The following is a 281610-nucleotide window of genomic DNA, read 5'->3' on the forward strand; positions in this document are numbered from 1 at the left end:
AGGAGAAAGCAGAACATTAAGAAATCAACAGTTCTGAAACCATCACTGTGATTGAACGTCACTGCCTACTCAGCAACAGCTGAATAATATCATGTTCATGAATAATATCACGAGAATGCATTCTTTCAAGACAGTGAAAGACATGAAAGAAATTGCAAGAGAGTGCAAGAACCATTCATACCATTAACTAAGAGTCCAAGTGACTCCTCACAATCAGCATAAAATAAATCATAAATTCACAACAAAACATGACAATGTAAAATGTAAAGATTGTTAAGATGATTAGTCTCTTCAGCTTGCTCTGAGTTGGCAGAAAGGTTCATAGCTCTCACCTCTGTTTGAAGTCAGCATAGAGGACTCTGCTGGGGAACCCTTTCCTGCAGATCCTGATCCCTTCCAGCACGCCGTTACAGCGCAGCTGGTGCAGCACCAGCTCGTGCTCCATGGCACCTGACAAATACCACCATTAGTGACCACCCTGCTCTTTGGCACTCAGGAGAAGAGCTTTTGCTGCTCCAGCTTTCCTCCCCTTATCTTGCCTTACCAGGTGTTTTAGTTTCATTGGGGATGATACAGCGCACAAAATGGGGGTGAGTGCTTCTCAAGTTAGCCATCAGCTTGTTCAGATTTTCCTGTGAGATTACAAGGAAGAGTTCAGGCTCAACCTAGTAAAAACCCCATGCCTATTTATGATGTGCATAAAAAAAAAAATTATTCTTTCTGGGTCTTGAACTATAGGAAATAAATAATTATGTTGGTGTAAAAATTCTATAAACATGAATCTGACTCTTAGTGAATTACAGGTTGTCTTCTGACTGCAATTTCACTGAACTCGTATGTTATTTAAATAGATGTTTTGATGAGGAAATGAATTCTGCTCTTACTCTGAAGAGAGCTGAGACAGTCTGGAAGGAAGAACCCTTCTTCTTGCCTCCCTTCTTGCCACCACCACCAGCATCTGCAAGTCACAGAAAAGAAAAAGAAACATTTTTTTATTATGGGCAATAAACACTGGATACTACAAAACACAAACCCACTTAATATTCCTTGTGGTTTTAGCTTTAATTCGAAGAAAACCATGCAATAATAAAAATAACATTTGCACAAAACGCACCTGCATCTGCTCCACCATAGTTGGCAAAGAGTAAAGCCAGGGTCTTCACAGATGATTTCTGGTACAGCCCAATGACAGTTTCATTCAGAGGGTCCTTGTTCTTCTCCAGCCACCCTGTGATGTTGTAGTCCACTGTGCCAGCATAGTGCACCAGGGAGAAGTGGGCCTCAGCCTTGCCTTTGGCAGGCTTGGGCTTCTGGAAATTGTTGGACTTGCCCAGGTGCTGGTCATAGAGCTTGTTCTTGAAAGAGGTGTCAGTTGCCTTGGGGAACATGCACTCCTCTTCCAGGATGGAGAAAATGCCCATGGGCTGGGAGAAATCACAAGAAGTGAAAAGGGAAGATTAATGGAAATGTTCAATGTCGCATTAGATGGGATGTTCTTCTGCCTGGTCTAGTGGAAGGAGTCCCCCACCATGGTAGGGGATTGGAACAAAATGTTCTTTATGGTCCCTTCCAACCCAAAACATTCTGTGACTCTATGACAATGACAAGAAACCTGGGCTATGAACATCAAAGAAACTCTGGTTGTACTATTGGCAGCATCTCATCCTGGATGAAAGCCTGGGTTTACCAGGAGATATTCTCAGTCAAAGAGTTTATTTCTGTCATCCCTTGGCTCCCTGCAGCCTATCTTCATGGAACTGGTAGAAATGTCTATCCAGCTCACATGAGAATCGATTGTAGAATTGGGGAAGCAATGATAAAGAGAAAAATATGGGGAAAAGCAACTACAAGGGGCTTTGTACTTTGGTGAGGTCAGGTGATATGATATTTATTTCTCAGATTTGTCTGTGGACTTTGGATCTGACTGTGCCTTGGAAACACCATTGAATTCCAACAGCCATCATATCATGCAAGGGAAAGGTACCTTCTCAATGAGCTCAATGCAGGCAGCCAGGTCCATGCCAAAGTCAATGAACTCCCATTCAATGCCCTCCTTCTTGTACTCCTCCTGCTCCAGCACGAACATGTGGTGGTTGAAGAACTGTTGCAGTTTCTCATTGGTGAAGTTGATGCACAGCTGCTCAAAGCTGTTGAACTGCCCAAAGCAAGGAAAGGTGCACAGGTTCTCAAGGTGTGCCAAAACACACAGAACTTTGCTGCCATTCTCCTAAGGCTGTTTGAAGTTGAAATACCAGTCCCAGCCCTACTATACCACCATGTCTTTCTACTCTAACACTCACTGTCCTTGAAGGACACTTTCATTATTACTTTGCAAATCAAGCCAAAAGTGTCAATTCTTTTTCACTGTGCTACTCAGCTGCACGTCTTTGGTAAGCTCAGTAGCTCCATGGTGTCAGTTCTCTGAGCTGCTGGATGGTAGCAACCTCCTGAGTCTCCCACCTAAGAATTTTCCAGGTCTCAGAACAAAAATCTGGGGGTTTTGTGTTCTGACACAGAAGTCCTTGCACCATCACTGCATTCACAGAACAGGAAACACACTGTGAACTTGCCAGATCACTGCCTCTACAAGAGCATCCACCCCTTTGGCTCATAGCTGTGTGAGCCTTAGTCCTCTGTGTGCTCCTGTGTCCTCCTGACCCCTCCTTGCCCATTGCTTGACTGTGGTGTCAAACCCTTGCTCCTTACATCAAAGATCTCAAAGCCAGCAATGTCCAGCACACCAATGAAGTACTGCCTGGGCTGCTTTGTGTCCAGCTGTTGGTTGATACGAACAACCATCCACAGGAACATCTTCTCAAACATTGCCTTGGCCAGGGCACCCACTGAATTGTTCACCTACAGCAGAGGAGACAGGATTGGAATTACCTCTGAGGGGCAAAGAAAAATGTGACATTTTCCTTCCAGCTGTGCATTTTTGACTGTCAGATGTTACCTGTGTCACGTTTTGACCTTTGGTCACATATTCATTCCCAACCTTGACTCGGGGGTAACACAAGGCCTTGAGAAATTCAGCTGAGTTGAGGCCCGTTAGGTAGGCAGCCTTGTCAGCCACTGGAGGTGGGGAGAGAGAGAAAAGCCTTTGTTCATGGACCATCTCTGTACTTCAGGTGTTGTGAACAACTTTGCTGTTCATGTTCTAGGAATGGAAGAGGATTTATCTCATTCCATATTGAAGGCCTGTGAAGCAATGCAAATTCTGGACACTACTGATGGTGGTCTTGGAAGGCAAGAACAAGTATGACTTGGATAGGAAGAGCTTGAATCTGGAATTTCCCAGAAGAACAACCAAAAGCCACTAGCAGGACATAAGGCAAGGCATATTCTCTTTCTGTGGGACGGGGATTTGTGGGTAGCACAGCTTGCAGGAGGTATTTCTTTAAAAACACAATTGCCCATCAGGGTGTCTTAGTTCTTGGGGCTTTGAGGGAGAGAGAGAGAGATATCCTGTGTTGAAATTGAAGTTTCTGCATTCAGGCAGCATGATTTTGGGGAGCCACCATTGGATAAAATAATGGGACTTCCCATGACTAGGAAAGCACCTCTGAAGTTAGAGGGCGCGGGGGAATAAAGGAATTCTCTGTGTGGTATGTGGGGACTCAGGCCACAGCAGTGTGCCTCTGGAGGCTAACATATCGCCTCTGGAGGCAGAGGAGGGCACAAATCAGCCTCTGGATTTGCTGGTACCTTCTGTGCCATCAGGCTCTGCCTGTTCCTCTCGTTGCTTCTGCTTGAACTTCAGGTTCCCATAGTGCATGACAGCCCCTGTCAGCTTGTAGATGGCTGTTTTCTCATCTGCAGTGAAGCCCAGGATGTCAATGGCACTCTGCAGTCAAAATAATGAATTCAAAGATGTGTCCTTAGTGGGTCAGAGATGTAACTCTCAAGACATGCTCTCTAAGTACCTTGTTGCTGTATTACTTACATCTGTAGCCATGAGCTCCTCCTGGTCATCAATGCTGGGCACAGTGACCTCCCCTTGACTCACAAAGTGGAAATCGTAGGGGTTGGTGGTAATGAGGAGCATGTCTGCAAATAGGAAGAGGCAAAGCATGGGTTTACTTTTGCCAACAGGGGAGAGAGGAAGCTTTTCCTAAGTGATCAACCCCAAAAAGCCATAATGCCTTTTCCTACCAATTAGCTCTGGCTTCTTGTTGGACATGATCTGATAAAAGATGTGGTAGCTCCTTTCCGCCTTGAGCTGGAAAGTGACTCTGGACTTCTCCAGCAAATCTGGCAAGGATGGTAAAAAGAGTTAGGCACTTGTGGGAATGTACATGGAGATGGGAATTTGGGAAGGGATGGGAGTAGTCCAGGAGAATCTCTTACAAGTTTCAATGTCAGCAGAAGCCAGTTTGCCTGTGGCACCAAAGTGGATTCTGATGAATTTGCCCTGTGAAGCAGAAGCAGCAGCAGGTCAGCCTGGAAGTGTTCTGCTGATGTCTCCTTTGCATGAAGAACTGTTCAGGCATCAAGTGTGTTGCCATGAGCGGGGGGAGAGATTTTATGCAAAGCAAGAACTCACAAAGCGCGAGGAGTTGTCGTTTCTCACGGTCTTGGCATTTCCAAAGGCCTCCAGCAGTGGGTTGGCGCTGATGATTTGATCCTCAAGCGTTCCCTGCAGGGACATCATTATTTAGTGACTGTGTTTGGTTGACAGGATAGTGGCAGGCCAAGCATTCAGTCTGTCCCTCCTGACTCACCTGCATTTTGCCTGATGTTTGTTCTTCCTTTTTCTTCTCTCCACTGGCTGCAATTGTTGCAAAGTACTGGATGACACGCTTGGTGTTCACAGTCTTCCCGGCCCCGGATTCTCCGCTGCCAAAGCCAAGAGAGAAGCAGAGGGTGCGTGGTCAGGCAGGAGGGGCCCTGGCACCGGGCAGCCCTGCAGGGACCCGCGCAGGGGGGGTACCTACGTGATCAGGATGGACTGGTTCTCACGATCTGTGAACAAGGCAGAAAAGAAGATATTATTTTTAATGCACTGGCAATTGGCAGGTGATTTCTTTCATAAACCTATATGCCTTCACCCATTTTGAATATTTTCATGTTCCCAGCCTCAGCTGGGATGTTTACATCTCTAACCTCCAATGGTGTCTGGTGTAGCATACATGCAATTCTTTTTCTGGCTATTTCCTTCATGTCATACTCTTCATTTTGTTTATGTCAAATGATTTCAACTAAGGATCAGTTTTGTAGAGTTACTGATTAAATGGTCTGTTAGTAAGCTGAATTGAACTGGAGCATGTGCTTCTCATAATCTTTACTACATAGGAACAACCATTCCTGTTCTGTCCACAAGACCCTCTAAATAGTTTTTATGTTGGATCCCAATTGATTGGTGATGAAATAAAATTACAGGAACATCATAAACATGTAGGAACCTTTATCAGCATAGTCTTCTCTGTAATATTGAAATTTTGGTACTTCCAGAGCTAGAGTTAATGTATCTCTTTTCAACAGCTTGAGCTGAGTTTTTTTCCCACAATTTTGTCTGCTTTCTTAACCCATGCTCATTTATTTTTGTGTCCCATTTTTATGCTCCATTCTTGAACCACTCAATGATGAAGGAAAAAATATGTTTCTGGTGTCAAGTTTGTTTCATCATGGAGTCTGTCTTTTTTGTTCATCTTATCTTTGCCATGCATAATTTTATACAGTAATAAAAATCTTCCTTCTAGACTTACCAGCACAGCCTGTCCTACCTTTTGGAAACCTTTTCATCTTCCTCTTTACCTGTTCCACTTTACTACATTCTTTTGTGGAGAAGGAAGTCTGAAAATGCATATGGCACACCAGGTACCAAGACACCCCTTGTATATAGCAATGCTTTCTGTTGTGGTCCCTATTTCTTTCTCAGTGACCTCCAGGCTTCAGCTTTTTATTTTGTAGATTTATGATGCTTCAGACAAAATTTTGAAGAAGTATCAGAAGATACTTACAAAAGTTCTTGGCAGTGAGGTTTTTTCCCTGTGGCATTTGTTTTACACTCCTGTTCACAAAAATTTCTTGCAATTTCACAGAATAGGAACTTAGTGCAATAAAGTCCCCCTGAAATTGTTATTAGACTTCATTTTTGCTGACCTTAAGAACTTAGTCAAATCAGCAATATTTTCATCACTTCCAGATTATTTTAAAAAATGCTGAACAGTTGAAGGCCCAGAACAAACCCTTTGAGAGTTGCCATTCCGACAAGTCTTCAATCCAGCTCATCATTCACTTGTTTTGCCCTCCCTCCCTGAGCTTGCCTATGAGAATATCTTGAGAAACAGCATCAAAAATCTTGCTGAAATCCAGGTAGACAATTTCCAGTGCTCTCCATTCATATCTCAAAGCAGTTACCCCATTGTAGAAAGAAATCAGGTTGATTAAGCATAATTTCCCTTTGGTGAAGCCATGCTGACTGCTCATGATCAAATTCTTGTATTGTGCATTTTTAGAGATAGTCTTCAGGATTAGCCATTCTGAAACTCAAGTGAGGCCAACAGGCCTGTAGTTCCACAGATCTTTCTTTTTACCCTTTTTGAAGACTTGTGACATTTGCTTTCTTCCAGTCCTCACACATGTCTCCTGACTGCCATGACCATTCCAAGGTGAATGAGAGGCCAAGATATGATGTCCTCTAGCACTTGCAGGTGCATCCCAGTTGGATGAACTTGTGGAAATCAGTTTTGACTAAATGATCTCTAACCTGATCCTCTTCACCCAAAGGAAAGTCTTCATAATTTCCAATGACAAGAGAGAATGCACCTGCACAACACTATTAACTACTTTGACATCAAGAGACTTTTTCTCCTTTGTGAGTGTTTACAGCCAAGTGATTCTAAAGAAAATCATAAAACTCACCAGTCAGCATGAACTGATAGGCGTTGTCAGAGATGGAGAAGATGTGTGGAGGGGCCTCCTGGCGCTTCTTGCCTCGGTAGGCCAACACCACCTCGGGGTTGTACACCGGCAGCCACTTGTAGGGGTTGACAGTGACGCAGAAGAGACCCGAGTAGGTCTGCAAGGAAGGGACACAGCACGTTGCCTTGCCCTGAGCCTGGCCCAGCAGCTCCTGAGGCTGCCCAGAGGAAGCTGCTGCTGCCACTTACGTAGATCATCCAGGCTGCGTAACGCTCTTTGAGGTTGTACAGCACAGCGGGTTCGTGCAGGTGGGTCATCATGGCCATGTCCTCGATTTTGTCATACTTGGGAGGGTTCATGGAGAAGATTTGATCTTCTTTCACAGTCAGGGTCTGCCAAAAAACCAGAAAGATCCACGTGTCACTTAAAGTGGGGATCAAATGTTGCCTTTGAGCCTTGTTTTTACTCACCTCTCCCCCTTCAGTCTTGACAGTGACTTTGCCTGATTCCCTGCTCTCAATTTTGCCTTTCACAAAGGATTCTTTGGGATGAACCACAAAGACTGATGACTTGGCATCAAAAGGTTTGTTCTGAGCCTCAATTCTCTCCTTCTCCGATTTTCGGAGGTAAGGGGCTGCCTCCCCAAAACAAGCTAACTCAGCATCTGCAGAGGTCATGGCTGCAGTTTACTGAAGGCACATCAGCAGAGAACCCTGTGGAAGAAAAGAAATGTAACATGAATAGATCATACTTGTACCGTGCTTGCAAGGACAACTTTTCTAATGATTTAAAATTGAGCACTTTCTAGAATTGCTAAAACTACCAAAAGTTGCCTTCCTTGTGTTTAATGGTTCAAACCCAGAAGAGAAAAATATTGTTTCATCCCTAAATAATATATAATAACCTTGTAAAAATTTATTTTATTTGTGTCTTTCTGGTACTGTACAGATTTTACTTTGCTTTTATGAATTGTAGTGCCATATTTGAGAATATGAAATATGTTAAAAGAACCTTTTTATTCTAGTATAAAATAATTTTTCAAAGTATAGATAGAATAAATTTTATAGCCTTAAATGCAGATGGAAAAACTTAGTTGGAAACCAGTTTCAAAGGAAAAAATATATGCACATAATATGCAATAATGGGAATATCTAGTAGCTAGATCCAGTGCACTTACCTTGAAACTTTTCTAGTAGACAGGGCAGAGCACTGCAAAGACTCTTTTATAGAGTCTGGTTGGCAGGTGCTCTGCATTCTTCCCCTTTCTTCGGTCAAAACATTTTTTGGCAAACATTCTTTGGCAAGGCATTGTCTGGCAAACTGAACTAATGGCATAGTCATTTGATTTAATATGATATATTTAGAAATGTTTTGTATCTTACCAATGCTGTGAATGTATTGACTAAAAATAATTTGTCTAGAGACATAAGGACAGAAGTTCAGTTAGTTGAGGCATTTGGAAAATTTGGATGTAGGACCAGTGAGCTATACTGCTGCATTTCCAATGGTTGCTTCATGTACTCAAGGCAGATTTTTATTGCATGACTGTGGTGTTACTCTGACAAATCCTCAGTCCAGCATTTCCATCGCATCACAAATATCACTGTCACTGAAGCTCCTTGAAACGCGCTCTTCTCCTGGTCATGGGCATTTTGATTGTTAAAAGAGCTCGGTGGGTAAAGCTCAACGAAGAGCAGAGGGCAAGGTCAGTAAATATGATCCAAGGAGATATCCAACATCAAGCACTGGTGTGGGCATGAAAATCTTGCTCCAAGGATGATCATGCAACTTTCTGTTCCAAACCAGGGCTCAGCTCTGGGCTCCCTATGCAGGGCAGGGAGAAGCTGGTGGAAACACCCTCTGCCCTGAACAGGAGGAGTTCAGAAACTGTGTAAAACTGTGAGTGCAGGAGGGCATCAGAATCCTGTGTCTGCACAATCTCTGACTTCCATGGACATACAGAACTTAGAGGACAAGTCAGAGAATGGTTTGTGTTCAAAGAAACCTTTAAACAATCCTCTAGTGCAATACCATTACTGTGGGTAGGAATTTTGACTAGATCAGGTTGCTCAAAGCCTCATTCAACCTGAGCCTGCACACTTCCAATGATTCCAGGGGCATTCCTGTATTCTGGGGCCTGTGTCTCACTGGCATCCTCTTAAAAAACGTCACTCTTTTATCCAACCACAATCTATCTTCCCTCCAGTGTGTTTACTGCAGCACATGGCTTGGTGTTATCAGCAAACTTGCTGACAGTGCCCTCAACCCCACTGTCCATGCTCTTGATAAATTTGTTAAAATATAACACTGGTTTCAAAACAACCTGCCAGGGGACACAACTTGTTACTGGTCTCCACCTGAAATTCAAGCCATTGACCACTGTGGCTTCGTGTGTGATCATCCAGCCAATGTACCATAGCATATTTTCCAGAAGGATCTGCTCCATGATCTTGCCATGTGGAGAGGTGAAGCTGACCAGCCTGTAGTTCCCTGGGTCTTTCTTTTGCCCCTTTTTAAAAACAGGGATTTTTCAGTCAGTGAAACTTGTCGGACGGCCACAGCTTGTCAAGTGTGATGGGTAGTGGCTTAACCACTTCATCTGCCAGTTCCCTCAGGATGTGGGGATGCATCTCATCAGGGCAACTCCCTCATCTCTCCCTTCCAAATATTTCATAGCTGTCACTCACAGCACATGTCAATCATGCAGTCCACCCCAACGAGTTTTTGTGCTAGCAATCAGGCCATAGTGCCCGTCTGGGCAGTGGCTACCAGCTCCTTCTGTCTGTTGCCCACAGTGCTGCACTGACAGAGAAGCACTTCATCTGGGCTATCGGCCACATCTCCTTGTTGGAGGAGTTTGTCCTTATTCCCTAAGACAATCCACTGGTTTGGTCACTAATTCATTCCCAACTTTGACTCAAGGACAGCACAGGGTCAAAGCAGCTCTGCTGAGTACAGAACCATCAGGTAGACTGCCTTGTCAGCAACTGAAACACAAAAGAGACAGAGAAAAAAACTGATCATTGGACAAAGATTGGAATTGCAGGGGGGGGTGCAGGGAAATGCCATTATTGACTAAAATTCTTGATTGCAAACCTTTTAATCTACTGTCACAACAAACATTGAATACAGAAAAGCTACAAAAGCCAATATTGGTATTTTTCTGAATATTGTTATCAGCAAGAAAACTTTCCTTGAATATTTTAACTAAATTTATAAACCAAATTACTTATTTTAATAATTTTCACTTTAAAACTTCACTAAGATTTCTTCTCTAGAGTTGGCTCTGTCATATTTAGACTTCTCCTAATGGCAGTACTGACCACGGCCTTTGGAATATAAGAGCTTTCTTAGATCATGACTATGTATGAAACTAGAGAGGCTTTTTCTTCTAAAAACTTTGACAAAACCCTGCATATCAAATAGAAAAATGCTTGAAAGTATCCCATCAAAAAGCAAATTGAAGGAGTACCAATTTGTAAGAGAGGCTGGGGTCAGACAATCAGTTTCATATATACTAAAGGAAATATTATTTGATTTTCACATTGCAAACTAAAAGCTTTTTTCCTGTCTGAAAAAAGTATTTCTCAAAACTGATCTCTTTCTTAAAAGATTAATTGCTAAGGATTTTCCGTGCCATCTGGCAAAAACCTGCAACCGGTTGTAAGCAAGTCCAAGGTGATGTTACTGAAAATAGAAAAGCAGAAACCTGTTGCAACTCACATTCCCTAATGGACAATATATCAGCTCTTGAAATACAGCTCATGTATAAAGCACTTAAGGTGACCTCCAGAACCTTGAGATACATACCAATGATAGAAAGATATTACAATGATAAATATTAATATGATAAACATTTAAAGGATATTAAATCAGGTTTCCCTGAAAGATAAGATATAAAAGACATTCTAAAATGAAAAATTAGTTGCAAATTATAATGGTTTTACATGTACCATGTAAGATTTAAACAGCTAAAAATCACAGCATCCCCATGTCTGTAAAAATAAGGAAGTGCTTTGCTTTGAGCAAAAGGATGAAATTTATTATTTATAGAATTCAGACAGAGGAAGTATGTAACAACTCTTACTTGAGACAGTGAAAGAAGAGTGAGGGATGTCTGATGCTTCTCCTAGGGTGACAGCTGGGGATTCTCTCCCCTCACATTTGGAACTGAAAATCTTTGCTTTTCCAGTAGCAAATGACAAAGCCAGTCTACTCAGCAGAGCACTTTTGGGGCTTTTTTCTGTTGTGCTGTGCAGGATGTGGACCCAGCCTTGCAACAGGCAAGAGTGAGGCACATGGCCAGGCAGCTATTGGGCTGCTAGTCCTTAGGAAAGGGTGTACTGAAAGCAGCAGTGATGCCTTAACATTGAAAGAAAAATTAAATAGATCCTGCCCACCACTGTCCCCCGGTTCTGCTACTGTCACTGCAGGGCTGGACTCTGCTCCAGCTGAGAGCAAAGAACGGCATACTCAAAAAGAGGAGAGGGAGAGTGAGCACAGACCCTGGACACAGAATATCCTGCTCAGCAATGTGAGGTGGGCAAGGTCTTGCAGTGCTGACATTTCCCCTGAAGAGACTGAAGCATGCTGAAAATAGAACCATCTTGAGAAAGACATCAAGCAGCTGACTCACTGTCTGCCAGCCCTTAGGATATGACTTCTATCTCAGACTCTGTGTTAGCAGAGAGAGAGATAACACTTAGCAACAAGTAAAAGTATATACATACACAGATTTCCAGCCTATGGCTGGGCAAAATCTCACCAATTTTAGATTTACATTGGAAACTGGAGGCTAGAGTTTATAACATTCTAATGTGGAAAACTTTTCACAGCCTGGAAGAGTGTTATTTTCTTAATTACTTTTATCCATGTTTCAATATCTTTATTAATGAATTTCTTCAGTGGAAGAAGCCCCATGCTCCTTGTTCTGGTGTCAGAACCTATTACAAAAAATAAACCTTAGAAAAGAATGATCAGATCTTCATATAATTCTCATCCATTCTGTTATGCAGCTTGAAAAAACTGATTGAAAATGAGCACTGCCGACTTCTCACATTTGGCAAGGAAGGCCTTTTCATCCTGTCTATGTTGAATCTTATTATAAACAGATTGTCCTGTGGCAGCCAGCAGAGACCACTGCAGTAGAAAATAAACTGTGAGGACCCATTTCCCCTTTTACTATGGTGCAGCTGTGAAATTATGTTCAATTTATAATTTTTATATGCTCATCAACTATCTCTTGCAGTCTCCTTAGTTTCTACTTTTCACTAGTTTCCCAGTACAATCTGAAATTTCAAACATGCTTTCAGGATGTTTACTTATCAAGTAGGACATCCATTCAGTGAGCAGTAGATGAAAAAGTACTAATTTATAGATTCACAAAGAAACTTTCACACCTTAGGTAGCATCATGCCTCACTGAGATTGTGACTGGGGAGTTTTGAGTCCAGAAACTTTTCCTGAAGATTGGCTGCTATGACATTTATTTCCAACTGACTGTATCTTTGGAGATAATTCATTCAAGTCAATAAGCATCAGTAGATTCCAATGTAACACTGATTATATTTATATGATAGACGTGTCCTCTGATCCAGGCCTTGTGAGGTTTTACTGCTTACAGAACGGCATTTCATGGGAAAGAAATGTAGAGATTTTGGGGGATAACAAGATGCATTGCAGAGTGAAATTGGGTCTTGATAAGTATTTACTACCACCACTAGATGAAGATTAAAAGCATGACTCCAATGTCTTACTTATTTCCCTAACAACATGAAGCTCACAGGGTAAAGCAAACAACTCTTGGTAGTGAGCCCTGGAAGGCTGGACAGAGCTCAGAGATGCTCAGCTTCTGCTCCAGTAGGAAACTTCCTGCTGTGTCTCAGTTGTGTCAACAAACAGCTGTGTCTCCTTGTGCCTGGGGACAGGTCATTGCAGCTCCTCCTCAGGTAATTGGGGTCCCTGATGCCCTCATTGGGAACTGGGAGGTGCTCAGGGCCATGGGAGGGACCAGGAATGAGCAGGATCTGCATGGATGTGGTGGTTCTCTGGCAGACTATGGCCCATGTAAGCTAAGCTCAGACACAGCTGGGAGAGTAGAGGAGCAGTGAGCCTGTCCCACCCTGTGCCTGGGCAGGGGCTCCCTGCAAGGGACACGCCTCCAGGGACATGTTGAGGTTAGGTGGGTGAGGGTGAGTAGAATGAGAGCACTCATCAGTGAGGAAGCTGAGAAGGGGTAATGCAGGATAGGGGATGTAAAGAGAGGAGGGACAGGCAGTGGACAGAGAAGATGCAGTAATGTGGGTGCATTGTAAATGAGAGGTTGATGCAGCCAAAATCTTGCTAGAATGGAAAGGGCTTGAGCTCTGCTGTCATTCCTATAGGAATCCAGGAGACAAACTCATTACATCATCATTCACTTTAGAATGTGCTAACACTTTTCAACATTTCTTTTTCTGTCTCAAAGAGCAAAAATCTCAAGAGGAGCTTCATACTTTGGAGATGAAAATCAAGAATTGTGATGAAATCCTTTTAATTAATTCTCTCCCTTCTCATTTTAGAAATAGCTTCATTTCAGTAGACTGAACCAAGAAAACAAAATTAATCCAAATGCTACACCTGGAACACATATACATACTTATTGTGCCAAAAAAAGGTTAATATCACACAGATTTGGAAAATAGACAGGGTTACTAGAATAGTTTGTCTTCTAATGAGAAGCCTTTAGCTGTAGGAATGAAATTATCAACATGCAAGAAAAGACATTTTCTCATATACTGACTTGATCCAAAATGCAAAGCTAAGCACCCAGCTTTCTTATTAAAAAATTGAATATGTGCAATACTTTTTACTGCTTCGTGTTAGTTTTGCATTAATCTAGAAGGAAAATGTCCAATGGGAATTGCAGCTTGCAAATGCAATGGGATTTGCAGCTTGCAAATGATATTCTCAGCTATGCTGTTAATATTTTTAAAACATGCCAGGAGGGCCCTTTTTGACTGCGGATCCTTAATGACTGAAAAGGAATGTGTAGCCTCTTACTGAAGATCCCTGGGTAAAGTAAGACCTCTCAGGAATGCTGGCATGGGACAAGGAGAAATGCCAGAACATTAATTCTCTGGTGCAAGCTTCTCACTGGGACACTTTTGCTAAGATGTGGCCGAACACTGGACCCTGGAGATGGTAAGAATGAATTTTACATTGAATTTCTATTGAAAGATAGGCATTGGGTTGAATAAAATTAAATATGTTGAGTACTTTTTCTGGGTTTGGCATATTTAATCTGAGTAATTTTTTACCTGGGTAAAATGAGTCCTTCAGAGACTTGAGCTATCATTCCAGATGAGCAGTACTAAAATGATGGATAGAAAGAGTTGGGGATTATGTCTAGCAAAAAAAAAACAGTGATGAACCTAACAAAGGAGATATTAACTAACCTGGTGAGGTACTTTGGGCCAGCTACTGGCTTGGCCATTGCAAGAACAGAACAGGAGAGAGCTGACCTTTGTGTCTGTGCTGCTTAGAACATCCCTGGATCTCAGGGTAGCTGTGAATGGACTGAGATGGCTTTCAGCTCTTCTGATCCTGCCTCTTCCTTTGGAGATTCATTTCTGCAATGCTTAATGCAGTTATGAGCTGACCTCACAGCAGGGAAAACATGTGGGACTTCTGAAGTTTCAACAGTATATTTCAAACCTGGGAATGTCTTTATTTTGCTTGGTGACACTTAAGTGTCTGCCCGCTGAGGAAAAGTAAGTCTTGCAAAGAAAAGTGAAGAGGAAGGGCAAAACCAGCTAGAGATTAGTGACAGTTGACTCACAGAATTTTTAGACTTAATGATAAACTACTTTCTGTGTGCGTGAGATTTCTATGGTTACTCAAATTCCTCCCATCTTCACAGCATATGTCAGAGAAACATGAGCAGCAGGTTCTGGATGAGGAGGTGACATTCAGGATGCCCTTTCCATCACATGCAAGAGTAGCTGAAAATCTTCAGTTACCAAACAGGTGAGTGAGGTGAACAGACTCTGATGGCAATGGAAGGAGAAGGAAAAGGCAAAAGAAGCTGGACAATGGCATGGAAAAAGAAGAAATGAGAACAGCAGTATGAAAAAAAAAAATCAGCTTGATTAATTGGCTTGTTTCTCTGTTGACTGCACTTGCAGGAGAAGCAAAGAGAGGCTATACTATGGAAATAAATTTGCTTAGATTTGCACTAGCCTTTTTTTTTCCTCTAAGTGAATGTTGCAATTATATAAAAAATGTTTACCACTTTTCTTCATAAAACAAGAACATCAGAACATTAAACCCAAATTGTACAAGGCATTTTCAAGTGCAGAAAAAGTCTGCAGTATTGATAGCAGATGTTTTGGATTGGTTATTACCAGATTCATTATATACATTGGAAGAAGAGGGTTGTCCAAATTTGCTTTCAGTTTTGAGAGGATACACATTAAGAATAGTAAAACTTTGGTTTATCATGGGTATTCTACATGTGTCCTAATAATGTAATGTGGATCTTCAATAAAGCTAGGCTGTAATTCTCAGGAGAACATGTAAGACTAGAATAATCTATCTAAAGACGGCTTTAGGAAGAGCAAACCTTGTTTGAAATGATTAGTTTAGACTAAAAATTATAGCAAGTTGTAAAAATCCTGAAAAATCCCTGCAAAATAAAACATTCAATAAGTGCGATATGAGTTTAGAATCCTGAGGAATATGATAATTTTCCAAGTACAGCAGATTATATTTTCAAGGTATTTATAATTTATGCTTGCTATTTTAATAATTTTATATTGTTCAAAATGTATTATCCAAAATAAAAATGCTGTTTTTCTTATTCACTTATTTACCAACCCAACCCAGTGAATTCTTTCCTACCACAGAAATGTTCTAGGTCTTCTACAATAACATGCAAACACAAACCAAAAAGTTCCCGAGAAATCTTCAAAAATATCAAAATATACTTTTTTCCCCTCAAAGTTAACTTTTGAAGGGTTATAACCTCCACTTCCTTTTCTTCCTAATTCAAAACCCATAAATCTTTTTGACTAATCATCACAAAAGTACTTTATTTCTCTTTATTGCATTTCCTTCTGAAGATCTGAGACAACTTCTCCAGTTTCTCAGACTTACTTTTAATTCTGATGCCATTTCACCCTGCCAAAGTGTTTGGACGTCCCTGTCCCAAAAATCTCTCAGGACCTTCACAAAGTCTGCAATGTCACAACCATGTGAGGTACTCAGGACAGGGAGTCGTGATAGCCACAGTGTGGTCAAAAGGGCAGTTCCTGTGGCAGTCACATGATGTGGTTTCCAAGTGTGGCACCAAATACCCCTGCTTTAAAAGGCAACAGAAATCACAGCACAGGATGCTCATGTATTCTTTACCTTCCATGGTAGCTCTGGATATTTTAGGCCAGAGTTTCTTTTCCCTGAAGACCCAGGTCTCTGGCAGACTCATGCTGGGACAGCCTGTGTCCATCTCAGTAGCTCTATCATGATGGAAAAGTCACATTCTAGCCACAGATTCCTCCTAGGACAAGGGATCCTCCAGGCCAAGAACATGAAGCGCAACCCACCTAAATAGGGCAATTATCTGTTCTTGGCTTTCCAAAGCCCCTCCCTCCTGTAGCTGTGGGCAACTCCCTGCCACATGCTAGGGCAGAAGGAAAGACCTCATCCCTGTCAGCAAGAGGAAGGAGATGACTGGAGGGCACTGGAACAAAAGGGCACCTCTGTGCTTGCAGCCTCAACTGCACAGAGACTCCCAGATGGAACTGTCCCCTTTGGGACAGAAACAGCATCTTTGGGGGTGGGTGTCTTCCATGCCCTTCCTCACCTGGTTTCTGCACATTCTGCCATGGTGGAATCAGCAGTGATTGCATGGGAAGTCTTTGAGAATGTCCTCATTAATAATTAGTGTCAAAGAGGAAAATCCCTGTTGCCCCAAGTTTGATTTGCATTACAGGTATGATCATGGGGCCCACTGAATGTGCTCTCACCTCAGACTGGCATTGACTTCTTGGGACGTCCATCCTTTGCCCTGAAAACCCCTTTCAGTCTAGATGCCAGGCCCTCAGCACTTGCTGTTCTGCCCCACTGATCATTTCCTATCATGCTGCTCTACCAGCTGAGGGAGAAATAGCCTGGGTTTGCAGTGTGTGTTAGAAACTGACCCTACCTCTCACAGTAGCCCTCTCCCCTGGGAAGCTGGTCCTGCTGACGTGTCCCAGGGGAATATGCCTGGGAAACCTCAGGGCAGGAAAGAAAGACAAAGAAGATGATGAGGAGGAGTTCTGCTTTGCAATGTAGCTCTGATGTTCTTTTTTATTGAACAGTGAAGGTCAGATGGCCTTTGCTTGGCTTCACAGTGCCATGTTCAAATCTGCTTTACAGGGAAGAATATCTTGATTATTTCTCTGTTTTGTGGTTCCATAGAGGTAGGCCATGGGAATGGCTCATCTGCACTTTAGGCTGCCAAGAGGTTTTTCTGTCACTTCTAGCCTAAGAGTCCAGGAAGTCCTTATGTGTGGCAGCTGGACCTCATCCTAGGAGGAGTGAGGGTGTTCAGAGCCCCAGGCCTCTCCTGGTGCCTGCACTATGAAGGTCCAGCCAGATCGCAATTGCCAAGAGAATATTGCAGTCGTCGTCCTTAGGCTGCTCCACAGGGTGTGCAGTGGAGATGGCAGGGCCACTGGCACTGTGTCATGTCCTTTTGTTAGCCACACACTCACAAGCACCTCCCTGGTTCCCTTTCTGGGCAGAGTACCCAGTGCAGATGAGGCCCTGTGCCCTGAGCAGCACCTGCTTCTCTCAGCTCAAGATCTTTTCTTCCAGCATTGATGACCCAAACATTTCCAGCTGTTATTTGGCCCATCCCACCTGTTCTTTGGAGAACACATGAAACTGGCCCACCCAGCTGGATTTTAACCCTTCTGCTGTGATTTGCTCCTAACAGGTAGGCCAGACAGTTTCAGCGTCTAGGTTTCAACGAGATGAGCCCAACAGCTACAGGAGGTTTAAAGCACCCAGGTTTCAACGAGATGGGCCAGGCAGTTTCAGGAGGTTTGAGGGATATCTCCCTGCTGGTCTGCAGTGGAGCAGGGCCCTGAGCAGGGTCCCCTCCATGGCTCCAGGCTGCCATCCCCTGGCACTGAGTGCTGGAGCAGAGGCCTGGTCAGCTGCTGCCCGGGAGCTCCCTGTGACTGACAGGAGCCTGATGGGGCCCTGGGATGGGCACCCCCTGCTCCTCTCACCAGGAATAATGCTTTTGGCTTCCTGCCAAGTATCCTAAAGGAACTTTATGTCAGGTGACAAGTACCAAGCTGAGGAGAAAGCCGATGCCACCTGTGCTGTCATAGCAACAGCCAAGGCCTGAGGGGAATGGCATAGCCACCATCCCAGCTGGTGTCCTGGGCTCAGTGTCCTTTGATTGCCCATGGTGACTGTCCCTGGCTGGGACACGGCTTTTCTGAGCTCTCCAGAGAGCCAGGGGAGTCAAGGTGCAGGCAGGGCTGAGTCTCCATACCCATCATGTCAGAGGCACCAGCTCAGCCAGGGCTTCTCCTGCAGCCCTGATACTCCTGGGACACTTCAGGCCGTACTCTGGAGTACAACCCTACATCCTTCCCTACGTGAGGGCTGGGAAAGCACAGCTTGAGCAAAGGGAGATGGATGGCAGCCGAACCTCAGAGCAGGCCCTGCCTCAGCCTTCATCCTCACCCAGGAACTCCAGGATGGCAGCTGTGAAATGCTGCACTTTCAGACCTACAGCCCAGCCTGTCTTACCCATTTGCTTGTTAAAATGAGAGAGGCAAAGCCCCATCCACCCCAAGGAGCCCTGGCTGGCTGTTGGAAGTACCAGGGCAGCTACTGTGCTGCCCATGGGACAGCACATCCCAGCAGGGAATGGCCTTGGCACTGGGCTGGCACAGGGCCTTTGCATGGGCTCCAAAGGGGAACACTCTGGATTCAGGTTCTGAGCAGGGAGAGCACGCTCGAGCCCCATTCTGGTGTTTAACCTTTCAGATGGCAATGGAGCTGTGCTGCACTGAGTCTCTCTGGGACAAGAATAGCAGCTGCTGCCTTGGGACACAGCACACGTGTCCAGCTCCTCCAGGGCAGCACGTTGCAGTGCCACACACAAGGCAGCCTACCCGCCCAGGAATGTCTTCAGGCGCTATTAGTGGAAGCAGATCATCCCCACAAACAGGCACGACCCTGCACAGGAGCCTTAGGAGAGTAGGGCTATTTTGGGCTTTGGCATTGAATGTGAAAGGAGGATGGGCTCATCTTCCTGCCATGGGCCTCCTTCAAAGCTCCTTTGGGCCTTGTCCCCTCCTCCAGCAATGGCTCTTGTGGAGGCTGAGGGGCAGTTTGGTGTGGCCTGGGAGTGCAGGAGCTGAGGACTGAGGGAGCTGTGAGTTTGCTGGTGGGGCAAGGCCAGCCCTCAGTGCCATCAGCAGTGCCCAGCTGTGCTCAGGTGAGGTCCTGCCTGAGCGTGTACCCCTGTCCCTGAGGGCATGGGGCCTCCTCCTTTATTCTCAACCACACCCACAAGAGTGAGAGAGATACAAGAGGGTGCATGCAAGAGAAACAGGCAGAAAACTGGAGGAAAAAGCAGGTGATTTTACAAAATAATCTAAAGAAAGATATAATAGGTCAGAACAGACAGAGTCACACCCACAATAAGAGAATAGCTTCTTCAGTGACTTGCCAGGCATTCCCCATTGGTGTCCTTTGGGACAGTGCTTTTGGACAAGTCATCAAAAGCTCTCCAGGTGTCTCATGTGACAGTAGGGCTCATTGATCCTCACTAGTGTGCATGACTTCTGCAAAATGGGGATGGCATGACTGGTTGTGCCAGCTTCAGTGGGGGAAACTTCATGAGCTGATATTGCTGAAAGGATTTCTAAATTAACTTCATAGTCCTCAGCTCTCATTAACCTGTTTGACTCAGTGTATACACAGAGCCCCATGGCATTTGAGGTTTCTGGGAAAATCATCTGAAGCTAAGTGTTCTCTCTGTCAATGTCCTGAAGAGGTGTGTTGGAGCCACCTGGTGTATGAGAGCTGGGCACTGAGGGACAATCCTGACAGTCCTTCCCTTACACAGCCCCAGGCAGGCTCAGCTGTTTGCCAACTCAAGAGATACTGGCAGCAGCTGGTGGCAGCAGCTGAGGAAATCTAGGATGAGGGAGATGGCACAATGTAGGGACACTATTGGTGTCTTGTAACTGTGCTCTTTGTGACTGAAATAATCTCTGTCAAGAAACTATCAGTCCTTCACAGTGCAGTGTGCTGGAGCTCCTGATAACTCTCTCAGAGATTAATGTTTAGGGTTTATGAGGGCCAGCATCACAAACAAGAGTGGGAAAAGAAAAAGCAAAAGGATCACCCTCTCCTGACTCCCACATGGGAAAGAAGCTGTGCTGAAAGGACAATGGGAGAAGCATTAGGCAGGAGCTAAACAAGGAGCTGCTGGAGACAGGAGAGAGCACAGGCTGGATTTTTCAGGAGTCTCCACAGCAATGGCCAGACTCTAAGTTTGCAGATCCTCAATCCAGCACTGATCCCTGCTTCTCCCTTGTCCCAGAGAGAAGTAAGGAAACGTCTTCTGCAGTGCAATTGTCCAAGGAAAACAAAACCCAAAGAAGAACATACCCAAAGAACAAAACCACTGGATATAGTGTGTATGCAGAGGATTCTACTACAGTCTTTATTCACTAGACACTGATGTGGGTACTGAGGCTCATGGCAGAAGAAAAGTGACCAAGAGGTTCACATTTTGTGCAGCCCTCAGGTCACTTTGCTGCCTGGTGACATGCTCACTCTTCCTCTTCTATCCTCCTATGGAACTCGCGGCTCTTGGCTCGGAGCTTGTTGACCTGTGACTCTGCAATGTCAGCCCGCTCCTCGGCCTCCTCCAGCTCGTGCTGGATCTTGCGGAACTTGGACAGGTTCACATTGGACAGCTCCTCCTGTGTGGGGAAAGGGAGTCAGTGGTGAGGAGCCCAGGGCAAGGGCTTCATTCCTCTTGCACCTTGGCTTTGTTGAGCTGCAGCTTTTCCCTTGGGGGAAGGCACAAATCTCCATCCCATTTCTTCCACTTCTTACATGTCATCATCCTCACACATTCCTCATACTTGCCTTTGAGGAATATCCCTTGTAGAAGGAGCATAATGGGATTTAAACATAATTCTGCTCTGGAATGTGGGAAGGAAGCAAGATGGGCAGCTGGAAATGTGATTCTTTTAGTGCAGAACCAAATATTCAATTACATCTGCAGATCCTTAAGTGGGGTTAGGAATTTATGAGAGAAAATGATTACAAGAGGGCTCCTCTCATAAATTGCCTTAACTGAAATCAGAAGCCCTATACTGTGCTGGACTGTTTCTGCAATGAAGAAACCATGCAGAGGCAATCTGAAATTCAAGGGCTGTAGGACTTGTCTCAGGGCATCCCTGACTGCTGCATGCCTGGAAACAGACAAAGGTTCCTTGTACAATTATAAAAGTATCACACAAAGGTATTTGGGAGGGGAATTCCAATACCTTCCCTGTCTGCTATAAAAACACTAAAAATAATTATTTTGCAAAATTTCTTAATACACTGTGTTACTGATATTAGACTCCTTATAGGTTGCTCTGTGGTTCTAATGCAAAAAATGCTAGGTGCATTTGCCCTCCTCAGAAGTCTTCTTAGTGATTCATTGGCAAGGCTGATTTATGATCCTTTCAGAGAATTAGGAGAACTCCATTACTGATGAGTGGCATCTTCCAAATTTCTTGTATCTATCTCTGGGAAAGTGATTCTTGCCAAGCACTCAGACAGATACTTACGGCCTCCTCAGATTGTCTCTTGTAAGATTTCACTTTCATTTGCAGCTTGTCCACCAGATCCTGCAGCCTCAGCACATTCTTCCTGTCTTCCTCAGACTAAAGCAGTTGGTAAACAGATTAGAGTCATATCTTGGTTCTGCATCACGTGAGGTTAACCATTCCCCTTGGGGATGGATTGTGCAAAATGTGACTCACTGTGAGAAAGCCCAGTGAGAGCAGGAGAGCTCCTGCCTTACCTGGTAGGTGAGTTCCTTCACCCTGCGCTCGTACTTGCGCACGCCCTTCACGGCTTCAGCGCTGCGCTTCTGCTCAGCATCAACCTCCCCTTCCAGCTCCCGCACCTGCAAGGACAAGCCCAGCCCTGCAGCTGCCCTGCCAATGTCTCTCCAAGGAGGGACACACTCACTCAGGCACAGCCCCAGCCCTACACACCCTGGCCTCCAGCTTCTGGATCTGCTTCTTCCCTCCCTTCAGTGCCAGCTGCTCGGCCTCATCAAGACGGTGCTGCAGGTCCTTCACTGTCTGGTCCAGGTTCTTCTTCATCCTCTCCAGGTGGGCACTGGTGTCCTGCTCCTTCTTCAGCTCTTCTGCCATCATGGCCGCCTGATCAGAACAAAAGGTCAGAGCCATTTTGGGACGGGAGATATTTTGGGGAGAGTGCATTCATATCAGCAATGCCAGGAGTGCCCAACTCACATCTGTGATGGCCTTCTTGGCCTTCTCCTCAGCATTGCGGGCTTCCTGGATGGTATCTTCCATTTCGCCCTGGATCTGGGAAATGTCTGTTTCCAGCTTCTTCTTGGTGTTGATCAGGCTGGTGTTCTGTGCAATGGGAAGAACATGGCAGGAGTTAAATTCTAAAACCTGCCATGAACAAAGACTTTCCCCTTCCAGATTCCAATTCTTACTCTGGAATTATTGTTAAAATGGTTGTTTACAAAATGTCAGGTATGGGCTTCGGGAAAATATGCAAAACATACCTCTGTTTGGGGACATCAGTAGTACAGCCTTTCAGGTACTGCTGGCTCTGTGTTAAATTTCAGCCCTCTGTGTTTGGTCAGTGCCAATGCCAACAGAGCTGTTTGCTCCCTCACCTGGGTGTGGAGGAGCTGCACACGTTCAGCAGCATCCAGAAGCTCCTGCTCAGCCACTTTCCTCGACCGCTCCGTCTGCTCCAGGGCTGCCCGGAGCTCCTCAATTTCAGCCTGCAGCAGGTTTGCTCTGCGCTCCACCATGGCCACCTGCTCCTTCAGGTCATCCTTTGTCCTAAGTGCATCATCCAGATGGATCTGGGTATCCTGGAAAGAAAGAGAAAAGAAATTAGTAGGTGTCAGTTGCTTGAGTGGCATAAATATCAGGGATCTCAGTTTCTATTTCTGTAGATCTGCTGAACAGACCTTGAGCACAGCCTGGGTGTTTCTCAGGTTCTTCTGTGCCTCTGCAGCCTGGCGGTTGGTATGGCTCAGTTGGATCTCCATTTCATTCAGGTCTCCCTCCATCTTCTTCTTCAGTCTCAGGGCTTCATTCCTGCTCCTGATCTCAGCATCCAAACTGCTCTGCAAGGACTCCACAACTCGCAGGTGGTTTCTCTTCAGCTGGTCAATCTCCTCATCTTTCTCTGCTATCTTCCTGTCAATCTCTGCCTTCACCTGGTTGAGTTCAAGCTGCAGGCGCAGGATCTTCCCCTCCTCATGTTCCAGGGAGGCCTAGAAAAGTAGACACAAACATTGATAGCATTGATAAACCTATTGTTTGTTTTTTAGAGAATGATAGGATATTTCCAGAGATCTTAGCTGTCTGCACTCTCCAGCCAGAAGAGAAGACAACCAAGGCCTGGTCAGCCATGTTTTCTCATTTCTTTAGTGCAGACACCAGTGATTATGGTTATATACCTCAGCTTCCTCCAGAGCAGCCTGGATTTCAGATTTCTCCTGCTCAATCTGCTTCTTCACTTTCTCCAGCTCATGAATCGCCTTTCCTCCCTCCGCAATCTGCTCCGTGAGGTCGGAAATCTCCTCTGTGGGAACAAAGATCGATGGCATGGTCAGGCACAGAGCAGAATGGGAAGGGCCCTGTCCCACCAAGGGGACAGACATCTCTGCAGACCTGCAGGCACAGAGCCATGAACAATGGTGGGAATGGCTGATAGTGAGAAAGGCCAGGGAGGAGCAGAGGGCCAGGGACTTACGCTGCAGGTTCTTGTTCTCCCGCTTCATTGTTTCCAGGTGGTCCAAGGACTCCTCATAGGCATTCTTCATCTTGAACAGCTCCGTGCTCAGAGAGCGCGACTCCTTCTGCGAGGCCTCCAGCTCAGCCTGCGTTTCCTCATACTTCTGCTTCCATTCTGCCAGGATCTGAAGAGAAACAGGGGGTGAGTAGGGCTGTGGCCATCACGGGGCCCTGCTCTGGCCAGGAGTGCTGGTGCTGGAGGCCAAAGGACCTTGTCAAAGTTCTTCTGCTTCTTATCCAGAGCAGCACAGGCAGCATTGGATTTCTCCACATCAATCATCAGGTCCTCCACTTCATTCTGCAGCCTCTGCTTTGTCTTTTCCAGGGAGGCACATTTGGCATTGACAGCCTCAACCTGTTCTTCTGCATCCTGCAGGCGCTGGGCCAGCTTCTTCCTGGGAGATATAAGGTTAGCTTACATTAACACTGAGTATCAGTGCGTTGTTGCTTTTTATTATAGTGTGCCTAATCCATTTGCAGTTTGCAGTCACACAGTGCTAAGGGCTACATATACACTCTGCTTAGGCTTTGCTTTTACTATAGTACTAAATATATATTATAGAATTAAGTTTCTAATTTTCTATTGCTCTTCCACAAATCAGATCCGTGACTTATTTCTCATAATATAGTGATGCTTCCCTTGCAATGTCACCTTTGAATTTTCAATCTATTTTTCTGCTTTTTCTATTACCACGTACTTGGCCTCCTCAAGCTCCTCCGTGCGCTGAATCGCGTCTGTCTCGTATTTGGTTCTCCACTGGGCCACTTCACTGTTGGCCTTGGACAGGGCTCTCTGCAGCTCCCCCTTGGCCTCCTGCTCCTCCTCATATTGTTCCCGGAGCAAGTCACAGTCGTGGCGAGCGGACTGCAGGGCGTGGGCCAGGGCGTTCTTTGCCTGTGGGGATAATTGGGTTGGGACAATTAATTTCCCATGAGATAGTAGAATATTAACTGTATGAATGTTATTGAAAATTCCTGGATTATAACATTTAATGTGAGACCAAGAAAAATGGCATATTACTTCCATGTTTTGAGAATCTAGAATGCTTTTTAAGGAGAGACGATGGGTAAATTCTAAATTTCAGCTATACAGCCACAAATCATTGAATCCTTTTAAATATGTTCTAAAGTTTCAGCTGCCACTGTGAAAAGGTAGATTAAGATGTGCAGTTTCTTTTTAGATATGTCTCGATCATTTTTTATATGTCATCATAAATTGATTAAACACCTAAAATTGTTTATCCCTGTCTCAGTATCCACACTGGATGGGGGGGGTGGTGTCTTCCTCAGCTTTTCATACCACAGAGGGAGGAGGTAAAATTTCTCACTTTGCTTGATCACTCAAAAGTTAAAATGATACAGCTAACATTCTGATATTATGTGAGAGTAGGAAATATAGAGTAAACAGATTCCCAATCCAAATCAACCCCCTACAGGAAGTAACTTTACCTTTATTTCTTCCTCTAAATGTCTCTTTAGTTCCTCAATCTGTTGGGTGAATGCCTGTTTGCTTCTGGATAACTGAGATATCAAACCATCTTTTTCTTCCACCTGACGTGAATATTCACCTAAAAAAGTTTTCAGACAGATTGCCATTTGGAATCAATATTAAATCAATATTTCTTTTAAGCACAGTATACCAGCTTACAGAGAATAGATCAATTTGAGTAAAGCAGCAATCTTTTTTCTTATTATCACTGGTTACAGTTGTTCCATTTTGAGGGGATATAGGGGTGTATTACCTGACTCTGTCTGCAGACGAGCTCTTTGAGCATTGAGGTCATTGATCATGCGCTGATGCTCTTCTTCCTTGGTCTTAATCTCGCTCAGCTGATCTTCCAGAGTGCGGCACATCTTCTCCAGGTTTGCCTATACACCAAAGTTATGTAAAACAAGAGGATTACCACTAAGTTCTAGTGTACTGTTTTCAAGGTGAAAAACAATGCAACTGGATGTGATGGCAGAATATAATCAGAATCAAAATCATGTATTAGGAAGTGTATAATAGGGCAGTAACATGACAGAAACTCCATACCTTGGCTTTGGAGACAGACTCCATGTTGCTGGCCAAGTCATCAATCTCCATCTTCAGCTCACTCTTCTCCTTCTCCAGCTTCTGCTTCACGCGTTGCAGGTTGTCGATCTGCTCGCCCAGCTCAGCTGTGCTGTCCGCGTGCTTCTTGCGCAGGGCGGCAGCCGTGGCTTCGTGCTGCAGCGTGGCCTCTTCCAGGTCACGGCGCATCTTCTGGAACTCTGCCTCACGCTTCTTGTTCATCTCCACCTGAGCTGCTGTGGCCCCTCCTGCTTCTTCCAGGCGCTCGCTGATCTCCTCCAGCTCCCTGGACAGGTCAGCGCGATGCTTCTCCGCTTTAGCGCGAGAGGTTCGCTCTGCCTCAATTTCCTCCTCCAGCTCCTCAATGCGGGCCTGCAGAACAGCAGGGACCCTTCACAGCCATGCCCTCCTCCTGCCTGAGCTGAGCCTGAGCAAGGCAGGGCAAGGCACAGAGACTTGCCTGCAGCTCCTTGATCTTCTTCTGAAGTTGCACGCCCAGGGCTTGTTCATCTTCAATGCTGCTCTGGATCTGGCTGATTTCAAAGTCTTTCCTTTGGGACAAGTGAACCGTGTTAGAGCACAAACAAACAAGACAAGTGCTGCAGCCCAGCATTCAGGTGTCCCAGAGCCACACTTACTTCTTCAGTTTCTCATCCAGCTGCTGCTTGTCATTCTCCAAATCCATGATGCTGTCCTGGGCCAGCTTCAGGTCTCCTTCCAGTTTCCTCTTAACTCTCTCCAGGTCTACGCGCAGCTTCTTCTCTTGCTCCAGGGACCCTTCCAGCTAAACACAACAAGACCATCAGGGCTCTGCCAGACAGCTTGGACTCCATACCTGTCCTGTTCCTGCTCTATGTCTGTGTGCTTACATCATCCACTTGCTGTTCCAGCTTGGTCTTGGCTTTGGTCAGAGTATTGACTTTGTCTTCCTCTGCCTGCAGGTCATCCAGGGTCTGCTGATGCGCCTCTTGGAGGGCTTTCTTCTCTTTTGTCAGCTTCACAATTGTCTCATCCAGGGCTGCCATCTCCTCAGTCAGGTTTTTCACCTTTGAGAAGAAGGGAGCAAGCACAGACAGAAAATAGCGCTTAAAACTTTCTAACAAGACAATTTTTTCCAGAGTGCGAGTGACACGCTCTACCTCATACCTTGTTTTCGGTGGCATGTTTTTCCTTCTCCACCTTGGCCAGTGTTAGCTCAAGGTCATCAATATCTTTTTTCAGCTCTGAACATTCATCCTCCAGCTTCCTCTTCTTGGCTGTCAGATCAGCATTGATTTCCTCTTCATCCTCTGCCCTTTCAGTCACCTCCTTAATTTTGGCTTCCAGCTGGATTTTGTTTTTGATGAGCTGGTCGCACCTTTCCTCAGCATCAGCCAAGCTATCTGCTTCCTGGTGGAGAGACAAAATTTTGTGGATTCTAATGTTTTGAATTTGTTCTGCTCTGACTCTTTTATCACTCAGTAGCACCTGAACCTGACCTTCAACTCCAGCAACAGAAGGACTTTAACTGCTATTTTCCAAGCAAAGAGAGGATGGCTTTTCCTACACCTGGATCCACAAGTACAACTTTCAAGTGTGTTTTGCATTTTGCCACAAAATTAATTAATTGTTCTACCTCATGTCAACGATCTACATTTGCCTCCTTCCTCTGAAGACAAGAGCACTGACTCCCAGTTGAAACTCTGTATCTTTGCACTGGCTGTCAGAGTGCTTACCACATCACTGCCAGAATTTGTTTCCTCAACTTCATATACATATAATATAATTTCCCAAATTTATTACTTTTGTTCTTCTATAGTCTGATCTTCTGTTCGTAAAGAACAATCTGAATGTATAGCCTTATTTTCTGAGTGATAAAATAAAGGTAATAAACTCACAGCCTGTACTTGGAGCTGCAGGTCATTTTTCTCCTGCACAAGTTTCACCATTTTCTCTTCCAGCTCCTTCCTCTTTGCCTCAGACTTTGCAAGCTCTTCCTTGGTTTTCTCAAATTCTTGTTTCATGTTGGCCATCTCCTTCTCAGACTCTGCACTCTTCAGCAAGGGTTTGATCTTGAAGAACAGCTTCATCCATGGCCAGTGTTTGACATTCATGAATGCACGAATGTTGTACTGGATGCAGAAGATGGATTCCCTGAGGTATAATTAAAATGTACAATGAATATTCTCAGTCTGATGAGTGTCAACACTTCCTCTCAAGCAGAATGACTCTTTAACTGAAGAAGAGGAAGGTGTACCTGCGCTCCACCATCCTCTGGTACTCCACCCTCATCAGGAAGCCCCTGCACCTGGCCTGGGTGCGGGTGATGAGCTGTGCCAGCTTCTCATCCCTCATCTCCTCCAGGAGCCCGAGCAGCCCAGCTTTGAAGAACACCTTGAGAGAGGGAATATTGCAGCACATCACTGTCAGGTAGAGAGAGCAAAGCCCAGGCAGGCAGTGAATGGGGGAGTTTGTACCTTGGTGTGTCCAAATTTGTACTGGGTGTGATCCACATCGATTGACCCAAGGAGCTTCTCAGAAGCCTTCTTGCTATCGATGAACTGTCCCTCAGGGATGGCACTGGCATTAAGCACCTTGTATCTGTGGAATCAAAAGAAGATCAGGCTATTTTTTTTCCAAGCAACACACAGTAGCCTCTAAACCCCATCAACTGGTTTTGAAAACAGAGCACAGCCTAAATGGACCCATGAATGAACCAACACCGCCTTTAATGATGCTGACAAGAGCAGAGCTCTGACCTCTGTTTGAAGTCAGCATAGAGGACTCTGCTGGGGAACCCTTTCCTGCAGATCCTGATCCCTTCCAGCACGCCGTTACAGCGCAGCTGGTGCAGCACCAGCTCGTGCTCCATGGCACCTGGCAATACAGAGCACAAATGAGGGGCACAGATTGCATTGCAGAGGGAAATGGATGTATCAGAGCAAGGATATTTCATGCTGGGCTTCTTACCGGGTGTTTTAGTCTCATTGGGGATGATGCAGCGCACAAAGTGGGGGTGAGTGCTTCGCAGATTGGTCATCAGCTTGTTGAGATTCTCCTAGAGGAACCAGTTGCCAGTGTGAGTTTCCGTGTATCGAGTGTTTGATGCACCAAGGTAATGATTTTACAAACTTCTCAAGCTGGGTTTTCAGCATTTCAATAAAGCCACAGAAACCAAAAACTTTCTTCTATTTGAAGATACTATTTGAAGATACACTGAAGATATTTCACCAGAGTGAAATACAACAGTGCTGTTATTGGTTCGGTGAAAACTTATATATAAGTTCACACGTTCACAAAAAATAAACTACTTAGATTTTTCACATTCTGCCTTTAGAACTCAATCTACTTTAGTTTAAGAAATAGGAATTTTTTACAATGAGATATCTATCTCCTTGATAATTATTTTCAACTCCTCAACAGAAATGCAGGAATACTAGTATTACCATTCTAGTTTGACCCAAAGACATAAAAATATGAGTATCTGAATGATATCTGCAAATAAAAAAAAATTAAGAAAGAAAACCACCACAAATTTGTTTGCCACAATTTTGAAGAATCAATGCTTATTTTTGAACATATTTGCAAAGTTAAAATTGACTGTGGAAAACCTGATGTAGAATTCCCAAAGAAATTTACCCCCTTTATAGTAGTTCCTTCAAATTTAATATTAGCTCACCCCCTTTCTGCATGTTTCATAGATAACAGATACAGTACTATACCCGGAAAAGAGCTGAGACAGTCTGGAAAGAAGAACCCTTCTTCTTGCCTCCCTTCTTGGCACCACCAGCCTCTGCAAATTGAATAAAGAAAAACAACATTTTAAAATTATCATGAAACAACTTTAAATATTTAGTGTTTATGGCTTTAATTCTTTGACAGGTCTCCCACATTAAAAATACAATTTTCATAAAACTGACCTGCATCTGCTCCACCATAGTTGGCAAAGAGTAAAGCCAGGGTCTTCACAGATGATTTCTGGTACAGCCCAATGACAGTTTCATTCAGAGGGTCCTTGTTCTTCTCCAGCCACCCAGAGATGTTGTAGTCCACTGTGCCAGCATAGTGCACCAGGGAGAAATGGGCCTCAGCCTTGCCTTTGGCAGGCTTGGGCTTCTGGAAGTTGTTGGACTTGCCCAGGTGCTGGTCATAGAGCTTGTTCTTGAAAGAGGTGTCAGTTGCCTTGGGGAACATGCACTCCTCTTCCAGGATGGAGAAGATGCCCATGGGCTGGGAGAGATTATGACAGACAAGAGGGAGAAACAGATTAGAAAGGAGATATCTCTTGGTTGGAAAGTTGCTGAAGTCAGAAAAGGAAGCTGTTCCCATAGTGACTTTAAGTCAGAGAAAATCCACTAAAGTTCAACTTTTTTCAGTGTTGCTGTTTCATTCAAAATTATGGAAATGCCTTTGCTGATAAATTACTATAGATATGAGAATCTGAAATACTTTTCTCTCCATAAAACCTGTTTACTGGTAAGTACTTAGAGAACACGACCTTTTTCACATCATTTTGTAATTTGGCAATGAATTCTCTAACCAAAAGCCTTCATATCTGAGTAATGATCTCCAAAACCACTTCTACCTGCTTGCCACTTTCACAGAGTATATATTTGAAGAAGTCAAAATATTCTCACATGCTTCTTATTTGTTTCTCTTGGCAAACATCGAACACTCAATTTCTATTAAACTTGAACAGGAAGGATACCTTCTCAATGAGCTCAATGCAGGCAGCCAGGTCCATCCCAAAATCAATGAATGTCCATTCAATTCCCTCCTTCTTGTACTCCTCCTGCTCCAGCACGAACATGTGGTGGTTGAAGAACTGTTGCAGCTTCTCATTGGTGAAGTTGATGCACAGCTGCTCAAAGCTGTTGTACTGCCAGACATAAAAAGACATACAAGGATTTCAAGGATCAGCAATAATACCAAGGTGTGTTCTTGTACAATCCTAATTCACTGTATCTTATATTTTACGTACAAGTCTCCTTCCTGTGTAGTTTTTCTTTGCTGTCTCTCCAGGATATTTAGAAAAGAGAGGTTTTTAATTTAGAGCAATGAGAAGATTAGTTTTCTATTCTGTTGTTTTTTCAGGATTAAAAACATGATTCCAGAAGCCGTACAAGAAAGTGTAGAGAGATGAAATATGTTTCAAAATTCTCAATTATAGTTCTACAAAAATTCTAGGAAAGCTGTGCTCCTTACATCAAAGATCTCAAAGCCAGCAATGTCCAGGACACCAATGAAGTACTGCCTGGGCTGCTTTGTGTCCAGCTGTTGGTTGATACGAACAACCATCCACAGGAACATCTTCTCATAGACAGCCTTTGCCAGGGCACCCACTGAATTGTTCACCTAAAGCATAAAGAAAGCTTTGGAGGTTACTATACGCAGCAGAGGACAATCAATGGAAACCATCACAGCATGCTCCACATTACCATATTTTTTTTTACCTGCTGCACAGTTTGGCCCTTGGTCACGTATTCATTTCCCACCTTGACTCGGGGGTAGCAGAGGGCCTTGAGCAGGTCTGCTGAGTTCAGACCCATTAGGTAGGCAGCCTTGTCAGCAACTATCACCAGAAAAGACAGAAGAATAGATATTAAAAAATACCTAAAAGTTAGTGCTGGACTGTCCTAATAGTATTCTCCACAAGGTTGCACAACAGTATCTGTCATAGCTAAAAAGCTAATTTCTCTTTTTGTGTTCAGGGACTCAGAGTCTATAACTCTTCCTGAGCTTCAAATTCTGCAAACATTCTTCAGGAGACATCATTGCCTTTATCCTCTTGCAGATGTCAGTATGAAACTTTAAACTTTCTATATAGCAAGAGGATTTATCACTCAGAAAGATGGTGACATGGACTGTCGCTCCTACTGTGACAGAGATTAATGAAGTACACATGTCAGAGTTCTCTCCAGCAGGTAAGGGTGAAGAAAAGCAGAACCTTCTGTCTTGTTAGGCTCCATACTACAGCAGAGGTTGCAAGGTGTATTTCACCTTAAGTATGATTAACAAAGTTACAGCAATTGACATGCAAGTCTCCTGGCTTACTGTCAATGTACACTGGATCTCTTCTATAGTAGTCACAGAGTAAAAAGTACGGGTATCATTAAATGAGATAAATGCCTTAAATGGAGCATTTAGTCATGGAGCAATTAGTCATGGAGCAACAAGTTTGCACATTTAAAGCCTGAAATCTGTTTAAGTCCTTCTGTAATAAAGACTATCTCGTTTGGAAAGGTTGCTAACTCTGCTGATACCTTCTGTGCCGTCAGGCTCTGCCTGCTCCTCACGCTGTTTCTGCTTGAACTTCAGGTTCCCATAGTGCATGACAGCCCCTGTCAGCTTGTAGATGGCTGTTTTCTCATCAGCACTGAAGCCCAGGATGTCAATGGCACTCTGGCAGCAGAAACACAGTGTATATACAGCAGGGCTAAAGTGCACCAGATGATCATTTGGTAAAGTTACTCACATCTGTGGCCATCAGCTCCTCCTGATCATCAATGCTGGGGACTGTGATCTCACCTTGACTCACAAAGTGGAAATCATAAGGATTGGTGGTAATGAGAAGCATGTCTGAAAGCAACAGAAGGAGAAAAACAAGTTTAATTTAGTTTCCAGATAACACAATTAACTATTGCTCAGTGATCTTCCTTCAAAAAAAGTTAGTGATCTTTCCTACCAATTAGCTCTGGCTTCTTGTTGGACATGATCTGATAAAAGATGTGGTAGCTCCTTTCCGCCTTGAGCTGGAAAGTGACTCTGGACTTCTCCAGCAGATCTGGCAAGGAAGGTAGGACACAGTCAAGCACAAGAAGTGGGGAAGGCTGGAGGGAAGGGGGATGAGGCCAGAAGGGTGTCTTACATGTTTCAATATCAGCAGAAGCCAGTTTGCCTGTGGCACCAAAATGGATTCTGATGAATTTACCCTGAAAAGAGCAGGAAAGTCAATTGAGATTTATTTTACCAGTCTGGATAGCAAGAATATCCAAATTGGTGTTGACAGTTGTACCAATTAATAACTCACAAAGCGTGAGGAGTTGTCGTTCCTCACGGTCTTGGCATTTCCAAAGGCCTCCAGCAGGGGGTTGGCGCTGATGATTTGATCCTCAAGCGTTCCCTGCAGGGTGATAATCAGTGCTAGTTATCCTTTCCAAAAATCATGTCAGGAACAAAGAAAAGCATTGATCCCACCATGTATCAACTAATTTACCTGCATTTTGCCTGACGCATGTTCTTCCTTCTTCTTCTCTCCACTGGCTGCAATTGTTGCAAAGTACTGGATGACACGCTTGGTGTTCACAGTCTTCCCGGCCCCGGATTCTCCGCTGCCAAAGCCAAGAGAGAAGCAGAGGGTGCGTGGTCAGGCAGGAGGGGCCCTGGCACTGGGCAGCCCCGCAGGGACCCGCGCAGGGGGGGTACCTACGTGATCAGGATGGACTGGTTCTCCCGATCTGTGAAGAGACAGAGGTATGAAACAGACATAAGAAAAGACAAATTAGAAATTCAAGAACTAGGAGAAAAATAAGAACTGAAGCTTCCAGAGGATCTAGGAAAAGAAAATAACAAAAAGTGTCCAGGGAATTCTAGTGGGTACTTTTGATGTGGTCAGCAGTAGTGCAGCTCTTAGCAACTGGTTCTATATAAAGGAATCACTGCAGAGAAACTTCAGTAGTCTTATGCCTTTCCTGAAATTGTCTTTCCATCAAGTTACTTATTTCTTTTTTAACAGGCAAGTACAGGTTATGAAAATATTGAAGTTGCAATTGTTTTGTATGTAAATTCTTCTGAAGCTAAGTCTCTAGAATAATTTTATCAAAATCTTAAGGCATCATTAATTACAGAACATTTGACCAACATCTTTCATCCTTTTTCACCTCTATTTTTTTAATCCCTATATATACAGAAATTATGCATTCTTGAGATTATACATCTACAACATTCTTTTTTTATTTTTTCTATTCTGTATGCATTTCCCAGAGTCTAAGAAAAGAACAGGAGAAGAAGTTCTAAAATCCTGCACACCTTTTATTTCATTGCATATATAAGGAAGAGAAAATAAGAGGTGAAAGGAAGAGGGAAAAGTGGCAAGAAATTTTTTGAAGTTGCTCAATTTAAATGCTTAAAGCTTTATTTTTTCCTTGATATTGTTTTACGAAGCTTACTTTTCATTCTACAGTGCAATTGATTTAAAGATGCAGCTACAGACTAGTTCACGAGTTCCAGAGATCATTAAAGGCTGTATGTAATTTACATCACATGGCCATCATCTACGTAATGAAACCCATTTGCATATTAGGTGCCTCAGGTGAGGCTTACATACCTTTTTAAGGCAGAGCTCTCTGTTTTATTTGTCAGCACTGATGCTTGAAGATTTAAATTTATATTATGTACATCATTTATAGGATATGTGTCATTTAACCGCACCCTGTACTCTCCATCTGAGACTAATTTAATGATTAACATACACAAGTCCATCCATATATGTAAGATTCCATTATAGGCATAAGGTATACACAAAGAAATACGTGATTTCTTTCCAGTGAATTTACACCCTCTAGGTTATGTCCAGGTCCTTATGATTCTAATGAGAGCACTGACACTCAGCTCTCACAGACCATTAGAGTTAAGTACACTAATCTTCCATTAATTTCACACACACAATTTTTTTTTAAAGTGTGGCACCATATTTCGAGATAATACCCTACATTTCCCTGTACAGATACACAACTTCAAGAGCAGCTCAAAGGAAATCAAGCACTCACCAGTCAGCATGGACTGATAGGCGTTGTCAGAGATGGAGAAGATGTGTGGAGGGGCCTCCTGGCGCTTCTTGCCTCGGTAGGCCAACACCACCTCGGGGTTGTACACCGGCAGCCACTTGTAGGGGTTGACAGTGACGCAGAAGAGACCCGAGTAGGTCTGCAAGGAAGGGACACAGCACGTTGCCTTGCCCTGAGCCTGGCCCAGCAGCTCCTTAGGCTGCCCAGAGGAAGCTGCTGCTGCCACTTACATAGATCATCCAGGCTGCATAACGCTCTTTGAGGTTGTACAGCACAGCGGGTTCGTGCAGGTGGGTCATCATGGCCATGTCCTCGATTTTGTCATACTTGGGAGGGTTCATGGAGAAGACTTGGTCTTCCTTCACAGTCAGGGTCTGCCAAGAAAACAAAAGATCCACATGTATTGCCTAAAATCTGAAAGTGGGGATCAAATTTTGTCCTTCACTCTTATTTTTGACTGACCTCTCCCCCTTCAGTCTTGACAGTGACTTTTCCCGATTCCCTGCTCTGGATTGTCCCTTTCACAAAGGATTCTTTGGGATGAGCCACGAAGACTGATGACTTGGCATCAAAAGGTTTGTTCTGGGCTGCAATTCTCTCCTTCTCCGATTTTCGGAGGTAAGGAGCTGCCTCCCCAAAAACAGCCATCTCAGCATCTCCAGAGGCCATGGCTCTCCTCTAATGAAAGCTTGTCAGCAGAGGTGCCTTGTGAAGAGCAAAATGTTATTGGTCATCAAGAAGAATAATACAATTAATACCAATGAGAAAGCTCCTTGCTCCTTGCTCTTTAGCAAATAAATTCCTAGTTAGTGTCCAAAATAGACTCTTAGGAAGACACCAATTAAATCCACTTTGATTTGAAGTTAAAAGTACCATAGTCTGAACTCAAGAATAAGACTTAGACTTCTACAACATGTAGATCTTGTAATAGCAAACAGACCATCTGAGTATTGAGTGCAGTTTGGTAAGTCACCCTGAATTCAGACAAGGTTTGAGTTTTTCTCATAAAAGAATCTAGTAATAGAAAAATCACTCTCTGTTCGGGTCCTTAATTATCAACCATGAGTCTTCAAGAGAGTACTTTCTTGCTGAAAGGATTACCTTTTCTATTAAAGATAAAAAATTGCTTCCATTTTTAGATCTACCCTATTTCCAACTATTTAGCCTAAGCAAATTCAGCTGGAATATAAGAGGATTTATGAAGAGAATTTGTGCAGCTCTTTAAAAGTTCTGTCATAGAATATAGATTAGGAATGAATTATTCAGTGTATTACCTTTGGGTAACAGCTTGTATCCTGGAATATGGCCAACCCTGTAAAATAGAAATGGCAGTTGTTTCTTATTTCTGAACAGAATTCCATAACATACTGTAGATTGAAAATACAGGCATGCATCAAAATTACACTGAAAATTTTTGTTCACATGGGCACTCCCTCATGGAAAGGGTTGTTAGAGACAGAAGAAATGAAACAGGATATTGCAAGGATGTAATCCTCTTTCTTCAAGCTCATGAAATGCATGCACTTACCTGGAAGCCTTCTGCAGAGACAGGCTAGGCTTGTCTCTGGCAGATTTTATAGTGTCTCGCCTGCAGATGATGCAGATGGTCCCCCTTTCTTCGGTCAAAACATTTCTGGCAAACCTTTTTTGGCCAAGCATTGTCTGTCAAACTAAGGGCATAATTGTCACTTGATTTGAATGATATAATTAGAACATTTTTATATCTTACTGACTACGTGAATACATCTATAAATAATTTGTCAAGAGTGTTAAGGAGAGAATCTGGACTACTCAAGGCACTTAGAGAACTTGCATGGTTCTATTGCTGCCTTTCTCAGTGATTTGCTCCTTGACCCATGGTAGTTTCCTTGGTATGTTTATACCACAACTTTTCAGTCATGTAATGGTGATGACAATGCCTATGATGCTTTAGGAACATATGCATTGAGAGGGGAAAATATGTCAAAAACTAGCAAATAATGTTGGGAACCACTTTTCAGTGGTATTTTCTAAAAAGCAGGAAGTAAAATTCTATTGCAGCTGAGTTTTCTGTATATGACACTCTCAATAGCTTAAATTATTTGAAAAAAAGTGAGTTGGGAGCCTGATCCCAAGTAATGGGAGACTCTACTTTGATATGGAGCTCTTGAATAGATTCCTGAGCTGACTGTTGAGGAATCAAATGTTGCAAATGAGTTAAGGTTGCTTAAAGTATCACCATCAAAGGCATTAGTGCAAGAGTGTTCAATATAAATTTGCAAAAGTACAACAAAGTTTGATGGCAAGGTTTGCTCTATTGCTTGCTGCAAAGATCAAGAAAAATCTACTAAGATGAAAACTGGGAAGCTGAATTCCTTCCAGCTCTTGCCATGTCCAGCACTGAAGTCCTGTGTTTAAATTTCTCCATGCTCATGCTGTTCAGGGAATTCAGGTTCCTCAAGTTTCCTGCTTCAGGCTCTTCCCCAAGTATCTCCTCATTTCTCAGCAGCTGTCCTTTCAGGACAGAAATACCTACTTTAAATAAAGAAGGGGCTACCACACTGCTCAAGCAACTCATATAACACCCATAGGAGACTACAACTGCTCCATACATTATGGGCAGATGTTATTTTGGGTTCTAGTACTCATTGCCAGTGAGTGTTTGTAGAAATCACTAAGAAGGGTGTGAAAGAAAAGCAGTGTTGACTTAGCTGGTTTGAATACAGCTGTGGACATAGCTGAAAATAAAGCTTTTTTAGAAATTATCTAGGACAATACATGTAATGTAGCATCCTATGAAGGGTTAAAACAGCCTCCAGAAGTCAATATGATTGTGTTTCTAAAGCACATCTCTCTTGAGCAGTCTCTTCTCTTCCACAGGTGCTGCAAAGTATGTGCTACCTAGCAGTTCCTGGAATGCAATAAATTCCAATCTTACAAAGTCTAGAGTGCTAATTCTCTAGTTGCTTATCTCCCCAGCTTTCTGCTGGATCCTTCATCCAGTCATGTATTTGCTGCAGTCTGAGGTGCCATCTGGGATCATATTTATTACAAGTTCATCCCTGCTTCCAATATTCAGTTTTGCCTGTCCAGAATTCATGTTGGGCTATTGACATCAGCCCAAGAATTTCTGTCAGAGCTTGCCTGATGCTGTTGCCCTCACAGCAGATGCCCACAAGGCTGAAAACCTCCCTAAGGCAGAGGAGACTTGAGTTTCTACTAGTTGTGGAAATCCCTTCACTACTTTGTCTCTTTAAGGTGGCCCATAACAGACTCTATCACAACATCCCTCATTTTCCTTCTGTTTCTAACAGGATGTCTGCAGCCCCACAGTGGAGCACTGCACAAGAGAGGAGCACTTTGACATAAAGCACAAAACCTTCTCATTTCCCCTATGTATTCTTCCTACACAGTCCATACTGTCCCATGATTATGCTGCTGTGATGCACACTGTCCTGTATTACCTCCATAATTCTGATCACATTCCCCTTCTTCCTTGTAAAATCCCTACACTTGCAGCTATTCCCTTGTTATTTCTCAGCTTAAGTGTTCTTCCCATAATGAAGCTGATTTTAGACCCTTCTCATTAGGTTAGTAGTCTCATGGCAGATTTCTTTCCTTCTCAGTCCTCAAATACAGATGTCCAAAAATCATGGGGAACTCATAGATGAACTTGTGAAGCTTCCAAACAGAGTGAAAGCTCCTACTTAAGAATCCATTAATATATCACAGGACTGCCAGGTGACCAATGAAATACCATGGCATTAATAGGGCTTATGGGAAACCAAGAGAACTACAGTGCAGCAAGGCTGATGGCTTTAATTGACAAATGAATTCAGCACGCCTCCCTCAACTCACTTTTTGAGGGCAGCACCAATATTTTGCTTTCTTGGTCTCAGTCCTTAAACTTTACAGTAAGCAACAATAAAATGGGAGAAACCCAATAGGGCACCTGTTCTGGTTTCATGAATTGGTTGGAAGCCCACTGCATCCCACTCTTCCTGGAAATTTTAGCATGTTTTGGAATGGGGATAGAGACACATTCTCCCCCTCCAACGGCTCCAAATTTATCACACAACAAGCTGCTCTCTGGGTAAGACACCAAGGCTCTTCACCATGTGCTTCCTCCTTGTAAAACTTTATTTCATTCCTCCCATTAGCAAAATTATTAAAACATTCTCCATTTCATTTTCTTTGGGGTGATTGTTTATTTTCTCCTGTAACTTAAAAAAACACCAATTCTGTTGCAGAGTGAAATATAATTACTGTGGTGTTTCCTTCCTGATAAAAGAATTCTTTTTATAACTGGGCAGAGCTCAGGGTGCCCTGGAGAGGGCAGGTAGTTGGCTTTGCTGAGTCCTCCTCCAGGGAGTGAAGTGACATCATGTTTAAGGAAGTCCACCTCCTTCTTCTCTGGAAGGGTTGTCAAGCCCTGGAACAGACTGCCCAGGGCAGTGCTGGACTCCCCATCCCTGGAGAGATTTAAAAGATGTGTGGGGACATAGTTTAATGGTAGACTTGGTAGTGCTGGGGTAATGGTTAAACATAATGATTTTAGAGGTCTTTTCCAACCCAAATGGAGACCTCAGGACTCCATCACATTTTGGGGAGTACAGGGCAAGCGGAGGAGCAATCATTGTTCTGATTCCTTTTCCTGCTTTTATTTCTGCAGTCTCTTTAGGGTACTGACACACCACCTTCATCTCTTTTATTTTCCCTGTGTCTGCTAAACTATTTGGCATTATGCCCAGAATACTGAGTGACAGTCATTGCCAAGTCCTCCCCTTAGTTATTAGCTAGGATTTGCAGGAATCTTTCAAGAAAAGGATATCGTTTCAGTATAGATTGCCTAAATTCACTTCTATTGGGAAATGAGTATTTAGTATCAGTGTCCTTATATTCTAGGAAAAAAAAAAAAAGGTATGTTGTTCAGTGCCTTGATTCTGCCTTAAAAAACATTTATGGCAATGTGAGACCTAGCTGTTAGAATATCACTTTCTGGTCTAATGTTTTTTCTTGTTACACTCTGTAAGGAATATTATACCTCCAAAATAAGTGGCAATATTTGAATTCTAGAAGCAGGGCATCAGCACTTTTGAGGTAAAAAACATCGCCATTGCCTCAAAACAGCAGAGGCTGAGATAGTGACAGTGGCAGATACAAAAATCATGTAGATTAGAATCACTTACAACTCTTCAAGAAAGAGCAATGGTGTAGCAAGGAGTCTGACTGACTTGCTCATTATTTCCCCCCACTGCCAGAAAAAAGGGATCTCAAATCCTTGCAGGATTTTTTTTGTTTGCTGCTGGCCCTGCTGTCATTAAGGTAGGGCCTGCCTAGAGAGGTCAGTTTTCTCTGCAGCCTGTCATGGACAGTCTGAGAGGGAATGCTCAGCCCCTGCTGCAGCAGCTTTTCTGCTGCCCTCTGTGTAAAATGAGAGCTTCCAGGAATGTTAGCAGAAGGCAAGCAGAAATGCCAGAGCACTGCTCTGTAGCAGCACTGCTCATCCCCGTACTTCTGCTGGGATATGACTGGACACCCTGGAGAGGGTAAGAGCACATTTTCCATATAAAAGATTGACTTTCAATTCAGTGTCGCTCCATTAAGGTTCATGCTTTCAATGTTATGTTGAAAGATGCTCAGTGTTATGAGGAGAACATGCTCAGTCCGTAATTTTGATGCGACATCTGTTTAGTATATTTGCCATTGAACTAACATTTCTAATAAATGTGGCTTAAGAAATAGGCTGAGGCAATTTCTGGAAGCAATAAATGATTTCTGAGGAAGAACCACTGAGGACCATAACTGGTAAGACTTAAAAGCTGCAGGTAAAGAATAGGCCACCCATTCTCTACCATGGCAAATGTGAAGAAATATTCAAAATTTCTGTGTCTAAGTGTGAGAACCTGTGGAGATAAGCTGAATGTCACCGGCTGGCCATGGAGGGGCTGTGATGGCCTTGCTGTCCCTTCTGCTCTAGTCAGAAATTAACTTTTGTAGATCTTAATGTGATTTACATCCACTACATGTCAAATAAACAGAATGCACCTGTCCTAGGGGGGAGTTTTAATTATAAATTTGTTTCCAAGTAGGTTCCCACAGAGTGGTATTCTTGGAAGTCTTGGAGTGAGTTTAAGCTGAACATGAGAGGCAAATAAATTGAATAACTGAACATGAGAGGCAAATAAATCCATAATCTGGGATTAGAGGATGGGTAGGTTCAAGAGCATGCCACTCGTGTGCTGCGATTCCCACTCCTCTTGTCTCCACAGGCACATCAGCGGAAGAAGTCTGGGCAGGAGATCCCAGCCAGGGAGGTGACGCTCGGGATGCCCTTTCTATCCCCTGCCAAGCAGCTGAGGAGCTCTAATTACACAGCAGGTGAGTGGGGTGGGCAACCTGGCAGGCAGGAAGAGGTAACTGAAGCAGCGAGTAATTATGAGAGCAGGAAGGAAGGGGAAGGAAAAGGAAACAATGAAGGAGCATGGTATTAACCTCTGGAGGAAACTCTGTCATAACCTAAAATAAGATGTCCTTGTGAGATCAAAGGTTTGTGTAGCCCAACTTCCTGTCTTTGAAAGTGATGCTCAGGAAGGATCATCAGCATAGAATGGCACTTGTACAGAACTCTCCTACCTACAGTAATTTGAATTTATGAAATCCCTGAGCAGAATGCAGTGTCTAAGTACTTAACAGCTCATGGAGGAATTTTAACTGATTAATTTCTCAAATGTTCATTTGCTGAACTCATAAGTGTTCCCTGAACATAGGTGATGTTACTGTGATCCTCTACTGACCAAGGCCAACCCATAGAAAGTGAGATCTCCCTGCTGGCCTGCAGTGGAGCAGGGCCCTGAGCAGGGTCCCCTCCATGGCTCCAGGCTGCCATCCCCTGGCACTGAGTGCTGGAGCAGAGGCCTGGTCAGCTGCTGCCCGGGAGCTCCCTGTGACTGACAGGAGCCTGATGGGGCCCTGGGATGGACACCCCCTGCTCCTCTCACCAGGAATAATGCTTTTGACTTCCTGCCAAGTATCCTAAAGGAACTTTATGTCAGGTGACAAGTACCAAGCTGAGGAGAAAGCCGATGCCACCTGTGCTGTCATAGCAACAGCCAAGGCCTGAGGGGAATGGCATAGCCACCATCCCAGCTGGTGTCCTGGGCTCAGTGTCCTTTGATTGCCCATGGTGACTGTCCCTGGCTGGGACACAGCTTTCCTGAGCTCTCCAGAGAGCCAGGGGAGTGAAGGTGCAGGCAGGGCTTAGTCTCCATACCCATCATGTCAGAGGCACCAGCTCAGCCAGGGCTTCTCCTGCTGCCCTGATACTCCCGGGACACTGTAGGCCATACTCTGGAGTACAGCCCTACATGAGGGCTGGGAAAGCACAGCTTGAGCAAAGGGAGATGGATAGCAGCTGAAACTCAGAGCAGGCCTTGCCTCAGCCTTCATCCTCACCCAGGAACTCCAGGATGGCAGCTGTGAAATGCTGCACTTTCAGATCTACAGCCCAGCCTGTCTTTTCCATTTGATGGTAAAAATGAGAGAGGCAAAGCCCCATCCATCCCAAGGAGCTCTGGCTGGCTGTTGGAAGTACCAGGGCAGCTACTGTGCTGCCCATGGGACAGCACATCCCAGCAGGGAATGGCCTTGGCACTGGGCTGGCACAGGGCCTTTGCATGGGCTCCAAAGGGGAACACTCTGGATTCAGGCTCTGAGCAGGGAGAGCACGCTCGAGCCCCATTCTGGTGTTTAACCTTTCAGATGGCAATGGAGCTGTGCTGCACTGAGTCTCTCTGGGACAAGAATAGCAGCTGCTGCCTTGGGACACAGCACACGTGTCCAGCTCCTCCAGGGCAGCACGTTGCAGTGCCACACACAAGGCAGCCTACCCGCCCAGGAATGTCTTCAGGCGCTATTAGTGGAAGCAGATCATCCCCACAAACAGGCACGACCCCACACAGGAGCCTTGGGAGAGTGGGGCTATTTTGGGCTCTGGCATTGAGTGTGAAAGGAGACACGTGATGGGCCGATCCTCCTGCCATGGGCCTCCTCCAAAGCTCCTTTGGGCCTTGTCCCCTCCTCCAGCAATGGCTCTTGTGGAGGCTGAGGGGCAGTTTGGTGTGGCCTGGGAGTGCAGGAGGTGAGGGCAGAGGGAGCTGTGAGTTTGCTGGGGGGCAGGGCCAGCCCTCAGTGCCATCATCAGTGCCCAGCTGTGCTCAGAGGAGGCCCCGCCTCAGGGCGTGCTCCTGTCCCTGAGTTTCTGAGGTTAATGCTTGTACCAGCAATTACTGTCAAGACATACTCACAGATTTTATGTGCCCTCCAGACTCTATGCAGACCTACCTGAAGCTTTGGAAATGCCCTCAGGTGGGACTGCTCCCAAGAGGAGCAGGCAGCCTCTAGGTGAGGTTGGGCACGCAAAAGTTCATGCCAGGACGGAGGAAAAAGTTTAGGATTCTGCCAAGGAGCCCTGGGGAAAAGTTGTACAGTGTCATGAGAAGGAAGTACTAGTCTGGCATCTCTGCAGGGCCTTGAGTGGCTTTCTGAAGGTCTGGGGTTGAAACCTGAGTTCTGCTCCTAAAGAACGATCTCCCATTTCTCTCCATAGACAACACTGACAGGTTCTGGTCGTCAGTGCATTTTAGTGACACTGGAATCAGGCTGGACTTTCCAGCAAGAGCTGCTGAGGCTGCACTTGGGAGCCAGGTAAGGTGAGAGCCCTTGAGATATTGCTGTCATGGGTTTAACAAAAAAATATCAGAGTGGTCAGTTTCAACTTCCCTTCAGTGTTGAGATTGTTGAAAAACAAAACCTAAATCGGTGCTTAGGGCTTGTGAGGGCCACCATCACAAACAAGAGTAGGAAAAGAAAAAGCAAAAGGATCACCCTCTCTTGATTATCACATGGGAAAGGAGCTGTGCTGAAAGGACAATGGGAGATGCATTAGGAGGATGTGAAGGCAGGAGCTGGACAAGGAGCTGCTGGAGACAGGACAGAGCACAGGCTGGATTTTTCAGCAGTGGCCAGTCTCTAAGTTTGCAGATCCCTAATCCAGCACTGACCCCTGCTTCTCCCTTGTCCCAGAGAGGAGAAGTAAGGAAACGTCTTCTGCAGTGCAATTGCCCGAGGAAGACAAAACCCAAAGAAGAGCAAAACCTAAAGAAGAACATAACCTAAAGAAGAAAAAAACCACTGATGATAGTGTGTATGCAGAAGAATCTACTATAATTTTTATTCACTAGACACTGATGTGGGTACTAAGGCTCATGGCAGAAGAAAAGTGACCAAGAGGTTCACATTTTGTGCAGCCCTCAGGTCACTTTGCTGCCTGATGACATGCTCACTCTTCCTCTTCTATCCTCCTATGGAACTCGCGGCTCTTGGCTCGGAGCTTGTTGACCTGTGACTCTGCAATGTCAGCCCGCTCCTCGGCCTCCTCCAGCTCGTGCTGGATCTTGCGGAACTTGGACAGGTTCACATTGGACAGCTGCTCCTGAGAGGGAGAAGGAGTTGTTAGTGAGAAGTTTGGGGTTTTCATTCCTTCTGGGCCTTGGCCTGGCAAAGTCACAAACCTCCCAAATCCACCCTACACTGCTTCTACAAAGTCTCACAATGAGATTGATGAGATCTCAGGGTCATTCTCACATATCCCCTTAACTAACTCAGAAGCCCTATTCTGTGCAGGACTGTTTCCACTAAGAAGAAGCTGTGCTCAGACAATCATAAATTCAGGGGCTGTAGGATCCTCAGTCCATCCCTGAATGTTGCATGCCCAGAAACAAGCAAAGGTTCCTTGCAATATTCTAAAAGCGGAATGCAAAGTGGTTTGGGGTGGGACTGCCAATACCTTCCCTTTCTGCTATCAAAAATACTAAAAATAAAATATTTCCAAAATTTCTTTATATATTGTACTGCTGATATCATTCAAAAAAATCCTTACAGGTTGTTTTGTGCTTCTAATGCAAAAAATGCTATGTGCATTTGCCCTCCTCAGAAGTCTTCTTAAAGGCTCATTGATTTCATTCTCAAAGGCGAGTTTACTTTGTGAGCTTTTCAGAGAATTTGAAAGCATGTGAAATTGATGAGCATCTCCATTGGCATCTTCTAAATTTCTTATATCTGTCTACTCAATGGCCAAACCACCTTCTGGGAAAGTGATTCTTGCCAAGCACTCAGACAGATACTTACGGCCTCCTCAGATTGTCTCTTGTAGGATTTCACTTTCATTTGCAGCTTGTCCACCAGATCCTGCAGCCTCAGAATATTCTTCCTGTCTTCCTCAGACTAAAGCAGTTGGTAAACAGATTAGAGAGTCAATTCTTGGTTCTGGATCATGTGAGGTTAAGAATTCCCCTTGGGGATGGTTTGGGCAAAATGTAACTCACTGTGAGAAAGCCCAGTGAGAGCAGGAGAGCTCCTGCCTTACCTGGTAGGTGAGTTCCTTCACCCTGCGCTCGTACTTGCGCACGCCCTTCACGGCTTCAGCGCTGCGCTTCTGCTCAGCATCAACCTCCCCTTCCAGCTCCCGCACCTGCAAGGACAAGCCCAGCCCTGCAGCTGCCCTGCCAATGTCTCTCCAAGGAGGGACACGCTCACTCAGGCACAGCCCCAGCCCTACACACCCTGGCCTCCAGCTTCTGGATCTGCTTCTTCCCTCCCTTCAGTGCCAGCTGCTCGGCCTCATCCAGACGAAGCTGCAGTCCTTCACTGTCTGGTCCAGGTTCTTCTTCATCCTCTCCAGGTGGGCACTGGTGTCCTGCTCCTTCTTCAGCTCTTCTGCCATCATGGCCGCCTGATCAGAGCAAAAGGTCAAAGCCATTTTGGGACGGGAGATATTTTTGGGAGAGTACATTCATCATCAGCAATGCCAGGAGTGCCCAACTCACGTCTGTGATGGCCTTCTTGGCCTTCTCCTCAGCATTGCGGGCCTCCTGGATGGTATCCTCCATTTCGCCCTGGATCTGGGCAATGTCTGTTTCCAGCTTCTTCTTGGTGTTGATCAGGCTGGTGTTCTGTGCAATGGGAAGGACATGGCAGGAGTTGAATTCTAAAACCTGCCATAATGAACCTTCTGCCTGAACAAACACTTTTCCCTTCCAGATTCCAACTCTTACTCTGGAATTATTGTTACAATGGTTGTTTACAAAATATGAGGCATGGGCTTGGCAAAGAGATGTAAAACATGCCTCTCCTTGGGGAGAGGAGTTTTAAGGACTTTCTAGTACTGCTGGTTCTCTGGTAAATTCTAGCCCTCTGTGTTTGGTCAATGCCAACACAGCTCTTTGTTCCCTGACCTGGGTGTGCAGGAGCTGCACACGTTCTGTGGCATCCAGAAGCTCCTGCTCAGCCAATTTCCTCGACCGCTCCGTCTGCTCCAGGGCTGCCCGGAGCTCCTCAATTTCAGCCTGCAGCAGGTTTGCTCTGCGCTCCACCATGGCCACCTGCTCCTTCAGGTCATCCTGTGTCCTGAGAGCATCATCCAGATGGATCTGGGTGTCCTGGAAAGAAAGAGAAAAGAAATTACAATGTGTAAGTGTGCACTTGAGTGGCAAAAATGTTAGGCATCTCATTTTTATCTTTCTGTAGCTTTGCTGAATGAACCTTGAGCACTCCCTGTGTATTTCTCAGATTCTTCTGTGCCTCTGCAGCCACACGATTGGCATGACTCAGTTGGATCTCCATTTCATTCAGGTCTCCCTCCATCTTCTTCTTCAGCCTCAGGGCTTCATTCCTGCTCCTGATCTCAGCGTCCAAACTGCTCTGCAAGGACTCCACAACTCGCAGGTGGTTTCTCTTCAGCTGGTCAATCTCTTCGTCCTTCTCTGCTATCTTCCTGTCAATCTCAGCCTTCACTTGGTTGAGCTCAAGCTGCAGGCGTAGGATCTTCCCCTCCTCATGTTCCAGGGAGGCCTAGAAAAGTGGACACAAACATTGATAACATCAATAAACCTACTGCTTCCTTTTAGGGAATGACAAAAAATTTCCAGAGATCTCAGCTGTCTGCACTCCCCAGCCAGAAGAGAGGACAACCCAGGCCCTTTCCACCCTATTTCCTCATTTGTTTAATGAAGACACCAATGATTATGGTCATGTACCTCAGCTTCCTCCAGAGCAGCCTGGATTTCAGATTTCTCCTGCTCAATCTGCTTCTTCACTTTCTCCAGCTCATGAATCGCCTTTCCTTGCTCCGCAATCTGCTCCGTGAGGTCGGAAATCTCCTCTGTGGGAACAAAGATCAATGGCATGGTCAGGCACAGAGCAGAATGGGAAGGGCCCTGTCCCACCAAGGTGACAGGCATCTCTGCAGACCTGCAGGCACAGAGCCATAACAATGGTGGGAATGGCTGATAGTGAGAAAGGCCAGGGAGGAGCAGAGGGCCAGGGACTTACGCTGCAAGTTCTTGTTCTCCCGCTTCATTGTTTCCAGGTGATCCAAGGACTCCTCATAGGCATTCTTCATCTTGAACAGCTCCGTGCTCAGAGAACGCGACTCCTTCTGTGAGGCTTCCAGCTCAGCCTGTGTTTCCTCATACTTCTGCTTCCATTCTGCCAGGATCTGAAGAGAAATGGGGTGTCAGTAGGGCTGTGGCCATCACAGGGCCCTTCTCTGGCCAGGAGTGCTGGTGCTGGAGGAGAACTTTGACACAAGACCTTGTCAAAGTTCTTCTGCTTCTTATCCAGAGCAGCACAGGCAGCATTGGATCTCTCCACATCAATCATCAGGTCCTCCACTTCATTCTGCAGCCTCTGCTTTGTCTTTTCCAGGGAGGCACATTTGGCATTGACAGCCTCAACATGCTCCTCGGCATCCTGCAGGCGCTGGGCAAGCTTCTTCCTGGGAAGTAGTAATCACAGTTCTTAACTGGAAATGTTGGTAGATATTGATTATCATACTCACCTGGGCACTAAGACTCTTCTTAGTATTTGGCCCTAATGCACGTGGTGCAGAGCCTATCCCTACCAGTCATTTTTTCCTATTTCATTTCCCCAAAGTCTTCATAGAGTCATAGAGCCACAGAATTGATTGTGTTATATTGGACGGGACATCAAAAATCCATTAATTCCATGCCATGGGCAGGGACACCTTCCAATAGACCAGTTTGCTCCAAGTCCTGTCCAGCCTGGCCTTGAACACTTCAATGGATAGGGCAACCACAGCTTTTCTGCACTCTTGCTATCCCTCTGCACTTTGCACAATCCCATACATGTCCTTTCTCCTGCATTCTTTGTCATATAGCCTGTTTTCCTTGTATGTTTCCCTTTCATATAACTCCTCAACCTTCTACCAAACTTTTGCCTTTGGAAATCTCAGTGATGTCTTAAAGCTTCCCTTATTGGCTTATGCCGACCTTCCACAATAAGCTCACATACTTGGCCTCCTCGAGCTCCTCCGTGCGCTGAATCGCGTCCGTCTCGTATTTGGTTCTCCACTGGGCCACTTCACTGTTGGCCTTGGACAGGGCTCGCTGCAGCTCCCCCTTGGCCTCCTGCTCCTCCTCATATTGTTCCCGGAGCAAGTCACAGTCATGGCGAGCGGACTGCAGGGCGTGGGCCAGGGCGTTCTTGGCCTGGTGGTAAAAATATGGCGATGAGGAGTAGGTGTTTCCTGGGAAATTTCTCTCACTGGTACTTATACACTGATAAAGGTCCCAAAGAGATAGAGATTAACTGACTGCCTCATAAAAACATGGGAGGCCTGCACTGCAAGGGCCTGGATTGCATCTTCTAAAGGAACGGTTTGAACTTTTAATTAAATCACATTTGGAAGCTTTGAACATTTCCCAAAAACCAATATTAGGTCAAATATTTATTTCATATGTAATGTGAGTATCTTCACCTTGACCTCTTCCTCTAGCTGCCGCTTAAGTTCTTCAATCTGCTGGGTGAAAGCCTGTTTTCCTCTAGACAGCTGAGAAATTAAAGCATCTTTTTCTTCCACCTGGCGTCCATATTCACCTGAAAAAGTTTGCAATTGAGACAAAATTTTAAGAGCCAAGAGAGCAATTTATGGGGTTCTCCATTTCCAAATTACAGACAGAAGGGCTGTACCAGATTCTGTCTGCAGACGAGCTCTTTGAGCACTAAGATCACTAATCATGCGCTGATTCTGCTCCTCCTTTGTTTTATACTCGCTCAGCTGGTCTTCCAGAGTGCGGCACATCTTCTCCAGATTTGCCTAGATATCAATTGTACATTAAAAAAAAAGAGTAAATACCTTGATCCTGCCTTCTTTTAGCAGGAAAATATGTCCAGAAGATGCAGTTGATATCTTGGGACTATACATGCACCCACACTTCTACATGAGATTTGGAGAAACCATTTACATAACAACCTGATAAAAATTAAGTCATATATGATTAAAGAAAAAATACCACATCAAATTCCTAATAAACATAATTGTGTACCTTGGCTTTAGACACAGACTCTATGTTGCTGGCCAAGTCATCAATCTCCATCTTCATCTCACTCTTCTCCTTCTCCAGCTTCTGCTTCACGCGTTGCAGGTTGTCGATCTGCTCGCCCAGCTCAGCTGTGCTGTCCGCGTGCTTCTTGCGCAGGGCGGCAGCCGTGGCTTCGTGCTGCAGCGTGGCCTCTTCCAGGTCACGGCGCATCTTCTGGAACTCTGCCTCACGCTTCTTGTTCATCTCCACCTGAGCTGCTGTGGCCCCTCCTGCTTCTTCCAGGCGCTCGCTGATCTCCTCCAGCTCCCTGGACAGGTCAGCGCGATGCTTCTCCGCTTTAGCGCGAGAGGTTCGCTCTGCCTCAATTTCCTCCTCCAGCTCCTCAATGCGGGCCTGCAGAACAGCAGGGACCCTTCACAGCCGTGCTCTCCTCCTGCCTGAGCTGAGCCTGAGCAAGGCAGGGCAAGGCACAGAGACTTGCCTGCAGCTCCTTGATCTTCTTCTGAAATTGTATGCCTAGAAGTTGCTCATCCTCGATCTTGCTCTGGATCTGGCTGATTTCAAAGTCTTTCCTTTGGGACAAGTGAACCATGTTAGAGCTCCAAGAAACAAGACAAGTGCTGCAGCCCAGCACTCACGGGCCCCAGAGCCACACTTACTTCTTCAGTTTCTCATCCAGCTGCTGCTTATCATTCTCCAAATCCATGATGCTGTCCTGGGCCAGCTTCAGGTCTCCTTCCAGTTTCCTCTTCGCTCTCTCCAGGTCCATGCGCAGTTTCTTCTCTTGCTCCAGGGACCCTTCCAGCTAAACACAACAAGACCATCAGGGCTCTGCCAGACAGCTTGGACTCCATACCTGTCCTGTTCCTGCTCTGTCTGTGTGCTTACATCATCCACTTGCTGTTCCAGCTTGATCTTGGCTTTGGTCAGAGTATTGACTTTGTCTTCCTCTGCCTGCAGGTCATCCAGGGTCTGCTGATGTGCCTCTTGGAGGGCTTTCTTCTCTTTTGTCAGCTTCACAATGGTCTCATCCAAAGCTGCCATCTCCTCAGTCAGGTTTTTTACCTTTGAGAAGAAAAGGAGCAAGCACAGACAGAAAATGGTGCTTAAAACTTTCTAACAGGACAAATTTTTCCAGAGTGCGAGTGACAGGTTCTACCTCATACCTTGTTTTCAGTGGCATGTTTTTCCTTCTCCACCTTGGCCAGTGTTAGCTCAAGGTCATCAATATCTTTCTTCAGCTCTGAACATTCATCCTCCAGCTTCCTCTTCTTGGCTGTCAGCTCAGCATTGATTTCCTCTTCATCCTCTGCCCTTTCAGTCACCTCCTTGACTTTGGCTTCCAGCTGGATTTTGGTTTTGATGAGCTGGTCGCACCTTTCCTCAGCATCAGCCAAAGCGTCTGCTTCCTGTTAGGGAGATGCCATTTTTAGGCATATGGTTTTTTGGGGAATATTGAGATACTTAATCTTCATAGTTCATGGTCTTGGATAGTAGTTTTGTAGTTTAAAATTTGATTCACGTTCCAACAGAATGACATTTAATATAAAATTGATTTTTATATTGTGGGTTTTGAAACAACCAGGTTTAAAAGCTAAAACCAAGTAAATTCCTTTTTAATCTACCTGAAGCTATGAGTATTTATGTATTTGTGCAAGGTATAGAGTCCAATATTATCTCATAATATCAAACATAGGATCAAAGTGCATGATAAGTAAAAGATATAAGAATATCTCAGCATACACTGTAGAAAAGTGTCACCTAAGTAATATTTTGACTGCAGATACCTCACAGTCCTTATAGAATCTAGTTATACCTTTTAGAGCACCGCTAAAAGAACAATTGAACTGAACTAAATCAAAGTTTCTATTTGGTTTGATAATGTGTTTATAAATAGCAACCTGATAGTCACAGTAGAATTAGGAGAATGCGTGCTGGTGGTACTCACAGACTGAACCTGGAGCTGCAGGTCATTTTTCTCCTGCACAAGTTTCACCATTTTCTCTTCCAGCTCCTTCCGCTTTGCCTCAGACTTTGCAAGCTCCTCCTTGGTTTTCTCAAATTCTTGTTTCATGTTGGCCATCTCCTTCTCAGACTCTGCACTCTTCAGCAATGGCTTGATCTTGAAGAACAGCTTCATCCATGGCCAGTGTTTGACATTCATGAATGCACGAATGTTGTACTGGATGCAGAAGATGGATTCCCTGAAAGATAAGTCAAATTAATATTCAATATTTACACCATGATGACACAATAAGCCAAGTACAGTGACCCTGATCTAAAGTCTACCTTCTCTCCACCATTTTCTGGTACTCCGTCCTCGCCAGGAAGCCCCTGCACCTGGCCTGGGTGCGGGTGATGAGCTGTGCCAGCTTCTCATCCCTCATCTCTTCCAAAAGGCCTACCAGCCCAGCTTTGAAGAACACCTTAGGTGAGAACAAGAAAACAGATGCAGTGTCAGTAGCCTGATACCCTGCCCTCATGACATACTCTATGGAAGTTAAAAGCAAAACCACAAAGAATATATGTGGTGGCAGACACTGTTTTATAACAGGCTTCTGGGTACTTGCAGTTGAGGATCTATAATACCCAGACATTTTTCTTTGATTTTTATTCACCCATGATTCTTTTATTCAACAACTTTGTCTTAAATAGGAACTTGATTAACCCTTAATTAAAGTCATCCTAATACCATGAATTTCAGTTCATTCAGTGTTGAGTATACAAGAATATGGTTGATTTATTTTACAGTATTTCTTATACCCTATTGGATCATTTCATGTGCTCTCTGGAGTATCTGAGTGTCAGTATTAAACCATGCTAACCAAAACCACGTAGCACTTGAAGCAAACAATCTTTTACCTTAGTGTGACCAAATTTGTATTGAGTATGGTCTATGTCAATCGATCCAAGAAGTTTCTCACATGCCTTCTTGCTGTCAATGAACTGTCCCTCTGGGATAGCACTGGCATTTAATACTTTGTATCTGAGAAAGAAAATGGAAGGACTTGCTTTGAATTCCAGAATATTAAGGGTCTTTTCCAACCTAAGTGATTCTGTGAACATGAAGAGGTCTGTTGTTGAGACCATCTGGCAGGTACATGGCAAGAAAGAGTCTCAAGAACTGCTGAGAATAAACAGCACTTGTTAAACTGAAACTTTAGAGAAGACTTTAGGCACAGGAGGGGAAGGTTAGATTTCAAAAACTAAGATGGGTAAGGTGATCCAGTAAGAGAATGAAGTCTGACCTCTGTTTAAAATCTGCATACAGGACTCTGTTGGGAAACCCTTTCCTGCAGATCCTGATCCCTTCCAGCACGCCGTTACAGCGCAGCTGGTGCAGCACCAGCTCATGCTCCATGGCACCTGGCAATGCAGAGCACAAATACATGCCATGTTCTGTAATACAGTGAGGAAGAGCTCCACTACACTGAAAACCTTCAATGTACATGTAAGTCTCTTACCAGGTGTTTTAGTTTCATTTGGAATGATGCACCGTACAAAATGGGGGTGGGTGCTTCTCAGGTTGGTCATCAGCTTGTTTAAATTCTCCTGGGAGAGTCATTAAGAAAAGCTGATATTAGCAAATGTCATTTCTGCTGTAAGCATCAAGTCCTCCTAAATGAGATACTATACGAAAATCAGCAGAACCCTGAACTCAAGCTCTCTGCACCAGTTTTTCTGACTTTCCACAGATATTTGCTATAATTAACTTAGTAATCTGAGTAATGTTTAGGAAAAACTGTACTCTTAAATATACAATTTTAATACATTTCACTGACTCTAGTGGAATGCCTTCATTTGAAAAGATATCCATTTTCTATTGGATATACCCAGAGAGATAAAGCAGTACCCCTAAAAGACAGTGTGAAGCATTCTTCAGTAGGTATTTAGGCAGGGTCATATGGAGCACACTACATAGAACCTTTGTGTTTTCCCTACTGAAAGCAAAAGGGACAAAACCAACAAGCTGAGTTTTAAATGTCTAGATTATACATTTGTCTTGTAGGGTGTGCTGAGATGAATCCCAGCCTTAAACAAATGGAAAAACTGTGCATTCAGTGAAATGAAGTATGAGTAGATTGACTGGATTTATTCCTAGCAGAATGGAGCCCAAGAACTTCAGAATCTTTTAACAGAAACAAATCAAAACAAGACTTAGTTGTAGTAATTGGTGGGTTTACTCCTTGACTTAGGAGGAAATAATGAATTCTTTACTGTACCCGAAAAAGAGCTGAGACAGTCTGGAAGGAAGAACCCTTCTTCTTGCCTCCCTTCTTGCCACCACCACCACCACTAGCCTCAGCTAAAGTGAAAATAAAACAGATTTTAGAATTTGTTTTGGACTTTTTTTTATTCCTTTTTGCAAGCTGTAAATCAGCGAAAACATGGAATTCAAAGAACCAACCTGCATCTGCTCCACCGTAGTTGGCAAAGAGTAAAGCCAGGGTCTTCACAGATGATTTCTGGTACAGCCCAATGACAGTTTCATTCAGAGGGTCCTTGTTCTTCTCCAGCCACCCTGTGATGTTGTAATCCACTGTGCCAGCATAGTGCACCAGGGAGAAATGGGCCTCAACCTTGCCTTTGGTAGGTTTTGGCTTCTGGAAGTTGCTGGACTTGCCCAGGTGCTGGTCATAGAGCTTGTTCTTGAAAGAGGTGTCAGTTGCCTTGGGGAACATGCACTCCTCTTCCAGGATGGAGAAGATGCCCATGGGCTGGGAGAAATCACAAGAAGAAACCAATTGTAATTTATCTTTCAAGGCAATAATGATCTTCACCTAGGCACAGTAATGGAACATAGACTGAGATACACATAAGAAAATATTATTATTTAATTTCATTTTCTTCTAGAAAGTGGTATTGATCACACTGATACTTACATTTTTGAACACAAAATTACTCATAAAAGAAATAGAAATTAATTTTGTTTCTGTTGACAATGTGCCCTGTAAAATCCGAGCATACACAGATGTGTCGGACAAGTTGAACGTGAGCCATTGCAGCAAAGGCACCAACTCATCCTCAGCCACACCGTGCTGCTCACAGCTGAAGGGAGTTAATCCTTCCCCTCTACTCAGCTCTGAGAAGAAACATCTGGAGTGCTGTTCCAGCTCTTGGCTACCCAGCACAAGGGAAACATGAACATAGAAGATCCCTTTGGAAAATGAGACCAAGAAATTCCATGCATGGAACTGATTTGAAAGGAAGGATACCTTCTCAATGAGCTCAATGCAGGCAGCCAGGTCCATCCCAAAATCAATGAATGTCCATTCAATGCCCTCCTTCTTGTACTCCTCCTGCTCCAGCACAAACATGTGGTGGTTGAAGAACTGTTGCAGTTTCTCATTGGTGAAGTTGATGCACAGCTGTTCAAAGCTATTGAACTGGAAATAAAATAAAAAAGATGCATATTTGAAGATGCAGGAATAATTGCAAGACCTCCTCTTTTAAAAATAAGGAATGCAGTTAACTTGACTTCCCATGCATTTCTTCAGTCTGTTTTATGACATTATGAAAAAGAGAAAAGGCTCAAAATAATTGTCCACAAGGAAATTGTTTTCATTCACAAAATTTAAAAATAAATTATACATCCTGTTTAAAGATAAATTATACATCCTGTTTAAAATGAGACCATGTTACTGGGAGAAAGAACCCAAGCTTAGGACTATTGTGATTACATGTCTTTATACTGTCTTGGGTCTGATCATATAAACAATGAACTTTTTTGATTGGACCATTTTGAACCTTTGATTTTGCACATCTTTAAATAGCACAAGTCCTTTGAAAGGCCCTTTTTTTACTTAAAAAAGACAAATAGCTATAATCATGTGATGATATTATGTTCTCTTTAAAAATGTCTCTCAAATTGATCGTAACATTCAGTTGTCAGTTCCAAATAGCTCTTACCAAATCTTACTTACATCAAAGATCTCAAAGCCAGCAATGTCCAGCACACCAATGAAGTACTGCCTGGGCTGCTTCGTGTCCAGCTGTTCATTGATGCGAACAACCATCCACAGGAACATTCTCTCATAAAGCGCCTTTGCCAAGGCACCCACAGCATTGTGCACCTACAGGGAAAAAATACGTGGAGTTACAATACAAGGCACAGGAGAATCAAAAGGATATTCATTCTACACATGGTTACAGTTTGCAGCATGTCTCTTACCTGCTGTGCTGTTTGGCCCTTGGTCACGTATTCATTGCCCACCTTGACTCGGGGGTAGCAGAGGGCCTTCAGCATGTCAGCTGAGTTCAGACCCATCAGGTAGGCAGCCTTGTCAGCAACTGAAAAGCCAGAGGAAAAAGGAAGAATTTTATGTCCAGCAGGCTTTGAATCCTAGAGCATTCCCTAAAGGCTGAATGGTTCAGATTTCTAGTGTTTGAAAACTTTTGATAGACTCTTGTAGAGGGAATCTTTGTAACATCACACTTGCCATTATGCACATTGAGCTTTTCTAAAAATAATCAGTTTGAAATTTTTCACAGCAACACGCAGAAAGTAATGAAGTTTTCAAAAATCTCCTGGCACAAAACTGAAAACTGAAGCTTGCTAGTCTGAGTGCAGTACACACGCAGCTCAGGAGCTGCAGTGATAACAGTCAGGTACTGATCTACATTCAGGTGATCAAAACCAGAAAATAATTAGAGTGGAATGCAGAGATAATATCTCTATTCTCCTTCAAATCCACATCCTACAGCCTTTTCTGAGCTTTTGTTTCTGATATTCAATAAAACTTATTGGGTGCTCCCCACCTGCCTTGTCCTTTAACAAGAGGAGGCATTGCTCACAGAACTGAAGACAGGTTGTAGGCCCTGCGCCAACAAAGGAAAGGAATTAAATAACTCCTCTCACAGCTGACTTCCCTGAGCACCTCATAGGTGAAGGTGCATGGGAATATGGTTCCCTGTCGTGTTAGAACTGAATCACTGGGCTGTTTCACAATTCCAAGCCATATTCCAGCAAAAGTATGACTAAAGGAACATCCTAATGCCTTACTTCTTGAAAGAGTATGAAGACCAATTTAAAGTATTAATTGTTCATAGCATGTTATGTAAGTCCTTAAATCAGGGAATTTCATTTACTAAGGACAAGGAACAGCTGTTTTTTCCTGGATGATTGTTTTCTTTGGAATCTGAAGTCTAAGAGTGAAAAACTTTTGCTGTCTTCAACATATGTAGTGGCTTACAGAGGGTTAATTATTGAGTTTGATAATACCTTCAGTGCCTTCAGGCTCTGCTTGTTCCTCTCTTGGTTTCTGCTTGAATTTCAGGTTCCCATAGTGCATGACAGCCCCTGTCAGCTTGTAGATGGCTGTCTTTTCATCAGCAGTGAAGCCCAAGATGTCAATGGCACTCTGGTAATACAATGAACAAAGTGAAATATTTGCACGTTATCTGATGCATGACCTGTGCCTCTTGACCTTGGCCTCTTGTACATTACTTACATCTGTTGCCATCAACTCCTCCTTGTCATCAATGCTGGGGACAGTGATCTCACCTTGACTCACAAAAGGGAAGTCAAATGGGTTGGTGGTGATGAGGAGCATTTCTGAAAACAAATGTGTTTGTGGGTTAAATTTAATTAATCTTGTAAAAGAGTTGAATGTTGTTCAGAGATTTTCCTCTCAAAAGCTCAGGGATGTCTCCTACCAATTAGCTCTGGCTTCTTGTTGGACATGATCTGATAAAAGATGTGGTAGCTCCTTTCCGCCTTGAGCTGGAAAGTGACTCTGGACTTCTCCAGCAGATCTGGCAAGGATGGTAGAATGAGTTAGGCACTTGTGGGAATGTACATGGAGATGGGAATTTGGGAAGGGATGGGGGCAGTCCAGGAGAATCTCTTACAAGTTTCAATGTCAGCAGAAGCCAGTTTGCCTGTGGCACCAAAGTGGATTCTGATGAATTTGCCCTGTGAAGCAGAAGCAGCAGCAGGTCAGCCTGGATGTGTTCTGCTGATGTCTCCTTTGCATGAAGAACTGTTCAGGCATCAAGTGTGTTGCCATGAGCAGGGGGAGATCTTATGCAAAGCAAGAACTCACAAAGCGTGAGGAGTTGTCGTTCCTCACGGTCTTGGCGTTTCCAAAGGCCTCCAGCAGTGGGTTGGCGCTGATGATTTGATCCTCAAGCGTTCCCTGCAGGGACATCATTATTCAGTGACTGTGTTGGGTTGACAGGGCAATGACAGGCCAAGCATTCAGTCTGTCCTTCCTGACTCACCTGCATTTTGCCTGATGACTTCTCCTCTTTCTTCTTCTCTCCACTGGCTGCAATTGTTGCAAAGTACTGGATGACACGCTTGGTGTTCACAGTCTTCCCGGCCCCGGATTCTCCGCTGCCAAAGCCAAGAGAGAAGCAGAGGGTGCGTGGTCAGGCAGGAGGGGCCCTGGCACCGGGCAGCCCCGCAGGGACCCGTGCAGGGGGGTACCTACGTGATCAGGATGGACTGGTTCTCCCGATCTGTGAAAGCAGAACAATGACAGATGTGTTAGCAGCTGATCTGGGTAAAGCTAAGCTGAATGAGAAGTAAAACTGCAAACCAAAGTTGGGGATTCTTCAAAAAGTCCAAGACTACCCAATTCCCTTCTATGTCCTAGTAGTATTAAGCATAAGCCCAAATGGATACATTGAACAGTCAGAGACATCTGGACCTGAGACAAGCTGTGTATCATTTTCCCTTCACATAATTTTCCTCAAGAAATGAAACCAAAGTACCTACCCAAGTTCAAATACAAGAAAAAATAACTTTTTCTTTCTTATCAGTGAAAAAATGTAGAAAACTGAGCCAAGTACTATTTCTGCAGTAGGACAGTGTAGAATTTTGTACAATTAAATATGAATAATTCATAATGATAAGTTCATGAATGCTCCTAGGTCAGTTTCACTTGAAATTGTTTACTACATAAATGGACCAAGTTCACAGTCATGCTTCTTGATGGCTCCAGCTGGCTTCTCACATGCTCCAGTGAGATCAGCAGCCCTTTTTTGATTAGATTGCTGTGAGGAAGTCCAAACACTCACCAGTCAGCATGAACTGATAGGCGTTGTCAGAGATGGAGAAGATGTGTGGAGGGGCCTCCTGGCGCTTCTTGCCTCGGTAGGCCAACACCACCTCGGGGTTGTACACCGGCAGCCACTTGTAGGGGTTGACAGTGACGCAGAAGAGACCCGAGTAGGTCTGCAAGGAAGGGACACAGCACGTTGCCTTGCCCTGAGCCTGGCCCAGCAGCTCCTGAGGCTGCCCAGAGGAAGCTGCTGCTGCCACTTACGTAGATCATCCAGGCTGCGTAACGCTCTTTGAGGTTGTACAGCACAGCGGGTTCGTGCAGGTGGGTCATCATGGCCATGTCCTCGATTTTGTCATACTTGGGAGGGTTCATGGAGAAGATCTGGTCATCCTTCACAGTCAGGGTCTGCAAAGATCCTTACATGTCAGCTAAGAACCCAGTGAGGGAAGCAAATGTTGTTTTTGAACCTTGTTTTTTGACTCACCTCTCCCCCTTCAGTCTTGACAGTGACTTTTCCCGATTCCCTGCTCGTGATTGTCCCTTTCACAAAGGATTCTTTGGGATGAACCACAAAGACTGATGACTTGGCATCAAAAGGTTTGTTCTGGGCTGCAATTCTCTCCTTCTCCGATTTTCGGAGGTAAGGAGCTGCCTCCCCAAAAACAGCCATCTCAGCATCGCCAGAGGCCATGGCTGCCCTTTACTGAGGATATCTCAGCGGATGACTCTGAGGAGAAAAAATATGGTACTGATTACTTCTTCTGTAAGATTTGGGGAAATTTTCATCCTGTGCCTTGGTGTCTCTTCATTCTCAGGGTACTTTAACATGAGATAACTAGAAACTTAATTTTATGTCAAAACAAGAGGCTTTCATGGATGCAGTCTAGGTCTTCAAACATTCATTGATGACCTTTTCAGAACTGTGGATTTGGTGCTTTAAGAATACTGTGCCTGTAAGACAAGAGTGAATTTGTTGAACAAGTTTCACTAAGACATCCCTATTAGGAATGGAAATAGAAGAAATTGTAAAAAGGATGAACAGTGAAATAAAACTACTGAAAAACTGTAGTATAGGTGACCTACAGTTTTGGAAAACAATGAATCTGTAAGACATTTACCTATTTAATGGTAGGGTAATTAATAATTTGCAAATGAAGTTCTCCACTGGAAAAAAAAATACAAAACAAAGAGAGCAGACTTTGTGACCTTTTAATATTCTGCCACAATTAAATTGCTCTATGCATTTGTCACACTTCACTACAATACTTAAATAATTTGAGCCCCAAAATTCTGACTTAGGTGAAATAAAATTCAGTCATTGAAATTGGAATTTCTAAGGCTTTATTAATATCTCAAATAAATACTTACTGAAAAATTCTAGGAACATGAGAATTCTCAAAACTTTTGATTTATTAAACATCTAGGGTACCTAAATTTAGCCAACTGCACTTGAAAATCCTCTAGCTACAATAAAAATTTATTCCCTCTTTATTCTTTAGGTAATAAATATATTTTTTGTCTGGAGTAAGAAAGTGGATATCTAATAAAGCTGAGAATTCTGGCACTCTACAAAGGTGGTTAGAAGGTCTGTATGTTAGATAATTTAATAATTAATATATTCTTAAGCAGAATACAAGATTTTGCATTTTTTCCCTGCTGTGCTTATCTGGTCCCATCCTCTTCCTGCCATAGCAAAGATGGGAAGGCAGCACTCCTTGATTTATGTAAGGTCAGTTAAGCAGAAGCGATGAATGTCCCCATGGGGATTTTCTGCTCTTTCATCAGTACTCAGAGGCTTCAAACACAGCCTTGGGCACCCTCATCACTTTTTACTCCAATCCCACCAGGTTTGCATATAGGGCAAACCAGTAAAACCTCCTGACACCCCACCCAAAAGGATCTGTCTCTGTTCCTATAAATTGGTAAATCAGCTTCTTACCTCTCGTGACACCAGATGTGTGGCTTGTGAGCTGGCAGCTGATCAGTGCTGTAAAACAGAAATGACAATTCCCAAATTGCTGCTGCACAAAAATCAAGACTGAAAACATGCAGGTAGGTGCCTTGAAAACAGATTTGTAATGGAGTCCCCTCCTGCACAGGAGCACCAGAGGCAGCAGGAATGTGGGGGCACATTAGCCTGCAGACCCCATCCCTTACCTTGGAGCTTTCTGTGGAGCCAGGGCAGACGTGTTGCAGGGACATTTTATACGATCTCGCCTGCAGATGCTCCAGATGCCTCCTCTTTCTTCGGTCAAAAATATTTTGGCAAACCCTCTTTGGTGAAGCATTGTCTGGCAAACTGAACTAAGGGCATAATTGTCATTTGACATGACTAGATATAATTAGAAAATTTTGATGTCTTAGTGGCTATATGAATACATCTTCTATAAACAATCTTCCAAGGGTGTTAAGGAGGGAATCTGGACTAGTTGAAGCACTTAAAGAACTTGGATTCAGGACTTATGGATTTTATTGCTGCCTTTCCCACCGACTCACTGCACAACCTGGGATGGATTGCTTGGTATGTCTCTGCTGCAGCTACCCCAGCAGTACAATAGATAAAACAGGATGTTAAAAGATAAATTAGTGTTATTAAAACTTTTTGACAGTTTTGTTTGTTTAACCCTGAAAGAAAAAAAGAGTGCAGGGAAAAAGATGTAGAAGATGTGGAAGAGGTGGAGGGTGACAGGCACAGCAGGGTGGAGAGCCAAACACTGCAGCAGGGAGAGGCTGGGCTCTACCTGGGCTTTTGATATTGATGGCTCTGACAGATGTGAGGCAGCTTTAGGGGTATCAGGAAGAGTGGGCACACACACACACACACACACACACGCACACTGTGCCTGTGTGCCTCTCTGCACACACTCCAGATTGGAAATAAGTGGGAGATCCTCTAAAAATTGTTTTTGTGCACCCTGTGATGGGTTATACCTGCTGAAACTCCTGGTCTGTGGGTTAGTGCCAATGAGCAAGACGCTCCCTGCTTTTGCTGGCAAATTAACTTATCCTTAACCCTAGGAAGAATAACTGATTTGAAATGCCTTCCAAGTGAAACCAGCACACCTACTTACAAATGGCAGGAAAATCCTCTTTTCAGTAATACCTACACAAATAATTGGATGTATGCACAAACACATCATGTCAGCATGCAGTCCCAGATGCTCTCTACATGGTTCATCCTCAGTCGGGCACTTCCAGTTCATTACAAATATCTTGCACACTTAATCCAAAACACCACGGGTACACCAGAGCTCTGGGGGTGGCAGACATGCCTGGACAATGCTGATGGAGGGGGAGGGGGAGGAGGGAAGGAAGGGGATTTACTGGTGGTACTGGAGAGAGACTGGTCTTGTTTTAGAGACAGAGTACAGTCATGTGAGTTGATTTATATCCTGGCAGATTTAGGCTGAGGTACTTAACACCTTCTTTGCCTCAGTCATCAACAGGAGGAGTGGTTATCCTCAGGGCAACCAGCCCCTTTAGCTGTTAGTCAGGTAGAGGAGCAGAATGGATTCCCTGCAACCCAGGAGGAATTAGTCAGCAACCTCCTGATTTTAGACACCCACAAATCTGTGAGGCCAGACAGAATTCACCTGAGGCCACTGATGGAACTGTGGGAAGAATTTGCCCAGCCACTCTCAATCATTTATCATCAGTCCTGGCTAACCAGGACTTTTCCTATAACCAGGTGTGAGAGACTGGAAAGATTGATGTCCTGAGACATTTTGGGATGCATGAGGATATGTCACAAGATGACTCTGAGAAGAAAAAATATGGGAAAAATAAAAATGGGAAAACTATGGGAAGGGCAGGCCAGGCCCTGTAAGTGAGGCAGTACACTTCCCCATGCTCCATCACACCTAGAGCCATGATTCTGTGATATTTTAGCTGAGAGTGCTGGGCTAGATCACCTGACTTTGGGGACATTGCTTTCCAGTGGCCAACAACAAAGTCATTCTTCCCAGAGAGCTCTTTGGGTTTTTGCTGTTGTGCTGTGCAGGATGTGGCCCCAGCTGTGCAAGAGGCAGGAGTGAGGCACACAGCCAGCCAGCTCTGGGCAGGCAGCCGAGGGAAGGTCTGGTTTGAATGGGAAGCAGTCAGTGAGTTGAGATGTCTCCAAGTATTGACACTCACCAGTGATTTGGGGATTGAATTTAGTGTCAGTAGGTCCCCATGGACCAGTGGTAGAACATAAAACCTTATTTGAAAACGGTCCAAATCTCAGAAGAGGGTTGTGAAGTAGAACACAGCAATGAAAGAGATTCTTTCATCCGGATGGCTTTTGAATATCTCCAAAGACTGAGATTTCACAATAGCTCTGGGAAACTTGTGCCAGTGCTCAGTCACCCTTCCAGGAAAAAAGTATTCCCAGATTTTCACAGAGGAAAATCTGTGTGCCAGATTGTGCTCATTGCTTCTTGTCTTGTCAGTGAGCAACAATAAAAAGGACCTGGTTCCATCCTCTGTGCACCTCCAGGTATTTATATCCATGGATACATTCACCCGATCATTCTCTTCTCCAGGCTGAACAGTCTCCGCTCTTTCAGTCTTCCCTTATGAGATGCTCCAGTCTCTCATTCATGTGACTGGTCCTTTTCTGGACCCTCTCCAGTAGCTCTGTATCTCTCTTATACTGGTGAGCTCAGCACTGGACATCACTCCACGTGTGGCCTCAGTGCTGAGTTAAAGGCAGGGATCACCTCCCTCTGCAGCACTCCTAATGCAGACACCATTCACCTTCTTCATATAAATGACACATTGTGGGCTCGTGTTCAACTTGCTGTCCCCCAGAACCCCCAGGTTCTTTATGTGCAAAGCTGTTTTTCACCTGGTCAGCACCCAGCATTTACTGGTGCCTGGGCTTGCTCCTCTCCACGTTCAGGGGTTTGCACTTGCTGTGTGTCATTGGGTCCCAGGTTCACCTCAGGGTTTTGCCTCACCAGTACTCAGCTGCACACTATCCTTAACACAGAAAACACAATGTTAAATGGCAATTGTAGAATCACAGAGATTCAAACCTTACTACCATGTTTATATTGCTGATTAAGTTATAAAAAAAATAATAAAATGTCAACTACTTTCATTTGAAAGCTGTAAATTCATACCCATTTCCTTTTTTCCTCTTTTGCATTAACGAAATAAGAACACAGAAAACAAGAACTTCTCTTTCAGTGTTTTGAGTTGTTGTTTTTTAATATCTTTTTGAAGGAAAATAGGGCTAAAGCAATGGTAGCTGTAAGAGCATGCATTGTGTATGCAGGTAGTGTATGAACTCTCAATGTCTACAGGGGAAGGACACTACATTTGTGGAGGCTGGAAGAGGACACAGGAGCAAGTGCAAAAAAAAGGTTGGGCAAATAACCCAGCATTCCCTGTTGTGGTGTATGACATAAAGCTCATGGAAAGTGAAGTGTTTGGTCAGCTGTCATAAGGATCCCTGAAAAGCAGTCTAAGCTACTGAGCATCTGCTTTGGATTTAGTTTAATTTATAAAGCTCTTCTCTTTCACCAAGTACCATTTATATGACACTGGTATAGTGGTTTCTTACGAAGAAGTAGTCTCTAACCTGAAATGGATGATTCAGATTTCACTGTAGTTTCACTCTCTAGGTCCCAAAAAATTACTTCAGGGGAAACTTTGCCATGTGTCCTCTATCCAGGTACAGCAAGGATAAATCTGTCCAGGAAGGAATTAAAAAAAAAAAAAAAGACTGCAATGTTTCCTGGGAACCATTAATATTCTGTCCGTTCTATTTCCATCTCTTCAGGGTGAACTTCACAGAAGCAAAGCACAGCAGAGATAAATGGCAGGAGGCAGGCTGGAAGCCATCTCTGGATAGACTGTGCTGCACAGCAATGCAGTGTCGTCAAGGTGCACATTCCCATGGAGGAGAAAGGATTCAGTCATGCTGAAAATAGATCCTTCTTGAGACAGAGATCAGACAGCTGCTCCCTCCCTGCCAGGGCCTAAGATGTGCATTTTGTTCCCCCCATCCCAGCAGTTAACTGAGAGATAAGGAGTGAGAAGGCACTTTTTAGTCAGGCTGGGGAGGGCAAGGCTAAATTCCTGCAGGTGCTGTGTGTTGGCCACTGGGAACCTCCCCATCCTCCCTGCTCAGACTCATCAAGCTCATGAACTGAAAACACAAGAATGGCCTGTATGGGCAACAGCAGGAAAATGAATGGGTTTTTGTAGTCTTTACCCCGGAAGCTACTCTCAGGCTATATGGTCTGTGATTCCCTAAGACAGACAGCCCTCCAAGGTGTCCCTTCTGGCTGGGGAAGTCTCCAAGTGTCCCTTCTGGCTGATGATGTGTCCAGGTGGCCACTCTCATGCAGCTGAAGCCATGGCTATCAGTGAAATCTTTTATTTCACTTCATTCAATCAACAGACAGTTAATTCCACGGCAGTTGCCAAAGCATATCCCTCCAGAATACCAAATCCATAACAATGCTTCTCATGACCATCAGCTGAAATGGAAATGTCCTCAGCAGAAGCAGAAGGCTTTGGTTGCTTTCAGTCCTTGAAGAGCAGAGTGATATGCAGGCAGAGTCAGAGATCTTTGGGGCTCATTGGGGCAGCAAAATGCATCACGTCACAGCAGGAAGGAACTCCACCAGGTGAGGAGCAGCAGGGCAGACAGAGTACAGGAGATTCTTATACCACAGGCTGGACATATTCTCAGTGGTAACTGCATGCTGGTAAGCATTTCTCCATGTCCATAACAGGAATTTAGGGGTGTGGTTCAAACATTTTTTTTTTCATTATGAGTTGCCAGGCATGATTTTTCAGAAATATGTTTATGATACAGCACTATCACCTCTGTGGGTTATTTCTGACATTGAAGGAAATAAGACTGCATGATGTCCCTGCCCATGTCAGAGAGAATGGATTAGGTGAGATTTAAAGGTCTGTTCAACCCAAACCCTTCTTTGATCTGTGTGGCTCTCTGAATGGCTGTACTGGGTGAGTCCAAAAGAACAGCAGACCCTCACACCCAAGACATTTGTCATCATCCCACTCTCCTCAGACACACAGCCTCTGCATGATTTTCTACTCAGGTGGTGAAGCCTTCTAGGGAACAAATCACCTCAAGGTGGTGAAAAATGTCATGTCAGTGAAGAAAAAACAACTTACAATTGGGAAACTATACTGAAAATGACAATGTCCCTATGTGTCCCTGCCAGTAATAGGAGACAGAAGCACAAGCACATTTCTACTATCCCTATATGAAGCCTAAGAAGCCTTTGGCCTTCTCAGGTATCAGTGACCTATTTGTACCCCACGTGGAGCCTGTAATGGTCATGGGATAGAGCAGATATCCTCTTCAACAGGGATCCCCTTGCACTCCCTGCTACTGAGCCCTGGGAGGCTGGAGAGAGCTCAGGGCTGCTCAGCCTTTGCTCAGTAGGACACCTCCAACCTCGAGAGCAGGCTCAGGGGTCTTACACAGACAGAGGTGTCTCACTGTGTGTGGGGACAGGTCACTGCAGCTCCTCCTCAGGTGGGCAGGGTCTCTGATGCCCAACAAGGAATTGAGATGTGCTCAGGGCATGGGGGGCACCAGGAATGAGCAGGATCTGTATGGATGTGTCGTACTTGAGACAGTCACAATACAAAGCAACACTCCATTTTCAGAAGGCTTCAAACTATTTTTATTCTAGCATGCATGCTTTTTATACACTCTCACAAAACTCATATGTTTACACTTAACTCATTGGTCAGGAAAAGACAAACAAAGTGCTAATTGGAATAGGCAGTTCAGGTTTCTCTTGTTTATCTATGTCAATGACCTTGGTAGGAAATTCTTTCAGGGGTAAACATTGATCCTCTTCTCAAACTTCTCTCTGGCTCACAGAGGCCACTGTAAAACCTCTTCCACATGGATGTGCTGCTCCTCTGAGCACACATTGCAGCTAAGGTGGAAGGAAGGCAGTCCTGCATGTGGTGGGTCACTGCTGGTGATTATTTTGCCCTACTTCAATCAAATCAGCTTGCTGGGTGACTGGTGCCCAGACCCTGATAAACCATGGTAGATATTCCATAAGATACAACCTACTTACATCTGTTCATTGTTTATATACATGTTTGAGGTGTTATCAGCTCTCTTAAAGCCATGTCACACAGGGAACAGACTTGGTGACACACAGCTGTGCTTGGGCATGCTTCTCAAATTTTGTTCTTTTTGGTAGTGTTCAGGAACACATAATCACAGAATGATTATATGCAGGTGCTTTTATTAGGAGCTCTGGGTATCAGGGGACACAAACCCAAATCTCACTCCGCCATAGTTTTGGACCGGACGTATTTTATATTCTCTCGTTACATAACTTACATATTAATTATTAAACTTACATTGTTCTATTGTATACATTGATTTCATCCAAGCATGGATTTCTCATGATCCCAAACCTCTAACATACTTTCTCATGACTCTTTAAACAATAATTATATCTAATCACATCTAACAATTATATCATTTATCATATACTGACTACATGGATGCAGTTTCACATGATCCAGCAAATGCAAGGCCTAACATTTCCCAGAGCCTACCTTTAACATTTTCCCAGGGCCTACTAAGCCTAACTTTCTTTCTAGCTCCCCGAATTTTCTGTGATTTTAAAATCTTTTACTATCACTCTCAATGGCAGTGGGTGAGACTCAGGAGTGGCATAGTCCAGCTCACAGAGCAGTGGGGAGACAGGTAAAGCAGCAAACTTTCATTTGTGGATGAGAACTTCTCTGTTGAGTATCAGAGTTGTGCTGTTAATCAGACTCCTCATGTTCCCAGCAAAGAGCAGCGGAAGAGCTGGCCCAGGAGGTGACATTCAGGATGTCCTTTCTGTCACCCACCACAGCAGCTGAGGAGCTCCTGTTACAGAGCAGGGGAGAGGGGTGGGCAGGCTAAGACGCCTCCGGGTAAGACAAAGTCAAAAGAAGGCAAGTGGCAAAAGGGGGAGGGAAGGAGAACTAGGATTAAGTGCATAATATTAGCACAAGCAGCAACTGTAGCCTAAAAAAGTCAGCAATGAGGTGGTGTCTTCCTTGGCTGGCACTCATTTGGGACAGATGCACAAATCCTACTTCTGGGCAGATTTCAGTGCTGTAAATGGAAATAAACTGGTATGGAATTTCTATAAATCTGCTCACTTTAAAAAATAGGCTTTTCAAGACTAAGTCAACCAGTGGATTGACACAGAATTTTCTGAGTGACCCTCACTGTAGTGAAGTTGCCAACAGGATACACAGCAGAATTTTCTAGTGACATTTCATAACTTGTTCTTGCAGAAAAATCCTTAGGAAATTTATAAAGGATTTCATTATTTTATATTGGAAGACAGATTCCCTTGTGGGTCAGGCTAAACATTTCTCTAATTGATTTCTGCATTCATCTCATGTGCCAAGGTAAGAATACAATTTGCTGCTCCTTAAGCACAAATCAGTTGTACAAAGCAGAACACCTCCAGGTTCTTTTTCTTGCATGATCCTACATAAAAACATATGCCACAGGGTGGGCTCAAAAAGAGTGACAAGCTGTCACTGTGGGGTGGGCCACAGCAGCAGCTCAAAACCTGGACCACTCTGCCAAAGAGAAAAGCAGCTTCTGAGGCTGCTGGACCCCAACCTGAGCTACCTGCCCAGCCTGGGGAGCTCAGGTGAGGTCTGGATATTGGGGGCTTCCAGGATCCACCTGTGAGTAGCCCCTGAATTCTTCAGGCCTCTGGAAGGTCTGGATTTTCACTCTGACCCCCGCCCCAGGACAGTTTGTGTTTCCAGGTTGGGGAAATGCTTCCTGAGGATTGGTTCTGTGCAGTGCAGACAGCTCTAATCAACACTTACACCTCCTCAGCAGTAATGAAACAACAGAATAAATACAGAAAATGATTTCTTCAAAACTAAAATTAGGCTTTAAAAAGAATTTCAGAGGTGGGCTATGACTTAGTAGTTTGCAGATTACCATTGTAGTGTTGCCCAGCAGTTCCCCTCAGATTTCTCCTGACCTTTCATCCCCGAACCTGTTCTGAGTTGTCATTTCTTCCACCCCCACATCCTCTACTGTCTCATTTCTTTTCCTTGCACACATCCATGTTGCTTTCATCCTCCCAGACCTTTTCTGAGCTCTCCAGCACTGTTTCAACCCCACCTCAGTTCTGTGGTTACTCTTCCACATTCTCAGCAATTTTTTTCTGCAACAAGAGTGACAATATATCAAGTTCAGCTGCTCAACCTCATGCATTGGGGCCTGCATTCTATTTGATCTGAACATGTTCCCCAGGCTGCTCCTGTTCCACTTGGCTGCGAGAGGGGACAAGACTTTCTGCAATTCTGCTGATCCTGGAGCCTCTGCTTTCCTCACCAGGGAAGGGATTCATGAACTGGGGCCTCTTGCTGATCTGCAAAGCAGAAGATGGTGTTCTAGGTCCACAGGCATTGCATTTTTGTTGGTTAAAGAGAGGGGATGCCCCATCCACCCCAAGGAGCCCTGACTGACTGCTGGAAGTACCTGGGCCGTGGGACAGCACATCCCAGCAGGGAATGGCCATGGCCACAGTGCTGGGCCCCATTCTGGTGTTTAACCTTTCAGATGGCAATGGAGCTGTGCTGCACTGAGTCTCTCTGGGACAAGAATAGCAGCTGCTGCCTTGGGACACAGCACACGTGTCCAGCTCCTCCAGGGCAGCACGTTGCAGTGCCACACACAAGGCAGCCTACCCGCCCAGGAATGTCTTCAGGCGCTATTAGTGGAAGCAGATCATCCCCACAAACAGGCACGACCCCGCACAGGAGCCTTGGGAGAGTGGGGCTATTTTGGGCTCTGACATTGAGTGTGAAAGGAGACACGTAATGGGCTCATCCTCCTGCCATGGGCCTCCTCCAAAGCTCCTTTGGGCCTTGTCCCCTCCTCCAGCAATGGCTCTTGTGGAGGCTGAGGGGCAGTTTGGTGTGGCCTGGGAGTGCAGGAGGTGAGGGCAGAGGGAGCTGTGAGTTTGCTGGTGGGGCAAGGCCAGCCCTCAGTGCCATCATCAGTGCCCAGCTGTGCTCAGAGGAGGTCCTGCCTCAGGGTGTGGGGCCTCTGCTTTATTCTCAACCACACCCCATGAGAGTGAGAGAGGTACCAGAGAGTATTGTAAGGCTCCAACTTTTTGAAATCAAGTATTGAAACACCAATTCTTTGCATCCAGCAGGGTATTTGCTTCTTTCCACCTGAAGCTCTCCATTTCTGAGTGGTTTTTCAGCACTCTTCTTCCATTTTCCTATTCCCCACCATCACAAAGTCCCTCCCTAACTTATTCCCATCCTTTTAAGATCCTCTTTCTGGTCTGGGTTTCTTTCATTGCACATTTTTAATGTCTCATTTATTTATGTTTCATTTGCCTTGCTTTGTGAAAGTTTCAGTGATTTGCCAGCACTTAATCCACCACACTCATTGGTGCATTGGCCAGGAAATCTCAAATTAGCAAAGCAAAACCACTACACTGGGGCAAGAGCAAACAGTAAACTTTGTCCCAAAACCAGGCAAGAGGGATGGGAGGATTGCCAGACAATGCCATGTTATGCCTGGATACTCTGGAATGAATAATGACAGGCTGGGAAGGGTTACTAGACTTGCCTAGCAATTAGTAATTTTCTGGTGATTTTGCACAGCTACTCCTAAACAAGATCCAACTGTTTTTCTGCAGGTTCATGAAGCAGAAATTCATGTTGCACTGAGTAACCAATCATTTGACATGGTGGGCTGGGGTCAGTGATATGGCCTAGGAGCACAGCAGGGCTTTGGACTGAAGCACAGCACTGTGTCACGAGAATGGGCTGCTTCTAGGCTACAGGAGCTGGAACAGAATTCCTCTGGAAAAGCAAGAAGCCTGTCAGACCTCTAGATTTTCAATTCAGGATGAAATTAGTCAAAGTGAAGTAGTAAGACTCAGAAGAGAAACAGCGTTAAGAATCAAACCCACGCTTTTGACTATAATTAACTTAGTAACAAAATGAGACTCTCATTTAAACATTCACATTTGGAGCATTTGAAGTTGCAGATATCTATTTTATTGACACTGGTATAGCAGCAGTGACAGAAAATGTTTGTGTTCTTAAACAAAGAGAAAATTCCACAGCTGGAGAGGTACCTTATGAAAGTTCTGGTTATCCCAGAGGAAGCTCATTTTTCAGTTCCTAACACCACCTAGAAAGGAGAGGCTCTGTTTAGTCTACACATGCCAAGATGAGTCTTTTGATTCCTAAAATCATCCAGCTCAGAGCACCATCCAGCTAGGATGGGCAAGGGAGTCTGAGCCAATGCAGACATGTGGGGAACCCTTAAAACCACTGTGTGAATTAAATATATGCAGGTAACACTAAGATGGCCACCATCCAAGCTGAAGCATGAAGAAAATATTATTTCCATTGTTTCACATGCACTGCAAAGCTTATTCCATCTTAACAACGCCAACCCACTCAGCTTGTATTTAAAAGGCCCTTCCTTTCCAAATGATGCCTGCACAAATCTGCTGCTAGACTCACTTGAGCAAACAGCACACCTGCAGGAAAGCCTTACCTTTGTAGCAGAGCCTTCTCTGGCCTTAGCTCTGAGTTTATTTGCTTGGCTCTCAGCAATGTCTGCCCTTTCCAGGGCCTCACCTATCTTATGCAGTGCATGTCTCAGTTTGCAGAGATCAGTATTGGCTTGTTCACCCTGAAATTGCAAAACAAAAATTTAAAACCATTTGGCAACATGCTGGGGCACAGAGCCAACTTTTGAAGTGGCAGTCCTATGAACTGGGAAATAACTGTTTGCTTCACTTTCGTGACTCACAGCTTCCTCAGCTTGTTTTCTGTAGGATTTGATTTTCATCTGTAGTTGATCTACCAAATCTTGTAACCTAACCATGTTCTTCTTTTGTTCTTCACACTGTGGAAAGAGAACGTGCAATTTTATGTCCTTGGGAGACAAAACATCAGAATTACTTTTTATTTTTGCCCACCTGAAAAGTGAGCTCTTTGAAACGCCGTTCGTATTTGCAGATGTTTTTCATAGCCTCTGAGGATTTTTTATGTTCTTCCTCCAGTTCAGCTTCTAATTCTCGGATCTGGTGAATTAATCAACAATTGGCTTAAGCCCTCACACAGGACTTGGAGAAGAAAGATGTTTCTAGGCTGGTACCCACCCTGGCCTCCAGCTTCTGGATCTGCTTCTTCCCTCCCTTCAGTGCCAGCTGCTCGGCCTCTTCCAGACGAAGCTGCAGGTCCTTCACTGTCTGGTCCAGGTTCTTCTTCATCCTCTCCAGATGGGCACTGGTGTCCTGCTCCTTCTTCAGCTCTTCTGCCATCCTGGCTGCCTTGGAAGGGAGATGACACAAGAAACTGGAAGAATGTGAAAGAACAGCACATACTGTGCACCAGCACAGGATTGAATCCTGTGTCCTGCTGACCACTCCTGCCACCTCACTCCCTATTTTGGTTTTTGTTTTTTTTTTTCATGACATGATAATGAAAAAAACCTGACAGGAAATAGTAGGGAAAAGGATGAGAAAAGTCTGCCTTACTGCACACAGAGCTGGAGTGAAAGAAAGGGAAAATGTGCTGTCCCGCTGTGACCTCACTAAGAGCTGGGGAAAACTGCCAGAACAACAGCAGAGTCTGGGACCAGGACATGGCACAGCTGAAAACTTCAGTGCTCAACACATCTGGGGTGTGCTGGGTGCTGTGCTTTAGTGCTTGCCCCAACCTCCTGGAGGGTAGTGCCACAAAGGCACAAAATAGTTTAAAATTATCTATGTTATTTAAGACAAACTTAAGATTTATTTTGCTGTCAAAGGTTGGATTCCTACACAATATAATTAAGCACTTCAGTGAAATATTGAGTAACATCATAATTAATGTTATAATTATAATGAATGAAGAATTCAACAAATTGCTTTGGCAGTAAAATATATGAAAAATTGAATTGAAAAAATATGACCACTAGAAGTTTTATATAAATGTATACGTGGGCATAATTAATTGCAATGTCTTTTATTCAAACAGAATAAAAGTCATTAAAACACAGGAACACCTCAACATGAGGAAGAACTTCTTTCCATGGAGGGTGGTAGAGCATGGAACAGCTGCCCAGGGAGGGCATGGAGTCTCCCTCTCTGGAGACATTTGAAACCCACCTGGACACATTCCTGTGTCACCTGCTGCAGGTGACCCTTCCTGGGCAGAGGGGTTGGAGTAGATAATCTCTAGAGGTCCCTTCCAATCCTAATGATTCTGAGATTCTATTTATTTTTTTTTTCCTTTTAATGAGCAATTTTTAAAGTTTTATATTTTAATTCCACATAATGCATCTAAGTGTTAAGATTTTGGTTTAATCCTCTGCATCAAAAATCATTAGCAGATTGAGTCCCATGACACACCAGTCCTATTGCCTGACTGAGGTTCACAGATCTTGCATGAGAGGATTTAGCAGTAATTTTGAATGGAAATTTACAATTCTCATTTAAAAATTTGATAAAGAGGATTTTGCAAAGATAACTATTCAGATACCTTAGCCACTTTACTGGTTTCAATACTGCAGGATTTCTTTGTGGACTACATTTCCATGCAGCGCTGAAGAAAGTTATTTTGTTTTCAACTGACTAAATGTAGGTTTAGTTCTTTATGATGGCAACAGCCCCATCTGTCAGCAGGACATGTTCCCTGTTGCTCTAATCCTCCTCTGACACAAAGCCTTTTCAACCAGCTCACAGATGGTTCCTTGTCCAACATGTGACAAGAGTATTTACATTAACCCCCAGCAGCTATGCCACTTAAAAATTCAAAGTGAAAACCACAGCAACATCCTCACATCTGTCATTGCCTTCTTAGCTCTTTCTTCAGCACTTTTTGCTTCATTAGTAACATCCTCTATCTCTGTTTGGAGTTGTGCCATATCAGTCTCAAGCTTCTTCTTTGTATTAAAAAGGCTGGTGTTCTATGAAGGAGAAAGAGAGAGGCTTTGAGTGTCTATACATCGAGATCAATTCATCAATCCTTCTTCCTCCATCAGTCTCTGGACCCCAAAATACATCGGTCTTAGCAAAGCAAACTACCTGGCTGTGGAGGAGCTGCACACGTTCTGTGGCATCCAGAAGCTCCTGCTCAGCCAATTTCCTCGACCGCTCCATCTGCTCCAGGGCTGCCCGGAGCTCCTCAACTTCAGCCTGCAGCAGGTTTGCTCTGCGCTCCACCATGGCCACCTGCTCCTTCAGGTCATCCTGTGCTCTCACAGCATCATCCAGGTGCAGCTGGGTGTCCTGTATTTGAAAAGTCATTTTTGACCTAATGAATTTCTCAAATACTGTGCTTAAAAAATAAATCAACTATAAGATAAAGCAAGACCTTGAGAGCTCCCTGGATGCTGTGCAGGTGTTTCTGTGCCTCTGCAGCCTGGCGGTTGGCATGGCTCAGCTGGATCTCCATTTCATTCAGGTCTCCCTCCATCTTCTTCTTCAGCCTCAGGGCTTCATTCCTGCTCCTGATCTCAGCATCCAAAACACCCTGCATGGTCTCCACAGTCCTTTCTTGGTTCTTTTTTAGCTGATTGATCTCCTCATCCTTGTCAGCAATCTTTCTGCTGATTTCTGACTTTATCTGAGTCAGTTCTTGGGTGACACCAAGGATTTTGACTTCTTCGTGCTCAAGAGCTGCCTTTAAAAGAAAAAAGAGAAAAACAAAGATGAAGGTAACATTTTAGAGAACATGATTATTGAGATGGTACTCGGTGATTTCACACGACTTCCTAAAGTTTGTGGCAATCAATCTTGCACACAGCTAGTGCCAGAAAAGGGAATGGAAAGCTGCTCAGCATGCTCTTTACTATCTACAGTAATATTAAAACTAACTCACCTCTGCCTCCTCCAGAGCTGTTTGCAGACCATTTTTTTCTATTTCAGCTTGCTTTTTGGCTTTCTCAAGGTCTCTGATCATTTTGCCATTTGCAGTAATTTGCTCGGTGAGATCAGCTGCTTCCTCTGTGGGAGAAGAATGGCATCAACCAGAGGAGCTGAACTCTGTGCTTTGTTGCTGCAGTCAGCACCCCTTTTGCACACATAAATATCTATACACAAATGTACATGTGTACACAATGGTACATGTGTCTGTAAATATGTACAGATAAAAGCAGACACAACCAACTCATGCAGGCCAAGTGGGGAATTGGTGTGGTTTAACAGCCCTCCTTACAGAGAGCCTGGAAGGGCCCTGCACGTGTTATATCTATGGATAGGTCATCAGGGTCTAATACAGGTCCTGTCTTTGTGTTCAGTATATCTGTAAAACTCACTCTCATGAGCTGCTCAGTCTCCCACAGTCACTACCTTTGCCTGGGAATGGCACCTCAATGTCTGCAGCAGATGAGAGAGCCAGGACATTTGCTTTATTTTCTTAATCACTTTACAAACATGCTGGACAGCTTTTGGTAAGGCATTGATATTCTGCATTAAGATGGAGAGCACAGGAGGGACAGAGTGCTGTCCCTTGGTGCCCTCCTGCAGGCATGAGTGTGTAGATGGAGCACACCTTGCTGTGGTTGGTGTGTGAAAGCTGATGGGACACAGAGCCCAACACTTACGCTGGAGAGTGGAGTTCTCCCGCTTGATTGTCTCGAGCTGATCCAAGGTTTCCTCATAGGCATTTTTCACTTTGAAAAGCTCTGTGTGCAGTGAGCCTGCTTCTTTAGAGACAGCTTCCCGCTCCAGCTGGCTCTCCTCATACTTCCCCTTCCATTCTGCCAAGACCTGGAAGACACCATAGAATCATAGAACGCTTTGGGTTGGAAGGAACATCAAAGATCACCTAGTTCCAAATCCCCTGCCATGGCAGGGACACCTTCCACTATCCCAGGCTGCTCCAAGCCCTCTCCAACCTGGCCTTGGGACACTTCCAGGGATGGAGCAGCCGCAGCTTCTCTAGGCAGCCTGTGTCAGGGTCTACCCATCCTCACAGATAAGAATTTAATCCTAATATCCAATCTAAACCTACTCTCTGTCAGTGTGAAGCCATTCCCCCTTGTGCTGTCACTCCAGGCCTTTGCAAACAATTTCTCTCCATCTTTCTCGTAGCTCCCCTCAGGCACTGGAAGGCCACAATTAGGTCACCCTGGAGCTTCGCTTCTCTAGGCTGAACAATCCCAATTTTCTCAGCCTTTCCTCATAGGAGAGGCTATTATGCTTCATTTCCTGCTGGTACTGAAAATGTTATTTTATCTCTAACTACATTTTGTACTAGATAAATAATTCAGTCTCTTAAACCAGGACAAATTCCTACTGCCATGCCCTAGTGGCTCTAGTTAGATTCACCTTGGCTTCAGCACTGACTGATGTACAAAGCATTAGTTTGGCTTTCTGGGAGGCTACACTTGAAAGGTACTGTGCTCACCTTATCAAAATTCTGCTGTTTCCTGTCAAGGGCAGCTGCTGATGTGTTTGCTCTCTCTATGTCCAGTGTCAGATCCTCCACTTCCCCCTGCAGCTTAAACTTCATCTTCTCCAAGGAGGCACACTTGGAGTTCAGCGTGTCTGCCTGCTGCCCTACTTCCTGGAGACGCTGAGAGAGCTTTTTCCTTTAGGTACATAAATAAAACAAGCATATGATAAAAAAAATCATTTCACTATGAGTCTCATTTTAATTAAGACTATATGAAAACTCAAAAAAAAGAAATTTAGGTCAGGTTACTAAAAGTGGGTCTATATTCTGCCCAATATACATCTGAGCAGCTCGTTTCATCTATACTTGGCCTCCTCGAGCTCCTCCGTGCGCTGAATCGCGTCCGTCTCATATTTGGTTCTCCACTGGGCCACTTCACTGTTGGCCTTGGACAGGGCTCGCTGCAGCTCCCCCTTGGCCTCCTGCTCCTCCTCATATTGTTCCCGGAGCAAGTCACAGTCATGGCGAGCAGACTGCAGGGCGTGGGCCAGGGCGTTCTTTGCCTGGTGGTAAAAATATGGCGATAAGGAGTTGATGTTTCCTGGGAAATTTCTCTCACTGGTACTTATACACTGATAAAGGTCCCAAAGAGATAGAGATTAACTGACTGCCTCATAAAAACATGGGAGGCCTGCACTGCAAGGGCCTGGATTGCATCATTTAATTGGACTTTTAATTGAATCACCTTCTAAAGACTTGAACACTTCCCAAAAACCAATATTATGTCAAATATTTATTTCATATGTAATGTGAGTATCTTCACCTTGACCTCCTCCTCTAGCTGCCGCTTCAGTTCTTCAATCTGCTGGGTGAAAGCCTGCTTTCCTCTAGACAGCTGAGAAATTAAAGCATCTTTTTCTTCCACCTGGCGTCCATATTCACCTGAAAAAGTTTGCAATTGAGACAAAATTTTAAGAGCCAAGAGAGCAATTTATGGGGTTCTCCATTTCCAAATTACAGACAGAAGGGCTGTACCAGATTCTGTCTGCAGACGAGCTCTTTGAGCACTAAGATCACTAATCATGCGCTGATTCTGCTCCTCCTTTGTTTTATACTCGCTCAGCTGGTCTTCCAGAGTGCGGCACATCTTCTCCAGATTTGCCTAGATATCAATTGTACATTAAAAAAAAAAAAAAGAAAAGAGTAAATACCTTGATCCTGCCTTCTTTTAGCAGGAAAATATGTCCAGAAGATGCAGTTGACATCTTGGGACTGTACATGCACCCAAACTTCTACACATGAGATTTGGAGAAAGCATTTATAATACAACCTGATAAAAATTACATCATATATGATTAAAGAAAAAATACCACATTGCTATCAAATTCCTAATAAAAATAATTGTGTACCTTGGCTTTGGAGACAGACTCTATGTTACTGGCCAAGTCATCAATCTCCATCTTCAGCTCACTCTTCTCCTTCTCCAGCTTCTGCTTCACGCGTTGCAGGTTGTCGATCTGCTCGCCCAGCTCAGCTGTGCTGTCCGCGTGCTTCTTGCGCAGGGCGGCAGCCGTGGCTTCGTGCTGCAGCGTGGCCTCTTCCAGGTCACGGCGCATCTTCTGGAACTCTGCCTCACGCTTCTTGCTGAGCTCTGTTTGAGCCGTGGTTGCTCCTCCAGCCTCTTCAAGGCTCCCTCGAGTTTCCTCAAGCTCCCGAGCGAGCTCAGCACAATGCTTCTCTGCTTTTGTCCGCGTTGTTTTCTCACTCATGGTCTCCTCTTCCAGCTCTGCAGCACGGGCCTGGACAATGAGGGAATAGCACATCAGGAATTAAATAGGGAATAGGTCATTCAGTGCTTAGGTCTCTGCATATTTTTCATAGTAGAACACTAAGAACCTTGTTTTGGAGACTGTAAGCAAAACAAACATCCTTTGAATTTCACTGTTTGGCATTGTAGGTAAAGACTTACTGACAGAAAGGGACCTATGGATCATCTCATTCTAGCTTTAGATCACAGCTTTCTGCTGTTGTATTGGATTGGGGGGATTCCTGTATCCCCCCACTACCAGGTTTTGAATGGGGGGATACAGGGGTGGCTTCTATGAGAAGCTGCTGGAAGCTTCCCCTGTGTCTGAGGGAGCCGATGCCAAACTGTGGACAAGCATTATTCATGGTACTACAGTTTAAAGCAAGCAAACAGTAATGATGAAGTAAAGTCTCTTGCCTGCAATTCTCTGATCTTCTTCTGCAAATGAGTACCTGAATTTTGCTGTTCCGCAATTTTATTTTGCATCTGGTTAAAATCAAAGTCTTTCCTGTGAAGGAGATGCTTTATTAAAAGAAAATAAGTCCAGTTAAAGCCAAATAATAAATTATCTACTAATTTGTTTCTCATACTTTCTTAATTTTTCATCTAAATGTTGTTTATCACTCTCCAGATCTGCTATGGTTTCCTGTGCAAGTTTCAAGTCTCCCTCAAGCTTTCTCTTTGCTCGTTCAAGGTCCATACAAGCTTTTCTTTCGAGTTCCAAAGATCCTTCAACCTGCAACATAAACATATATAAACATGACTGATGGAACAACTAAAGAATCTGCTCCTTCTCCTTGTGTTGAGCATGCTTACGTGGTTCACTTGCTGCTCCAGCTTGGTCCTGGCTTTGGAGAGGGTATTAACTTTCTCCTCCTCTATTTGCAGGTCATCCAGTGCCTGTTGCTGGGCTTCTTGCAGGGCCTTCTTCTCCTTCACTAACTTTGCAACGGTCTCGTCCAAACCTCTCACTACTTCAGTCAGATTTTTGACCTATTGTAAGGCAAAATAGCTCAAGGTCACTAATAATTTTGGCCCCCACATAGGCCACCAACACCAGCAATGAATGTACTGTTAGACTCCCAAAGAGGCTTTAACCATTTTATGGCCACACTTTACAATCTCTCTGCTTATATATCAACCCTTCAGAAGTCACAAAGCAATGCTGAACTTTAATGCATTTTTGCGTGCTTATGGGTTGATTTTCCTGCACAACAGTGGTGCCCAGGTTCAATACCAGGCCCATAGATCTCCTTACACAGCAGCATGTAAGCATTCAAGTTTACTGAATCTTTAAACCCTATACATCCACAGAGCAACTGTTATTAAACATTGCAGAAATAAAAAGCACCTTGTTTTCAGTGGCATGCTTTTCCTTTTCAGCCTTGACCAATGTTAACTCAAGCTCATCCATATCTTTCTTCAGCTCAGAGCATTCATCCTCCAGTTTCCTCTTTCTGGCTGCCAGATCAGCATTCATCTCCTCATCATCTCCCAGCTTTTCCATTACCTCCTTTATTCTTCCTTCCAGCTGGAATTTTAGTTTGATCAGCTGGTCGCATCTTTCTTCTGCATCAGCCAAATTTTCATTTTCCTTTTTACAGAGAAAAGAAATGTGTTTCATTATCACACATTGGCACTGACACTTGCGTAAATCACCTGTTTATTAAGTGGCTGGTACACGAAATAACAGAATTTCCTTTGAGCCCTTCACTGAACACTCAAACAAAACTGATGTAATCTGAAGAGCCAAAAATTATTTTAATTACTTACAGTTTGTACTTGCAGCTGTAGGTCCTTTTTCTCTTGCACCAGAGACACCATTTTTTCTTCCAGTTTGCTCCTGGTGGCTTCTGATTTAGCCAGTTCTTCTTTTGTTCTCTCAAACTCTTCCTTCATCATGGCCAGCTCTTTCTCAGTTCCCACACTTTTTAAGAGGGGTTTAAACTTGAAGTACAGTTTCATCCAGGGCCACTGCTTGACTTTCATGAATGCACGGATGTTGTACTGGATGCAGAGGATGGACTCCCTGAAACCAGAGCGATCCATCAGTAAATAAAGCCCATCTTTGAGCAACCAGACCTGGCAGAGGACACACACCTGTGGTCGAACATTTTTTTCAGCTCAAGTCTCCGGAGGTATCCCCTGCACAAAGCCTGGGTCCGTGTGATCATCTGTCCTAAACGTTCATCTCTCATCTCTTCCAGGACACCCAGCAAACCTGCCTTGAAGAACACCTGCAGCCAAAGAACAGACATCACTCCTTGCTGGGTTTGCATTTCAATGCAATGAATGTTTTCTTATCCTATGGCAAAATTAAACATTTACCTTAGTGTGTCCAAATCTGTACTGAGTATGATCTATCTCAATGGAAGACAGCAGCTTTTCACACGCCTTCCTGCTATCAACAAACTTTCCTTCTGGAATGGCACTGGCATTCAGAAGGAGGTATCTGATAAAATAAAGGAAAAAGCTTACCCATCAGTACCATTCTAGTGCACAGGATGCCACAAGAACAGCTGTCAGTTTGAAGATACAGAGGAAGGCTGAGTCTGACTCACACCTCCAGCCTCAATAGCAAAGCAGTAAGAAAAGCAGCAAATAGCAGCAGGTCAGTTCAGTAGGTACCAAGGATGTGTTACAGCCCTCACTGAGACTGCAGGCATGGACAGTCTGTTCTTGGACCTGAGAGACTTTGCTCATTTGTGTCACAGTCATTATCACTACTCTAGGGCTCCAGCTCACTGGGTTAGCTGTAAATTTAAAAAATGGATGGATTTTAAGAGTAGGGAAACTGCTTTTCTGGACCATATCCAGCTTCTCACATTCCTCCTGACCCGTGTAACCCAGAATTAGACTTTGGATCCAGCAATGGACTTCCTAATCCTACACTGAGAGATTATTCCATACCTATTTTCAGCATCGATACACAAATGTGCCCTCCCACATTAATGGCTGAGCCAGTGCCTACAGGTAGCATCCAAAACACCATTTCAGCCCTGCTCAGTGCCCTGCTCTCCAGCACACCCTGCACAGAGTTGTAGAGGGGGGGGTGATTGCTTTGTTCTTAGAGATCTGACCCTACATTTGCCTTTGTTCTAACACAACGAGCGGATGACCCTAGCTGGGTTGCCCTGGATTTATCAATATCAACCCTTTATAAATGTCTTATTTGCAGCAGTTCCCATGATAAGATTTTTTGGTTATGGGGTTTTATCTACAAATGAATCTGCTAATGCTGTAGAAATGTTAGCATGTCAAAATATTAACCCACTACAAAATGAAAGGGTCATGTGAAACTAACTTGGATTTCCTGTTGGAGTCCTTTCTGTTACTGCAGCTCTATTTGCCAGTCAAACTTAGCATTTCATCAAGAAGTAGTATTGGATTTAACACAGTTTCCTCTTTGTAAAACCATTCTAGTTAGAATTATTTAAACCACACTCTTCAAGCCTCTACTAGATGGCAGTGAAATACAGAATGTGCATAGACCACCCTCTGTGTTTTTGCTGAAACATGCTTGTGCCTAATTTGAGAATTAAAGCAAAGATTATACAAACATTCAAATTAACAGGAATGAATTAAAAATAGGTTTTGGCATACAGTATTGAGGAAGGCATCTGGGTGGGCACCACCCACACAGACCATGCTATTAGATATGTCTTTTGCTTTCCATGCGTGTTAAATATTAAAATAGTCTTTTCCTAACAACTGAATCATGGGCTGGTTTAGCACGAGTCTTCTTTCAAATGAGTTTGGCTCAATGCAAACACAAGAATGTTATTACTGACCTTTGTTTGAAATCCCCATATGGTATCTTATTAGGAAATCCTTTCCTGCAGATCCTAATGCCCTCCAGAACACCATTGCATCGCAGCTGGTGCAGAACAAGCTTGTGATCCATCAGGCCTGTGACAGAGCAGCATGGGGACACACTGATTGCTCTAGCACTGCTCCTTCTGCCCCTTTCTATTCTATGTTTTAGGAATTACCTGGGGTCTTTGTTTCATTGGGAATGATGCAACGCACAAAGTGAGGATGAGTTGTTCGTAAGTTAGACATCAGCTTGTTCAGGTTTTCCTGTAAAACAGAGATAATTTCTAATCTCTACATTATCTCAGTTCTCAAAGTGATTTGACTCTGCTGAACAGCAAAAATTCAGAACTTTCTCCTTACTCTCCTGGTGAATATTCTACACTTCTGTGTAGGCATCAGCAAAGTAAATGGCTACTACTGAAGAACTTCCCTCCTGATATAAAATGAAAACAGGGCTGTGGAGCCAGGTGTGACAGTCCCTGCCAGAGAACACACTTACCCTAAAGAGTACAGAGACAGTTTGGAAGGAAGAGCCCTTCTTCTTGGCTCCTTTCTTCTTCCCACCACCTTCAGCTGGAAAATGAGATGACAGTGCAGCTGAGGAACTGCTGCAGATCCCTTTGACAGTGTTTTAATTGTGCATTTAACACACAGCACACAAGAACTGACTCAGCACTGATCCACATCAGGTGAGAGGTACAGTAGGAAATCCCAAATCGGAAACATAATCCTCCAAGCTTACCTTCATCTATGGAAGCAAAACTGGCATAAAGATGGCATAAAATTTTCATAGTTGATTTCTGGTACAGCCCCACAACGGTTTCATTCAGAGGGTCCTTGTTCTTCTCCAGCCACCCTGTGATGTTGTAATCCACTGTGCCAGCATAGTGCACCAGGGAGAAGTGGGCCTCAGCCTTGCCTTTGCCTGGCTTGGGCTTCTGGAAGCTGCTGCACTTGCCCAGGTGCTGGTCATAGAGCTTGTTCTTGAAAGAGGTGTCAGTTGCCTTGGGGAACATGCACTCCTCTTCCAGGATGGAGAAAATGCCCATGGGCTGAATAGAAAAATGGTGTTTTCAAATAAGATCAATTCAAGCTATAATAAAACAGAGTGAAAGACATGCTAAAATGAAGTACTGGAGGTATTTTATAGAGAATTAGCCTGAGAAGAGCGGGTAAGCAAGATTTTTTGTGAACAGCTGGCAAGATACTTAAAAGAACTCATAAGATTTTGAACTATCCAGACAGTGTGTGGAAAACAAGAGAAGTCAGGCAAAAACTGTGCAGTAACTTCTCAGAATACAATAGTGACTTCTAACTCAGAAGGAACAAAAAGAAAGCAGACATGAGGTTTTCTGGGATTTGAATTTAAGTGAGAGAAAAGCTGAGGAGAGCCAATACACAAGGACAGGATGACGGACAGACGGACGGACGGACGGACGGACGGAAGGAAGGAAGGAAGGAAGGTTGGTTAAAATCAGTGTCTTTTTAGAAGACAGGATACATTCTCAGTCAGTGGATAATTAATTGCACACATGGGTAAAATTTAAAGAAACAGAGGAGGTGAAGAGACCTGAAAGCTTCCCAGAGAGATTGTATTGAAAGCAATCAGAGCAAACGCTCTCAAGAATCCTCTATAGATTCAATTTGTGTGATTGCACAAGATGCTTAAGAAACTCACCTTTTCTATGAGCTCAATGCAGGCAGCCAGGTCCATGCCAAAGTCAATGAACTCCCATTCAATGCCCTCCTTCTTGTACTCCTCCTGCTCCAGCACGAACATGTGGTGGTTGAAGAACTGTTGCAGTTTCTCATTGGTGAAGTTGATGCACAGCTGCTCAAAGCTGTTGAGCTAATATTTGAATAAGTGTGTTAATATTGTTAAACTGCCTCTGATCAATTTTTTTTCACAGGGATGTCACAATAAGGTTAGCCAGACTGACCCAACAGGGTTTTGATAACAGTGTAAAGAATATACCATGTGTGACAGGCTTACAGAAAAGTTGTGCAGTGCAGCACATGATTGCTGCAGCCTGCATTGGCCATGTTTGGGTCGCCCTAATGTCCATAAATACAAACTCTGTGGGGAGAGAGAGAGAGCAGCTTCATGGCCATGCTTCTGCCCTCTCTCTTGTCTTACAAAGGGGTGATGGATCTACACAGGCAGAAGCAGCTTCAGACAGATGTGCTTGATGGCTGCACTGGGGTGAGGAGGAGGAGGAAAGGTCAGAGAAGACAAAACGGAAAAGAGACAGGCAGAAGTCTGAGAGTACTGCAAACCTCAAAGATCTCAAAGCCAGCAATGTCCAGGACCCCAATGAAATGCTGTCTTGGCAGCTTCGTGTCCAGCTGCTGGTTGATGCGAACAACCATCCACAGGAAGAGTTTCTCATAGACAGACTTGGCAAGGGCATTCACTGCCTGGTGCACCTGCAGGGAGATGTCACACACCTGTGTCAGGCACTGCCAGAACAAAACACCCCTCACCATGCCCACACACACTGCACTAACAGCCCTTCATAGCCCCAACCATTCTCATCTGTGATCTGTGGTATTTTTGGGATCCCCAGAGGGAAGGAAATAATGAATCTGACTCCATGTTCTTAGAAGGCATATTATATTATATTATATTATATTATATTATATTATATTATATTATATTATATTATATTATATTATATATATTATATTATATTATATTATATATTATATTATATTATATTATATTATATTATATTATATTATATTATATTATATTATATTATATTATATTATATTATATTATATTATATTATATTATATTATATTATATTATTATTACATTACATTACGCTACACTAAAGAATAGAGAAAGGATACAGACAGAAGGCTAAAAGATAGTAATGAAAAACTCATGACTCTCTCCAGAGCCTCAACACAGCTGGCCATGATTGGCCATTAAGTTAATTCACATGAAACCAATCAAACAATGGCCAGTTGGTAAACAATGTCTAAACCACATTCCAAAGCAGCAAAACACAGGAGAAGCAAATCAGATAATTATTGTTTTCATTTTCCTCTGAGGCTTCTCAGCTTTCCAGGAGAAGAAATCCTGGCAAAGGGATTTTTCAGAAAATATGATGGTGACAGTGACCTTAGGGAGAGAGGATGGTCCCTGCTGTTCCTTGATGCTCACCTGATCCATTGTCTGGCCCTTCAGCACATATTCATTTCCCACTTTCACCCGGGGGTAGCACAGAGCTTTCAGCAAGTCTGCTGAGTTCAGGCCCATCAGATATGCTGCTTTGTCAGCCTCTGGAAAACAAAATAATAACTTGAAATACTTTCTTCTTAAATCAGACACACACAGGGCATTGGAACCAGCCAGAGCTCACTCTGATACTTGCAACTGATTGGCTTTACCCCATCCACAAATCTTGGCTAACATTCTCCTTTACTTTTCTGAACAGCCTCGTGACAGAGTGGCTACAGCAGCCCCAACAGATGTGGTGAAACCCAGGAGGGCACTGTTGATGGGACAACACAGACTTTTTCCCCATCAAGCCACTTCTCCACAATGTCACCCAGGCAGAACAAGTGTGTATGTGTAACCAGAAACTGAACAACACTACAGTGATGTGCCCCGGGCTCTGGCTCCTACAGCAGAGTCATCAGGAATAAACTGGATGCACAAAGTGCCTCTATTTGATGCAATAAGTTGAAAATCAAACCTCCTTTTTATGTTTATCAAGGAACAATGACATGTCTCCTGGAAGACTCCCTCCATTGTTAGTGAGAAATGGCATGGAAACAGCTGGAAATATTCCTCTCCCAGCCAGGGAGGAATTACCTTCTGTGCCATCAGGCTCTGCCTGCTCCTCACGTGGTTTCTGCTTGAATTTCATGTTCCCATAGTGCAGGATGGCTCCTGTCAGCTTGTAAATCCCCATCCTCTCATCAGGGCTGAAGCCCAAAGTGTCAATGGCTGCCTGCACACCAGACAGATCAGCTGGGTTTAACAGTGGTGAGAGTAAACTGAGACTGTAAAAGCCTCTCCTTGCTAACTGTACTCACATCTGTGGCAAGAAGCTCCTCCTGGTCATCGATGCTGGCCACAGAGATCTGCCCTTGGCTGATGAAGGGGTAGTCATAGGGGCTGGCTGTGACAAGGAGCATCTCTGAAAGGCAAACACAGGAGTGAGAGCCAGAACCTGGCAGGGGAGATGGAAGAGTGGCTCTGCAAGGCTTCACAAGCTCTCCTTCCTCTTTCATCCCAAACTCCTGGTTTGGGGTAAGAGACCAGAAAGATAGAGTAAAGCCTTTCATCTGCCTTCCCTGGCTGAGCAATCCTTCCAGTTTAATATTGTGAACTGAGAGCTGAGCATTCAACGGGCACAGAACACAGGCCATGCACAGAAACAGCTTTCAAGAAAGAGGCTTTCAGATAAAGCTCATTTGTGCTTATCCTCATACATGACACAGAGTGGGAGGATTGGAGCAGGAGCTCCACCTTGGGAAATGCTCTGTGGAGAGCTGGGAAGGAGGAGCAGAGTGGACCAAGGATGAGTGTGTGGGCAAAGGGACAGATGTGGGATGTAGGTAATATGGGTAGGGAGTGCTGTGGCAGTGGGAAGGGGGAAAAGGTCAGAAAGGTTGCACTGGAACAGGAAATAACCTTTGCCCTCGTGGTGAAAAGCTCAGGTGAATGGTTTGTAGATCAGGGTACCTGCCCATCCTGCACCCAGAATTGCTTACCTTTCCATTGAAGATTATTCACAGGATCTGGCCCACCTCAGTTGGAATTTCCGCACCATGGAGAATAGCAAGGTGCAAGGCAGAGTACATTGGCCACCCCTGCACCTCACCTGCACACAGTTTCTGTTAGACCTTACTCAGGGAGGATAAATGGAGGTGGAGTAAAGCCCTAGTGTTATGCAGAGACACAAGTACAGCGTGGGGAACCTGGGCAGGGCCGGGGCTGCAATGCTGAGGACATAAATCAGCACATGATTATTGGAATTACATGATCCTGATCCCTGCTCTGCAGGGACACAGGGCATTGTGCCACTGGACTCTCTGTCACCGAGCTGGCGCAGAGGGAAATGTTTGCCAGGCTGACTTTACTCAGTGTCACCAGGTGGTGGCTGTCCTTACCAAGCAGTTCAGGCTTCTTATTGGAGAGGATCTGGTAGAAGATGTGGTAGCTTCTCTCAGCTTTCAGCTGGAAAGTGACTCTTGACTTTTCCAGCAAGTCTGTAATGTATATGCACGTTTTAGAGACTTTTCAGGTTCTTTATGTTCCAGCAAGGCTGTCAGACCCCCTCAGTTACTCACAGGTCTCAATGTCACCGGAGGCCAGCTTTCCAGAGGTTCCAAAATGAATACGAATGAATTTACCCTGGCAAGCAGAAAAAAGTGGTGTCAGTGCAGCAGTCTCAGAGTGTTTTAATCTCTTCAGTCTTAGACAGCATCACCAAATCAGTCTGATTAGCTTTGATATATAAAGATAGAGAAAAGGGAACACTTTGCTGCAGCAATGTGAGCATTAAACAGCTGCTAATACATCAGCATTTCATAAAAACCTAGAAATTGGTTGGCAAGAACATTTTTCCCAGCCTGTAGTGGGGGAAAATGGGGTTTCAGTCACAGCTAACAAGCAGGCAAAGAGCATTAGAAACACAGAGGGGCAGAGGGACAGACACAGGGTGACTCACAAAGCGTGAGGAGTTGTCATTTCTCACAGTCTTGGCATTCCCAAAGGCCTCCAGCAGTGGGTTAGCGCTGAGGATTTGATCCTTGAGCGAACCCTGCAGGAATAATTGAATAATTACTGAAAAACACCGTGAGCTATGTGGTAAGAAAAAGTGGCTCTAAGGAATGATTATATGTGCAGCCATGTGCACTTCATTTCAGCTCTGCAGTACTACTGCTGAGACTCCAGCACCAAGAACCAGCACTGGGGGTAAACAACAAAAAACTCATTTTCCTCTTAATCAGAATTTCTCCCACAGTCAGAGCTTTCAGGTTCCCTGTCACAAGGACAGATTGATCCATGCTAAGAAACTGGAGCCTCTGATTCTTCCTGTTTGAGTCCAGGTAAAGCGACACCTTGGCAGTGGCAGCTCTGGTATTTGTTGTGGTCCTAACCGCACATCAGCCCCTGCTCCTACTGCCTTTCAAAGAGTGGCTGAAGCTAATAAAAGATATTTCGAGGTAAGTGTGTGTCACCAGTGCTGTCCACAGGGGGATAACATCCTGAACTGCCCTTCAGCAAGCCCTTCCTCCTCACACCTTCATCGGGGGCTCCTTCTTGGTGGCCGTGTCCCCGCTGGCGGCGATGGTGGCGTAGTACTGGATCACGCGCTTGGTGTTCACCGTCTTGCCAGCGCCCGACTCCCCGCTGCAGGGAGAAGGCTCAGAGTGAAGGATAACCTGCCCCCCTCTATAGCATTGACAGGGATCCCCAGGCAGGGAGAACTCCATCTTATAAGGCTAATTAATTACTTTATTATACTATATTATCTATACCATACCATATTATATTATATTATATTATATTATATTATATTATATTATATTATATTATATTATATTATATTATATTATATTATATTATATTATATTATATTATATCATATCATATCATATCATATCATATCATATCATATCACATCTAAACTGAATCTGCCAAGCACTCAACCCTGCACACAACTGCACTGCACTGAAGGCTAATTAATTACTTTATCAGAAGGCTAATTAAATATTGTATTGTATTGTATTATATTATATTGTAGTGTATTATATTATATTATATTGTAGTATATTGTGTTATGTTATGTTATGCTATGTTATGTTATGTTATATCCAAACTGAATCTGCCAAGCACTCAACCCTGCACACACCTGCACTCGTGTGTCAGCCCACAGTCCTGACACACACACAAACCTGGCCCTGACAGGCCAAGGAAACAAAACACCATCACTGTGGGTAAACAATCTCCATTTTGCATTCTACTTTGGCACAAACACAGGCACAGCAAATGATAAGAATTGATTTTCCTTTCTCTGAGGTTCAGAGAATATGAATCTCAGAAATTTTCTTGGGAAGAATTGTGCCTTGCTTTTCTCTGTGAGGAGAAATGTGGCTACACAGCTCTTGTTGGAGACAAGTGGCAGATGCACTTACGTGATCAGGATAGATTGGTTTTCACGATCTGTCGGAGAGAAAAATATCTGCAGTCAGAGAAGCTGTAGAGAAAGTGCTGGTTCGCAGTTAGCTGTGACCTCATGTCCATTGGGGAATGAAACAAAATCTCTGCAGGTGAAACTGAAAATGTGCATGGTCTACTCTCCATCTTTCTTTCCCTCCCTATACTCCACTTCTTGTCTTCTCTCCTCCTTTGCTCATCCTGTGCTTTCTCTTCTGTTTTTTTCCATTCTTTACCTTTAATACTATTAAATATGGGACAGGTTTTTATTCAAATGAAAACCATTTTGGTGATAATATTTCTATCAGCTCTGTTCTGGATCTACCTGCTGTTCCTTGAAGCCCCATGCAGGTGTGCTGCCCAGGGACTTCCCAGGTAGTGTGTCCTGTCCAAGTGCAACTGCCCTTTGCAGGGGTCTCTTTTAGGCTTCTTAGCTTAGTACTTAGATCAGAAACACAGATAATGTGCAGCGCTACAGCACAGTGATTCAAGAATAAACAAATATTCCAGGAGATGGGGAAAACTGTCTGGAGCTGGTTTTGCATCATTTAGGGCTGATGATAAAAACCAAGCAGATAATCTGCAAAGTTACACACCAAGTACTTTGCAGGAGTTGGCAAAGGTGACTGAGCCATGGCAGTATGGAATGGCATTTGGCAGAAACAGCAGGTCTGACACGCTTTTTTACTCCAAGTCTGGTCAAAGCAGAGCCACTCACCAGTCAGCATGAACTGATAGGCGTTGTCAGAGATGGAGAAGATGTGTGGAGGGGCCTCCTGGCGCTTCTTGCCTCGGTAGGCCAACACCACCTCAGGGTTGTACACCGGCAGCCACTTGTAGGGGTTGACAGTGACGCAGAAGAGACCCGAGTAGGTCTGCAGGGAAAAACCAGGGGTGGCACTGAAGTCCAGCTCCTGCAGCTGTGTTTCCTCCTTTGCCAGAAGAAGGAGCTTACATAGATCATCCAGGAGCTGTAGCGGTCCTTGAGGTTGTACAGCACAGCGGGTTCGTGCAGGTGGGTCAGCATGGCCACGTCCTCAACTCTGTCAAACTTGGGTGGGTTCATGGCATACACATCATCAGGTTTGACAGCAACTGTCTATAACCCAGAAAGAAAGAGCCAGCCTTGGTTCAGCAGCACTTGACAGTCCTTCCACAACCACAGAGAAGTAATAACATCTCTAAGGCTGCTCTAATTCATACTTTTCTTTCAGTTTAACTGTGCTAAGCAAAATATGGCTATTTCAGGCAAACACTGCAGCCAGCCAGGAAATCTACAACACGGGTACATTGACAGGGTGTCAATTTCCTGGCATTGCTGGGACCACACAGACACGATTTGTGCTGGAACAGATCTTTCAACACATTATCACTGCTTATAAACTTTAGGTCTTTGCTGCTCATGGCTATAAGAACGTGGGGCACATCTGCTGGCCAGCCAGCCTCCCATGAAATTGCCAGAGAGCTGGGACACAAACAGCACAAAAATCATCAACAGCAAATCCATCCTTGGGACAGACTTGTTGCTCTCCTGCCTGTGGCCATTCCCAATGAATGAACAGCTTTGTCTCTACCAAACAGCACTGTCTGCTGTGCTCACACTGTGGAGGACCATCCTGTCCCACTGCCAGAGCCTGTGGATTTGTTGTGGGGGTGGCAGATGTTCACAGCTGGCAGCAGCTTAACTCAGCCACTGCTTTCTAAAAGCCTTGTAGCACCTTCTGCCAAGATGTTGGTCATGGTTGTTCTTTGAGCTGTTGCAGTTATTCTTACAAAAGGTGTCAGGGCACAAGCTGCTGACATTTCAGCCTTTTGGAAGATTAACACCTTGGATGGTCCTCTGGGAAACTGCAGCCAGTGACACTGACAATTTCACACGCAAAGGCGACTTGCAAAGTTATCTGTCTGCTCAGCTACCAGTAAAGGAAGGAATTTATGAGTGGATACGACAGCGTTAGCTGAGAAAGTGTTAAAAACTAAGTTAAGACTGGCTAGGCTATGATCCAATCTGGTTTAGAGCATTGTCTGATTTTCAGAGCCCAAACCAAGAATAATTATCCAACGAACACTTTTATCCCAGCATCTGCAGAGGCTGTGCTGGTCCCAGTCAGAGGGCAGGGCAGGGCAGGGCAGATTTCTTGCCTGAGCTAGCCTGGTGCTTTCCCAGTTTGTCCCCAGTAGATGCCCTGGCTCCCTAAGCAGGGCTGGGAGAAGGGCCAGAAGGAATGTACTTACCCTGCCATCCTCTGTCTCAACAGTTATCTTCCCATCCTGTGAAGCCTTGATCCTCCCCCTGGTGTACTCCACCTCGGGGTCAGCCACAAAGCAGTGAGTTTTGGCATCAAAAGGCTGGTTCTGGGCTTCTATTCTCTCCTTCTCGGATTTGCGCAGGTACGGCGCGGCCTCACCAAAAATCTCCATGCCAGCGTCTCTGCTCATGGCTCTGGAAGACAAAGACCCCCAGCCCCGTGTGTGCTGCCCAGGGCAGAGAGCAGCTGAACATTCACCCCAGCTGGCTGCTCCAAGGTCCCCCCTCCCAGCTCTCAGGTGTGTGCACTGAGATCTTGAGGGAGTTGTTTGCTTTTCTAAGCTGGAAGGTACAAAAGCAGTGAAGAAGAGCCACCACTCTCCATGGCCCCAAGGAAAGGAGATCCATGTTCAAAGGAGGAGGAGGGCTCCCCAGGAAAGTGGTCAGATCTGAGGGATTAATGTAGTCCTAGAAAATGTGAAGCCCTGAAGATTATTTTTCTTCTGGTTTTTAGTTTATTACTTCCCTCGTTCTCTGTCAACATGAAACTTGTCCTAGTCCTCTGGTGAGCAGCCACAGTGGGCAGGAATGGATATGTGCTTAAAGGAGATCATGGAGGGGGAAAAACAGGGACTTCCCATGGTGGGCACAGGAGAAAAGCCAGCTCATGCCAGCCTGAGCAAGCTGTTAGTGTTCATGCCTCAAATCCTCACCTGAACAATCAGCCAAGAGAAAGCAGGAAGGGACCGGCTGACATCTCGTATCTCTGAAAGAGAAAGAGTCAAAGGTCAGACTTCAACTGAGCTGCAGCCTCTCCAAAGGCCCAACACCTCTCACTGCAGTTAACTGTGCCTTTTGAGGGCCAGTAAAGTTCACCAGAGACCACTCCTTCCCTGCCCAAGCAATGGCCCAGTGGGGAATCTACAGTAGAATTCCCATCACAGTGCTGCAGCCCTGTGAGGCTCCAAGCATGGGGAACAGGACCTGTGGTAGGAGCCTCCTGTCCCTCTGCAAGTCAGTCACAGCTTGGCCAGGACATGAGCAGCCACCAAGGGCTTTCTCCCTGGGCTTTTATAGGCTCAGCTTAGTCCCCCTGGTTCAGCCCCGTCCCTATATTTGGAAGGAAGGGATCGACACTCCCGCCTGCTCACCAATTCATGTTCATTTTTTGCCATATACAGTGTGTAAAGAAAGGACCTGCTCTTCTCTCCCAATTTTAGTAACTCTGGGATTTTGTAGGCTTTTCTTTGGTGGAAGTTTCCTTTACTGGGAATGTGCTCTCCTGCCAGCTAGAACCACAGCCCGCACTTCACTCTCACCAGCATGTCAAACAAATGATAGCCCAGAAGGGACCTGCCCCACTGCTGCTGCTCACAGAGGGCCTGGGCAGAGCTGCACAGAGGTGAAGGAACACAAACCAGCTCTCTGTGGGGTGGAGAGCAAGGCCATGGGAAGGAAAAAGAGGATGAGGATTCATGTAGGATCAGTTACGGCAATTCTTGTGGCTTACACCACTGCATGGGTCAGAGAGAACAAGATGAAGGCCATGACTGAAATACAATGTGACAAACATGGCAAATTAGAGACTAATCAGAAAGAACAACACCCAAATCTGGCCAGAGATGGATGGTTCCTGAATGTCAAATCATGAATACACTGCACAAGTTTAGCTTTGAATACAGCTTTGGCTGCCCACAGCATTCGCTGCCCTTGCTGCCAAGAAGAGCTGCAGAAGCCCCATCACACCATGCTAAGGAGGTTCTCAGACATGTGTGACTGCAATTCCCACAGAAGGATGATGGGAATGTGGGCTTCACATGGAGGTCCCCAATCCCAAACATGCTGTTTGGTTGGTACAGAGCAGCCAGGCAATGGCTGGCAGGGCAGAACAGAGGGAGCCTTCACACACAGCTGCAGTGAGCTCCTGGTGCAGGAGAGGAAGAGTCTCCTCCATCCTGAGCCATTCTGGCTGTTCAGGTCATCTGTCACTGTTTAGCAAGCCCTGTTTGCTCTCTGCCCTGCATGGACATCACCCAAGGCTGCAGGACCAGCCTTCCCTCAGCAGAACAAAGCCCACAAGCCTTGTGTGAAGCCAGAAGCCCCCTCCACCCTCCCCAAACAGCTCCTGCCACCTCCCACAGCCCCACTCTGAGCTGGAGCACCCTGGGGCACCTGCAGCTGCTGCCGCAGCACAGGGGATGTCACCCCTTTGGGACAGGGGCTGACCCTGTTTGTGTTGGCCCGAGGGGAGCCGAGCCTGTGGGCTTGCAGCACAGTCACTGTCCCTGGAGTTCTGAAAAACATGTTTCATGTTGCCCTTAATTTCATTTAAGGTCACTAAAAATGGACACCACAGCCACATATCTCATGAACCATGAATTCCTAGAATCCCCCTAAGCCCGGGGGATGAGGAAAAGCTTATTTTAGCACACATCCCTTGTGATCGGCCCTTTGAACTCAGCACAGGGGATGTGCTGCGAGCACAAAGCTGAGGCACACCAGGCCAGTGTGCAGGCTGGGCTTTGTCCTGACACCAGATTGCCACTGTAATGCAGAAAGGACATTTCCTGCTCCCAGGCATGCTCAGGGCAAGAGGACTGGACAGACTGGACCTCACTCACACAATCATTGGGGTTGGAAAAGACCTCCAAGATCAAGTCCACTTCTGACCAGTGCCCACCTTGTCACCCAGCCCAGAGCACTGAGTGCCACATCCAGCCCTTCCTTGGACACCTCCCTGGGCAGCTTCTTCTAGTGTTTGACCACCCTTTCAGAGAAGAATTTCCTCCTGGTGCCCAGCCTGAGGCCATTCCCTCTCCTCCTGTCCCCGTTCCCTGGGAGCAGAGCCCAAGCCCCCCGGCTGTCCCCTCCTGTCAGGAGCTGTGCAGAGCCACAAGGGCCTCCCTGAGCCTCCTGTTCTCCAGGCTGAGCCCTTTCCCAGCTCCTTCAGCCCCTCCTGGAGCTCCAGACCTTTCCCAGCTCCATCCCCTTCTCTGGACACACTCCAGCCCCTCCATGTCTTCATTGTTATGAGGGACCCAGAGCTGGACAGAGCACTCGGGTGTCTCAGCAGTGCCAGCACAGGGGGTGGTCACTCTCCTGGTCCTGCTGGCCACACCATGGCTGCTGCAGACACAGTTCTTGTTGCCCTTCTTGGCCACACTGCTGGCTAAGTCCCCACAGCCAGCTGTGCAAGCAGAGCAAAGAGAACTCTCAGGCAGTGAGAGCCTCTCCTGGTTTTCTCTAGCTGGTTCAGGTGTCCAGGAGGGAACAGAGTGCAGGGAAACAAGTGGCACTGAGCAATGACCCACGGCAGCTGCAGGTACCTCTGCTGCTCTGTGCTGCCCGCATCACTGCACACACAGAGCTGGCCTGAGGTGAAGGTCACAAGGGTGCTGTCACCAGGAGCCACATTGCCTTGCAAGGCTCTCTCATCCCATCCTGGGGCTGCCAGGGAGCTTTTACTGCTGCCCTTCATTCAGAAAAGGGCACACTCATAGCTTAATATACCCCTGCAAATTAAAGGTGGATTTACTGGTTGGTGTCTATCTATTTTTGCACAAAGAACTTTGGGAGAACAAGAAGGTTTTGTAAGCTGCAGCTGAGTAAGTTCCCTGGCACGCTGAAGGAACCTGCTTTATTAAACTAGTAATGCACAGCTTAAAACATGGAATGATTTGGCTCTAGCACAGAGACAGGTGCAATCATTCCTGCCCAGGTCTCCCAAGCACAGATCTTCACAGCAACGTGCACAACTGATGTAGAGCTGCTAGAAGTCAGGGGCTAGACACTCCACTGCCAGTATATCTTCCTTTAAAAACATCAGTTTCCAATTGAACCAAAACAAACTTTAAAATTCTCCTCTAGGAGGCAATTAGTCAGCTTTTTGCCTTTGCTTTTAGGCCACCAAGCCTAACAGCAGTCCAGTAAAAGAGGGACTCGTCAGTCATGTCTAAAGTAAGGACCACAAATAGACACCACATGTAGCACAGACCAGCACATCTGCTTCACTGAGCACAGACTCCCTGCCCCGAGGCTGGGGAGCTCCTGAGCAGCCCCAGCACACACTGCTGGAGCCACAGCTCCTGGAGGCTCCAGGTGGGAGCACTGCTTCAGCAGCAGGGCAGGAAAGCCTTGGTTGCAATCAGCAACATCAGTGCATCAGGACAGGCTGTTCCCAGCTCTGACTCCTCAGCACTCTGTGCTTGTTCCACCTGACTGAAAACACACACTGATTTACAGAGGTGGTGAAGAGCCCAACTCAATTCTCAGCCTCCAGCTCCATCCTGCAGTTCACTGAAAACCATGTGAGAGCCTTCATTTGTCCCAGATCCTGGCTGGGGCTGATGGAAGCACATTTTAGGAATGCCAGGTCAATGCTGGCACCATGCAAGTCTGACCAAGTGAGAAAAGGCTCAGAAAATGTAGACATCTTCAAAAGCACTGCAGAAGGGGAGAAAGAGCAACAGCAACTCCACCCACACATGACCTTGACCCAAGCTGGAGATGAGGAAGACTTGCTTTCTTCCTCAGGCTGTGAACAAGGATGAAGAGGCTCTGGGTGGCTGCAGCAGGAGGTTGGACTGCAGAACTCCTGAGAGTCCTTCTTATCTGAGTCTTTCCATCATCTGGACTGAAAATGCAACGCATTTTCAGTGAGAGCCCTTCTTATCTGTGTCTTTCCATGATCTGGACTGAAAATGCAACGCACAGCTTTTGCAGTTGTTCAAGGTCACAGTCTCTGCACCTCTTCAGGCCCTGATTCTGCCTGTGCTGGTGCTGAGAACACTCCTAAAGCAGCCAAGCTTCACCCGTGTGGCTTAAGTGTCACTCATCAGCTGAGCTCCTCCATGGGCTATGCTGGCAGCACATGAGGAATGTGCTGCCTGCCTTGGGAAGACAAATGGAGCCAATCCTCATTCCTCAGACATCTTGTCACTGGTCCCAGGCTGGGATGGCAGCAGCCCCTCAGAGGAGATGCTGTTTTCCACTGGTATTGCCAGGCCAGGGCTGTGTGAGCCCACAGAGCAGAGGTCTGGTTTGGCCCCTGCCAGGACTGTGCCCTGCCCTGTCCCTGGGGTACCCAGGGGTCCCTGCTGGCCTTGGGGAACACAGGTTCACCGTGCACAGCCCCAGGCTCTGACAAATCTGCTTCCCAAATGAAACCTGCACCTGGTGCAGCTTCCAGAGACCCACCTGGCCCTGCTCAGCCCCAGGCCAGCACCCAGCACAGCCCCAGGAGAGGAGCCCTGTCACAAACCTTCCTTCCCTGCCAGAGCTGAGCTCCCTCCCTGTGGGCTGGGCACTGCACCTGGGGATACAGGGAATTTGGGTATGAGTACAGTTTGCTTCATTTCTAATACTGGACTGGAAAAATACTGAATATCCACTGACAGAGCATCTCCCAGCACCCCCAGCACATTCCCTTCCCCTCCCTGACCAACTCTGCCTCCTCCCAGTGAGCACTTAGCACAACCCTTGGGCCTCCTGAACACACAGGAACACATCTGTGCTCCCTGCTGCCACTGAACAGGGCAGGGAAATCCTAACAGTTCCCTAAACAACATGTTTTGGTTTTAAATAAACAAACAAAACTCCAAATAAAGAAAAAATAAATGTCAAAGAAAAACAAAACCCCACAACCAATCACAATAAAACTCCTCACTTCCAAAGAAAGTTTCCCCATGGAAAAGCCAAGGGAAAAGTCATGGGCAAGGTCAAATTGGGAGGCTGAAAAAAGCAGGACATCAATTGCTCCCACTGCCATGAGGCAAGGGACATGTCACTCCATCTGAAATCTTCCTGGGCCTTGGCCACACTCCCCCCAGTCTGCCATAATCTTCCTGGGTCAGCTGGTTCTGCCTTTCAGGGCACAGAAAAACAAGGTAAAGGACACAACAGAGCTGCCAAAACATTTGGGAGAAGCCAGGAATCCTGTATTTGTCTCCGTGGTCAGCTGCAAATGAGCTTTAGAGAAATCAGTGTAACAGGTGACTCTTCCCAGGTCATGTGCTGATTTTGCAAAGCCTCAGGACTGAGGTTTGCCTTGTCCAAATCCTGCTTTAACTTGGCTCTGCTGTAACACCAATTCTTTCTTCTGAGCAGGTGCTTCTAACTGATTTGTTTTATTTTTACTTACCATTGCTTCATACAATCATGGTTGTCCAGACTGTCCTCTGTGCAGAAAAGGTATTTGGCCCTAAAATACTGCTGCAATATTTAAAATACAAGCCTGATGTGACAGCAGAGACCTTGAGAAGGGCACACAAAGGCTGTTGTGCAGGGCACAGCCACAGGTTGGTAAGAGATGGGGCAGAGATGGGCCCTGAGGACTCCACAAGCACAAACAAATCACAAGGGATCAAATAAATACAGACCTGAATGTGAAACCCATTGAGGAGAGCAAGAATGCAATAGATGCAAAAATGCATGAGAGATGTCACTGCTCTGAAACAGGTGAAATTTACTGGTTTTCACAATTTTGCAAAGACAGAAATTTTCCACAGGCTTTGGACCTTCCCTTGAATGGGAATGTTCTCTTCCAACCCCACACTCAGGAGAACACCAGTGCTACCTGCAGGAACATCTGTGCTCAGTCCAAGACCCTCTGGAACTCACACCAAGAACTGCTCTGGTTTGTCTCCCATGGGCCCTTCTCTGAGGTTCAGCTTTAAAAAGCACATTCAGCTCCTGATGTGCATGACTAGAAATAAATACTGCTTTCTAAAAAAAAGGAAAGCAGAGCAAGAATATGATGTTTGACCAGTATACAAAGTTCTGATGACATTTTGGTCAAACCTAAGGAAACAAAAAGATATATTTTTTATACAAATCAATCTTTATTTTCAAATGCTGCACTGCATAAAATGTATCTGATTGCAAGCCCTGTGCATGGACACAGGCCCCCTTCACCCTCCCCACTTCCCCTAGCACAAGCAGAGCAACTACACACACCATCATTTGCACCAGAAGAAAAAGCTATTTGCATCCCAATTCTCTTCTCCTTATAAGTGAACAGTGTTCACCTGGAAAAACCACCAAAAAAATACATCTCATTTCTGCATTCAGATGAAAAGAACAGGCTTGCTACAGGGCTGGTCCCATGCATGGAAGCAGCTGGTGCTTTCAATGCTCTTCACCTTCTTAACCTGGATAAAGAAGCACTCTTAAGGCTCCCCTGCTTCTAATAGTGCAGCTGCCTCTCCTAGAAGGCAAAACAGTGCAGAGAAACCAGAGGGCAGAGCTCCTCTGAGAATGCCATGGCCCCATCCAGTAATGGCTTTGCATCAAGCAATGCTCCTGCAGTGGCTGCTGTCCTTGCCAGACCAGCAATTTTTTTTTACCAGCAGTATTTTCCCAGCAACACACACGTTCTTTTCAAGTAAAAAGTGCTTTCCATCCTTTGCTCCCAGCACTGTTTCAGACAAGTCCCAAATTTTATTCTGTACCCAAGATCTTGTTGAAAATTGTATCCATGGGGAAGGCTCTGTAGAGATTTTTGGTAATGGGAATTTGCAGAAACATGGATAACCTTTCTTATTTGGAAGGAGACCGGCTTGATGGGATGTTACACTTGTGTGCTTCTGTTTTAACTCCAGTGTCCAATCACAGCCAAACCCACAGGTGACATTCACAGCAATCTTTGAGGACCTTCTGTTTTAGGATCTGTATTTTCTCATGTGTGCAGCAATAGAAGATGAAATCTCAGTACTCTTCTTACTCTGGCCATAGTAGTCCACAAAGTCACCATCGGGGCCGAGGAGGTACATGATTATTGTGTGATCCACCTGCAGGAGAGCACAGCGTGGTCAGAGAGCACAACAGCACAGAACACCAGCTCAGAGGGGAAATCAGGGATTGGGATCGGGGCAGGCATGGGATACAGGGAAATGCGGGATTGGGATCGGGGCAGGCAGAGGGATACAGGGACATGCGGGACAGGCGCGCCCCCTGCCGGCGCACTGAAGCAGCCTCACCCAGGCACATCCCGGATTTATATCAAAATTTGATTTATATCAAAATTAATTCCACCGCAAATTTATTTAATGACGCTACGAGTGCTGTCGGCACCTAACCGTGACAACATCTTTCTCAGCAAAGACACAGAGTTCTGGCTCTGGAAGCCATGACTGCTCAGGACTGAAATACAACCGTGCTCTGAGTTCAGCTGCATTAAAAATGAGAAATCACAGCAACTTTGGCACACGTAGGGAAAGAGGCAGTCAAATGTTACAGATCAGAAAGAAATCCAACCATTGCCAGGCTTGCTAGTTCCTGTGCTGCTGTCTGCATTTCTGGGCTTGTTTAGAACACACTTTGGTAAGGTGTTGAGCTTGTAGGAGGGCACTGTGGTTCTGAGGGGTGAACATATCACTGCACATGGGACTTCAGTAAAGACCCAATAGCTGGTTTTAAAATGCACATGCTGCTCTTATCCAGTGTTTCAGCAAGCAAAGGCTGCTTTTACTCACTATGTAATCGTTGTCCTCATCCTTGGGCCCTTCGCTGTAGTACACACGGTACGCTTTAGCCACTTGGTCAATCTGTGCCTTGCTACCAGTCAATCCCACCAGCTTGGGAGAAAATTCTAGATGGAAAGAAGACATTTACACATTTTGGTGAAAATAATCCCTTGAAGAGGCACCTTTTCAGTGCTCTGCACTACATGCTATGAGACACAAGGAAGAAGGCAGGAATACCTTTAACATATCTGGCAATGGCTTCTTGGTTGTCCCTCTCAGGATCGATGGTGATGAAGAGTGGGGTCAGATTAGGCAAAGATGGAATTCGATCTGTGATGTTAACAGTTATTATTTATTTTAGAAAACCAGATGTCATCTCTCATCTGCCTTCAAACAAGCTCACAGCCATGTAACATCAATCCAAGCCCATCCCAAGTGACCAGACCTTTTTGGGCAGTTTTATTTATGTGATTTGTGAAGGAAGCAAGTGCCATGAGATGCAATGCTCTGTGTCTGTGCTTCCAGACCCTGAACTCCCTTACCAATTTCATCTACCACTGCAATCATTTTCTCCAGCTCATCAGGGCAGATGTCAGGGCAGTGAGTGAAGCCAAAGTAGATCAGCACCCACTGGCCAATGTAGTCCTTGCTGGTCCTGGGCTGTCCCTCGTGGCTGACGAGGGAGAAGGGCCCTCCCAGGAGCGGCTTCCCAATGCCTCGGTTTCGTTCCTTTTCCAGCTCTACAAAACACAAGTGGGAATCAAACACAGCCATGCCACAAGGCACAATGCTTCCCAGGCAAGCTGAGTCAGACACTGCTCAGGGTCATGTCAAGATCCACCAACGCCTGTCATGCAGACACCCAACATGCACATGCCTTCCAGAAAGTGTTCCTTTTGGACAAAATGAAATATATCACTAAATTCCTTTGAAACAATATATTATCTTTCATTGTTACCCAAATGCATTTTTGTTTAAAAAGGGAAAAAATAAAGACAAGATACCTGGCCTGCTGTGAAACTGCAAAACCAGCATCCGTTGAAACCTGAACAATACCCTAAAAGCTGCAATATCTCTGTTTTCAACTGTAAATGCATAAAAAGGAAATGTGTGGGCAGTTGCTGCAGGAGAGGGCAAAGCTCATGGGCGAGCCCACAACACCCAGCTCCGTGTCTGCGCTGCACAGGCTGGCACAGCGTGCGGCCAAACACAACTATTCCAACCTAGGAGCTTTAAAATGCCGAACCTTGAATCGCTTTTAATTTTTGAAATTTTTCTGCAGCACTTCCATAAACACAGGCAGGCCAAACACAACTATTCCATCCTAGGAATTTTAAAACGCTGAACCTTAATCGCTTTTAATTTTTGAAATTTTTCTGCGGTACTTCCGTAAACCCAGGCACGGAGCGGCCGTTTGGAAAGCGGTACAGTGACGATGCCCAGGCAGGTAAAATACATCTGAATGCAAAACCAACAAACCCTTCATGTGAACACGAAACGCGCCACCCCCGGTGTAAGAATCCGTGCCTGGACGGGCTGATCGTGTCCAATCCTAGCTAGCTATGGACCCCAGCCCACAGGATCATACATGGACAAAAGGGAAATAGAGCAATCCAACATCCCGGCGCTCCTCCCGCACCCCGCACTCACTCTCCTCCTTCTGCCGCTTCATCAGCTTCATGCCGGCCAGCAGCCCCCCGCCCAGCACCACGGTGGCCGCCAGCGACCGCCACGACACGAGCTGCGGGGGACAAGGGTTTGGTGACTGATCGGGGCACGGAGCGGCTCGACCCGACCCGACCCGGCCCGGCCCGCGCTCCCTCCGTCCGTCCTTCCCTCACTCACCCGCTTCTGCGCGCCCGCCCGCGGCCCGCGGCCCGGCGGCAGCTCTGACAGCGGGCGGCTGCGGGATGCGGGCAGCACCACCCAGCCCCGCACGGCCGGGCCCGGCAGCGGCCACAGCCCCGCGCCCGCCCGCAGCCGCCACAGCCGCGCCGCCCCCGCCATGTTCCCGCCGGCCGCGCCGCCCCTTCCGGCCCGCCCGAGGCCGCCATGCAGGCTGCGCCGCGCCTCGCCTTCGGGGTCATCGCTGACATCCAGTTCGCCGACGCGGAGGACGGGTACGACTTCGGGGGCTGCCGGCGACGCTACTACCGGCACAGCCTGCGCTTGCTGCGGGAGGCGGTGTGGGAGTGGGCCGCCGAGAGCCCGCCGATAAACTTCGTGCTGCAGCTGGGCGACAGCATCGACGGGCAGAACGCCCGGCGCGGCGAGGCCGAGAGCGCCTTGCAGCAGGTGCTGGAGGTGCTGGGGCAGCTCTCGGTGCCCGTGCACCACGCGTGGGGCAACCACGAGCTCTACAACTTCAGCCGGGCGCGGCTGGTGCACACCGGGCTGTACAGCCGGCCCGCGGGGGGCTCGGACGGGCCCGCGGACAGGGAGTGCCACGCGTATCACTGCAGCCTTGCCCCGCGGCTCCGCCTCGTCGTGCTCGACAGCTACGACGCCAGCACCCTGGGCGTGGACCCCGGCAGCCCCCGCTACCAGGAGTCCCTGCGGGTGCTGCGGGAGAAGAACACCAACGATGATCTCAACAACCCCGAAGGTACCTCCGGCTTGGCAGGGGCGCGGGCGGCCGAAGCTTCGCTGTCCGGAGCTGCCGGTGCTGACAGCGGGATGTCAGGGGCTCACAAGGATGTGCCTCTTTGCTGCCCACTCCCTGTCGTCAGTGCGGGCCCAGGAGATGCTCCTCCGTAGCCTGGTGCTGTGCTCTGTGCCCTGCAGTACCGGGGAGGCGGCTGGTGCAGGGCACCGAGTTGTGCTCACCCTGCCCCATGCCAGGGGGAAACCCAACAGTGGAAACCCTGTTTGGGTACTGTGACCCAAACTCCTGAAAACACTAATGAGTAATCTTCTCCTTTGTGCAAGGGGGATGGAGTTCTGATCCAGGAAGTGCAAAAACAACCCCAAAGGTTCTGAGAGTAAACCATCAGCAGATTTGCATAAGGCAAATAGAGGAACCAGGGGAGGTGTATGCATTTGTGCCTAACCTTCTTCTTCTTCACTGCAGGGCTCAAAGAACCTCATTTTGTAGCATTTAATGGAGGATTTAGCCAAGCCCAGCTGGACTGGTTCGATGAAGTCCTCAAGTTCTCTGATGAAAACCAAGAAAAAGTTATAGTTATGGGTAGGTAGATATGGAGGGGGATAAACAGACAATCAGAATGGTTTGTGTTGGAAGGGTGCTTAAATCTAGTCTAGTTCCAATCCCTATATTTGATGGAGGGTGTACAGAGGAAGCTCTCAGCAGCTCCTCTCACTCATTTCTGTGAGTGGCTTCTTCCCTCCTTGCCAAATATCAATTAAAGCCAAACCAGCACAACTCCCATGGAAATACAAGGAAAAAAAAAGTTAGCTAGCCTGTGTATGTTAGCTGCAGAAAACATGCAGTTGGTCTGGTGAGGTACAGATGGAACACATGAAACAGCAGAACAGCAACCACACCTCACTCTGGGGGTGAGTTTTCTGTACTCAGTTATTGTATTTGCGAAATGTCCCATGGCAGGAGGAATGAAGGAATCTGAGTCCATGTTCTCAGAAGGCTAATTTATTATTTTATGATGTTGTATTATATAAAAGAATACTAAACTAAACTATAGTAAAGAATGCAGAAAGGATACTTACAGAAGGCTAAAAAGATAATAATGAAAACTCGTGACTCCTTCCAGAGTTTTGACACAGCTTGGCCCTGATTTGCCAATAAGTCAAAACAATGAAACTAATGAAACACATGAAACTAATGAAACAGCCACATTGGTAAACAATCTCCAAACACATTCCAAAGGAGCAAAACAGAGGAGAAGCAAATGAGATAATTGTTGTTGTAATTTTTCTCTGAGGCTTCTAAGCTTCCCAGGAGAAAATCCTGGGTGAAGGGATTTTTCATAAAATATGAATGCCACACTCAATGAGATGGCTGAACTTCCCATCAATGAGGCAGATTTATTACAGTTTACCTCTCTTTATTTCTTTCCCTCTGGACTGCAGCTCACGTGCCCATCCATCCCTGTGCTTCCAATGGGGTTTGTCTGGCGTGGAATTACGAGGCTGCCCTGTCAGTGATACACAGACACAGGTGTGTGGTCTGTGTGCTCGCAGGGCACCTGCACGACGGCGCCTACTGCCAGGACCTGCACGGAGTTCATCACCTCACCCTGGAGGGGCTCATCGAGACCCCCCCCGACAGCAACGCCTTTGCCACTGTTCATGTCTATGAAGATAAAATGGTGCTGAAGGGAAGGGGCAGAATTCCTGACAGAGTTATGCACTTCTGAAATACCAGGCAAAGACACTGTTCTTCTGCAGGAAGGACTCGGATGAAAAATGGACACAAATGTAGGAGATTCAGCTGTTTGCTTTTAGAAAGCTGTGCATGGCTGATCCTTATTGCTTTAGGTCAGGCTTTCTTCTCTTGGATACAGAATTTTAGAAACTGTGTTTCTGTAAGAGAGCACCTGACTTCTTTTTGGAGAATAGAGAAGGACAGTAATTTAAATTAATATACTGGAATGCAGAATGTTGAATTCCAACACCCAATCCAGACTGGATTGCTACTGTGAAAAGATGCAAACCATATAACAAATATTGCTCAAAAAAAGCCCTAATGCTGTTCTCTCAGACTGGATTGCTACTGTGAAAAGATGCAAACCATATAACAAATATTGCTCAAAAAAAGCCCTAGTGCTGTTCTCTCAGACTGATGCACTGTGAAAGTGCAAACCATATAACAAATATTGCTCAAAGCCTTCTGTCCTCATGAGCTTAAAGCATGCGAGTTGTACTCCTCCATCTCTATTTATTTATTTTCTGTGAACATTACAGTAAGATCTCATGTCTAGCAGAATATATCCAGCCTGTAGCCTAATTCAGTCTTCCAAGTTTGCTTTAAAAGACTAAAGTAATGCTCAGAGAAAGCTGAGACCATCTGTGCTGCACCATGGAACGCTGCAGATGCTCAGGCTGTGCTGTGTGTGCACAGCTGGGATCACCTGCAGCAGTGCTGAGAGTGAGCTCTGACACCCATCTAAATAAAAGGGTTTGTGTGTTACACCTGGAGCTGTCCTGGCTCTGTCCCAGCCAGATCCTGAGTCCATTTTATCCACCTGTGCTTCTTTCTTCAGGATGAACAGTGGGACATGCTTGCTGCTGCAGGGCTACTGTGTGGGTCCTGCTTTCCAAAAAAAATTAGCTGAGCAGCAGAATTAATTGGAACAGTGCCCACATCTGCTGTGACAGACTTGAATATGCATCTCCCAGAAAATAAAAGATATGGAGGCTTTCATTGAGTTTTCTTATAAAAAATAGTTTTTATTACTCAGTAAAAACAGTGACTTTCAGTTAATAGTAAAAATATTTTTTCAGATATATTCTACATATGATTTTAGCACAGAACAGAGATACAGACTGCTCAATTTTCCAAAAAGTCTGAAATGGGTTATCCAGGCACATTATTGAAAGTTCTATGGCTGTAAATAGTCATTTATTAAAACAGTATTTGCTCTATTTGTTCCTTACATTACAGAATAGATTTCCCAAACTATGAGGTGATTGGAGAGTGATATAGGGCTACAGTGATATCCTGAATATACCATCAGAACAGACATTAGATCAATGGTGTTTGGAAAATGTAAGAAGCAGCAAGGTGAATTCGTTTCCATAGAAAAATTCCCCACTCAGCTTTTACAGCATTCCTCAACATTTTACCAAATCTCAGCTGGCACTGCTGGAAGCAGCCAGGCATTCTTGGGTGCTATCAGACTGACACACCTTTTGTTAAGCACCAAAAACAAAGGCAAATAAGGTCAGCACAGTCACTGCAGACTTTCTCCCATCCCATTAAATCACAGTTTTGCAGTGTGTTGGCCAAGACTCTCGCATGTCTTTGTTCACATAAATGTACAGCCACGAAACAAAGGGGAACAGGGCAACAACAACTGCAGCAACCAAACGAGCTCCTCCCAGGGGACTCCTGTAACAGAACAAATCCAACAGAGCTGCTTCAAATCACTGAATCTTTAAGGCTGGAAAAGACCTCCATGATCATCAGGTCCAACTTTGCATACCACCACACCCACTAAACCCTACAGTGCAGTGCCACATCCAGTGATTTTTTGTGAACACTTCCAAGGAATGGTGACTCCACCACCTCCCTGGGCAGCCTATGCCAATGCCTGACCTCTCTTTCAGTGAAGGAATTTTCCCTAGGATCTAATCTCAGCCTCCCCTGGCACAGCGTGAGGCTGTTTCAACTGGTCCTGTCACTGTTCCCTGGAAGCAGAGCCTCACCCCTACCAGGCTGCACCCTCCTGTCAGGGAGCTTTAGAGTGAAAAGGTCCCCCATGAGCCTCCTTTTCTGCAGACTGAGCCACCCCAGCTCCCTTGGTGACTCCTGGTGTTCCAGACACTCTGTTCCCTTCACTTCCAGTCCCTCAAAGTCCTTTTTGAAGTGAGGTGCTCAAACCTGACCCCAGGACTGGAGGTGCCTCAGCAGTGCCAGCACAGGGGACAAGCACTGACCACAGGGGTCATGCTGACCACACCATGATGGGACAGCCCAGGATGTCCCTGCCCACTGCTACAGCCACCACATAACATTCACATCTGCCTGCAGCTGGGAAGAGCAGAGAGCCCTTGCCAATTTAATGGGGCTCCTATGGATGTATCACCAGTCTTTTCTGGAGAGGCACAAAGAATTTTCAGACAACTCAGGCTACAGAAACTAGTTGGAATTAAGTAAAGCACCTTAAGTAAAGGGAAAATTCCCCTATTATGGCAGGGGGACAGAAAAAGTGCTTCATGTAGCCTTACATTCCCCCCTGCCCCAAATTTATCTGTGCAAGATCCTCCAGGCTGCTACTGCTTGGGCAGCTGGAAGGTTCAGAGAGTGACATGAAACAGGAAAACAAGCTGCCAAAATCAGCTGTGTGTTTTCAAGGAGCTAGTCACTAAATGTGAACATTGGAATGGATAATAAAAAAAGAGAAAATAAAACTTACTTTGCTGAACTGCGACAAAGACTCATCCATATTGTAATAATCACCAGACCAAACAATTCTCTAAAAAGCCAAACAAAAAACAGATCAGAAAATAATACAAACAGATGTTTATGTTCCTACAATACAAATTTTGCCTCCAAAACAGTAGTGGCTGCTCCTTTGGAGTAGTTCAATATATTTTCTAGGATTATAAAGGTATTTACAAAGAGTAAAAAAGAGCTTCACACCACAAATCTACAAATCAACATGACAGCTAAACAGCTGCAGAAATTCCTGCCTCCACGTTTTGTTCTACTGCTGGATTTATATTCCACAGCACATTTCTCTAATTAACACAGGCAAAGCAGGCACATTTCTCTCATTGAAACAGAGCAAAGCAACATGCCAGTTTTCCAGACTGTGATTAGGTGCAGAAGTAGCTGCCAGGGCTTTGCTTCAGTACTTTACAAGCACCTACTTTTTACATACCTGAATGTCCAGGTGAGAAATTCTCCCTTGTCCTCAATCCCTTGGAGGACTCAGCAGCCCATGCCAGATAAACATGAATTTGGTATCACCGCAAGAGTTTTTAAAACATTGATTACCACTCCCACAGCTCCAGGAAAAGAGCACAAAGCTGTTTCACTGTGCTTGTGCCCTGGTGTCTGAAAGCCAGACAAGTAAATCCAACTGCCACAATCATGGAGGCAATGTTCCCTTCCCTGTGCCCAAGCAGTCACTGGTTTGGAGCATTATGGTCCCTCCTCTTTGGTCTGATTCCTCTGGACCAACAGCTCGCACTATAACAGCCCAGGAAATAAAGTTTTGGAAGGTGACACCAGGAGGAGTCGGCCTGGTGAGCTGGATTTGGACAGGGACACATAAAACCCACTGCTTACCTGCCTTCCTCTTCATGAAAAATGTTTCCTTGAGCATAAGCAAACAAAGAGCAAGCCAAGGCAATGGTCCCAACAACACAGCCAGCAGAATGAAGGTCACAGAGGTTCCTCCAAACACCGTTGTCTGGGGAAAAAAAAAATAAGAGTGTCAGCCACTGTCATGAAGAATGAAGTAAACCCATCTGGATCTTCCACAGACCTGAATGGCAAATACCTCTTGGTGAATTTACATAAACCTGCAGTTTTACAGAAGTTGTGCTATTATAATCTTCATTTTCAACAGATCTGGGCACAAGGAAACCCTTGTGAGTTTAATATACAGATTCTATTGACCAGCCAAAACCTCCCCAGCAATATTCAAGCCTCATGAGTTCTGAACTTAGGAATGCTGCCACTATATATGCTTAAGGTGGCCAGAATGCCAAGAGACTGCAATAGTGTAATTTGTGAAATACCATGCACTCCTGAAGGTTTTCTTTTTTAAGTGTGATTTTAGTTTATTCAGCATAAATGTTCATATAGAACAGATGCAGTCACTTTGTGTATATAAAATGGCTTTATTTAAATTATTTCCACTGAATTAAAATACAAAAATCTTAAATACAAAAATCTTAACTATGTTCTGAAGCCTTGAAACAAATCTGATCCGAACGATCCTCTGAACTGCTGTTCACACCCTTTGAATGTTCCTGCCCATGGCTCTGTGGGGCAGCTGCAATACCTGGCACTGAACAAGACCTTTAGCACTTTCATGGGACTGTGCAAAGCTCAGCTACTTTTGCACGAGGTAGATAAACACAAACAGATTTACAACAATGAAACAAAGTCAATTGCTAAGGTCAGCACAGAGCCAGGTTCAGAGCATGCTCCCTGGTGTTCCAGAAGGCTTTAAGCTGGAACTGGGGTGCAAAGGCAGGCCCACCCCAGCAGCTGGGCTTTCTGCTGGGCTCCTCTCCTCACCTGCAGCCACCAGCACTAAAGCAATGACCAGCTTCTCTGGAAATAGGTCCTGCAGCTTTTTGCCCTCAGAAGATAGTAAGATGTGCTTCTACACAGCCTGATTTTAATCTGTGGCTCAATTTAAAAAGAAAAAAAAGCAAAACTACAACCTTTTGAGGGCAAAATATGAGAAGAGACTCTTTTGAACACCAGTATCATACCTGTTATTGAAGGGTTGATGCTGACAAGCAGTGTCAGGGCAGCTGGCACTAAGTAGACAACCTGTTAATGACATAAATCTACTCGGTATTAAAACTCAGCAAGCTCAGGAAGCAGAAGTGCCCAGCCAGAGCAGCACTTTTCCCCTTTGCAGTTTGTCACAGGCACAGAGCACATCTCAGTCCCTTGCCCTCCAGCATGCCCTGGCACTGCTGGTGCTCATCTTCACCATTACCACCCAAAATCCCGGGCCATCAGCCTATAGCCAGCCCTTGTTCCTCTGCTCCTGGCTTACAGAATACCGACCAAGCACTGCAGAGCCCCTTCCCTGAATCCTGACCCTCCCCACACCCTCCACCTGCGCTGGGGCGTTTTGTCCCCTTTGGTGCCGCTGTCAGAGGGGCTCACACACCGCAGGTCACGCAGCAGCTCCTGTCGCACACACAGAACTGTCCCTGTCACCCGCAGTGCCCAGCCCAGGGAATGCTCCGTGCCCGAGGCAGGGCGGGCACCGGAGCGGGGCTCGCTCCCTTTCCTCGGACGCTCCCGCTGGAGACCCAAGGCGAGCCCAGGGCCACGGGCACAGCGGGGCAGGAGCAGCGGGAGCAGCTCGGGGTGCTCTGCACAGGCAAGCGATGCTCTGCAGGCGCACATCTGGAGTGAAATAAGGCAGATCCTGGAAGCACGGTGGGATTCCAGCCGTCGCTGCAGTGCAGACATCGCTTTCCCGGCTCTGCCCGCTCTTCAGCTGGGAGCAGGGACGTTTCCTCCGGCAGCCCTGGATCGGACGGGCGGTAGCGGAGCGGGGCTGGGATCTCTGGGCAGGAGGTGCCGAAGGGGACGGGAAGAGAAGGGCGGCCCGTACTCACCGTCCACAGCCCCGCGTCGGGGTCGTTCACCTGCAGCAGGAGGCGCGCACTGAGACCCCGCAGCCCCCGGCCTGGCCGGGGCCGCGCTCCGCCGGAGGGGAGCGGAGGAGACGGGAGGGGAGCCCCGGCCTCACCTGCACGGCGGCCGCCAGCCCGAAGAAGGCGGCCATGAGGAGGTTGCAGAGCCGCCACAGCCGAGCCGCCATGGCCGGGGCGGGACAGAGGGGACGGACAGAGGGACGGACAGAGGGACGGACAGAGGGGCGGGACGCGGGCGGGCCTCGGCCCTGATCCTGATCCCGATCCCGGGGCCGATCCCGATCCCGGGGCCGATCCCCCATCCCGATCCTCGCCCCGATCCCCATCCCCGATTCCCGATCCTGCTACTGATCTCGATCCCGATCCCGGCCCCAATTCCCATCCCCATCCCGGCCCCAGTCCCGATTCCGATCTCGGCCCCGACCCCCATCCCCGACCCCCATCCCCGATCCCCATTCCCATCCCTATTGCGGCCCTGACCCACCATCCCCATCCCTATCGCGGCCCTGATCCCCATCAATATCCCCATCCCTATCCCAATCCTTATCCCTATCCCCATCCCCATCTCCATCCCGATCCCAATCCCGGCCCCGATCCCGATCCCGGGCAGCACTGCGATATTTCAAGGATGGGCAGACCCTGGCACAGGTGCCCAGAGCAGCTGAGGCTGCCCCTGGATCCCTGGCAGTGCCCAAGGCCAGGTTGGACAGGGCTTGGAGCACCTGGGACAGTGGGAGGTGTCCCTGCCATGGCAGGAGGCTAAATGAGATGGGTTTTAAAACAGCTTCCAACTCAAACCACTTTGTGATTTTTGTAATGGTTCAGAAATAGTTTTGTGTGCAAGAGATTCAGTCATTTTGGGCAGTCTAGAGAACCAAAAAGGATATTGTTCAGAAGAATAGCATTGTGCCATTGTTCACTGATTATTTATGATGAAAAGTGATAATCAGTGATGAATTAAAAGTGGGTCGTTTAGAAATGTGATATTTACCAAAACCAAGCCTCTGTGAGATCATGTCTCCCACCAATTTCATACAGTTCCCTCAGCACCCAACAGAATCAGGTCTTGCTGAATTGTTGTGTGGAGGACATGTAAACGTGCTCACATTTGTGGAGAGGATTCATTCTCATCTTATTTTTAACTGAGTCTTTCCTTAAGCAGGTTACAAGAGATGAAATTACTGCATTTAAAGCCACAGAGAAGCAAGAGTTGTCTTTGTGAGAGTCCCTACTCCTCACCTCAAAAAAAACAGAACTCTAGTCATAAATCACCTTCATGCCTTGTTTCCAGGTCAAAGATAGGCTCTTGAATGTATTTTCTAACAGAGGGGAAGTAATTTCGGGCTAGAAAATGAAAATGTCACGGATTAAAAAGCAACAGTGTTGATAAAAGTGTAAGAATAATGTAAGAGCATGTCTTTCATTAGCATAATAATTATTAGCATAATATGATAGGAAAATAAAAGCAGCCAAGCTTTTCAGGCACACCAGTTCTTTGTGTGGGAAACAAAATTATGAGTCACTGCCCATTTTTTCCAACCGTACTAGCTGATCTTCAATATGAAAATTAATCTGTGATGAATCTTTGGATCTTTAATTTGTCTGATCACAAGCTATTGTGCAAATTTGCACAGCCCACCTAGTTTCTGTCATGGCTGGGCTGCTCCTTGACATCTCATGGGCTGCACAGTCAGGAGGGGAGAGAGAGCAGATGGGAGAAACTGATGGAGACTGGGAAGGAAGCAGAGGAACAGCTGGGCAGACACATCCAGGGCCCTGTGTGGTATGGGAAAGGACTCTGCTGAGGGGAAGGGAGGGCTGGGCTGGCAGAAAGCAGCTTCTAATGGGCACTTGGGAGGCATGGCATGGAAGGCTTGGCAATCCTTGAATCCAAAGTTCAGTGACACAAGAGCAAGGGAAGGCAAAAGGCCCCTCTGTCTCTCCTGAGGATATGGTTGGAAGGAGGGATTGGTTTAGCAACTGTGGTGTTCTTTATTGCTCTAATTCACAGAATCACAGGACATTCTGAGCTGGAAGGAGCCCATAAGGATCACCGAGTCCAGCTCTTGAGTGGATGGCCCATACAGGGATCATACCACAACCTTCATGTCAGCATCATGCTCTGGCCAGTTGAGCTAAATGGGATTCAAAAGCAATCAGGCTGTAACATGCCTGAGAAATAAAAACGTGTTTCAGTGCTGGCTGTGCTTATTGCAAAGAAAAGGTCGGGGCTGTTCCCTTTAAAGCTTTACCAGCTATCCGAAGTGAGCACTTCCTCCAGGCACCCGCTGCAGGACACAGCAGGCTGTGTCGGCAGGAGGCAATACTGACTTCTCCCATGAGAGGGAGGCCAAGAACCTTCAGTATCCTTGAGTGCAACTTGAGCTACTTGTTCCTCGATATTAGACAAAACATCTTCCCTCTTTATGAGTCTCTGGATCTGATACTCACCCCAGAGCAGCCCGAGTTTATCTTCACTGAGGCAACTCCACCTGTAAAGAACAGAGGCAGCAGGGATGGGCCCTGCAGCCAAGCTGTGATATTGAGAGTCAGGATTTTCCCAGGAGCCTGTATCAGAGATTTTACTGCACCACAGCCACAGTCACCCATCACAGTGACCCATTTCATAATGGCCCTCATCCTTGTCTCCTAAACGGTCACAGATTGGTTTAGATTGGATTAAAAGTGATTAAAAGACTCTGGGCGGGCAGGTGAAAGGTTCGGGGCCTTTGGTGTGTTCCTGGCTGCAGAACCCTGACTGTAATTCCAATGGGGACATCTGGAGATAAATGCATGGTTGCACAGCTGATATTGCCAAAAGGGCTCTGGGTTTATTTCCTTAACTGGTGGGTCAGGAGCCAGCAGCAGGGAAGGATGGGGCTCACCTTCCTGAGAATGGGAGCAGCCCTGTGTTCCCTGATTAACCACCTTCAGAGGACACATTTCTGAAGCAAAGCAAACCCATCCCTGGGACTGTTTTTGCTCAAGGACATGGGTGCACTAGGTGAGTATTGCAGAAGGACAGGGAAACATGATATGTACCTCAAGGAGATTTGATTTTTGGGTGGGAACAGCCTGTAATGTTGAGTTTCATATGTAATATTTGTTGTTGAATGACAATGCCACTGTATGTCATAGCTACCCTGAGCAGTGAGTATGGACTATTCCAGATACACCAGCCATGTCCTAACAACTAAACAGACATCTTGGTGGGGATGGCCAATGACTACTGAAATAACAGCTGTGCTCATGTAGAGTTATATGAATATATATACATATAACATAGTTGGGAAGTATAAGATATGGGCATGATGTAAATGGTACAGAATAAACCTGGATGATGTCCTGGTTGCAGAGAGAAGGGCACACCAGGAAAAAATGCAGACAAACCACTCTCATGTCCTGGTGTGGCACAATGTTTTAGGAGTAAAGTGATAAGTAACAGATGTCACACCTATTGACTTCAGGAAGGTTTTTAACATTGGCTGTCCTGACCCCTTCTTAAGAAGATATAAGGGCAGGGTGAATGTAAAACTGGTGAGATCATTGTACCTCAAGTGCTAATTATCAGTGTTTGTCAAAATGGAAGGACATATTCATAGGATTTTTGCAGGGGTCCGTTCTCATGCCAGATCTTTTTAATTACTTCAGTTAACAGCCAGGATGATTAACACCCATGACTGCCTTATTAAATCTGCTAATTACTCCAGACTGTTGAGGACAGCAAAGACAACAGGATTCAGCACTAGATGGAGAAATGGTCTGTATAATCTACAGGGCAATATTCAACAGGTACAACTCCCAGCATTACTTTTATGAGCAGTGAGCAACATATGTTCAGGTGAGGGAACTGGGTGGATGCAGTTTTCAAAAAAAAAAACCCAGCAACCCAAAAAACACTCCTGCTCCCAAAAAAAAGAAGAGTCTACAGTGTACTGGAGAGCAAACTGAACACCAGCAGTGGAAAAGGCAAACACCATCCTGGAGCACGTGAGCTGTAGCCTCCAAGGCAAGCTGGCATAGCATGCCTAGCTGGGGATGCTGTACTTCAAAAAATGCAGATGGACAGAGGAAAAAAAATCCAAGGAGGTCAGTGAAGAAGCTGAGAGGCACAGGAAACATGGAGAAAGGCTGAAGGAAATGAATTGATGTAATGTGTAGAAGAGAAGGCTGAGGCCAGGACAAGAAGGGAAACAGTTGCAGTTCATCATTGCACATCATCAAGTGCCTAAGGGGTCATTTTGAAGAAGGCTATGGCCATAGTGATCAGGGCAGGATATAAAGGATTTGAAATTTTTAAAAAACCCTGAAGTTAGGCTTTTGGATCATGTTAGGATGTGTGCCAGAACAGATTGCTAGGGAATGGCACAATCCCCATCACTGGAGGTCTTTAAGGAAAGGTTTCACAAACATGTCAGAACAGGTATTGTTGATCCTCCCAGATTTGCAGTGACGGAAAAGTATGGCATTAGCTAATCGTAAGCAAACACATGTAGGTGGCACACAGCAGAAGTGGAAGTTGGTGTTTGCCAGGAGGCACTGGGTTTCTGCATCAAAGCCTGCAAGATGCCAGTCCTGGACCTGCCCTCAGGGGTTAATGCAGAACAGAAGGCTTAAGCAAAACAGGAAAGAGAAAGCAAAGATAGGGAACCAGGGAAGGGAATGTTTTTTGTGTCAGGACTCAACACAAAGGGTGATGGCTTGCAGTTCCTGGAGGCGCTTCCAATGTGTGTTCAGGGCTGTATTATTACCTCCATGGTGACCTGGGCAATGGAGAGCAGGGAAAGAGTCCTCATTCTTCTAATCCAGCTCTTTCCTGAGCCCATCTCCATTCATAAAAGGGGTCCGTGTTGTTTCTACTACAAAGATGAGGACATAAGGCCTCCTGTAGGTGAAGGAACTCCCCTATGACATGCAGCCGGCTGGAGAGGGACCAGAGTGAAATTGGGGCAACAATTTCACTGCTCTAATTCCCAGCACATGCTGCCCCTATGACTAGGAGTGTGGAGGAATGGTCAGAAACCATGTGCTGGCATGAACAGCAGTGACCAAGAGAAGGAAATAAGGGGGAAACTGATGGTGGCAGGAAGAGGCTGATGCCCTGGGTGTCCGGGGAAGCACAGCACGGAGTTGTGCCCTGTGGTCCCGAAGAGTCGGGAGAAGTTTGCAAGGGGCTGCCTGTGTGGGAGAAGCCCTAACCCCAGGGTGAAGATGAGAAATGTTGTAAAGCTGCTGGGGTCGGCTGCGGGGAAGCGAGACAGGCCAGCAGATGTCCGGGCACCGCCGGCCGAGGGGCTGGCGGGGCCGAGCGCGGTGCGGGGTCCCCCGCGGGCGGTGCCCCCCGGCCCGGGAGAGCGGGAGCGGACTCGCAGCACCGCCCGAGGATGCCCCGTCCCCCCGCGGGAGGCAGCGCCGCCTCCGCCCCGCCGCAGCGGTGCCGCAGGCGCGGGGCCCCGGCGGGGAGGGGTTTCGCGGCCCCAGCCGGGGGCGGACGGGCGGCGGGGCCGTGTGTCCTGCCCTGCCGGGGAGGGCCCTGCGCAGCGCCGCCGCCGCTGCTCCCGCTCCGCGCACAATGGCGACTCCCAGCCCCAGCGGCGGCTCCGGGGGGAGCGGGAGCGGGCCCGGCCCGGGCGCCGCCGGCAGCAGCAGCAGCAGCAGCATGCAGGGTAAGCACCGCCGGCCCGGGCAGCGCGGGGCCGTGCCGGGCCGGAGCCGCCGTAGGTCTCGCCCTGCCCGGGCCGCGGGGACCCCCGGGCGCTGCCGTTCGCGCCCCCCGCGCTGGGCCGCGGCTGAGCAGCGGCGCTGCCCGCGGGAATCCCCGGCCCCGGCTCGGCGCGGCCCCGGCGGCCGCGCTCCGGGCCTGCCCCGCTGGCGGCCTGGCCGCGCCCGGCGCGCTCGGCGGGAGGAAGCGCGGCCCTGGCCCTGCTCGTCGGGGCTGCCGGGGCGCAGGGCCTGCCCGGAGCTCGGCCCCGGCCGCCGGGACAAAGGCCGGGCTGGACGCGGCTCCGGCCTCTCCCGGCGGGGAACGTTGTGCGGCCGCTCGGGTGAGCGGTGCAGGCCGCGGCTGCAGCAGCAGCAGCAGCATCCCCGGGGGCGCCGGCCGGAGCCAAGTGCGCTGGGGGCGGCCCGTGCCCGCAGGAGCCCCGCGGGGCGGCCGGGCCGGGGCTGCGGCACCGCGGCACTGCCCCGGCCAGCCCGGCCCTCCGCCTCCGCTCTGGGCTTCTCTCGAGACGAACGTCTGAGTGAAATCAGCTCAGCGCGAACTTGCCGTTCAGTTTCATTCAGTTTCGTTCCGTTCCGATGGAAATTTACAGTGCTTCGGCGGGTCGTGTTGGTTTCCACCGGCACTTGTTGATGGTTGAGCAGCCTTGCAAAAACGGTGGATATTTGTTTTTCAGAAAGGCCTCAGCAAGCCCTTTGAGTTTCTCCTTTAAAGTTAAAGCACTGAAATGTACTCTGTGCTTGAAAAAGATGTTAGGCCTTATTAGGCTTGAGGTGGCACAGTGCTAGTTTGTTTGTTTGTTTAAATTAAATACAGTGATGGTTATATTAAAGAAGCAGTTTACCCTATTTTGGGACCAGGAAACAGAAAGGTTGCTCTCTCTGTGACAGAAGTGTGGGTACTGTTGTGAAATAATGTTTGTCACTGTTATTTGCCATATTCTGTGTTGGCCCTGGTATGGACTGTGCTGAGACTGGTAGGGACTTGTTTGGGCAGAGAACTGATGGTTCAACTGAAGAGCTTGGTATATTTGGAGTAAAAAGGTGAATTTTTGGCTCTTTGTAGCTTCCTCTGCACGAAGGATTGGGTACCTTTTGGGCCTTGTCAAGGTAGTATTATGCATCTTTCAAAAACCTGAATCCCAGGCTTTGTGCTTTAAATGCATGGATTAAAAACTTTACCATTATATGCTAAAACAGTTGTGATTTAATAAGAACAAGCTTCGTTTTTGTAGTGCAGTTAAAACTGTCAGAGTTGCCTATTGTATTTCCACCTGAGCCATTTCTCATATTTGAGTCGTTCCTCTGAACCACCGTATGTTCCAAGGCTGAGAGTTGGTTTTGCACCCTGGCACCTGTGATGCCCTGTGAGCTTGTGGTGGTGCAGCATCTGCATGCTGTGTCCACTGGAAGAAGGGCACTTGGTTCTGCTGTAGCTGGTTAGGGTGGCTGTTTAAATATGGATTCAGGACCATGGGCCAGTGTGATGATGCCCAAGTGCTGGTGGCTTTCCCTAACAGGTGAGTGTTCAGGTGTCCCAGCAGGAGCTGTGTGTGGGATCCTGGCTGGGCTCTGGAGCAGCAGGTTGCTGTGACTGTGATGTTCCTGGAACATGCAAGAAACTGAGAAGCTGTGCTGCCACAGCACCTGGGTGGGATGGGAGGGGGCTGGATGTGGCTGCAGGTGGTGTGCAGGCTGCTGGGGCAGCTCTGGTTGCTCTCCAAGATGCACAGTGCCCTTGCCCACAACACAAGTTCCTGTTGATGCCAAGGCAAGCTGAGCTGGACAAAGAAAACCCCACAAAAGTGTTGAGCAGTTGGGAAGCCCAGCTTGTGCTTGTGGTGGGGCTGGGCTTGCAGGCACTGGAGCAAGGGAGGCGCAGGAATGCATTGCTGGGTGGAGAGAAGAGCAGGTAGGACTGCATCAGTGTCGATTTAATTGGCTTAAACAGCATGACAAGGTGGAGCAGGGAAGTCATTAAGCTGGAAACAAGTAATTATATTTAAAAAAAAAAAGTTTTGCTCAGTTAATTTTCAGCCACAAACACTCTGACCTGACTTGTGCAACTGCTTTTGTGAAGGAGGTGAGAGTTGGAGAGGGTGGAACTCCTGTGCCAAAGGGCTGTTACAGTGCTCCCCTGGACAGCAGCCTGTTGCTTTTGGAGACCTTGCCCAGAGGCCATGTGCTTGGGCAAGCTCACCTGAGGTGAGAGGCCCTTGCAGGAGGTTTCTGTTTTGGTGTCAAGGCTGGCAGTTTTATAAGGAGTGTCAGCTGTCAGGCCTGGGAGTAGGGAAGAGTTGTGAGGATGGTGGTACAGGGGAGAAGCCTTCAGAGAAATTGATGTCCAGGGCAAGGGCAGCAGATCCAGAAGGTCTCTGCAGGCCACCCAGTTTTGTTTTTAATTCTGTATCCTACAGGATTTTTGATTCACACAGGCTAAAGTCCTCCAGGTGACAATGCAGAAGTGAAGGGACACTGCCCTTGTGATGGGCTCACTGTGCAGCCATGGCTCTCAAGCCTGATGACCAAGCAAGGGGTTGCTTTAGACCTTGTTATTATTCACCCTTATTCTGCATGTCCCAGCTTCACTCTCATGTCTTCTCTTGGCTACCTGGATCAGCTGCCCATGCCAAAGGACCTGGACCTTTTTTCTTTCCAAAGAATCCCCTGGCCAGTGCAGTGGTGTTGTGTTCATGGCACAGCTTGGTGACAAAGGAGAGCTGGAATTCTGAGTATTAAAATAGATCCTATTCCATAATTTTTTAAATGTCTGTTGCGTGCACACTAAATAAAGTCTGTCCAGATGCTGGTGGCTGGTGGTGTGAAGAGTTGTTTTTACTCATGTAAAAAGTTCAGGAACAGTCCTGAGTATTTAGTGTCCTGGATGTTTTGTGGAGGAAACAGATTCTGTGGGAAGTAGGATGCCTTTGACAGTGATTTAAGGAAAAACCAGCACCCAAATTGTAATTGGAGCAATTTTGTGTTTCTCTCATTGCCAAAATTAGTAATAGTCATTACTGCTAACATTACTCAGAAAATGATAATTTGAAGAAAGGTGGTATGAAATCTAGAAATGTAGTTTATTCCAAGGCATAGGGAGAATTTTGATTCTAATTAAAACCTGTGGAGTCACTCATCCTAACTACAGTGCCAAAGAGGAACTGGAACCACTTATAACTGATAGTTATGGAATCAGCTCAGCTGCATTGGGCATTCAGGAGGACTGGAGGCAACTGGGACTTCTCCAAATACTCACTCTCACTGCCTGGTGTGCTCTGGTGTCGTTAAAAAGCAAAGCAGAGCTACTGTGTGTGTCTTCTCAGAGTGTACATCATGGCTGAAATGTGTTGGGTGGGAATTCCTGACCAGAATTTGGGATTCTCAGTTCCCTTCGTGTGTGTGGTCCCATTTGCTCCCTCATTGATGTCTTTGCCCTCTTCATCTAACTCCAGCCATTTTAGCATAAAATCAGAGGAGGTGTGTCTCTGGTGAGAGCGTCCTTTGTGGGTATGAGGCAGGGAGCTTGGACAGGGAGGTTGTTAGGAGGTGTCTGAGTGCATGAGGAGATGAACTAGAGTCCCTCTCTTACCCTTGGGTGCCATTCATGACATCAGTGCCTTACTGAAGTTGGGTGATCAGTTCTATTTACAAGGAAACTCTGTCCTGTACCTTTTTTTCTGGCAGAAAAAAGCTGCTGGGGGGTTTTTGAGAGGTCAGGAATTGTTCATGTTTGTGATGGACTCTGTCAGCCACTGTGGTCAGGTGAATTTGGTGTGGGTGTGTGATGTGCACTGTGTCAGTGGGGTAGTGAATATTGCTTGAAACCGTTTGTGGGCTCGCTGAAACTGGACTGATCCTCAGTGTGGGAATTCAGTAAGAGATTCCATGGTTCCCGTGTCCTCCTCTGTTGCTTGCTGCCTTGGTGAGTGCATGGGGTGACTGGAGCTGCTCCCCTCCCCACTCTTGCCCTTGGTGGAATTATCAAACCTTGTGTGTTAGCAGACAGCACTAATGCAGGCTGACTCTGGCAGATTGATGGGTGTATGTCTACTTGGACATATTTACATTTGTTAAGAGCAATAAAAGTTGTGAGGTGAGCAAATCAGTGTATTTTAGTTCATTTCTGCCCCCAGTTTATTCCTGTATGGGCCTTATATCTGCTTTGTGTTTGAGTCTTGGTGTAAGCTTGTGTGTGTAGGGTTGTATTGGTATGTGAACGTATGGTTTTGCATTTTGCCTTTCAATTTTGTTTTACTTTTAATCAGCTGATGGTTTTGATATGTGTGTTTTCCTGGTAAAGGGGCAGCCCAAAAGTCCTAGTTAGTCTCCTCAGATGCTGGGAGGTTTTTTCAGTTATTTTATACTGATTTGAGGAAGCCAGGAGGTGTGGAAGTCACTGTTGCCCATCAAAATGAGAGTCATCTTGCAAGAGAAAAACGAGTTTTGTGAGGAAGCCGAAGCCAAAATGTGTGCTTTCCAGACTTCATGTTGTTGAGGAGTCCCTGAAATGAAATTTGTGTGTATGTAGTGAAGCACTGATTACAGAAATCTTGTGTAACCATATCAAGCTCTGTGTGTATCAAACACACATAAACAGCTTTTTAGCATCATGCAGCTTTGAAGTTGGATGTCTTCTGTTGGATTTAGGTTGGATAAGAGTTTGTGTGAAAGAAAATGTGGAGGTCTGCTTCCTGGTGGAGGAAGCAGGCTAACTGTTGTAGCCTTTAGAGGCTGGAAGGGAAAACTGTGTGGGGAGAAGAAGCTGTGTAGTGTAGTCTGTGTAGTGCTCTGCCCTGTGGGTGGGACCTGGCAGCAAATATCCATCTCCAGGCTCCACTGAAGTGATGTTTATAAAGAAGGTATAAAAATCTCAAATGAATGTGATGTTTCTGGCATCGTCTCAAAGGCTGGAGGGCACTGATCTGGAGCAGCATTGGACAGTGCTGGTGATGTTCCCTGCTCTCATGTACCTCATTTGAAATGGGCTTCATTGCATTTCAGCATGTGTGTCTTGCCCTTCTGCCTTGTACTCAGACAGCAGCATCCACTCAGAAAGGTGAGGATTGCTGTGCTGCAGCAGCAGGCGGAGGAAAACCTGCCTGATACTGGCAGTTGAGCCTTTTCACTGTGGTTCATGAAGTATCACCTTGGAATATTGGCTTCTTCATGGATATTCTGGTCAGAATAGATGACTTGTATTATTGTGCAGTGTTGTCTGCTGCCTTTGGAGAGATGAACAAATGTCTTGGGGATTCCTTTGATGATCCTGGTCATTTATGGTTGTTGGGCTGTAATATCTCTCCTGCATTGAGAAACTGAGTTCCTCCAATGACACTCATTCAAAAGAATCTGTGTATTTAAGTCTATTTGCCTAAGAGTTAATGCATTTTAAACTGTTTTTATATCAGTTTGGTTGATTTCTGGCTTTGGTTCTGCCTTTGCAGTTCTGCTGCTGCTCCCTTGGCCAATGCCTTCAGTAATGTGAATCTTGCACTGTGTTATTCCAGGCTGCTGGTGTTCCCTGCAAAGGGCTTTTGTCTGTCTTCTGGGTACTCAGGTTTCTTTTTATGTTGTGGATTTGTTTGATTGCAGAAGGGATGTGTGAGAAATGGGTAGATGACAGTACAGTGCTTGTTGAGCATGGAAAAATGCCTTTCAAAAAGGTGTGTTACTGTAACTGGTTTACTTAATGTGCAATAGTTATGGTAAATCCCTGGAGAGAGACACTTGACCTGTGTTTCTTCAGTTCAGCTCATAGATAAGTTGAATACTGTGTCTGCTAGGCTGAGAATGGAACAGCTATTGCATGTTCATTGTCCCTCTGGTTTGGAGGATGTCTAGAACATGAGTTTGAGGCTCACCCCTTGCAGTTGGCACTGACTTGGCTGTCAAAATATTGAAATGCTTGATTATCCAAATCAATGAGAAGGAAAGTGCTCAGAGTTATCCTGGAGGTGCTGAGGGGTTAAGCCATTGTTCATAAAATGTGAAATGCAGGGAGAGTGGGTTTCATCCCATTCTCCTGGGACAGGATTGCAGGAAGGATTTGTGCAGCCTTGGACCTTTTTTTTTACTCATGGTTATGTTAGTGTCTGAACAAGACAAAATAATGTTTGCTGTGACTCTGCACCCTGTTTTCTACCCCCACCCACGTCTTTGTACTGCTGCCGAGTTGTTGGACAAGTTATCTCAGTTACAGGCCTCTTGCTGAGGTTTGCTAGGTGGATTTTTGTAAACTGTGTATGAGATGCTTGGAAAACTGCCACTGCAGGTGACACCTCATGTGACAGCCTGTCAAAGGGGTGCTCCTGTGCTACCAGCACTTAACTGACTGCACAAGCTGGATGAACGGACCTTTTATATACATGTACCTTTAACATAAACATCTGTTTGTTCACCTTGTAGGCATGTCCCATGTTGGACCATGTTTGTCCCCTTGCCTCATGTGTGGTCCCAGCTCAGGACCTGTTTTCTCTCTTTGGAACTGTGTCTGAGTGAATTGGCCTTTCTCCTGAGACCCTGAAGCTGAAGGGAAGAATAGATTGCAGGGAGATTTGCAGTAGGAGAGACTTGAACTTACTCCTGGGATTTAATATGGTAAACTCAGAGCACCCAGAGGACAGCAGGGATGTGTTTTAAACCAAAGTATGTAAAAGAAGACTGATAAACTTTGGCAGCCGAAATACATTTGGAAATAATGATAAGGAGGGAAGGGAGAGTTGAAAACTTGCTCTGCCTCAGCAGTGAAGCTTTGTCAGCCTGAGCATTTGCGTTTTGGAGCTGGTGTTTTGGACAGTCTGTGGTGCTGACTTAGGTTCTAAACTTTTATTTTATGCTACATTAGTCTGGTTTTTATGGCCATCTGCAATCTTACTGGTTTTGCTTTAGTTTGAAGGGAAGCTTTAGATCTTGAAGCTCCCCATGGTGTACATTCCTGGTCTGCTTAGGTGGCTGTTTCTTCTAGATGACTCCTGCAGTTCATGCAGGTGTAACATGTCTGTGTCTCCTCGTGGTTAGGTGGAAAGGTGCAAACGTGATTTTTATCAGATGTCATAGGTTTGTTTAAGCACAGTGGAGCTCTCTGCAGCCCTGTGGGGTGCCTGCTCCATGCCTGCACAGATCCTTTGCGAGGCATGTGAGGTATCATTGGCCTGGATTTGCATCAGGAGTATCATGTGATGCTGCAGAGCATCTTCCAAAATGTGTGACCTTGACACCTCAGGCTGTACCCTGGGTGCTGAGATCTCTGCTATTGCTGTTAGTGAGGAAACACAACACAGTGTTGCCAAGTATCACTGGCCATTTCTCTCCTGTTTCTCCTCTCAGGTGAGCTGACCTGCTGTGCACATAGGCGCTACAGTGATAGTGTTCAGTGGGTATGAGCATCAAGGGAGATGCGAGTATGTGTATTGCACAAATTGTGTATTTATTAGCTGCTAAATTGAGTTCCTCTTCTGCAAATCAAAGCCTTTACTGGAGACAGGGCGAGCCCTCCAGGAAGCCGAGCCCTCCAGGAAGCCGACAGCTCTGCTGGTCCTGGAGCAAACAAAGAGTCCAAGCGCCAGGAATTAGTCTGTGTTTTGAATAATTTATCTGATCTTTCTGAGGTGCTTCGGGAGATGCCCTGTGGCGTAAGGAGGACAGCTGTTGGGAGCAGACAGCTGAGCTGCACGGGAGTTTATCCTTTATCCCTTTTTGTCTAGGCTTTTTTTTTTTTGTGGACCAGAAGGGTTGTATGATTTGCTTTGGACCTAATTCTCTGGAAGTGGGTCTCTGAAGTGAATTAGCTATCACTTTGCTTTTGGACCAGAAAGCAAAGTGTTTGTACTTTGAAGAGGTTTGTGGACAGAGATAAAACAGTTTCCTTTAAAAACATATGGCTATGTTGTTTGACCTGGGAGGGGTTGTGGACTAAGATGAAAGCAGTGCGTTTGGAAATCTCTTTGGGGAGCAGTGGGGCCGTGTCAGAGTTTTCCTGTAGAGACCAGTTCCTCTCCTGAGCACTCAGTTCAGGACTTGGCCTCATGCCATACTCTGGAAACCTCATCCTACCTTTGCTATTCTCTTGTTTTCCTTGTCCCACTCAGAAACCTGCATGGGCAGAAAGTAGGAAGGGGGAGGATGGTCAGAATGGCTTTGTGCAATGCTGGCCAGGAGATGAAGAGATGTTCTTCAAGGTCCTTTTTGCCTTGGGGTAGCTGCAGCAATCAGTGTGTGGAAAGTGGGCTATTTGCATGTCAGCTTTTAGAGCTGGTTTGCTTTGTGATTTGAGGAAGAGGTCAGCTTTCTGATCTAGCCCAGCTGTTGTCACTAGAAAGTGTGACACTAAGGTGTAAGTTAGTATGCAAGTTTACACAGAGGAGTTGTGAATGAGCTCAGACTTCTGCTGGAAGAAGAAAGGGTTGGATGCAAATGTTTAGATATGTGCTGTTTTAAGCAGCAGCTTGGCAGTTCTTTCTGCACTGGAGCCACATGTTGTGGAATATCTGAACAAGCCTGCCAGCATTCTCCTGAAAATGCAAAATCTATTTTAAAATATATTTCTAATTAATGTGTTTCTTTTTGAGAGTAATAGCCTGGAGCTTATCTGCCCAGCTGGTTATGCCAGAGTCATAAATAGCCAGATAGACTTTTTATGGGTTAAGTTTTGCCGCTGTGTATCAGTGCTAGATATCATGGGGCTAAGAACAAAAATTTACTCTCTGGCCTGTTTCTGTGGTTTCATCCCTGGTGATCCTGCTGATGAGGACTGCAGCTGAGCAGATGGGAGAAGGATCTTGTCAGAAGTGTGGAAGTGGCAGAGATTGAGACAGGAGTGGTGGGAGCTGGTGTCTGAGGCCTGTGTGTGTCTGTCTGGAGAGTCCTGGCTTCCCCATCAGGGCCATCATTTGGAATCCTCTGTGAGTTGAAGAAATTCTCAGTCTGATTTGTTAGTGTGGATGCTTTTTTCCTGCCCTACAAAAATACGGGAAATGAAGAATGTGTGAATTTCAATGAAGCCCTGCAATGTTTCTAGGTCTGGTAATTTGCTTTAATATAGACCGGCTTTAGTCAGGGCTGACTTGAATGGGAGCCTGGAACTGAACTGGCAGCAGGAACCCTGCTTCACCATGAGCTGCCAAAAGTCTGAGTGGCACCCTGCCCCATAGCAGGGCACTGTGCTGCTCTCACAGCACCTGGGACACAGTCCAGCAGCCACTTGTCCACAGTGTTGTTTCCACGTAGTACATAACAGCTTTCTGGGAAGGTTTGTGCAGGGTTTCCCTCCAGAGCTGAGTGGTACTCTGACTTCAGCAGCAAAGCTCTGACTGGCCAGTGTTCTCAGAATAATTCTGTGCTGGCATGTCCTGACTCCTTGAGACCCAAACCAAACACAGATAGTGCTTTGTGACAGCATTCTTCAACAGCTTGATGTCCTTGCTGTTGAGCAATGCAGAAATGGAGGGTGTAATAATGCTGGGGTCATCTTCTTCCTGTCCCTTCAGCATTGTGTTCAAGAGTTTTGGGTTTAGCAGCCAGCACAGGTTGCTCCATGGCAGCTGAGGTGGTAAAGAGGAAGTTTGGGTCATCTTCATCCAGGCTTCAGGAGTTGCTGCTGCTTTGCTGCCCAGCACAGGAGCATTGACTCGTGCCAGGAGGAAATTGTCTGCTCTTCCAACCTTGATGATTCAGTCCCAAGTATTGCAGTTGTTTTAGATGACTGTGGGTTTGATATGACCTGGTCCATGTTAGGGCTCAAAGAAATGCAATAACCTTTGGAAATCTCTCTGAAAAGAGAAAAATAGTGACATATAGCAGCATAGTGGAAGAATTGTGTCTGCACTGCATGGTTAACACACACATTCTGCTGGGACCAGCCAGAGCCCAGCTAATGCCCTTATCCCCTGCTAAGGGAACAGGCAGGCTGGGTGCCCTGTGACAAATTTAATATTTTGTCTCCACTAGTTACCCCTTTCTACCTCATGCATAAGCTTTTCAGACTCCTCCTTAAAAACAGTTGGGGCTCTTGGCTTTCAGTAGAGGATTTCAGTCATTAGCTGATAATACTCTTCCTGTTGCCACACCTTGGTGATTTCATGGCACCTGTGTAGCTGCTGCTCTGGCATCTTCAGCATGCATGTGCTGCTCCCTCTGTAGTGCCTGTGTCTCAGAGGTGTTTTAGGGTATGATGGTATTCCTGCCCTGGTGTGCCTTGGACTAGGCAAGGAACCATCTCCTCTCCCCTTTCCAGCATATGGATGCTCTGTTCCCACTGATGGGATGTTATTTGGGGTATCTTTGGAGTTCACATTGTCTCTGGGCTTTGTTGATGGTCTTGCATGGAGCAGAAAACATGGGCAGCAAGGCCAGGTTGATATATCTCAGCTTCCCCCCTTCTCAGATGCCTCTGAGAGCAGCAGCACCAGGAGCAGAGTGAAGCTGTGCTGGTGCCACAAGCCGAGATGCCTCTTCCATCACTGACACAAAGTCATGCAGCTCCCACCTTCTCAGCAAAAGCTTGGGAGCTGCTGTCATGGAGAAGTTGAGCACCATAAACCGTTGTGGTGAGCATGGAATAGGCAGGCAGCAGGGCTGGCCCTGCAAAGGTGGAAAACTTCCTTGTGGTGCTGGGACACCTTGCAGGAGCCAGAAGGGGACTCCTGTTGCTATTGTGTGGGACAGTCAGTTTGTCTGCAGGGCTGGTGCACTGTGTGGGACAGTCAGTTTGGATGCAGGGTTTCCTCCTGGAAGCTTGCAGGGAGAAGGAGTTAATGGGGACAAGGGCAAGGGAAGAAGATAGCTGGATCAGAGTTGGGGCTACTGGCTGGTATTTTTGCAGCAGTCTTCTGTTACCCAGTGAGAGCAGGGGATTAGCTGGGCAGACTCTCAGGCTCCTTCCGGACTCAGGGCCCGCCTGCCCTCTGCACACCAGGAGAGCTTTTTTACACAGACTTTCAAAATCCACTGCACTTGGGGAATTTTTATGGAGAGATTTTATGGTGCTTATTTCTCTAGCAGCACAATTTTGTGTTTGCTCCTAGTTATTTACCCTAGTAAAAGGGTAAACAGCAAGGTTGCTGCTTCCTGAGAGTGCAGTGGTGCTAAATTCCTCATGCACATTGCTGTAGTGCCTGCATCCCAGAGCCTGCTGGATCACACCTGCCTCTTCCAAATGTTGGTGGCTCGGGTCCTTGTCACTGCTCAGACTGGGAGCTTTGCCATGACCTCCCCTTATACCAAGCAAGGGATCTGTACCCAGATCTGTAGTGTGGTTATCTGGTGTGATCTCTCTGTGATTGGGAAGAAATTTTTTGCTTGGGAAGAAATTATTCCCTATAAGGGAAATGAAAATTCCCTTATAGGGAATAATTGAAATGAAAATGGAAAAGGGAAATTATTCCCTATAAGGGTGATGAAGCCCTGGCACAGGCTGCCCAGAGCAGGTATGGCTGCCCCTAGATCCCTGGAAATGTCCATGGCCAGGCTGGATGAAGCTTGGAGCAACCTGGGATAGTAGGAGGTGTCCCTGCCATGGCAGGGGTGGAATGAGATGGTCTTTAAAGTTTTCTCACGCAGTTTTGGCATTCTGTGAGTCTGGCTTGGCTGCTGGTGGGGATGCAGAGGGGGCTGCAGGCAGTGCTGCTTGTCCAGGTTGCTGTTGTACAGGTGAACTGTTGTTGGCAGCACCTGAATTTCTCAAAATTCCTCATATGTATCCTTCCCTGCTCTGGGCAGGTGTCTTTGATGAAAGTGTGGAATGCTGTGCTCCACCAGGTCTGGTCATTTGCTGTGGTGGCAGTGCTGGAGATTTGGGCTTCTCTGAGAAACTGCCTGGGCATGACTGCCAGCTGGACCATCTGTTTTAAAATATTGTTTAATATGGAAAGATTTGCTGCAAACTTTCAGCTTTGTGGGAATAAAACAACCTCTTCAGGCTTAAAGTTTGTTGCTTCATATGGCATCCTGGTCCACTCCTTTCCTTCCAGATGCCAGTGTTTGTTCCCTGGGTCCTGATGATGGGACTGCTCTGTATATTCAAAGCAGTGCAGCCTAAAGTTTGATCAAAAAAATCAATTTTTGAAATGATTTTTAGAGTAAATGTTAAAAGATAAAAGGAGATTCTTAATGCTGGTGCTCTCCTTTGAGTGAATGGATGAGAAATGGTCTTTTACTTTAGGCTTTCAAAGAAGCTTCTGTGCCAAAGCACAAAGAGAGAAAGCTATGCCTTTTTTTAGCATTATCCTTGCTTTTTTATCAATATTGGTACTGAGAATTTGCTTTTTCTTGCAACTAACCAGATATTCCATTCTGCTTCTGAGAGAGCAACTGTTTCTCACATTGCTGGTGTAGCAAAAATTAATTAAGATTTCTTAAAAGGTCACCAATTGTTGAGGTAGATCTTTGCCTTCTGCTTTGCCTGGGACATAAGGGTAGCACTGTTTATTTCACTTTTTAGTTGTTTCTTTTTTTAAATGTAAATCTGAATTGTAGAAATCTTGTGCCTTTGCATTTCTTTCAATTTACATAAAGTTTTTTTTTGTTTTTACTCCCTAAGCAAATATGTTGCAGCAATTCTAATATCTGAAGAGATAATTGTTAATGCTTTTTAAACAGTATATTTTTTCTCAGTAGATCTTGTGATTGCTGTTCAGAGACATTCTTCTGAGATGCTGTATATAGAAAATCTTTTGTTGTCCATTACTTTTCACAGACTGGTGTTTTTCTGTCATGGAAGAGCTGAGAAGGAGCTATGCTTCAGAGTTCCAGCCCAGAGTGAGCCCATGTGTCAGAATGACTCCCCTAGGACAGGGTTGGAAAGCATCTATTTATTTTTAATAGCTTTCTATTAGCTCAGGATATACAGATATTTAGGAAACTTGATGTTTGAAGCTGAAATTTCAAACCTCTTTTGCAAGCTAGAGCTCTGTGGCAGGAATTGGGTGTTAATTTATTTTTTCAAGTACTCAGTCAGTGCTTAGTAATTGTTGATGAAGAAACTGGTGGCACTTACAGAGGGCAGGAGGGGTCTGGCCTGGACCTGGCACAGACCTGTTAACTGATGGATTCTGCTGTGCCTCCACCTCTTTTCCTCAAGAAGAGCATCTTTAATTGGAAGGTGGGGGTTATTTGTGCTGAGAAGGAAAAGGCAGTTGCTGTTCTCTGTGCTGGAAGATCAAAGGGTTTTACTGGAGAGAGATGCTTTGCACATCCTCTGCTTGTTGTGAATGAAAGGAATGTGTCTGAATTTCTCTTGTAAGCCATTGAGAAGTGGCAGGATTTGATCCCCAGTGCTCTGCAGCCCTTTAATGGGAAAACAGCAGCAAGTCTCAGTTCAGGATGGCAGCTTTGCCTTAGTGAATAATTCAGCAAAACTGTGCTGTCAGGTGAGGCAGAGGTGTGTTGGTGTTCTGCTAACCTAGATTTGGGAGATCCTGACAGTAAGCAGTCAGGGTGTTAATAAATGGTGAAATGAGGGGGGAAATATGCAATGGAACTGACTTGCTGCTGGCCTAAAGAGCAGCTTTCAGCGTGCAGCCTCTGCTGTGCACAGGGATGCAGCTCTGCAGAGCAGCAGGATGCAGAGCTGAGCTTCCCATGGCTCAGATTCCTGTCCCATGGCATTCCTTGCCCAGGCAGCAGCCCAGGCCATTCTCATTTTCTGTGTGTTGGGCTCCTGCCTGTGCCCAGCTCTGCCCCGGCTGTGGGAAGGGCTGTTCCCAGTGGTAGTTCCTTCCCATTTGTGTTTTGCTGACAAGTCTGTATGAAAAAAATGAAAGGGTCAGGGACTCTTCTCTTTTTTCTATCAGGGTTGCAAACCTCAAAACTGTTTGAAATTTATTTCCCAGACTTTGATGTGAAGGTCCTTTCCCAATGTAATTTCATTAAATTTCACAGCAAGATCCCAGTCCTATGGTCAGGGCTTGTTAATAGTGCTGCAAGATAAACACAAAGTGTAAGAAGCACTCTTTTTTCAGTTATAAAAACTGTAGCAATAAAAAGGCAGCAGGAGTTCCCCTGCTGTGGAATAAAGGGTTTGTGTGTCCTTAGCGGGAGCAGAACCCTTTGAGCTGGGTGGTGGAAGGAGAGCAGAGCTCTCTACAGCAGTTTCAGCTCCTGACTGTGATCCATGTGCTGGAGCCAAGCTCTGCAGAGGCTTGGGTTTGTCCTGGCTGGGAACACTGGGGTTTTACTCATCTGGAACCACACAGAAAAGGAAAACCACAAAACCCTCAGCTTCCTGCTCTGCAGGTAACGTGATTGCAACTTCTCATTTCTCTACTTTCACTTTCTGCAGTGTTTGCTTGCATCAGGAATGGCTGTATTAAGGTCTTTATTTAAAATATTATTTGTCTTTTTAGATCTGTTCTGTCCTCACTGACAGGATGCAAGGTGTTTGTCTAGAGCTGCATCAGCTGATGTTCCAAAGCCAGTCTGTTGCTCATTGCTGCAGAAATGTCTCGCTGCAAATCCCTTGGCTGTTGGTTTGGAGTCAGAGCTGCTGTGTCCCTCTGTGCAGTTCTTCCTTCAGGAAGAAGTTTCATTGTTGTCACACTTCAGTATTATGTTCACTAGCAAGAAAGTGAAGATTTCTGCCACCTAAGTAAATACCCACAGCACTGTTGGGAGCAGCCAGCTGTTGGAGCAGCTCTGTCAATCTGCCAAGCTCCTGAAGGCAGCAGCCTGTTCCCAAATCCCTGATTGACTCCAACCTGCAGTGGAGCCCTGCAAGGCTTTGGTACCTGCTGCCCTCACTCCTTCCAGCACAGCAGCAGAGCATTCCTGGCATTCTGTGTCTTCTGTCACTTGAATGACAATGTTGGGCAAGACTGCCATCACTGTGTATCTTTCTGAAGAGGGTTTGATGCTGCCAAGCTGTTAAAGCTGAAAATTCTGTTGGAAGCATCAGTCATTACACAATGCCTGACATGTCTCAGCAGTGGGAATCAGGGGTTCTTTCCTTGTGCTTGTCCTGCTACAGGGTATTGCTAATTTGTACTGAATGCTTCACAAGACATTTTTATGAGTGCACAAGATTTTTTTTTTTTTTTGTAAGGAAAACATCAGCCCAAAAGCTGGTGTTCACACAGCTGTGGTGTGATGTTTAACAAAGCCTCTGAGTGTTCATTAAGTTATTTTGGTGTTGAGAAATAACTGGCCTATGGGTGTTTCTGCTGGATTTCAGCATGAGGAAAGGTTTGAACAAAGTAATGAAAGTGAACCAAAGTTCATTTAAGTAAGCTTTTTTAGATTTTTTGCCCTTTTTTGATTTTTTTTTATTGCTTGCTATGCGAATTTTCCTTCGTTTTTCCGCTCTCCAGTTCCTTGGAAAGCAGAGTAATTCAGGTGCTGGGAGGAGAGCTGTGAATGGCAGCAGAGCACCCTGGCCATAGTGGAGATGTGCTGGGCAAACCCTGGGGCTGGGTTCTGCACATCCCTTGTGGGGGATCCTTGCAGGGGATCTGCTCCCCTGCAGAGAGGCAAAGAATCCAGTGGGAACACCCAGACCTGTTGTGTGGCCATGGAGAGATCTGTGCTGCTGTGCTGGACAATGATGTAAATTCAACAAACTCAGGTTGTGTCCCAAATGCAAGTGTCAGGGCAGGTCCTGTGTGACCAGGAGAGAAAGCAGGGGGTGACAGAGCACCAGGTACAGGTGACAGGTTTTGTCTCTTCTCATAGCTGAGCTGCTGGGTTGGGTTTGTGTTGTTGAACTTGACTCAGAGTCTGAGGGCTTCAGTCAAGTGTTGGGTTGAGCTGGGTGAGCTCTTGCCAGCCTGGCATGATGGGGTCTGACACTCAGCAACAAGAGGATGGGATAGGACTGGAGAAGTGAAACCCAGCCACAGTCATTAAATACAGAGATGCTGTGGCTGATTGAGGAGGACCTTGGGCTGGAAGTGGTTGAAGGATGAAAGAATAGCTGAAGGAAGGATATTGTGGCTTTGCTTATCACTCTTTTCATTGATATCTTGTGTTGTGATGGAGAGCAAGATGATGTGCTAGATGGACCACTGCAGCTGTTCTTAGTCTCTTTGTCTTTGGATCTAGCCCTTAGCCCTAGAATCAGAACTTTTTTTTCTGAAATCCAGATTGGAGAAGTACAAAAATAGATCAGATAGATCTATCTACACATACCACTTCTAAAGCTTAGCACAAAAATGCCTTGAATTTAGTGTCTAAAAGTTCTCCAACCAAGTGTTTTCAAAGATATTTAAAAGATTTATATACTCTCTAGTTTTGCAATTTAATTTCTTGCTTAAGCAACTCCACACACCTCCATTATAATTCAGCAGAACTAAGCAAAAATGCCCATTGGTACCATGTGTTCCAAGGTGTTCTTAAGATCCAGATCAAAATCTTTCCCAGTGTAACAGTGCAGAAAGAACCTTGCAGGTGAGACCAGGTTTTCAGGAGGGCTCAGTTCCTCTCTGAGGCTGTGAAGATACTGATCAGTTGTTCAGAGCAGCACACATGGGCACTCACAAGCAAGAGACCAGTTCATGTGAAGCAGATCCAAACTTGGAAAAGTGGCTCGGTGTATTTTTAGTTATGCATAGATGTCAGGCTGGTAGTATTTGGAAAAAAAACCCAAAACTCTATATATTAGAAAATTTGGGATCCAGACATGAAAATCTGCTATGCTTGCATTGTGTAAAGGATTATCTCTTGTGGAAATAGTGGTTAAGTGGAAAAGCAGCCCAGTGCTGGGGTCAGAGCATTGTCCCTCCTCAGGAGAGTCTGAAGCTGTTAAAAGCCCATTCCAGTATGGGTCTCCTCACTATAGTACAGGTTGTTTCCAAAATTTTATTTGTACATGTTAGTGCAGCTTGAACATTTTCACACATACACTTTATCTGCTTATCTTTATTTCTCTTTCTAGTTATTTAACTAGTTGCTGACAGGCAACATGTAACTATTCTTATTCCCCTGCCTCTGGAGGATTTCTTATTCAATGATTGTGTTACTGTAGGATTCAGTCTGGGTGCAAGGTGTTTTTTGGACCCAGTGGGATGCAGGCTGTGATTAGTGTTACCACTTTGCTGGCCTAAGGTATCTGTGTAGAGGGATGACGGAAACATGCTTGTTGCTTTATCCAAATAAATTAAATCCTTTCCATTGACCTTAAGCAAAGGCCTCAAGGGCAGATTTTTTCCCTTGCTTTTAGTTTGAGTACAGGCTCCTAAAATTAAAAAGAAAAGTAATAAAATCAACCAAACCCCCTCCCCAGTCCTCTTCCTGTGGTATATTTTATAATTGTAGCTGTGCTGTTTCATATTGGAAAAAGTATCGTGCATGGCCCTTTGCGTAATTTATTATTGTTGTTCACCAGGAGAGGTTCCAGGTGCTGGCCAATAAATTTCCCAGGGCAGTGTCACCCTTTGTTCCTGACAGCTGCTCCATGACAGGCTCAGCTCTGCAGGGTTATGCTGTGGCTGCTTTGGGCACAGCTTGCTGGAATATTTTGGGTGAAGCAAAGTGCTGCTGTGAGAGCAGACACAGACTCCTGGTGTGGCAGCACCTCCTGTGTGGAAAGTCGAGCCCTGCAGGTTCTCTGCAGCAGTGTTCCACCAGGCTTGGTGCTGGGCTGTGGCTCTGAGCCATGTGTGAAGTGCTGCTCTCCAGCTGGAAATTGCCTGAACCACAGCTTGGGCTGGAAGCTGCTGTTTCATCCTAGTGCTGCACCCTCCTCTGGGCAGGGAGCTTTAACCCTCTTTATACAAATGGTGTTTCCATGCAGGGTAATATTAAAAGTTAAATATTTAAAGCATCAGGGATAATATTAAAGGTTACCAGTGGGTTTTGGAGAGTGCAGAGACTTCATTCTCAGGTTTTGCTCCTGGGAGTTTCCAGTCTGAGGGAACTAATCTTAATCCGATTGCAATTTCTTGCCCTCTAAGCTTAACCTACTTTAGCAGGCATTGTGGTGGAGGTATTTATAGATGCTGGAAGTGCTGTTGGATGTAGCCCTTATCCTGCATTGGTGGGTGGGTGTCTGCTGGTGCAGCTGTGAGCTGCCCTTCAGCCCCAAATCATGCAGATGTCTCATTAAAATATTGTCTAGTACGATTGTTTTGCCATGGAGTGTGCTCAATACAGTGGTAATCCTTCCAGAGTCCTGGCTGCTCTAGGCTTGGGTGTTTGTAGTCCCTAGCTGGAAGCACACTTGTGGCTGTGGGTGAATTATGGCTAAATCCTCTTTCTAATGAGGTGACTCCTAAAAATGAGCATACTTAGCTTACTCCAGGGCAAAATCATCATTTCAGATTTGAATGCTGACTCACAGATCATACAAAATTGACAATTTCATTGAAGGGCTAAAAATGTCATAACAGATGCACTGAAAATATTTGTACCCTTTAAAGTGAATTTCTGTGGTTGCACCTCTTAAAACTCATAAATCAAACCCCAGGCCTCTTCTTTCATCCAGACTCCTCAAATAGAACTGCATGATATGTTGAAGTTCTTCAGGTTTTGTTGCAAAATTTGACTAGATTTTCTTGAAAAATAGTTTATCTTGAGTGTAAGACTGGAAACCTCCTTTAGTCTCAAATGAGTTGTGCTGGTGTTGGAGTAGATCCATGAACAAGCCTGGGAAGGAAGGAAATAGAAGTGCAAGATGGTAGATTGGAAGGGTCTGTGGGCAGGCAGAGCTGTGCTCACAGCAGCAGGAATAACCAGCTGGAAATCCTGGGAGCCTTCAGGATGTCAGCAACTGCAGGGCTGCAGCTCTGAACGCAGGTAAATGTTCTTTGCTGTCTCTACATCAAAGCAGGCATTTTGTTAGCAGACAAGATACAGCAGTTTGGTTTTTTAAAGCTGTTGGAAGAGCAGAGATCTGTGTTGTTTTTTGGGGTTTTTTTCGTGTCTCACCTTAGAGTTTGCACTAGCTTTGCTTGGAATTAAGTTGGAAGAAATCAGAGGTGATAGTTTTCTACTAAGAAAATTACCTCAAGCATTGAGTTCTATTTACAAATAGAGGTAAATAATCAATTTTTCCCCATTTCCTCTGTCTTTTTGTTGATGTGTTTCAGTACAACAAGGGAGAGGTAGAAAGATTGCGCAGTTCATTGCAGATCCATTGACTTCCTTCCTGCTGTTTGCTGTCACAGCTTGTGTTTCTGTGGTTGTATCTCTTTTTTTCCTGGTTATAGCAAGGAGAGAGAGTGCAGGTTTGATTCCTGGTGTATCATCACTCCACAAGCAGAGAGTGACTTCAGCATCTGACCAGAGAGAATATTTACCTGTGCACTGGGACTCACCTGAACACTGTGACCTGTGCTCCCTTGACCTTGCTCAATCAAGAGCTTGATCCTGCAGAGTTGAACAGAGTGGAAAATATTTTTACAGGGATCATTTTGTACTCTTGGAGGATAGAAACCTTGGAAAAATCCATTAAACTACTGCTGTTTTGAAAATCTTGCTGCTTGAAAAGGGTCCGTTTTGTTCTGTGTAACCTGAACATGGGAAGCAGTGCTCTTGGGGTGTGGCTTGCAGGAATGGTGGTGAGGAAATTCTGGGAAGAGTTGGAATTGCTTTCTCCAACAGGAAGTGACTCAGAGGCTTGGAGAAATGGCCAAGGGCATCCTGTACCAGCCACAGTGTGTCCAGCAGGACCAGGAGAGTGCCAGTCCGTCTCTGTGGGCACCTTGAATCCAACATGACAAGACAAACTTTGAGGGGCTGGAGCATGCCCAGGGAAGGGAATGGAGCTGGGAAGGGTCTGGAGCTCCAGGAGTGGCTGAGGGAGTTGGGAAGGGGCTCAGCCTGGAGAACAGGAGGCTCAGGGAGGCCCTTGTGGCTCTGCACCACTCCTGACAGGAGGGGACAGCCGGGGGTCTTGGGCTCTGCTCCAGGGAACAGGGACAGGAGGAGAGGGAATGGCCTCAGGTGTGCCAGGAGAGGTTTAGATTGGATATTAGGGATAATTTCTTCAGCTGTCAGGCATTGGAAGGGGCTGCCCAGGGTTGTGGTGGAGTCCCCTCCCTGGAAGTGTAAAAACATGTGGATGTGGTGCTTGAGGCCATGGTTTGATGATGAACGAGGTGCTGCTGAAGTGATGGCTGGACTCTGCGATCTTAGAGCTCTTTCCAACCTTAATGATTTTGTGATTCTGTAAATCATAGAAGTCCTAGGTGAAGTAAAAATAGTAGTACACAGTGTAACTCTGGAGGAAAACTTTTGGCCTGCATGTGGCCTGCTAGACAGCTGTTTCTTGTTTTGTGAGGGCTGGTTGGCTGTGGTGGTGGTGAAGGGGCCTCACAGTGATGAGAACTTAACTGCAGAGCCAAGTGCTTGGATTAAATCTGGTGACGGATAGCAGCACATAAATAATTCTGTCCTTGGCCTCACACCCATTCACCAGTGCAGCAAGGAACAAGGGCTGCTGTGAGCTCAAATTTTTCTGGAGTTGTTGTGTAGGTGCTTTTCCCAATGTCCATTTTGGCTGTGATCTATGGAATGCCAAGGGCTGTGCATCTGGGAACCCTCCTGGACTTCAGTTCCATACACAGGCCTGGTGGTGGAATGATGACATCCTTTAAAAAATTGTTTTGAGGACACCATCACCATTACCGCTTTAAAGCTGGGATGATTTGCAATAAAGATGGCTATCCTTATGGGTAGATGAACTTATTTACAACCAGAAAGCTCTCTTTCGCTGTCTTTTTTCTTCTTGGAGAGCAGCCTTACATAGGATGAGTCCTGTTTAGATTCCCTCAAAACATAAGGTAGTACCTACCACCTTTGCTCAGCTGAAATCTGGGCCATCCTGGTTTCAAAGATGGTCTGGACTTCATATAACCATTAACATGCAACTGAACAAACCCAGTGGTCACAATTGAGAGGACCATAAATCAAGAAACTCCATAATTTCAGCTCTGGTGTTGAGGATTACCCTAATCTGTGAAAAAGTTATTTATTTCAGAGTTAGTTTTGGTTTCTTCTGAATCATTCTCTCTCCCATATTCTTTACTGTAAAAGTTCTCAGAGAAGTAGATGCTATAATGGTTGATGATTAGAATTATGTGTTAAGTTAGCAGAACCTTTAAAAGACAATTTATGTAGGGTGGATATTTCTGCAGCACATTTTCAGGCAGTTTTGGTCACACAGCCCTGGTGGTGATGAGCATTAGTGAATTCCAGAGGCACCATAACCCCCACCCCTCTTTGTTGTAGTGAGGCAGGGTAGTCTGTAATGAACCTGTGTAGCAAAATCACAGCTAAACTGCACTTAAAGGGGCTCCTCTGCCTCCAGTTAGAAGGATATGTCGGCAAGGAATAGAAACATGGAGTCAAAAGTCTTTTTCAGGATGAAACTCAAGGTTTGGAGTGCACAGCTGAAGCTGTGGAAGGCTGCTGGGGAGCACAGTTTGCTTTGGCTCTCCTCAGGCTTTGCTTCATTTGAGTCTGTTGTTTCACTTACAGTACATTTCCATGTGATCTGTGCTGGATGGAAATTCCTGGCATTTCTCAGGATGTTCGTTTTTCCCGGTCACATTCCTTGTTCATCAGCTGAGTAGAAACAAATCATCCTGTTTGCTTCCCAGGGGCAGCCTGAGCTTCTGTATTTGTTGAATTTGTAGAAAATCCAGCTTCAGATGATGGATTGACATAATTGAAACTATCCTTAGAAACCTACTGAGGTTGAAATCAATAGACCAATATTTAAGTGAGCTACAAAGTGGCCTGAGTAAAAACAGGAAGAAACTTGGTGCATAAAGTTTACAAATAATGAGAATAGGAGCAGGCTGTGAAGAGATTTTGTGATGAGGGTTTGTAGTTAATTGTGTCAATTTTAATCCTGGGCCATGTCAAGTCCCATGTCCTCCTGAGCTGTATAAACATTGCTGTGAGAAAGGGAAAATCTTCCAACACAATGTAACTGCCCAATGTAACAGAGGCTGGGGTTTTAGGTGTGTGAACAAAACAGACTCAAAGGATAATAGAAGAAATCCCTGAACCCCAACAGCCATCCTGTGCTTGCAGCTCATATAAAGGACATCCCAAGGTGCCCTGTCCCTCCTCAGAGCCATCCCCCAGGCTGTGTTTGGCAGGTCGGGCCTCTGTGCCCCGTGGGTGTACATGGAGGATGCTCAGCCCTGGGCATGGAGGCGGTGGTTGCTGGAGCCCTGGCAGGTGATCCAGGTGCTCCAGCTGTCCCAGGAGGGGCTGCGGATGCTTTGCTTTGGCAACTGCCTTGGAATGAGCTGGGGAACACCTTGGTATGAGAACTGACTCTGTCACCACCCCTGTGTCCTAACACAAGCTGTGATTTGCTAATGTTGTAAAATGTAAAATCCTTTTCTTACAAGATGTCATTTTGTTCCTGCTTATTTCCAGATGCTCTCAATATTTTGTGCTGACAAAAAGTTCACTTTATGTTCATTGTCTCCCAGGTAAACGCAAAGCGCTGAAGTTAAATTTTGCAAATCCACCTTTCAAGTCCACAGCAAGATTTACTCTAAATACTTCTGGAGTTCCTTTCCAAAATCCACACATGTGAGTATAAAGCCAATGGCACAACTAGTGGAACAACTTTGAAATTAATTAGCCAACACCCAGTGTTAGTTAAATGCAATTTGATTAGTCTAGTTATTTGTCAGTTTGTTTAAATCTCTCAGTTTTGAGTCACTGTAAAATATTTTTTCCCAGAATTAAAAAGAAGGTTAAATTGGGATCTTCTTGGTTTACACTGGAGTTAATGCTTTCCAGAATTGATTGAATTGAGTATTGTAGCTGATAATGCTAGATACACCTATAATTAATGTCTAGACTGATTCACTGTTGTTTTCCTGTATCTTTATTCAGCTTATTATATTTTGTTAGAATTTCTTGTTTCTGTGTTACTTGTGAAACTCATAACTGTGATAGAATTGTTTTCAGCACTAAAACAGGCAAAGGTTGAGGATTATCATTTTAGCAGCAGGGAGATGTTAGGGCAGTTACGCAGAGATTAGGTCTCAGTGAATTTTCTAGCCAGTTTAGCCCCAGGACATCCCTGTCCAAAGTCTGACAGCAAGTGTGGCACAGAGCTGTTCCTGACTCTAATAAATACCAGGGTACATCAGCACCAAAAAGATCAGCTTTGTATCCTCAGATCCACCAATCTAGCTGGACAGTGCTGCTCTGCAGCCAGTCCTTGTGGCAGATGCAGCAAGCATGTAAAACATGTCCCACATTTTTCTTGTCGAAGGTCTCAGGGGTTTTGTCAGTGTCAGGTCTCAGAATCTGCAGCTGCAGCCTCCCTGCTGCCTGGGCTCTCTGAGTGTCCCTGTCACAGGCTGCTCCTGCTTGGCTCTGCATGGCACTGCCTCTCTCCTGGAGCTCAGGGCGTTCTGCTTCCCCAGGACGTACCTGCTGGGCTCTGTTCCTGGGAGCTTTGGGAATTTTCAAACAAGCTTTTATCAAGTCAGCAACATGTTTCTGATGAGTTACTGATGGTAATTACAATATAGAGAAGTTTTATAGAGTACTTTAGATTATTCTTAAGATCTTGAGTGACCTGTCCAGCAAGTTCTCTTCTTTCCTTCTCTCTCCTTTCTGAAATAGAGTATTTTTATTGGTTATAGAGTTCACATTTAGAGACTTAGTTTTTCTGTCTCAACACATCATCAAACTCTTGTTAAGATTTTCTGCAAAACCCCTTCTGGGGCTCTTTCGTCTCTCTGACCTTGTTAGTTCATTGAATAAAGGACTTAGTCTCAGCTAGTGAGTCCCCACCATCAGCCATCTATAGGGATTTGAATTTTCTGTGCTTATCTGTGTGGATTTCTGTCTCAGATTCACTGGAAGTCACAGTGGCTCCTGTCTAGTACAGAAGAGCTTTCGTTGTTAGTCTGTGACATCTTAAATTTCATGTTTGTGCAAGTGATTGTCAACACTGTGCAAGACAGGTGCTGCTCTTTCTCTGTGGGAGCTGCAGTTGTTGGCAGGGATTGGATCCTGGGCTGGTTAATGGTCTGAGGCTTGCAGGGTTCTGGGTTGGATGTGTTAGCTGTTCAAGTGCCACAATTGATGGTGATGTGTCTGTGCTAAAGCTTTCCTGGGAGGCTGCAGGCTGTAATGGCCATTTCTGTTTGGAAGAGATGGATGCTGTTGGCTTGGTTGCTTTCTCTGTGGTGAGGCTGGCTGAGCTTGGGTGCAGCAAATTGTCCTCGTTTCCTCTGTGTGGCCTTAGCAGATGCTGTTCCTCAAAAGCAGTGTTGACATCTTCTCATCATCACGCTTCTGTCCAGTGTTTGTTTGGCAGCTGATGTATCTCTGTCTCCTGCCTTCTTCCCTGAGATGCTGCAATGACTTTTCCTCAGTAGGCTAGAAACCTTTCCTAGACTTTGGATTTGAGCTGGATGTTTCAGACCTCCTCTCCCAGACGAGTTCCTGATGAAGTGTGTTTGTGTTCACCAAGACACTTCTCAGCCTGGGTGTCCTCCTGAAATGAGCACTGGCTCCACACTGCTGGGGATTGTCCTGCTGCAGATGGGTGGATCTGAAGATACAGAGAGGTTTCATTTCTCACATGAAATTTGGAGTTCTGTGGTTTGGATCCACCAATCCAGGGGTATCCTGTTGCTTCTGCCTGGGATGGTGTGTTGAGCAGCAGAGAGCAAGGCAGGGGTTTGGAAGGAAGGTCCATTCTGGTTCTGTGACTGCACGTGATGGAGGAGGTGTGTTTGTGTCTTGTTTGGTTCAGCTGGAACTGCTGCCACCAAATCTTCTTGAGAATTGCAAAGAGATTTTCATCTAGGCAAGATGTGTGTCCTGCCTGTCTGTAGGGCATCCAGCACAGTTGTAAACATAATTTTACATGTGACCTGTACAGGATAAGGCAGAATAGAGCCTCAGTTACAGACAGAAGTTGGGGAGTATAATTCATACTTGAAAGGATGCAGTCTAGAAAAGAGGTGAGAGTTGTACTGGTGGAAGGATGGAGTCTAGAGAACAGGTAAGAGTTGTACTGATGGAAGGATGGAGCCTAGAGAAGAGGTGAGAGTTGTACTGGTGGCTGATGGCTGGTCAGGCAGTGAGGCTGTGTGATCACCATGCTGTGCAGGCTGGGGAGCAGTTGAGGCTGTGGAGATCTGCCAGGTTAGCCCACAGCTCCTGTGAGTTGTTCAGGCTGACTTTGTCACTTAGGCCAGATTAACAGCTGCTAACTTTGTTTTCCCTGCAGCAGACCTTGCAGAGGCTGGAGGACACAAGCCATGGTTAGGGCGAGCTCTTCAAATTCCAACCCATTATACCAACTGGAAAGCATCCCACCTTTTACCTCATCTGTCCTGTGTCCAAGTAGGATTTAGGTCACAAACAAAATTAGATTAGTCCGTTATCTATGTGGAAGCTTTACAGAGCTGGTTGCCTTTGCTAAAAGGAAATTCAGATCACACTACTAGGAGTGATGTGAGGTGTGATTGTGACTGTGCATGACAGGATTTCTGACTGGGCTGTGCTGCCCATTGCACTTGAAACCAAGATGGAAACCATTTGGCTGTAGATGAGATTTTTGGTTGTCTGGAAAGCTTTGTATTCTTGTGCAGTGGTACCTGGATGTTGAGGATTTAGATTGATCTGCCAGGAAATGGGCAAGCACAGAGGATGTTGTTTGGCACGTGGTTGGCAGCATGCTGCTTTCTGAGTGTTCTGTCTGCTGGCTGGGAAGTCTCTTGACTCTCAGAGTTGCCACCTCTTGAGAACCTGATTACCAGAGCATTGCAGTTCACCTGGAAAGGTGACAGAATGAACTCATCTCTCTTACTGTACAAATCTGATGTTTGAAGTGCCTGGTGTCCAGTTGAACTCCACAGTCTCCCTATAGCTTGTGAGTGTCTTCCTGGATTTATTGGGATTTAAGCTTTCCAGAGCTGTCCTGCATGGAGCTTCTCCTTGTGATACCTGGGAGAGTCACACACTTCCCAGAGAGCTGCCCCAGGAGTGTGTTGGATGTTCTGCTGGATTCTTCAAAAGCCAGTGGAGGTCCAGTTGCACATCAGACTGTGCTGCTTCCTTTTTTTCTGTTCAGGGACTGTTATTCCTGGAGAGGTTTTTTCTGGCTGTTCCAAAGCCTCTCTGAGGTGTCTGTTGCTCTTTTAATCTCCTCTTAGGCTTTCCCATACCCTTCTGGCATGTGGGGTCAGGCTCTGTAGCTGCATAGCCTGCAGCTGGTGGACTTTTTTAGGAAGTAACCTGAGAGAGTTCCTACCATTTTTGAAAAAAACCCCAAAGGGGAATATTCTAAACTGGCATGCTTCCTACTACTCATGTGAATTTTCCTGTAAATATTTCTCTGTCTCTTCCTCATTTCTGTAATTGTCACCTCACATCTTTATTATTACTGATTTTTGTTACCTTTCTGCTGTGTGATACCTTCCTGTGGCAGGGAGTGCTGCCTGGAAGCCTTGGAGGCAATATTCAGAGTCAAAGGTACCAAGAATTTGAATTTTTTTCTGTGACTGATTCTGTCCTGTTTCCTGAAAGTTGCAGAATCTGGATATAATCACTTGTATTTTCAAGTCAGCACAAATAAAATGCACCCTCTAAAGCCTCAGCAGAGACATCTCAGTGACTGAGGGAGCCTGTGGTAACCAGGCTTTCCCTTCTCATATAAATATCACTGTGGGTTCAGTGCTGGAACAATGTTTCTTCTGTAATTTTTTCAGGAGCAGTTTTTGCAAATTGATGAATTTTGTCTTGTGTTTAACCTTCCTCTTCCTTCCAAGAGTTTGGGAGTTCATTTGGCCAGTGATCTCTGCAAGACAGAGATGATGTGGTCTGTAACACACTTGAGTATCTCTGGCTTTGAGCAGGTCACTGCTTCAGAGACGGTGCTGCCAGAGTTAGTGTGAGATTTTCACCGAATGTGCTGCTTTAAGGTCTGCTTTATTCTTTTTTTTTAAACTTTCTAAGTTTTTAGTATTTCTTAAGTGCAAATCCTCTCTGCAAAGGAGCTTTTTGCTGTCTGCAGCTTCCAAATTAAACTTCTCCAGCAGCTTCCACATCCCTTGGAGCTTCAGTGCCCTGGTAGGACCGTTCTCTTCTTTCTGTAAGGGTTTGATATCCCGGCACTCTGCTTCTGACTTTAGTCCTTCTGTGTCTGGAACCAAAATTTGCACCTTGTATATCTCCATTAAGCCAATTCACATTAATTTTTCAAGGGTGTTGATCACCTGCTTTCCTGCCACACTGCAGGGCTCCTCAGAACTTCTGAAAACTGGTGAGCCACCCTTGGGCGGCTAAATCAAATCCAGATGTTATGTAATGACCTGACTCCCATGGGTTCCAGGTGCTTCACAGGTGCTGAGTGATTGAGCTGTGCAATTATGAATTGTTGCACAAATCTCTGCATTCTCCCTCCTGTGGATGGGACATGCTGACTTTTGGAAGAGGCAGAGGTTAGGCAGAGAGTTCATCAGGGATCTCTGGTCTGTGATCACAGGTAGCTCTGTGCTACCTGTCCCACCTGGGCATGGTTGGGAGCTGCTGTCCTGGTTCTTGTGCACACAGCCATGGTCAGAGCTCCTCATTTGGGGGCAGAATTTGAACCTTGCAGCTCAACCCTCTCAGTGTGATGCATAACAGGACCCCCACCCAGGGCTGGGGCTGGCCTGTCCCCTCCATGGTGGGAAGAGCAGTGATGGGTGAGAGGATGGGGATGGTACCAGGTCACCTTCCAAACACTGAGACCTGGCCTGTCCTGCCCAGACAGGGACAGCAGCTGGGAACTGGAGTGACAGAGGAGCTGTGGTGGCAGAGACATTGGGTTATCCAAGGTGGGAGAGGCTGGAGGCTTCTGTGCCCGTCCCTGCGGGCCCTCGTGGCAACACAGCCATCCTTGGCCACTGAGCTGGGACACAGATGTCTCACACACCAAGGCATGAACCTCCTGCAGTTCCTAATTCAAGGTGCAATGGTTGATGCTTGGGCTGCCTCCTCAGGGCTGTTTTCCATGGCATGTTGGGCAAAAGAACGTGGGATTGGGGTAGTGGCAGAGCTGGGTTAACTGTAAAGGTATTTTTAAGTGTTGTCCTCACTTTTCCAGGGACATTAAGGTGGTGTCTGGGGTAAGTCACTCAAGAGCAGTGGTTTTGAGTTGACTACCAGATTTTTTCCTACTGAGTTGAGTGGTGTGGATGGGGGTGAGGTATTCTGGGTCAGTGGGGATGACAAAGGTAGAGCAAGGAGCTGGAAATGTTCATTTTCAAACTCAACTTGACTTCATTGAACATGAAACCTCCATCAGTGTGGCCTGCTGGGACACAGAGTGTCTGGACAGAAGAGCAAAGCTGGGGATGTCCCCTTGAGTAGGAGTTTCCTATGGGCTTTCCTTCTCATGCCTGGCTTTTGGTGAGCTGTGTTGCCTCCCCTTCATCCTGGTGGCTTGTTTCAAAGCAGGGAATGTAGGTTGAGGAGTTTCAGAGTTGACATCAGCTCTTGCCTTCATGCTGTTGTGTTACCAGAAGCAAAGTTTTCTCCCCTTCTTTCCTTCCCTTTATTTTGAGGTGCTGCATCCACCCCCAAGGACAGCTGCACACATGCTGGCTTCCTATGGTGGTGTTTGGAGAAGAAAATGGGATGAAGCAGAATGTTATGTGTAACATCTCTGAATACATGTGTGTAAATATATTTGTGTGTACACACAGGTTTGGTCCCCAGCCATTTTTTTGATAAATATCTTTTTAAAATAATTATTTACAAGTAGCAAAGTGGAACATGGCTTATGCATTGGGCTGAGCTTGGTGCCTGTGTGTCTGTGCTGTGTTGAGCAGCTGGTGGAGCTGGGCTCTGGCCCTGAGGGGCTGCCAGTGTCACTGTTCATCTGACAGGGTCAGGCAAGGACCACCACAGTTTGTATCTGATTGGACTCCAACCCTTTGACTCCAGATGGAAAACCATGTTCCTGCAGGATACCCCTGTAAACCAGCTCTCAGAATAAACTCTGCTCATTGCTGCTGTACTTGGGATCCCCCATTTCATCAGAGCAGGACTGGCACCTCCTTTATCTCTTCAGACTTTAATCAGCACCTCTTAGTTAAATGTCTTTTGTTTTCCCCTGGCTATGGAAAAGTGAGTCAACTCTTCTGCTTTGTGGGTTCAAACTGAAGGAATCAGTCATTGCTTTTATCTTCTGTGCACATTGAGGAATGGAGAATAAAGAGAGAAGAGTCTTCAGATTCAAAGACTGCACTGACCCCATGGGTCTTGGTTGACAACTTCTGTCCTCATTCTTTGCACAAATGAATGACTTCCAGCAAGTGCCATGGAAATCTTGGGTCTGAATGGACAGGATTCACACAGGAAAATCAGCTGTTGAACAGAGTGGTCATGGAAAGTATCTTGTGGTGGACAGGATGGATGTGATGGAGGTGGGGGTTGGCCTGTGGGACTGAACTGGTTTTGCTTTTCTGCTTGTTTGGGGAACAGGCTCCTGAAAGGGACTCCAATTATCTGGGTTTGCTGGGTATTGTGTCTGTGAAAACTACGGACATCCTTGATATCAGGTGGATGTTCTTGCCTCATACCACAAACACCTTTCCATTTTGGGAAACCAGTAAAAAGAGAGCAAACCATAGCATAAACTGAGTTGGAAAGGACTCACAAAGAATCAATGAGTCTCCTGGCCCTGTACCCTGCAAAAATCCTCCCCTCTGCTTGGGATTCTTGTCCAAATGTTCCTTGAGCTCTGGCAGCCTTGGGGCTGTCACCATTCCCTGCAGAGCCTTTTCAGTGCCCCACCACCCTCTGGAAGAGAAACTTTTTCTTATATCCAGCCTAAATCCAAATGGCCAAACCAGTCTCTAGTGGATTATGGCAACGTTAAACACTCTTCTTTGTTGAGCCTGTTTTAATTCCTTCCTTCCTTCCTAAGATGAGCTTGGAATAAATCCAGGTGAGCAAATGGTCCTTCATGCCTGGCATAAGTGGTGCCTTTGCAGAGACAAGTGTGGATCAGTTGGAAGTGATTCTTTCTGATATCTCTTGTTCCAGCAGTGTGAAGGTGGTTGTCCTCTCTGAGGAGCACAGGGGCTTTGCTATAGCATAGCTTCTATTCTTTTCTCTCTAATATTCTAGGTGGATATTTCACACCAGAGAAAAGGGAAAAGGTGGTTGTCTAGGAACACTGGTTTAGCTCCTTACAGCACTCTCAATTTTCTGTTAGCATCCTTGCAGAGCTTACAACAAACCAGCTCTTGGCTCTGAAGGGTCAGTGAGAGCACCGTGCCCCAGCAGCCATCACAGAAGAGCCCAGCATGGAAAATCTCACCATACTATTGGAGCCTGGGAATCTTCACCTGATCTGCACAAATCTTTTGTTTTAGAGAAGGGACGTTTTAAATAAAAGTCAAATTTGGTCTGCTTGGTCTTGTTACGAGCTCTTTTGGTCACCACATTGAAGTAGCTGCATCTCTGAATAAGCAGTCTCTGTCTTGCAGTCAGGTGCTTTCTGTGTCTCCCATCTGTCCTTGTCTGCCACAGAAAGAAATACATGACCAGGTGCATTCTTGGCAGTGAATTTCAGGTTATTTCAGGCTGTGATGCTGCCCGGAGTTTGTGAGATACTGTTTGGTTGTATTTTTTTCTAAGTTCCAAAAGAGAAGTTGGACTTTTCCACACTTGGGTTGTAATTTTTTTGTCCTACAGCAGTTTAAATTAGAAAAATCACTTCTTTCGAGTATTTAAACTGGAACCATTTCTTATATTTGAATTAGTGGTGCTCAGTATCTGCCCCTCTCAGGTGGTTCCCACAAGGAGCTGAGCAGAGCCCCTGATTCCTGTGCTGGCTGCAGTGGTCAGTGGTGCAAGGATCCAGGACTTGTTCTCCACACAGTGCTTAGCAGAAATGCCTCTCACCCAAGCTCCTCCAACTGCTCTTGAGAGAACAGGTCCTCATGTTGAGAAAGATTTCTAGAGCTGGACAGCTTGAGGGACTCTGAGATCCAGAATACACTTTTTGTTCCTAGAGAGGTCTCATGGTGCAGTGTGGTGATTAACTCTTCTCAGTTGTAGTGCTCTGGAGGGAATAAGTAAGGATGTAGTTGTTCAATTCCTGCAGAATTATTTGGGAGAGGGGATCTGATGAATGGCAAGACCACCAGTCTTAGATTGGTGGATTCAGGATGGAAGCTCGATTTTAAATTTTTTTAAGGGAAATAAAGTTGTTGGTAAGATCTGTCTTAGCACAAGAAAAGCAGAGCAGGGATGGACAATGTGCCTTGAGGGAAGTAGCATGTCACTAATATGCAGGTATTTGGCTAATAAGTTAATAATGCATGTTTCTAATTGTAGTCATAATACAGTTGGAAATAATAATTCTCATTGCTGTAAGAAAACAAATTGCTTGACTTAATCTGTTAAAATGAGTTCAAATCATTGGGTGCTGCTTTGCCCCCAAGGAGGGGAGGTAGCTTAGGTGGAAACTGGAAGGAAAAGACCTGGCTGTGATTTGTGCTGCTGAGTGCTCAGTGGGCAGTGTGACTAGCTGAGTATTGTGTTGTACGTTATTGTGTCATGTGATAACAGCACCATGTTTTCCTGTCATTTCCACAACTTTTCCTGGCTGAAGTGACACACAAGCAACCCCGGGTAGTAATCACATTGTCCCGTTCAGTTTCAAAAGGAGAGAAGCGGACCTCATCCAGAAACTGTCCAGCAGGCTACAGTAAGCTTTCCTGTCTGTTAGCCATTGTCAAATCTTCTCCATCCCCCAAAAATGGCATCTCTGAAAGTAATGAAATTGTCTCCAGAATAGTGTCATTCCATGGGGTGATTGCTGTGTAATAATGATTTTGCAAACTATTTATGGTCTGTATTGAGGTTATTTTGTTGATTCTTATGGCTGTGCTCTTGTCTCTGTTTGCTGTTTTCTCTCTCAGGGAGCTGCCCATGACCTAGGAGAGGAAATAAAAAGAATCAGCATTCTCGGAAGGGTTATTTAAATTAATTAGCTCACAGTTTTCCTGTATTATCCTGAAGTTCTTGAATCCAGTTTAAGCTTTAAAATCCCAGCAGTGGTGGGTTCAGTGAATGTGCTGCAGTCTGACTCATGGCTGAATCAAAATGAGTTTGAGATCAATGTGCTCAGTTAAATTCAGCTCAATCTTCACCACTGTGGCTGGAGAGGTTTCCTTCATGTAAGGGCAGAGTTAATCAAAATCCATTATAACTCAGTACTTTACCAGGGGAGCTTAATACAAAATATTGACATTTTAAAAGCCTCAGCCAAGCCCCATTGAATCCAGGGAGACTCTGAGCATGTGCTGGGCTGAGACTTGTGAACTCTGGAAGGGCTGTGCCATCTTCCACTTTCTGTTCTTATCTTTATCTTAACATTTTGGAGGAGCATAAAAAGCCAGAGCAGTGCTAGGTTGAATTTCAGCCTCTTGGTCACAAGGAAAGGGAGCAAATGTGTTTTCCTTTAATCTGGGTAGGTCACAGGTGCAAAACTATTGCCTTCCTTTGCCACATTTTCTGTATCTCTTCTTCATGTCTAGGAACCTATTCCTGAATGTAATGGAGCCTCAGGACAGCTTACATGGATCAGAGCAAACACAAATTAGTTCTGCCACTCTTGCAAGGATGCTGTTTGTTTATGAAAAGCAATAATTTCTTCTTTTGAGAATCCAAAAACTTTGTGACAGCACCAACATTTCCACCTCCCTAGAAAAAAAACAGGAACGTTTCTTTTGGAGACTTTTTCTAATGAAATTCAAACTAGGGTTGATATGGTTTTAGCATTGCCCTGCAGAGTCTGAAAATGGTTTTAGAAATGACACAGACTTTGAGACAGAGGAAACAAAGCTCTCCAAAATCTCTCCAGGATGCCTGAGAGTCTTGGTAGGAACATGTCAGCCACTAAACTGTGTTTGTACTCTGAAGTTTCACAGTGTCATTTGAACCCTGCAGTTTGCCTGGAAGTTTTTTTGTTAGGATTTACATTTTAGCTTTGGCTGATGGACCACAAATCAGTTTTTATAATGTCAGCCTTTTTACCAAGCGTGTGGAGAAACAGAATATATTCTCATTAACCCTAGTGAAAATAGGAGCTTTAGTGAAAGACTTCTGAGCAGAGTGCAGCACCAGGCAGGCTTGGGAAGCACAGCTGGTTTGCTTGGATCTTTCTGCTTCTGCAGATTTTATTCATGTCAGGTGTACCATCGAATATGTCAGATTTTGGGCTCCTTTGAGTCCTGCAGAGCTCCCAGCAAAGTGAAACAGAGGAGATAGGCAGCTACCTACATCCTTTTGGCCTTGCTTCATGTCTGTTGACTTTCAATTTTGCTTAAAAAACCCCACCACCTTTTCTCTTCTTCTTTCAACATTCCTCCTTTTCCATGCCAAGGAAATGCTTGTTTTTAAAAGTTGTGGCCTCCCTGCAGCTGGTTGTTAACAGCAGGGCTCGGGGATAATCAGGCTCAGTTCACAGCCTGTCAGGGAGCTTCCCAAGGTGTCTGTGGGTCTGCACAGGAGATTTTGGGGTCCGCAGACCTTGCCATGTGTGCCCAGCTGTGCTGCTTGTGGCGAGCAGCCCCGTGGCCGTGGCGGCGGTGCCTGGCGCCAGCGCCCGCCCGCCTCCTGCCAAGCTGGACACAGCTCTGACAAAGGACAACTGTTTGCAGGAGTTGTTGTCCTGCTTGGTGCTCCTAATCCCTGGGATAACTGCTGTGACAAGCATAGTAACCATCTGCAGTGAGGCTGACACATTGGTGCCTTTCAAGTGCAAGGATCGCAGCCACTTCCTCGGCCCCTTTTTTCTTGGCTTTGCAAAAATTTTCAAAAGCAAGATGGGGAGTTGGAAGCTCAAGCCCTGGATGAGTTGTCAGGAGTTGTAGTCACTCTAAGGTGACCTTTGGAAATGCTACTTTTAACTGTTTGAAGAGTATCAAGCCCACTTCAGCTATTTATACTATTTTTTAAATCATATATGAAGCCCCACAAGTCCATCTTACACATGCTGGGCATTTGGAGAATATATGTCAAATTTTGCCCAACATTCCCAGCCTTAGAGAAGGTTAGATTTCACAGTCTAAAAACAAAATGGTAGCAGAAGGCACGTGTCTGCTGACTTCTGTGCAAACTCTGATGTGCACTAATCCCAGGGACTGGGCATTAACTTCTTTTTACCTTCACTAGAGCCTGGGCTGTGTGGTTGTCCTGCTGTTCCCTGAAACAGGCTTCTGTAGTATCCAGAGCACCAGGATGTAGTACAGGCTTTAGGCAGGCTTTTTGCATTTGGAGGCACATCCACCCTATGGATTTATGTGCTCATACATCTGCAGCAGTACAAACAGAAAGATGTCCTGCACTGGTAGTTTAGTTTTTATTGCCTCACTCAAAAATTCCCAATTTAGATCAATGCAGAGAGTCTGTGTTCTAGATTTGCATTTTTGGCATGGTAATCCTTTGGAATTTTGATTTACACTGAAAAATTTCTTATAAGTGTGATTTTTTGACATTAAAAGCAATTATTGCATTCCAGTTACGACTCTTGAGGTGGGCCATGCTACCTAAAGGAAAACTGCCCTGCTTGCATCTGGCAAATCAGCTAAATGACCAAAACTTCTATTCAAGTATCTGTCACTCTGTCAGACTGGTAATTTGGTTATTTGACCATTTCCCTGGGTATTTGAGAAGAGCTAAGCAGGAGCTGTGGCTGCGAGACAAGGCAGATGGCATCATAAATACATAATGGAAATGAAGCCAAGCTCCAGGAGGGGAGGCTTTGGGGGTGGATGGTCTTGGTCTGTCTGGATGCAAAGCCCTGGAGAGCAGCAGAGCCCCTGGTGCAGCCCTGGCGAGGAGGGAAATTCCCCAGCTCCCACCTTCTTCCCTGCAGCTGTGGAACAATGGCCCAGATCTGCTTTCACACCACAGCTGGGGACACACAGGCTGCTTGTGTGACAGGGAAATAATTAATTCCAATTCCCTTTCTCTTCTGGGGTAGGGTCAGAAAAGCAAAGTTTCCTACCCTGAAAAACAGAGGGAAAATGGTTTAATTGCTTATTTGAATAAATTGCCTCAGTGTTTAAATTTTTCACTCCATGAGAACTTTGATAGGGAATATTATTTTCAAACAAGAGCTGAAAAGGGAGCTCTGTCTGTGGGAACTCAGTATTTCACCTCTCTGCCATTTACCTCCCAAATATCCTGCTCCTTCATGCCCACCAGCTGGCAGGAGGTGAAGCAGGAAATGCCCATTTGTCTGTGCTTCCTTGGCATGGTGCTTCTCACCTCCCTTCCTCCCAAAAACAAGAGCTGTTTGTATGGCACTGACAGAACAGGATGGTGGAGCTGTTAGACAGAAACCAGTCAGGAGCTCCCAACAGAAGCTGTCACTGAGACACTTGGCACATGTGGAGGTCATGTTTCTTTTCATTTTTTTTTCCATTTCTTATTTCCTCTGTTCTTTTCTTTTTTGTAATTTTGCTGCTTTTTTCATTCCTTGCTTTTTAGTGAGCAATTTTCTTGGAGAACCCCATGGAATGCAGGGTTTGTTGTGCACAGAAGCCCTGAGATGGCATCCATCCCACCTGTGCTGTGTTGTAGCTCCCAAAATCATTTCTAAATGCAGTGTAGGGGCACTGTAGGGAACAGAAGGTGGAAATCTTGGGCTGGGCAGGTTAGAGAGCAGGAAACACCACAGCAGACACAGCCCAGCAGTGAGGAGAGGAGCTGCTCCCAAATGCTTTCACCAAACAGCTCCAGGGTTCAGGACGTGCAGCTGCCAACCCAAAGTGCAGCAGAGGAAGCCATTTGAGCTGTAGCTGCTCCAGTCAGTTGGCCTTTTGCCCTCTCAAAACCTGGGATCCCAATAAAACCCTGCCATGGTTGGGTCCCCAGCTGGGTGATGTTTGCAGCTGCTGGTGACCAATGTGGCATTTATCAGCGTGGAATCAGCCGTGACCTGTTTATTCCTCGGCTGATAAACTCAATAAGCTCCATGTGTTTGGTGGAATCCTCCATGTGTGTTCTGCTCCCTGGCCAGGAAAGTGGGGGCTGGATCAAATATCCACTGGGTTTGATAGATCTCTCCTGTGACAGGGGGGTCGCAAGGATTTGTGTGCTTCAGAATGTGAGATCAGTGTGCCCTGCAGTGGGAGCTGTCTGCATTGCTCTTAATGCATCTTGAAAATGGAAAATGTGGGCTTTTGGCTTACTTTATGACTCAAGATGTGTGAATCAGCTAATTAACTAATGAAAAAACCTGAAATTTTGCATGGCATTTTAAGATGAAAAGTGTTGCAAATACTTGTGCATTTCCTGCTAATTCAATGGTAGCATTGTTGCATGTGAATGAGCCATTGGGGGGCACCTTTGAACTCTTCTGTTCACAAATTTTGGACATTCATCTGCTCCTTAGCAAATCCTGGTGGCTTCAGTAGGGACAGGGTGTGCTTGAGAAAGTTAATTTAAGTTCTTGGTGAAGAAACACCTGAATAGGCAGATTTTGTTTTCATATGTCACAAAGAACTTGTTTTGGTTTTTACAAATTATTGGCTCTTTATTTAGCTTTGGATAAATTAAATTATTATCTATATGTATTGGATTTTGGGGGTTTGGGGTTATTTTCTTTTTTAATTGGAGTTTTCCAATAAGGGTAAATGTTTCCTAAAGTCTCACTGGTTCACCCAGAAGAGCTTTGCCTGTATTGATGGAATCCCAGCTGGAAGGGAGGCAGGTGCTGGGATGTGGTGGTGTAGAGCAGCAGGAGCTTTGGGGAGATGGGCTGGGAGTGCTCTTCAGGCTCTTGGTGCTGCATGTTACCAGATCCTGCTCACACCCTGATGAATTTTGTGCAAAGCAGAAAGAACTGTGTAAATGAGTGCTTAGAGTGACTCTATGAGACATATTGAATTTTATGCTGCAGCTGGAGAAACTTATCCTTAATTGAAGCTGTGGGCAAGTGTATGTCATTTTTGATTTAACATTTTCCCTCACCCCTCCACCCCCACCCAACCAAAAATCCTCTGTGGAGTCAGATTGTTGCTGTAGCTTTGTGAACCCCTCTCTTCTAATGTTTAATCAAGTGCTGAAAAGAGACATTTAAAGACTATTTAAAATGTGGAAAAATTGCTTCCCAATATTTTTGACAGAGAGAGACTGAGAACACACAGCATTGAATCATCAGGAAAATTGAAGATTTCCCCTGAGCAACATTGGGATTTTACAGCAGAGGACTTGAAAGACCTTGGAGAAATTGGACGAGGCGCTTATGGTTCTGTCAACAAAATGGTCCACAAACCAAGTGGGCAAATTATGGCAGTTAAAGTAGGTGATGCCCATCCTTACATTTGTACTTTAGTCCATTGGGATGCAGTGTGATGGAGAATTAAGGTTCTTCCATCTAGCACCCATCTACTGCTCTGTTCTATTTATTTCTGGTATAAAGGCTGCTGTTTGCTGAAAATACAGTGTATAATGGGCATGTTTTCAGGTGATTTGTGAAGTTCTCATAATTGCTGTGCCCTTTTCAAAATGTCTATCAGGAGCCTGCTGTTCTGAGGGGATCACACGTCTCTGGAGACTGATGATGGGGCACGGGCCTTTCACCTCTGGGTCACTGGTTCAGGTACAGCCTAGGCTGGTGGTAGGCACAGCTTGACATCTCATAGCTTCTTGTGTCTTTTGTGAAATAAGGTAATGGCTTAAAATTAGCTGTTTATGTCAGCATGTGGTGTGGCCTCGCCAGGAGGAGCTGGAATGGAGTGGATGTCCTCTAGGGAATGTTGTGCTCTTGCTGATGTGTGATGGAGTGTCTGCTTTGTGCTCACCATGTCAGACTGTCCTGGAGGTGGAAAGTCTAGCAGGTTTCTTGACTGTTCATTTTCTACTTTATGCTACCCCAAAACTCACCTTAGAACCAGGAGCAGCCTCCTCTCCCAGCTGGGCAATATTTGCCTGTCTTGCCACAGCAGTGCTGCTCACTGGGCATCTTTGAGGAGCTGCTTGTCCATGGAGGTGGCAGCAGCTGTTCTCTGTCTCTCTGGTCCTTTCCTTTGCTCACTGCAGGTTGCTAATGACATCTATCTTTAACTCTGTTGATGATATTAACTGTAAGTGCTCTTATGGCTCCCAGGAGAAAGCAGAATTGAGCTATGTAGGAGTCTGTGTTGCTGTCTTTTCTACTCTCTGTCTTCTTCAGAATATTCCCTGGAATCTGGAGACATTTGCCCCTGCTGGTCTCACATGCCAAGCAGACATATCTCAGCCCCAGCTGCTCTGAATGTAATTCCTACCTGTCTCTGGTGTGTCAGGTTACTGGAGTAACCCTCATCCCTTGATCTGCTCCAGTAAATACTGACTTTTTCACAGTGCTGGCATCACTGCTTAGGTCTCTTGAGTGTTTTTGATCACCATGCAGTGCTGTTTCAAGCTGGGTTTGAATCCCTGAAAGTCTCCAGTGGAGCCAGAGGTTGTCTGCAGCTAAATGCTGGTTTCTTTCAGTTGCCTTTGGCAGAACTCACGGGTGTAGTTTGCAGGTGACAGGTTGAAAAACGTTGGTGTAGTGAAATGATTCCTGGACAGCTCCATCCTCTCAGACTCAGGGTGTGTGGCCTGGGTAGCTGTAGTTTTGCTGAGGGTGTGAACCCCCAGGGCAGAGTGGCTGTTCCCTGGAGTTCTGCAGTGGCTACAGCCACATGGAGAAGGACTTTGTTGGATTACCTTGTGTCATGGAGAAGCTGTGTCTGCTGGCACAGGGCTTCTCTTGTCCCTGTTTGCACAAGGGCTTTTCAGCACCCTAGGTGAGCCTTGTTTGAGGGCCCCTGGTGCAGGTACAGCCCTGTGGGAGGCAGAAGGCACCAGTTCTGCGTCCTTGAAGCACATGGCTGGAGATGGCACAGTGCAGAATGTTGAGCTGGCTTTCCCAAGGGATGAGGTGTGTTCTGAGCCTCGGGGTTCTGGGCTTCAGGGCTCACTTTTAAACAAGTAAATCTGATTTATTTCCAGTGACTAAACTGTGAAATGTTAAAGTTATTGACTGGGCTGGTGCCACCTTCTTTTCTCTGACCCTGTTTCTTTCAAGCTGGGGAAGAAAGGTTGGAGGGTTTGGGCAACAGCATCATTTCTACAACAGTAGTGGTAAGCAACTGTTCTGTTTGTCCCAGCAGGGAGAAAACACAAAATTGAGCAAAGGAAGATCAGTGGGTGGAACAGTCAGTGAGGCCTCCAAGGCAGCAGCAGCAGCAATTCCCCAGACTGGATGGTGCAGTTCTTGGAGATGAGGTTTCAGGATGGGGCTGAGCTTGGCCTAGTGACCAGTTCATCCCACACTCCTCAGATTTTCCTTTCTCAGCCTCCTGATGCTTTTGGGGCAGCCATGGCTGTGCATTCATCTTCTGCTCCTTCTCTGTCTTCATCTGTCCATGTTGGGGACTGTCCCCCTCCTGCTCTCTCCTTCTCTCAAGCTTTGTGGTCTCTTCACTGTGGAGCTGTTGCCTTCAGCCATGTGTTCTCCTTCAGCATAAAGCTCTTCTGAAAGAGAAGTTTGAGAAGGGAAGTTGTGCTTTGTGAAAATGTGTCAGTTTAGTAAGGCCTTGCTATGATCTCTGTGGCAGGTGCAGCTCTGAGGTGTGGCACTGTGCTGGGGGCAGGTGACAGGGTCCCCTTAGAGCTGGGTGGTGCAGCCAGTGTCTGGTTATTTGGTTGCTGTCATTCCTGTGCTTCCCCAAGAGCAGCACCAGTGCAGCAGGCCAAGCATCCTTGGAAGGACATTCAGCCCAAGGAAACAGCTTTATGGAAGCTGCAAGCCAAAAGTTAGCTGTTCTGTACTGCTCACCAGATGCAGAGAAAATTGGTACAGGGGCCTGTCCCAACTGCTCCTCCATCCTTCTCCACCACTCCCCTAAATTTCCACTACTGCTGCTGCAAATTCCCAGTGCAGTCAGGAAATTCCTACCCCACTTCTGGAAGGGCTGTGTCCTGCTTGAAGCTACCATGACCAGGCTTGTCACCCTATTCTACCACAGGGAGATTCAAATCCTCCTTGTTCTGCAAGTGTGGAGCTTGAAACATTGCTCATTTCCACTGGCTGGAGTCTTCCTCTGGCTGAAGGCAGCTCCTGCTGTGCCAGGCCAGCTGGGCACCTCTGGTCACTCATCCTGCTCCCCTCAAAGTCTGTGGCTGCCAGAGCGTATCTACAAACCCTCTTCCCAGCTCTCTTTTCTTGCTTTTTGTAGCCTGTCCTGCCTTTTCTTAAGGAACAGTTCCTTGAAGCTTCCCAAGCTTTCCCCTGCTTGGGAAAGTTCAGTGTCACAGCGCACATGGGCTCCTGTTCCTGAGGGCTGAAATATCAGCAAAATAACTTGAGATCTGCAGGTGTAGACACTGTTTTCTTTCATTTTTCCCTGTAACTCATTTTGGACTATCAGCCCATGCTGATGGCTGTAATTTCTGTCCTGGCAGATGCAATCCTGGTACCTTTAAAGAGTCTCCTGGAATAGGCAGGGCTGCCAGGCCCTGGGTGAGTCAGACTTTTCATCTGTGCTCCAGAGTCAGTAGAAGAGGAGGAAAATGAGCCTGAAATGAGCTTTGTTGTGTCACTGGCTAAAACTGCTGCAGCAAAGCTTCAGCAGGTGGAGCATGGCTGGGATGATGAGCTCTTGTGCCCTGTCCTGCTTCTCCCTCTCCTTTAGCCGTGGTCATTCTCTGTGAATACTTGTTTTAATTACAAAAAGACATTCTGTACCTCTTTGGGAACAGGCTGGAGTGGGCTGCAGGAGCAGGGATCTGGTCCTCCTGTTGCTGCCACCTCAATTGTTTGTGCACCCCTTTTGTTTTCTGCCATAGAGAGCTGCTTCCTAGAGCTATCAGGAGGAGGGGGAGAGGATGAAACAAAGAGAGATCCAACTAAAGAGGATTTATGTTCAAGCCTTTCTCATTTTTTCCCCTAGAAAAAGTTGCATTATGTTCTCCTAATCATCTAAATTTTTATTTCCAAATAGAAACCAGTCCTTTCATTCTTTAGATCACTTCCTTTCAGATCTTTCTGGAGATGCACCTTTTTACTCTGGGTCAACTGCCATCACAGTCTTCCTGTTACTGGAAATACCCTTTTCATTTTCTTAGGGATTTTTTTTGGCATATGAGGTCAAGACTTTTCCAGGTGGGAAAGAGAACAGCCCAGTTTTGTCCAGTGCCAGATCTGGCTATGCAAACCAGTAAATGCAAGGCCAGTTTGTATGCTGAATCCTCACCTTGTCAGGTTTCTCCTCCTGGCTCCTCATTTTCCTGGGAGAAATATCTTTTCCTGGCTGGTGTGTGTCTGCTGCACTAGCTCTCTGTGATCTTGCCTGGTCAGGCTTCCAGTTTTACCCACTATCCTTTGATTTTGCTTCTGGTTTCTTGTTATTGTGTTGGTCTGGTTTTTCCCAGTCTGTGGCAGTCCATAAGTGACTTGTGACCATTGTCCTGGGCTTCCCACTGTGCAGAGATCTCTGGTTCCTCCTCAGGATCTGCTCCAGTGCTGTCCTGGTTCTGTCTGAGAGGCCCCACAGTATCTGCAGTTCTCCAGCCCTTTTTGTATTTGCCTCCAGCATCACCACAAAGTGTTGTCCCAGCTGCTCCAGGGACCGTGCCTCTTGTTCTGTGAGAGTACCACAAATTAGAGGCACATGGAGAAGCCCCATTTATTTGGAGGAAATGTTTTCTTGGGAAACTCACCCAGCTGCTAGGGGTTGTCATTTCTAGCCTGAGGTTTCCTTCTGGTCCTGGTGATAGTTCACACAAAAAGGATGCTTTAAAAGATCCCTGGAATATTAATTTAGTAAAAAAATAGCCCAAATTGGAATGAAAGTTGGGGAGCATTGCTCCACTTAGAGCAGGATGCTCTGCTTTGTACTGAAATGCTGTACATGGTGTGGGTTCTGTTAGCCAGGGTACTTCACAGTGCCTCTGGAGGCCTGGAAAGCTGCTTGTTTGAAAAGTTCTTAAAAGAAATAAGAACATATTTAAACCAGTCAGCCTTTGATGTGTTGGGTGGCTCCTGTGCAGGTCAGGAGCCTAAACACAGCAGTCGTGTCCTGAGCATCTGGTGTTCCTGGCAGTGATGTCTGAGCCTCAGGCTCAGGCAGGAGATCTTCACCTGCTCCTCACCTCTTCTGCCCTGCAGCAGGGAACACCTCAGACATCTGGGGTTCACCACCAGCAGCTTCTCCCAGTTTTGTTTCAACCAGTTCAGCTGGCTGGGAAATACATCACCAAGAGATGAGTGGAGTGGTTTGTGCTTTGGTTGGCCTTCAGGCTTCTTATCATGGCCCCATGGAATCATCTTACACTTCTTTTTAATTGAATTATTTTTCTGTCAGAAATGGTTACAGATGGTAGAGTAACCCAGCCGGAGAAGAGGGTGGTTTTGTCCACAGTGTTCAATTTTCCCCCACCTCAAAAGAAAGTGATTTTCATCTGTAGGTGAGAATTTTCTGTGTCTTTGAATATCCTCAGCCTGGCTGAGGATACAGCCTGGCTACAGCCCTCTGCAATATTGCCTAGTCCAGCCTCCAGGTACAGTCAGTGTCCTCTACAGTCACTGTTTTCTCTTTAGTTTAACAATATTTTTGACATGCTCTACGTGTTCTCTAAACTTTTCCTAAGGAAATCAGAGGCATTTTCAAGATCAGTTGGGTAATTGGAAGTGTCCAACCCATGAGCCCATGAAGGATCCCTGTTTTTCCTGGGGAGGCCAGCAGGCCATGGAGCTATTCGTTGTTCTGAGCACAGTGTCTCTTGTACATCATTTGGTAGTCAGGGCTTGTTCTCTCATCCACAGCTTTAAACCAGAAGTTCCTGTCTGACTTTCTCAGGTTTCTCCATGGCAGTCTCACAGCAGAAGGAGGTTGCTAAACATCAAATGCCACTGAGAGCAGAAATGTAACATTTATTTATGCCTCCATGGTCCCTCCATCCTTTCCTGGATGCCTGATAGCCCATAAAGGCCCATCAGAATGATACATTAGTATATTTAGCTCCATCCAGGGGCAAATTTCTCTGTTCTTTCCATGTCCATATGACTTCTAAAGAGAAGTCTTGGGGTTTTATTGCCAAGCCCTCATTGTAATTCTTCACACAATTGAGTGACACCTTCAGAATTGTCTGTTTCAGTCATTTGTTTAGGTCTGCTGGCTGAGAGTTGGGGAAACCAGTGTTCCCAGTCCTGCTGTAGGAGGGGAGTGGATGAGTAAGAGCTGGAAAAGAATGGTAAGAGAGAGTTAGCCTCATCACAGGAGGTGAGAAGCTGGTTGTGATCTACTTCAGTGTTTCAGATGGGGAGATAAATATTCCCATCCTCAGCAGTGACTGGGCAAACCCTCTTTTTGCTGCTGGTTTGTTGTCCCAAATCCTGCCATCCCATGGAAGGACACTTCCCCCATGGCACTGCCAGGCACTGCTGTGCTAACTTTCACCTGAGGATGAGTCCCATGCTCAGAGCAGTTCTGGTTTCTCTCACAGCTCAAGGAGTTGAGTTTCAGTTTGGTGTTTACAGCTTTTTTTTTCTTTTCCTTTTTTTTTTCTATTTTTTTTTTTCAACCAGTCACTTCACACTGCACCTGAACCTTTCTGTGTGCATATTGGGCTGGATGATGTCTCTTCTGTTTTGGGTCAGGTTTCTGGAATCTGCCTGGTTTTAGGTGTCAGGGTGGCACAACCCACAGCACAGACTGTGCTTTTGCTGTTGATGCTACTCAGACCATGGCTTCTTCTTCCTAGAAGGCTTTGTCCTAACCTGTGCTTGAATAAAAAGGGCTGGAGAATTTCTCCTAAGAGGATTTGATACAGTTTAAATTGGAGGCCAACAAGGAATTGTTAAAAAGGAAACTCCATAAGCTTCTACTACAAATCCCCCTTTTTCTATCTGTGGCTTGTTTGGCTGTAGGGTCACTTAGCAGTGACTTATCAGTGGCTGCCAGGAAGGTGACTGGGCTGAGATCTGTAAGGCCTGAGGTGAAGTCAGCCCTGTCCATCCCTGTCTGAAATGCTGCCCTCAAGGAGCTGCCTCACCCTGTGTCTTCCTCCCCTGCCATGTCCCCTGTTCTTGGGGATTGTGTCTGTGGGAGCAGCTGCAGAGCTTTGCACCATGCCTGGGGTTTAGGAAGCAGGCGCTCTCATGGTTCAGGTGCTGTTTGGGTACTGACTGCTGTTGGCTCTCCTCTCTTCCCTGTTCTGCTGCTGAACTGGGAGTGCTGGGCTGCAGCAGGCTCCCTGGCACACTCAGCTGAGCAGGGCCACCCTGTGCAGCCTGGCCTGACCCTATCTGTGTGCTGTTCTGCATGCTGTTCCTCAGAGTTCTCCTTTCTCTTGACTTTGCCAGTCTCCAGCACTGCTCTGAGACATCCCAATCTTGTATCACAGCATTCCTTTCACTCCCTGCAGCAGTATTTGTTGTAGTGTCCACGTTGGCTTCTCAAGCTGTCCTCTGCCCTGTAGCTGACCCACTGTCTGTGCTCTGGGTGCTCTGCCAGCCCTTTCCTGCTGGGGAGCTCGTGTTTGAGAAGAGGAGTGTTTGGGTTTGGTGTTCTGGAGTGCCATTAAAATCACCTCCACCATACAGTGTGTATTTCACATGGTTTGCAGTGCTGGAGAAGTGGCAGCAGAGGAGGAATGTCAGAGGTGGGAGGAGATGCTTTCAGGTGAAGAGGTGGAGTTTGAGGAGGATGCTGTGGGGCTGGCTGTGACAGGATTGTGCAGGTGCAAGGGGATTGCAGAGCAGGGCTGGGACAGCTCTCAGATGACCAGGAAAGAGGCTTTTTGGAGACAGACATGGAGTGGGCACAGAAGGAGAACACAAGTTATGATATGAAGAAAAGCTCCTCGTTCCTCACCAGAGATGACCCACACATTTTCAGTGTGGGTCATGTCTCAGTGAGAGGCTGAGCTATTGGTCATATGTCTCACCGTGGTGGCTTTGGCATCCATGACCTTCTGTGGAGGTCACACCAGTGGCTTTATGGCATTTCCATTTCACACAGTGCTGCTGGTGTGTCACTTGGAGAGAAACATTCACTCTGCTTGGCCTTCAGCCTCTGGGGGGATTGCAGAGCTTTGTACAGTGAGGGCACAAGAGCAGGGAGCAGCCAGTGGCTGGCTGAGCTTGTGACACAGACCTGAACCAGTGACCTGGAGGTGAAGTGCTTCAGTTCCATTCCTGGCCCGTTCTTGCTCTGTTGGTGGCACAGAACCCCACGTGCTCAGCACATCATGGATATTGTGGACTGTGGGTGCTGGACAAGTCTCCTGACAGGTCCCCAGGAACTCTAGAATTCACAGGATGGGAAAAGGGCAATATAAACATACTATTTACTGGTCTAGACCAAACTAGAGGTACTAGAACATTAAGAACAAGTGGTTAAATACCAGGATACACCACAGGTAAGGAAAATTACAGTGTTGATACTGTCCTTGTTTTGTATGGGTCATCAGAAAATAAGTCCTAAAGTACATAATGGTGCACTGTTTCACCTATGGTGCTATATAAATGGCCAGCCTTGAAAGTACCTTCATTCACCTGGCCTGGGCTGGCTGATGTGTGTGGTCCTGATGCCACCAGCAGTTGCCCACAGGGCCATAGTATTGATGAAATGGGTGCTATATCTTGCAGATTTTTTCCACAAGTTTGAATAATTTTTCTTTCTTGGGTAGCCATGTAGTTTTTGTCCCTGTGGATGATCCTGGCTACCTCTGTTGCTTTGGACTTCTTGCCAGATATTTTTTCTGGGTTTTTTTAATGGTTTTTAAACATGAGTCACAGCTTCAGGATCACGATTTCCTCACTTGTGATTCAGAGAAAGTATTAATTAGTGCAGGATGTTAAATATATCTGTAAAATCACATGAAAAACTGTATGGTCATCTCCATCCTTCATTTAACCAATTTCATGTTTGAAAATGGACAGTTTTCTGTTTTCAAATGTGCATTGTTGTTTCAAGCCCAAATGAAACTTTTCATAATATATAGTGTATATACAAAGTATAGTGTGTGTGTATACATATATATCTCTATATACACATTGGGTATGTGTCTATATAAACTCTTTTATACAGTGTTGATGTTCCCTCAGCCAGTACTAGGTAAAGGATTGTTAGTTTTATGAGAAGAGCTCAGAGGACTGCTGCCCATCATTAACATTACCAGAGAAATATGTTCCCTGGGTTATGTGGCAGTCCCTTCTCCCCAGCCATGGTGGAGGCTGTGGAAGGAGATTTTTTGGCTTCTTAGACATTTTAAACATAATGTTCCTTGGTTAAATTTCAAACCAGTCCTCAAGTCCCTTCCAACATGGCTAAGAACTGTGTGGGAATTTGTTTTGAAATGAAAGCCTGGATGTGGTATTTTGCTGTAGTTTTCAATGAAATTTGAGCTCTTTAATTTCTTCCTGACATTTCATCTGAAAGTGTTGATGCTTATGTGAGGACTGAGGGCTTTACAGTCTGATTAAACAGCTTTAGAAGTGTTCAGTTACATTTCTTATTTGAGAGCACTGCTTGATTCCCCAGAGTGTTTTTGAGCATGCTTGGCTTTGGGGTCCTGGTCACTTGTCTCCAGCAGCAGGGCTGAGGGTGCAGTAATGGCATGGAAGTGATGAAGTCTCTGCCACTCTTCCTCTTTCAGAGAATTCGGTCGACAGTGGATGAGAAGGAGCAGAAGCAGCTTCTGATGGACCTTGATGTGGTGATGAGAAGCAGTGACTGCCCTTACATTGTTCAGTTTTATGGCGCACTCTTCAGAGAGGTGGGCACCCCAAACTTGCTTCACTAGTAGCAGAGTTTGGGTTTTACCTTGGTTTTTTTCCCCTTTGTCATTTTAAATTCGTGCTAAGGAGGAAAAAATTGATTTAAGTTAAGTTTCTTGGTTCTCCACTTTCACTCAGGGGTGTTTAGCCAGGAGACCCAGGTGTCTGGGCACTTCTGAGCAAGCGTTTGGTCCCTTTGCAACAGGAGTTTTGGAGAAGATGAATGTTGAAACCTGACTGCTGCTTCTCCTTCCTCCTGTATCTCCTCGGCAGGGTTGGATTATCCCTGCTCCTGTAATTGCTCTGTTGTTGAAACTGCCACAGTGCAGGGGGACTGACATGGAGGCCTTGCCTGTTTTCCATTACTTCAGCACAAATCCAGTCCCTCTCCTCAAGGGAAGGAGGAAAACAGAGACCTAAGGGCTGCAGGTGGTCCTTGGGGATTATTAGGCATAGCAGCCTGTGCAGTCTTGTGGGGTTTTACTGGAAAACATTTAGAGAGAGGTCAGTGTTGTAGGTAAAACCCAAAACTGTGTGTGAATATTTAATTCCTGCTTCTAGAGAGTCTGCCTCTGTAATTTTGCCAGGTCACTCCTCTGGCTTTAAATCTCATTCTCTAAAATCAGCATAATAATCCTTCCTTTCCAATGCTCTGCTTTTTCTGATCTTTTTGAACACAGAGCCATTTTGGGCCCTCAGGCATTGTCCATGTTCACACAGTACAAGTTCCTACTATGTGGAGCCTCAGCTTGGCTGGAGATTTCCAGCTTTGCTGAGATAAAGGTGACAAAGCTGGTGTGAGGAAAGGTCTGTGGACAAAACAGTGTCTTACCAGATGCTGATGAGCAACATGCTCAAGGCTGTGCAAGCCTCTCACCTTTTTTCAGATCTGGACACATTCCAGGGTGTAAATGTAAATACATAAACTTACTTTAATCAGCACCCAGATGTCAGCTTGGCTGCACTCTTTGCCATGTCCAAAATCTCATCATCCTGCAGCCAGGCAGGGCTCCCAGGGCTCCTTGCTGCTCTGTCTGGGAAAGGTTTCATTGGCATTGCTCTGGTTGGAGTGAAATCCCCTTTTTCCCCTTCAACATAAGTGGTGTTTGCTTCAGAGATGAAAGCAGCCTTCCCCTCTCCTTGGTTCCCGCTGCCTAGGGATGCTCCAAGTCACCTTCCTCAGGGGTACCCAGGGTGAGCTGGGAGGCTTCCATAAAGTTTTGTGTCTTGTCTCATTAATTACTTGTTCCGATATTAAGTAGAATCTTAATATCTTAAAGATAGCAAAGTATGGCACCAGAGAAGCACAGGAAGGGAAAAAAGGAATTTCACCAGGATATTTGGGTCTGTCTGACCCCCCCAGTCTGTTTATTAGATCTGTTCTCAAATAACTGTGAAAGATCCAGGTCACTGCTGCACCATGCTCTGAGGTGTAAGAGCTCATGGGACATTGGGAAAGACCAAAACTCTCTCAGGAAACCTGCAGCAAACTATATAAACCAAAGCTCTTTGTTGCAGCATTTCAAGGTGAAAAGTAAGGAAATCCTTGGTTACCTGCCCTGAGCTGGGATTCAGCTGTGGATGGAGCAACCAGAAAGACATCCATGTGAGCCTCTTTACAGGAGTTTAGCAGGCTGAATTGTGCAGAGGGTTGGCAGGATCCAGGCAGCTCCAGGAAAGCAGCAGGGCAGGTGGCGCAAAGGGAAGGCAGGCAGCCTCCCACAACAGGAGTGTTTGGTGTGGAGAGGCAGAGCTAAGCTCTGGGATCCTGACAGTTTGGAATACTAAACCAAAAATTGGATAAAGTTATGCAAGGTCTTACTTTGCAGTCAGACAAATGTCCCAGCTTGCAGTCAGGGAAGTGGCTGTGAACACAAGTTCCTGTGGCAGCCTCTGTGAATACCAGCAGTTTGATTTGGAAAGGCAGGAAATACTACACAGAAATTTGTATTTTCTCTTGCTTGTTCCACATTTTGTGACAGGGTCCTGCTTGTCCCTCAGCAAGCAGCACCTGAACCTTCATCGTTTGCTGCCTGTTCTTCAGTCAGGAGGGATATTTCTGTCCCTGTATGTCTGTACATGTGATGGAATGTGTAACAGTGCAACAAGCACAGCTTGATTGTCAGGTGCAGGACTTTGCTTCAGCTCATTCTCACCCACTAGATGAGATTAAATTGCCTGGTCAATGAAACAAGAACAAAGCTGAAGTAAACGACTGAAACAGTCTATGCATGGAATCAGGGGCTTCAGTGCACCATGGTTGGCTTTTTGGGCTGCCTGCTCATGTCCAGTTTTTCATCCATCAGTATCTCCCAGCTCTTCTCCTCAGAGCTGCTCTGAATCCCATCATCATTGTACTGGTGAGTGCCCTGAGCCAAGTGCAGGATCTGATACTCATTGAACTTTGTGGGTTCCCACTGGCCCCAGGAGACCAGCTGGTTTTTCCATGCTGCACTCAGGAGAGCCCAGAGGTGTCCACATCAGCCATCAGAGATCTCATTGAAGAGGATCTCATGCTCATGTGTTTCCTCTCAAGGCTGTACTTGACAGATGAGGGAAGAAAAAAATAAAAAAATTGGTTGACAGGGGTTCTGCAAACATTTTACTTGAGTCTCTCCTTGTGAGAAGAGAGGAGCTGTGGGCTGAGCCCACTGGGACTTTCAAGACCCCCCTGAGCATTGCTGTTTTAAGAGGTTTTTAGGTCTGAGAAAAAAAAAAAAATGGTCTTCTTTTCTTGCCTGTCTGCTACAAGCTTTGCAGCTGCTCTGGTTTAAAACAGTACCTGTAAAGCTGGGAATGTTTGGGTAGTTACCATGACCACACTAGTGGCTCTTCAAGGTACCTGTTCTTATTGTGTTTCTTTTTAAGAGAAGAGGAAAGAAGCCTTATCTGACTTGGAATCTTAGGAGTGACTCCTACACAGTGCAAGTGTAGTTGAGCCAAGTTTAAACCAATAAGTTCAATACTTGATAAAGCTATTCAATGAAAAATTCATTGCAAGTTGCAGAACATGCCTAGGAAGCTGGGTAAGTCAGCCCATGGGGAGCTTCTGCTGGCAGGAGAGAGGAGCTGGGATGGATGTGTTGGTAGCACAGAGCTGGGCTGGTGTGAATTGCTGACACAGCCTTGCTCAGTTTGATCTCTTTGCTGTTGATGCATCTCACACTGTTTTTATGGAAATCCTTAACTGTGCTGCCATTCTTCAGCACGTCTGTCCCTGTTGTCAGTCCCTGGTCTCTAGGAAAATTATCCTATGTGCCATGTAAATACATGATGGTGGTGGTGACATTTGTCAGTCTCTGTCACTGGTGTAGCTGCATGAAGAGCTGGCTGCCCCTGCAGTGAGCAGATGTGATAAACCTTCAGTGTTTGTACAGGGTGGTGGCTGTTGGCAGGGACCCCTGAGGTCACCTTTTCCACCCCCATGATCAAGTGGGGCCACTTGACCAGGATTGTGCCCAAATAGCTTTTGAATCTCTGCAGGGACAGAGTCTCCACAGTCTCCTGGGGCAGCCTGTGCCAGTGATTAATCCCCCTCACAAAGTGTTTCCTCATGCTGAGGGGGAACCTCCTGTGTGTCCTGCTCGTGTTGCTCAGCACCACTGAGCAAACCTGGCTCCATCCCCTGTGTGGCTTCCCCTTAGGTTGATGAGGTTCCCCTGAACCTTCTCCAGGCTGAGCAGTCCTGTCTTTATCAGCCTTTCTCATGGGGAGGATGCTCCTGTTCCTCAGCCACCTTAGCTGCCCTTTGCTGGAGTCTCTCTTGCACTGGGGAGCCCAGCACTGGTCACAGCGCTCCCTCCACCTGCTGGTGATGCTTTGCCTCATGCTGTGATCCTTCAGCCTAGCAAAGATGCATTGTAGGCTCATGTTTAGTTTAATGTCCACCTGGAGTCACAGGTCCTTTCCTGGTGAGCTGCTCTCCAGATGGGTGACATCCTTGTGACACCTGCTCGCTTGTCAGTGGGAATTCTCTGCACTGAGAAGCTGAAGCATCTCCATTGCTTTTGTGTCTGCCCTGGACAGAGATATTTTGAATTAAATGCACATGATGTTCTTGGACATTTTTTTGGAATGTCTACAAGATGTGCATTAGCATCTGGTAATCCAGTAACGACTAAAATACAGTCTTTGGAAGAATGGCTCTAACAGGAAGAGAAAATTAAAGCGCTTCTTTTGTCATTTTCTGATCAGAAATCAACCTGAGTTAAGAGGCAGAATGTGAAGTGAAACTCCCATTAGGGTGGTTTTTCCTCACAGTTCACAATGGAGCAGGACTTGCCCATATACATCAGCGCTTGTTGGTATTTGGTCAGGAAGACAGCTGAGTCCCCAGCCAGCCTTCCTTTTCTTCCTGTTAAAATGCAAGTGCTTCATCTGCACTTTGCCGTTGTTGCTAATGCAGGAAAGAGACATTTTCTACATGTATTGCCCAATTTCATTTCTGTAGTTGAAATCTGAACAGTTCCTTAGCCAAGTTCCTCCATAGCCAACCTGTGGTCTGTACACCTTTTTTCAGGCCCCCTGAAGTGTGGTGGTCATGCCCTCATCCTGCTGTGCTGCTCTGGCCTCTTTCAGTGTTGTCCCTGCTTCCATATCTGTCACAACACTTACTCCATCTTCTGCTTTTTTTGGGTGCAGTGAGAGTTTACTGTGCTCAGGCTTGTAGCAGCCCTTGAGAGGATGACATCAGCTCCTGCTGTGCCTTGAGCTGATGTGAAAAGCTAATGCCAAATGAGCAGTGTAAGCTGGAGCTGCCCAAAGTCTTCCTCCCCAGCCACACAGCCCTTTCCTAGGAAAGCAGCTCCCCTCTTCTGGGTGTTCCCCTGTGCCTGCAGCCTCCTGGAGAGCAAAGCACTCTGTGAGGCTTGGATTCACCTGGGTTCAGGCATCTAAACTGTAATGTCAGGTGTGAGCTGGGCAGGTAAATGCCTCTGCTGTGAATGGGAGCAAGTCTTTCATTGCTAAAACAAATCAAGCTGAATTCCATCCTTTCTATAGAATACATGTTGCTATTTATGTATTTCATAGGATTCAGTGGATCTCTGTATGCTCTCTGGATTTGTATTTCTCATTTTTATCTCACATTGTTTTCTCTTTCCAGGGTGACTGTTGGATCTGTATGGAGCTCATGTCTACCTCGTTTGATAAGTTTTACAAATATGTATATAGTGTATTAGATGATGTTATTCCAGAAGAAATCTTAGGCAAAATCACTTTAGCTGTAAGTATTTTGTTAAACCTTTTTGTTGAAGATAATTGAAAAGTTCAGATCCTTGTTCAGATCTCACTCCATGTGAAAAGCTGGTTGGTCTGTGGAGCAGAATTGCTGCTGCTGTTTGCACCACACTGGGAAGGGTTCTTCAGGGTACTCATGACTTTTCCACAGTATGTTACATGGTGTAAACAGAGCTCCTGGGGTCATAAACAGACCCCAGGGTCATCTTCCTGCTCTGTCTGCTTGAATGTGAGCACCAGCAGCACAGGCACCAGCCCAGACCAGAGAAGCTTCTGGAATTCATGTGCAAAGGCTCCAAAAGCACTGGAGAACTTGGCTGATGTTTTCTGATATAACCTGGAAATTCTGGCCTAATGAAAACTCAGATAATTGAAATAGTTGTGACTTGCTGAAAAAAATATAGCATATGACTTGAAATAAGTTATTGCTGAGGATAATTAACATCAGAGATTGTTCTGGCTCCACCTCTGGCTCTTCTCTCCCAGAGTGGGATCTTTGCAGGTCACAGGAAATGTGTGTTCACTTAAGCCCATACCCTCTCTTATATCACCTTCTGTTTGCAGAAAAGGTTCAGAGAAAAATGTTTTATTACATGGCATATTACAGCATTGATATCTTAATGTATTAAATGCTTTTTACACCTGTTCTTGGAGTTCCAAAAATGTAATAACCGCAGGACTCTTATGGCATCTGCTTATTTTTCACCTGTTTTTCTTTCCTAGACTGTGAAAGCACTAAACCACTTAAAAGAAAACTTGAAAATCATTCACAGAGGTGAGTTCTTCATGTCTTTTTTTAACTTAATGTCTCTTCTTGTCTGTTAAAATGATTGCAAGAATTGTTAGTGGCCTTTGGTTCACTCCAAGTGTAAGCACAGCACCTGTACCACCGTGAGTCTGAGTGCAGGTTTTCAACAAGTGTCCCAGTGCCTGTCCTGTTGCCCCTTCATGTGCTTTTTCCATGTAAGTGTGATTTCAGGGTGGCTGGGCATCTGCTGCTGCCTTTGGGCATGTGGCACCTCCAGGGCTGGCTCCATCCCCTCGTGCTCCCATGCAGGATCCAGCGCCGAGGGTGACAGCGATGGCACAGCACTGCCGCCCTCCATCCCCTGCAGCTGCTCTGCTTGAAATCAAAACCTCCAGCCGTGACTTACTGCTTTAAATTTCTTCCCCCTGCAGACATCAAACCTTCCAATATTCTTCTGGACAGAAATGGGAATATTAAACTCTGTGACTTTGGCATTAGCGGACAGCTCGTGGACTCCATTGCCAAAACGCGGGATGCAGGGTGCCGGCCGTACATGGCGGTGAGTGGGACGGGCTCTGGGGAATCCCACCCTGCAGGAGTGACAGAGATGAGAGATCTCTGAAGCCAGGGCTTGGAACTTGTGGTTTATTGCAAAGGGCCAAGTGCAGGGCCCTGCTGGGAGCTGCCAGCCACAGCTCGGACAAGTAAAGAGAGTGGTAAAGAGAAAGAAAGCAAGAGTGTGGTAAGGAGGATGAGAGGTCAAGGTTCCCATTACAATACAATAAATCTTCTTCTGTGTTGAATATTCTAAATCTCACTAACCAATCTAGTACAAGATACAAATCCTATAGCATTTACATACAGCCTATAAGAATCATTACATTACCATACTGTGTTACCCTAAAAAACCTTAAAAACTCCTCTTTGGGCCCCTTCTGCTAAGCCTGAAAACTACTCTTTGGAAACCCTAAAAACTACTCTTTGCAGTAATTTTAAACCCCAAAAACTCCTCTTTGGACCCCTTCTGCCAAGCTGTAGGGTCTGCTCTGGGCCTGTCTGCAAGCAGAGGTTGTTGTTCCATCAAAAGGGGATTACCTTCAGCTGGCCACACCATTGTTTTCCAGCTGTTCAGTAACTGAGGTATCTCAAAGCTTGATTTCATTTCAATCTCGCTTATAGTTTCCGTATTCTCAAAATCTTTTACCAAGCAATCATATTTATAAGGCTTTCCTGTTTCATCTTCCCCAACACACCCTCCTTGTGGGATGAACACCCCTTTCATGGATTAAATTGAGCTCTGGATCGAGCTCTGCTGTGGCAGTGTCATCCAGGCTGTGGCAAAGTGTCCCAATTCCTGGGTTTTTGCTGGATTCCTCTGCTGCTGCCATTGCTGTGCTGCTGAAGTGGAGAGGAGCTCCATGCCTTCCAGCAGCTCCAAAACACCATTGCCCAGGGGAGCAGGGCTGTCAGAGTGTGAGTTTGTCTTGGTCTGCAAGAAATCCATTTGCTCTGGTAAGATTATGTCACAGGAGTTATTGCAGAGCAGAATTACAGTGATTTTTGTAAACCACTTTAATTCCAAAGTGTGCCAGAACTTCATTCCAGGAGAATGTGATTCTGGAGAGCAGCAGTAGCAGAGCAGCTGTGTGGAAATTGCTGGGGCTGAGCTGTGGCTCCTGGGAGTCTGTCCTGCTTGTTTGCTGCCCTCCCTCTCCCAGAGTGAAAAGCTGTAGTGGTGATTTTGGAAGCTGTCTGAGGGTTTTAAACACTTCAGTGCTTCAGGGTGCTTTGAAAATGCATCTCTGTTCTCACATGAGCCAAGGCTACATTGTGCAGAGAATTGTGCCTGCTGCTGCTCATATAACTAATTTTAGTGCCTGGCTTTAATTTTTGTTACATATTCATGGCTCGGTATGCTGAAAAATACTGTTTTCTGAACTCTTTTTATCTACCACCAAGTAGAAAAAAGGAAAATATCTCTCTTCCAAGGCATGGTTCCCACCTGGCCTGGGCTATGGCTCTCAGATGGCTTTTCTCTGACTGTGGTGTCCAAGGTGAAAGCTGTCTGCCCTGACTCTGACCTTTCTTTGAGCCATGGGTGGGTGGCCAGTTCTGCTCAGGCTGTTGGTGTAGTTATGCCATGACAGTTCCTGAGGTGACTGCAATGACAGTTAATGAGATGACTGAGATATCTGTAAAGAGCTGCAGTGCACCCTTTCCCCTGGGATGTGGTGAGTGAGTGCTTCCATAGCCCTTTGGTTTTCCTTTCTCCTGTCTGTCTGTCTGTCTTCATGCACTCAGATTTGTGCAGCTCCATTGGCAGCTCCAGACTTGGGTGGACTTTTAAGTGAGCAGAAGTGTTGCAGTTCGGTTTGTGTTTTTCAGAGCCTTGGCAGGGCACAGGTTTTGTGGGGCAGCCAGCAGCTGGCAAGTGATGTGGGAGATGATTGGCCTCTTCCTTGCTGCTCTGCTGCCTCAGTGACTCCTTTCCAAGTACGTGAACATTTCCACGTACAGAGAGCCTGGGAAATGGGGAGGTGTCCCTAGTGGGCAGGCACATCTGCCAAGCCAGCAGAGGCTGATGTCTGAAGGGATGCTGTGATCAGATTGGATATACCTGGGAAAGAGTCAGGCTGCCACACTTCTTTCAAAAGGAAAATAGTAATTTTTTAGTGTAAAATAGGCCAAGAGTAGTAGCTGTGTTCAGCCAGGAGGCTGCTGGATGATGGTGTCTCGTTTTGCAAGGCTCACCAACCCCGTGGCACTCACCCTTGAAGGAGCCTGGTCCCCAGGGAGCTGTTGGTAACAATGGCCCTGGATGTCAGCCAGTCTGGCTGTGAGTGCTCTGAGGAGGCAGCAGGAGCCATGTCCAGCTGCCAAGTAAGTGCTGTGGGCTTGAACCAAGATTGTTGGAGCTGTCAGAGCGAGCGGCGCCTCAGCCTTGGAGCTGCGGTGCTGGGAGCTTGTTTTGCTTTTGGCTTTCAGTTCCACTGCAATTGTTACAGTGGGAAAAGGCCTCTGAGTGTGGGTACCTCGTGTTCTCTGGGGGAAAGAAAGGCAGGACTGAGTTCCCAGGCAGTCTCTGGCCCCTGGAGCAGCCTGGGCTTTTCTGAGCCCTCCTCACCCGTGCCCTGTGCTGCTGCCAGCTCTGGGGGTTTGCTCCAGGTGAGGTTGCACAGCCCTCACCCAGCAGTGGGTGTTCCTGGCCAGCCCTGCATCCTCCCTGAGTGCTGCTCCCTGTGCTCCCTGCCTTGCTCTGGCTGTGGGGATGCTGTTGGGAGTGAGCTGTGTGTGACATTTCTGCTTTTTGCCTTCTGAATGCCCCAGTGAACCCAGTGCCCATGTCAGAGAGGAAGGGTGAGACTGGAAGGGCTTGGTTTGGGCAGGAGTGGAGGGGCAGGCCCAGCCATTGTGAGGATGGATGTCCTGCCCTGCTCCTTCCAGAGCTCCACAGGAGTGGAGAGTGATGTTGTCACCTCCATCCTTGGTCACTCAGGTCCTTTTCTCAGGTCAGTTTGGAGCCTTTGGCTGCAAACTGTGGCTTCTCACTTCTCCCTGGGGAAGGTGGACGGTTGGTGCTGGCATTGCTGTCTGGCCAGCTGGATGTCGTGTTCAGGTGGTTCAGGCAGAGATCAGGCCAGGTATGGCTGTTTGTGTAGCTGGGGCTTGGAAGAGAGGGAGGATCTGTGGTGCCCACTGCTCATTTTTCAGTCAAGATGCTGGTGCTCAGGTGAACACTGAACTGGAGAAGGCCCATGGCAGCCTGTACCCTTCTCTGATGCATCCATCCTGTCTCCTCACTCCATCAGCACATCCAGAGCTGGGTCTCCACCTCAGCCATTTCCTTTCCTGCTTGCTCTTGGCATCAGGAGGACACCTGGCCTGAGCCAGGCTTTGTCTGCAGCCCTCCAGGTCCCCAGAGTGTGACATGGTGACTCTTCCTTCCTTGGTGTTTAATTGCTCCCATGTGATCCACATGGAAAATTCTCAGCATTCTTCCTGCTCTGTATTTAGATGGGATTTATTTTGGTCCATCCTGCTTTGCTTTAACTTTGCCACCATGGTCTATGGCCAAAACCCTATTGCCATTTGCTCACAGGAGCAGGGTGCCCATCTTGGGTTCCTGAGACAACCAGCTGTGTCTCACCAGTGCCACCCATCCCACCAGTCCCTCTGGGCACTGTAGTCCCATGTAGTCCCCTCCTTCACCTGCAGCCTGGCAGCTTTCTCTGCTGTGGCACATCCCCATGGGTCACAGCCCTGGCCAGGCCAGCATCCCCAGCATTTGATGTGTTCTGTGCTGGTCCATCCCTGGTGGCAGCTCCAGACACCATGGTGTGTCCCCAGTAGGGTTCAGGGCTGGGCCACCTGCTGCTGCACTTCTCAGCTGTGTCTGCCATGAAATTGTATTAAAATGTAGCTTACAAAACAACCAGGGCTTTCAGAGTATTCCCTGTACCCCATAATTTAGGATTTATTGCTATGCAGGTATCTTTATTATTGTTGTTGTCAAAACTGAATGAGAGTCTCTTTCTTTTGACATGTTAATTATTCTATTTTTAACTAAAGAAGGCAGACTGAGGTTTCTCATAAAGATGACATGCAAGGCATAAAGATGTTTTTGCTGGCTCAGCTCTGCTCTTAGGTGAGAATCACCTGTGTCTGGCCCAATATTGCTTTCTATGAAAGGCATTTTGCATGTCTTAAAGCCTTGTAACATCATAGTTGCCTTCAAGGGATGACTGAAACCTTGTTCAGAGGAGCTTTTCTTGAAGCACATTATAATAGTGTGCTTAGTATATATATATATATATATATATATAATATATATATACTAAGCACACTATTATAATGTGTTTATAACAAATGTATAATTTATATTATAAATTATAAAAATTATATTTATATAAATATAAATAAAATAGTTATAATAGTTTATAATAGCTTCTTAGTAGCTGGCTGGTTAGAAGAGTTCTGGTAGATGCTGCTAAGCCTCACTCCTTAGAGTGGGGAGATATATATACTGAGCACACTATTATAATGTGTTTATGATAAATTTATAATTTATAGAATTAATTATATAAATAAAATAGTTTAAACAGCTTTTAATAGTTTCTTAGTAGCTGGCTAGGGAGAAGAGTTCTGGTAGATGCTGCTGAGCCTCAGTCCCCAGGGTGGGGGTGAGATGTTGATTTCAGTTCTTATCATCCCTTGGGTGTCAAAACAGAGAAGGTGAGACTTGGTGCTAAAGACATCCCAAAGTTGAACAAAACTAAATAAATAAGATAGTCACAATCATTCAAAGTGTTTGTGCAAAAGGAAAAAAACCCCATAGCATTGGGCTGTGATAAGTTGCCATTTCTGATCACCTTTTACACGACACCTCCATAAAATCAGTGTTTGTAGTGTTTCCTTGAGATGTTTCTCTGCTGGGGTTGGATGGCTGCCCTGGCCAGAGGTTTTGCTTGGGGCTGTGCCAGGCTCAGGGTTCTCTCCAGCTTTGCAGATGCTCCCTGCATGGCCCAGAGCCTGACACTCCTGTTGCCGTTTCAGCCGGAGCGGATAGATCCCAGCGCCTCGCGGCAAGGCTACGACGTGCGCTCCGACGTCTGGAGCTTGGGCATCACACTGGTGAGTGGGCACTGCCCTGTGCCAGGGGCAGCACTGCTCTGTGCCAGGGGCAGCACAGCCCAGCTCCTTCCTGGGCTCTGCTCACAGTGGGCACTCCCTGCCTCGGGAACAGCCTGGGGGCTTCCCATCTCCATGGTTCTCCTGAGCCCCCTGGATGTGAGCAGGGAGGAGGTGTGTTGAGTTTGCTGGCTCCCCAGGATGAGGAGGAAATGAGTGAATCTGACTCCATGTTCTTAGAAGGCTAATGATATTACATTACATTACATTACATTACATTACATTATATCATATCATACTATATCATATGATACTATATCATATCATACTATATCATATCATATCATATAAAAGAATACTGTACTAAACTATACTAAAGAATAAAGATACAGACAGAAGGCTTAACAAGAATGAGAATGAAAACTCGAGACTTCTCAGAGCCTCGACACAGCTAGCCATGATTGGCTATTAAGTTAAAACAATTCACATGAAGCCAATCAAACAATGGCCAGTTGGTAAACAATGTCCAAACCACATTCTAAAGCAGCAAATACAAGAGAAGCAATCAGATAATTATTATTTACATTTTTCTCTGAGGCTTCTCAGCTTCCCAGGAGAAGAAATCCTGGCGAAGGGATTTTTCAGAGAATATGACAGTGACAGAGGTGTTGGATTGTAAATGAATTTTGTGTTCAGAATCTGAGGTGACAGTGCTGAGTGTGGTGGTGCAGAGCAGAGCACCCAGGCTGTGTGAATAAGCCTCTGGCAGCTGCTGTGCTTTGGCTGCACAGAGGCTTTGGTTAATCCTGGATTCTGGGGTTGTGGTTCCTCACTGGCTCAGCCACAGCACTGCTCACTGCACACACTGAGAAGCTCTCAGTGAGAAGCCCTTACTTTCTTCAGGTTGTGAAGCAGAAGAGAAAGCAGAAGCAATTAAGTATGAACCAGTAGCTTCTGTTCTCACCACTGATGTTTAAAAAAAACTAATTTTCATTATCCTGAAGTTGGATTCAGAGATCCTTATGGGTCCTCTCCAACCTGAGATATCATGTGATTGTCTCATTCTCATTATCCATTTTCTCTTGTGCTTGTTAGGATGCTTGGGGAGGGACTGGAGGATTTTACTCTCCTACACTGGTTTGATTTATAGTCAGTGGAGGAGCAGACATGGCACAGAGGCCTGGTCAGGGTAGATCTGGCCATGCCCCTCACACAGCAGCAGAATTTACTGCTGGGTAAAACCTTCCTCCTACTTAGAACCATACAGGGAATAGGATGAAAAATCTCATCTCAGTCTTCCTTCTGGGGGGGTTCAAGTTTGCTGCAGACTTTTTTTTCCCTGACTGAGCTTCCCTGGTATAAACCTGCCTGGTTCTGCTCCTGTCTCCTGCAGTACGAGCTGGCCACGGGGCGATTCCCCTACCCCAAGTGGAACAGTGTGTTTGACCAGTTGACACAAGTAGTGAAAGGAGACCCACCACAGCTGAGTAACTCAGAGGAAAGGGAGTTTTCCCCAAGCTTCATCAACTTCGTCAACTTGTGGTGAGTGTGTGCCGCTGCAGGCACTGGGGGTGGGCTCCTTCTGTTGGCTGGTGTTTGGCAAGGGTCGTGTGTCCAGCACTTCCCTGGCTGTGCTAGAGACAGGAGACATGGTAAGGAGGGAAGTTTCCATGGCAGGAGGTTTGTGTCAGACACAGCCCCAGCCCCAGCCCCTGCCTGCACAGCTGGGATGGCTGCAGGGGAGGGAAGTTACTCCTGTGGTCACTCACAGTGCAAGGATGGGCTTTCCAGAAAACCAAAGGTGGTGTGTCCCCCTCTGACAGCATCATGTCCTGTGAAAGTTTGTATTTGATGTTTGTAACATTTTCCCTGATCCCACATTCTTCTAATTATCTCTATGCTTTCTTTAGCCTTACAAAGGACGAGTCCAAAAGGCCAAAGTACAAAGAGCTTCTGGTGAGTCCTCAGTGCTTTCAATGTCTCCAGCACACAGCTCACAGGGGACTGGGCTCAGGCAGAAGTGAGATCTGGAGCTGGGCAGCAGCAGGGCCTGTCTGTGGGGAGGTGCTAAAGGAGAGAGCAGCAATGCTTTTGGCTTGGGTCAGTCACATGTGGCAACTTCAAGGAGCTCTGGGCACCTGGAGGGCACTTCTTAGAGGCTGTGGTTCCACAGTCAGCCCTGGGGTTTCACATCACCTGATGTGAAAGGGATTTGCCTGATGTCCTGGCCCAGAACCTCCCTGATGTTCTGTCCCAGCTCTCTGACCTGGCTCTGGCCAGTGCTGCCTGCTGGGCAGAGCCAAGGGTGGGGGCTCAGGAGAGCAGAGCTTGGCTTTGGCCTCTGCAAGGCACTCCCTGTCACTCCTGTCACTGTCCCCACTGTGACAATGCTGCTGCTGAAACCTCTCCTGAAGGGATTTCAGGAAATGTCAGTGCTGCAGAGGAGCTGCTGATCCTGCACCCTCACTGCCTCCTGCCTGGCAGCTCCTGAGCTCTGCAGTCCTGTCCTGCCTTAGAAACCTCCCATGTTAAAGACATGAATTTACCGGGCTGTGTCCTGGTGCCCTAGAGCCACCACAAACCATGTTCTTGCACCAGACAAATTCCCCTGCTCAGTTTTTATCTGAGGGGCACATGCCAGGAGGGTGGACCATAACTTTGTTGTTTTTTTTTATCTGCTTCCAGAAACATCCCTTCATCCTGATGTATGAGGAACGCACAGTGGATGTTGCATGCTATGTTTGTAAAATCCTGGATCAAATGCCAGCAACTCCCAGCTCTCCAATGTACGTGGATTGATACTGCTGCTACATCAAACTCTAGAAAAAGGGCTGAGAGAAAACAAGCTGTAAAGAATTTTCATCACATATTGCAGTGTTTTTAATGCTCGCCCAGACACCATGTGCAATAATATTGGTGTTATTTCCATCCTGTCTGTATACTGTTGTCACATATAAAGTGCATCCCTGTAATACCTGATCACACAGTGTTAGTGTTGGTCACAGAGAGACCTCATCTTGCTCTTTTGTGGACATATTCATGAAATGTGGAAATAAGTACATATATTTGTTGACTGTGATTGGATAGCACCTAAAATTCATTTCTAGACTCAAAACTTGGAGACTCCTCAGCAGCTACTGGAAAGATTTTTCTCTCAAACTCTTCCGATTGTTGTTTCAAGTAATAATAAAAAGCAAACAAACAAAAGTTAGGCGTTGTCTGTCTGAACATTAAGAGACTTTGCCTGGAGGGAGAAGAACTTGCTTAACCAACGAGATGCTTTGCCTTCTGGAGCTGGAAAGGCAAAGGAGAATTTTATTCTTCACAAAGTGCAATAGATTTACTGCTATGAAATTCTGTTGCTTTACAGTCGCAGTGTACTTTCTGGGGACAGTGTGCTCAGCTGAACTTCCTGTTAAAGAGAGATCATGTTAAATATAGTGAATATGTCTTTACCAAAAATATGTTGCGTTGAAAGAGGCTAACATTAAACTATTGAGATGGGACATAATGTATTCTTCCTCCTTTTACCAAGCCAGCCACTCTTCACTCTTAACTAGGTGTCCTGTAAATTGTTACCTGGTAAGATAAGACCTTTGACCTGAAGAATTATTAAACTACTTGATTGAATTTAACCTGCTTGTTGACCTGGTTTATAGTGCACAGTGCTCACCAGCCACTGGCTTTGCTTTGCCTTCACCCAGAGCCATCCACAGAGGCTGCAGCTGCTTGAGTGGGCCACCAGCTGATGGCTGTGAGTCCTGGCCAGTGTTTCTCGTGTCCCTGCTGTCCCCAGCCCTGCTGCTTGCACCTGTGGCACGGCCCAGCCCTCCCAGCCCGTGTCCTGAACTCCTGAGTCCCAGAGTCCCACCACAGAGCTGAGCTCTTCTCCTTGCTGCTGCAGGCAGGATGGAGGGGTGGCCCTGTGCCCAGCACACCCTGCTGAGCTGCTGGGGACACTTCGGCACCATCACCTGGAGACTGACCCTCCACAGCTCCTGCTGCTGCACCCTGAGCAAACCCCTCTGAGGTTGGGGGGGTGCAGAAGGAGGTGAGGTGGAGGTGAAGGAGCTTCCAACTCCTCTCAGCTGGCCCAGCAAGGCCAGGCAAGCTCTTGTCTTCTGGTCCATTGCCAGGCAAGCTGTCGTCTTCTGGTCCACTCCTAGGTGAAACAGCACATCAGGCTTTTCTGTTTGCTTAATTGACATATTTTTCAAAGATTAATTTTTCCCAAAACCTTTTTTTTCCCCCCCAAATACTGCAGTTTTCAGGTGTTTAGTAGCACACCAGGGATAAAATGGAGGCTGCAGGGTCTCTCCTTTCTTCTTCTGAGCTGATTGAGGTGCTTGGTAGGACTTCATCAGTGTTAGAGCAGCCTCCCATCAGAGCTCAGCAGCAAGCTGGACACAGAGGGAATGAAAACACCGTGGTGCTGGCAGGATCCCCAGGAAGGGCTCCCCACATCCGCCAAAGCCACCATGCACAAAGCAGCCCGAGGCTGAGTGAAGAGCAAGCAGCACAGCCCAGCTGGGAAGGAGAGCTGAGGCCCTGGACACAGCTGGTGTCTGTCTGTCTGTCTGCCACGGAGGTGACACGTCCTGGGGCTCCTGCTGGCTCCCTTGGTGCTGCCCTTCCTGGACTGTCCCTCTTGGGCTGCTCCTCGGGCAAGGCAGCTTTCTGCAGTCCCTGCTCCTCCTGACAGCTCTGGTGCCTCCTGCACCGAGATCAGTCAGACCATGCCTGCCTAAAGCAGCCACTGAGTGCCCACCCCAGAGCCTTTCTCAGGCAGATCCCTGTGGAGCTGGGGTTCCTCTCTCCAGCCTCAGCCCCTGGAGTGGCACTGCAGGTCCCCAGGGCTGCTGGCTGTGGGGATGGAGAGACCCACGCCCAGCAAGGGCAGCCGCAGCTGGGGCTTCACCCTCCCTCTGGTGTCAGTCTGACTCCTCCTGGCAGCAGTGAACCCAAAAACCTCTCAGAGGGGCAGCACTGTGATGGAACCTCCCCAAACACACAGGACTGCCTTGTTCTGCCCTGTGGGGATGGCTGGGTCTGTGCTCTGGTGCTGTCCCATCTCCAGCCCAGAACCAGCTTGCTGGGAATGGAAATGCAAAGCTTTGAGCTGCCAGTGACAGGAGGGAGGTGCTGCTGTACAGGACAGGTTTAGCCTATTCAAATAGGATTCTTATGAATTACTAAGGGTGCACCATTTATTGCAATGTATCTATTAAAGAAAAAAAAAAAGAAAAAAAGGTGTATAGTGTTCAGAAGCTGTGAAAATAGTGTAAGAACTGTACATTGTGAATTCTGGTTATTATTTTTTTTTCTTGTACCATAGAAGAAAAATGTATAAAAATATCAAAAAGCTGATGTGCAGGGATGTTGCCTTATTGTCTGTAAAATGAAGCTCAGGAACATAACTGCTTCAAAGAGCTTCCGAATATTTTATCCGGTCTCCTGGTTTGACTTCCTCCTCTATTTAAGCTATTCTACATGGATCAGAGTGTTTATGTAATAGTTCTATCCTTTTGCTTGCAGGTCAGTTGTAATAAAACTAAGATGCGACTGTGACCTTGTTATTTTCATTTTGTAAGGTCAGACATGAAGGGGAAGGTTCATAAGAGCTGTGGAACACCTGCCTTCCAGGTGGAAGAGGAAAGCAACCTTCAGATCTTCTTGTGCCAAATGAAGGAGGTGAAGGGAGCTCTGGATGTGTTTTCTCTCTGGAATGAAGGAGATGAAGGGAGCTCTGGATGTATTTCCTCTCTCTGGAATTCTGCTGGGCCCTCTGTGTTTGGGCTCCTCTCAGACAAGCAGTGTTTGCAGCACAGGGAGGTCCTGGTGGCTCAGGACACCTTGTCCCTGTCAGGAGGGCAGGGGGCTGTCACTGTAGGACATGAAAGAACACAAGCACACACTGCTGCTCTCAAGGTGAAGGAAAAGGGAAGTTTATTTTCTGACTCCAACATTTATAGTTTTCCAAAAGTGGCAGTGGATTGGAGGGTGACAGTGCCACCTCTGCAATGGCACTGGACAAACCAACAGTCCATCAAATTTCTCCTCTTCTATAAAGGAATGCAAAACAATGAGTTATTTACAGAAAGTGTGTGAGAAAGTTCTCTACAAGAATGTCAACATCAGAAGGCTTAGAAAATCTTAAAAAACCAGGGTGAGAGGGGGCTGTGCCCACCCTCCAGGGAAGGGCAGGTGGAGCTCCCAGCTCTGATGGTTGCAAGGTCTGCAGAACCCAGATGGACTCAGAGTCCTGGGTGAGTCCTGGTGCGGTGCTCGGAGGTCTCTTCTGCTTGGAGGCTGTGGAGGGTTTGGAATCTGCCCAGTCAGAGCTGGACCCCAGCAGCCCCTCTGGGAAGGAAGAGGAGCTGGTCAGGAGTGCCTGTCCTGCTGCACTGGGCTGGATGGGACAGGCCAGGGGTGCCCAGCCCAGAGAGGGAGAGCAGAGCACCTGCAGGGATCCTTGCTCATGGCAGAGCTCAGGATCAGGAATAGTTCTGTGGGAATGTTCCTCACTCGGGGTCACCAAACGCTAAATTTGCAGGCAACCCCAACAAGGGAAGAGATGAGAATCTTGACTCCATGTTTCAGAAGGCTGATTTATTATTTTATGATAGATATTATATTAAAAGAAAATTATGTATTAAAACTATACTAAAAGAATAGAAGAAAGGATTTCATCAGAAGGCTTGAAAGAAAATGGAAAGGAATGATAATAAAATCTTGTGACTGACCAGAGAGTCTGAGACAGCTGGACTTTGACTGACCATTAATTAAAAACAACCACATGAGACCAATCACAGATGCACCTGTTGCATTCCTCCGCAGCAGACAATTATTGTTTACATTTCATTTCTGAGGCCTCTCAGCTTCTCAGGAGAAGACCTGAGGAAAGGACTGACACAAATCACTCCATCTTTCCCCGGGCTCAAAGCGAGGTAAGGGGCCCAGGGATAGATGGAGTGAGTGCTCTGAGGAACAGGAAAAGGAAAATGCTGTATTTTGCCTTTATGTTTGCAGCTGTGCAAGTGCTTGGAGAACGAGATGAAGCACAAACTCCCTCTCCTGGAGACACACGGCACTTTCTGCTGGAAACAGAACAGCAGGGCAGGCTGGGCTGTTCCGGGAGACATCTGCAGAAAACCTTTGTCTTGGCATAAATCCCTGCCTTCCATCAGGAGAACGTGGCGTGGCCAAGCAGGAAACTCCTGTTCAAATTGAGCAGAAGAGCTGGGTGCAGGGGTGTCACCCTGCAGGTGTGGCTGTGCCTTCCTTCCTCCTTCCCTTCCCTTCCCTTCCCTTCCCTTCCCTTCCCTTCCCTTCCCTTCCCTTCCCTTCCCTTCCCTTCCCTTCCCTTCCCTTCCCTTCCCTTCCCTTCCCTTCCCTTCCCTTCCCTTCCCTTCCCTTCCCTTCCCTTCCCTTCCCTTCCCTTCCCTTCCCTTCCCTTCCCGCAGGGGTTTGGGGTGTGTGGGAAGGCAGATATGGACACTGAGAAGATTTTCTGGCCTTCAAGACTGTGTGTGGTAAATTCTGTGGTGCCTGTGGGGTTCCATGTGGAGGGAAACTGCCTGAACCATGACCTGGGAGCTGCTGGGGAGATGCTGAGGATGTCTCAGTGCCTGTGGCGGCGGAAGCACTGAATGGTGAACTGAGACAGGCAGCTCACAATTTTAAAAACTTGCTAAAGGCATGTAAAATGTTAATTTGACTCTCAGAACATTGTTTGTTTGCTTGTTTTGTATTACTTCTGGTGTGTTTGTTTGTTTGTTTTTTCTGGCAGGAAGATGAAGGGAGAGCAGGGCATCACTGGGATCCTTCAGCTTGGTGTTGAGAGAAGGGAAAATCCCAGACCATAAATTCCTTGGGACAGGCTGTGTGGGAAGATCACCTACACATGGAAGACTGAGTGAGGGCTGACTCAGGGCAGTGGAGGGGAGAGGTCCCATCTCACCGGGGAGGGGTCCCATCCCACTGGCACACCCTCTGCTTTCCCTGGAGGCTGCTCCAGGCTGGCTGCAGGACCAGGGGCCCAGGCAGAGCTGGGCTGAGTTCTCCATGCAGCAGAAAATCTGGGGCTGTGATCCCTTTCTCTGCCAGCAGCTGCAGCCTGGTCTGGACTCAGCCTCCCCAGGTGCTCTGCTGCAAACCTTGGCACCGGCCAGGTATCCCTCCTGCTCTCAGAGCTGCACCACTCCCTCTGCTCTTTGCCTTTTGCCTTTCACAGCAGCACGGGCAGGCTCTCCCCAGCAGGCAGACCGGGCAGGGGAGGGCTCCACTCTATGGTCATTCCTGAATTAATCCCAGGCTGAGGTTTGTCTCCTTATCCTCTGAGTGACCCCAACCAGGCTGTTCATCACAGCCCACCTGGCTGCAGGGTGTGGTTAGACATTAAAGATGTTCATAGGAACTGGTTAATTGCTCATCTGCATCTTTTCAGGTGCACTTGAGCCATGTCTCAGGACCATTTCACCTTTAGCCCCCCTGGGCAGTCCCTCTTTGCACACAGGTGGGCAAATGCCTGGGAACCTTTTCTAATCAAAGGGAAGATGTGACAAATGTGGAAACAGACACTCAGGGCTGCTGTGGAGAAGGATGCAGGGTTCCCCAGGGTCCCAGCCTGCTGTGCCTGTGGGCAGGGGAAGTTTTGGCTGTGCAGAGCTGCACCCTGCAGCCACCAGCCCAGTGCTGACACAAACACCAAGGGATATGGGCACGGGCTCAGCTCTGCCTGTACACAAGGAGTGGGGGCTGCAGGAAAACAGCAAAGCCAGAGCCAACAGAAGAAAAACAGGCTCTGGTGGTGTGTTCAGAAATCTTCCAGGAGAAAGTGCTGCCGTTAATGAAATTCATCTGGCCTTGAAGGACTGTGGCTGTCCCAGGGCATGGAGCTGGTCCCAGGGGGTGGCAGCTGGGATGGCTGTGGCTGTCCCAGTGGTGAAGTCAAACAGCAAACCATGAGCAGACAGAGTGGCAAGACAAGGGTTTTAATAATGAAGGTGTTGCTGGTAACATAGGTAAGGAAATGTGCTTGCTTACAGGTTTGAAGCTGACAGCATCCCTTTAAATAAGGAAATACAATTGCTGAGAGGAGAAAGTTACCTGGAAAACTCTGTACAAGGCCACAGTGGAGCAGCTAACACTACTCTGCTTCAAGTGCTCTGAATATTCTCCACAGACTGGCTTCAAAAAAATCTCTCACTTAGAAAAAGAAATTCTTTTAAAAAAATGCAACCTGTGATTGTCTATGCTAGCAGTGCCCTGTGACATTTGTACAATAGAAAAATGGTGCTTTAAATAGTGACTCGAAAGCTACTGCCAGGTGCTTTATACAGCATGCAACAAGGCCAGGGCCTGGGGACACTGCAGGGCTGCCTCCCACAGCTCCAGCATCCCTGGGGGAGCCTCCCAGCAGCTTCACCTCCGTGTGCTGTCCTTCCAGTAACACAAATATTAAATACACTCAGTCTGTAAATAGTTTAACAATCTTTGTTAGCAACAATATTTACTTTGGCAAAACCAGAGTTGCGACGAATGGACGCTGCCCGTCGCAAAGTCTGCAGCGAGTTCTTTGGTGGAAGCCAAGAAGTGAAGCAAAGGCTCCTTCTTGCGAGAGCCTGAGGAAGAATATTGCACAGAGACTCCGAGGAGAAATGCTGGTGATTCCCAACGGGAGCATCACTGCGAGAGAGCTCCCTTCCCTGCGGGCTGCGGGAGAACGGGCTCCTCCCGGCTCGGTGATTCACAGCTGTTCTCCGGTAGCCTTGCTCTGGGCTGGGGGGCAGTGACGCTGGATAACCTCGGGGAGGAGGGGAACGCTGCTGGGCACGGAGGAGGGACGGAGGGGAGGGTGGCAGGGGCAGGCACTCACACAGAGCCTCGGCCACGCGAGGGCTCGCTCGGCTCTGCCCCCCGAGATGTCACCGAGTGTCCCTGCCCGGCTCCCCCTGCTCCCGGATCATGCAAGGGCTGGAGATCACACCGACCTGGCTGTGCACGAACAGCCCCTCCAAAGCCTGGCTGGTCCTTTCTCACCACTTGCTCCTACCTTGGCCAAAACACATCACTCATCTCTTCGTGTGCACGGGGACACGGCCGGGCTGCCACATCCCCCATTCCTGCGCCTGCATCCTCCACATCTGCTCCAACGTTCAGAGTGCTCTGCTCCCAGGCTGCAGCCTGATCCAGCTCAGAATGCAGCCAGGACAGTCCTGGGCTCTCAGCCCCTCAGGACATGCCAAGGTGCCACCGTGAGCTCGGTGATCTCCATCTCTCATCCACCTGGAGCAGAGCTCTGCTCGATGGGGCAGTGCAGCTTTGGGCAGGAGGGAAACGAGAGCCCAGCTGTGCACAAAGGGTGCTGGGCACCTGGGCACCTAGCTGGGCACAGCCCCTGCTCCTCACTCTGGCATGGGCACAGCCAAGGTGAGCCCAACAGGTCTGCGAGAGGAGAGGAGAGGAGAGGAGAGGAGAGGAGAGGAGAGGAGAGGAGAGGAGAGGAGAGGAGAGGAGAGGAGAGGAGAGGAGAGGAGAGGAGAGGAGAGGAGAGGAGAGGAGAGGAGAGGAGAGGAGAGGAGAGGAGAGGAGAGGAGAGGAGAGGAGAGGAGAGGAGAGGAGAGGAGAGGAGAGGAGAGGAGAGGAGAGGAGAGGAGAGGAGAGGAGAGGAGAGGAGAGGAGAGGAGAGGAGAGGAGAGGAGAGGAGAGGAGAGGAGGGAAGGAAGGAGAGGGAGGAGAGTGGACGAGAGGGAAGGGGGAGAGAGAAGGAGAGGAGAGCGCGAGCAGAGGAGAGGTAAGAGAGGAGAGGAGAGGAGAGGAGAGGAGAGGGGAGAGTGAGAGAGAGAAGGAAGGAGAGGAGGAAGGAGAGGTTGAGGAGGGGAGGGTGTGCAGGAGAGGAAGAAGAGGGAGAGGAGGAGAGAGAAGAAGGAGGGATGAGGAGAGGAGGAGAGAAGGAGAGAGAGTGATAGGAGGAGAGGATGAGAGATGCATGGAGAGGGAAGAGGGAGTGTGGAGGAGAGAGAGGATGAGGCAGGAGAGCAGAGGAGAGGGTGCCAGCATGGTAAGAGGGAGAGCAGCTGAGGTGAGGTAGAGAGGAAGAGGGAAGGAGAGGATGTGGGGAGAGGATGCGAGGGGGAGAGGGAGGAGAGGAAGGCGAGGAGAGGAGGAGGGAGAGGAGCAGGTAGAGAGGATAGATAGGAGAGAGAGGAGAGGGAGAGGAGTAGCGAGGAAGAGGGAGAGTGAGAGGAGAGGAGAGGAGAGGGGGAGGGACGAGGAGAGGAGGTAGAGGAAGGCGGAGAGGAGAGCGGAGGGCCTTGCAGAGAATTCCATCATGCCCGAAGGGGGTCCTCTGCAGTCCAGTTGCACCAGGGATCACCTCACCACACAGTCTTGTCATGAGCTGCTCCAGTTCTCACAAGAGTGACTTCTAAAACTGGGGGGGGAGGGGAGATTAAAGAAAGAAAATGGAAGTTCTTGTCAGTCAAAGGAAGTGTTGTTTCAGGCACTGGTGTCCTCTGTTGGGTTGTGTCAATGGAGGAAAACCAAAGTACCAGAGCTGTGCTGTCCATTTTCAGTGACTGGAAATCCAAACAAGTCTATATGCTGGGAAATGACTCCAGTTTGCCCTGGATGAGGCACACGTTAGCCCTGCACGTTCTGTGGCACGGCAGGAGCGCTGTGCTGCCTGCTGCAGGCCCACAGCCCCCTGCCCCAGCACGTGCCCTCACCACTGCTGCAGGTGCAGGTCCATGCTGGTGTTGAGGTTGAGGTCAGCCACGTCCAGGAAGTCGATGTTGAAGATGCTGGGCCCCGCGGGGGTGAGCGAGCTGAAGCCGCTGGCCGAGCTGGGGGGGGTCAGGTCCAGCCACTCCATCGTTTCCCACGGAGACTCAGTGAAACTCATTTGTAAGGCAGAGCCTTCAGCAGGGGAGGGGGACAGCTGGGTGTCCATGGGCGACAGGGGAGTCTGTAAAATCTCCTGGGAGTTGAGCAGTTCGTCGGCGGCCTTGCCAGAGAATCCCTCCATCATGCCCTCGAAGGGGGGCTCCTCTGCTCCCAGCTTCAGCAGGGCCATCTCGCTGACCCTGCCCAGGGGGCTGTTGAGCAGCACCTCCAGGTGGGCGTCGCTGCTGCCCGGGCAATGCTCGAAGGGCAGCGGGGCCGGGGGCCCCGGCTCGAAGGGGGCAGAGCCCTTGGGGACAGGGCCAGCTGAGCTCCCCGCAGACACCATGATCTGAGGCACCTTCTGCAGGCAGGAACGATCCTCCTTGGCATTGGCTGGGATTTCTGTCAACAAACGAGAGGGGTTTGAGGTGCCCTGGCAGTGCCCACCACCACAGCCCTTCAGCTGACCTCCTGGGCATTCCTCTGGAGACCTGCTCGATCCCACTGGCACTGCTTGCCCACCCTCCCTCACACATTCCTGCTTTCTGACTTTGTCCCCCGGGTTTGGACACAGTCCCTAGGGCACAAGCACTGGCAGCTGTCCCCAAGGGGCTGGGGAGGGGCACAGGCAGCACTCTGCACAGGGAAGGGCAGCAGAAGTGCTCTGTGTGGGAGATGGCACTGGCAGCCCTGGGAATGGGGGGCACTGGGGGCTCTGTGTGGGCAGGGGCTGGCAGTGCTGAGCACAGGGCTCCTGTCCTGCTGTCCCCTCTCTCTGCACAGGTGACAGCCGAGCCCAGACCACCCCAAAGGATTGGCACACACAGGAGCAGAGTCCAGGAGGGCCAATGTGCTTTTGAGTTCAATCTCAGTAGGTGCGGGCACAGGGAGGGCAGGGGAAAGCTGTGCTCAACTCAGGCAGCTCTGCTGGGGTGCACTGAGCCCCACAGACTGATGCTGGCTGGAGGGGGGGCCCCAGGGGGGAAGAGGGAAGCAGAGCATACCTCCACTCTCAATCAGCACATCCAGGAGCTCGTCCATCTGCTGACTTCGTGTCATCTGCTGCAGCAAACGACAAAGAGGAGAGGAGAGGCCATTAGGAGGAGAGTCCCTCCAGCCACAAGCCAGGTAGATGCTCTAGACCCCAGAAAGGATGGCTCTAGACCCCACAAATGGCTTCCTCCCACACAGGAGAGAGGCCACACCAACACGGGGCTGGCAGCAGCATTCAGGGCATTGCAGGGATGTGGCACAATGAGCAAAGCACCTTCCCTGCTGCCAACCCTCTGCCCTGTGGCCACCACAGCCTGCCCTGTCCCAGGGCCCTCAGGACACAGCATTTTGGCCCCAGCACCTCACACTGGCACGTGCCTGCCTGCCCTCCCTGCACTGCCCAGTCTCCCTCCTCTCCCTGGCCAGAACCTGCAAGATCTCCATTTTCACCCTGCCAACAGCATCACTCCACTTTCCCAAAGGCACCAGCAGTCCCAGCACTGAGGCTGCTCCCAGACTGATGGGAAGGAAGGTGTTCTGGGTGTTCCTGGGTGATGGCCAGTCCTCCCTGCAGGAACAGAGCTCCAGGGTATGGCTCAGGGGCAGATGGATGAGCAGGATGAGCTTTCCTGGTGACCTGGGAATGCTCAAGGGTCTGTCTCTGACACAGCACTGAGCCCCCAAAGAGAGCACACTGGCACCCAGGGGAGCTGGGGGTGTCAGGACCCCTGGGTGCACAGGGGACATCATCCAGCCCAGCAGGGTGTTCTCCTTTGTGGCAGCTAGCCAGCACCAACCCTTCAGGAAAGCCCATTCCTCATGGAAACAGGTCTGTCCTGCCCAGAGACCAGAACAGGGTGGGACTCCTGCAGCTGAGTCCCACTGACTACAAACAGACAGCAGGGGCAGCCCTAGGCTGGAGAAAACAGAAACCATGCAGTTACCTGCTTCACTGCATCCTCATAGGGTGGAGGCTGCTTTACCTCTGACAGGGCTGGGCTTGACTTACAAAAACTTGGGGATGAAATAGAAAACTTTTGGCCTGACTGCGCAGCCATCTGCATGGGGAGATACAGGGAAATGGAGTCAGTGCATGGCAGGAGCCCTGGCTCTCATCCTGCTGAGGTTGGTGAGGGAAAATGACAATTTAGTGGGTCAAACCAACCCAAAATGCTTGGCTTTGAGCAGGACAGAGGCAGGCAAACCAGCTCCCTGAGCTAGCTCTGAGAGCCAGGACCAGGCTGGCCCCTTGTCACTGCCAGACACGGTGGCACAGGACAGCCTGGTGTCCTGGGGACATGCAGGACAAGGGAAGGGCAGAGATGCTGCTGCTGGTCAGCTGTGCTTGGCTTGTATGAGGGGTGGGATTCACATTCTCTGAGTCTGAGAGAAGCAGAGAACAGCATGATCAAAACACACACACCAGAATCCAATGACCAATTCCCTCCAGGTGAACAATCTCCACAATGCATTCCACTTGTGAACAACACAGATGCAGCAAATGAGATAAGAATCGTTTTGATCATTCTTTTCTCTGCTTCTCTCAGGTTCAGAGAGTGTGAAGCCCACATGAGGCACCTCCCCAGCCGCCCCAAGCCCTCCCCATCACCACCTGAGGGGGCATCTCACAGAGCTCAGGCCAGGAAAGGTCACTGAGAAGAGGGAAATCTCTGCCTGTGCCAAACACCTGCATGTCTTTGCCAGCTTTTTGCCAGGCTCCCTTTCCAGGATGGATGGCATTTGAAGCCCAGTGCCTGTCAGCTGCTGTCCCCATCCCCTCCAGGCCCTTGTGTGTCCTTCCCTGCTGCCTGGCCATGGCCTTGTCCCACAAAAACCAGCCCCAGGGAATTGTCCCTCCAGGTGGGTTGGATCCAGGGCAGCAGTGGGATCACTCTGCCTGGCCATGCACATCCTGGCCACCTTTCTGTGGAGGGAGCTAGAAGGAACACTGCCCCTGGTTCATAGGAAACAGCATTGCAGTGCTGGGCACAAAGGTAGAGTTCTTGCTGAAGAAGGACCCTCACCCCCAGGAGTCCCTTGCAGGCAGCAGAGGGAGGTCCAGGATGGGTGATGGTGGAGTTGGGATGAGCTGCAGGGCACAATGGGACCATCCCCCTGCCCTTGGGCAGTGAGGGAGCAGTTGGAGATGCCCCTGTGGTGTCTCTGCTCCCCCTTGATCCTCACTGACCACTGTCCATCTGTCCAGAGCAGCCCTGCTGCTTCTTGGGTATCAGCTCTTAGCTCTGTGTCCCACTGCCCCCAGAGCTCTGCTGCAGTGCCCAGTGCCAGGGTCGCCCCCTGCATCCCCTGCTCTGCTCCCCAACCACCCAAACCAGTGTTCCCATCACCTCCTCACCCCTGCACAGCCCCACTGCCCTCCATGCCCATTCCACTGGCAGCTCTGCCTGTGCCCTCCTCACCATGAACTGCTGCCCTCTCCCACATCCCTGGCTGTGCTGTTTGCCAGCTGCCCATGGCACCTACCTTGCCATGCTCCTGAGCCCCACTCTGTGCCACTGTGCAGGGCTGCACCCCAATGCCTCCTCAGGGCCACTGTGCAGGGCTGGGAGAGCCCTGCCCTGGGCTGGGCTGTCCCACACACCCAGCCTGCCCTGCCACACCCCTGTGAGCACACCTGGCACTGCATGGCACAGGTGCTGCTGCTGCCTGGGCAGCCCTGGGAGGGCACTGGGGTTGTTGTGATCAGAGCCTTGTGCTGTTTTGTGCAGCATGTCCCCCTCCCCAAGTGTTTGTGCCTGTCCAGGGGGCTGAGTGAGCAGTGGTGGCTGCTGAGGACAGCTCTGTGCTGTCCTGGTGGGGAGGCACAAGATCTCTCTGACTGCAGAGCTCAACTGCCAGCCCTGCTCCAGCTCCCTGAGAAAAGGCTTCCCCAGGGGAACTTCTCTCCTCCAGCTCAGTGGTGAAAATCCCTCACACGCTGCTGGGAGCCACAATGGCTTGGCAAGCTCCTGGGAAGGCCTGCAGCCCTGCAGTGGGGTCTCCCAGGGGTGTAGGAACTGTGCCAGGGCTCTCCCAGGAGCTGAGGGATCCATGCTGCTGCCTTCCTGCTGTGTACAGAGCTGTGCCAGGCCTCCATGGGGCACAGCTGTGCCAGGACTCCCCCAAGGGCAGAGCAAGCTGTGCCAGGACTCCTCCTGAGGGGAGAGGCAGCTGGGTTTGGGCTCTTTTAGGGAAGGAGAAGCTGTGCCAGTGCTCCCCCAGGGAAGTGGGAGCTTGCCAGGACTCCTCCAGGGGCAGAGAGAGCTGTGCCAGAGCTCCCCAGGGCAGAGGGAGCTGTGCCAGGGCTCCACAGGGCAGAGGATGCTCTGCCAGGATGTTCCCAGGACACAGGCAGCTTTGCCAGTGCTCACCTATGGGCAGAGAGAACAGTGCTGGGAAGGAGGAGAGCTGTGCCAGGGCTTCCCCAGGGCAGCAGGAGCTGTGCCAGGGCTCCATGGGGCACGAGAGCTGTGCTGTCACCCCTCCAGGACAACTGGCCGCGGTGACAGAGCTCCCCAGAAGAAACCCTGCACTGGACCCTGCAGTGCTCTCAGCCTCCATCCCACTGCCCATCTGGGACACTTGCAGCAGGAATCTGCAGGGCCTCCCCCGTGTGGTGTGAGCGGAGGGCTGCGGGCTGGGCTGGCACTCACCGGGGCCGTGCGGAGGCAGCTGCTGCCCGGGGGGGACCCGCTGCGGCCCTCGGGGGACACGGGCAGCAGGTAGTGGCTGTTGGGGGACGGCGGCAGGCTGATGTGCTGGGGGCTCTTTGCAGCGCCCAGGGGAGAGTGCTGCGGGGAGCACTGCGGGCTCAGGAATGTCGAGGAGGTGATGGTGCTCTGCCCTGCGGGCTCCAGGCAGTGGCTGTTCACGATGTGGGGCACCTGCGGCACTCCACAGTTACTCAGCTTATCCGAGCTGCCTGCCTGGCCTTTCAGGGCCATTTGTTTGGATGCAAATGGACAGCTGGACACTGTGTTTTCCTGCTTGATGGGGACACCAAAGAAATGCTGAGCAGGCTGCTGCTTCTCCTCAAGGCCGTTGCTTCTCTTCCTCTTCTGGAGCTGCATCCTCAGCTCTTCCACCTGCCTCTGCTCCTGCTGCAGCTTCCACGTCAGTTCATTGATCACCTTCTGCTTCTCCACCAGCATCTTGTCTTTCTCCGTGTCTATCCCTTCCAGTTCCAGCTGGATGCTCCCTCCATTCATGCTGCTCATGAGGCTTTCCTCAGCGCTGCCCTGCACTGGTGATGGCTGCAGGCCAAACTGTGGGGAAGCCATGGGCCCATCGTTGAAGGTGTCGGGCAGGGAACCGCTCACAGAGAGGTCAGAGGAGGCAGGAGAGATGGGTGGGGTGGAGCTGGTGCTGCCAAAGTGGTAGAAACCATTGGACAACATGCTGGTGGAGGACTGGGACTGGTAGCTGGACAGGGTGTTGGTTGGGGTGACGGGGAAGGTGACGGTGGTGATCTCACTGAAGCTGGGCACCGTGCTGCTGCTGCACTCCTGGAAGGGCCGCAGTCGCTCCATCAGCGCCGTCTTGGTGCCCGACACAGGCAGGCCCCGGATCCGGAGCTGCTGCCTCAGCTCCGACACCTGCAAGGGAAATCACTCCTGGTCAGACTCTGTAGGGATGTGCCCCTTGTCGACAGAGTGACTAAATTATCCTTAGGCTCCTTAAAAAGCCAAAGGAAATTATCCTTTGGCTCCTTAAAAAGTCTTGGTGCCCAACACGGACAGGCCTTGGATCCGGAGCTGCTGCCTCAGCTCCGACACCTGGAAGGGAAATTGCTCGTGGTCAGACTCTGTAGGGATGTGCCCCTTTATTGACAGAGTGACCAAATGATCCCTTGGCTCCTTAAAAAGGATAAAAAAGCCCAAAAGTTTCTCTCCTCAATTTGGTAAAAAGGCACCTCATAGGAGCTTTGGGACTTCACCTCAAACCTACGGTGGCTACCCAACTGGACAGAGGCCAAGAGGTCTGACCTAAGCAGTTCACTAGAAAAAGAAGAGAATAAAGGAAATAATTGCTTTTCTGGAGAGTTTTAGAACCTCTTACCCCTGGCTTGTTTTTTCTATGCAAGAACTTTGTTATTTTGCCTTTTATTAAAACTTCTTCTGTTTCCAATACTACCTCAGAAGCCATCCTGCTAATTGTATGACATTTGGGGTAGCTGAGCTATCTCAGGTCTGATGAGTTCCTCTGAGAGCTCATGAGACCTGGCTCAAAGAAAAAACCCATCAAGGCTCAGTGGCAGATTAGCCCTTTAGAAACCCAGTGCTTCTAAAAAGGAGTCTCAGATCACAGCTTCCAGCTTTAACCTCTGACCTCCCAGGTGCTCCCTGCCTCACCTGCACTCACCACAGTCACCATGCACAGGCCTGACCACTGCCCATCCTGCAGAATCTCAACCTTTCCTAACAGGAAATCTTTCCTCTGAGAACTGTGACTCCTCCACGAACCAGCAATGGTCCTTGGGTAAGGGAAGCAACTCAGGATTCCCTTCCTAGCAGTGGATTTCTCCATGAGCAGAGGGCTGTAGCCCAGACCAGGAGCCATCTGATGGCTCACAGACTGTGACACCTTGGAGCCACATGCTCTGTGCTCAGACACATGATTCAGTCACCGGAGCTAGGGCAAACTCATCTGTTTCTACCTCAGGGCTGTCCACAGGTCTCTGCTCCTAGAAGGATTTGGCCTTCCCCATGACTGAGGGTCCATTAGCAAAGAATATAAGAACAGCTGATATGAGGGATTCTCCCCATGCCCTTTCTTGCCTCCATGAGAAAGGCTCCAAACAGTGCATGGAGCAGGAGATACCTGCTCATGCAGAGAGCTGAGCTGGCCTGGCTGAGGAGCTGAGCCACCGAGTGGGGAATGTTGCTCTACTGGCCCCTGGCTGGTCTGTCAGAGCATCCACAATGCTAAAACCACATAGGGATGGAGGCAGGAGCTGCAGGAACAGCAGCTCAGATCATCCTTCAGCCTGACCTGCAGCCTCCCCAGGCTGCACCTTTGGTTTGCTGCTGCACAGGCTGGAGCAGCGCACCCCTCACCACCTGCAGAGCAACCAGCCCTGGTGTTCAGAGCCTCCCCAGTGACCAAGCCCTGCCCAGGGTGCTGTGCTGCTCTCCTGGGTGGCTCAGAGCAGGGGTTTCAGGCTGTCTCATCTCTAACACGGCCCCTCCTAGCCTGGGGCACTCCCTGGCACACTCAGAGGCAGCACAGCACCCTCAGGCTGTGACATTCTGCTCCTGCAGTGACAAAGTTGGCACTCACTTTGAGATCATCCAGGTTGGAGGGCAGAGGGCCTGGCTTGATAGATGAGACACAAGTCTGGCCTGAAAAGGTGGTTTTCACTGGAGAAAGAGGGGTGTTGTTGCCAGAAGTTGATGAAGGATTTGAGCTTTTGACCATTTGCTCATTTGATTGCCTGAAATAACAAAAGAGATTTGAGGTAACTTGTCTGTTCCCCCAGGGTCTTTGTGCCCAGCATCCCATCCCTCTGCTACCCTATGTGAGACTTCAGGATGGCCAAGGAAAACCAGGCTGGGCTGCAGAGGATGGCTGGTGTCCCACCACAGGTGCCTCAACCAGAATGCAAAGCCAGAGTGGCTTGGAAGGAGTCTGTGGTGCTCCCAAGGTTTTCTGTTTTGGAGTTGTGCCTCTATTCCCTTACTCTGGCACAAATGGATACAGAAGGGAAAGCCTGGAGAGAAACAGGACCAAGCCCTGCTGCTGGCACAGTGCCACTCACTTTAGCTGCCCTTGGTGCATCCCAGGATAGCTGAAGTGCTGCTGCTGCTGCTGCTGCTGCTGCTGGCTGAGGATCTGGAGCTGCAGGAAGAGCTGCTGCTGCTGGAGCAGTCTGGCATATGCAGAATCCATGGGTGGAGGGGACTTCTCTGCTTTCTGGTCTGGAGGGATGTACTGGTGGTACTTGAGCTTCTTCACTTTGGGCTTAGTGTCCTTGGGCTTTTTGTGACGGTTCTTGCTGTCACTGGATGATTTGGACTGTTGGAAAGAAGGAAAGGAATTAGGGGTGAGAAGAGCTCCTGCCATCCCCATGGGACCCCAGAGGCCTGGGACAGAACAAAGGCAGCTCCTGCTGGCACTGTGACACTCCAGCTCTGAGCTGCTGATCCTGGCTGTGGGGCACTCCCTTGGCACTGTGTCCCATCTCAGCTGGGCTGGAGAGCACATGAGATGGGAGAATGACCCTCCCTGCGGGAAGGTGCTCCAGTGTGGCCTGGTATCTCCTCCTGCTCCAGCCCCAGGGGATGTTTTCAGTGCAGGACTCAAGCAGCTGCCTCTAGCAAGGTGTAATGTTGTATCTTGTACCATTACATTATTCATTAAATTAGTTTTTGACACAAGGTTGTCTGCCTGAATTATTCAAAGCCTTTAAGGCCAGAACCAGAGTTTTCACACATTTGTGGCACAGCACATGGGCACTCCAGGCTTGTTTGCCCCGGGCTGGTTCCCCTCCTGGGCAGCTGGAGGCACCGGCATTACCTTCACGGCAGAGGGCAGCGGCAGCGTCGGGCTCTCCTGCCCCGCGGGCTGCTTGGGGCTGTCGCACTGGCTGCCCTGCCCCGGGGCAGCGTCCGCAGCATGCCCATCGGCACTGGGGGGACGATCCTGCAAGGGAGAGGGGACAGTGGCTGTGGGGCCGGACCCAGGGCTGTCCAGCCTGGATTAGGGCTCCTGGTGCCCCGTTTCCTCACCCCATGTTGTTCCCAATCCGCACAGATGCCTCAGGGCATCCTAGTCCCATCATGTCTATCCCAGTCCTTTCCCAGTTCTCTGCCTCCTCCTTGGTTTTCCAGCCCTCCCAATTTCACCCGAGCCCTGTATCCTTGCTCACAGCTGGCCCCTCAGTATCCTCCAGACCAGCCCATTCTTTCCAGCTGACCCAAGGATGGCCAAAATCCTTTTGGTCCTCCCCCACCCTAGTCTGCCCCAGTTCCTCCCTTTACTCCCCGTCCATCCCAGTCCCTCCAGTCTGCCTCAATCCACTCCAGCTCCCCCATTCCCCCTGTTTCCCCAGCCTCCACACTCCCCCAGTTTCCCCCAGTCCCCCTGTTCCCCCAGCCTCCACATTCCCCCAGGTTCCCCCATTCCCCCTGTTTCCCCAGCCTCCACACTCCCCCAGTTTCCCCCAGTTTTTCCCAGTCTCTCTCTCCACCCCGGCCCGGCGCTCCCCGAGGCTGCAATGTCCCTTCCGGCCGGCAGTGGGCGCGCCGGCCGCGCGCAGCGCGGTCCCCCGCGGTCCCAGAATGACAGAATGACACAGAATGACAGAATGACATAGAATGTCACAGAATCACACAGTTAACACAGCTGGAAAAGATCTTTGACATCATCGAACCCAATCTGTGACCTAACATCACCTTATCAACCAAATCATAGCACTGAGTGCCACATCCAGGCTTTTCTTAAACACCTCCAGAGATGGTGACTTCACCGCCTCCCTGAGCAACACATTCCAATGCCCAACCCGTCTTTCAGTGAAGAATTTCTTCCTAATGTCCAATCTGAACCTCCCCTGGTGCAGCTTAAGGCTGTGTCCTCTTGTCCTGTCGCTTTTCCCCGGGAGAAGAGCCCGACCCCCCCTGGCTGCACCCTCCTGTCAGGGAGCTATAGGTAGTGATGGGTCTCCCCTGAACCTCCTCTTCTCCAGGATAAACAATCACAGCTCCCTCAGCCTCTCCTCACAGGGTTTGTGTTCCAGACCCCCCACCAGCCTTGTTGCCTCCTCTAGACACGCTCCAGCATCCCCACACCCTTCCTAAATTAAGGGATCCAAGACTGGGCACAGCACGGAAGGTGCAGCCCAAGCAGTGCCGAGCACAGGGCAGGAATCACCTCCCGGTCCGGGACCCCGCGTGTCGCTCCCCTGTGCCATCCCCCGTGCCATCCCCTGTGCCACACGGGTCTCTCCTGTCCCCCCGCATGTCCCCCGGGCCCAGGAGGCCTCTCCGTACCTGAGGAGCCCCGGCAGGGCCGGCGGGGGGCGGCTCCGGGGCCTTGGAGGCGGGGGGCGGCTCGGCGGGGCCCGGGGAGCCGCGGCTGCGGGGCCGCTCCGGGGACAGCCCGTCGTTGCTGCTGTCCTCCTCGAAGGCGAAGGCGTCGCTCTGCCGGGGAAAGGAGCCCTGGGAGCCTGCGGGGGCAGAGGGGCCACGGTCAGACCCTGCGGGGAGCCACGGGCACGGGGTGAGCCTGTGGGGAGTCGGGCCGGGCCCGCCGCCCCCTCCCCGGCCCTGGTGATGGGGGGCTCGGGCGCCTCCGGGGGTGCCCCGTGGCTGGCGGAGAGCAGGGGGACTCGAGGCATGGATAGGGCACTTGGGACAGGGAGAGAGGATGGGCTGGAGGAGCCGGGACCATGGCCCTTGATCCTTGGGACTGGGAGAAAAGAGAGGATGGAGGAGCTGGGATCATGGCCCTTGTTCTTTGGGAGAGAGAAGGGGATGGAAGAGCTGGGACCATGGCCCCTGTTCCTTGGGACAGGAGAGAGGAGGGGATGGAGGAGCCCGTTCCACCAGCACAGCAGACAGGTGGGGCTGGGGCAGGAGGGGCTCTGCCATCCTGCCCCTCTGCTGAGCTGGGATGGGAGAGGGGCACCATTCACCCTCCCTGAGCTGAACACCCCAGCTGAACACCCACACCATGCATGGTCTCTGTCCTCAGCACAAGGAGTGAGGTTGAAATCAGCTCAGAATGTGATCCATCTGCTCACAGCACAAGAGCCAACAAGGGTGGACGTGGCTGCAGGTGCACAGAGGCTCCCACATGCTGTCTCTGTGCACAGGTTTCACCCACAGGACACAACTCCAACCAGTTCTGCTGCCCGACAGCCCCAGGCTGCCCTCCCTGCACAGCTCCTGCACTGCTATCTGCTAGTCAGATGGGCAAGGGCTCTTGACCCCGAGGTTTGATGATAAATAAAGTGCTGAGAAAAAAGGTCTCATGTGAGCTTCAGGAGAGCTGCAGGTGGGGGTAGAGGAAGGAGCAGCGTGGCCACAATCGTAATCTCCTCGTGCTCATGTCTGGCATTTGTCAGGCAGCTTGGCACGCTGATAGTGAGGTGACAAATGGGGAAGTAGGAAGGGCCTGGGGACAAGCTTCCACCTGTCCCTGCTGCTGTAGCAATGTGCACCTTCTCAACGACACGCACCTCCTGCTCTGACCCCTGGCCCTATCTGAGAGATAAGGGTTATCTCCACTCCCTGTGACTGCTGGTGCCAGGGTGGGCGAGGACAGAGCCCTGGCTCCCTGCCTGAGCTGCTGCCCAGACATGGGCTGGGGAAATGAGATCAGCTGTGTTCAACTTACTGTCCCTGGAAAGAGGGTCTGTGTCCTCTCCATCAGAGGCTGCGCCCAAACAGGTCCCTGAGCAGCTGCAGCAATGCATGAGCCACCTGGGCTGCATGGGAGCTGCCGGCCAGCATGGACATCCCCTCTTGGGACAAATTACTCCAAGCAAGGGAGACCTGTGGATCTGCAGGGCTCCTGCTGCGCTGGCAGGGGAGTGTGTGTTGGGAAGTGGTGCCAAAGCTGGGAGCACAAGGGACCTTCAGGACACAGCGACAGCCCAGAGCACGACAGGAATGTGCTGCATCCTGCTGCTTGATACCACAGGGCTGTGCCAATGGAGAATGCTTCCCTTATCTGCCCTGCTCTCACCCAGCCCGGCCTGAATGTATTGTTTCTGGGTCCCATGTCCCTGCTGTAATCTCAGGCAGGATGGTGTTTGCTCCAGGCTGTTTCTAATGCACTGGGTATTGTCCTCTGGAGCGCATTGGACAAAGTGATGACAAGGACCTGGTAAAAAAAGTTCCTTGTATCACTGCTCAGCTATGCAGGGCACTGGCGGCCTCCTGTCACTGGGACGTTGGGGCTTTCGGTTGGGGTCTGGCACTTTGTGCTCGCCCTGCCGGAGGTGATTAGAGGAACACGTCAGCTGAACTTTCCACTGTATAAACAGTTGAGATTCCAAGGTTAAAGTAAAATGATTTTAAACCCTGTCATCTTTCTGGTATTGCAAAAACAAAAGGCTTAACGTTCAGAAGTGCCAGTACTCATCTCCGCTATGTGTTCAGCCCTTTGCCCCAAATTGTGAGTACCACAAGGTGCCTCTGACTCCAAAAATGAGCTTGAGGATCCTTCAACTTCTGCAGAAACCTGAGGGATGGTTTCTGCACCATCTTCTTCTCATGGCACCCTATGGTACCAAGCAACTTAATGCTGGACCCTAATGGGCTGCGTGTTTGACCCTAAATGGGATAGAACTGGCTTACAAGGACATGTTTTCCCCCAGCAATGTGATAGAACAGCATTGTGAAAGGGAGAAATTTAAAACTGAACAAATCTTTTTTAAGCCAGACTTTTAACAGTTTGGTCCTGTAAATCTCTGTTTACCACCAGCTCCTGACAAGGCAGGAGACTCAAGCTGTTCAAGACTCAAGCTCATTTCTCCAGTCTCCAAACCTCAGCTCCAGGGGATAAAGTCATGCTCACACTGCCTCAAATGTTTATAAAGGGGGGGATTTTTTTAGCCTTTTTTTTCCCCACTGTACTCTCCTTTAGTAAGTGACTGGGGAGATTTTACTTGAACTCTCCTTAAAGATTCCTCTTCAGGCAGAGTCCTGGAACATTTCACCTTCAAAGAGGAGAGCTGCAACACGCTGGGAATGGAGCAGCTCCAGGGCCAGGCTGGAGAAGCTGCTGTACATACACAGCCTGCCTTTCACAGCCCCAAACCAAGAGCAGGAATAGTTGTGGGGCAGGACAGAGCAATATCTTAGCCTGGAGTATTTAATGTCATTTAATATGGTTTCTGAGATGAAATAAAAGTCAAAGTGCTTCCTGTTTCAACTCTCATTTTTGCTATCTCTCCTGTCACTCCCAGACCCTTTCTTCCCCAAAACCCTCCCATTGTCCCCAGCCTCTGTGAGCTCCTGAACAGACCCTTTAAATGGGATTATGGAAATGGAAATGATCCCATTAATTGAGGAACTGTGAGCAACAGAAGAGAGCAGCTCTCAGTTCCTCACTGGAGACCAGTTCCTCACTGGAGACCTGAGTGCCACTTTGGACATGTGGACACAGCCCCAGACTTCAAAAATAAGAGTTGCTGCCCTGTCACCGCAGGACCCTGCTGGCTTTCCTGCTCCTTTCTTTGCTTTTGGATATCCCTGTCCTGGCACTGAGCCCTGGTGAAATTTGAGTCACCTTTCTGCTCTGTGTTGGCTCCCACAGCAGCGTGGGGGAAGTAATTGTGGATGATTCTTCCTCCCTCCTCTGGTGGGAGGAGGTGATGGAGGAAAACCAAGCTTAGGAATAAGAGAAGTGCTGGCTCTGGCTGGTAGGAATGTGCCCTGTTTATATTCTCCAGCAATTTAGCACCCCAAGGATGCTCCACACCCCAGGGATGCAGCATCCTGTTCTGCTGGGTCCTGCATACCACTAGCACCAGGGGTAAAAAATAAAAGAGAACCCTCAGCCTTCCTGAACTGGGGCCACTCCACCCCCATTTACTGGGATGTGAGAGCTTGGCATGGCGTGAGTGGGAGAATCTGGGCTGCTCTCACCACCAAACCCTGTTTGGTTCTCTCTCATGCTGAAGGAAGGAGTGTCCTCTCTCCAACAGCATCACTTCTGTGCTCAGAGCCTTGGGGAGGGAAGGGGTGTAAGAAGGGAGGTTCTTTCTGGGGGAATGTGGCTGAGCTCTGGTGCATGTTTGTGTCACTGCTCTAAGATGAGAGCTCTGTGCTCCCAGGCTGTGCTGGACTGGGATGGTTACTCTGAAAATAATTCAATTTAAGCAATAAAAGCAGCTCTTACATCCAGGCTGGTCACTTCCTGCAGTCACTGTGGCAGCCCCTGCCCCACTCCATGCACACACACAACACCCACATTCACTGTCAGTACCTTTTATGGCCTCTTTCACAGCTGTGTCCACAGGGATAATATTCTTCTCCACCAGCTCCAAAGGACCCGGCCTGAGCGCGATCTTCTCATTGAGGTCATCTGCCAGCCGGGCTCTTTTCAGCTTCATTTGGGTGGACTGGATGGACCCCTCTGCAGCTGAGTCTGAAAGGCCAAACAGAGGTATCAGGACCAGGGGCTCCTGTGGGCACGGCACTCAGGATTCCCTTCCTAGCAGTGGATTTCTCCATGAGCAGAGGGCTTTGGCACAGAGCAGGAGCCAGCTGACCATGTGGTGCCCTTCAGCACAGCCTCTGGGGCTGTGGTACCTGAGCGTGGCTCAGCACAGCAGGATCTGCTCTACCAGACACAGGTCCTGAGGCTCAGAGAAGGATCCATGCCCCCAATCACAGCAGGATCTGCTCTGCCACACAGGGTGGGGCTGATTTGGGACATCTCTGAGCCTCAGGCCCAGCTTCTCCATTCCCAAACAAGAGCCTCTTTCTACCATCCTGGGCTTGCAAACCCTGCCCACAGCTGGACCAGCCTCTGCAAGGCCCAGGAGTGATCTGTGATGGAAACTTCATCAGCAAGCTGCCACCAACAAGGGCCAAAGGGTCTCCAGCTCCTCTCTGCCATTGGCCCCTTTTGGGTTAGTGCAGATGGGAAACAGCTGGAGGATAGAACCACTGGCAGTGCTTGACTGGAGTAAATGGCTTACACTGGAATTTAAAATGCTGAGCCTTTGGCTGTGCACTTTTGGAGGTGACATGACTACAGTGCTCCAGGCCTTCAGGGAAAAATGAGCTGGGGAGGAGCAGAGCAAAAGGTAGATCTGGAAACTGCAGCCCTACCAAAGCCAGCTGAGAAAATCCCAGTTGTTAAAGGGTGACAGAAGAATATCAACTTAAACAGAAAGATTTCCTGAACAAAGCTGTCTGGCTCCTCTCTTGGACCAGGCATGAGTAGTGAGGGAATGGGATCCTAAACCAGATAATTTCTGAACCCTGGAGGGTCTAAAGTAAGAACAGCTGCATTAAAGTTGTTCTTTCTTCAAAGCCTGAACACTCTGGAAGAGATATTTTTGGAAACATGAACTACAGGGCTTGGCACCATGGAAATTCTCTACAGGAGGTCAGGAGAGCTGCTCTAGGGCCATTCACATTATACAGACCAGTAAACACAAATGAGCTCCTTGAGGTGAACTGTAACAGAAGGGGGGCCTGTAAAGCATTTGGATGATGCAAACTGTGTCACCTGGTCAGTTCCAATCGCCTCTAGCTCCAGTTGTGAACAAAATGGATTTGTAAGTCAAATCCACAAAATGGATATGGCAAGACAGCTCTGAAATGCAGAGCAGGATGGACAGAGGTGTGAGCAGAGGCTGCAGGTAAGGGGGTGTGTGCAGCACATGCATCTTGCTGAGTGCACAGCCAGGCACTCTGCTCTCTGCAGTCTCTGTCCCTCTGTCCCTGTCCATGCCCAGGGACTGCAGCAGCCTCCAGGTCTGGTAACAGCCCCCCAGCTCCATTATTTAACCTAAGGGAAGGGCTCTCTCCATCTCTTCACCAAGCAATGGTGCTAGCTTTTTTTGGGATGGAAACCCAGGGGAAAAGCAAGGCAGAAACACTGATCCAGCACTGCACCCAGGCTCAGCCCTCCTGCCTGCCAGAGGGAAAAAGAAATAGAGATTGCATCCGTGCTGAGAGCAGAGGGCAGCAGTCACAGCTGCCAGAGAGTGATCTGCTTCTTCCAGGCAAGTGACAGGACTCAAGGAGGGAGGGAGGCTGCACATCCTCTCTGTCTCTAAGGATCTTGTTATCTCTGGAGATAACGAGGGACACTGTGGTGTTCTGCTGTCTGTGATGGGATCCAGCCCTGCCAGCTCTGCCTGAGAGGGAACACCAGGATGGGAGAGGAGAGAGCTGCTGTGGCTCACAGACTGATAGCAAGGCTTTTCATACTGCCCTGCTTGGGTCACTGACTGCACGGGCTGTCACATAGAATATCCAGAATTACAGCAGCACAAAAGATGTCCAGCTTGGGAAGGTGTTACAATGATCTGCTGTAGGAATTTCAGTTCCCTGGACAACAAATTCCCTGGGTTTGCTCTTCATGATCAGATATTGGCACTGGTGTGTAACAGAATTCTCTCTCACAGCTGTTCCCTACAGCATCTTACACTGCCAGAGATGGGAGAAAGCCTGGGTGGCCTTGGGACTGTGTCTGTCAGGAAATAAAAGTGTGTCCTGCTTCCTAACAGCTGCTCTGGACACAATTTCATACGTGTCCCATTTGAGTCTGTCCCCCATGAGCAGCTGGAACAAGGTAATGGCAATGAGATTCCTGAAGGAACACAAGAAGGGCAGGAGGAACACAAGTCCCAGGGCAGGAGACACAAGGAGTGTGTGGGAGAAGCTCTTACCTTGCAGAATGTGCATATTGACCAGGTCTGAGCGCTCAGGCCTGCTTCTGATCTTGTGCTTGAGATAATCTTCAGTCTGCAGAACACAAATGCAAAGTTACCTGCCTGGAGCAGCACTAAGGTACTGAGACCACCTACCCCTGAGCCATCCCATGATTCTTTTGAATTTATCACAAGCTGGGTTGAGTGAGCTCCTAAATGACATTCCTCATCCCTGAAACACTGTCCTGTTCTTGGGCAGAAGCTCCTCAGAAAGAGAACAAGGTGCATGAAGCTACTGAGTGTTCACTGAGCCCACGCTGTGCCCTTTGCCATCACTACTGAGCTTCTGATGCCTAAAATGTAATGAGAACACAGGAAGGGTGACACTATTCCCTGGGAGTGGTGGCCCTGCCCATCATGTCACCTCTGAGATGCTCAGAATGCCCTGGCAGCAGTGGCTTCTGTGGGAAGCCCAGCACTCCAGGGTGAGACATCAGGCAGAACAAGTCATGAACCCACTCAGACTCTGAACCCAGGTCAGCCACCAGGGTTAACCTTCGTGCAGCCCTGCAGCCCCTGTGCTCTGTGGTTCCCCACCCAAGCTGTGATGTGGGGTTGGGAAAATCTGCTTTGCAGTCAGTGCAGCTGGGCTGGTGATGGACACGGTCCTGGAGCCTTGTGCCAACTCCCTCATGGCTTTGGGAACAGAGAGGCACACAGAGCTACAGGAACACCATCCATAAGGGCCAAGAAAGAGCCTTGAGGGCAGATCACCTCAAAAATACAAATATAAGCTTATCCCCTGGTGAAGAAAAGCTAGAGCTCAACTTATACAAGCTCTTAGCTAAGCTGAGCTGCAAGAAGAAATAGCACAAAAATCATATATAGTTCAAAGAGACTAAAATCTTAAGGAGAAATATAAAAGAATAATACAAGCAGCTGGAGCAAAATTGGAAATCCACAGGACAAAATGTACAGGATCATAAGAAAAAGATCTTATAAGGATTCTGCAGCCAGGATCAGACAATGGAAAGTGCTGTCTGTGTTCCATAAACAGGAGAAATAATTCTCAGCATACTGCTGAGATGGCTACAGGATTTAATGCCTTTTAAAAACCATCCCCACTAAAAAGACAAATGGCTCTTTATCAAACAGGTGACTCAGCCAAGAACCTTCGGCAAGAAAAGAGACGAAGCCCCAGTTGTCAGGTTAGAGAGCAGGTTAGAGGGTACTCAGAGGAGTTAAATGTTCCCAAACAATTTGGAGACACACAAGGCTGGAGAAATAGCAGCTATCTATGGTTCTCCAGGAAACTGGGCAAAGGAGAGTAATTGCTGGCTTTAAAAGAGATGGGAAGAAGAAACCAGGAAATTATAAAGCAGACAGCAAGATATTGAACCAAGTAATCAAACAATCTATAGAAATGAATTTTGAAGATAGCATGGAGGTGAGCAACAGCCAGGATGGATTTATTGAGAACAAATCCCATCACACCAACCAAAATTCCTTCTATGGAGAAATGACAGTTTTCTGGTACAGCAATAAACAATGAATATCATGCAGCTTGACTCAAAGCATGTTTTGACATTATCTCCCATGGCTTTCTCACATGCAAGCCAGAGAAATTTGGTCTGGATAAGACTAATATAAAAAAGGAGCATAGCTTTGGATCACCAGAGGAATTGGAAATGGCTCAGAGTCTAAACAAGAATAAATCAAATCCTGTTACAAAGCAATTTTTCCTGCTAGTCAATATATTAGTTAATGCCTTGAAAGATAGAAGACATACTCCCTCATTCTGAATCATTCAAGGCTAACTGATTACACCACACCAGGGTTTGGCACAGCTGATGATCTGAAATTCATGTGCTACAGATTCAAGGAGGACATTTGGGAAGGGCTGTGGTCAGGACACAGCCACAGCTAAACCAAGAGATTAGGGACTGCAGCGGATGAAGATTTAATGCACCAGAGATGCTCCTGCAGTGGTCACTAGACAGGACCTTGGGCAGAAATTAGTTCCTCCATGCACTGGGGAAGTGTAAAAGGCTCTGGAGAATCCAGTAGTCAGCAGCTGAGCCACAACGACAAACCCAGAGCACAGGGTGTCAGCTCAGTCCTGGTCTGTGCCCATGGAAGGGCCTGGGCAGCAGCCACAGACATCACCCCTTGGTCAGAGATGAGATCAGTGAGGGGGCTGAGGGGAGGCGAGGTGGGTCAGCCCAGAGGTGAAATGGCTATTGGGGCACAGGATGTAAAACAGCTTTTAAAGTGCTACAGAAAAAAAAGAGACCCACTCTGAATACACACAGTAGTGTGCTCAAACCTCAGCAGAACAGCTTGGGCTGGGTTTCAGTTCAGAGAGCTCCAGAGCAGCTCATGGCAGTGGGTGTCTGTCAGTGCTCCTTAGTCAGGACCTTATCACTCTCACAGCTCCTGAAAGGTGCCTGTGCTCCGCTGGGGCTGGGCTCTTTCTCCAGCAGCACTGACACAACCAGAGCACACAGCCTCAAGCTGCACCAAGGGAAATACAGGTTGGATAGCAGGGAAAAGTGTTTTACAGAAAGGGTGATAGAGTTCTGGAATGGCTGCCCAGGGAGGTGGTGGAGTCACCATCCCTGGATGTGTTTAACAAAGCCTGGATGTGGTACTGGGGGCCAGGATTTAGTTGAGGTGTTGGGGCTGGGTTGGACTTGATGGTCTTGAAGGTCTCTCCCAACCCAGTGATTCTGTGGATTCTGTGACCTGCCCAGTGGGGCTGTTCTGCTGTGGGGCAGCCACCCTGCAGGCTCTCTGTGCTGAGCCAGACAGCCCCAGGAAAGCCAGCCTGCTCTCTGTCCTCCACCCCAGGAATCTATTACAGGACATCAAAGCCTGCTGTGCTGGCCTGGTGCCAGCCTCTAACATAGCCAGTGACATGTTTAAACAAACAATAGACATTTTATTTACTAAAGTCTTTACGACGCCTCACCCTTCCCCCATATTTTTCACAGCTTATTTCCACCAACACAATCCTGTGCTTGCACCATGTGGGTTTGCCTGGTTCCTGTGCCAGGTCAGAACAAGCTGGTGTCTGCACCTGAGTGCATTTACACTCACATAGTGCATGTCCAACTAATTCTTAGATCAGATCCTGCCTTGGGCTCAGCTCCAGCTGCTGTCCCACAGCTGTGTTCCTGCTGTGACTCCAGTTCCTTTGGACCTTGACTGTTAATGAGCTGCATTTGTGTCTCTGGGGTGCAAACGATGAACCCTTCAGATGTGAGCTGAAGCAGAGGAGCTTTCACAACACATGAACAGCTATCTGCTTTCTGTTTGCACAACATCAGCTTGGGGCAGTATCAGCTAAACAACAAATGTCTTGGAGTGACTGTCTGGAAACAGCTGCTGATCTTCCCCTTCCCAGGTCTAAGCAGGGCAGCTTTGCAAGGGAATAATGTTTATTATGGGCTGAGCTCAGTGCCTTCATTAGCACTTTCTAAACATGCTCATGGTTTGGGATGGACTAGACCATCCTTCCCCTTTCCCCAGGCAACTAGCCAGTAAAAGCTTTTGAAGAGAAAGACAAAGAGACACAAATGTATACTTTAACTGTAAAATATATGACACTTCAAGGATACTTTGGATTGCTTGAAATTTTTTAAGCATACTAATCTTTCAGAGTCATGCTGTATTTCTTATGCTCGCCATTTATTACCACGGGAGACTTGGGGCAAGTGATTTGGAGTGTGTTTAAGTTCAGAAGAGCACTTCCCTGTGTTTCACAATCATTCTTCCTTGCAAAGGTCCTTTCCTATGTGACTGCAAGCACATTTTGCAGATTAATGGAACAAATTCTCGTGTTCAAGCAAAACCTGCATGATGAATTGCTTCCCTTTCTGGGATCATCCCTCCAGCTTGAGCAAGGCTGCATTGCTGGTGACTGGAAAACCAATGTGATTTCCCAAAAAGTGATCAGATCACAGAGTTGCAAAGTTTCCTGGAAATGGCTACTGCCTTGGATGCTGTGTCCTAATGGCCAAGCTGAAAGGCAGAGCTCCTGCCTGGTGACAAGTGTGAGTTCCCTGGGGACAGGCTGAGGTGGCCCCTGCATTGCCCTGCACCCTGTCTGACCCTGTTCCCTGCTCTGAGCTGGCTGCCAGGGGTGCAGAGCAGCCAGCACAGGAGGAGCAGCTGTGGATGTTGCCTGGGGGGAAGCAGCAGCTCCACTGGTTGGACATTTACTGCAAGGACTGACAAAGCCATGCTGAACCCTGCCCTGCTGAACCCTTTTGTAAAACCCCACAGCTCAGCACACAGATGCCCCTTTTGCCCTTTTTCTAAACCATCCCTGCTCAGAGAAGGGGATTTGTGAGCCTGGCAGCATTTCTGGAGGCAGAGCAGTGCCCTGCCCTCATCCTTGGCCGCTGGGCCAGCGTGGAGGGTGCCAGAGGAGGGGACAGTGATGCAAGGTGCTTTCAAACCCCGTGACTCATGCAAAGCAAGTCCCTGGGTGTGTTCCCTCTTTGGGAACTTCCCTCTGCAGGAGTTACCTTGGCTCTCTCCAGACTTTTTCGCTGTTCATGGAATGCAGATGGGCTTTTCAGTGCTGCAACAGGAAAGAGAGAGGAGCAGTCAGCACAGGAGCGGAAGCAAGCAGCCACCAGGATATTCAGCAACAGCGTTTTAATGAGTGCCATAAAAATAGCAACACAAACTAGCTGTTCTCTTTATTGTGCTGACTAAAAATAACTCAGGAAAGCTCTGGGAAATCCCATGCTCTCAGCCAGTCCGTGGCAAGAGAGCAGGGGGGATGGAGAGCATGGGGAGAGCAGGAGGCACGTGGGCAGGGAGGGGTGCAGGCTTTGAAACACAGTGCTCTGTGGGACACGGCAGAGAGCAGAGAAATCCTTTCCCTGTCATGTTCCCTGCAGGTGTGGAAGGCACCACAGCTCCGGCAGACAGATCTGGGAAGAGCAAACACCTGTGAGGGACCTCAGCTAAAGAAAACCTGCAGGTGGCTGAGGCTTGAGGTCAGCAGGAGGATTAACACCTGACTCAGCTCCTGAGGTCTGTGTGCAGCCTCCAGTGAGGCACTGCCAGTGCTCCTCTATCCCTCTTCTGTCACTGACCATGGCTGACATTTGTCCTGTCCCCTGCTCAGAAGCAGCTATGATATCTGGGACCTCCCATGGCAAGCAGCAGAACATGTCCTCAGCATCTTCTAATTTCAAAGAGGATTTATCCAGTGGTGCTCCCAAAAATAATCCCTGGTGGCTCTGGGACCAGTGAGCACCAGCCCCATGGAGTAGCCTGTACTGCAGTCATGGGGAATCTTGCACATTCCCCTTTTTACTGTGGTGGAATAGAAACTGAGGCAGAATTTGCATGGTGAAGGGGTTAATACTTCTCACATCCTACAAAAATTCTTTTCTGTCTGTGTAAGCAGACAAAACTAACTGTTCCCATTGGGACAAGGAAGGGGAAGGTGTCCTGACCCACAGAAACAGTGCTGCAACTCTGTCTGGCAACAGAAATTCTCTTTTCATCTTCTGAATGGGATCCAATAAAGACAGAAATTATTTTCATGCAGGCCTTGTTATCCCCCATCAGTCTAGGGGAGGATGGAAAGAAGACTGGGGAGAAACAGGAAAGCTTTGGGGGCCCTCTGAATTGACTTTTGGTAGTCAACACCCAGGCAACCCCTGGAACATCATCCAGTGAGTGACAGAAAGCCACAGAGGGCACATTTCTGCTCCTGCCATTTGGAAAGCAGACAGACAGACAAGCTGGTGTTGCTGTGCCACACTCCAGTGAGCAGCCACCAGCCCTGGTGACAGCTGGTTTAACCAGAAGCAAAATTAAACAGTGCACACGAGAAAATGGAGTTAGCAAGAGAGAGGAGTTCCCCAGCCCTGCTGATGTGAGGTTCTGGTGTTGGCAGTGTGCTACAGGCACTGACCATTGCTGGGCTATTCCAGAGGAGAGTGCTGCAGAGTTTAGTAATTTACCAAGGTTTTTGGAGGAATTAGGGGGGTGCTGCAGCTTGTATCAGCCTGCAGAACAAATTAAGACATTGCTAGCAATGCCAGGTCAGAGAAATTGTCAGGGGATGACACTTCAGCATGAGATGGGTGAGGGCTGGGGGCACGGGGCAGAGGTGCTGTGTGTGGTGCTGATCACCTGGGGAAAGCTGTTTTAAGGTTTCAGTGAGGGTGAGGGGGTGGCTGTGTGCAGCAGCAGAGCCTTCAAGCACAGGTAATTCTGCAGTCCATCACAGCCAGGGGGACTCACCTGCTGGTCCTCAGAACCAACATGGCATGGGAAGATACAGATAACAAAGCCTTGTTTTTCCTAAGGAATGTCTGCACATGCCCAAGCCATGGGGAAACTGGCTGGGGCTCCCATGTATGAAATGCTAACATCTGACACTTCCTCTTGATGTCAAATTCAGCAGTTAAATTCTGCCTGTTTGTTTTTATAATGGCATAAGTGCCTTTTCTTCTATTACTTTCAGTGAGTGAACCGTGCTCAAGTTTCCCAAAATGGTCTTCTTGGACAGAAACCAGACTGCAAAATGTCAGCCTAGAAGTTGGGAGTGCAAAGAAGCTCTAAGTAAGAGGAAAATACCCTTCAGTTGCCATCAGAGAGACTTGGCTGAACCCTTTGCAATGTGTCAGGTTGGAGGTGTGAGGTGCCACGTGTGACAGCACAGCCTCACAGAGCAGCCCCAGGTGTACAAACCTCTCAGGGGGCACTGCTGCCCCATGTTCCTGCATTGCTCTAACAAATATCACAGCATTTCGTCTAAATCTTCAGCCCCTGGAGTCTTGTGATCAAAGTTCCTGCCCTTTTGTGGCAGGCAGCATAAAATCTGAATGCTTAAAGAAATAAGCAGGTAAAAAATGGAGAGTGTGCATTTATCAGTCTTAAAATCATTGATATTATTTTTGTCATCCTGCTCAAGTTTTTCTGATGCTTGGTGCTGACCAGAATGTCCTGAGAAGGTGTCTGGGGTTCAGGACAATCCTCCAGGAGGGACAGGAGAGGGACAGGGTGCAGCAAGCAGTGCCAGGGCCATGCTCTTAGAGAGGTGGTGTTCTGCTGCTTAGGCAGGAGCTGCATCACAGCCTGCAGGGGCAACCAGAAGAGACAGAAGTGCCACAGCCTCTGGAAAATGGTGATCTCAGCAGTGACCCCAAGGGTCCTTGATGAGACAGAAAGGAGAATCCTCTACCTGGGTCCCAGGTAAGCACAGATTTGCACATGGAGCCTGAGCTAGGTCAGGATGGAGTGTTCCACTGAGCAGGGCTGAGCTCCCAACATCCTTTCTCCAGTGCTGCTACAGCTTTCATGATGCACCTGCAGGTGCAGAAGGGGATGGTGTTCATTCTCTGACTTTTTGGGCTCTTTTTGGTGCAGAATGGTTTCATGATAACGCTGTCCTGGGGTTTGTCCTTCAGCTGGAATGCCAGGTGAGCAGGGCTGGGTGGGGGCAGAGGGGGAACACATCTGTCACTGTGCAGCAAGCAGCCCCCATGGGGTTTCACTGGCCGCAGGGGTGCAGTGACAGCTCTGCCCTGTGGGGTCCTGCCTGGGCACACATCTGGGGATGTCCCAGCCCTCCAGGGGTTGGTGTGTGCACTGGGGCCAAGGCAGTTCCCAGAGCTGCCTGGAATGACTCCCCTCATCCTCTCCCTTGTCCTGTCACAGAGGTTCCTGGCCTTTACAAGAGCGCAGGAGATTCTCTGCCCTTGCCTTGTGCACAGCTCTGTGACTCCCCTGCTGGAGCTGGATTTGTTTGTCCTGCTAAGTGACCTCTGGGATGGGGAGCTCTGCAGCTAAAATTTTGGGTGGTGTAAGGCAAGCATCCCTCCTGACTCCAGCTTGAGCAGGGCCATCATAGTCTGTGTGATAAATGCACAGCACCAGGGATCATCACATCTCTGCAGCCTATGGAAGCTCTGAGCAGGCAGCTGGTGCCACACAGTGCCCCAGCAGTGCCCAGGATGAGCCAGGATGAAGAGGCAGAGGAGGTACTCACGTGGCATGATGCCTTGGTCTGCCAGCTGCTCACGGGTCCTTCTCTGCTGGAGCCGGAGCTGTAAAACTGTGAGAGAGAGAGAGTGTCAGGGACAGGGGCAGGATTGCACAGGGACAACATGTGCAGGGGTTGTGTGTGGCACACAGCTGTGGCACTGCTGGACCAACCTTGTGAACAATTCAGCTCATTCCATCACCCTGGGAACCATGCCTGTACTTTGAGTTAGTCAGATTCTACACCTTTGGTTTGCAAATTTGTCTTCAAGAAAACACAAAGCTCATTCCCTGCTGTCCTGCTGGAAGCTCAGCCTGCCACGACTACAGACACCTCAGTCACAACATTCACACACATCCCAGCCCACCAGCACATCCCAGGCTGCTTCTCCTCAGCTGCCTGGACTGAGCTGGGCTTGGAAGGAAAAGAAAGGCAAGAACAGCATTTTTGTCCTTGGGAGCAACCTGCTCTGCCAACAGCTCGTGTCCACAACACAGCTTTCCTGGGATGTGGGATGGAGCTGAAAAATAATCCCTCCCAGAGCAGTCCCCAAAGCATGGGGCTCCCTGGGATGCCACTGCTTGTGACTTTTCCATGTCCTCTGGACAAACCATGTTTCACATTCAGGGCAAATGTTGAGTGAAGGCTTCCTATGGGACAATGATCTCCTGCCAAATTCCAGCACTTCTTTGGACACCAAAGATAGATTCTTGCTGTGAGGGAAAAATGCAGCCTTCAGTATGTGGTGAAGTCTGTGTGTGTGCTGCTCTCTGAACCCAGGGGGAAGCTGGTGACTGAAATCACTGGCAAACCTTGCTGCCAGGGGGTTTGTAACCCTCCTGTGCCCCGTGGCACCACCCTCACCACCTTTCCCATGGAACCAGTGAGTGCTGGTTCTGCCTGTGGACCTGGATTTAGCCCCTCACTCTCTGGGTACCTACACTGCACCCAGTTATCTGCAGAAGTCACCCCCTGATGGACCCTCAACAGCAAATGGGGCAGTCCCTGCTCTGGGAGTGCCTGGGTTTCCTCCTGGGCTATGCAGGCAGGTTAAAGGTGTGAGCTGTACCCCAGTTTCTCTGCACAGAACCTTCTCTGTGACTGCTCACAATACTGTGCACTTTCCCTGAGGAAGAGATGGATCATTATGGAATAGGTGAGCTCAGGGAGGTCAGAAACTGGCCAAGAATAAAACCTATCTGCTGCTCACCCAAGAATGGTTCTCTACTCTCCTAGTTCTGGTCCAGTGTCCCAGGAATTAGAGAATCTTGCCTTCAACTGAGGCAATTTACACACAACACCACATTATGAACAGGAACCAGAGACAACAAAGCCTTCTCCAGTCACACACAGCACCTTGCCAAGGCCACAGCAGTGCCCCAGCAGGCTGTAAAATATCTGAGTGAAGATCCTCTACCACTTCCCTTCACAGCTCCCACGGGTGCCAAATTATTTGCACCATTTCACTCCAACTTCCCACACAGCCAGACCAAGTGCTGTTCCACATCCACACAGGCAAGGGGATTCCAACAGTCTGTGCCCACATTCCCTGCTGCTCCTGCTTATTTCCCAGCCCTTCCTAGTAAACAAACAATTCCCCAGCCCCCTGGAGCAGCCAGCTGCCAGCCAGGCTAGTGAGGAGGAAAAGGAGAGGGTACAAATCCCCCTGGGGCATAGCTGGGAGGGTGATGATGATTTCCCCTGTGGTGGGTGTGGGATTCATCATCTGCCCTCCTGCAAGAAGTGATGGAAACCTGGGGGTTTCACTGCCACAGCTCTCCCACTGCAGGAGCAGCATTTGGGCACCCAGATCCCATTGCAGGAGCAACACTTGGGTATCCAGATTCCCCAGATCCCCCTGCAGCTGGTCCATTCTCCACCTCACAGCCCCTCCTCTGCCTCCTGCCCTGTGGTGAGACTGTCACAGAGGGGTCTGGGGCTATGGGATGATGATGAAAAAATCTCCAGCTTGGTTTTTGTGCTGAGAGGTAGAAAGGCTGTGAGGCAGCAATGTCACCCACTACTCTGGGGTGACAGAGAGCTGAGCAATTCTTTCCCTAAGCAGGGAGTTCATCATGGGCCATGCTGAGCTTACAAATCTCCTAAATCTGCTTAAGCTACAGGGCAAGGAGGAAAATGTGATGCTGTCAAATAACGTGAGGACAGGCCAGTGCAAGTAGCAGCCACTTCCAGGAGCAGCACACACTCAACAGCTGAAAGAGTTACTTCAGTCACCAAATATTCATCCCATTCTGGACCTCCTCATGCAGTAGGATGCATGACTTGACTCTTAAATATTTCTATGGACTTCCAAGGCCTATTGCAAACCATTTGAAGAAATGTAGTGGATGGACAGGGTCAGACAAAAATGCTGAACATCCCTGAACAAGAGGGGAGCAGCCTCTGAGGCAGTGCTGCAGCTTGGCAGATGCCAGCTTAGGGCTTGCACCTTTCTCTTACAACCAACAGTGCTTAAAACCAGGGCTGGAGGAGCCCCTGGCACCATCCAAACCACCGTTCAGCTGCTGCTTTCCTTGGAGCTGTGTCTGACCCCAGCTCCATTCCTTTCCTCTTCCTTTGCTCATGTCTGCAGGCCTGAGTGCCGTATGGGAATTAAATTTTCATGAACATTCTTATTTCAACAAGGGAACTGCTCTGCTAACACTTCAGAGGAATATTTATCATGTGAAAAATGATGGTTGGAGCACCGAAGAGACTCTCCATCCTTGTTGCCTGCCTGCACACTGCTCATCCTGTGCCACCACCAGCTGACAGACATCTTTCTTTCTCTCTTTCCCTCCTGAGGTACCCCATGATGAGAAACCCTCTCTGAGGATGATGAGAGACAGGGCAGACCTATCCCAGTGAATTTTCTGTTAGAAATAAATACTCCTCATTTCTGTGCTAGCACCAAGCCCCATCCACTGATACTGGCTTGCAGAAATGTCCTGTGCAGTAGGGCTGGGGTGCAAACAAGACCTCCTGGCACCAGCCCCAGCTGCCTCTGGTGGCACAAGCTTTGAGCCCTGTGAGTTGCAGTCCTGAGTCATCCTCCTGTCCTGGAGCTGAGCTCAGAGCTAGAGGAAGCTCAGAGAACAGCTTGGGCCTTGCCTGGCCTGGTGATGCACAGAAAAGACATGTTAACATCTTCTCCCCACCCCAGAACAGGCAGATCTGGCATCTCCTTCAGCCTCTGAGGACACTTGGAGGCTGGTGCTCAGCAGACAATCAGGGTGTGATGGGATTTTATCACCTCCATCAGAGCATCCTCACACTGGGGCATTGCCAGAGCACTCCAGCACCATCCTGTCCTTGGGGAATTGGCTGAACAGCCCAGGGCTGTGTCCCATGGAGAGGGGGAAATGCCCTCCTTAGGGTGGTCAGGACTAGGACAGGCAGGCAAAGCCACAGCTGGCCTGACCCCGAGTTGGGGCTGCTGTGTCTCCAAGGCGGAGAGCACTGAAAAAGCAGCAGCAAGTCCCTGTCCCTTCCGCCACCAGCAGCTCCTTCCTGCCCTGGTGGCTCAGTCTGGGGCTTGGGGAGTGTGGGCACCTCAGTGGGTACAGGATGGGGACAGCTCTGCTGGGGTGGTAACAAACTGGGAGTGGGGAGGGGGAAGCAGCAGCAATTCTGTTGCCCACCAAGCAGCAGCTGAGCAAAGGTGAAACACAGACCATGGTGTGGACCAGAGGCAGCTGCTGACCTGGCCCTGCTCACATACTGACTGCCACTGCCAGAAAGTGGCCCTGGAATAAGGGAATATCCAGAGCTGGAAGGGATCACCAAGTCCAACTCCTGGCCTTGTTTTGGACCCAGCCCCCTCTGAAAGGCAGGACTGCTGCTGGCTGTGAGATTGGCTTTCCATTTAAAAATTGTCAGCTATTTCCATTTAAAATTTGTCAGCTATTGTGTGTGAGCCTGCTGAGGAAGAGGAGCTGTCCCATGGGGTCCTTTCAGTATCCCAAGCAAGGTCCCAGCAGGGCAGGGTCAGGGCTGGCACTCTGGCAGGTTCAATCATGCTGCTCATGGCCCTCCCAGGACTGTGTCTGCTCCTCACAGCTGCACCAGGAGCAGGAGTCAGCTCTGAAAGCAGATGTGGGCAGGGCTGTGGGGCTCCTTCCTTCCAGCCTGGAGTGATTCTGAGTGGGTGACAAGCCAGCCAGGACTTTTCTGGAGCTGCTGTTTTTCAAAAACACCTTGGCCAAACTTTGTCTTGAGCCCCTCCACGCATCTCAGCCCATCTGAGCCACGAGCCTCAAAGTGATTTCTCTGTAACATCATGTCTCCTGTGTTATCCTTAACATGACCTCTGTGGGACCTGTGTGAGCAGAGATGAAGCTGGAAATGGCACTGCTCAGCCAGGACAGCCCTGGTCAGTCCTTTCCCAGGTGGGCACTGCTCTATCTCTGCCTGTGATGATTTCAGAGCTGGGAACATTTTACTTCTAATAGACAGATGTGCTACAAATGTGTGTGTTAGCTGGGAGACTGCACTGAAAAATCTCTGCATGGGTGAGAACTTCTTTTCTAACCCCAAGTCTTCAGGTACCTTGGAAGAGACACTAGGCTAGCACAGCTGGCTAGCAAGGAGCCCAGAGCACCAAATGGGCACAACCAGCTGTGAAATCCCTCTGAATCCATCATGATGTGCAACCCAACCTCACCATGGTCCTGAGAACAGGCTCTCCCCTTGGAGTCACCCTTTCAGCACCCCCATGAGCAGCCCAGAGAGATTTGTGCTACAAGATCTTTGATTGACAAAGAAACATTAAACCTGACTGCCCATTAAAACACCGAGGGACAAAATGCCAGAAAAGCGAAACCAAGCACAAACTGATCTACATCAAGTCAGTGTTTTATAAAAACTTCACAAACCAGTCTCATCAGCTACAGCAAGGCCATGTTTGAACACACACACACTGACTGTGAGCTGCATGAGTTCATGATCTGAGAGGAAACACAGGCACATGCTTTATCTTTGGACACCAGAAAAATCAAAATAAAGGTTCTGCCAAAACGCCTGGCCAAACACCCTACCAAGACCTATTCTCTTCTGCCTTTATTGACCTGCTGATTTTGGTCCAAATTGCTCTGGCCACTGGAGGCAGACAGAATAAATTCCTCTCCCATCTCAGTTTCATTCAAGCCCTATGTGTAAGCAGGAACTCTTTCCTCCATGGAGCCAGGCAAGTCCTCTCTGCAAACCCACACCCATATGTCCACAATTAGGTCTTGGTACCCCATGCCAAGCCATGCAGAGCCTTATTTATAGTGTTAAACTTTCACTTCTCACCAATTATCTGAGTTACCACTGAAGTTAGGCAGATGTTGGCTTTGTAAGCTCTCCATATAGCTGCAAAAAAAGGTCAGGGCTAAGGTTGGATCTGCATTTGTCAGCTTTGTTTGCTTTGTCTGATGCCAAAGCTTCTCCAGTGCTGGAGGACAACTGGTTTGTACTCAGAGCAAGAGATCACATAAATGATCATCTCTGGGAAGAGTTAAATGTGTTTCTGGAACAGCCCTTCTATGTCCTGTTGATTTAGTGCAATCCCATTGATAGCTGGATCGTATGGGACAGCATGGCAGACTTGAAGAATCATCATTCCTGCAAAATTTGTCAGGATGACCTCAGATCAGAATATTTCTCTTTGGCCAAACAGACAAAATAAAGAGGCACACAACTCCTTGAGGAAGGGAAGCAGGACCCTGCAGGACTGCAGTGTGGGGGTGATTTTCCCTCTCCTCTGGGGTGGTTCAATGCCTGGCACTGGGATAGCCACTTTCCCTCCTCATGGCACAGCTGTGTCCTTCACTGGGACCACTGGACAGACAAGAACAGCAGAAACAGCTCTGGAACTCAAGGGATCATGGCTGGGCACGCTGAGAAAAGCCACAGCCACCACCACAACAGCCTTTCCTGCATAAACACACTTGTGCTTGCTGCTGGATGGAAGTGAGGGACAGGAGAGCTGGCCTTGGAGCCACACCAGTGCCACCATCTTCCAGCTGCCACCTTCTTGCTCCACTCTCTGCCTGCTGCTTAACACAGAGATCAAAGGGACTCTGGGAGGAGGAAACATCAAGTGATGTATGTCCAGCTCCCCTAAACACACTCACAGAGCTCCTTCAGCTGCCCAGCCTGTGCAGGCCAGGGAGAGACAGCACAAGTTTAGTTATTAAGATTTACTTCAGCCCTCTTTAATATTGGCCTGGAATCCTTCAAAAGGGATTCAGACTCATCACGAGTCATGGAGCACAGCTAATCCTTCCCAAACCTGGAGCAAACAGAGCCTCACACCTGCTGGCTGAGGAGCATTCCCAAAGTGATGGAGCACAGCTCAGCGTGGCTCCTTGGGGCTGATCCTCCTGCCTCTGTGCAAGCCACGCAGCTCTGGAACTGCTGCTGTCCCCTCTCACAGCCCCTGAGCCATGCAGGATGGTGTGGGGCACAGCCACGGGCTGTTTGAGGCTCCCAACCCTCTTCCAAGAGAATGGAGGATGGAAAATCAGAGCTCTGCACCTCCTGCCATGCCTGTGGAGCTTTACAGCTGACAAATCCTGCACACAGAGCAGGGACACCACAGGAAACTGTGCCACAGAGACTTTGCAAATAAAAGATATTCCATTAAATATTTGCTTTTTCTTCTCTGTTCCCCATGTTATTAAAAATCCAGCACAGACTGAAAGCTGCTTTATTGACTTATTTGGGTTTCTCAGCATCCTCCCTCATCACTCTGTGACAACCAGGGCTGTGCTGTGGCCATGTCCCATGTTAGCAGTGGTCACAGCCTTGAGGACAGCGAGGTGCAGACAGCATTTGGGATGTTGATGAGCCCAGCTCCAACAAAATCAACAGGCAGAGAAATCCTGTCAAATGGGAAGCCTGCCTTTCACCAGGCCATAGCAAGGGATAGCAGTTGTGGGAATAAATCATGAACCAAAGAATGCCCCACAAATTAACTGTCCTAGAAATGCTGAAAGGCACGAGAATTTATGGATGCAAAGACCCACAAAGTTTACTTTTCCTGGAGAATCATTTGAAAAATATGTTTAGAGAGCCTGCTGTTGGTTCCATAATAAAGCCAGCTTACAAATAAACCAGAAATGAGCCTTAAAAACAATCCTGGTTCATTTGAAAAGAATGCAGGGACAATGCACAGCCCGTCCTCCACTCCTCAGGGAGGTGGCAGTGTTGCTTTGTACATGCTGGAGGAATTGTTACAGACTGAGATTTTTTTTTCAAATGAACAGCAGTGTACCATAATATACCAACAAAATTTAAGGAATGACTTAATCTAATGAAATGTAAGATCAGAGCGATATGGAAACCACACCAAAGACCTGGACCAAGGCTTTGTATAATTCAGCCAGACTAGGACACTTGTGTTTGCACACACACTCTGGGGTTTTCAACCAATTGCCAACTTTGTATTTGCTGAGAAAACAAAGTTTAAGTTGACCACCCAGCTATCTAAGAGATCCTGATAACACCACTCATGTCTCCCATCAGTACCATAAATCTCCCATTCCATTATCTACAGTGAGTAAGGAGGCAGAAACACACACGGCGTGGGTGACATGCCAGAGCGGGTGCACGCTCCAACGTGACTGCCCTGCCTGCATTTAAAGCATCCCATGCCGCACATGCAGCTGATTTATCTGCACACCTTCACAGATAATATCCCCAGGGAGAACTTCACCTCTGGGAATGTCAGAGAAAGCACCCTGAGAACAATTTTTTTGGCATTACTGTTAAGATTTACGAAACGACAAGTCAGGATCCCCACTCCCAAGGAGAGCATACTTACTATAGATGCAGCCAGTGACTAGAGGCATGAACATCCAGCAGAGGGGCTGCTCTAGGAGAGACTGTCCCATAGTTCACCTTCACTCACCTTCACTCAGTGCCTGTCCTCAGAGAGGCCCCTGCCTGGTGCTTTCCCTGCCTCACGAGCTGCAGGCATGTTTTACTGCAAAACCCTCCGCCAGCGGCAATCAATTGTGTGTGCCTCTGGTTTTATTTCTCTGATGATGTCACTTCAAATAGTTTTCATGTTCCATTTGTTATTTTTACTTCTAAAAATGACGCATTTCTTCAAATTCATTTTTCTCCAATTAGTCACAACTTAATGGAACAAGCTCGGCTGCCTGCCTGTCAGAGAGGGTGTCAGGCCCGTGCTCCCCGTGGTTATCCCACTCAGACCCACAGGAGCACCTGGAATATACACACTGCAGCAGGCACCTTGTTTATCCCAGATGCCCTTTTGGCTTCCTGCCCAAATCCTTCCCAGCAGGGCCAGAGCAGGAGAACCGGGAGCTGCAGTTTTACCCAAATCAACCACGGACATAAATCACAGACAGCAAAAGACCAGGAGGAAAAAAAGCAAGAGAGAGGAAGGAAGATGAGTCTCTCCACTTGTGGAACAGCCTCTGGAACAGCAAAGCCGTGACAGCTCTACAACCCCTCGAGTCTTTTGCTCACATGCTGCTTCCCAACACTTAATGCAAAACACTCTGTGCCTACGGCTTGACAGAGAGAGAAGTTTTAAGAGAAATCTCAAGGTTTTCCCTACCTGATCTGAACTTGCTCCGAATCAGCAAGGAGTGCTCAGACCCCAGGAGAGTCATGGTGACTCGGGGAGCAGATCCAGACGCCCCTCACTTAAACCATTAACTTCCTCCACAGGGAACAGCCGACCAAAGCGTGCCTGGTGCTCAGCATTCATCCAGCTCTCCTGGACTCTCGGGGCGCTTTTACAGCCGGCTGGCAAGGAGCAGCAAGTGGCTTTGTAAGATTTGGTCCCATCCAGCAGTGACCCTGCACAGACACCGACTGCTCCCCCTGTGCTGTGTTGAACTAATTAACGTGCAGCCGGCGGGAGCCTCCTCCCGCTCGGAGTTTACTACCAGCAGCTGGGTGTCCTGGCTGATGTCATCGTCTAGCGGGGAGCAGCGACTATCGGAAAGGGTCTTAGCAAAGACAGAAGTTTGATATCTGATCCTAATTACTACCGGCCGTACGCAGCCAATCCGGGCGCTCCCCGTCTCCGCCGACTTTGGGAGCCGCTGGAAATATCAACAGAGCCAGGGCTTAACTCTTTGCAGCGTGGTGGGACACGGGTCCCGCATCTCCCTGGGGCTGGGGGGGCTCAGCTCCCAAAGGTGAGGGAAGGGCTGGGATCGGGATGAGTGTCCCGGGCAGAGGATGCCTTTGGGAAGGTCTTTCCACCTGAGCGCTGCCTTGGATGCGCTCCCGGCCAGGAGCACAGAGTGCCCGCAGGGATCAGGGGTGAGCACGGGGCCGCACAGGTGTGCCCAGAGCCGGGCTGCTCTGCACACCCCTTTCCCGAGGAGTTATCCACCTGGGATGCTCCCGTGTGCTGCTGCGGCACACGGACACGGGATCTGCAAGGCAGGGCTGAGCTGTGGCACACAGACACGGGGCAGGCGAGGCAGGGCTGAGCTCTTGGCACAGGGACACGGGATAAGCAAGGCAGGGATGAGCCTGGGCACAGGGACACGGGATAAGCAAGGCAGGGCTGAGCCTGGGCACACAGACGCGGGATCTGCAGGCAGGGCTGAGCTCTTGGCACAGGGACACGGGATAGGCAAGGAGGGATGAGCCTGGGCACATGGACATGGGGCATGTGAGGCAAGGCTGAGCTTTGGCACATGGACACGGGATCTGCAGGCAGGGCTGAGCTTTAGCACACAGACATGGGGCATTGAGGCAGGGCTGAGCCTTAGCTCCCTGTGCCACAGCGATCCTAAGGAGGCTGAGATGCTGTTGTAGTGGAGGATCCCTCCCCACGTAGCAAACATGCTCCCAGAGGAGAGGAGCTGATTGCAAACATGCAAAATAAAGAGAAGCAGACCCTTTGAGGCTCCCCTTCCCTGAGCCCACATCTGTTCACTGGAGTGGGTGATCTGCTGGCACCTTTTACTGTGTAAGTAGCACAAACCAAGCTAAGTCAAGGACAGATCTCAGCTTCCCTGACGTGTGGGTCTCACCTAGGAAGCTGCCTAAATTCTCTCTAAGTCATAAAAATACTTCAGGATCGGTTTGAAGTTTTCTTGGGATTGTTTTTTTTTTTGTTGTTGTTGGGTTTTTTTTTTTTAATTTTACTATATTTTAATCCCATGGTTTCTGGGAAGTCCTCTTAAACAGTTTGGGTTAGGGATAGGAATTTCAGGGCTTCTACACTCATCTCCCCAGAGGCTCTGATTCATCAGAGTCTCAGTACAGCAGAGAAATTCTGGGGTGTCTCACCCTCATGTAGTCCATGGGACAGAACCACAGAAGCACAGAATCATTCAGGTTGGAAAAGCCCTCTAAGATCACCAAGTCCAGCTGCCAACCCAGCATGTCAAGCCCACCCCTGCCCATGTCTCTCAGCAGCCAATCCACACATTCATTGAACGTTTCCAGGGATTCTACCACTCCCCTGGCTGGCCTGTTTCAATGCCTAAACATCCTTCCAGTGAATAAATTTTTTCCTAAATGCTGGCACAACTCCAGGCCATTTCCTCTTGGCCTATTGCTTGTTACCTGACAGCTGAGGTTAAGGGGGCTGTCCTGAGCTGAGCTCCCTGCTTGCTATGGGCTGGATGTGATTTCTTGCTCATGCCACAGCTGATGGAGTGGATTTTCCTAATCACTGGCAAGGGAGAGATGATTTAAATAAATTGATCTCCAAGCATTGAGCTGAGCTGGTAAACAGAGTTCTACTGTATTATCCAGCAAGGTGGCCAGATCCTGTTCCTTAATAATTTTTCCTAATGTTTAGTCCACTGTACTTGAAATGTCCTCTCTAATGGAGTTAACATCACAATCACAACAACAAACAACCTCCACCCCAGAGCAGAACCATGCCATGAACAGCTCAAGAAAAGGCAGGACTCTGTGTCTCAAACTGCAGGGTTTGTACTTTTTGCTTTGCAAACTCCTGTTTGATTTACTGCTCCTGCTGGCCAAAGCTCCACTCAGGCATCCCTGCTCCCTTTGGAGTTTCCCATTCCTTCCTTTTCCTTTTCCTTTTCCTTTTCCTTTTCCTTTTCCTTTTCCTTTTCCTTTTCCTTTTCCTTTTCCTTTTCCTTTTCCTTTTCCTTTTCCTTTTCCTTTTTGTCCTTTCGATACCAGAGGGGGATGGAGACACATCTTTCTTAGGAGGTGACACAACCTCTAACAATCTCTAATTTGTTGACTCATCTCAGCAAATTGCTCAACTGCTGAACTCACAGCCCTGAGCTGGTGTTCCCCTGTGATGATCCTTGTGTGAGAGTCAGTCCTGGCCACGTTCTCTTGGTGTCTTCAGGAAACACGGAAGTTGTCTCTCAGAAACCTCAGAGGCAGGGGCAGGACTGACTGAGATGCCACCACAGATTCTGAGCCATTTTTCTGGGCTTAATAAATAGTCCTGCTGCCTGCATTAGGTAGCCCAGAAATATTTATCCCCCCACGAGGTCCTCAGGAGTTTCCAGAGCTGACATTGCCCAGCCCTGGTGTCCTGGCTGTGTCTGCACTACTGCTCAGCTCTGAAAAGGGCCTCACCAGCAGCTCCATCACCACCTTTCTCTGGAAGGTGGCACAGGCACACAGAGACCTCAGCTGCTTCCCATCCCCTGTTCCCAGCTCTGCTATAAGCACCTCTGTTGTAAACGAGGTCATCTTGCCTGCACTGAGTAAAACTGAGTCTTAAATGCCAGAATAAATTAGTCATGGCAGGGAATTCCTTTGAACTGAGAAGTCACACCCCAGAGTCACAGGGATATCAGCTCTGAGCTGCTCACCAGATCCCAGGAAGCCATCCCTTCTAATATTCCAACACTATTGTTTATGGAACTGATTTATTTTAAAGCAGATTGTTTGTTTGTATGTAGATTTGCCACTCTGGGAAAAAGAACAAGTTGAGCTGCAGTTCCAGTGAAACCCCAGTGGGGACTTGGAGGGGTCAGTGTGTGACATGTCTGTGCCAAACAAGGGGAGTTTCCCCAAAGCTGGTGTTCTGCCAGCCATGTCTGCTCACACTGTCCTCTCCTCTGGCAATGACACTGATTTGTCTTTGATTTCTTTTCTCCAGCACCTGGAGCTCCATTTGGAAAAGACCCCTCCTGCCATGGCCTTATTTCTTGAATCTTCCCAGCATGTTTTGGAAAGGCAGATCTGATGGTCTGAACCCCATCCCGTGTGCAGATCAGTGACAATTTGCTGTGTGCTCTGCAGCTGTTGGTGTCCAAGGTTCCCTGGGGAGGGACAGCTGTACTGGCACACAGCTCTGTGCTGAATGTCCCCAGGCTGGCATAACCCTGAGCCCTGAAGGGGTGGGAAGGCTGGAAAAAGAGTTGATTTTACAAATATGTTGCTCATTCTTCCATTCATACCCAATACAGAGTATGGAAGCAGTAGCCAAGGGCACAGGAAACCAGTAGCCAAGGCTCACAAGGAACTCTGGACATCCTTTGAAGATCCCCACAGCCAGGATGTCATCCTTGTGATAGAGAATGGAAGAAGAAATCTTTCCCCGAGAAAGAATTTTCACTGAACTGGCCATTAATGGATCTGAATTCAGGGCAGATATGAAACTCCTGCTCTGAGACTGCACCAGCAAAGCTCCAGCTCATCATGGTCTTTAGGAACCTGGAGAGAAATTACCTTCTCTTTGCATGCCTGAGACTTGGGGGTCTCACCTGGGGGTGAATTGCACAGAAAAGAGCTTGGGCTTTCACATGGCAAAAAATCAAGATATTCCTCTCCACCACCTGGGACAAACAGAGGCTTTCTGAGCTGGAGCTGGTGAGGTAGCAGTGTCTCTGCCACTGTGGAGCAGAAGGGGCCTCAAGGGACCAGCTCAGAAAGATCCTGGCTGTGTCCTAGCCCAGGACATGGGCCAGAGCATGATCAGAGAGCTGGGAGCAGGGATGGTTCAACCCTTCACTTCTGAGAGCACCTGGTGAGCACCATCACAGCAGCTTTCCACTGAATGCTGAATATCCTGAAATATCCTGAAATATCCTGAGATATCCCGAAATATCCTGAGATATCTTGAAATATCCTGAAGTATTCTAAAATATCTTGAAATATCCTGAAATACCCTGAAATATTCCAAAATATCCTGAAATATCCTGATATATCCTGAAATATCTTGAAATATTCTGAAATATCCTGAAATATCCCAAAATATTCTGAAATATCCTGAAATATCATGAATTTGCCACTGTCTACCAGGCCTTTAGGTAGTCTGTCCCCTCCCTATCACCCCACAGAGCTTCAGGGCTGGAATTTGTGGCAGAGATGTCATGAACTCTTCCCGTTCTGACAGCAGCCAGCGTTGCTTGAATTGGAGCTGTGAACTATTTATCACAGTGCTGCAAGCATCCAAGCAAGGTTCCTCAATTTATGATGGTCCAGAAGATATTATGCAATTGACAACATGAACACAAAAATACTTCTTGCACTTTGCTAAAGCTACTATTAAGCTGCCTGATGTTTTCACCATAATATTTATTTCTTTGTAAATACACTAAATTCTCCAATCCCGACTGAAAACAGAAAGATCAGAGAATGAATATAGGGAGATGACATAGCTGTTTAAAGATTATGTAAAATGTTTTTTTGCTAGCATAAATATTTGATTGTGAAACTCTGGCTGTTGTGTTTACTGAGCAGGGATGTGCAGTGAGGGTGGAGAGCTGCCACAGCCGGGCACTGTGCTGGAGGCTGTCCATGGCCCAAGTCCCATGGCCCATGTCCCATGTCCATGTCCCATGTCCACATCCATGTCCTATGTCCCCTGTCCCTGTCCATGTCCCATGTCCATATCCCATATCCCATGCCCCATGTCCCATGTCCATATCCCATTTCCCATGTCCCATGTCCCATGTCCCATGTCTCTATCCATGTCCCATCTCCCATGGCCCATATCCCATGTCCCATCTCCCATGTCCATATCCCATGTCCCATATCCACGTCCTCTGTCCATGTCCCATGTCCCAAATCCCCTGTCCATGTCCCCTGTCCCATGTCCCATGTGCTGCAGGCTTCAGGGGCCCTGGGAGCACTGACACTTATCCCTGACTGCCTGGCTCTGGGCAGATTGTCACTTCTGTCACTCCTTCAGCTACTCCAGGAGCCTCAGGGCAGAGGGCAGAGGGGATCAGAGCAGGTGAAGGAAGAGTTAAAGGCTCAGGGTCTGAGCTGGTTTGAGGGAGGTCAGCAGGAGGGAGGGGTGATGCTCTCCCTGGGGCTGCAAGCACAGTGCTCAGGTCAAGTGGGCTGTGCTGGCAGCAGCTCAAGGCACTCAGGGACCTCCTGTGTCCATGCAGAGCAGAGGGAAGGGCCAGGCCAGACACAGCCCATGCTGGCCAGAGGATGGGATGTGGGCTGGGAGACACCAGTAGCTGCCTCCTGACTCATGGCTCTGGTGGGACACCAAGGTCAGGGCTCTGGCCTCGCTGGGAGGTCCAGCCCAGCAGCACTGCACGCCCTGAGCGTGGCCCTGGGGAGCACTCACAGGCAGTGGAGAGTCTGGTCCCCTGTCCCGGTGGGGGGGAGAGCTGGGACAGGCTCTGTGAATTCCCTGTGGGCACAACTGAGGGGGTGTACAGTGAGTGGGACTGTGAATTTCTGTGTCTCACAGCTGGGGCAGGCACATTTCTATTTAATCCACTGGAGATGACATCAAGTCCCCAATGGAGCTGGGGACTTGGTCCCTTCAGGGGATTTCTCTCCCACCCACGGCTGTTCTGGTGTCTCGTGCCACCAGCAGGATGCTCCCAGGTGCTGAGCTCCCCTTCAAGGGGTGCCTGGGGCAAGCCTCAAATGCTGCAGCCCAGCAAAGCAGGCGCTTCCTCCCTCACCTCGCCAGTGCCTCGTGCATGGTGCAAACCAAGCCTAGAGCTGGCTGCCTGTGTCCTGCTCACCCCAGCAAGGGTCCAAGCACCCCCAGGCTGTGCTGCTGGATGCCTCTGAGTGCTGTCCCGTGGCTCTCCTGCCTTCACTGCCAGTCAAATGTGCTCCCCACCAGGCAGCCCTCACCCCCCAGGCTCAGGAGCCTTTGCCAGAGGATGAGGAGGGTGAGGCTGGGGCCAGGGTGATGTCCTCAAGAGCAGAGTGATGTCCCTATGACTCCCCAGCCAGCTGGACTGGTGAGAGCAGCTGCATGACCAGTGCTGAGGGCAATGAGGAATGTGTGAGGCCAAGCTTGGTGTGTTTTGTAGCAGTGAGGAGCCCTTGGCTGCTCTCTGGGTGGCCAGTGCAGGCAGGAAGGGTTTTGTGCCTGGCCTGGCTGCTCCAAGCACTGGTGACTCGGTGGCTGCCTGGAAATGAGGGAGAGGAGCCATGGCAGTGCCAGTGTCCTGCCCAGGTACCAAATAACCCATTTTGCTGAGCTGTGCCCCCTCACCCTTCACTCTGTGGCTGCTTGGAAATGAGGGAGAGGAGCCATGGCAGTGCCAGTGTCACCCCCAGACCCCAGATAATCCATTTTGCTGACCTGTGCCCCCTCACCCTTCACTCTGTGGGTGTTTCCAGAGCTCCTGTTCCAGATCCTACCTGGTGCTCTCAGGTGCCAGAGGGGCTGCATGGATCCCCTTGGTCCATGGAGCAGCTGGATGCCCAGGCAGTGCAGACACTGCCAGGCTGTGGAGCTGAGTGAGATGAGTCAGCAGCACCCTGAGAGCTGAGGAGGCTCCACAGGGCCTGGCCAGGGGTGACCTGGCTTCTGTTCCCTCTGCAGCAGGACTTTGAGCAAGTCACGTCTCCCTTTGGTTTCCTTATCTCCAACTGGCCATAATGAGGCTAACCCCTCTGCAAAGCTCTTGGAAATCTCCCACTGAGCAGGGCCTGATAAGAGCTGTGTTGCTCTAAGCCCTGCAGCAGCTCCAGAGCTCCAGGCTTCCCCACAGAGCAGCCTGCACTGCCCCATCTCAGCTCCCACCACGCTGATGCTCCCACCTGCATCCCCACCTGGGCACAGCCACTGTTCTGGGGGCTCAGCCCCAACCAAGGACAGGGACAAGCACTGGTGAGGGACACAAAGCAAAGCTGGGTTAGTGGTGAGCAGAGCTAAAGCCCCAGATATCCATGGGATGGGCTGGAAGCATTATGTATTCCTGGAATGCCTTCTGGTCTTTATTAAAATGAAACCACAGCCAGCCCAAGAGAGCTCATCGCCCAGGCACCGGGCCAAGTATAAGTTACTTCTACAAATATTTATTTAACCATATCAATGACAAACTCTTTTGTATAAATGTTTTTATTTAATCATAATTTACCAATTATTTTAAATCAATTGTTTGCCTGCTTTCTAAACACTAATCAAGAGGCTTGCATTAGCATTACTCAGGCGGATTAGATGCATTATTTCCCTGAATCTTATGCCATTGCTTGCCTGCCTTGGCCATGGAAGAGGGTACAGATGGATCCCAAATTTCACTCAAACTGTCAGATTCCTGGAGGACTGTGCCTGCAGCACTGCCAGCCCTCCCCACCCAGGTGACCTCTGCACTCAGCTGAGTGCCTCAGGCACGGGGATGCACAGACACTGATCCCACCTGCTGCTCTCAGGACAGGACTGTCTTCTGCTCACTCTGAGGCCTGTTGTCATGGAGATGTTGGCCCCATCACTGATGCTTTGAATGCCCTTTCCCTGTTTCACCCTTATACCTGAGCCCAGAACTTTCACTGCTGTTCCTCAGTGTCCCCTCAGTCCAGCTCTGGCAGGAATACATGAGCATGGCCATGATGCTTTGGGACAGAACAGGAGCCAGCTCCCTCTCACACACAGACCTGCTGCAGCCCAAACCTCTGCTCCTGACATTAGACCATGCTGAAAACCAGAGAATCTGCACTTCTGCAGGGCTCTGCCTGCTCAGCAGGACAGCGAGCTGTGGTGAGGGCACCCAGCAGAGCTTACAGCACACAGCAGCCTTGGGGATCATCTGATCCTGCACAGCCCCGCAGACCTGGGGCAGGAACAGGAATCTGCTTGTTGCCATCTGTGTGTGCTGTTTATTTATAAAGTTCCAGGCTGCTACTGTCCTGCACCTTGGCTCGCTGCTCGGCGAGCTCCGCTCACGCACGGCTCTGTTCAGCATCTGCCTTTCCAGCCCAGGAGCTGCCAGCTTCCTCAGCACCCATTCCCCCTGCAGCTCTCCACAGGGCACTGGCTTTTTGCTGCCAAAATCCCCCTCACAAGCCTTTTTTTGCTGTCTCCCTCCACCAGTCACTGTCTGCTCAGGAGCTGTGAAGAGCTGGTGCTTTACCCCACTTCCAGCAGCCTCCCCTGAGGCTGTGCTACTCCAGGAGGAGAGAAAGCAGAGATTCTGATGGGGAGGGGCATGGAGGTGCCAAACTTTGCAGAAACACAGACTTGGAGATGAATAACCCAAGCACAGACTTGGTCACGGCACTGCAGCAGAGACCCAAAATCACTAGCACGTTTCTTCCAAGATAATTAAACGCCAAACAAACAAAAAGAGGAATTGGGCCAACTTGGATAGAACTACAGGACTTACCTACTATTTTAAAGATGACAAAAATAGAAATCAGTGCTGTATATAACCTTGGGATGTTTATGTTTGGTTTTTTCCTGACTGATGAGAAATAGAGGTGCTGCTAGAGCCCAAGCAGTGCAAACATGAGCTGTGTGTTGAGCTCTGCAACAAGAAAATATCCCAGCACTGGGGACAGGGGGACAGGAGCTGGGGGAACACACAGGGAAGCTCTTTGGACAGGTCTCTGAGATGCTGTGTAAACACAGACCTGCCCCTCTAAAGCAGATGAAGGGGAAACTCCAGGAAATAAAATCATTCTGCACATTGCTGTAAAAAGCCTTTCAGTTCTGAGGGAAAATGATCCAAATGTGCCTTGTTTATGATCTCTTATTTCTTACAAACGTCTTTTTAGAAATTAACTAATTTTTTCCTTTTTATTTTGCTTGAAAGTACTGAGGGATTTTTCAGAGCCTCACATCTCTGGTTGAGAAGGAAAAGACTCCTTGAGGAGTCTGCAGAACCCGTGCTGGCTGTGGGATGTGGCTCCTCCCTGGGCAGGTGGCAGTCATGGAACAAGCAGGGGATGCCTTTAGCCCCTGCTGTAAGCTGTGTGAGAGCTGCATTCCTCCTTCCTGCCTGGACTAAAAATCAGATTAAAAATTAGATTAAAAATCAGATGTGGAGTTCAGCTTTCATCTCCTGTCACAGGCTGCACGGTGTGACATTTTTTTCTGACAATGTGACAAAGTGAAGATCACTGAGGCCCCCAGTCCACTGCAACATCTGAGTCTGTTCAGTGTGAACACCACAGGACCAGGTGGTCCAAAGGGATAAAAGAGTTGGCAGCCACAATAAGAAAAAGAAACTGCCTGGCAATGATCTACAGGACAGGCAAAATCCAGTGAAAACCATCTCTGTTGTGAAATAGCAAATGCTTGTTCAGGACAGGGACAGCTGTAGAAAAGTAGATTTATTTATTTATATATATAGGACTTTTATTCCAATTTATTGTCTCTGAGGAGTGGGCCCCTAATCCCAAACTGGTCATCCAGACACATCTGGAAATGTTAAATATAGTGGGGAGCAAGGAAGGATTCCTGGATTCTGGATTCATTTTAGGCTGAGTATTTACGTAAGATACTTTTCTTATCTTCCTGAACTATTTATAGTTTTGTTTGTATGTTTGGGACACAGACTATCCTACTATGCTTCAATAAATCTGAAATATCTTTGCTGACAAAAAGAAATGCTGTCTGCTGTTCATGGAAAGAGGGAAATCTTTGTATTGAGCTACTTGTACAGTTAATATTTTAGCAAATGCTCACTGGGCAGATGTTGACTCAAACAAATTCTTAATTTTTATTTCTTTTATGAAGAAAAAGAAGCTAAAAATTAAATGTTTGAGTAGAAGGACATCCATACAATGAACACTAGGAATAAACTAAAATAAAACTTCTTAATACATTTGAAAATAATAAAATAAAACTAGGAATAAACTAAAATAAGACTTCTTTCTCACATGGTCACTATCACTCCCCACCACATGATTAAGACAATGTAAAATGGCTTTCAAAGGGCTGCCATCACCAGAAGGGTGCTGGTGATGTTGCACAAGGATGAGGCTCATTCCCACATGGGATTTCAGGAGTTAACTCCCAAACAATTCACCTGCCACCGAGCTGGGGAGCAGCCCTGCCACTGAGTAACTTGGGCAAAGGGGTGAGAAAGGGGCAAAAGTGAGTGAGGCGAGCAGAAATAAAGAAACACATATTTTTTTGTCAAGTGAGGGAAGTTTTTTGACATTTATATAAGGTATGGGATTCTGCAAGTGACAGGGTGCTTTTGTTTTGGACTCAGCACAGGTAATTTTGTCACGTTGCCAAGCAGGGTGATTTAAATAGCTCCTTCCAAGTCTCTTTTAATAAAACCATCTCTAAACATATCCAGTTTCTCCACACAGAAGGTACAGAGGGAGCTTCACAGAGTCCTTGGCTTAGTGTAAAATGAGATTTATGGATTCCCTCCATCTCAGAGTGGAGATAGGGAAACATTCCCATTTTAGAGAGTGCATTGAGAAGACAAGGTTGAACGTTAAAAACCATGGCTTCTGTTTCTATATATGTTACTGATTTTGCCTATTATCTTAGTCATGTAATATATATATTTGGTAGTTTTTTCTTTTTTTTTCTTTTTTTTTATGCTTTCTTGAGATTAAAGCATAACACAGAAAAGTATTGTAAGGTTAAAATACTTTTGAGATGCCTCATGTGAAAAACTTGTGGCTACTGCTAAGGCCCATTGGCCAATTCCTGCTTCATTTCTGAGAAGCTATAAAATTCCCATCTGTATTTTAGTTCTAAGGATCTGTTGTTATGGTGGAGATGCAAATTAAGAACAACAATTTTTGAATCTGTAGGGATGTATTCCCGATTTTGTAGCTGCCTTTTAAGTTTTTGAGCCATTAATGAAATAAAGGAGAAGTATCTACACTGTTTTCAACCTCTGGGACTATACACTACTGTGCACGTGCTCAGATTCAAAGCCAAACAATCGTGTCTGGCCTCATCCAGATTATTTGGATTCAAAATACTAGACTAGCATTTGATTTCCACCAGCACAGTCCATTGGGCAGCTTCTATCACCTGCATTTCAATATTTAATCCTCCTGTGGCAGTCAGAACTTCTCTCCTGGGGTGGTTTCAGGGCTGTTGGTGCAGAGCATGAGGGAAATCAAAGGTGTGCTCAGCCCTGGCTCCATCCCACAGGCTCGGAGAGGCAGCTCGTGAGCTACCTGACCCCCCTGGCAATGAAAACAGACAGGCTCTGCTCCCTTAATATGCCTTAAATATTCTGGAAATGAAAGGAGGCAGGTTAGCTTGATTTCATTTACTCTGAGATTTTATTTTAATGGAGGTTTGATAGCTAAATGGAAAACAAATGTGGGATATTAAAGGGAGTGGGCCCAGCCCAGCGGCGGGAACGGGACCGGTGCAGGAACATTTTTCTAAAGATCCCTTCTGGAATGTTATTTTGAACTCCTTGAAACTCCAAAGGTTTTTAGACATTGTGTGTTTTGTTAAATGTCCCTCGGGAACGCTGGGTTTAAAATTAGTCAAACTCTTTCACTTTTTTAAACCTTACCCTAAAATAGTTGATACAAAATTTGGTGGGAATTCTGCTGAGAGCTTAAATTGGCTGAAGCAGACGACCTAATGGAAATGACATTTGGGGAAAAAATGTGAAAAACCTGGTTTTCTTTCTGGCTTCCAATGACATAATCAGGACATGGCAGGACTGCCTGCTCCTCTGAGCATGGCCCTGACCCTGGGGCTCTGGTCACCAGTTTCCCTTGTGCAGGAGAAGGAGGGAAGCAGCTGGGAAGAGCTAAAAGAGGGAGATGACGGCTCGGGTACGGTACTGCCCGTCCTCTGTGGCTGGATTCCTCTGTGGACTGACGTTCATCACCCGCCCAGGGCAGGGCCTGGAGAGCAGCTCAGCAACCTCACATCCCTGGCCAGAGGTGTGCCGTGGAGCCTTTCCCTCTGATGGGACACCTGGTTGGTTCTTTTGGTCAGGACAGGAGGAGCAAATGGGGTTTTACCAAAAAGGAAAGCTGAGAGTTGTCTGGGTGACAACTGCAGGCTCATCTTTCTTAACCTTCGCAGTGCAGGGCCTGGAGAGCAACTCAGCAACCCCATATCCCTGGCCAGAGCTGTGTCATGGAGCCTTTCCCTCTCATGGGACACCTGAATGGCTCTCATGCTCAGGACAGGAGGAGCAGATGGAGTTTGACCAAAAAGGAAAGCTGACAGTTGTCTGGGTGACTCCTCCAGGCTCATCTTCCTCATCCTCCCAGAGCAGGGTCTGGAGAGCAGCTCAGCAACCCCACATCCCCAGCCAGAGCTGTGTCATGGAGCCTTTCCCTCTCATGGGACTGGCTGGTTCTCATGCTCAGGACAGGAGGAGCAGATGGGGTTTGACCAAAATGAAAGGTGAGAGTTGTCTGGGTGACACTTCCAGGCCCATCTTCCTGACCAACATCTTTGTGTCAGCCTCTGGATGAGCCAGTGTCACCCTGCCCTCCAAGGGGTCACTTTAGCTCTGTGCCCTGGTCCTGTTGTGCTCTGTGGGCTGTGAGGAAGGGTTGCACTGCCAGGACACTCCACTCCTCCATCAGCTCTGAGCTGTGCTGGTTCAAAACACATCCCAGAAACACATCTGGGACCTTCCCCAGCCTGGTAGCTTATTTTTTGGAGTCATTTTGTCACTTTGGGAGATAAAGCTGCCTTCACACACCTCAGGTTCCTCTCAGCAGAGTGGGAGATAAGGGCTAAGGGCTGCTGGCTCCTGTTTGCCCTGAGCCTGGGAGGGTTTGGAGGACAGGCCTCTTTGGGAAGCCACCTCTGCTATCACTTTGACAGGTGACAGCTGTGCTCTGAGCAGCCAGCCACAGCCTGAGATTAGCCAAATGTGTCTCAGAGTGCTCAGACTCTCCAGACATGGCTTCAGAGCCCAGAATGGGAAAGGATTTTGAGCTGAGATAGGGGGCTTTGTTCAGAAATGGCCTGACCTAAGGGCCTCACTATCAGCAGCCCCCACGGATGGGGTCCTTCCCTAGAGCTGATAAGAGGGAGGAGGGGCTGTTCTGCTGCCACAGACCCCAGTGTGGTGTCTGGAGTGCAGGGGATGAGAGAGAGCCCTTGGCATTCTGCTTTGTGCCCTGAGTGTGCCAGAGACACAGGGGCACCAGGGCAGCCAGCTGGAGAAGGGGGAGCCCTTTGGAGGAGAAAAGCTGGGTGAACTCTTGCTGTTCACACTAGGTTTGGGGGTATCCAGGTGCTGTGGGAGCTATATCAGCCAGTCAGACAGACACTGACATGATTTGGTGGTATCCAGATGTCTGTGGGAGCTATATCAGCCAGCCAGCCAGACACTGGCCCTTCACAAACACAGCCCCAGCAGCCAGCCATGTCCTGAGCCCTCCAGCCTGGTCCTGCAGGGTGTGGGAGGGCTCTGAGAGGTGGATGTGCTGTGGGGAGGGGTGAATCCGTGTGTGGAGAGCAGGAAATTCCAGCAAAGGTGCAAGAAGAATTGGCCTTGCCCTGGAGAAGGCAAGGGCTGCAGGAGGGCAGATCAGAAAGCAGCCAAGAGTCACTGCAGATGTGTGGGGCCACGGGGTTCTGGGGCACCTCCAGCTTTAGGAATGCTTTAGGAGAAAGCAGTGGCTGGCACAGAGGCTCAGGAACCTGCCTTTGTCCCCTGCCAGCTCAGGGAAGTCCCTTCCCAGCAAGTCCCTTCTTGGCCTGCTGCCCCTCCATCTCCTGAGATGGGAATTCCTCTGCATGGGGGTGTCCCCCGTCATGGGCTGACTCCTGTTTGTTACCTCACTGCAGAAGGCATTTTTCTGGAATTTGTGAGCTGTTGCCTGTCCAGTCAGACTGCCTGGAGCTCCCTGCAGCTTTCTGCAGAGTTTCCTTCCCAGGCATGCCCAATGTATGGGTCAGAAAGCACGGGCAGGCACAGGAGAGGCAAGGCACATGCTCTGGGCAGGAGGTTTGAGCCCATGGCATGCATCTACTGCAGGGCCCCTCTGGTAGCACTGAAAAATGGCATTCCTCATGGTACCCACATTTCCATGCCAAGCTAAACTTTCTTGTCCTTTCCAGAGGTATTTATAGATGGGAATCTTGACAAGAATGAGTTTCTGTTTTGAAAGGAATAGTTTTATTTATTACTAACTCTGATTTGAGTGTGTGTGTGTTTGTGTGCTCAAAGGTGGAAGCAAGTGACAAAAATGCCACCTAAAGAATGTGCTAAGTGAATCCTTAGGGAGAATGAGGAGGAGGAGAAATGAGACAGAATGAAAATGCAGCTCTGGAATGCATTTCTTATTATAATTCTAATCATGTCTTGTATTTGCTGTGGATTTTTGTAGCTATTTCTAATATCACAAATATTTGTGTTGCCCTGATTTTCTGAGACTCATGTCCCATTCTCAGCTGCCATCTGCTCATGATGCCACCTCAGGGAGTTCACTAGGTGGAGAACCAGGAGCTCTTGAAGGATTTACACCAGATTGGGAGTCCCATGATGTAGGACTCACCTTTAGCCCATCCATCTGGATCTCATCCTCCTCACTGTCACACAGCAGCAGCAGGAAAGGCTGTGGAAAGGGATGGGGCCATGATCCTGTCCCTCAAATTTAGCCCTGCTCCAGGAGAAAATCTGAGAGAGAACCTCCCAGCAGGTCTCAGTGGGCCAAGGGCACCTTGTTTTCGAGGCACTGCTGCTTTCCACTCTGTCTCACATTGAACTTTCTGGCTTTATTTGAGAGAATTGAGGGCTGGGAGCCCTCTCCTGCTCTGAGATGGGTCATTCTGCACATCATCCTGCTGCGATGATGTGCAGAATCTGAAGTCCTCAGGACCTTCCCTCTCACCAGGGGGAGTGAGACACTCTCAGGACAGAGATGATTGAATTCCCTTCAGAGGTGATTCGACACCAGAACTGGATCTTTCCTTGTCTCCAGTGAAAACCCAACCACTGTGACCTGGCACTGCTCTGCCCTCGAGTTTCCAAGATGTGCTGCTCCCCACCTCACCAGGGTGGATGTGTCAGGGGTGCAGAATCACATGCCTGAATGCCCCAGGGTACAAAGCCTGCCCTGAATCCTCTGCCAATGAAACCTGCCTCAGCAGATGGCAAAAACAGGCAGGGTTTGCAAGGTGCTGATCCCCTGAGCACCTGGGAATAGCAGGGGGAGCCCTGTGAGCCCAGGCTGCCAAGGGAAATGCCACAGTGACACAAGTGGGGACTCACAGCCCCTCTGTCAGCTCTCTGTGCAGCAGCTGCTGGGACATCCCACGCTGGCAGAGGCAGCCCAGCCCCACCTGCTGCTGTAGCTCCTGCTAAAGGGCAGCTTTGCCCTCTCCCTGCAGCCCTGGCAGGTTCAGCTGGCCCTGGATTGCACATTCCGTCCCAGGAGTGCAGCAGCTTCATGGACACGCAGCAGAGTGGGCAGGACATGCAGCAGAGTGGGCAGGATAAACCCTACAGCTGACCCAGCCCTCAGCCCTGAGCCCAGGTGTCAGTGCCTGCTGCTGCCAGGGCACCAGGAGTGCAGGCACAGGCAGCTGTGAAGGGTAGTGACCCTCAGAGAGCTGCACCCATGGTGTGCCCAGGACTCTGTGCTTACCTGCCCTCCTCACTCACCCAAAGCCTCGCTGGCTCAAACCCATCTCAAGGTCAATTCTGAATTAGGAGACATCCACCAGCGAAAACTGCTGGCCAGCCCCTCCATGCTGCTCTAGGAAGATGCTGAGATGGGTTTCTTGTCCCTGGGTATGCTGTTGGAGGTGTTTGTGATTCCCTTGCCAGCCCGTGTCTGTCCTGTGTCTGCACTCCCTCTGAGCAGAGCCTGTCCTGAGGATGTTCCACAGCAATTCCCAGGAACTCACACAGCACTTCCTTGGAAAGTCAGCACTGCTCTGCTTCCTTTCCATGCCTGGAGAGGAGCTCTGTGCCACAGCTGGGCCATCAGCAGGCCACTGACCACCAAGCAGGACTGATCACCAGTTTGAGCCTATGCAAAGGTGTCTCTCACCCTGTTCTCCCTGCCAGGACCCAGAGCTGCAGCAGGGACCAGCCCCTGCTCCCTGAGGGTCTCAGGAGACACAGACTGGAACGTTTCCAGATGAAGATGATAGGTGAGAGGAGCAGGGTTCCCGGCACTCACTTTGCTGTGTCACTGCCCCATGACTTCACCTTCCCACCAAGCCCTTTTTGCCCCCTCCAGCTGTGAGTGGGATGAGCTGGGGCACTCTGCAGGTGCTGCAGCAGGCAGTGTGTGGTGTCCTCCTGTGTGCTGTGCACCTTGCATGCAGAAATCTGACAGTCATCACTGTGAATGCTTTGCGAAATCCATGATTTCCACCTCTGCTTGGCAGCCCAGAGGAAAGAGGTGTAGAGGCGGAGTCAGGGGATTGGGCAGGGGGTGTGTGATAGATGAGTAATGCAATGATTGACTCACAATTAATGGACAAATATAATGTCCATTAATATATAGGTTAAGAAAATAATATATATATAGGTTAAGAAAAATTTTATAGATTTATAGTTATGTTGTTCCCCCTCACGTGGTTATCAAGGGACAGCTGGGAGGGTCGGATTGTCACTATGGTGACACTGAGCTCCAGTCAGGATTTGAGGAAGAGATCTCCACCACTGGACAGTGAAGAAGAGGTAAATGGACAGAATTTTGGGAGGGGTTAAAGGGTTAAAAAGGAAAAAAACCCACCATTGTGTTTGCATGGTGGGGAAAATCTTTTGCTGCCAGCACCGTAACTTTTTTTCTTTCTTCAGTCTTCTGTTGTATTTTTGATAAGGTTTAATAAACCTTCCTAAACTATGAAAAGTGAGGAGCTGTTTCTCACATGTGACACTACAGTGACATGAGTTACGGCAGCACAAAGCTCACAGCAACCCTCCAGCCATGGGGAGATGTGCTGCTAGCAGAGACCACAAAGCTCCTAAATAAATCAGGTCAGGTTTTGCAGAGTGCTTCACCCGCTGGTGCTCAGAGCAGTTGCTCAGCACCCCCAGAGGCAGTGAGGGAGGGGAGAGAGGAGCTGTGCCAGGCTGTGTGCTCAGCATGGCGTGCTGTGCAGCTAGCTGGGATTGCTGGCAGTGCTGGGGTTCCTGGCGAGCACTGCACGCCTGCTCCTCGCTGGGACAAGTGGCTGCAGCAAGGCACAAACGTGCACACTCACCCCCAAGTGAATATTGCTCTATAAAGCCCAACCAGAGTGTATTTTTGGGTGTCCTGTTGAAAAGCCATGCAGGCAGGGAGCAGGAACAATGGCAGATGATTTAAGCTGTCAGTCACACGATGTGAACAGAGCAAAGAGCCAAGTGCAGGGAGAGTGGTTTCAGCTCCCTGCTCGTGAACAAGGGCACATTGGCAGAGCTCTGGAGGAGCAGCTGGATTCCTGGCTCTGGGAGCTCTGAGCTGCCCCTTGCCAAGTGCTTGTGTGAGGAGACTTGCTGGGTCCCACCAGGAGAGGGGGGTTAAAAGCTCCTCAGCGTGAGAGAAGCTGTCACTACCCTGCACTGATGTGTCACAAGCACATCCTTCTTTCCCCCTGCTCCAGATGTGTGATAAGGAGGATTTGCTGAGCTCCCTTGTGCTTGTCTCTCCCTCTATCCATTGCTGAGTCTGGGGCTGAGCCCTCTGCACACCCTGGAGGTGAAGCTCAGATTCCCTGGGCTGTGCATAGCTGGGATGCCCAGGGATGCCCAGGGGATGCCCAGGGTTCCCAGAGGATGCCCAGGATACCTAGCTGCAGGAGCTGAATGTGGCACACACATTGTGTGCCTGTGGGGTACAGAAATTAACTCTGAGACACCACTTGCTGCTTTTGAGGCACAGAGAGCTGGAATGTCAGTCCTGAGCGAAGTCTGTTCCTCTGGCTGCACCCTGCCTCTCCTCAGCCCCCAGCAACTCCTGGTCTGGAAAAACTGGACTTCAGAGTGTGCTGAGAGACCAAAGACTGAGCAAAACAAACACAGCATTTCAGAGGAAGGGCTGATAAGCAGAGCCTTTGCTTCACCTGTCCTCAGCTCCTGGTAATCCCTTGTGCCCAGATTGTCAGAACTCAGTACATCTCCTCAGAGTCACTGAGGACCCCTCCAGGGGGCTCGGAGACCCTGGCACACAGCCCAGAGCACCTGGGGATTTGATTTTGACCCCTGGAGCAAGTTGCCAACTTTGTATGAGGATGTGAAAGTCACACTGGTTTGAATGGTGTAATAACAAAATGATCACAGGGTGTAAATGCAGATTTTGGGATTTTTGGTATGGGGGTTATGAGGACAAGATGGAGGAATCAGGGCGTGTCCAGCCTTTCTTCTTCTTCTTCTTGTTCTCCATTTTCTGCAATGATGTTGGCACTTTGGGATTGGTTTAGAGTAGAAGTGCACTATCTAACATAGGTGATGGGTATTGGGAATTAAGTGTAAATATGTTATACATAGTTTGTAGTATAAAAGGACAACACAGAGTGCCTGTGGCTGCCCTGCTGAGCAGATCTCGGCTGGGCAGGAAGAAAATTTTATAGATAAGAATTAATAAACAACCTCAAGACTGAAAAGTGAAGAGTCCAGACTCGTTCTTCAGTTGTGCAGGCTGAACCAGAGACATCCTGCACATCTCGGGGCAGCAATTATCAACCAGAACCCGAGAGCAGATGAGCCAGACACGGGGCTGCTTGTGCAAAGAAGGGATCACTGAGCTGGAGCTGCCCCTGCACACAGCAATGTGCTCCTGTTCTCCAGGCCATGGTGTCCATTGTCGGGATTGGAGTAGCCTCCTCTGTTTGTAGGGAAGGATGTTCCTGTGTCTCACTCCTGACTGTATTTCCTTATTTTCAGGTTGAATCCATAACAACCAGTTTATACCCATTTGTTCTTCTGCCAGCAAAGATCTTTAGCTTAAAGAGTCAAGAACAGGTCTTCTTAATCCCTGGAATTTTCCCCAGATTTATGTCCAGAGAGCAATGAATTTGTCTGTCCTGAAGCAGGCAGGAGGATCTGCATGTACGTTTCCAGCCATGGTCTCTCCTGCCATCAGTTTCTCCATCCTGGGACATCCTGGCATTGCATTTGTCCCTTTCACTGTGACTGAAATGGGTTGGACTCCTGATAAACTCATGTTCTCCACTCTTGCCTGTGGTTCCCAGCTGCTGAAGTCCCAGCCTGGAGCAGGAGCTCATTTCCCATGGGCATGATTGATTCATGTTCAGGTGTCACAGCCAATTCCCAGCACTTTAAAATCAGCTCAAACTAAGATTTAATCCCATTCATCCAACCAGCAGTGCTATTTCTGCCAAGGTCTCTCCTGTCATGGCCAGCACCATCACCACAGCAGCGCCAGTAGTGCTCCCAGGACCCAAATTTTTGTAAATTGTATTAATTATTGCTGTGTTGACTGCATGGGGCAATGTTTTACAGGGGATTCAGAGCTCCAGAGAGAAGCTGAGGCCCAAATCCTGCCCTGAGGCTGTTCCTCAATGTGATGGCTGCTGAACCCATGCAGTGCCTAGCTGGGAGACTGTCACTGGTGTATTTTATATGGTGATTATTCTGCTAGCAAAAGAAAAAAACAGAATTTTTTTGTCTAGCAAATTTAGTTTCCATTCTCTGCAGGCCCCAAAATTTCCTAAGACTGGAAAAAATGGAAACCACAACGTTCCTTGACAATAATGCAGAGAACTCACCACCTGAGGAGTCAAACCCCAATCTCTGGCTGTGAAATGCACTGCAGCAGACATGAGGTTTGGCATCAACCAGAGGCTTTAGCACAGAAAGTGGCAGAGAACTTGTGGGAAAACCAGGCAAGGAAGGGAGCCAGGAAAGGCCAATTGCTGCTCCTGGAGGGTAGTGCAACCTTGGAGCTTGAGAACTGGTTTTCTTCCTTTGTCCCCAAAGAACTCTGCTATTTATCTGCTCCTAAGGTATCCCTGAGTACCTGAACACACTCCTGCTCTGTTTTATCGCTTTCCCTTTCCCCTGAGTGCTCCTGGGGTGGAGATGGGAGCTGAGGCTCTCAGGGGGATGGGGCTGAGCTTGTCCTGGGGCAGGCTGGGGGGTTGGATCATGATGGGACAGGACACAGAGAGTGCTGCTGGCAGGGCCGGGTATTCCCTGGAATGGGGAGCACGTTCCAAACCTCCTCCCTGAGAGCCTGCAGGGCCTTGTGGGGCTGGAGGGAGGCTGGGAAGGTGAGCAAGGCAAGGCAGGTGAATAAAACCAGTGCCATGGGGCTGGGTTGAGTCTGGGAAGGTGAGCAAGGCAAGCACAGGTAAAGTCAGTGCCAGACCTCCCTAACCCAGCACTACTGAGAGAGCTCTGCCTCACTTTGCAGAGCTCATCCCAAACCTGGGTTGCCTCAGTCTCCATGCAGCACCTTGGACTTGGTCTTGTGCAACCACATGAAATTCCCACTGGCATTTCTGAGCCTGTCCAGGTGAAATTTGGGATCCCTTTTCCTGTTTCACCACTCATTGTGTCACTGTCAGTGCACAGGTGACACTGTATTTTGTATTTCAAGCACAATTCAGTCTGCAGCCTCTGTGATGAGGCCAGGAGGGTTCCAGAGCTTTGAAACAGAGGTACCAAGCTGCCCTTTTTCTTCATGAGAAGCCCATGAAGAAAAAGGACCTTTAAAAACAAAATTGTCTCAAATAAATCCTGGAAGTCCACTGCAAGGACCCTGCAGGCTCTGGCAGGTGCAGCCTGGGATGGGGCAGTGCCTTCCTGTCACTGTCACATTTTCTGGAAAAATCCCTTTGCCCAGGATTTTGCTCCTGGGAGTCTGAGAAGCCTCAGAGAAAAAAGAAAACAATAATTATCTCATTTGCTTCTCCTCTGTTTTGCTGCTTTGGAATGTGTTTGGAGATTGTTTACCCACAGGTGATTGTTTTATTGGTTTCATGCAAATTGTTTTGAATTCTTGACCAATCAAGGTCAAACTTTGTCGAGGCTCTAGAAAGAGTCACGAGTTTTCATTATTATCTTTTTAGCCTTCTGTAAGTATCCTTGCTGTATTCTTTAGTATAGTGGGGTTTTTTGTCTTTTTAAAAAGGAAAGAAGCTTAGAAGTTTATCCCTTCGATTAGGTGACAAAGCATTTCACAGCTTTGGGGGACTTTATTTTAAACTTAAGGGTAGCTAATTGGACAGGAGCTACAAAGTTTCAGTTTGGCAATTTACTAGAAAAAGAAGAGAACAAAGAAACTAATTGCATTTGTGAGGTGTTTTACCAGGAGCAAGAACCTCTTGCACCTGGCTTGGTTTTTCTCTGTAATTTTCTCTGTAATTTTTCTGTGTTATTTTGCCTTTTATAAAACCTTTTTGTTTCCAGCACTGCCACAGAAACCATCCTGCTGATTTTTATGCCTCCAAAGGTAGCTGAGCTCCAAGAGCTGATGAGACCAGGCTGGAGGAGGCTCCTATTTCACCCTTCCTCCTGGGCAGCTCCGTGCCTGGATGTGGTGCCTGGATGTGGTGCCTGGATGCCCTCACTGTGCTCTGTGATACCCCAGGGAGCCAGGGCACAGCTGGGGAGCAGAGCCAGGCTGGCATCTCCCTCTGGAGGCTTTTCCTGCCAGAGCCAGGCTGGCATCTCCCTCTGGAGAGTTTTCCTGCCAGAGCCAGGCTGGCATCTCCCTCTGGAGGCTGCTCCTGCCCAGTGTCAGCGCTCTCGGATCTTGCTCTCCCATCATCGCCCCAGGGCAGGGAGCAAGCTGAGCAAAGCAGATAAAATCAGTGCGAGTGGACACCTAGCAGTGCTTCAGGTGGAGGTGAAGCACCAGGTCTGGAGGCAGCTGGCTGAGGGGTTTGGATAAGGATTTCTCCCTTCCTGAGAGCACATGCCATTGTGAGCACACACAGCTCTTGCTGGGGAGGGCCCTTGGGCAGCTCATTGAGTTGCACCAGTGCCAGAACTCGGAGGGGGTTCAGGAACTTTCCCCCTCACTGCCTCAAAACCCAGAGAAAATATTTCTGAGTGCTGCAGCACGAAATCCCAGAGCTGCCTGCTGGGAGCCCTCAAGAGAGTAAACACGAGTGCCTGGGCACATGTGGGGCTGGATGGGAACAGGCAGGGACTCCTTTTCCACTTCTGTTGCTCCTTTTACAAATAAAGAATGAAACACGGGTCAGATAAATTAAAGCCTTGCTTTTGCCCCTTTGGAGAGCCCAGGGAAATTTGGCAGCCCCATGTGCTGAGAGCACGTGCAGCTAAAGCCAGATGAACAGGAAAAACTGACCCAGCATCTTCAAAGGATTAAGGCAGCAGGAGCAAGCTATGCACCATGTAAGGCTCTGACAGGGGGAAGCAGAGCCTTTTCATGAATCACTGCATGGTCTGCTCTCATCTGCCTTTCCCTGTGGGATGAGGCACAGTGATAAGCATTCCCTGACCTGCCTTGAGCACTCAAACAGCGTTCCATCATTCCCCTCCCCACGCTGCAGACAAGCAGGACGGAGACACCAAAGATGAGAAATGAAGCTGACATCCTCCCCTTGGTCTGTTTCATCTGCCTTTGCACCAGTAAAGCTGATCCCTCCCTGCCCTGTGCAAGGGCATCTCCTTCTGGGCTCCTTCTCCACTCTCATCCCTGATCACAGAGAGTGGAGAAGTGACTCTGGCTTGAGATCCCACATCCTGCAGGCCTGGAAGATTTAGGTGATGCTGAAGAACCATGACTACACGAAAAGGGCTTTAAAAGCTATCAGGGAATTGAATACAGAGGAGATCTTGTCAACTTTCTGGTTCCATTAGCACTGTCAGGAACACTAAGAATATAGACATTACATGGTTTGAAAATGTTTCCAAGAGTTCTGTGTATTATTATGTTATCTCTGATCTAAACCCCTGTTAGGGATTTCATGGTCTTAGCCTGTGTTTGAGATTCAGCACATTAATCAGTGAGATCTCTCTGAGATGTGTCAACAAATTCAACCCTCTGTTCTGCGTTAGCTGCTCCGAGTAAATGAGCTCCATGTTCAGGAACCTGCAGGGGCTGAGTCACCGTGCAGGACCTCACAAAGGAAGGAGAGGCACCAGAACACCTTTCCAGTGGAGATTGCAAAGAAACACACCAGGGACACAATCCTTTCTGTGGAGATTGCAAAGAGACAGACCAGGGACACAATCCTTCCTGTGGAGATTGCAAAGAAACACACCAGGGACACAATCCTTTCTGTGGAGATTGCAAAGAGACAGACCAGGGACACAATCCTTTGTGTGTCCCTCTTCACAGTGCTCCTTCTGAGATGTACAGTTTCAGAAAAGGGAAGCTAAATATGAAGAATCTGTGTAAATGGAGCATTTGAATGGGTTATAACCCATGGAGGAGAATGCTCCATATGCCCCCCAGCCTGCACACAGAGCAACCAAGCCCAGTCTTTGCCCAGCCCTGAGTGTCTCTGGAAAGTGGGGATCTGTGTCCTGTCTGCTGTGTCCTTGCATGGGAGGAAGAGGGAATCTGCAAAAGGACAGTGGCATTTGGGAGAAGGGAGTGCCAGGTTTCTGCAGCCCAATGGTTTCAGTCACACAGCAAATGGAGGTGTAGCCATGCAGCCAGCAGAAAGGAAGGTGGCAAATCATGGAATCACAGCATCACAGAAAGGTCTTGTTTGAAAAGCTTTAAAAATCATCCACTTCCATCTCCTGCTAGATGAGGTTTCTCCAAGTCTGCCCAACCTGGCCTGGGACACTTCCAGGGATGGAGCAGCCACAGCTCCTCTGGGCAGCCTGTGCCAGGGCCTTACCAGCCTCGCAGTCAGAGCTTTTGTTACCATGATATTTTCTGAAAAATCTTTTTGCTAAGATTATTTTTCTTGGGAAGCTAGGAAGCTTCAACTTCTCCTTGTTTTGCTGGTTTGCAATGTAATTTAAAAATTGTTTACCCAGCATGTGAATTGTTTTAATTTAATGACTAATCACAGTCCAACTGTGTCAAAGCTTTGAGGAGTCACAGGTTTTTAATGTGCATTTTTGTGAAGCCTTCTGATGTATCCTTTTTCTTTCTTTGGTATAATTTTAGTATAGCATTCTTATAATAAATATCATATCATATCATATCATATCATATCATATCATATCATATATCATATCATAATAAATCAGCCTTCTGAGAACTTACAATCAAATTCTCATCTCTCACCTCATCCTGGATACCCTCACAAACACCACAAGCTTTCTCTCTAATACCTAATCTAAACCTACTTTCAGACAATGCGAAGCCATTCCCCCTTGTCCTGTGCCCCTCCATCCTCCCTACAGGCTCCCTGCATGACAGAAGGAGGTGAACTGTTTGTTCATCCACAGCTTGTGCTTCTACAGCTCAGCACACAGCAGGGTCCATGAGGATTTACAGCTCAGGCTCTGGGGACATAGCACTGCCATCAGCCCCAAGAGCTCAGAGCACCCTGGGGCCCAAAACATAAAGGGAGAAACTTGGCAATGGCGCATGAGAGTGGGGCTGGGCTGGTGTGAGCTGGGTGTTATTGTATTTGCAGGGCTTCCAGACAAAGGAAGGAATGCTGAATCTGACTCCAATGTTCTCTGAAGGCTAATTTATTATTTGACGTTACTATATTATATTGAAGAATACTAAACTATACTATACTAATTACTGAATGCTAAAAAGATAATAATGAAAACTCGTGACTCTCTCCAGAGTCCCGACACAGCTTGGCACTGATTGGCCAAAATCTCCAAACACATTGCAAAGGAGCCAAACACAGGAGAAGCAAATGAGGTAATTATTGTTTTCCTTTTTCTCGGAGGCTTCTCAGCTTCCCAGGAGAAAAATCCTGGGTGAAGGGATTTTTCCAGAAAATGTGACTGTGACAGGGTGTGAGCCAGGGGCTTGTGGTGTGGACAGCCCTGAGCACACCCTGTGTCCCCCTGCAGCCATCTGAAAGTGTGGAAGGGTGTGAATGTTTGCGTGAGAGCCTTGGCACTGAGTGCTACATGTGTGCTGCTGCTTGTGCAAACGTGCAAGGCAGACACTGTGCCCTGAGGTTTCATTTCCTCCCTAATGCATCCCATGCTGGCAGCACGGTTTGGGGTTTGGTACCCCCATGCACATCAGAAATTCAGCCCAGGATTATTCTCCCCTGTTGACCAATGTTTCTGAGACAATAGAAAGATGAAATTAATTGCAGAACTCATGGTTTTAGAAGTAAATGGAATTAAGCAGAATGTTGTCTGCCAAAATCTGATCCAGTGAGAGTGAGAGTGAAAGGGAAAATAAAGGGAATGTTACTGGAAACGCTACTTTGCAACACTGCATTTCCCTGCAAAGATAACCTTGGGTACAAGCTCTGATCAAATCCACATTGTCCTAACGAGGTACCACTGCACTAATCAGCTCTTTGTGAGGGCTGGAGCAACCCTCAGCAGCAGACCTGGAGCAGCCCTGTCACTGACTCAGGTGCTCTGCAGAGCCCTGGACCACTTCACTGGCTGCAGCACCAGTAAAGATTTACATGAACACATTACCTGGCTCTTGGGGATGCCCACCACAGGGTGTGCAAGCTCTGTTACCCAAAGACTGTCTTTGGGCAGATTTTTGCCATCATAACATCATCCACAGTGCTGGTGCAGAGCAGCCTGTGCATGCTCCACACAGTAACAGGATTGAGTTTCTTACAAATTAATACAATCAGTTACCAACACTGCTTTGGGTGCAAAGAGATCTTTGCAGTTGACTTGATCCTCTGGTTTTGCTGCATCCTTCTCAAAGATTTTTTGACAAGTTTCTATGCTTCACCTGATTGTGGCTGGTGGTGCTGGGGGCCCCTTGCACTTGACATTATTAAAACTCAAAGGGTAAAATGATGCCAGTGTTCCCCCTTGCCCCTGGCGGCTCTCAGGGCTGGCACTGACCCTGTGCAGAGGAAGTTTGTCTGTGCAGCGCAGCAGGCAGAGGCAGGATGCTCTGCCTCCCTGTCCTTTGGGATGCAGCATGGTCCCTTGTCACTCTCTGTTGTCACCCACCTAGTGAGGCCTCCAGAGAGGAGGAGCTGGACAGAGTGACCACACCTCATGGACAGGGACACCCCAGTCTGGCGTGTGGAGCAGGCTGGCTGCTGCCCACCCTGCACAGACCCAGACTCCTGCATGGCTCAGGAGTGAGCTGTGCTCAGCTCCAGGGCTCAGGGCTTTTGCAAACATGAAAGACAGCTCCAGCAGTGTCCTAACTTCCTAGCTCCACCTCATTTGGGAAAAAGTGAGAAGTGGGGGATACCCAAAATAATGAGTTTTCTGAATATTTATCCAAAACATGACAACAGATAAACTCCAATCATATGTTGCATTCAAATTTTGGGATACTTATTCCAAATATGGTCCTGTTGCAATTGTATGATAAACATGAAAGCGAGAGTGCAGTTATTTATGTCCTGCCTTCAGCTCCTCAATAGCATGTTTAAGTTTAGGGTATTTATGCTCTTTCATCCAGCTGTCTGACTTTATCAAGTCCTGTACGAGTTGTGAGAGGCAACCATGCCAGCAGCAGAACAAGCCCCAGCAGACCTTGGTAGAATGGGCTTCCCTCATGGAAAGGACATTGTGTCCCTCCTGCTTCTCTCCTGGCCCCCATGGAGCAGTTCTGGCACAAAGCTCTGGGATTACATAGTCCCCTGGCAAGCAGGGAAAGCCTTTCTCCCTGGCTGGGGTTGGAGGAGCTTCCAATATCATTGAAATGGAACAATAACTTGATGGTAGCGAGCGAGGGTTATTTGGGGTGCTCCAAGAAGGCACATGCTGTGCCCAGGAGCAATGGAAATTTAGGCAAAGGGAAGTTTTGACTAAAGAGCCAAGAAAAGCTCTTGGCAGGACCTCCTGTACTCTGTGGAGCCACCTCTCGTGTGGCAGGATGGGTGCCCTCCTTCACTGCTGATTTGGAACTGCATTCTCCCTTGCTGCTGGGGTGTGGTGCTTATTTTCAAGCTCTGCTCTGCTCTGGCCATGGACTGAAGCTGTCAGGAGTCCCCTGAAGAGACAGGGCTGGAGCTGTACCCAGCACAGACATTCTCCTGGGCGATGGGCACCAGGTGAATGCACATCAGCCTTTTATACAAGTCTACGCCAGTAGGGGTAAGAAGCTACCCCTGGGGAGCATTTTTTTGGTTGCTTTTGACTTCACTTTTGCATGGATCTCCCATTGGGATCAGCAAATATAATTCCTTGATTGCAAAACTTAGCCAAAACCAGCTCAAAAATTCACTTGTCAGACTGATCTAAGTTTAGCTGGGTTCCTTCCATTCTTCACTGATGTCATATAACTTTCCAACACCTACAATAGTTTTTACTTCTCAGTGTGAAGCCATTAGTGCATTACCGAATATTAATCTCATTAAAGCTGTTTCTTGCTCATATATGTCCATTTATTTTCTGATTTTGTCTTTTTTTTGTAAAGACAATAGTGGATGAAGAGATGGCTTTATTATTAGTTTGTGTGTGTAATTCAGAGAGCAACAAAGCAAAGAGCCTCATGCTAAGATGCATGAGCAGGGTGCTTGCTCTCCAAAATCACTGAGGGTTGGTGAGATGGTCTGAAAGACACAATCAGGCCTCCAGAGCCTGAAAATGCAAGTCTAGACCATAAAACAGATGTTCGTAGAGACACTTTTCTGGATGGGCAGGGGGAAGCCAGGACAATCCCAGCTGTTCTGTTCCTCAGAGCACTCCTTTGTCCTCCTCACAAAGGAGTGATCACAGCACCCAGCCATGCTCCAGGTGGCAGAGTCCATCCTACAGAGGGTTTCCTGCATTTTCTGCACTCACCAAACTGAGTCTCAACCCCTTCCAGCAGCCCCCCTGGGCTGTGCTGCCTTGTGCCACCCCAAGCTCCTGCCCTGGCACCTCCCAGGTCACAGCACAGCAGAGGGATTGTGCTGGCGTCTCCAAGGCTGGGATTTAGCCCAAGCATCACAAAGTCCTGCACAAAGCCTGCTGATCCTGGTGGTGGCATCTGGAAGGAGCCCAGCATGCTCCTTGCAGCCTGGGGAGCTGCAGTGCCAGTGAGAGGGGATGGGCTGTGTTTGCCATCCTCATCTGCTCCTCCATCCTCTCCTCCTGCAGCCCTGCTCACCTGGGAGCTCCCTCTGGAGCAGGGGTTCCTCAGCAGTGGAAATCAGCCCTCTTTGGCTGAGCTAAAGCCAAGGCTGGAGCAGGGAGATAAAACCAGTTCTCCCACTGTGCTGTGCTCAGCAGAGCTAATTGAGGGGAATATTGGGAAACAATACCCAGCAACATCCACATTATGGAGCCTTTTGTGCAGGCCAGAACCACACTTAAAAGCATCTTCCAGTTCTTTTGCCACCCGTGTTTCATTTCCAATCTAGGAAAATTGAGGAGCAGGGAAAGCTGAGAACTTGCCGATTGCCTCAGACTGCTCAGTCTCCCATTATCCATCCCTGCTATCCCAGGGCATTGCTAACATATTGCACATAGGGAGGCAAGCAAATTGATTTTTCTGACAAGTTTTCTGCTTGGACGCATTGCTCAAGTAGGTTTTTACACTCTGGGTCAAGCAGACCATTCCAAACCCTTTGAGCATGATTTATCTGCAGCAGCGCTCCCATTGCCTGAACCCTACTGCTCTCAAGAGAATAGCTGACAAGGAGCTTGGGCAACTTGGAGACAGAATTTGGCTTTGACATATGAGAATTCAGGCTTCAAATTCGGTAAAGATTCAGCTGATTCTGGGAGCAACAGCCTGAACAGGAGGTTGGGGTGAAGTGTTCATTGATTGTGGGCCAGAATTGCCAAGGGATTCCCAAGGCTGAGCAGGAGAAATTCAGGTGAGAGATGGCCAAGTCTGACATGCTGTTGCAGGAAGCAGGATGTTTTGGTCTGGGTGTTAGCAGGGCAGGCTGCTGATCCCTCTGCAACTTGAGGAACTGTGACCGTGTTCACAGGGGTTTTCGGATTGGGGAAGAGATGAGGATCTGACTCCATGTGTCAGAAGGCTTGATGTATTTTTCTATTATATATATTACATTTAAACTATACTAAAAGAATAGAAGAAAAGGTTTCATCAGAAGACTAGCTAAGAATAGAATAGCCAAGAAGAATGATAACAAAGGTTTGTGGCTCAGGTCTCTGTCTGAGCCAGCTGGGCTGTGATTGGCCATTAATTACAAACATCCAACATGGGCCAATCCCAGATGCACCTGTTGCATTCCACAGCAGCAGATAATCAATGTTTACATTTTGGTCCTGAGGCCTCTCAGCTTCTCAGGAGGAAAAATCCTAAGGAAAGATTTCTCATAAAAGATATCTGCGACAAGGAACAACACACCAGGGCAGAAATGCCTCCTCAGAGCACCTGGCTGCTGAAGATGGGAGAAGGGAGAGGGAGCAGCAAGAGGGTTTGTGCTCAGACAAGCTGCCAGGAGAGCAGAGCACATGCAGTTGTGTCATCAGGCTGTGCAGGAGGAGCAGCAGGGCTTAGAGATAAGGAGGAGTTATGGATACAGTTCAAAATAATGAATGGACTTCACCTAGGAAGGAAAGCAGGCAGAGAATGAAATTAGAGTTTGCAATCATATGACAGTAGATAAAGGAAGTGAGGCTGAGGCTGTTAGGAAAGCTTGTCCTGAGTCCAAAAATGCCATCCCAGCATCGCAGAGGGCTCATCCCTGCTTCTTCCAGTCCTGTGTCACCCACTGGTGCAGGGCAGGGCACAGTCCAGCACAGCAGCCTCTCTCCCCTGCTGTAGCCCCACCTTTCTCCTCACAGAGGAAAGCAAGGCACAGCTCTTCCCAAGAATATTTCTGGGTTCCGCGTTCTCTGAACCTCAGAGAAAGGAAAAACAATTATTATCATTTGCTGTCCCTGTGTTTGTGCAAAAGTAGAATGCAACATGGAGATTGTTTACCCACAGTGATGGTGTTTTGTTTCCTTGGCCTGTCAGGGCCAGGTGAGATTCTGTGCAGTGTGAAGCAGACTTGAGTGCTTGGCAGGTTCAGTTTAGATGTACAGAATAAGATAGTATAATAAAGTAATTAATTACCCTTCTGATATCAATGGAGTCCTCCTTCATTGGGGCCCTCACAAACCAGAAACACCATGGCCCATGAGAGCCTTGGAGCATCATCCCAGAGGAGCTGGGGCTTTGTGCTGCCACTGCAGAGCTCTGGTTCTGCTCTGGTTCTGGGCTCTGGTGGCACAGCAGCTCAGCAGGACACCAGGCAGGGCTCAGGCTGCAGGGGAGGGTGGAAATCACTGCACCTGAAAGGCCCCCATGGCATCAAAAATCCTGGGGCACCTTCTAGGGAAAACAGCACCAGGGTGGGACATCAGACCATGAAGATATCAAAAGAGTTAGAAGAAATTGCATCACTGAAGGTGGCAAATTGGAAGGGCAGCTCTGAAGGGAGCCCAGAGATGCAGCTCCAGACTGAGATCATGAGCTAGTGGGTGACTGAAGCGAGCTGAGGTGAATCCCAACCTGAAACCCAGCATCACCCTAAGGGAATTGCTATTCATGAGCCTTTCTCATTTTATTTGCAATGCTAGAGCAAGGAGACAAATATTTACTGGGATGTTTATTTGAGAACAAGTTGGTGGGAAGAAGAGCATGGCTGATATCAAAGGAATGCTCATTCGTGTCACAGCCTTTGGGAGCAGTGTTTATGATTAATTCATCTTTCTATGATCAGCACTATCCACAGAGTGTTTGCTATTTATTTATTCATTTATTACCCTTTTCTGGATCCATCAGGGTGATTTATAACATATAATGAACTGAAGATCATTAGTGCGTGACTGAAGAACTGGTACAAGCTTATCTTCAGGACATTGCTCGGCAAAGCACCAAATTCTCCTCTGAATTTATTTTCCCCCATCAATACATCATCTAAGATGTGGTGTTTTCTTGAGCCTGGCCATTCCAAAGATGTTATTTCCCTTTGGGAGGCCCTGGTTGTTCAAATGTTCAGCAGTTGACAGCTGCCTGGAACGCACTACAAACGAATTAAAGCCAACAACATTTCTATCTTTTCATCTTTCTAGCCTTAGACTGAATCAGGCACTGGCTGCTACTTGTTGCTGCTATTCACGACATAGCTGGTGTTGCTGTGACCTTTTCTCTGTAATGGTCTTATCTGATGTTTGCAGGACTTTGTATAATTGAGGGGTTTATGTGTAGCCATGTTTCTGGGTCGTTTTCTCTCTGTTTCTGGAGGAATTTATCATTGGTGAAAGGTGCTGCAGAAGTGACATCACAGCATGAAATCCCCCAGGAAGCGAAGAGGCAGTCACAGGAAGGAGCAGCTATGAGCAGGTGGCCTCAGCCCTGGGCAGAGGGGCCACCCAAGCCCAGCTGGGCTGTCCCAGTCACAGGAGCAGGAGCAGAGGCAGCCAGAGCAACTTTCCTGCTCCAGAGCTGTTCTCATCCAGCAGAGCCTGGGCAGTCCAGCGAACAGAAAGTGAATTCAGCACAGGCTGGAGGGTGTTTCAGTGCCAGAGACCGTTTCTGACAGAGTCCTGCCCTGTTCAGGCTGCACAGAGGACCATCCTCTGCTCTGGCAATGTTAAACACTAGCTGATGTACCAGGCAAGGGTGCCCTGTCTGCTGCTGCTTGAAATTTTCGCCAAATGAACAGACCCACTTTGAGTCTGTGATTCCATCTGTGATCCCTTCCCAGCTTCCAAATCCAGTGGCAATGCTGCACACCCATCATGGTGTTCTCTCATCACTCTGGGCATGGCTGCAGTTCCTTAACCAGAGCACATCTGCCAGCAGATGGGCACAGGATCTGAGCCTGCAAAGAATCAGTGGGCAGCAAAACTCACATGGGCATGTGCTGCACCCACAGCTGGGCAGGCAGGAGCTCAGACATGCTGGGGTGGCAGGGATGGACATGCCAGTGCTGCCATGTCAGGGCAGCAGGGATGGACATCCCAGTGCTGCCAGTGCCATGTTGGGGTGGCAGGGATGGACATCTGGACATCCCAGTGCTGCCAGCATCACACTGGGGTTACAAGGATGGACATGCCAGTGCTGCCAGTGCCATATCATGGTGGCAGGGATGGACATCTCCATCCCACTCAGTGTCATGCTGGGAGGACTGGCACTACCCAGACAGGATGTGGTCTGTGCCAGAGGGTGAGGGAAGCTGCTTAGAGGCAGAAAGAATGGAAAATGTTCGCTGCTGTTTCTGTTTAGCTTTAGGAACTGATCCAGCTGAGATAATAACAGAGGAGTTCACTTTGCCATGTCAAACACGCAGGTACTTTGCAGCATTAAGATTTGATGTCCTGTTCTTATAAAACTGGCCCCTGCTGACTATGGGAAGAGAAAGTTGCCCATAAACAATGTTTTATTTCTTATTTAACGCAAATTCTTGGGCAAAAGGAGTCAATCAATTTTTCATAAAGTATAAAACAGAGATAAGTGCTTGGGATCATGTGTGACTCCCTGTCAAACAGGACCGATAAGTCCATGATGCAGCACAGGGAGTGCTTTGCAGGAATTGTCCAAGTGACCTTTTCATTACTTTGCCTTAAGCAGTTAATCTCTTTTTTCCAGGATAGAGACTATTTTAAGTCCCATTACATCATGCATGTATTTTAAATATTAATTTTCCTCCCATGTCATGCCTAGGAGGATTTGGTTGTTTTTTACCTCATTTTAATGCAATCCTCCTCCCCATCTTGCTGAGTCTTCCAGCAGAGTCAGAGTTAAGGAGCTTCCAGGCAAGAGCTGGAAATGCTTGTTTGCAGGGAGTATGTGATGCCTGAGGGGCAGGATGTGAAATCCTGTGATTTAGCAAAGGCTGCCAGGCCCGAAGCAAGGATTGGACCTCTCCAAAGCAGCCTGTGATGGCAAGGGAAATATAGGGCCAATGAGTGGAGGCATTTACTGCCTGTGTGTGGGGTTCCATAAACGGGAGAAACGCAGGGCTGAGCCAGTGCACCTCAGCAGGGCTCCAGCTTCTACAGAAACATACTTGAAATTTATTTAGAAGGAAAAATAAGGTCTTCAGAAGTATCACAGGCATGTTGTTGTTCCTGACTTGTAAATCAGCCACCTGCCAAAGGAGCTCAGAGCCTTTAAACAAAGCTTTAAACCCTGCCTCATGCTGACCCTTCAGTGTAAAAAATGCCTCGACAACACCTTTGGTGTGTTCCCATCTCCCTGTATTTGGAGTCACTGGTCTCATAACAACAGAGCCCAGCTTTGTGCAGGGTTCACACTTTATTATAAGCCACAGTTGAAAGAACAAAAATAAATCAACTTTGTTCTTTGGAGCTGTGGCTAAAGCAGAGATCGCGGCATTTCCAAGCGAGGTTGCACAGGCTACAGCAGGACCGTGTTTTGTTGATATCCAGGGGTAACACACAGTGCTTAGCAAGTGTCTCCTCTCCAAAAAGGGCTGTTTTCCCTGCAGGGGGGAGCTCCTGCCCGGCTGTCCCTGCTCTGCACAGCCACACAGGCACTGCTCTGCTGCTGGAGCAGCTCCATGGGATCCCTGCACTGCTGCCAGGGGAGACCGATCCCATAGCACCCTGGGACCCTGGAGAAAGGACAGGGACCTCTTCCAAGTGCTGCTCTTGGGCCTGGAGACAGATTGTAGGTGGGAGCCCTTATTTTTGTCGTTTTTTCTGCTTCTCTTCAAGCAAACTTGCTGTGAGAGAGAGCATCATGGAAACACCCCCCCGTCAGATGGATGTAGCTTATGTAAGTTAAAAAAATGTGTCAGGGTTTTTGAGAGCAGTCCAGGGAAGCCTTGCCTGGGCTGATGACTCTTTCTGAAACTTTCTGGAGGGCTGGAGCTAGTGGAACAATCACCTGGCATGGCCCCATCCACAAAAGGATCTCCCAGCCAAGGTGTCCCAGCCTGCTGAAGCCAAAGTGAGGGGTCAGGGGCCTGAGGCCACTACCATGAAACAAGGAAAGTAAGGAGCCAGAGCTGCACATCTGCTTTAGCCTCATTCCCTGCCCTGCCATCTGCTCTGGTTCCTCTGCCACACCTGTGGGACTCTGCAGGACTCTCTTCTCTGGGTCTCAAGTATTTGGGATTGCTCCTGGGAACCTGCCAAGGGGGTCACCCCAAGCCTAGATCCCACCCCAAGCCTAGATCCCACCATCTCAAGAACAGAACCTGCCAACTGGGTCACCCCAAGTCTAGATCCCACCATCTCAAGGACAGAACCTTCCAGCTGGGTCACTCCCCAGCCTAGATCCCACCATCTCAAGCAGAGAACCTGCCAAGTGGGTCAACCCAAACCTAGATCCCACCATCTCAAGGACCAGAGCAGATCAAATCTGCTCCAAAGAGGTTCTTTGTCTCCCCAGAGTTTCCCTCGTCTTCTGCAGGGCTGAAGAACTCTGCAGAAAACATTCACTCAATTCCCTCAGTGTATTCCCTCAGCTGGCCTGGTGTTTCAAGGTGAGAAAAGGGATTGTCCCAGGTACTGACTGGAGGAGAAGGATTTGGGGACAATTCCTCTCCATTGTCCTCTGCAAGAATGGCAGGTGTCTGAGGCAAGGACAGACAAACAGAAAAGAAGAGGAACCTCTCTGCTCCCACATAGCCTTGATTATCTCCTCACATCTAAAGTCTGACTCAGCTCTGTCCCAGGAGGAGGGAAAAGGGGGCAGGAAAAGGGGGCTCTGGAGAACTGGGCTGAGAAAAAAAGCTTCCCTGCAAGGTTCATGAGTGCTGAAACTTCCCATGTCCTCATTAGTTTTGGTCATGGCCATACTGCACTATTGCTACATTCCCTGCAGAGCCAGAGCAAGAGCAAGGAATTAAAACATTTGTGTTATTTCTATAGTCATGAATTTCTGATTTTTTTTTTATGCAGCACTTCAGTATTTTTCCCCTCCTTCTCATCAGTAACACCCAGGTTCTTCTTTATGTTCATATTATGCAAACAATTTCACAGTTCCAACAGCACTTGCTGTGAGAGTCCACCTCTCCTCTCCTTGTTTCATCTCCTGAAGTTTCACCTATAAAACCCACACCCTGGACCGTTTTTGGACAGATTTTTTATTCTCAGCTTCTGTTGCAGCCGTAATAAATAATATTTCTTTTTCAGCAACAGCTTTTACACTTTTTATAATTCAGAGGGACTACCTTCCTTGATTTTCTGAAGGGAAACTTCAGTCCACAGCCAGACTAAAACAGCAGAGGTTTAAAAGGTAAAGAAAAGAGGTTTAAAAAGGAAAGAGAAGAGGTTTAAAAAGGTAAAGAAAAGAGGTGTAAAAGGTAAAGAAAAGCAATTTTTGTGTGGGTGAGGCTGTGCTGGGCTGGTGGCTACACCCTGGATCCTGCCCAGGAGTGTGAACACCATTCAGGCAACAGGGGAGAGACTTTAACTGAGAGGCACTTCAAAAGCCAGAAATACTTTCTGAACATGCAGGAAACCCGAAGAGTGTAATCTCAAACGAAAGAGCTAAACAGCGTCCGTGGCTGTTTGATGAATTGTCAGCAAACTGAACTTTCTCCACCACTCTGTGTCCACAGCCTGCACAAGCACCAGGCAGGACCTGGAGCAGCACAGAACTGCTCTGTGCCCCGGGAACACCCGGACACGATCTCTGCAGACTGTTGTGGCTGCTCCTGCACGGGAAATGTAAATGGTGGCAGTGAAATGGCGAGGGGAGCTGAATTAGACAAAATAGCAGCGCCGATAAGCGCGGAGCGGCCGGCAGGAGGAGGTTCCACATTCCGCCTGCCTCAATGGAGCCTTAAAATAGCACTTCCCAATGGAATAGTTGAAACAAAGACATCCGAGGGGTTATTGATGCCATGAGCCAGAGAGCGGCTCCGTGTGCTCCAGGCAGGAGGGAGCGCTGCGGGCTGAGCCGGGCGCGGGGCGGGCAGCGCTGCCTCGGGCTGGGCAAGGAGCGGAGCTGCAGGTGCTGCAGGGATGTGCCAGCCCTTCTGCAGCTTTACAGGGCAGCAAATAACCTGCCAACCCTTCTGCGGGGCAAAGAACGACCTGCCAGCCCTTCTGCAGCCCTGCAGGGCAGAGAATGATCTGCCAGCCCTTCTGCAGTGCAGAGAACGATCTGCCAGTGCTTCTGCAGCCCTGCAGGTGCCGGAGCCATCTGCCAGCCTTTCTGCAGGGCAGCAAATAATCTGCCAGCCCTTCTGCAGCCCCGCAGGGCAGAGAACGACCTGCCAGTGCTTCTGCAGCCCTGCAGGGTAGGAAATAACCTGCTAGCCCTTCTGCAGCCCTTCTGCAGGGCAGCGAACACGAGCTCCAGAGGTTCCTCCCAGCATCTCATGGCAGATGCCGTGGGATGAGGGATGAGCTGCTCTGCACCCTGCCCCATTCCGGGAGATGCAAGCTCCGTGTGTCCCACAGCCTGGGTGGCACACGGGGTTTGGGACATGGCTAAATCCAACAGGGGCTTGGGATGTGCTTTCGAGATCCCTCCCCAGCTCCTGAAAGTCCTGTGGGAGCGCTCCAGTGAGCAGCACCAGCAGCTCCTCTGCGTGTGGCTCTGCCCTTGGTGCGGAGCTCTGAGCTCTCCTCCTGCACACACTCCCTGCCCGCCTGGCAGTGCCACCTGCTCCGTGCCCAGCCCTGTGGGCCCTGTCCCTCCAGGACAGCCCTCACTCAGCCCTGCAGCCACCCCTGCCCTCTGCCCTTTCTCAAAGGGCAGGGGAAGTTTGGCAGCAGAGCCCTCTCTCGTTTTTTGGCCATCCCTTTGCTGTGTCTGACCCCATTCCCACCATTCCCTGGAGCCCCAGATTCCCCAGATGCCATCTGCATTTCCAGCTGCCATGTAAATTTTCATCCATCTACATGTAGATTTTCTTCATGGAGTGTTTTTTATCTGGGTCTCAGGACAGACAAGAGCAGAGGAGGTGTGTTGCAGACATCTTTTATGAAAAATCCTTTCCTTAGGATTTTTCCTCCTGAGAAGCTGGGAGGCCTCAGGAACAAAATGTAAACAATTATTATCTGCTGCTGTGGAATGAAGCAGGTGCATCTGTGATTGATCTCATGTGGTTGTTTTTAATTATTGGCCAATCACAGCTGGCTCAGACACTCTGTCCGAGACACAAACCTTTGTTATCAGTCCTTTCTATTCTTAGCTTAGCTAGCCTTCTGCTGAAACCTTTTCTTCTATTATTTTAGTATAGTTTTAATGTAATATATATGATAAAATAACAAATCAAGCCTTCTGAAACATGGAGTGAGATCCCCGTCTCTTCCCTCATCCAAGAACCCCTGTGAACACCACCACAGAGCTGATGAGTACGCCTTCCTAAGTTTGTTTTCTGCGCTGCAAAGTGCTGTGCTGAGAAACCTCTCAGCTTTTTGTACCTCCATTCCTGCACATCACGAGCAGTACCAGTCTGGAATGTACATTTGCAGGACGCTGAATTAAATGCCCTGGTGCACTGATGTCCTGCTGCCACCACAGACAGTGACCCTGCAGGACTGTCCCTGTCCCCACATTGATACTCCTGTGGCTCTGCCAGGTGTGGCACATCCTTGTCCCAGGACACTGCATCTGCCCAGCCCCACTGGATTCTCCCAGTGGGAGCAGCCAGAAACACAGGAGAAATCTCAAAATATCAAAGATCTATCGTCAAAAGCTGTGTGAGATGTTCACATTGTGCTGTCATCTGTGCTGCCAAGGAAGGGGGAAGGAAACGGGGGCTGCATGAAGAGATTGAACTAAATGGGCTGTTTTACCCAAAAAACACCAAGTGGTGAATGCAAAAAGCAGGAAGGTTTCTCATTTCTCCGTATTTTCAGCCACTGTAAGCTGACTTTGCCAGAAATAAATAAAATGAAATTTGGTCTTCTTGTTCCATTACAGGCATTTTCAATAGCAATTTTCAGTTCCTTTGCCTGTCTTCCCCTCTTGCCAGCAGAACCACTGGGATGGAAACACAGAGGTCAGGGAAATTGTGCAGGCTTAAAAAAAAGTTTTTGTGTGTTTTTGTTTGTTTGTTTAATATTAACCTCCAGATCTGTGTAAAAATCTAAGACAAATAGATATTGGATTATTTCCTTCAAGCCTGAAGATAAATCCTCCCCATCAGCATTCACAAGCCTTTGGGTTTATCAAACTTTGTACAATTACACTTCACTGAAAAAAGCACTGCTGAGAGAACTGGGATGAGACTCAAAAGGCAAGAAAGTCATGTTATCCCACTCCATAGCAATTAATACACTTTATAAGAGGAAATTAATAGACCCACACATCTGAATGAGCCCTCCAGCTTTTACAGTTTCTAGAGATGTGAATATGATGGGAGAACACAAACCCAGCCTACAACACAGCACTGGCAGGACTGTGGGAGCAATGTAGCATCTGGCAAAATCTGTGATGAACCAAGAATTTATCCTGGCTGGAAGTTTCCTGCAGGCTGTTTCATCTCAGTGCAATGTCCTGAGGGCTGGCTGGCAGGAGAGCTTCTGCAGGCTCCTCTGATCCTGCTGCTGGTGCCCAGGGCTCTGCAGTGCTGCCTGGCCACTGGTGGGTTTTGGGGGGCATAAAGGTTGGATTCAGTTTGGTTTGAAGTACCAGATTTTGATGGAAAGTCAACAAGAACTGTCAAATGTTAATCTGGTACAGGTGCCTCATAGCCAGGCACAGATACACTGGTTACTATCACAAAATTTAGCAAAGTTTTTGGAAAGTGATTGATTTTTTTCTTGTTCTTCACCTTTCAGTGTTTGGGGTGAGGCACTTGGCCCCATAGTTCTGGTTCATATCTCATCCAAAAATATGAATAGTGAGGATGTGATGTTTTCACATAAAAATATTGTTGTCGCGTTAAAATACAGGGTCTGTTACTACCTCAAAAACATCCAGGAAAGACAGACTATTGTAAACAGACAAGCAGAAGATGATTTATAATGAACGTGCATCAACCCAAAACTTCCTGTCAGCTCTGCTGTGTGTCCCTGCAGGGCTGTGGCAGATTTAGCATCCTGGGCAGTGCCCGCTGTGCTCTGACCTGCCCAGCCCGTGGGCACTGCAGGCTGTCCCTGCAGTGCCTAATCTTCCAGAATGCACACTTTTTCCAGCTTGAATTCCTGACACCAAGCACACTCCTGGGACACAGTCCAAGCCCAGGCAGAGTGAAATCCTAAACTGTCCATGAGACAGCATTCACAAAGCAACAGACTGACAGAAACCCCGGCGAGGAGTTTCCAAAGCAAACATGCTGTGTGCACTGATAGCATCTGAGAGGGAGGGCTTTTTTCTTTTTTTTTTTTTCTGGAGTCAACCTTTCTTGTTTTCCTTATGGCAAATACTAATGAACTCAATGGTAAAATATGGCATTTCCCAAGCAGCAATCTCCTCCCTGAGATGCACCATCTCCGCTACAGGGCTGTCATCAAGCCTTCGCCTTTAATCACTCAACACATGTTTCCAATCCACATGTTCATATGGTAATAACTTCACTCTCTTAGTTTGCATTTGTCAGACCAAAATGCCCTTTAGGTTGGAGCATGCTGTAGGACACTGTCCAGGCAGGTTATTCTTAGCAACAGATGAATTTACAAAGAAAAGGCAGGTCTACAGTTCAGCATTTGCTTTTATTGCCTGCACTGCTCCTGTCACACCTGACCCCAACCTCTCCTCCAGCCCCTTCCCACCCAGTAGCCACCATCAGCTGCCCACTGTGCTCTACATCAGTTACTAAAAAATGACAATGAGACCCTCAAACCCAGCTTGTTTGGGCCTGGAAATTCCCTTTCTGCCTCTTTCCACCACACCCGTGGCAAAAAAAATAATAATTTCTCCCAAGCTGCTGACCAATCCAACAGAAGTGGGCTGGTGTAACTCTTCCCTGTGAGGGTGGGGAGGCCCTGGCACAGAGAAGCTGTGGCTGTCCCATCTCTGGGAGTATCCAAGGCCAGGTTGGAGCTTGGAGCAAGCTGAGATGGTGGAAGGTGTCCCTGTGCATGGCAGGAGGGTAAAACAAGATGAGCTTTGAGGTCCCTTCCAACCCAACCCAGTGTGTGATCCTGATTCTCTGGTGGGTGCAGAGGAGGGTCTGCAGTGGTCACTGCCCAGTAACCCCTCTGGCCATGCTTTGGCCCTAAAGGCAAGGCAGCTTCCCTGTGAACGAAGGCAGCAGGAGCCTGGAGCTGAGCTCAGCCACCTCACCCACCTGGTGCAGCAGCTCTGACACCCCAGCCAGGTCCTGGCTGCTCCTGCTGCTGCTGTTAGTAGTGCTGCTTGCCTCCTGCACAGGAGAAAAAGCAGTTCTTGGGAGGCAATTGGAGAGCAGAGGTTACTCTGTCAAGGAACTCTGAGAAAGCAGCTGCCATGAAAGCAGAACCATATCAACACTGGATCTCTCCTGTCTGCCCTCCTTCGGGACATTGCATTTCCAAGACGTAACTCTGAGCTCAGGTTCATGCTCTGAGCTCTGCACCCTCCCCAGCAGACCTTCCATAAAAATTAATTCATGGCCTCTCCTGAGCAGGAGGTGTTCTTGAAGATGACACCCTCCCCACCCAAGGAAATAGTTTGAGGCTGCCCAATAAATTACTGGTAAGATGCTTGTTTCATAATGGTTCCTAATTGCCCTGTGATGATCACAGATATCAACCATATCTTCCAAAAGGCTATTTCAGCCTATATATGGTCAGGAGATCATTGGGCCAGCATATTTGTTTTGTTGTGCTAGAATCAGATAGCTAGGGCCCATCTCTGGCTGCAGTGGGGTGGAGAGAGAGCACTGCAGAGGGTGATGCTTCTGGAATTAGGGAGCCTATCAACTTGAATGTGAGTTATCCAAGTTATTGTTCCTTCACAAAGAACAAATGCTGGGAAGAAGGAGGAGAGTTAGAAACAGCAGCAGAAATATTAGGGGTAATAAAAAACCAAAGAAACACCACCAGCCATCTCTGTTCAGGGTACACTTGCTCCCTTGGAAGATTTTGCTCACTGCTTGAATGAGATATAATTTTCAAACTACTTCTACCATTTTATTCTTGAATTTCTCTAAGACCTCTGACAGAGGCTGCAATGACTGTATTTCAAAGTGGCTTCCAGACATGAGACCAAAATCACTGTAAAAAGCTTGGTTTACAAGCTTTACTGCTGATTTCCATGAGTTAAGGAATGAAATTCTGTTTGTGCTGCTTATGCTAATAATTTGCCACAAGTTTCCACTGCTGAATGAAAACCCAAACCACTCCATTGTGCAAACACAAGATGTGCTGTCAGGATAAACATTTCCCTTTACCAGTGCACACACTCAAACCAAAGTCTCTGCAGAGTAAATCCATTATTACAGATATTGTTATATCTGAATCAAAACACAGATACAAACCTGTCTCTGCACTGTCCCTGACATTACTACACAGAATAAATGTGGTTTTTTTCTCCCTGTGTGTTAAGAAGCAGAATTTTCTTTGAAGGACATATAATCCTGTGATATATTCCTATTCCATTCTGAGATGTAATCACACACAGACTTAAAGCAGTTCTTTATTCTTATAAAACCTGAAATGCAACTTTGCAGAAAAATATGACAACTCAGGGATCCAAAAGTTCCCACAAGTAGATGCAATACACGTTTATACTTGTGAATTGCCCAGAGCTGCTTTGCAGTGTGCAGGGAGAAACCATAAGAAAGAAGATATTTAGATACCTCTCTATGCTTTAAAAGAGTCAGGGTTGATTATTTCAGAAGTCATCAGTTCAGCACATTTCCCAGGAAGATTTCTGAGCTGAATTTGGGTAACAGCTACCTGCTGGCACCTCAGTGTTGAACTGCAATCCTTGGGACAGCACTTGCTCCAGGGCTGCGATCTGCTGCATGGAACTGCTGTCAAAAGCCAAACGAGCAGCTTCTCATACTGCCCTGGCTTTTCTTCAGCCTGCCAATGTCCTGCCTGTTGGGACACTCCATCCCAGCCCTTGGTACACTCCTGTGCTCCAGAGAGGATCCCACTGCAGCCTCTGCCTCCCTCCTCTGATCCCCTCCCTCTTGGTCTCAGATGAAAACCCAATTGCCACATTCATATTTTCTGAAAAATCCCTTCACCCAGGATTGTTCTCCTGGGAAGCTGAGAAGCCTTAGAGAAAAAGGAAAACAATAATTATCTCATTTGCTTCTGCTGTGTTGCGCTCTTTTATAATGTGTTTGGAGATTGCTTACCCACAATGATTGTTTCATTGGCTTAATGTGAGTTGTTTTAACTCATTGGCCAATCAGGGCCAAGGTGTGTCAGGACTCTGGAGAGAATCACAAGTTTTCATTGTTATCTTTTTAGATAATACATTTTAGATAATACTTTTGTATTAATAATAGAGAATACTTTTTAGATAATACTATTTTGATAATACTTCTGTAAGTATCCTTTCTGTATTCTTCAGTGTAGTTTAGTATAGCATTCTTTAATATAATATAGTATCATAAAATAATAAATCAGCCTTCTGAGAACATGGAGTCAGATTCATCATTCCTTCCTTTGTTAAAGCACCCTGCAAATACAATATCCAATAAAAAGGACACTGTGAGTGTTACAACCTTGACTTCCAGGATGATCCAACAGCACCTCCAGACCAGGCTGGTGAGAGAGAAAGCCCCCCAGCCCATCTCCTGCTGGGGGTTAAGGGCTGCCAAGAGCTCAGTCAGAGCAGGCCCTTGGCAGAGCTCTGGCTCCTGTGTCTGGGGCAGCCCAGAGGACACAGCTGCCCTGCAAGCAGACACATTCTGCAAGCCATGGGATACCCTGGCAGCCAACCAGTCACTAGTGCATCCAAATAATGTCTGGGTTTCCTTGTAAATTCAGAAAAAACTGCTGCATTTCCATGAAACATTTTGATGTCTATGAATCAGCATTTTCCAATAAAACCGAAAATTCCCAGGGAGATGCAGCCCTGATAAGGCCCAGAGCCCTGGCTGCAGGCCAGACCAGCCTCAGGCTTGGGGCAGTTGTGCAGAGTGATCTCTCTGGGCGATGACGACTCCTGCTGACCTTTCCTGCAGTGTGACTGTGTGGCCTGGGCATCTGAAATGTTATTTATAGGCAGGAGCAGCAAGCTCTGCTTCACAGAGGCTGCTGCAGACTGACTCCAGCAGGCCCTCGAAGCCTGGGCAGGCCAGAGCTGCTGGAAAGGAGCTTTTCCAGTGGAAAAGACACTTTACAGAAACTCAAATAGAAATAAACTATTTTTTTTGTGGACAAAGGGAAAGGGAAAAACCTTGCAGAACTGAGCTCTTCACAGGTAGTTTGGGGACCAAAATGGGGAAGTGTCTAAACAGCATCTGTGATAAGGAGATGCAGGAAAGATCATTGCCAAGAGAGCATTCCTGAACTGATGGGAGAGGGAAGCTTTCAAAAACAAAGCAAACAGAAAGAAATTCAGACCTGACAACGAGGTTTCCTCTGAGCAAGGTAACATCCATTTATTTTGCACACATTGCAAACCATGGACTGTGAAGGGCTGGAGAGGCACAAAGAAGCAAGCTTTTATTTTTATTTTCTTTTTCTGAGACAATTAAAGATTAAACTGCAGATTTCTTCTATTTTTACAGAAACAAACCCAAAGTAATTAATATGCTCTCAGTCAGCTGTGGTGGGTTATGCTATATATGGTGAACAAACTGACCTACATCCACAGCTTGGGGAATTGGATTTCTGTACAATTTACTGTAATTATTGTATCAGCTCTGCCTTGAGGATGCCATTGGGGTGGGATCACACCTGGTGCTGGGAGGGCTGTGCAGGTGGAAGCTTTCCATCTCATACTGGATGTATCTCATATTCCTCTCTGTTTTGCTGCTTTTCCCTGTTTTCTGTCCAGCAGGAGGGGTGCTGGCAGGGGAGCTGCCCAGCCTGGGTGAAGGGAACCAGAGGTGCTGGAAGGGCTCTCAGTGCTGCTGGTGTTTCTGCTCACACCCTGAAAGCAGCCCAGGCTGGCTCTGGCAGCCAGCAAGGAGCAGTGCTAGCCTCTATTTTCCACTGCCTTGATCTTCCCCAAAAATTGTAGTATAGCCAATTTCAGAGCCTGAAACATTGCTTTTGATGCTTCCCAAGATATAACTCAGCATGAGAGAGAGAGAGAGAGAGAGAGAGAGAGAAAAGAAAAGCTGGGAAGGAAAAGAAACCAGGACTGTGCTCCTGGGTCAGATGGAGAAAGAGATGGCATTCCTGACCCTCATATTTCCTGAGTCATTAGTGATACTCATGCTCTTCTTAGAGGTGATTTAGGCACGTGCTCCTTCTTCCATTGAGCGAGCTCTCCTTTTCTGGGGAAGTGACATGTGGATGTCGTGTGTGAAATCCTTCCTTCTTCTTTCTTCCTTCACAGAAAATTATCATGAGATATTCAGAAGTTCTAAGCTTAATAACAGACCTCTGTGCATTGTGTTTTAAGGCTCACAAGCAGGTATTGTATTTGAAATAAGCAAGCATTGTTTAACCAGAGGTACCTGTGCTTATAGTGGTTGGATGGAACTACTGTCAATGTGCTTTTGCTTTGTGTGATTGGGCAAAAAACTTTTAAAGTGAGTTGTAACATTAAGTTCTGTGTCTGCAGCCTGGGATGTGAGCTGATGGCATCTTTCCATTATCATCATCATGTAATGAGATTGATTCTAGAAAATAGACCAGCTCAAGGCACGTTCCCAGCAGTCCTGTCCCATTTGTGATTTGTGCACAGACCCCCAGGTAGTGATAACACCTCTTTGTGCAGAACATGTCCCTGAGCAGCTGCATGTGCCCACCAGGCCAACCAGCCAGAAAGGAGCAACCCTTGGAACAATCAGCCAGGGTAAAAATGAACAGAATTCTGCCTTCTATGCACTAAGTGTCAGATATGCGTCTCCTATACCATCTAGGACATGCTGGCAGCTTAAAGAGAATTTTAAAGACACAGGCAAGCATAGAGATGTAACAATCCCTATGGCTTTCAAAAATGGTGAACAGAATGTCTGGTTTTGAAAAAGGGAAATTATGGAGCATCTACTTTAACTTCCATTTCCAGAAAAGTACTGAGACAACAAATGGAGCCAACAAACAAATACTGAAACAAATTAGGGAAAAGAAATAAAAACTCAGCCATTATGCATGTGTCAAATCTAATCCTTCTGTGGCACTTGTGGATAGGGAATAAGCTGTACATGTCATCTATCTTGTGTTTAACGAGGCTGTTGACACCTCCTGACATGACATTGTCTAAAGATTTTTGGGAAAGCTGATGTGTATTGCCCAAGGTGGTGTGAAACACTTAGGAAAGCACACTCAGAGAGCAGCTCCCAGTGGGTCACTCTGTCCCTTTGTCTTCTATGTTTCCTCTACAAAGTGGAGTAGAAAATCACTTTATTTACTAGGAGTGGAGTTGGAATGGGGCACATGCATGCAGCAGAGCAGCGTCAGAGCGAGATAATGTCTTTAAAAAGAAGTGATGATGTGAGGACAGTTACAGAAACAAACCCAGTGAGAATCAGGGATTGCACATACACAGTGTACAGAGCAGAATGTTCTGTGACACAGAGCAGCACCACGAGCCAGCTCAGGACCAGTGGTGATGCTGAGAGTGAGAGAAGGGGGAGCAGGGCTGGCTGCAAACCACGTCCCTTCACCTGCCTGCTCTGCTCTGCTCAGCATTGCTGACTGCTCTCGGCCATGCTCAGTGAGAGAAACAGCTGCTCACTTTGAAAATTTAAAAAGTTTAAAAAGTGGAGGAAGGAAGTGGCGGAAGTGGCAGAAGTGGCGGAAGGGCAAGGGAGAAGAAGAGAAGAGAAGAAGGAAGAAGAGAGAAGAAAAGGAAGGAAGGAAGGAAGGAAGGAAGGAAGGAAATGGATTTCACACATGTATTTCAGAACACACTTTTATTTAGCACTAAAGTTTTCAGATGCAAATAGATTATTGAGTTGGACAAAAGTCATGGCAAGAAATGTTTCTTTCTAACTTCACCCTACAAAAATATCTCGGAATAATAGGATTGTGTTTTTCCAAAAATGTTCTGTATTGATTTACAGCAGTATCACATTCAAGGCCAGCATTAGAGTTCCTTCATTAATGAAATAAGACACAAAAGTCTGGTTATATTAGCGATTTTCACAGAGTAACTCAGTAAGCTATTTTTAATATTCTCATGGAGGCATGCCAGAAGGATAATATTTTTATGTTCTATAGCAGAGAAATATACTTTAAGACAGTTTTGATTGACTTCAAAGTGTGCTTGAAGGCCCAGGCATGTTTCCCATTCCTACAAAGTGACCAAGGAAAGAGGAGCCTTATCTGCAACACCGAGCAAAACCCCAGCAGAACGAAACCCCAGTGCCAGCAGCGTTTCCCACGCACTGTACCAAGGTTGAAAATAAAACACAGCCCCTCCTCCCTCTCTGAGGGCATTGGAATGAGTCACGTTCCTGCCAGGAGCACTGCACTTCACCCAGGTAACTGAACAAAACCCTCTGGCCTTTCTCTGCAGCTGTATAAAGTGGGAATCTTGATTTCCTACTTTCCAGACAGCACCACTGCACATTTCCAGGGCAGTTTTCCTTCCAGTGCCTCTCTGCTCTTTCTGTATTTCCCCCTGGTGTTCCAAGTGGGGCAGAGGGAGCACCAGAACTTGGTGGGTGAGGCACAGCAACACCTCAGAGCAGCCAGAGCACCTGTGGCTGCAGCCAAGAGCAGGCATGAGCTCAGCCTCCTTTCTGCTGTGCTGGGACGGTTGCTCTTCATCTGATACCTCCTCCAGCCAGCCCCACATTGCAATGGGCTATTTCAGGCCTAACCAGGGGCTCTTATCAACTTTCAGGCTCGTTTTCAGTGGAGCAAATCTCTACTGAGTGAACAGGTTCACGCCACACATGTCAGGGAATGCCTGGGGCTTTTAAGGCAGGTTGACATTTAGAGGCAGCTCCAAGCCCTGGTGCAGTGCTGAGGAGCACAGCCTCCCTCAGGGATTTCTGGGTGTACAGCACCACTGCTGGCCATCCCCTCTGAGTGCAGGGGCTGCACAGTGCAGCCCAGGCTTGGACAGAGCACAGCACCTTTCTGTGGCTCTGTAACTCTGATACCTGCTAGGGGGAACTTCTTGGCAAGACAAGACACTCCTTGCTCAAAAAGAGTCTCTTGGCAGCTCTCTCTTCTGCCTCCAAATGGCCTCAATTGCAAACAGATGGTCAGAATTCTGCAACCCAAGGACCCCAAGGAGGAGACTGCAGAATCTTCAGGAATCCCTGGCGAGATCTCCGGTGTGACAATGATGTTTACAGACCACAGGAACGGACCTGACCTGTTTGTGTTGATATTACAATCCCTCTCCTGCCCCTCACATCATTGCTAGCAGCCATCCTCCTCCTCAGCAGGGCTCTGCTGGTTTGCAAATGCACTCCTGAGTGCAGAACGTGCAGTGCTTCCCCTGCTGGCTCCACGTCAGCCTCTCCTGTGAGCCATTTGGACACCACCACTGTGACAAATCCACCCCACCTTGGTCTCCATGCCTGTCACTGTGCAGAAAACCATGGCTGCTCGTAGCTGGAGGCCACAGGAGTGCTGGCAGCCCAGCTGCTGCTGCTGGGGCAGAGCTCCTCTGGCTGGGAGCAGAACCCTGCTCTGTGCTCCTCCAGCAGCTCCTCATCCTCTCATGAGCACAGAGGTTCACTGTGCACAACCCTCCTGGTGCCACCCCATCATTAACAGTGTCTTTATGTCCCAACTCTTGTCCACGAGCTCCTTGTGCTCTCACAAGCACAGAGGTTCCCTGTGCACTGACCTGCTGGTGCCATCTCCTAATTAACAGTGTCTTTATTTGCAATGTTCCTCACTTGGGGTCACTAAAAGTGGAATTTTCAGGCAACTCTGACATGAGAAGAGATGAAAATCTTGACTCTGTGTTTCAGAAGGCTGATTTATTATTTTGTGACATATATTATATTAAAAGAAAATGATGTACTAAAACTGTACTAAAGAATTGAAGAAAAGATTTCATCAGAAGGCTTGAAAAGAATAGAATGATAATAAAATTTTGTAACTGACTAGAGTCCGAGACAGCTGGACTGTGAATTAGCTATTAATTAAAAACAACCACATGAAACCAATCACAGATGCACCTGTTGCATTCCACAGCAGCAGATAATAATTGTTTACATTTCGTTTCTGAAGCCTCTCAGCTTCTCAAGAGAAAAGATCTTAGCAAAAAGATTTTTCATAAAATATGTCTGTGACATCCCAGTCCTCTTTTCCTTCTCCTCTTTCCCTCCCCTGGGCACTGGGAGCTGTGCTTTGGTCCCAGCAGTGCTGCTCAGAGTTTGTGTCCCATTTCTGTCACACCCTGGCCACTTCAGCCATGCTTGCCCAAGCTGTGTGCCACCAAGGACAACATCTATTGTCCTGCACGGCCAGAGCAGCACTCTGTGGCTTTGGGAGAAGCACCCATAAAAGGAACAAAGCGAAGCTCTGAGATGATTAGTGTTTAATGTTCACTGCTCACAGCAGTGTGTGCTGTACCCCTGAAACCACCAGCCCTGCAGCTCTGTGAGTGCTGCTGACTCCCAGAAGGTTTAACAAGTGCTTGGGAGCTCCCCAGCCAGCCCTGCTGCATCAGGGAGATGCAGACAGTGGATGCAGAGAAGATGGGAGAGCCATGGGGCCACAGACCCACATGGGCTTTGTGCTCAGGGGTGCTGGGGCTGCCTGCTCCCTGTGGAGCTGCAGCCATGCCCATGATGGTGGTTTGGGCACAAGATGAAGTGTTTGGCTGTTTTTCACACCAGACAGGAACCACCACCCTGTGCAAGGCTCAGCCAGCCCCTGTGTCCTGCCCTGGCTGCTGGAGCTCAGGACATTCAATCAGGGGAGCAGTTTTGGTGTCAGTAAGTTTTGTTATCCTCATGAGCATCCTGCCAAGTGTGTACCCACCTGGAATGCCCAGGAGCTCTGCACTGGCATGGTGGATGAGGGGCACACTGAGCTGAGCCCTACCTGGAGCTCCCAGCTGGGGCAGAAGGGTTTGTGGGGCACAAATCTCAGCAGGATGGAAAGGAAAGGACAGGCTCAGCCCCAGGGGGTTGGAAAAGCCCAGGGAATCCACATGGATCTCCTGTGTCCCCACACTCAGCCTCCAGCATTGCCTGTCCTGGGCAGTAGGAATTAATGGGGGAATGAGGATGAGGCAGCAGAGGCTTTGTGTATCTTAATGGGGTGGGGGAATGAGGATGAGGCAGCAAAAGCTTTCTGAACCTTCTAAGAGATGAAATTCAGGGGAAATAGGGGTGTGCAGACCCACAGTTGCAGCAGTAGCTCTGGAGAGATTTTGCTGCTGCTCAGCAGCCTCTGAAGGAACAGCCCCTCTCCCTGCAGAGTTTCACACCAGAAACAGGCCCAATTTGGCCCTAAATGTACATATAATAAAGCCACAGCTGTGAATTTCTTCTCTTTTCACTTTAAAATATATGAGCTGACTTGCGCAGCCCCAGTGTGATGCAGCTTCTCTCATCCATGGAGCTCTTCTGCACACAGCACCCCAGCCAGCCCCAGCAGCAAACATCTGTGCAGACACGCTGTGCCAGATGTTAGCAGCAGGTTCTGCAGCAGGAAATGGATTCCTGGAAGTGCCACCCCAATTATTGCCCAGAACCAGCCCTGGGAAAGTAGGAGCTACAGAAAACATGGCAACAGAGCACAAGGGCTGCAGCCTCTTTCCTTGGGGAGGTTTTGCCACCGAGAGAGCAGCTGGGCACACAGGGGAGGGCAGATGGAGCTGCAGGGACAGGAATGTCACAGGAAGGGAGGAACCAGCTCCACATAACCAGCAGGCCTCCTGGCTGCTGGTTAGCCCTGGTTAGCTGCTGGTTATCCCTGACAGAGCTCTGCCTGGCTGCTGGTTAGCCCTGGTTAGCCATGGCAGAGCTCTGCCTGGCTGCTGGTTAGCCCTGGTTAGCCCTGGTTAGCCATGCCAGAGCTCTGCTGGCTGCTGGTTAGCCCTGGGTGCAGGCTCACCTCTCTGGCTCTCCCCACGAGGTCAGTGGCTCTGGCTGCAGTGTCAGCACACCAGTGTGGACCAAGCCGTGGGATGGATCATGGGGTCCTGCACTGTGTCCTCCCAGCCCCAGAGCAGTCAGGAACATCACCCATCTCTGTGTTTGTCAGTGAGCCCAGCACTGTGCTGGAAGGGCACACAAACCACTGCCCCATCCCCTGTGCAGCAAGGCAGAGCCAGCCCCAGCTCCAAGCTCCTGGCTCACCATGGAGGGTGGAAATGGCTCCTCCAGGAGCCTGGAACCCTGTGCCAGTGCCCTCCCAGATGCCTTTGTGGCATCTAGAAAGGGAGAGGGATGGAGTGTAGGAGGGAGGGATGTCATAATTTGCAGATGAGCTTTGTCATCCTTTTGAGAGGCATAGTTTGTTGCCTGGCTTTTCAGGAAAAAAAAAAAAGAAAAAACTAACAAACCAGCTTTTGCATAGAAAGTGTTATTTAAGTTTAGATGCAAGAAGAAACACTTCAATTTTTCATGAGTGGGAGGTGAAAAATGAGTAATTAGGTAGTGACAATAAGATTTTCATGTTCCTAAAGGTGAATGGAGGTATCTTTTTCCAGGTGAGATGTGTTGCTCAGTGCAGCAAAATACTGTATAACCTGTCCCAGAACCTGACCCTCCCCACACTGGGAGCCCCTGATCCCAGTCCACTCTCCCTTCCCACAGCAGAGGGGCTCCCCAGGCACTGATGGCAATTTCCACAAAGTTAGATAAAAGAAGAGTTGGAGAATGTCCTGAGGATTCCCATGGTGCCATGTGGTTGCTCTGCCAGGGCTGCAGGGCAGGGGCTGTGCCCACTCACAGGTATTTGCACACACAGACACGCACACACATCTCACATCCTCGCTTCCCTCCTCGCCTCCTCGTTTAAAGAGTCATTCAGAGTGAAAACATGTTTCCTCTTTGTGAATGGGCAGATCTAACCCAGATGCTGCACTAACTGGAAACATCTTGTGTTCCAGTCTGCTCAGAGATTGTTCTGTTCAACAACACAAGGCTCCATTTATGATCATCCTTTCAGTGTTCCCAATCTTTACAGCTTGGAGATGTCCAGCTAAATGCTGTGTGAAATCATCACCTCTTCCCCTCCTCCTAACCCTACCAGAGCAGAACTTTCAGGGCTCTCAGTGTCAGGCACTGGGTGTAACCTGCTGGTCTGGAGCAAGTCTGCCTTGGCATTGAAATTAAACCTCCAGTGCTTTGTGTCTCTGAACTTTGTGTTTCTGTGACCCCTGTGGCCTTGCTGCTCAGCACCTGAGAGCACTGAGGCAGCTGAGCATGAACCATTTCCTAGATGGTTCTGCATAAAGGTGTAATTTTCTTTTATATAAGAAAGACTATTTTGAAGGATTAACCTGAACGTGCTGGAGATTGCAAAAAGTCCCCAGAAAAACTGGCCTAAGAGACAAATTACCCTGAAGAGCTATTTAAGTTTCATTTCTTAGTCCATTTTTCCATGAGCCTATCTTACCTAGGGGGCTCCTGCAATAGGTGTCTTTCCCTGTTGGAATTTCTGCTTGGATACATGCAGCCTTCCTCACTGTGATGTGGTGGATAATCCCATTTTATATGGGATTCTATGGGATTCTAATGGGTCCCATAAAAATTCCCATTATATATGGGATTCCATTATATGGGGGCATATTTTATATATATATATATATATATATAATTTCTGAGGGCACATAATTTCTGGGGGTACATATATATATATATATATATGCCCCAGAAACAATTTCATTCCAGAATCCTCCTGATTATCTGGTGCCAACAAGCCTAACGTGCTCCCAAGCCCTGCAGGTTAAATGTTAAATGCTCATGGAGATAACTTGGTGTTATTCTTGCAAGAAGATGTTTTCTTTTTATCATTTCAGGGCTATCAGGTCTCATGGCACAGATCACAGTTTCAGCCCCAAGTTTCACGTGTCCAGATATCACTCACATGCCCTTCATCAGGCTCAATCATGAATTAAGGACTGTGTCCTGGATTGAACTTCACCCTTCACCAGCCACCTCTGAAAATCAGCTGTAAAAGAGGGGGAGATGCTGAGCACAACCTGACTGCAGGTGCTCTGAGCAAGGGCCTCAAGAATGTGCAAATCACTGAAGCAACACAGAAATAACCACAAATATAAACAAGATGAAATAAAACCTCAAACTGTGCACAGAGCTACGAGCGCTCTTTCCCCAGTGCAGCAGGGAGAGGAAATCCCATAATCACTGACACACTCCATTTAACCACAGGCATGGTTACAAGGGCAGGACAGCAGCAGAGCCTGGCTAAGGAGTGCTAGGGCTGCATGGGCAGTGAGGAGAGCACTCCCAGCCTGGGGGTTCAGTCCTGCTGGGTGCTCAGCAATGCTCTGAGCTGTGGGGATCGGCCCCAGCCCATGAACAAACCCACAGCAGACAATGGGATCCCTGTGCTGCAGACCCCTGCAGGAATCAGGATGGGGTCACTCGTGGAAGGGTTGTAGGACCTGCCTGAAAGCCCAGGGAGATGGAACAAGAAGGATCATGACAAACAATTATCCCTGTCTCTATTTGATTTCTGAAAGAAGACTCTAAATAGCAGCTTAGATTCATAGTGAGATGGAAATTAGTTTTAGAAGCATCTCAAAACACACCTGAAAAAGAAATGGGAGTGACTCACACGTGTCACTCCACAGGAGGTGATTACAGTGCTGGGCACAGCCTTGTGTTTGAGGAGAGACCTGGGGGTGAGCAGAACCACTCAAGGGATGGGGAGAGAGGACCTGACCCAGTGTCCCAGGCACCCTCCTCACCCTGCAGGTGATGTCCCCATCCAGCAGGGAATGTGACCCTGCCTGGGGAGCCCACACAGCCAGCGGTCTTCTGTGCTGGAAGCTGAACTTGGCTTGACACAGGAGAAGATTCCTGGCTGTGAAGGTGGGCAGGCCCTGGCACAGGGTGCCCAGAGCAGCTGTGGCTACCCCTGGATCCCTGGAAGTGCTCAACGTGGGATTGGACAGGGCTGGGAGCAGCCTGGGACAGTGGGAGGTGTCCCTGCCATGGCAGGGGGTGGAACTGGATGAGCTTTAAGGTCTCTTCCAACCCAAAGCATTCTGTGATTCCATGAAAATGAGATTTCAAGTGACTGTCAGGCTACTCAGGAGGCAAAGACCAATCTGTCAATGAGAGGACATCTCTGCAGGTTCTCTGCCATTTCTGTCTGAACACATCCTGGTGTGTCAGAAACTGGGAGAAAACAATTCTGCAGTGTACCCCCCCTTGACAAGGCAGTTCCTTTATCCTGCAAACTGCAGCTAGCAAGGCCAGGAGCCAAGAGCCACGCCGATCATGAGGTGTCAGGAAATGTTTGCCATGATTTCATCCTTAAAATAACCCCTGCAGACATTCTGCTCAGCAAAGGAAGGTCCTACCCAACCCCTTGGTGCACAAAGGAGCACAGACTCCCGAGGAACAATGATGGGTCTGACAATGAATTCCTGGGAAATGATAACTAAACTCCAACAGGGAATGGAGTGGGGCCACAACTGAGCCCAAGGGAGAGCCTTTGTCCTCTGCCACCACTGCTTTGATTGCTCAGCCAGACTGAAAGCTTGGGAGAGCTTGGAGGCATGCAGGCAAGTGGGGTTCTTCCCTCCAGCTGGCTAAAAGAGAAAAATAGATCCTTGGAAACAAACAGACCTCTCGGTGTCTTAATAGGAAAGTGATGTGTGTGGTGCTTGTGCAAGTGAGACACAACTCAGAGCTCTGTTATGGAAATTTTCCTCTGTGACAAATATGTTATGAATGACTTGTCTTGAAAACATGCCAGCTTGTAGGTGCTGCTATCACAACATTCAGTGACTTTAACTTACTGTGAGCGTTCCTGTGATAAATCATGGAAAACCTTGCTTGGGCTATCTTTAGTCACTGCACTGTTTCACTCTCACAAGTCACTCACGGCTCTAAAAATACAGTTTATATCATTGGATTCCTGGAATTCCTTCAGTTCTTACATTCTGGTTTAAGTGGCATTAAAGCTGGGCTGTGCACTCCGAGGCTGCAGGCTGATGTTTCACTGTGGATTAGAAATCACCTGGGTTCAATACAGGGTTTGCAATATTTATTTGATTTGGATCCAAAGCCCATTTGAAAAATCTTCCTGTAGATACACCTCTTACCTGGCTATGTGGAACAAGGGCTAGATTTTGCCTGGGACTAGATAGTAATTTAATAACCACTCAAATATAGAATTAACCTAAAACACATGCTTGCCACGAGAACTGAGTTGAGACCGTGGGGTTTTCTCCTCAAAACCTGGAGGGATCTGCTCTCTTCTGGCCTCTGCACTGTGATCTTGTGTTGACTTCTAGGTCACACATCTCTCCCTCTCTTCTTTTGGTTTCACGTACATGTCTTTCATAGCAGTTATTGATTCAGAAACACCAAGAACAAGAAAGTCTTGACCTCCCACCAGCCCCTCTGGATTTGATTACCAGCTCACCAATGATGGATAGTCTGAGCAGAATTTAATGCTTTCTAATTTTCCTTGATAGGATCCATGAAGCACGTTACTTCTTTTTTTATCCCAACTGGCAGCTCAACAAAGCCCAGCAATATAAAGCTCCATTTGTGTAATAAACTGTTGTACAATCTACTACTTATGAACACAGGCCCTGAAAATGTGCAACCTTTCTGCACATTACATTAAACACAAACCAGATGGGCACTGGAAAATCCTCCCCTTTGTTGCAGTGGGCTAAAGGGGCTGGTGGTCAGAAGGTCTGCTTCACTACACAAATAAACTGAAGGGTTTAACAGCATTATTCTCCAAAATCAGCAATGGCAAACCTGTGTGGAAACATTATGAGGAGTTTGCAAACCCACTACTGGAGTGGTGTAGGCACAGGGGAGCCCTTCATGGCTCCAACCTGCAGTAGGCAGCTCATGACCCAGAGCCTTCACTTGAACTGGCACCCACACTTGGAGCCACATGGGGGGAGGCAAATAAGTGAAATCCATTTCTTCTTTAGAGGTTGCTGGGTCAGCACTGGGCATTTAAACACTGATAATCTCTACAGAGAAATGGAGCCCTCCAGAGTAGGCTGAGCTCATACTGAGCAGTTTCTGATGGAGAGAAACCCCATCAGGTAAGACAGGATGTTTCACAGTTCCATGAGTGAAATCCATCTCAGTCTCAGAGTCCCAGGACAGGGAATGAGGGAATTTGCTGTCTCTGGGCTGTACCAAAGGACACCTCACTCTTCCCTTTCAGCACAACACTGAGACACTTCTGGAGGAGCTGCTTTACAAAGCCCCTGCATGTCCTGTGGCCCCTTTCCTTGTGACTGCAAACGTTATCACAAAATTGATGATACACAAAATTGTTTCTGAAATCCATCTGGCCAGATTGGCACAGGGAGGGATTGGCCAAAGCCACACACAGAGCCTGCATCCTCACTGTGCAGGGAAATCATCATCAGGGAATGATGGTAAAGACAAGTCAAGACAGTTTTGATGCAAGACAAGAGAAATGTTCTGCTGCTGTTCCCAGGACACAGCTTCCCCAGGTAAAGAGCAGGTGAGCAGCACAATGGCATGGGAGGGGATGAGATGGGATGGCATGAAAGCTGCTACCAGCTGAAGAAATTACTCTGACCTGGGTCTGGGGGTACACTGGGCAGGCAAAGGTCAGAATTCCTGCTTGTTGTAGAGGTAACAATCCCCATTTTCATGCACGCAGTCCTGGGATTTTGTAGGCCCTGCCAAATGGGCTTTCTGCTTGCTCAAAGGTGATTTATTTGTACAAATTTAAATGAAATCCCCTCTGCCATTTTTGAATAATACTAGAGTTAAAAAGACTATTTTCCTATTTAAAAATATTCTAGCTAGACTGTTTTTATTAAATCAAAGTTAAGTCAAATAAAGACGGCGGTTTGAAAGTTCAGGCTTGGGCAGGAGATGGTGCTCACTGAGGAGCTGTGCCCCTGACAGATGGCTGTCTGTCTGTCTGTCTGTCTGGTGGCCACTGAACCAGCCCAGAGCCCAGCCCAGGGGTGGAAAGAGCAGGGAGCAAAGGGAAGGTCCTGCCTGGCTGAGCTGTGCACACCTGAACCCTTCAGAGGTGGGATGCCAGGAGGAGGATGGGAGGTGACACACTTTGCACTTCTCCTTGCCATGCCCTGGAAGATTCCTAAAGACAACAGATGGAACCTTCTTCCCTTTCACCCAAGTCATTCCCAGGCATTGTGTCCTCCAGTGGCATCATGGTGGGAGGGGGGTCCCTGCTGTCCCCTCTGTGTGTGGGATGAAGGTGGGGGTGTCCTTCAGCAGGGTAGGCTGTGAGGAGACCCTGATACCTTGGTTTTTACCCCAAATCACTCCTAGCTAGTGACCCCCTATGGAGGGGCTTCACAGCTGGCCTGCAAGCAGAGCTGAGTTATAGAAGAAATAACAATTGATGATTTTTTGAGCGTATCCATAGCACGGAAGAAGACAAGGCTGTCAGCATGGGAATAGATTAGAAAAGATACATGAAAATTTTTGTAAGCTAAACTACATGCATAAGTAGATGTGTATATGTGCCTTTATATCATATATATTATATGCCTTTTGTAAGCTAAACTACATACACAAGTAGATGTGTATATGTGCCTTTTAAAATTTCTGTAAAACTTTTGCCAAATATATTGATGCTAATTGCTTTGCACCAATGAATATAATAAGTTATTATATGTAATTGTGATGTAATAAGTTATTGTGATGTAATTAATGATTTAAGATCACGCTTTGTTAAGAGTATATAGGCTAGAGAACATGCAGAATAAATAAACTTTTTTCTTCTTCCACCCTAAACATGTGTGTATGTCATGTCTGACCTAACAGTGACAACCTTCCACCAAAGGATGGGCAAAGGTCCTTGTGACACCTCCACAGTGGCACTGAGGGGGACAGGAAGGCTCTGTCCTCGGCAGGGACAGACCTGCTTTAAGCTCTGTGGAGGGCAGGCTGTGGGATGTCCCCTTCCCTGCTCACCCCCAGCCCATCAGGCTGCTCCACTGCCCCTGCTGGAGCTGTCACACCACGGAATGTGACATCAAAGGCAGGCCCGGGTGCCACATGACGTGTGTGACACTGGGCCGGCGTGCCAGCCCCTGGGATGATGTGACATGAAGGGAGCCGGCTGTTCCCACATGGGGACGGCAGCAAGAGCCCAGCCCTGGGCTGGCTGAACGTGCTCAAGGAGCAGAGCAAAGCCCTGGAGGGGTGCCCAGACTGTGGGGGGCTCTTCTCACTTAGACAGGGCAAACAGCCCAGTGTGGAGGGGCTGCACCATGTCCTGGTGGCCACCAAGCCTGTGGCACAGAGCCAGCTGCCAAGCAGGTGCTGGCACTGCTGCAGGGCTTACCTGCGCATCTGCAGGTCGTGCTGGGATCCCCTGGGCACCTGGAGATGTTTCTTTGCCTTCCCATAACAAAAGATGTGTGGAAAATGGATAAAAAAACCTAAAGATGTGAAAGCTACAGAGAAAATACGATTTTCTTTAATGTCGATGAAGAGTTTCGCTATTTAGAAGTTGTTACTGCATTATCTTAGGTACACTTTGATATCTGGGGCTGGAAGGGAAGAGGAGTCCTCTGGTGTGACTGAGTCTGACTCTCTGTGTTTTACTCCAGCCTGACACCAGTACATTGCCATGATGACATCATTTGGATTATTTCTGATTTATAGTGATTGAGAAAAATTGGGTCCCGTACAATAATGCAAACAATCAAAGACACAAAGCAAAAATAGTGCCTTTGGGCTGCACTTTCACACTGCACGATGTTTTGAGGACTTAATGTTGAAAGCTTTAGAGTGCACAAAAGGAATTTTCTTCATTTCATATATTATCCAGTTGCCTGAAAGAAATGGCAAACAACTCCTCAGGCTGAGCATGCTTTGCACAGGCTCATTTTGGGGTTTTTCTGTCCATCAGCTTTCTACCAACAGATCTCCACTGAAACTCAGAGCAGGATCTGCCATAGGGACCTGTGACCCCACAAATGATCCTTGCAGAGGCCTGGGCCAAATTTTGCTCTCTGTTATACGAATCTGAAGCAATTTTGGTGAAGAGCAGGTTTTCTGGAGCGCTCAGTACTCAGTGAGAGCAGAGCAGTCTACTGGGACCTTGGCAAACCAAATATCCTTCCCATTTTTTCTCCACAGAACAACTTCGCACCACCCAGAAATTCCATTGGTGTGATCAGAACACCAATCTCTTCTAAGAGGCTGAAATCCCACATTTCAGCCAAAATCACACCAAACACTTGGATCACAAAGAACACGCCTCAGAGGTGACAACAGCATTTAAGTCTGTCCCAGAAATACTGAGATCAGGCCCCACTTCCATTAAACCTTAAATTTGTGCGGATGGCAAAATACCCATGGCAAACACCCTCAAAAGCACCACACATAAAACCAGCAGTGAACCAAACTCCCAGCACACGTCAGAGTTGTTATAAATAAGTTATAGTTGTTACAAATAAGCTATAACTTGTTATAAATAAGTTACAGTTAAGTTTCATTGGTGGGGTTATGAATTGTAAGTATAATCAATATGAGGAGTTGATATGAATTAATTTATATAATGAATTGTTATGTATAATTAATGTAATAAGTTATGAAGTAATGAGTTAAGCGAAATCTTAAGATGGAGGGCACAGGGTGTTGTCTTGAGTTTCTCCACGGGTTTGGGTGGCATTTTGTAATTGGGCAGAAAAGTCTGCACTGGGGGCTCTTTGGGATTAGTTATTGGGTTAAAAGGGAAATAATCCAGGTGTCAGCTCTTAATTGGATAGTTTAGTCTTAAAAGACCTTGTACCAAGAGATTGTTGGCCATTTTGTGCCTTCTAATGAAAAGCTACCAAACTCATGGTTGTGAGGATCTTTTACTGATAGGAAATAATAAACACCCGAGTTCAAACATGAGCTACCATTTCAAACGCCTTCAATCCAGACCCAGAAAAACCAATGACTGGTACCCCACAGCTGATGCCCTCGTTTCGTTTTAACAAGAGATGCCAACCCAGCACAGATCCCATCTTGTTCTCAGTTCTTAATAAACAGGCTCACCCTTTTTAAAGCTCGACAGCCTTGTTTCTTTTTAACAAGAGGTGCCCACCCAGCCCAGATCTCATCTCCATGCTCATTCTTGCCCCCTCCACATGAGGAACTCAACTCACCGTTCTTGCGCTCGGCGAAGGGCGGGGGCTGCAGCTTGGTGCCATCCCTCAGGTCACTGGCAGGATTTTCCTTGGTTGCCTTTTCCTCCTCATTGCCAGTTCTGTTCTCCGAGCGCTCCTGCTTGGTCACACCATTCATCACCGAGCCTGCAGGGGCCGTGCCAGGTTCTGGCTGCTCCACTTTGGGGAGTCAGGGAGAGGAGCAGGCGCCAAATGGGCTCTGGAAAAGAAGAGGAACGGGTAAGGACAAATTGCCAAAGCAGTCTGGGAAACAGAATGGATGATGGATGGCATTTGTGAAATGGTCAGGCCACAAACAACTAATAACTGACAGTTTGCATATGAAAACCATAGGATTCCCTATTGTCTATTTGATTCTCCTTGTCTGCTGAATACCTGGCTACTTTTTGGAGGAATTTCCACCCATGGGCACAGAATATTTGCAGAAAGTTTGTCTTCAAAACACACAGTCCTGAAGTGCTCTTGAACTGTTAGAGATCCACGAATGAAAGCAATCTTCCTTTATATGACTCTGGTTTGCTGAGAAAACTGGAATAAATGACAGGAATAATTCTACACAACCCAGAGGAGGCTGCTAATTATGTGATACAGCCAGCAAATGAAAGAACAAACATCAGTCAGCTTTTACACCAGGAAGTGCACAAACACCCTGCAAAGTATGTGCAAAATCTTTGACATCAAAATTAATGATTAGCACCCGCCAGAGCTAAAGGCTTCATCAGGAATTCAACCACATTAGGTACAAAATGTTGAGCGTTTTTGAAGGATAGAGGAATTGGTTTTTAGCACATTGTTCTGTTCCATGGTTTATGTGGGGTTTGTGGTCAAAATGTATCACAAAAACTCTTAAAAGTTCTGCAAATTCAGTTTGTGCTTCTGCAGATCTCAGCCCCATCTCAGCAGAAACATGGATGGAAAGGAAGGGATTCAGCTTACACCAAACTTGTTTGTGGGATGCAGGCGGATGGCCCAGGAGCGGCTGTGACACTGAGCACATCACAGGAAAGCTGCAGGGACCATTTCAACAGAGCATTGTCTGAAAAATCTCCAGATGCTGAGTGAAAGTGAATGCCTCTAAGAATCAGCACCAGCTCCTAATGAGTCCCATCAGGAAAGAGCTGAGGAGAGCTAAAAAAGGTCATTTGTAGAGAACGAGAATAGAAAAGTGTAAGATTGATTCAGTGATAAAATCTGATTTAATACAAAAAAGTTACCAATTTACTGTATAAGGAAGTGGGAGCCGTGCATTGCACATGATACCATCTCCTCCACACTGTGAGCCAGGACCCTCACACCCCTCTCCCCACCCTGCACCAGCAGGGAATTTGCCATCTGCTTTCTCACCCACCTCGCTGTCAGCCCCACCTGCTGCAGCTTTTCCTGTGCCAGCAGCTGCAGCTCAGCCCTGTGTCCGTCTGTCCTGCCTCACACTGAGCTTCCCTGCTGCCACCTCTCACACGGGGTGCTCACGGGGTGGCTGCACTGCCCAGGAATGATGTCCTGGGCTGGCCTTGTCACATTTTCCCTTTGTAGGAACCACAAAGCTGTGCCCAGTGCAGCACTGGGACAGGCTGGGTGTGCAGCCAGGGCTCAGAAACACAAAGCAGAGCCAGCCCTTGCCCCCAGCCCTTCCATTCTGCTGTGTGCTCCTCATCCTCCTCCTCACTGTGCCCTCCTCATCTCCTGACCCCAAGGATTCCTGCCAAGGATGCTGTCACTGCCCATGCCAGTGTCCCTGCAGGCACCCAGACAGGCCAGGCTGCATCCTTGAACAGAAATCCCATCTGCCACATCTGCTTTAGCGTTTCAGCTCCCTTGAGATCTCCTTTCCAGGGTGTGACTGCTGTGCCACCCCATCCCACTGTGGTGACCCACCCACTGCTGGCTGCAGGGCTGCACACCCACTTTGAGCCCCTGAACTCTTTATTTAATTCATCATTGGCATGGAACATTCAATAAGTGTTTACATTGCTGTTTTAAAATGAACTTTTTTTTTTTTTTTAAACTTCTTGAAGTTGCTGATATGATGCATCTTTGCAGTGAGAACAGAGGGTGATGACAGGACAATCCAGCAAACTGCATCTGCTTACAAAAATGAGACTTTGTTCAACCCAACACTAAATCTTTGATAAATTAGCCAGGGCTTTGGTGACGTACATGTTGAACCAATATGACAGTTTTATATGGATTATGATTATTAATGTTTTTCAAAAATAGAGAGCGCGAGCCAGACATGCAGTGTCGGAGCTGCAGGACCACCAGCTGAGGCTAAAATCTTTCAGGAAGGCTTCTGCAGGCTCTGTGTGCAATCTCTTTTTACTCTCAGAGCATATGCAACATTTTAATTTGCAGTGAGGGTCCCTGTGTCTGAGCCAGGAGGTCACACTGTGACCCTCAGACACAACTTCACAGCACACTCAAGCACCACTGGCTCAGTGCTGTTTTGTTTTGTTTTTTTTTTTTTTTTCTGGAGTGAAATTTGGCCTCAAAACATTCCTCATTGTTTCTCGTTTAGGCTGAACTGATTGTATTTACAAAGCTTAGACACAGTTTTGAGCCTCAGAGCACATCTCCCATCAACCACTGCTGCCAACACATCAGCTGCAGGGCTGTGCACAGCACAGGTCATTTCCATCTCTCCCTGCCTGTAAATTTGAAATTCACCAAGCCTGATTATCATGGTACATTATGGGTTCTTCCTTTCAGGCTCCATTATTAAGCTTCAACCTTCCTAATATCTTGCTAGATAAACTTTTCTGTAGCTTAGAGAATTTTTCTAGACAAGTGTTAATACACAGACCATTGTTCTATTTGCCCTTGCTTTTCTACAGTTTAAATAATTTTTCTGCTGACCAATCTCATGGCTGCTGCTTAGCTCTAATCACAGTTCTGCTGCCTCTGAGGCCTGCCTTTTGCAGCTTTCCCAAACCCCTCTGATTTTATGGATTCCCACAATGGTACATCATGGGTTCTTCCTTTCAGACACTGAGGATCCTCTGGAGGACATGCCTGGTTTGGAAGGAGCATGGATGAGGTTCAGACTTGGGAGACACAGCCTCAAGCTGCACCAAGGGAAATACAGATTGGATAGGGGAAAAAGTAATTTACAGAAAGGGGGGTAAAGTTCTGGAATGGCTGCCCAGGGAGGTGGTGGAGTCCCCATCCCTGGGTGTGTTTAACAAAGCCTGGATGTGGCACTGGGTGCCAGGGTTTGGTTGAGGTGTTGGGGCTGGGTTGGACTCGATGAACTTGAATGTTTCTCCCATCCCAGTGATTCTGTGAATTCTGTGATTCTGTGAATTCTGTGTGAATTATTCTGTGAATTCTATGATAATTATGTGATAATTCTGTGAATTCTGTGCGAATTATTCTGTGAATTCTGTGAATCTGTGATTCTGTGAATTCTGTGAATCTGTGAATTCTGTGATTCTATGAATTCTCTGAATTCAGTGATTCTGTGAATCCTGTGATTTCTTTGACTTGCTTCCCCCTTGCTCACCAAGGCCCAGGTGGGATTTGGTTGATTCTGCCAAACTGCTGAATTTTAACAAAGACAAATGCCAGGCTGCACTGGGGTGGGGCAGTGCTGGATGGAAGGACAGACTGGGGAGGGAGAGGCTGGAGAGCAGCTCTGGAAGGGGACTGGGACTGCTGGTCTGTGGCCACCTAGGTCTGTCCTTGCCCTGTTCCCTGTTCCCCAGGCAGCCAGTGCAGTGCCCACAGACACCACAGACTCTTTGGAGCCTGTCCTGCTAGGACAGATAATTGGATAATTCAAAAATATTTTTATTTTTTAACGTTTTTAACTTTTTCTTAAGGAAAAATGAACTGAACCATTGAAATGAAAAATTATTTTTAGAAGTGGGGAAAAAACTTTATCTCCCTGAGAAACAATTTTGGCTTCAATAGCTCATCTTCCAGAAAACTAATTTTTTTTTTAAGACCTAGCTCAAGAGAGCTCCCATTGCTCATCTTCAGAAATGACACTCGGATGAAGCTGGGTCCTGCTTGGGTTATAGTGATGCAGCTTTGATGGTCTGCACTGTTCTTCCCTGCCCAGCATCTCAGCCTC

General features: G+C 47.5%; 8 protein-coding genes and 1 pseudogene across 20 annotated transcripts in view; 2 read left to right on the top strand and 7 right to left on the bottom strand.

Moving 5' to 3' along the window:
• LOC135455200 (myosin heavy chain, skeletal muscle, adult-like) overlaps nt 1-7541 on the bottom strand; it is a 15310-nt gene extending 7769 nt beyond the window's left edge. Inside the window, exons 1-17 of one of the 4 annotated variants that reach the window (XM_064728191.1) lie at nt 7335-7541; nt 7113-7256; nt 6865-7021; nt 4935-4962; nt 4722-4836; nt 4544-4636; nt 4348-4411; nt 4153-4251; nt 3944-4047; nt 3706-3844; nt 2954-3072; nt 2707-2856; nt 1985-2155; nt 1115-1424; nt 885-958; nt 545-632; nt 333-450 (exon numbers count right to left, since the gene is read on the bottom strand). In XM_064728191.1, the coding sequence (XP_064584261.1) occupies nt 333-450; nt 545-632; nt 885-958; nt 1115-1424; nt 1985-2155; nt 2707-2856; nt 2954-3072; nt 3706-3844; nt 3944-4047; nt 4153-4251; nt 4348-4411; nt 4544-4636; nt 4722-4836; nt 4935-4962; nt 6865-7021; nt 7113-7256; nt 7335-7541 (2180 nt within the window). Of the gene's footprint in view, nt 1-332; nt 451-544; nt 633-884; nt 959-1097; nt 1425-1984; nt 2156-2706; nt 2857-2940; nt 3073-3705; nt 3845-3943; nt 4048-4152; nt 4252-4347; nt 4412-4543; nt 4637-4721; nt 4837-4934; nt 4963-6864; nt 7022-7112; nt 7257-7334 lie in introns of all 4 variants that reach the window. The other 3 variants (XM_064728190.1, XM_064728192.1, XM_064728193.1) reach the window with 3 other exon arrangements.
• A 13151-nt stretch (nt 7542-20692) lies between these two features.
• On the bottom strand, nt 20693-35422 carry LOC135455207 (myosin heavy chain, skeletal muscle, adult-like). Of its 2 annotated transcripts, none has more exons than XM_064728207.1 (38): nt 35216-35422; nt 34984-35127; nt 34736-34892; nt 33397-33424; nt 33184-33298; nt 32998-33090; nt 32836-32899; nt 32653-32751; nt 32443-32546; nt 32231-32369; nt 31421-31539; nt 31173-31322; nt 30676-30846; nt 29892-30197; nt 29690-29758; nt 28938-29025; nt 28727-28844; nt 28445-28568; nt 28225-28361; nt 27866-28121; nt 27135-27377; nt 26858-27034; nt 26627-26772; nt 26449-26539; nt 25971-26360; nt 25678-25804; nt 25385-25503; nt 24634-24830; nt 24147-24330; nt 23895-24060; nt 23599-23723; nt 23104-23412; nt 22801-23004; nt 22403-22528; nt 22139-22309; nt 21943-22047; nt 21707-21802; nt 20693-20845 (listed from the first exon to the last, which is right to left on the bottom strand). In XM_064728207.1, exons 1-38 carry the CDS (start codon nt 35420-35422, stop codon nt 20693-20695), a joined length of 5817 nt encoding a protein of 1938 aa, XP_064584277.1. The 2 variants fall into 2 exon arrangements, with proteins under 2 accessions (XP_064584277.1, XP_064584276.1); XM_064728206.1 differs by having other exon boundaries at nt 29690-29760; nt 29888-30197.
• Nucleotides 35423-44072: 8650 nt separating this feature from the next.
• LOC135455201 (myosin heavy chain, skeletal muscle, adult-like) lies at nt 44073-58836 on the bottom strand (annotated as a pseudogene).
• Nucleotides 58837-70248: 11412 nt separating this feature from the next.
• Nucleotides 70249-90778, bottom strand: LOC135455198 (myosin-3-like). Its single transcript, XM_064728189.1, has 39 exons — nt 90575-90778; nt 89295-89438; nt 89058-89214; nt 88318-88345; nt 87424-87532; nt 86847-86939; nt 86467-86530; nt 86287-86385; nt 85207-85310; nt 84983-85121; nt 84329-84447; nt 83434-83583; nt 82835-83005; nt 81899-82208; nt 81656-81729; nt 81333-81420; nt 81132-81249; nt 79669-79792; nt 79441-79577; nt 79114-79369; nt 78692-78934; nt 78157-78333; nt 77931-78076; nt 77758-77848; nt 76943-77332; nt 76569-76695; nt 76357-76475; nt 75900-76096; nt 75546-75729; nt 74740-74905; nt 74016-74140; nt 73509-73817; nt 73220-73423; nt 72976-73101; nt 71312-71482; nt 71129-71233; nt 70960-71055; nt 70702-70839; nt 70249-70329 (listed from the first exon to the last, which is right to left on the bottom strand). Exons 1-39 carry the CDS (start codon nt 90776-90778, stop codon nt 70306-70308), a joined length of 5826 nt encoding a protein of 1941 aa, XP_064584259.1. The 3' UTR covers nt 70249-70305.
• Nucleotides 90779-97411: 6633 nt separating this feature from the next.
• Nucleotides 97412-101056, bottom strand: LOC135455297 (protein SCO1 homolog, mitochondrial). The gene is made up of 6 exons (XM_064728415.1): nt 100895-101056; nt 100700-100790; nt 99592-99789; nt 99287-99379; nt 99059-99174; nt 97412-98374 (listed from the first exon to the last, which is right to left on the bottom strand). The coding sequence occupies exons 1-6, from the start codon at nt 101054-101056 to the stop codon at nt 98246-98248; spliced, it is 789 nt and encodes a 262-aa protein (XP_064584485.1). The 3' UTR covers nt 97412-98245.
• An 11-nt stretch (nt 101057-101067) lies between these two features.
• ADPRM (ADP-ribose/CDP-alcohol diphosphatase, manganese dependent) lies at nt 101068-104394 on the top strand. The gene is made up of 3 exons (XM_064728416.1): nt 101068-101654; nt 102120-102236; nt 103097-104394. Exons 1-3 carry the CDS (start codon nt 101102-101104, stop codon nt 103381-103383), a joined length of 957 nt encoding a protein of 318 aa, XP_064584486.1. The 5' UTR covers nt 101068-101101; the 3' UTR covers nt 103384-104394.
• Nucleotides 104392-109227, bottom strand: TMEM220 (transmembrane protein 220). 3 transcript variants are annotated; one of them, XM_064728417.1, is made up of 6 exons: nt 109144-109227; nt 109010-109039; nt 108143-108203; nt 106983-107106; nt 106105-106164; nt 104392-105077 (listed from the first exon to the last, which is right to left on the bottom strand). In XM_064728417.1, the coding sequence occupies exons 1-6, from the start codon at nt 109213-109215 to the stop codon at nt 104945-104947; spliced, it is 480 nt and encodes a 159-aa protein (XP_064584487.1). In that variant the 5' UTR covers nt 109216-109227; the 3' UTR covers nt 104392-104944. The 3 variants fall into 3 exon arrangements, 1 of the variants encoding a protein (XP_064584487.1); XR_010442303.1 differs by lacking the exons at nt 104392-105077; nt 108143-108203 and having other exon boundaries at nt 106150-106164; nt 108553-109039; nt 109144-109218; XR_010442304.1 differs by lacking the exons at nt 104392-105077; nt 106105-106164 and having other exon boundaries at nt 107053-107106; nt 108553-109039; nt 109144-109218.
• Nucleotides 109228-112959: 3732 nt separating this feature from the next.
• Nucleotides 112960-178641, top strand: MAP2K4 (mitogen-activated protein kinase kinase 4). 4 transcript variants are annotated; one of them, XM_064728420.1, is made up of 12 exons: nt 112960-113137; nt 137146-137248; nt 146304-146399; nt 151831-152005; nt 161339-161458; nt 166564-166683; nt 167421-167472; nt 167877-168004; nt 172999-173076; nt 174467-174615; nt 174984-175029; nt 175759-178641. In XM_064728420.1, exons 1-12 carry the CDS (start codon nt 113104-113106, stop codon nt 175870-175872), a joined length of 1215 nt encoding a protein of 404 aa, XP_064584490.1. In that variant the 5' UTR covers nt 112960-113103; the 3' UTR covers nt 175873-178641. The 4 variants fall into 4 exon arrangements, with proteins under 4 accessions (XP_064584490.1, XP_064584492.1, XP_064584489.1 ...); XM_064728419.1 differs by lacking the exon at nt 112960-113137 and adding an exon at nt 114502-114714; XM_064728422.1 differs by lacking the exon at nt 146304-146399 and having other exon boundaries at nt 112969-113137.
• A 5849-nt stretch (nt 178642-184490) lies between these two features.
• MYOCD (myocardin) lies at nt 184491-218247 on the bottom strand. 4 transcript variants are annotated; one of them, XM_064728732.1, is made up of 13 exons: nt 217879-218247; nt 209313-209378; nt 205822-205877; nt 201308-201383; nt 198886-199047; nt 194940-195115; nt 193468-193593; nt 192710-192966; nt 192232-192385; nt 189606-190547; nt 186897-187010; nt 185964-186021; nt 184491-185361 (listed from the first exon to the last, which is right to left on the bottom strand). In XM_064728732.1, the coding sequence occupies exons 1-13, from the start codon at nt 217931-217933 to the stop codon at nt 184799-184801; spliced, it is 2805 nt and encodes a 934-aa protein (XP_064584802.1). In that variant the 5' UTR covers nt 217934-218247; the 3' UTR covers nt 184491-184798. The 4 variants fall into 4 exon arrangements, with proteins under 4 accessions (XP_064584802.1, XP_064584804.1, XP_064584803.1 ...); XM_064728734.1 differs by lacking the exon at nt 186897-187010 and having other exon boundaries at nt 185964-186018; XM_064728733.1 differs by lacking the exon at nt 186897-187010.
• Between the last annotated feature and the right edge of the window lie 63363 nt (nt 218248-281610).

The sequence above is a fragment of the Zonotrichia leucophrys genome, chromosome 18 (assembly GCF_028769735.1).
Source record: "Zonotrichia leucophrys gambelii isolate GWCS_2022_RI chromosome 18, RI_Zleu_2.0, whole genome shotgun sequence".
Classification (NCBI taxonomy): domain Eukaryota; kingdom Metazoa; phylum Chordata; class Aves; order Passeriformes; family Passerellidae; genus Zonotrichia; species Zonotrichia leucophrys.

Bases quoted from the DNA above. Each gene is read 5' to 3' on its own strand.
- MYOCD (XM_064728732.1), bottom strand. From the start codon at position 217,933: ATGACTCTCCTGGGGTCTGAGCACTCCTTGCTGATTCGGAGCAAGTTC. The intron at 192,967-193,467 runs GTAATGCCGGTG...TCTTTCCAACAG, and splicing joins CGCTGCCCTCTGCCGTGAAG to TCCAAATCATCCAGTGACAG. The intron at 192,386-192,709 runs GTGAGTGGCACT...TTGTTATTTCAG, and splicing joins ATGCACCAAGGGCAGCTAAA to GCAATCAAATGAGCAAATGG.
- LOC135455207 (XM_064728206.1), bottom strand. From the start codon at position 35,422: ATGGCCTCTGGAGATGCTGAGATGGCTGTTTTTGGGGAGGCAGCTCCT. The intron at 29,026-29,689 runs GTATAGTACTGT...TGGTTCCTCTAG, and splicing joins CTGTCTCAGCTCTTTTCCGG to GAGAATCTCAACAAGCTGAT. The intron at 25,805-25,970 runs GTATGGAGTTTC...TTTGGTGTATAG, and splicing joins AGTCTGTCTCCAAAGCCAAG to GCAAACCTGGAGAAGATGTG.
- ADPRM (XM_064728416.1), top strand. From the start codon at position 101,102: ATGCAGGCTGCGCCGCGCCTCGCCTTCGGGGTCATCGCTGACATCCAG. The intron at 101,655-102,119 runs GTACCTCCGGCT...TCTTCACTGCAG, and splicing joins TGATCTCAACAACCCCGAAG to GGCTCAAAGAACCTCATTTT. The intron at 102,237-103,096 runs GTAGGTAGATAT...TCTGGACTGCAG, and splicing joins AGAAAAAGTTATAGTTATGG to CTCACGTGCCCATCCATCCC.
- TMEM220 (XM_064728417.1), bottom strand. From the start codon at position 109,215: ATGGCGGCTCGGCTGTGGCGGCTCTGCAACCTCCTCATGGCCGCCTTC. The intron at 109,040-109,143 runs GTGAGGCCGGGG...CTCCTGCTGCAG, and splicing joins GGCTGGCGGCCGCCGTGCAG to GTGAACGACCCCGACGCGGG. The intron at 106,165-106,982 runs GTAAGCAGTGGG...TTGGCTTTTTAG, and splicing joins TTTCATGAAGAGGAAGGCAG to AGAATTGTTTGGTCTGGTGA.
- LOC135455297 (XM_064728415.1), bottom strand. From the start codon at position 101,056: ATGGCGGGGGCGGCGCGGCTGTGGCGGCTGCGGGCGGGCGCGGGGCTG. The intron at 99,790-100,699 runs GTGAGTGCGGGG...TGTGTTTTGTAG, and splicing joins GAAGCGGCAGAAGGAGGAGA to AGCTGGAAAAGGAACGAAAC. The intron at 99,380-99,591 runs GTAAGGGAGTTC...TTAACATCACAG, and splicing joins TGCAGTGGTAGATGAAATTG to ATCGAATTCCATCTTTGCCT.
- MAP2K4 (XM_064728419.1), top strand. From the start codon at position 114,621: ATGGCGACTCCCAGCCCCAGCGGCGGCTCCGGGGGGAGCGGGAGCGGG. The intron at 161,459-166,563 runs GTGGGCACCCCA...TTCTCTTTCCAG, and splicing joins ATGGCGCACTCTTCAGAGAG to GGTGACTGTTGGATCTGTAT. The intron at 174,616-174,983 runs GTGAGTGTGTGC...TGCTTTCTTTAG, and splicing joins ATCAACTTCGTCAACTTGTG to CCTTACAAAGGACGAGTCCA.
- LOC135455198 (XM_064728189.1), bottom strand. From the start codon at position 90,778: ATGAGCAGAGACGCTGGCATGGAGATTTTTGGTGAGGCCGCGCCGTAC. The intron at 79,370-79,440 runs GTGTGTGTCCTC...CTCTGGTTTCAG, and splicing joins AAAAAAATGTTCGACCACAG to GGAGTCCATCCTCTGCATCC. The intron at 71,483-72,975 runs GTGAGGATGTTG...CTCCCTTCCAAG, and splicing joins CTAAGAAGGCAATGACAGAT to GCAGCCAGGATGGCAGAAGA.